Source organism: Maylandia zebra, linkage group LG4 (assembly GCF_041146795.1).
Source record: "Maylandia zebra isolate NMK-2024a linkage group LG4, Mzebra_GT3a, whole genome shotgun sequence".
Classification (NCBI taxonomy): Eukaryota; Metazoa; Chordata; class Actinopteri; order Cichliformes; family Cichlidae; genus Maylandia; species Maylandia zebra.
Window position 1 is genome coordinate 15,763,408 of NC_135170.1, and position 249,980 is coordinate 16,013,387.

Consider the following 249,980-nt stretch of genomic DNA (forward strand, 5'->3'; position numbering starts at 1 on the left):
TTTAAAATATTTTGCTAGAAAATTTTTTGCTTTTCCACTAATTTTAAGGTACAAGGACTGGACTTAAAATGAGTGGAAAAGCAGCCAATGTCCAAAGAAAAACTTTGCAAGATCTCCAGAAAGGCAGAGAATTATAGTAGTCAAGACCACTTATAAAAAAAAAAAAGATAAAATATCTGTCTGCCTTGCAAGTCTGGCTCCTTCTGATATGAGGGGAAGCTCAAGATTTCACAATACTGTATATTGTCCATCCATCCAGAGATTAGATGAGAAATACTTTCTTTATCCCATATTATAATAATATCTGGTAGATGCCTCTCAGCGTAATAGATGTATTGTATTGTAGAGGCTGATAGCCTCTTTTATGAAAGACTTCTTAATCCTTATCAACTTCAGAGTGCATCCCAGCTGTGATTGGGAAAGAAGCCTAAGAGAAATGCCACCTTAAAAAAAGTAGCTGGCATGTTCTTATTTGCATTATTTTAGGTTAAAGCTTTAATCTTTTCAAATCCCCACTCTAACCACACACACACACACACACACACACATACACACACTGATAAATGTAACATGAGCTAAAACTTGTGTCTGGATTATTTATTGGTCCGGCTCTCATGCCCACACACAGTAGGAATTATTTATTAAAGGGCAAATAAGCACAATGAACAGAAGAAAAAAACCCAAACAAACAAAACTGTCAGGAACTTTTTAAAAATGCAGTTTTTTAATTGACAGGAAAACATCCTTCAGGACAATGGTTGGTCATCGCACATTAATTATCAACGATACAACAGAGTCCAACTGCGTGTCGAGCCTTTAAACACCATCCCGTCCCCTCCCGTTTTCCCCGTTTGAGGAGTAATGGCAAGGGGGCGGGGCTTATTATTGCAGACACATTGACTCTCCTCTGACAGACAGTACACATGCACCTCCTCCCCTTCTTGTAAGGCTTGAGGGGGGGTTTGGGGTGGGGGTGCTTGGGTCAGTCGGTGAAGGGTTGTAAGGGAAGGAAGGAAAGAGAAAACAAGGCTTCTGATTCATCAAAGTCAAGTTCTATCACAGTTTGAACCTTCTGCTGCTCTCTAGGTTCAGCCGTGTGAGGAGCACGATCGCCTTCACCGGACCAGCTCGATATTAGTCAAGAAAATGAACCACTACGCTGATCAGTCCTTTACAGAGCATCAGGGCCGAGGCTACTCCTACATAAAATATACATCAGATAAATATTTTCACCATCACCAGTGTTCTACTATGTTTAGATTACCTGGAGGAGAAGTGGAAAAAAAAAGTTCATGTCAACATTAAATAATGTTGGTTCTTAAGAAAACAGAACCAACCAGGTTTCCATTTCTCTATATAAAACTGTATAAAGAGGAGCTCTGTTCTCACACTGTAAATAACCACCCAGTACTGCATTGGACAATAAAGAATAGGGTCGTCTAATCAGTATTTTATCAGATACCAATTATTAAGAGCCCAGTGCAATTAGGTAGTCGATCTACAAATGGAAACATCTGAAAATGCAAATATCAAAATCTCGAAAACATCCAGATGATTCTTTCCCAAAAGTTATTTTCTTCTTCTTCTTCTGCGTCTTCTTTTTAAACCAAAACATGCAATAGTCAAAACTGTTTCCTCAAAAACAGGATTTAAATACTCAGATCCAAAGATCTGCAAAATCGTAAGAACAATTATACAGTCACTCTACCGAACCGTGTCGATTAATACGGCGATACCGTTTAGAGAAGAGGGTTTTCTACGGAGAACCTAAAACCTCCCGTTGCTGACGGTGTTGTGCAGGAAGAGGACAGGAAACGAGACGAAGCAGCGTGTTCAAGCACTCAAAAATGATTTTTTTTTAAAAAAGGATTTGAAGCAGGTGAATAACTAACTGTGGCCGTCTGCGACGTCATTTAGTGAGCTTTGTACTCCTGTGTGTCAGAGCTCAACGAGGACTGGCACCAAAAGACCTATAGGAGCTTTACATTCTGCCTTTGCAAGATGGGAACATTTACTCGGGGATTGTTGGTGTGTGTGTGTGTGTGTGTCCCTTCCACCTGATTACACAGTTGCCAACTGTAGCTTTAAGGAGACCCTGTGTTTAACGGTGTCTAAAGGTGTTTAACACCAAACCTGTCTGTCTACACACGTGCTGCTCGGTAAAGGGGAAAGCCAAAGAGAATGTAGAAGGAGATTTATTAATTGATTTCATTCCTGGCTCTGTGTTTACAAAAGTTTTTGCAGACTTTCAAAGTAATTTATGCATCTGATGAATGTAAAAAAGAAAAAAAAATCACCTCTTTTTTAATTATTTAGTACCCTTTGAGACAGACTGGGGGCAAATTTGCAGCAATTGTCTGATCAGCTGTTTCACAAATCTATCATAAATACTTGTTTGGTTGATTTTCTTTCCTTTTCATCTGCACAAACACGAAGAACGGAGCCTTACGTGTTTACAGATACGATATGGGAGCACTTTGGTTTTCACTCAGATTACTGAGGATTTGTGCATGTTGTGCGCTGACCCTCCCCCCCTCAAGAAATAAAAATAAAATAAAGACACCCTCCAAGCCAGCTGCCTTGGAAAAGGGTATCTGTACCAATGAAGCTTACAGGGATGCTTCAAGTGTGAGTGTGTGTATATGTGTGCCAAACCACACCGTGCACATAACAGAATCAATTACGTATTGTGCTCTGCCAGGACAGAAGGAAGAAAACGTTCAGCTCCTCGATGAAGCTCCTGGACGCATGGCCCACGTGACATGTGGCAAACCGGTGCGTCAGTAAACCGATGTGTCTGAAGTTGCGAGGTGCCGGTCAGTGAGGACAGAAACAAAAAGCAGAATGATAAATGGCTTGTCGAGTCCTCGGCAGAGGTGCGGATCCCTCTTCTGTTTACAGTAACCCCATCAGTGGGTGGGCCTGAGCTTTTGGAGAAATCTACAGTACCTAACGTCGCTTCCAGCCACACCCACACCAGCACAGCCACACTCAGGGTACGAGTACTTATAGAAGCACGAACACCAGACAGAGTGAGAGAGCTATTCTCAATCGTCATATAAAAAAATGGGTTTATAGCATGTATTAGCAGTTCTACAGTATGAATACAAGAGTGTGGCTGTTTTTATGTAATGTGGATGATAACTATATTTTCCACAAGTATATATTATTATTGCACTCTGGCTACACATATTTAGTAAGTTAGTTAGTTTGGTTGTCTTTAGATGTACAGAAACACAGGTGTCGAAGCTGATCCAGCTTGAAAACAGCACTAGAGGAGAGGCTCAGTGAAGCCATGATTCATTTCATTTCAATGAATCAAAGCAAATAAAAAATCTATTTTTTTCCCTGCCCTGAAATTTCTGGATTTTAAACTCCCCGCAGGGATGTGGCCCATTTAATAACGGCCAAATTTGAATGTGGAGCTAGGGCGCGTGAACTAATTAGCACATCTTAGTCAAATATATACTCACATTGCTCTTTCTATAAATGCTTCGCATCACTGAGCCCATACTCTTAAGACTGATACCTATTTAGACACCGGTTACATAGAAATCTGAGACAAAACTACAGAAACACATCACACACACACAAACACACACCCTCCCCCCCCTTGTTCTCTTCGATCTCTTTTTCAAAATAGAAAAATAAAACCCGCTCTCCTCGGACCTCAGCTGGCAGGCTGAGAGGAGAGGGGCGCTCTCCTTCACGGCTTCCCTCGCTCTTTGAAAAGAGACATACATTCACAAGAGGACAACGGAGGAGAACAAACGAAACGAGCAAAGTTGAAATTCAAATTTTGTGTGCAAAAAACATTTTTAGATCTCTATAAAAATATGTGCATATGGATAGAGCTATTTTTACCTCACCAAATACAGTATTTTCCTTTATTTACACTGCACAGATACACAGAGAAACACACGCACTACAGCTCTGCCCTGCTCCTCCTCTCTGTCGTTTACAGGCGTAAGAACTACATGGCCGACTTCCACAACAACAGATTTGACAGTAATCGCACGTAAGAGAACTCAGACGCTCGCACACGCACACACGCACACATACAGAGTTCTGCTCTGATCAATGTGATCCGAGGAGCAGAGGAGGGGCAAGCAGAACTTCTGTAGAAAACCTGAAGTTGCATATCCCACAATTCCCCCCCTTACGCTCGCATTTCACAAACCTCTTCCCGTTAAAAGGTCAGAGGTTGTCAGCCAGACGCTGCTTCCTGATTGGCTCGCGCAGGTGAGGACAGTGTGTGAAAAAAAACTTTGGCTACGGAGTTAGGTGGCTTTAGTCCTGGTGTGTTATCTGCATTAGTCCCCGACACACCGCGTACAGTGAGCACTGTTTGCCTGATACAGCCTCCAGCTGTGGATCTGCTGTCCTTCCAGCTGGGTTTAAAACAAATGGATCCATTGTCTCTTATTCAAGTCTGTACCAGCTTCTCTCTGGAAAGAGTAATCAATGTCTGTTCATTATTCATCTTGACAAAAAAACAACTGAAAAGAAACACCTCTTATTCCCATCTCTGCTGAGGTTAGCCGAGGCGCCGCTGCTCCAGAGATTTAAAACCAGATTCACCTCCAGAATCAAACAACTGGTGTTTATTGGGCGGTCCTCCGATTCTTTGCACTGAATCCTGCGCCGCTTCCCAGTCTGCCGTCGAAAGGGGAAGAGCAGGTGGCCGTGTCGGTGTCTGATATGCCAGCTGATAGGCCGCTCATGTATCTGGACTGCGGTTGGTCGAAGGTGAACTGAGGGAGGGGGATGTGCCCCGCAGCAGGGGAGACAGGGCGTGTCTGTGAGAAAGGCATTGGGACAAGAGGGGTGTGAGGCTGGATAAAGACGTTCGGGCTGATGGGGATGTGTGGGTGTGTAGGCGTGTAGGCGTGGGGAGGGGTGTGTGTCTGAGTGCGTGTTGGGGTAGACGGTCGCGAGTGAGCCAGTGCCCAAGTGGGCGAGTTTGCTCGCAGAGGAACATGGACAGGCGTTAGCGATCTGTGCATTGGAGATTGCGTGTTTGCATCTGATGACGCGTCTTGGGCGTTTGTATTTGACTGCATGTGTGGCGTCAAGTCGTAGGAGGGTGTCCTGCGTCTCAGCATCGTGCTGCAATCAGATAATTTGGGGGGCGAGGCGGTTTCAGCGTGCTCCCTCTCTGAGGGTGGGTGAATGGATATACATGGAGGACTCATCTTCTTCTTTCTGTGGTTGCTCCTGACAGACTGCACCCTCACAGGACCGCCTTTCTCCAGCCAGTAGGCCTCCTCTGTGAAGTGTTCGTTAGAGCTGGTTGTTCCAGCCCTTGGGAGGCAAACCTCGATGGAGTGACGCCGCTGGTCGTCGGCGTATCCGGCATTCAGTGATGGCGGCTTGTCCAGGAAGCCCTGGTTGTCGATGCTGAAGCCTTTCCTGAAGTCCCGGTCCTTCAGTCCGGCTCCAAGCAGGCTCAGTGCGCTCCTCGACGAGGATGGTGGCAGCGGAGGAGGAGGAGGAGAAAAGGTGGAGGAGTAGGAGTCGAGGGCAGACGGCAAGGTGTACGGGGAGAGGGAGTGGCTGCGGCCCACTTTAACCCTGCTCTCCGTCCCACCTCCCTCCCCGTCCCACCACCTGTGGCCAGCAGAGCTGGTGATGTGATACACCTCCTCGTCGGCCGGGTCACAGAGGGAGATGGCGGAGGGCGGCCTTGGTCTCCGGAGGCTGGCAGGCCTCAAGGGGGCGCGGGGCGAGGGAGGTGGAGGGAGAAGCAGCGAAGGGGAGGACGGTGGCGGAGGAAGAGAAGAAGGGGAAGACAGCAGAGGAGGAAGAGGAGAAGGACGATAGCGAGGGAAGGCGGAGGGGGAGGAGGGAGAAGCAGGCAGGGGTGATGACAAGGAGGATGGATGAGGAGGTAGCTGTGAAGGGGACAGGGGGGGCAGATGGACTGAGCTGGTCCTCTCCTGTTGCTCAAAACCCTGAGACTCCACAGAATCAACTTTAACCGCCACCTGCAACAGAAAATCAGAACGCATGGGTATAAGAAGCTGTTGAAATGTGTGTATGTGTGTGTGTGTGTATAAGCGTGAAACGGGGTCTCTCACCTGCCTATGCAGGGCCCGTGGTGAGGGGCTGGGTGTTGGCGGGGCGATGCGAGGAAGAGACAGGGATGGAGGTGACCGAGGGTGAACGGGGGAAATGTCCGGAACCTGGAGCAGAGAGTGGCTCTCACAGGGCTGGGAGTGGACCGACATCACTGAGACTGCAGGGAGACATGTGCAAAGCATATATGTCATCAAGTCAAACGTGATAGAACACGGCACACTCACAAAAATGACAGAAACACATGCACTTCTGGAGAAAACACGTGCACAGCTGGGCATAAAGAAACACATGTTATTTTCTGTTCTTTTTAAAGCATTATATTTCAAGAGTCATGGCCAAAGTATGACATCGCTAACACTTTATTATGATAGAACATTTGGATCTTACAAACAGCCATTCAAATAAAAGTTTAAGTGGAAGATGTGGTCATAAATAACAGCTTCAGATATGAAGCCTGAAGAAGTTTTCTGGGCTGAAAATTTGCTTTTTAAAATGTGCTATCAAAATAAAGTGTTTCCTGGATGAAGAAAAAAATCATTAGCGCATACAGTAGGTTGTTACACTGTATGCTGAGCAGCAGCACCGAGCTGACTTTTCAGGGAAACAGTCGCAGAAGGCCAGCTTGCTGCATGTAAAATTCCACATTAGATCCTGGTTACAGTAACAGTTTCACTTGTCTCTACTGCGCCATGCCAAGGGAAATTAGGGTCCTGACAGAATATAGCGCTCTAATGTGTCAGGTGTCAAGTGCACAAGAGAGCACATCCATCAGATGTTCAATCTGTGTGGTGAAACTGTGTAGCCAGGCTCTCAGGTGATCTGCACACACAGGTTCAGTGAACTAGGAGAATTTCTGGAACCTGCAGCAGAGAGCATTAAGGCTCACCGAACCGGGGTGTGCAGATATAATAGAAATAAAACAATAAAATGTTAGTCAGAGCGTAAACGAGTTCATTTCAAGTAGATATTTTCAGTTCAAGCTGTAAAGTCACATGACAAAATATTAGTCTTAAAACACCACATCTTTGACAAAAGCTGGGATGCTGTGCAAAAGGTGAATAAGTACTTACTCCATTCTTGACTTCTTGCATATTTGTAACACTTATTAGATCAAACAGATTTTCATATTACACAAAGATAACTAGAGTAATAACAAAAGGCAGTTTTTAAATGATTTATTTTTTATTTATTAAGGGATCGATTTGGCTCTGTGTGAAAAAGTAATTACACCTGAAACTTAATAACTGGTTTTGCCACCCTTGGAAGTGACAGTTCTTCCAAGTTTCCACCATTTGTGGATTATGGATCTAAGCTAGCCTTAGAAATGTCTTTGTAGCTCTTTCCAGACTGACAGATGCCAATGACTGTTTCTCAGCTGGTTCTTTAGATCTTGAAATGATGTGTTGCTTTTTGAGATATTTTCACCTCCTTGAGTTTGTCCAACAGGATCTATTCAAGTGATTTTTTGATTCAGCAGGTCTGACAGTATTCGGGCCTAAGTGTGGCTACTAAAATTGAATCCAGCTTTCCAAAAAAAAATGCAGTTAATCTGTCAATTCATGATTCAGTTACTTTGGCTCACAGGGCTGGGTAGGTTTAGATAGAGTTCTTTCATTTAATACACAAAATATTCATTTAAAAACAGCATTTTGTTTTCCTCAGGTTATCTTTGTCTATCTCTGTCTGTCTGAAACATTTAAGTGTGAAAATATGCAACAACAAAAAAACAGAAGAAGACGAAATCAGGAAGCCGGAGTACACAGAGAGAACCCAAAAAGACAACTAAATGTCTCTGTTTTCATCATCTGTGTGCTTTTGATTGCATATGAGGTTTATGAAAATCAAATCAAATCACTGACACAGCATCCCAGCATTTTTTTGCTTTTAACTAGACAATAACCAAAAGACAAAAGAGAAGTGATGACTGCACATTTTTAAACATATGCACTTTTCTGACTTTGCAACTTGACTGTGAAGACAACGACCACTATAGTTTAGTATTCGGCCATTTCACAGCTGAGCAGATGAGCCTGTGTGAAAGTTGCAGGTATTCACGTGTATCGACTCATCCACTACAGTAAGTACCTTAGGACAGAGCTGGGCCTGTCCACAGCCTGGACACAACATGCCATTAGATTCTGACTGCAAATGAAACAGTTCTTGTTAGTGCTTAGAGATGTGTTCTGAGCATTGTTTCTTTATGTTCTGACTTCTTTTTTAAACACACAGAAGGTGAAACTACAGGAAAAAAAGATAACATTATGTAGGATAGGTATAAGGTTGACTCTATGTGAGATAAACATTACTCAGTCTTTTATTTTAACTAGTTTGAATTGGACCTTGTGAAGTTTAGTTAACAAATTTAGTAACTGTGTCTCTGTCTGTTTACCACACAGATTAAATAAAATGCCAAAACTTCACAATAATAAAGCGATGCTACTCTCACAATCAATATTTTAGTATTTAACATCTAGTTTACCTGAATGCTGGTGTTGGGGACTCAGGTCTACCTCTTCTAAAGGGTAGGGGGCGCTGGCGGGTCGCACCGGTCTAAACATATAACTGTCATTTGGCAGAGAATGCATCCTGGATACAGAGATCTTGGATGACAGCAGGTTCTGGTTGTTGTACTGCACCTCTTCCTCCTGCAGGGGGAGACAGAGACCACTCAGTGCTAAAACCAACAGCTGCAGTTTTTACAAAGAAAGAATAGAGCGCTGCGTGATTCTGATGACTGACGTCTGTGTTGCAGGTTGAGACAGGTAAAAATATGAATGCCATGTCTGTGGCATCTTTCTGGTGCAAGATAGTGTACGGACAACCACTGAAAATAACACACACACACGCACAAATTCAAAGAACTGTCTCTTAAAGTTATCTTAAAGGTAAAGGTTAAAGGAGAGCATCGTTTGTCATCTTTTCATCAGGCTCTGAGAAACATGGGCTGAATTACATGCCAGCTCTATGCACAACCCAAAACATGTATTTAAATGTTTCCGTATTTGTTAAAAGACTGTAACCCAGCAGTAAGATGTAATAACAAAGTATATGTTTATACCTTGTTTTATTCGTAATATTGCATTTCCACCGATCAGGCATAACATTAGTACCACCTCTCTATTATTGTGTAGTTTCCCCTGTTGCTGCCAAAACAGCCCTGACCCATCGAGGCATAGACTCCACTAGACTCCTGAAAGTGTGCTGAGGTGTTTGTAATCAAGATGTTAGCAGCAGATCATTGAAGTCCTCTAAGTTGTGAGGTGGGGCCTCCAGCAATCAGACTTGTTTGTCCATCGCATTCCACAGATGCTTGATTGGAGTGGGATCTGGGGAATTTGAAAGCCAAGTCCACACCTCAAACTTATTTTTGTGCACTTCAAACCATTCCTGAACCATTGTTGCTTTTTGACAGGCCCAATTATCCTGCCAAAAGAGGCCACAGCCATCAGGAAGTACTGTTTCTGTGAAACGCTGTACATGGTCTGCAATAGTGCTTAGGTACATATCAAAGTAACACCCACATGAATGGAAGGACCTGAGGTTTCCCAAAACATCACACTGCCTCCGCTAGTTTGCCTTCTTCCCATAGTACATCTGGTGCCAGGTGTTCCCCAGGTAAGTGACACACCTTGGGAGGCGGCAGAAAGGTCAGCAGTAGTTTTATTTGATGCAACAGTAGCTCGTCTGTTGGATCAGATTGCACGTGGGGAGTGAAGGCCTACCCGTGTGATCTGTTCACTGTTCCTTCCTTGGACCACTTTTGAGAACACCCCACAAGAGCTGCAACTTTGGAGACCCAGTTGTCTACACATCATAGCTTGGGCTTTCTTAAATTCACTGCTGCAATTGCTAATAAGCACAGTTTTGTCTTCCTACCTCTTCAGGTGAATTTGAGCATGGCCCCACATAGGTCCCTCCGACTGAGCTGTTGTTGGAATTTGTGCTTAGTCTGCGATCCCTCTCCCTATCCATTTCCAAGGCGATCTCTGCATCAATCTCCGCATCCTCTTTAGCATCCTGCAAATATATATCTACTTAATATCTGTGCATTTAAAAAGCCAAAAACCAAAGAGATAGTACTCAAGTTACTGCACCTTGTTGCTTTCCTCTAGATGTTTCATCAGAACAGCCACCACCACATTGACCAGAACAAACTGGGCCATGAGCACAAAGGTGACAAAGTAAATTGGAGAAACCCAGGGCAGATATGGTAAACAGTGTTCGTCAGACCGGTGACACTCTCTCAATGTGTCCTGAAAAGAAAAAGAAGAGAAAATGAAGAAGCAGAGAGTTTTACCTCGACACCGAATCACAGTCACCACTTGAAAAAGCTGGGCATCCACAGCTGCAAAGACTTTTGTAAGCATCACAGTTTTACACATTTACTCATTTGTAACTTCAGGAAACAAAGAAACACAAATTTAAGCACACACATAGACATGATGTAAGTAGTTCATAATCAGTAAAAAAAGAAATAAAAACATTGCACATTGTTAAACAACCCCCACTCTCCATCACTCCTAAAAGGTATATGCATGAAATCACGTCCTGTTTTTATATTGAATTAGCTCAAAAAAAATCGCCAAACTGACAGACGCGTACATTTCTTACACACAACATAAAACAGACTGTCTGTACAAAGACAGAAATCTACTTTAAAGTGCCTTTTTTAAAGCAGTGGTTAAAAAGAGAAACTGTGTGGCATCGCCCTCTGCTGGAATTCAAGAGGCATTGCTTATGTTGTGGGCCACTTACGAGCCTGAGTGGAGAAGTTTACTTACACATTTAATCCTTCACATAATATCTTAATATTAGAAAAAAGGTGTGTGACTTCAACAAACATGTCATTTTTTTAAGCATCAGGCCTTGTGTTTGACACCTTTTCCCTAACATGATCTTGTTAAAGAGATTCTACACTATACCTAAAAATTATAATTCATTTAAAAAAAAGAAAAACACATGACATTGTCACATCATTTGTAAACGATCACATTTTTGTGTCGTTCAGAATTTCATTTTTTAATAAAGTAAAACTCAAAATGTGAAAGTTTTGACATTGGTCTCCTCTAAGCTACTTTATCATTTCATAATTGCTTTTCGAGGTCGTCGCTCTCTGCGGTTATGAGATAATCTAGTCATCATTTATTAGAGCTCATGTTGTGCATACAAGTGCGTTTGTGTGTGTGTCTGTTCATACTTTCATAATCCCATTCCAGTTGTCTCCAGTGGACACTCGAAACAGTGTGAGGAAGGCCATCCCAAAATTTCTAAAGGTTGCGTGACGACCCAGACCTTCACATGGGTTGTCGACGCTGCACTCTAATCAAAGCAAACAGAAGACGTTAATTAAGCTGCGCTATAAACATGGTGATGAAAAGAAGACGAGAAATACAACGTGCCGCACTTCCATACAAAATACAACTTCTTCAATCATATAAATGCAGAGTAAACTAGTTCCAAGTGGCGTCTCCCTATGGACGTGGCACAGGACAGCGAATGAGAAAAGTCTTCCAGGGGACAGTCTTTGGGTCAATTTAATAGAAAGCTCTCGAGGCCCTGTTTACAGAAAGAGAATAGCCACCAGAAGATATCCTCCCTTGCCTCAAACCTGAGGTCACATTAACAGCATGCTTGAGAAGAATAACACATCCCTTGGAGTATTATGTACCATGTTTATTATTCTAAGCATCAGTCACCAGGAGACAAATAAGAGGATTAAACAATGTGAGAGTGTAGCACAGAGGAAATGGATAGGGAAGGTTTGCGTAACTTGTAATGAAATCAAGCTATACTGATGCAAGACTGAAACGCTCGCTGTGGCTCTAACAAATGGGAGACGACTGAGTCAGAGGCTGCTGAGAATTCAGAAAAAGCAGCTTCAGTTCAAATATATTCAGTCAAACGTTAAACATCTGACTTTTTCATTTTTTTGGACTGCAGGTATTTCACGTGTACGCCTTTAATATGTCTACATCATTAGCAAAAACATATTTTTAGACGTAAAAAAACTTATTTCACAAGATCAGATTGTAAGAAAACTCATTTAAAAGATATATATATATATGTAGAGAGAGAGTTTCATCTAACAGTGGTGACTTAGACCTAATTAGACCTAATGAGGAAAACTAATGAGATCTACTAAGTCACTCAAGTCAATGTCTCCTTGCTTTCACACCTTACTAAATATTCTTTCCTCCCAGTCGGAGCTCGCTCCTGTATAGACCATTTACTGTTCTACCCCCTTTGTTTTACCTTTCTCAGGTAATCTTCCTTTAACTCCTGCCCACTGGAAATCGGGATTCATCTGGGTGTAGACTACCAGATAAATGATTAAATCTAGATTCAGATCCACACTGGAATATGTTAATTACAAGCTATGCTGAAAACACCTGACCCTGAAATGACATGAAGCCAGAACTGTATTAACATTTAAACACTCATTCAGCCCCCTGTGCCCTCATCCTATCTACACAGCCTTGGGCAGATACCTTGGACAGAGTCTGCCAACGTACGCTTATCTAAGATCTGTCAGTTAGTCGTATAATTGTTGGTCAGTTTAAATTCCTCTTCCATGGTGAAAATGTATAAAACACCATGTTATAATAAAACTAAAGACTTGTCGACGGCCTATGTAACAAGGGTTGTGTGAGACGCAAGTAAGTTCGAAGATGAGGTTTAGCTTTTTCTTACTGGCGTGAATGCAGGGAACGTTCCTGTTCTCCACCGCTCTGTGCCACGATGTTTCCTTCAAAACTTCCAAAGTTAAAACATATTTCACCCTTACAGGCATGGATCAGCATTTAGCTTGGCACTTCCAAACCTTCATAAAAATCTCTGCAAAAGCTGAAGATGGGTCATGTTGCATAAATCGGCAAAACAGACATCATCTTCTATTCCCAGCGTGTAGCAGAGGATCATAACATTTCACCGAAAGCAACCTCTTTATCAGAAAGTTGTTTTTCATTTCATCTTCCCAGAAGTCCTTTTTTTCTTTTTTCTAACACTTTTCCCACACAAACTCAGGCAAAATGAGTTGGACAGAGTGAATCCATTGAAGAAGCAATAATGTAAATAAATGGGATCATGCAAATGTGATCTTTCCTTGGTCAAAACAGGAAGGGAGGATACAAAAAAAGGGGGGGAAATTTGCCGCAAATCGTGACTGTAATAGTGATGCTTGGATTCAAAAACCTTTTCTGGCAAAGTGTGTGGAGCAGTGTGTGTGTGTGTGTCTTTGTTTTGTTTTTTTCTTGCTGGTGACTGACCCAGTTTGCCAAAGAGCTCCACTCCCAGAGCAGCATAGATGAAGAAGAGCAGCATGAAGAGAAGACCAAGATTTCCCACCTGGAAGGAAAAAGAAAAAAACAAACCCCAAAATATGTTAGATATCTTCTGCAAAAAAACAACAGTACCATTTAAAACATTAAAGATCCAGGGACAAGAAGGCACTGTCTCCGGAGTATATAATCGAGAGGGAGTATATAACTGACTCCATTTGTTTGTCTGTCTGTTTGTTAGCAGTGTAGCATCCACAGTTTCCAAGATCTCATTTTCATATTTTGTGTGATGGTACAAGTTGGTTTCATTTAGGTGAAAATCACATCAAGATCACATCAAATGGGTAAAACAATAAAAACAAGCCTTGCTTGGCACGAGCACCTCAGTTTTCCAGGGATCTGACCTTGACCTTTATTGTTTGTGCCAAAGGTAAAAGTTGACCTTGAAAAAACATTTAAAGAAACCATATCAAGTAATATATCATGTGAATGGGCATGGGGAGAGCTGTACATTAACACAATGCCCATGACATCACAATGACACCAGAAAGTTTCCCAAAATTACACAGTGCATGAAAATATCTTAAAGTCACAACTTCTTTCAGCTTATAGAAGCCAAATCAGCCAGCTCTGTCCCAGTTATATTGGTAAAGACAATAAAAAACACTATAAATGTGTTAAAGGTCAGACATCAGCATATTGTTATAAAAACATCCTGATGTCAGCATGTTGTAATAAAAAGAATTCATAAAACATCACCGTTTTAGTACAGCCCTTTCTTTTTGAGAGGAGATGTGTTCTCTGAGTGCTCTTGTCTTATTGCATATATTTGATACCACATATGCTTATTTATGCATTAGCATAAAATACTTCTTTTTCCCTTTTCTACCCATTGCATGGAGAAATCCCTTGCGCGCTTAAAAATCAAAAAATTCAAAAATAACTTGGACAGTGTGCACCTCCTATGACTACATGTGCATCGTGCCATCATTTACCAGCATGTCTCATCTCCTTTTCCATTTTCTAAAAATCTTTCCTCGTGCACTCTGTGCCTGGGATGGTTATATCCGAATACTTGACATTTAGAAAATAGCAGAACAACGTCTGTCACTGCACACACATCATAATCTTTGGCGCAGCTGCTCTTTGCCTCTAAGATTTGAGCCACGCAATAACAGAGAGATACATCCGCGACATCTGCTGACACGCCTAAAAAAAAATGGTGGGTGCATTGACAAAATAGCAAAAGCACAAAAAGGAGCACAAGGGAGGAACAGTCTGACTCAAAAAAAAAAAAGAAAAAAAAGAAATCACAAGATCGGTGGCAAAAATGTGCACGGGTATCCATTTGACTAATGAACTCATTGACTCTGTGATAAAATTCCTCTTGTGTGCAGTGTGCGTGCCATTTATTATAAGGCACATTTACTAAGAAAACCAAATGTGATGTGCAATAAGCCGGCGAAAATCTGAAGAAACAAACACACTTGAGGGTTAGGATATGAATTTTGTAATGTGGAAGGATACGCCTGGAATTAAATATTTATTAAAAAGCATAAATCTTTCAGGGCTGTCTATTCTGAACAAAATTCATATCCTGACCCTGTTTTCATAAATAAGAAAAAAAAAGCAAAACCACTCTTTTGTGGTTGAGACATTACAGAGTCCATGTTTACCTGCGGCAGTGCTTGCATGACAGTATCCAACAGAGCTCTCATCCCTGTGGCCATCTTTAGAAGCTTCAGCACTGCAGAGAGACATTGAAACAGCCGTTTTACTGTGATAATTGTGAAAAAGGGTTAGTAGGAAACTGTTTTATCTACATCTGAGATCCTCTTTTTGATGCCAGATCTATTAGAATATTTAGGATAACTTAACAGAGTGAAATGATGTAAGTGTGTACAACATAAGCAAGGATAGATTGGTAAGCGTATGTGTACCTCGTGCTATCCTGAGCACTCTCATGATCCTGATGATGGTTGGATTTATTGGTAATGTGCCTTTCATTTTCAGCTCCTCCAGGACGATGCCCATGATGGACAATGCCACTATAGCTAAATCCAGCTGATTCCACCTGAGAATATTTTTTAGTCGGGTAGAAAAGAAAAGGGCAAAAAAATTAATCAATAAAAAATAAGACACAAGATACAGTGCTTCTCTTTCATCGCTCATGCAGCATATTCAACTAGTACCAGCGGGTGATTGTAACAACAAAGTAATACAAATTCCTTCTTAGTCTTTAAAGGTTATTGTGAGTTAGCTGAAAAGGAGAACAGATGGGAACAGAAGATGAAATGTTGCTGCTGCCTGGCTGCTGATGCTAAATAGTGAGGAGGCTGTTTAGATTAATGGGCAGCCCACCCACTAATCTCTTTTGTAGGGAAAACACTGAGGCAAACCATGATAGCGCTCCACCTGGGTACTCTGAAAAAGATAAGTACCCTGACCACCCAGTGCTCTCAATACAATTGTGGGAAAATAAGGAAGGCAGGAATTCACACATTAAGTAGGGAATAATTTTTGTAACCATTTTATGCGAGATAGTTACATTGACTTTAGTGGGAAACAATGCTATAGAGATTCTCATTGCTTTACCTGTCTCTGATGAACCTGTGTATGCCAAATGCCACAAGTTTGAGGAGGGCCTCAACGACGAAGATGCAGGTAAACACGTAGTTACAGTACTTCAGAACCTCTCCTAAATACTGAGTGCACAGATTGAATGTAAGGAGAAGCGTACAGATTAATTTGAGACATCTTTCACAACATTTTCCATTTGAGCAAGTTTGTAAGGGCACGCATTACCACTGGTTGTTTATAGTGCTCTATGCTCATGGTGAAGACATTGACGCAGATGATAAAAGTGATGAAGAGGTCCAGGTGGTGGCTGGTACACAGCGAGTGGATGGACAGACGCAGGGGAGAGTAGTCGTCATAGTAGCGCCCGAGCTTGGCCTCTGGATCACAAAAATTCAGGAACAAACAAATATATGAAAGACAGAGTAAGAAACACGCAGAGAGACTCACTTTGGTGAGTAACTGTTGTCTGAATATAAAGTGTTGTATGTGTAGCAGTGTGCACCGGAAGGCAAAGGGGCAAAGAAAAGGCAACCACCACTGCTGTTCTATTTCATACTTTATTCACCAAAATATGCTTGTGCCTTAATAAGATTCTGCTATTTTGGTACGCATGTCACACCAGAGAGGCCCTTGAGCAGACCAGGCGACCCACTGATCCTCTAATTGTAAACTTACTCACAGCGGTGGTGCTCCCCTTGTCCCTGTTCCTTAAACAGCATGTGCATGCTACTGCTTGTGTGGCTTGTTTAAATAAGTGAGGACATGAGAGTAACACGAAGTCTAAGATATTTATGGCATGTATTCATTTTTTAAAGGGATCACATATTTAGTATTATTACTCAAAATACTTTTGTACGTAAATTTGCACACGTACAGTTCTACTTAAAAATTTACATCCACACGAACATCATGGGGATTTATGGATTTTCGTGAAACCTGAACTGTCCTTTTCCAGGGTGGAATAACTGTACCGCATACATCTTTAAAAAAAAAACTAAAATTAGACACACATCACTGAATTTATTTTTGATTTTCTATAATCCACAAAAGTTTACATAAAAGCTCAAATATACACATTCACTCACTTAAATCTTTTAATAAAGGTGCTGAAGGCTCTACAAACACCAAGGCCTTTCAGCTTCTTGTTAGTGATCATGATTGACTACAACTGTTAGTTCTCTTTGTTTGACAGAACTGATTGGATTGACCAATACTCGAAACAATTTGAAAGTCCACAGAACTCAGAGAAGATCTAAGAAATAGAATTCTAGATGTACACAAGTTGTGGCTTTCTTTTTCCTAAATAACCATAGATTTCTGCAGAGAACTATCCCTTTAAACAACTGCACTTAAGTACAAGTTACTTGAATATGTCACCAATTTGCCAAGATCCGGAAGAAGATCCAAATTCTGACCCTCAGATGAGAGGAAATCGGTTAAGATGTTGAGGAATAACCCAGGGAACCACTAAGACTGAAGCCTGCAGTGAACTGGAAACTGCTGGAACACCAGCATCAGTGTCCACAGTGAAATTCATTTTACATCACAATGGACTGACAGGGTTTAGACCAAGTGAAAAGTTTTATGGCCAGGAGACATAAATTGAGCTATTTGGCCAAAATGACAGGAAGTGTGTTAGGAGGAGTAAAGATGAGGCTTTCAAACCTAAGAACACTGTACCAGCTGTCAAGCATGGCGGAGGTATCATCATGCTTTGAAGATGGAAGAAATTACAGACTATCTCTAAATTCTTCAAATTCACCTCAAATCAACAGCTAGATGGTTGAAACTTGGATATAATTGGGTGTTCCAAAAGGACAATGATCTCAAACATCCATCAAAGCTAGTATTGAAATGGATAACACAAGCTAACATTAGGCTATTGGGATGGTTTTCCCAAAGCCCCGCCCTTAACCCTATTGTACATGTGTTAAAAGTTGAGTCCGCGCCATGACACCAATCAATAAAAATAAACTCTACCAACTCTGCCAAGACAAGTTGTTAAATATCCTGCCAGCATTATGCCAGAAGGTTGTTGACGGTGACCAAAAGCATCTGGTCGAAGCACAAATTGCTTAGAGACACCAAATATTAGTGGGGATGTATGAATATATTTGTGCACCTAATTCTTGTTTGTTTAAGTGGTCAAAGATGTGTGCTGTACAATGATTCGACCCTGGAAAAAGAACAGTTCAAAGAAATCATTGAAAGCCCAAAATTACCATGAAATTCATGCCTACGATAAGTGGATGTAAACCTCTGACCTCAATTGTGCATACGTAATGATAAGCAAGTGCCGTGCATGTTGCACTCTTAAGAATCAAAAGTTAGAGTGACATTAGAGGAGGAGGAAACATAAGCCAATTTTTAGCCAGATTAAGGAAGTCCAGTGGCACTGAAAATACCATTACCAATGCTAACTAGCTGTTTCAAATGTTTTATGGTTATGCATGTTAATGCCATGTTTACATATTTAATATTAGGTTAATAGTCAGAATGTTGACGCTAATTAAACTTTCTCATTTCTGTAAGTGTGAAACTTGCTGCTGTTTGAGATAGCACTACCCAGTCAAGGATCACAGATGCTTACATAGGTTAGGACTACATTGTGTATGAACAGAAGAAGCCAATCCAAATTGATATCTTGGTGGATGGCATTTTTTGCTTTTGTGTGCATTTATACATTTTTGTTACGGTGCCAACATACAACAAGTGTTTTACAAATGAGACCCTGGCTATTTATACGTGCTTGTTATCAAACTAGACTGCATACTCACATGTCCACTGTAATTATCGAACGTGTATGTGAATGTCTTTGACATACTCTCACGTATACCATGCCCTGCCCTATGCATCGACTGCATGCTTTCATGCCATTCTTTTTAAAACTAGGATTTAGAGGGGCTGTGCAGGGTATGTTCAACAACACCATCCTTTAACAAATGAGATCGTTCAGCTTGTACTGCTTTAGCGATAATCTAAACGCTTTAAATTGAGCTCAATAATTTCAAATTAATCAGTTAATATTGCTGTCAAATTCCTTAAGATTTTAGTTTGAGAATTAGGGGGTGCTGTTGAACAAACACTGGAGCCACTTTTCTCTAAAATACTTGCAGGAAAAAAAATCTCAGTAGTCTAAAACTACATTCGTTTTTTGATTGATCAGTGAGTTTTGATTGATCATATGCCCAAATCCCTATGAACAGGCTCATTCCTCTGAGACATTCAAGTAGCTTATATTACATTTATCAAGAGCAGTTTTAGACCAGTGAGACATGGTGCCATTAGAACATGAAATAGCTGTGTTCTGCTCACACCATATACTGCCTTAAAATGTAACTCTGCGATTACGTAAATGAATATAAGACAAAATACTTCTACAAATTTCTCTCATTCACAATCAAGTCCCTAAATGAAATACTCTTCTGTATTGTGACTGTACAGTACTTTGAATCATGATTGCAGTGGGTGGTGTGTTTCTGATGTTTCTACCAGCATGTCCTTGCATTAGCTATAAGGTGCAACAAACAACTTTTATCTACGTAACTTAACATATGCTAACAGCGCAGCTACCCAAGGTGTTTACAGGTATAGCAGCCAAAGTGTCTGCTATGTTTCTGAGTCTGCCAGTCAAAGCGTGTTTACAGGAAATATCCTTCTTCTTCTATCCATGACAAGAACCATTTCATGGTCAGTGTTGCACATGCATTCGCAAGGAGGGAGGGGTTTACTGGCATTTCACCAATTCAAATTTTGCTAGCAAAATTTCGAAAGACATCTGGAGAAATGCAGCCGTTAATTACTTTCACATGCAGCAAGTGTTATAAAGGTGCTTTTTAAAAGTAATGAAACCAAAAACAAAAGTTAGCTTATTACAGGTTTTGTTGTATTTAAATTTGGTATCTGAGATGTATTTAAAATAGATTAAGTACTGTTAATACTTTTACACTAAACTGGTGGCAGTTCCATTAATTAAAGGGTGAGCATACAAAGTTTTAGGTTAAAACAACTGCTCAAGTTTTTCATGCAGTGTTAGAAAAAGGGTAAGAGTAGGGCTGCAGTCATGCATTTGCATGCATCAGACTGATGTAGTCCACGCCCCCTGTCAGTGATCGATCACTGTTTGCGTGAGCTAGCCAGTCTTTTAAATTCTCCCTCTTTTAATGTTTCAGTCTGTCATATATACATGTATCCCTGTTTGTTTCTTTTTCTCATTCCCGTTCTCTTTTTTTCAGGCTCTGAAAGCAGGCAGTGCTCAGAAAAATAGACTACCGACCAGCCCCTTCATTCTCCTTACTCCTGCGCTTTTTCTCTTTCATTTTGAGCCTCTTCTCTTCCCGTAAGCGCGCCTCCTCCTCTTCCTGGTCCTGTCGGCACTTGTGGAAATTCTCCACCACAACCCCAACAAACATATTAAGGACGAAGAAGCTGACGATGAGCAGGAAGGAGATAAAGTAGAGGAGCATCCAAGGATTGTTGTTCCTTTTAGGCTGAGGAAAGCAGAAGACAGCAGAGAATATTTGCTTTTTCAGTTTTTTATGCATATTTCTTACTGAAAACAAAAAAGAACAGGACTTTTAGCTCTTCTGATCATCTTGTGCAAGTAGAAGAGATACCAGCACCCAAACTGTCAGTATCTTATCACTTACAACATTCAGAAGCAGGTCAAATCCCTAGAAAATGTTCAGGGAAAGCTCCACCTTTTAAACGGTTTTCTCTTTGTCACTTAAAGCTGTGTGCACATTTGACGCGATATGCAGTGATGTCACAACCACAGACTAGAGAACGTGACATTTGGCAACATGAAGTGGTTGGGATCTCAGATAAACTTCTAAACTTCGAAGTGAGCAACTGAAGGGACTACCAATGAGGATTTCCTGGGCGAACTGGATCATGGAACGTCCGCCTACGACTTACTGTCACCTTCAAACGATCCACGAATAAGTAATCACTTCGAGGGTGGATGTAGATTAACACTACAAAGATATTTTTTGTGTACCTGACACAAGGCAATTTTACAGCTTAACAATTTCTCACACCATTACCTGTTGGTCCACTCCTACTGCATCCAGCCCATCATACATGATGGTAACCCAGCCATCCTTACACGACAGCACAAACAAAGACATCAGAGCCTGGATATTAAACACAAACAATACAGGAAGTCATTACACATGTGATCAGTTTGTTATGCTGACTTGTAACTCTATTTCTCCATCATTACTAGAAGCTTAAAAGCCTTAGGTGATTTTGTGCTGTTCTGCATATAATAATAACATAATATATTAATACCATGAAATATGTCATAGAAGTTGGGACATTTTTAAGTAATTATTTGCTGAAGATGCAGCAAGGTAATGGCCTGTAAATGGCCTGTATTTATATAGCGCTTTACTAGTCCCTAAGGACCCCAAAGCGCTTTACATATCCAGTCATCCACCCATTCACGCACACATTCACACACTGGTGATGGCAAGCTACATTGTAGCCACAGCCACCCTGGGGCGCACTGACAGAGGCGCCCCAGGGGTGATTTATCAAAAACAATTAAAAAATTATGGAACAACTGGATACCAAAAATTAAAAGGATTGGACTGAAAATAAGGCAGTGTCCAAAGAAAAACTCTGAAAGCTCTGCAGAAAGCCTGGAGAACTGTTTCTCAAAACCTCATTAAAAACTCATCCTTGCTCCTTGGAAACAAAATATTAAAAAATGAGGGATAGCTCAAGACTTTTGTACAGTACTGTAAAGTTAGTTAAAACAGCTCACAGTGAGATTGTGCAGTGCTGATTCCACACTCATGCCCCATCTTTTTTGCCAAATCTCACCCTCAATCTATTGTTTGTTACCTGAATCAGGTTGTCAAAGTTGTACTTTTTTCGTATCCAGCGGTAGTTAGCCTGCAGACAGTCTGATTTGTTGGTGATGTTTCTTGTGTCCAGACCTTCACAGTGGTAGAACTTCCCTTTGAACAGCTAGAGTGAAACAGAAAAACATAGAGAGAGTTATCTGCGGGGCTATTTTGGTAGCCATTTACATGTTATGTACCAGAGTTTGTAGCTTATAAAGCCAGAAATAAAGAAATAAAGGGAAGTTTTGTAGAACATATTATTATCATACGTTTCCCTCAGTCCTTGGGTAATACCAGGTCATCTTGTTTCTTTTCACACTTCACCTAACTGTCATTCTTTCAAAAATGCTCAAACAAAAAGCTAATTGTTGATTGGATACTGAGTGACATTTAAGCAACAAAAGGTGTAAGGCATCTCTGTGTTGTGGAACAGTGATTACCTGGACCCCCAAGATTCCAAAGATAATGAAGAAGGCGCAGCATATCAAAACAATGTTCCCAATAGGTCTAAGAGAGGTGATGAGAGTCTCCACAACAAGCTTTAATCCTGGGGCTCGACTGATCACCCTGGAACACGCAAACCAAAACATGTTTAACACAAGTACCAATAAATGCAGCACATTAAAAAACTAGAACCCAAACAAGGTAGAGCAACAAAAAAGTATCCAGCACATGTGCATCAATATATAAAAGCTACTTTCAAATTTCCCCTTATTCCTAAGGGATCCCTTCCATCACCACACTGACAAAAGTATTCATTCACCCATCCAAATCATCGAATTCAGGTGTTTCAATCACTTCTATGGCCACAGGTGTATTTAATCAAGCACACAAGCACGCAGACTGCTTCTACAAACATTTGTTAAAGAATGGGTCGCTCTCAGGAGCTCAATGAGTCCCGGCGTGATACCGTGATAGGATGTCACCTCTGTGGAACAAATCCCGTCGCGAAATTTCCTCACTACGAAATATTCCACAGTCAGGTGTTAGTGGGATTTACAGGGAACGACATCAACTCAGCTGCAGAGCGGTAGTAGTAGGCTCACAGAGCAGGGTTAGCAAATACTGAGTCGCATCGTGCACTGAGATTCCCAACTTTCCCAACTTCATGTGGTTTCAGATTAGCTCAACAGTGTGAAGAGAGCTTTATCCATGGATTTCCATGGCGAGCAGCTGTAACCAAGCCATACATCACCGAGTGCAATGTAAAGCATCGGATGCAGTGTTTGTAAAGCATAGGACCATAGGACTCTAGAGCACTAGAGATGGGTTCTCTAGAGTGACGAATGTATGGGTTTGGCGTTTGCTCAGGGAACGGTACTTGTCTGACTGCACTGTGCCAAGTGTGCGGTTGTATTTCAGGAGTTTGACTCTGCCTCTTAGTTCCAGTGAAAGGAACTCTTAATGTTTCAGCTTACCAAGACATTTTGGCCAATTCCATGCTCCCAGCTTTGTGGGAACAATTTGGGATTGGCCCCTTCCTGTTCCAATATAACTGCAAACCAGTGCACAAAAATACACTTCTGTAAGAATGGTCAAAAATTCCCACAAACATTCCTAAACCCTGTGGAAAGTCTTCCCAGAACAAAGAGTGGGCTGACATCATATTAAAGCCTATGGATTAATAATATGATGTCAGTGAAGTGTATATGTGTGAAGGCAGACGAGCAAATACTTTTGACGATATAAAGTAGCACTGCAAATTTGCACATGATTCAGCAGATATTTACTCTAGATTCCTTGTGTGTCTTCCTGGGATCAACATATGGATCTTTTGTACTTTAGGCAAATATGCAAACCACTACACTATAACCCTCCAAAAGGTGAGAAGACAGTATCCACATACAAAAGAAAATCCAACATGTACCTCAGTGGGCGAAGTGTTCGTAGCAGGCGAAGTACTCTCAGAATTCCCAGGATCTTGTTTTCACCATGATAGGCCAGATAAACCAAAATGTCGATCAGAGACACAAACACCAATACACCATCCAGAATGTTCCAACTGGACTGGAGGTAGCTCTGCTTCCCAAAGCAGAAACCAAGAGCTACAACCTGGGAATTATTAAAATACAAATTAAGCTGTACACAAGGCAGTAATCACAATAATCTAGATCCAGTAGAAAATAGAAAAAGTTTCATCTACAGAAGAAAGAAAAGGAAATGATTCTTACCTTAATGGCCATCTCTGCTAGGAAGATCACAGTGAAAATATAGTTGGACACACTCAGGAAATGTCGCTCCTAAAGAAGAGAGTGATATTATATTTCAGCCCACATACCATGTAGCACACGCCACATCACACTACAGAGTACAGAGTATCTAGCATCAGTCTAAAATGTGTCTTTTTAAAGGTTTTAAACTCTGGAGTTTTATTCTTTCAGCTCTTGTACACTTTAATAAAATGATTTTTATCATGGCCCTGGGTCTTCAACCCAACTATTGATATGCTAATGTTCGGTTTTGTTATGTTTGTAGTTCATAGTTCTTGTTTGATTTTGTTCCCTTCTGTGTCCAGTCGGTATTAGTCTCTTGGTGGGTCCTCCCCTGCGTCCCCTGTGTGTGGTCACGTCTGGTTATAAAGCTCAAGTCTCTGTCCCTCGCTCCCTGTTTTTTGTCAGTCTCGCCTCAGTGTTTGTGTTCCCTGTCTTCCTGTGTCTGGTCCGTCTTTTTCCTGTTTTATTCTCATGGTCATCTGTCCTGTATGTGTAATGTAATGTGGCTCCCCTGCCTCTTCAGTCAGACTATGTTCAGCTGTGTTCCCCAGGTGTTTCCTGCCCTGACACCCTCTTGAAATATTGTCTGTATCTCCTTCTGTCTGTTGCCATCCCTCGATGCTGTGTGCTGTCTGTTTATTTTAGTTTCTAGCTCCTTCCCAGTTTAGCTAATGTTTTTTTGTGAATCTGGCAATAAAGCTGTTTTTGAGTTCACGTTCTGCCTGAGAGCCCTGCATTCGGGTCTTATCCTTCCTTGCCTCACACAGCGGTTAGTGACAATTTTTTTCTAAGCTTTCTGCAAATAATCATCAATCAAGCACCAAAAAGCACATAATATGGTATATTGTGAATAAATGTTTTGTAATTCTTTGCTTTTACTAATTTACTTTGGAAAATAGAAAATGAAGGCAAAGCTGACAAAGTTGAAAACAAATACATTATTGTAGCACCTTGATTCTTTTCTTTTTCAGCCTTTCTGTTGTAGATTTTTTTCCATTAAGCAATTTGGACTATGCTTTAGCTGCAGGATAGATGATTCTAGAATACTTTGGTATACAGAGTTCATCTTTGACTCAATGGCTTCAAGGTGGCCAGGTCTCGTGGCAGCAAAAGAAGCACAAGTCACCACCCCAACACCGTGCTTGACAGTCGCTATGGAGTGTTTTTGCTGATATGTTCTGTTTGGTTTTCACCAAACGTGGCACTGTGCATAATGGCCATACAGCTCCACTTTGGTCTTATCTGTCCAAGAGACATTGTTCCAGGATTCTTGTGGTTTGTTCAGATGGAGCTTTGCAAACCTAAACCATGCTGCCATGTTCTTTTTAGAGAAAAGAGCCTTTCTCCAGGCAACCCTTCCAAACAAGACACGCTTCTTTGGCTTTTTTCTAACTCTACCTTCATTAACTTTAACATTTGAAATGTTAACTGAGGCTTGCAGAGTCTAAGACATTGTTAATGTAATGTGTTAACTGTTAATGGACAACCTCATATCTGAGGTTGTATTTGCCTAATTTTAAGAACTGTTAAGGACCACATTATTTGCAGATATCTAAAACCTTAGAATTTAAAAAGCGTGTACTTTCTTTTTTACTATGTGAATGTAGTGAAAGACCCCATTACCCAGACTAAAGCACAAGCTGAGTGTATGTGAAGCCCAAGCAAGAAACCTTTGTTACTACAGGTAACAATGGAAGGGATAAAAAGCATCAAAGCATCACATATAACAGAGGAAATTTTGCCTGTTTCTCTTACTTAATTAAGGATCAGTTATAAGAGATAGAAACTAAATAAAACAGTCCTGGTGTGTATTGGCTGTGCGTGTGTGTCTTACCGTGCTGTCATTTTTTATATCAGGTCTTTCCAGAGCAATGGTGATGCAGTTGAGAAAGATGAAAACTAGAACTATGTGGTCAAACAGTCTGTGAGAGATCACTTTCTGGCACCACATACGGAACCTAAAAAAACCCCCAAAAACAGTAAATTAAAAAAATAAAAAAAACACAGACAAACATACACGCAACTCTGATAAAACAATAAAATATCCATCATTTATTAAAACTGATAATCAAATAAATAATAGTGAGAATTCAGTAAAAAATACAAGAGACAGAAATAGTTAAATTAAAAAAAGAAGAACCAGAGAGGAATAGGCCAGTGAGTAAGCAGAAAAATGGATGGCAGAGGGTGACAACAGAACGGACTGAATTCTTCATATGGATCCGTGTGTGTGTGTGAAACTCATGCTGGTGGGACATAAATCTGCCAGTGCAATCACACTTTGGTGACACAAGCTAATGCTGAAAATGTAAATCATTGTGTCTTAGTATAAATAGTTTGGGGTTAGGTTCGGGTTAGGATTAGTGTAAGTGTAGTAACTGTGATCCTACAGGATTAGGGTAAATCTCCAAGATATGAATGCAAGGATGAAAAGACTACTGTGTGTGTGTGTGTGTGTGTGTGTGTGTGTGTGTGTGTGTGTCTGTCTTACGGATTCTCTGGAGAAAACAGGTACAGCGTCCAGTCTTCATGCTCTTTGCACCATCGGGGCTTCATGTTATGGAACTCCTTCCTGGTCCAGTAGCAAAAAGAAGCCTGCAGAAAACGATGGTTGCACATCAACATCATTAACACCAACAACAAAACTACTTTCTCTGTCAATATCTCCGAACCAACTATAGGTGTCACCTTTGCATTTGGTGAAATGTTTATTACTGTTGTTACCGTCATGTCTGCTACAGTCAAAGCTAAGTGCGTCAAATCTCACCCAGTGAAAAACTCCAAATGGTTTGTCTTGCAAATCTAAAGGTTCAGTATTCTGGCAGATATACTTTTTCACATTTTTACACATATTAATATACACATCGAAGCTAACGCAACTGATAAATATTTAATTAATGCTGAGATTGTTGTAGATTAGAAGCAAGGCTACTAAAAGGACGATGCGCTCCTCTCCAAAAATAGACAGCTGCTCCACAAACTATGCATGCAATCTGTAGAATCCGAGCAATAAAAATGTTATTACTTTTTGTTCTGCGTGCACTCCTTAAACCCCGACTGAAGATCAGCTAGAACATTAAATCATGCAAAAAAATCCTTGAAGGTGGAGAAACTGCGTAAGCCCAAGAGCTTTTTATATAACTGAATGCTGCTAAATGTCATTGCCAAAACTATATATTATGTTTATCAGTTAAAAGTAAAATTGTATTATGACGACTCTAATGTGCACAACCCGTCAACAATTACACTGCAGATCCTATTAGAGAGAAGCAATGCACGGCTTTAAGCCGAGTTTCCACGGTGTTGCTGATGTTAGCCGTTCTGCACTTAAATCTATGGGGGCATAGTAAACACGTGTTTCATTGCATAAGTAAAGGGAGATAATTGGGACTATAACAGGCGGACCTCCAACTTAGCTAGGCCACAAGCTCAATAGAAAGTGTTTTGAAACTCATTAAAGTTTGTAATAAAACAAACAGAAGAAAGCTTAGGTGCGCAGCTTCTGCACTTCAGGATTCTAATTAAAAACAACCCAAAGTTAGGCCTCTCAGAAACTGCTTATTTGGCAGGCTGCCCATTATGTGAGCACGTGTGCATCTGGGCGTATCCTGCGTGTGTGCGCCTGTGACAAGAACCAACCGCTCAGCTCTCCTTGGAGTCGAAGCCCATAATCTGAGATAGACACTCACAGAGAAGAACGTGTATGTGCACACCTCAGTTGGCACAACGTGTGCACACACGCAGTGTATACCCTTCCAAGTGTGCATTGAAACACACACCCATGTATCAATACACTGTCTGTATTAAGCCTCACTTATCCACTTCGCCGGGGGAGAGGGCTTTTGTTTCTGCGGATTTCATGGCATTATGAACTCAATTTGGAGCCAATAAACCCATGAACACTGTCGCGTAAGAGGTCATCCAAAACCACCAAGGAGGGGGAAGTGGAAGGGGGCCTCTCCAGGTTTTCCACGCACAAATATATAAGTGTGCTGATTGCATGTACTCAAGTTGTTTTGTACCCACTGAGAAAACAATTAGTGCCTAAACTAATCAATTAAGGCATGACAATTAGTGTCCCTCCAGGCTTTGCAGTGTGAACACAAAATGCACACTCTAATTTATATACAAAAGTAAGCGAACGCAAAGGGCAGAAGGGGAGAACTGCAAGAGGAGAGAAGAAAATGAAATAAAGTGTGTAAACAGAGTCACAGAGAGCACAGATTAGGAATTTACATAACATTTCAAAATCCATCCACGAGCATCTGTATTTAATTGTAAAAACGAGCCGCAGAGTAAACGAAACAACCAAATGCCACTTACATCATCGTCCAAATCGTCCTCTGGGGAGGAGTCTTCTTTGGGGTCGGAGTTCACGTTCGGGTTGTAGGTCACGGTCCTCCCATTGCAGTCACCATAGTCTGCTACCACAGAAGGGCAGAGAGTAGACGCCTGCAGCAGTTCCAAGGACCCCGGCTTTAGTCTGTTGTTTCCCCCTGCCTCCACTTTGCCATCCCTGGCATCCTCATCCTCTCCACCTTCCCCAGACAACAAGCTCTCCCGCTCTCCGCTGGTGTCTCGCCTTTTGAGGCTCGGTGCCCTTCCCAGGCTGTTCCAGCTGGAGCGTCGACTTCCCCATGAGCTTCCAGCGCCACGGGGAGGAAGAGGAGAACGCCGCCCGGGACTAGAGAGGCTCTGAAGAGACAGAAAATAGGGGCGAGCGTAATGTGTGGTTGTGAAAATGAATGTCGGTTACAGCAGCTTTTAAGAGGCTAACAGTTAAAACTTTTCATCATCTGCTGAGAGTAGCATCATTTCAAATTTGACAACGTTTCATATGTTCTCATACTTTTTCCCACTCTTCCACAGTAAAATTTCTGATGAGTCTCTCAAACAAGGGCTTTTATTAGCTTAATTTTCATTATGGTTCTCAACCGTTGAGACAGTAATTATCATATTGAATACTGCTTTTCCCACAATCTCTCTCAATGTTGTTAAATTAGCAAGCTGTGAACTACATTTCATAGACATAAAATTGAGACTTGACCAAATGCTTTAGTTACAAACAGTTTTTTGTTCCCGCTCATGTAACACAAGACTATGATTGGCTCTCTGTGTCCAAATTATTTTCCAGTTTTGGAATACTCGCTCTCCTTGTGTCACACTGACCTCCTAATTACGTGACTTGCAGCTGTAAATGTGGTTAAGTGAGCATGCCCCCTTCAGAGACTACCTTCCCAAACCACCGCTCCCTTCTGCATATGTGTATACGCCAGTGAAAATGATATATTAATGTTAAATCAATTCAGCTAAGTCAAGCATCCCTAAAGCCTGACTAAATCATAGCTATTCTCTCACTCAGATTAGAATTCACAGAACTGGTGTTGCTAAATGTCACAAATATGACATAAGTGGATCTGATTGGTTTCTGTGAAATGAAACATTTGAAGCTTGTGATTAGTTCTAGTGTTACCTCACTGGGCTCACTAGCTCTTTAGGCCATATTTGGTACTCCATTTGAAACCACTGGGTATGCACATATGAAGCTGGTCTCATATCTTCTACCCTTTTTAAAAAAATTGTTGATGTGAGTTTTTTTATTTTGAATCAGCAATAAGGAAAATGGATTTTCAAATAAAAGAACAAGCCTCATAACATCTACTGAATCTTCAGTGAGTCCACCAGGAATAATTAACTCATGATTAACTGAAGATATTGTACTGTACATGGTATTTACATGAAGACTTTCATATAACTTACCAGAGAAGGCGGATCGTATGGCTCCACTGATGTTGAGCTTCCCCGTCGGGACTCTGGGTGACCGACCCCTGCCTCAGGAAAACCCAGTCCTACCTCACTATATTGAGGTGCTCCGTCTATGTACATGAGCTCATCCCCGAGGATGGACTCAGGTCCAAGAGAGCTCTTAGGTGTAGGCATGGGTGTGGCTGCTGTGCGCATGATTATGGGAGGAGCCATAGAGCCACGAGGGTCAATGTGACCATTACCTGTCATCATCAGTGAGAGCTTTAGCTCTGTGGAGGAGAGTTATACAGCATATTATAATGCTTCATATTGCTTTATTTCTCCTGCCGCTTTCACTACAGTTTTTACTGATCAATCAGCTGTAAAAGCAGAAAAGGAATATCATGAAAACACCACTACCTGTGTCTCTGAACTGTTCTATCTTCTCGTCCTCATCAAAGTTGTCTGATTTCTTGTCATCATCTGACTCTGACCGATTAGCGTCACCCTGTAACACATGCATACATGACAACAATGATATTTCTGTATTGGCTTCCCATTTTGTTTTGACTTTAACATCACGGGGAAATTTTTTTTCAATCAACACCCAGACCATGAGCAAATTAAATCGCTCCAAAGATACACTGGGTACACATGGTTGAATGATAAAGGACTGATAGTGACTGGGAAATTCCCCTTCCTTTTTATGTTCTTCAAAGGCTTTACTATGCTAAACTGCAGGAAATTTGCAGGGAATGAAAAGGACTTTTGTCTTTTATGAACATTATGTGCACCAATATGAGTGCCTTATTACCAGCTTCGAAAATGTAAAACAAGCCTACAAGTAGCATACTGGAAAATGGTGACCGCTCATAAACCAGTACAATCCAAAAATACTGAACCCTTTATTGTATGTAGAAACCAACGAGTCCGAGTTCTTCTCACCTCAGCCTGGAAGCCTTCAACCAAGATGGCCACTAGTAAATTGAAGAGCACATAGTTGCCAAATGTCATAAGAGCAACGAAGTAGAGAGCCGCCCATGGAGAGGTAGAAGCCATGCCGTTATACAACACCACATTCCAGTCCTCCTGGGTAAGAATCTATGAAATGAATGGCACACACAGAGATTTACACACACATTAACAAGAAAGGAGAAGGAGAAATTCAGGACAGGGAAGATGTGAGGTTTAGAGATATTAAACTAAAAGTGGGGATAAGAAGTTCAAGCCTTAGATATTGGCAGAAATTAACATGAAGACATGAAATGCTCGGCTGCTTTTACTGGCGAAATACTTCATTTTCATATACTGTTTGTCTATAGGTTAACATGGGAAGTTTGTGAGTCTACATGTGTTTGCATGTCTGCAAGCTCCATCTCTGCCCTCCTACTTCACTGTGCTTGTATGTATGTGTGTGTGTATACATAAATATGTACACATAAATTGATTGGCAGTTCAAAGCTTCAGCTCCCTCCACAGATTTTTTTTTATAGGACTGAGGTCTGGAAACTGGCTGGACCACTTCATGACCCTAATGCACTTCTTCTTTAGCCACTTGTTTCTTGCCTTGGTGGTGCTGTATGCTTTAGGACAGTACACAGACCCGTCCACTGGCTTAATGGAGTAAAGTCATCCTGCACCCTTAGCAGAAAAACAGCCACAAAGCACAATGTTCCCACCTCTGTGCTTAACTGTAGGGATGGTGTTTTCTGGGTCATACTCAGTATTTCTCTTCCTCCAAACATGGCGGGTCAAGTTGATGCCAAAGACCCTTGGTGTCATTTGAGCACAGCACTTTCTCCCAAGCTTTCTCTGAATCATTTGTTTTACTAGCCGCCTTAAGACGGGCCTGTACATGTGTCTTCTTGAGGAGGGGATCCTTGTGGGCACTGCAAGACTTCAATCCACTACTGTAGTGTGTTACCAAAGGTGCTCTTGGTGACCGTGGTCCCAACTGCCTTCAGATCATTTGGGATGTCTACCACCTTTCTCATGATCATGAGGACGATTGATGGTCATTTTATAATTCCGCCACTTCTGAATAATGGCACCAACGGTTGTCACCTTCTCATCACCTTTTTGCTAATGGTCTTGTAGCTCATTCCAGCCTTGTGCTGGTCTGCAGTCTTATTCCTGATGTCCTCTAACAACTGTGTGGCTGTGCCTCTGGTGGTGATGAGGTTGTGATGGAAGATCTACCGTTTTCTTAGCTGTGTGTTCTGTCATTTCTCTAGTTTAAGCTTGTTTTGAGTTTTTTTCAGTTTTGTTATATTTTGAGTATTAAATTAAAGCCTTTTTTGAGTTCACGTCTGTCTCCGGAGTCTGCACCTTGGGTCCTATTCCTGCCTGCACACAGCCACACCTAACAGAAGATCGTGACCAGAACATGGACCCAGCAGACTCTGTGTGGTATCAGCGACCCGCAGTTTCTGCCTTCCTCAAGGAGATCGTGAGGGAGGAAGCTGAGCATGCCCAGGAGCTCCAGTCACCCTTCTATGGGTCACGTTTGGCTTTGGGAGGGCCCCGCAGCCTCCAAATGGCTACGGCCGAGCCAGCGTCTATGCCTCGGGCGATCAGGTTGAACACGTGCTCCTTCTCTCCAGTCGCTACACCTCCGCCTTCACCCCTGGAATACCAGTCCGACAAGAGAGTTAAGCGGCGGAGGAAGAAAGATTATGTGACGCCGGACGGTAGACTCACTCTGCTGCAGTCCTTCGCTCTGTTTTTGGGTCTGCCACGTTCTGAGCTTCACAAACTCTCTGCTTCCTCATCGCAGCCCGGTCCTTTGGAGGATTCGCAGCCCAGTTCGCCACCTCCCACTTCCCGGAGGAGGCGACGCTCACACCGTCACCACTCTTTTTCTGCGGAGCAACTCCCGGTGGTGAGTTGTGATTGCTGTCGTTCCTCGGAGCTGGAAACTAACAATCATATGAACACTGCTAAGACTGAGACTATTAAGACTGTTAGACGTGGTGGTGGTAGGAAGTTAAAAAACGTTTTAGAAGAGTCTGTGTTTGCTGAGCCTGCTCCTTTGCACCATTGTGTTCCTGCTCCCAGGGCAGCTCAGGCCCAGCATTCCCCTGCACCTGTTTCAGTGCTTCAGGTGAGGGAGGCTGAGGTCCAGCTGGTCCCTGCTCAGGTGTCTAGGCTGGCTGAGCCTCTGCCTGTCGCTGCACCCGTACCAGCTCCTCGGGTGGGGACTGCAGCTGCCCAGCCGTTGACTGTGCTTGTCCCGGCTCCCAGGGTGAGGATGACCGGGAACCAGTTAGCTCCTGCACCCGTACCTTCTCCTCGGGTGGGAGTGGCTGGTGTCCGGCAGGTACTTGCACCTGTTTCTGTCCTCGCTGGAGGCTCAGGTGAGCCCGTCCAGCAGTTTTCTGTAGGATTCGTAGGCTCAGACAACCTAGTCCAACCATCTGCTAATCCACCACCTCACCCGCCATTACTGCCATCGTTACAACAGTCAATACAACTTAAACTTCTCTCCATAGCTCAGACATTAGCTCACCTATCGGCTCAGTCACCTGCTCAGTTACCGCCTCAGTTGTTTGCTCAGTCTCCTGTTTCCGCTGGAGGGTCCGAGGAACCGCTTCAGCCTCCTCTTCCTGCTGGAGGGTCCGAGGGGCCCTTTCAGCCACCTGTCTTTGCTGGGGGGTCCGAGGGGCCCGTTCAGCCACCTGTCTTCGCTGGGGGGTCCGAGGGGCCCGTTCAGCCACCTGTCTCCGCTGGAGGGTCCGAGGGGGCCGTTCAGCCACCACCGGCTCCACCGCCTGGTCCGGCCTCAGCCTCTGCAGCTTCGCCTGGTCTGGCCTCAGCCTCTGCAGCTTCGCCTGGTCCGGCTTCAGCCTCAGCCTGTGCTACGCCTGGTCCGGATTCAGCCTCAGCCTGTGCTACGCCTGGTCCGGATTCAGCCTCAGCCTCTGCAGCTCCGCCTGGTCCGGCCTCAGCCTCTGCAGCTCCGCCTGGTCCGGCCTCGGCCTCTGCAGCTCCACCTGGTCCAGTCTCCGAGTGTTCAGCTTTGTCTGCTCCTGAGGTCTCCAATCTGTCTGTTCCTGCACGTCCTGCCCGGCCTGCACGTCCTGCCCGGCCTGCACGTCCTGTCCGGCCTGCTCGTCCTACACGTTCTGTCCGGCCGATGACTGGACGTCGTTGCCGTCATGGACAGCCCTCTGAACTACGCCGCCGTCGTGGACGGCCCCCTGAAGTACTCCGCCACCAGTGCCTCCCGCCCGGCCGGCCTCCTGACCTGCTCGGTCGCCGTCGGTGCCTCCCGCCCGGCCGGCCTCCTGACCTGTTTTCTGGACTCTTGGACCATCAGCCTCCGGGCCGCCCCCCTGACCTACCCGGGTTTGGACTGTTGTGCCGTCAGCCTCCGGGCCGGCCCCCTGAACTTTTTTGAGACTATTGCCTGGGCCTCTGTGCCTTTCGTGAGCTCTTTTGTTTGTTTGCTTTTGGACTTTGCCTGGGCCTTGGTGCTGTTGTTTTGGACTTTGTTTCTGTGTTTTGTTCTGTTGCTTTCCGGGCTCCAGTGTTTGCACTTTTTTTTTTTTTGTTTTATTGTTTCTGGCTCCTTGTTTGGTTTGTTTCGAGCCCTCCATCCTGTTTCCCCCCGCCGCCCACCCTGGTTGGGTTGTTTTTGTTGTTTTGATTTTGATGTTTTGGTTTGGGCTGTCTGGAAGCCAGCCCTTAAGGGGGGGGGTACTGTTAGGATGCCTGGGTCGTCGACCCAGGGTTTTTGAGTTTATGATATTATTTATACTTTCTAGTTTTTGGTTTCTTTGAGTTCTGTCTTATGGCTTATGTCTCTGTCTTCTTTAGTTGCTCTGTCTCCCTTATCACCTGCATCCCCTTGTCTAGTCCGCGTCTATGTGTATCCTAAGTTCCTATATCCCCGTGTTCAGTCAATGTTTGTGTCTGCCCTGTTCCCACGTCTCTGTTCCCTTTGTTATAGTGCCTGCCCGTGAGTCTGTGTTATGTTTCCTGTTTTACTTTGAAAGTCCATGTCTGATGTTAATGTGTCTGGTTTCGCTTCCCCTTGTCTCGTTAGGCCTGATTTGCCCCAGCTGTGTTTCCCTCCTGTTACCCATTCCCTGATTGCTCCCTCTGTGTATTTAAGCCCTGTGTTTCTTAGTGTCTGTGTCGCGATCTACCGTTTTCTTAGCTGTGTGTTCTGTCATTTCTCCAGTTTAAGTTTGTTTTGAGTTTTTTCAGTTATGTTATATTTTTGAGTACCTAATTAAAGCCTTTTTGAGTTCACGTCCGTCTCCGGAGTCTGCACCTTGGGTCCTATTCCTGCCTGCACACAGCCACACCTAACAGAAACTGATTCTGTGGACAGGTGTGCTTTATAGTCATGATGAGCTGAGGTCAGTAGTATCTGTAATTGACTGACTGTAATCTGTGGGTTGAGTTTGGGATCAAATACATATATTTAACTAAATGAGGGGAAAATTTATTTATAATTTTTTACATAATTTATTTTCTGGATTTTTGGAGCTTGTTCGTTTCTTTCTGAGTAAACTTACAAAGGGATCAAAGAATTATTCCCCCCACTGTATGTGCCATGCATACATTTGTGTGTACTGTAGCTACTCCAGAAAACTACTGCAAGCGTATGACAGTCAGTTCAGGGCAAAATGCTTCTTCAGCACTAAAGTGAGACAGTGCTCTGCATTATGTGTTCTAGTCTTATGCTGAGGCATCCAGTATAGAAAAGAGGACAATCCATGTGCAATTGAACAACCTCCACAGGGAGGGAGAGCAAAAAATAGAAGTGATAGTGAAAGAGAGATTCTGGGGGAAGAATTTTCTACAGCATTGGACCAAGAGAAGACGCTTGGCAGAAATATGCAATATATACACACACACGCGTGCGCGCGAACACACTCTAGACTGACTTTGACATTTGATTTAGACATTTAGAATAGTGTGTCAGACTCCATGCCACCAATAACATGTGAGGACATGTGCAGTAATTTTTTATTTATTTCAGTTCTTTGTAAGATGGAGGCTTCAGTTCACCACCTTATCTGTAATTTCATCAGAACCCTCCCTAAGCAATTTATATAGGCCATGTGGTTATTCCTATATATCTGTCTCTTTCTGTTTTTCCCTGAAGTAGAGGCGGCGCGGACAGGTTATTATAATGGATGCCTACAGTATATGTATATTATAGCTGTAGATACAGGTAAGCTCGTATTTTGTTATCGTCATGCACAGTTTGGACAATGTGACATAAAAATAGGAAAGCAAAAGCCAACTTATAGATAATTCAAACTTATAGTGTTGCACAGTGTAAGTCAGAAACTAACCTGGAACACAGTGACAATGGCCCAGAGCAGACTGTCAAAGTTCTTTCGGTCAGGGATGGTGTCTCCATTCTCTGTGCGAAAACTAAATTTACACCCAAAAAGATGCATGCCCAGTATACTGCAGAGAAAAAGGAAATGCAGACATATTCATTTGGATGTTTGCATTAATACTCATCAATATTCCATCACTAGAAAGTAGCCTGAAGAGAGACAGGTGGGAAAAATGTTAAATCTGTTTAGCCCCTACCTAAAAGTGAAGATGAAAAGCATGAGAAGCATGCAGAAGGTGGCCACATTGTCCATTGTCTTCATCAGCACTACGAGTTGTCTCCTCAGAGCGGGTAGGAAGCGAACCAGCTTCAGAACTCGTAGCAGACGAAACGTTCGCAGGACTGACAGCCCACCGTCTGCTTGGCCAATTATCTCCCACACACTGAGAACAACCCACAACAAAGTATTAAAATACTGGACAACTTCAGTAAATTTGTTTGTGAAAAAACACATAAACAAAGCAAAACAAGAGGACAAACCTCCACCAAGGCTGCTCACTTTCCAGGCAGTACTAAAGGTGGCCAGATCGATCCAAATATCCATAGTATCAATACCAATGGTGGTACTGATATCAGGTCGATATTAACAACATAGGATTGATAGTTTAAGTCTATTCCCCAAATTGATGATTCATCTCATAAATCATGACACACTACTCTCACCTACAAAAGCTGCCTTTATAAGTTCAAAATATCGGTAACAGTATAGGTATTGGCACTACTGACCCTGTATTTACTTTGTATTGGATCAATACCAAAATTTGCAGTATCGCATAGCATGAGTGTTTACTTTTAACCAAATATATTATCTTTTTATATATTTATTGTATTTTATTTGTTCTTTTTAAAGTTACTTTAAAAATGATATATTTTTTCAAAAATATATATACATTTACACTTATTCAGGAACATTGCTTATGTATTTAAACAGTTATAACCTGTTACTGTAATGTACATAACAAACTCATAATAAAATAATGAGACATTTAGAATCTCCATATATAGTTAATAATATATAGTTACATCATTAACTATAAATAGAGCTATAAGACTTATTTATTATTATTATTATTAGTTATTATCACTTTGACATTCAAATCAATCTATTGACCTTGAAGGAGAGGTCAAAGGTGAAATGTGACATATTTTATTTCATTTTATTCTAATATGTTATTTTCTATATGTTAAACTAAATACCTTATCTATAAGAATTATATCAATTTTCAACCACTAAATCATTATGTTTACTTTGAAGTTTTAAGCCAAATTTGAATTGACTGTTAATATGATTCCACTCTACAACCCTACAAAGTTTTATTGAAATTCATCTAAAAGTTGTTGAGCTAACATGTTTGCAGGCACAATGATGACACGCATGCACACACTACCAAAAACACGACATCCTTGGCAGAGGTAATTACATGTGTGTTTTAAAGTGGCTCACCAGTAGTAACAGGATTATCTGTAGTGATTAGAAAGCTAATTCTATTTCAAAAGCAAAAGTAACCGAACATCACAGTTTGAAAGGCCCAAAGCTAAATGAGAGCCACACTGCAAACCTCAACTGACAGAGTAAGGAGTCTGCTGAGGCAGCAAGTGACGTGTGTTCCCTTATGACTGTGACAATCTTACCAACAGAAGAGATGCTACAGCACTGAACCTGACAACTGAAACCTCAAGTTGGTGAGAAATTAGACACACGCTATACCTCCAACTGTTACTTGTCTGCTACTGATTGCTTTGGTCTCTCTGCACTTTCTTCTCTACGTGGAGACAAAACAGCACGGATAAATACTACCTGATGATAACAATGATGCTGTCAAAGATGTTGTATGGGTTCCTGATGTATCCAAACAAGCCGAAAGCCAGCAGCATGAAACCCATCTCCAGGACAAACATGCTGGTGAAAACGATGTTGCTGATCTCTAACACATCAGTCAGTTCCTCGGGCTGGATGGAGCAAAAGAAAGAGAATGCAAAAGAAAAGAAGAGGGGGGAGGAGGGCATGGGAGATAAAGCAGGAAGGAAAACAAAAGAATGAAGAAGCAAGATAGTTAGTAAGTCCACTGTATTACCTCCAAGCCTTTGTGCCATGAGCTGAGACATTATCAGTCAACATCAGAGCTGCAGCCAGGCCCTATCAATCAATATAGGGCCAACACCAATCTATAACTGCTAATCTACTTCACTTACCACATTACACTCAGTGATCCAGCAAAGATTTAACCGAGGCCCTCTTGTAAAACGTCAAATCTTGTATTAAAAATTCTGCATTTTTGCGCTCCAGTAAATTTTCTGGTGCCACATCCTGAGTTCATACACTGCGTCTCATCAGGACAAACTAACTAAAGCATTGCAAGTCTGTTGTTTGTCTGCGAGTCTGCTGGAAAACCATAGTTACATTATTACAAATCCATTGTAATAGCGCGTATGTGAATGTGGACTTTCAACATTGCACCTCAGTCTCACATCATTCTCCTGCACGAACATTAAATGCTCTTAAAAAATAGCCCTTCAACCACCAGCCTTTTTATTACATTTCGTTTTACTTGCTAAGTATCAAGAGTCTTTGCTAACAAGCATTGTGCAGTCCCAAAATTCACACGTAATGAATATTTATGATCCCCACATGACTGAAACCATAAATTCTCTCTACTCTCCCTCACAGTTTGTGAAACTCTTTAGCTTGTGATAGATTTTAGTTCTCATGCCACAGAAGGAAGACTTATTAACACCACTTGTGACTCTCTGCATATGTGGGAGTCAACAAGCAGTAGACCCAAACCCCCAGGCCCATAACAGATAGACCATATTTATGAGTATCACTGACAACGCTAATATACATACACTATATTGCCAAAAGTATTCGCTCATCTGCCTTCACATGCATAGGAAATTTAGTGATATCCCATTCTTAATAAAGGTTATCTTATCTTATCTTATCTTATCTTAATCCACAGAGTTTAATATGATGTCAGCTCACATGTTGCAGCTTATGAGCTTCAGCTCTTCTAGAAAGGCTGTGTGTTTACAAGAATTTTTGACAATTCTTCCAAAAGTGGACTTGTGAGATCAGACATTGATAAGGCCTGGCTTGCAGTCTCCTCTAATTCATCCTAAAAGCGTTCTATCAGGTTGAGATCAGGACTCTGTGCAGGCCAGTCAACTTCCTCCACACCAAACTCACTCATCCATGTCCTCATGGACCTTGGTTTCTGCACTGCTGTTCACAAGAAGTTGGGAGCATGAAATTGTCCAAAAAGTTCTTGGTATGCTGAAGAATTTAGAGTTTCTTTCACTGAATCTAAGGGGCTGAGCCCAACTACTGGCAAACAACCCCACACAACTTTACACTTGGCACAATGCAGTCAGACATGTACCGTTACCCTGGCAACTGTCAAACCCCGACTCGTCTGTCAGATTGCCAGATGGAGAAGTGTGATTCATCAATTAAGGAGCACATCTCCACTTCTCTAGAGTCCACTGGCGGCGTGCTTCCAACGCTTTGCATTGTGTTTGGTGATGTAAGACTTGGATGCAGCTGCTCAGCCATGTAAACCCATCCCATAAAGCTCTTGACACACTGTTCTTGAGCTCATCTGAACGCCACATGAAGTTTAGCGGTATGTAGCAAGTGATTGGTACACCTGAATTTGTTGATGTGGATGGGTGAGTGAATACTTTTGGCAACATAGTGTACTTCTTTGCTGACCTTAACAACTGCCGAAAAATGTATGTATGGTACATCTCTGTCAATATCATGCGTACCCACTGATAGTACTTGTGTTATACAGTGCTAGATTGACAGTAGTTTAAATGCTTGCTGCTAAAGCTGTTATAATTGTAAGCCCATTATCAATATGAATTGCGTTTAGTAATGTGGAGTAAGAACAGGGTTGTGTAACAAATTAACAAATTATACAGCATTTTTGCTGATGAGCTTGTGAGTTAACGCGGACTTTCAGGGAGTTTAAAAACAACACCAGCATGGGGGGGAGGGAGGGAGGCACAGTAGTAATGTCAAGGGACTCAAATATAACTGCTGGTGTCTTGTGTTGTGAGAGAAAGAATACAAGTTGTTGTTTTTTTTCAAAGACAAAACATCCCACGAAAAGCCTAAAATAAATTCAATAAAACTTCAAAAGAGCTGTCAGGAAGCGTTTGTCTTGGGCAAATATAGTACTAGACACATGTATTATTGTTTAACACTGGACTTAATGGCATTTTCAGTACCTCAGTGGCCCTCCGTCTTTACACTGGAGAAGTGAAAAAGAATTTTGCAGATGATTCTTATTCAGTCTGTGTACCACTTAACAGCATGTTGAAAAAGGACAGCACACTATGTCTGACATGGTAGAATAAAATAAATGAAAACAACTCCAGGGTATAGAGCTGTGGGTGCCGCTACAGCTAACCTGGTTGAGTGGGATCCCTGCACGCCCAAGGCTACACAACAGGGCCTGGGTTTGAGTTCACGCCACAGCAAAAGCTACATATGCTACTCCTTTCACCTTCAAAGAAAAGCATTTTTAAGTTGTTGGGCAAATGAAAAACAAAACTGGACTGGAAAAGCTGAAAAAAGCACTTTTCTTCATATTAATAACGACAGTGAAGGTGCCTTTGAGTCGTCAGCCTCATGAAACAATCGACTCTGTATTGCTGCGATCATTTGAAACTGAGAGGTTTAACAATTATAACAAGCTCTTAAGCGTATATCAATTTGTTTTATGGTCCCCATCGAGCACTCTGGACTATTGCTTTAGATGCCGTTTTCTACTTCCACCCTTACATTTGACCAACGCGGTGGTCAATCAAAATGAAATACTCTCAGTACCCACAAGGAGGCATTTCGAGTGTAGAATTTTGAACACAGCTCTGCATATGACCTTGCCCTTAGGAACAAGAGGACAAAAAGCAAAACAGAGACTTGCATACCTCACACCGTACAAAGCAGTGTACAGAAAAAAACATTGATTATCGTAATACCAGCCCTGTAAAAATCTAAGCCTAATCATGTGGACTCAGTTACGCAGTGTACCTTAACATCTATTATGTATTTAATTTTACACGGTGAACCCGTGAATGTTAATCAGGGACAGGATTAATACAACTGTAACATACATGAACGTTATGCACATAAAAAAATCTTTCACATGTGAACCAAAGTAACCAGAAACCTGTTATTTCTTATGAGAATTAAGTAGGTACGTTTAAAATTGCACAAATTGCATTTGTTGTTGTCAAACCACCTTTGATTAAGTAACAAGAGACACAGTTTTTATGTTGCAATCAAGGCCCGCTAATTTGTAATTTAATTTGTAATGAAATTTGTGAGGTTAAAGATCAGCTCAGCACCTCATCTGATGGGTGCCACGCTCCATGTGTGAAAACTATGCGCACGTCAGTTTACACCTCGATTTTACGTTCGGCCTATTTCTAAAATGAAATCTAAATGCAGCCAAAACAAGCATTGATCGCCTCCCTTGTTCTCTTTTCCTCTCTCTTTGTGTCTCTACACACATACAAAGTCTGCACTATGCCTCCCACATTTATACACCTCTCCGCGCGCACGCAGCTACACTCATAGTCTCAAAAAGTTGGCGAGGTGTAACATATGTGGGATGATGACTACTGAAGGGAGGAGGAACTCGTATTTAACACTTCGCTTCATGTGTATGTGTGTGCTTGAGTGTGTGTATGTGTGTGTCATTGCCCTAAAAAGGCCATGGTTCTTCTAGTCGCTCCTTATGTTTATGCCACTAAGATAGAAACACACTCACATGTGCGCACACACGCACACACATCCCCCTGGAGAGGGAGACATGGAGACACAGAGAGAGAGGAAAGAAGGGAATGGTCTTTGTTCATGCACCAGAATCTCTTCTTTGAATTTGTAGCCATTTCCAGACCTGCTGGGAAGTGAAACAGCTCCTATGTGTAAATGTGAAATATCATTACATAAATGTGTCCGTGTGACACCGGAGAAGGGAAAGAGCAATGGTATTATTTAATGTAAAACTTTCCAGATGTTGGCCACATAGGATAAAGTCGAAACTGTGAGTCTGGAGTGTGTGACAGTGCCTGGACGTGTAATTTATGTGTGAGAAAGAGGAAACGAGTGGGTGCTACTCCTTCCACCCCCCTCCTTCCCTTTATTTCCTTCAGCCCCTCAGCCCTCTTCACTCTGCCTCCATCTCTAACTCTCGTTTCCTCTCATTCAGACTCCCAGACTGAACGAGCCATAAAAAGGCATTTGTTTAAACACACTTGCTACCCGTTTTCACTAAACTCCTGTCACCAGTAGTCCTCTTAGCTTTAAACCACTGATTTGTGTCATATTCCCAGAAAAGCAAAATCCGCCCGACACCCTATCCCCTGTGTCTTACCTGCTCGTGGTACTCTATTCCCATGCTGAGAGTATTCACAAGAATAGCGATCATGATCCCGCGGTTGAAGTATTTACTTTCCACAATCCTCTTTAGTTTTTCCCTGAGGTCCCTCCAGGCACGAACCACTCCATTTTCGTATTCAACAACCCCACGGCGTCTGCTCCGACCCCTCACTCCTCTCACATCGGCCCCCTGGATACAAGATTTTGGATACAATAAGTCAAAACACCAACAAGGACGTCTTGTGCTTTTTAATTACTGTAGTTTTAGGCGCTATGCAAAATAATCCACAAATACAACACTGTGTTAGGTTTGAAGACTAAAAGATTGTATTTATTTATTTATATACCATGCTCATCATCATTATATGTCTAATCAACACTTGTGAATTAATCATCAAGGTTTAAAATCATCATTAGTCCACAACCATCCATTCTGACCTGAGGGAAGTCGTGTAGTCCATCTGCCTCTCCCTTGCCTCCCTCTAGGTCTCCCAGTTCCAGCTCCAAGGTCTCCAGGCTGCTGGCACACAAAGGGCAGCTAAGTAGCTCCAAGAGAAGAGGGCTGGGCACCATACCCGCCAGCTGGTAGAGCAGCCGCTGGCGACCTGAAAGGAAGAACGGGTGATGATGGTCAGACATTGCTGAAGGAGTTTCTATAACTGTCCTATGTGTTTATCTTTAATGAGCAAACATGTTTTGGTTTGGTAATTTTTTTTTACAAATTATATTAAATTAATATCGACTTCCCAGTATATTGGTATTGATATTTATAACAGCAATTAATTGAACATTTTTAAAGTTAAAAAAAAAGGCCACAAGAGAAACACCCTTCAAGCACGATATGAATGCTGCCATTGTACAGTCTGTCCACCAGAGGGCGCTCAGCTCCCCAGTTTACAACATGTTTTGAACACCGCAAACAAACAGCTAATCCAAGTTTAGTCTTATCGAGTGTAAGTGCGTAAATAAGAACAACACACATTTTTTAATGAAATCTTTTTATATTTGTGTGTCTGAAAGAAAAGAAAATATTGGCCAATATATCAGCTTTTTAATACCACCAAGTATCAGCATCAGTCCTATTTCGGTCCGACTCTAACATTATATATTCTATATCCTGCTGTAAATCAAGTAAATCAATGTAAATAAATCAAGTTTTTAAATGTAAATATAAAAATAAACTTTCTTAAAATTACATATTTGAAGCAGGGATCATCTGTAAGTAGGTATGGTGATATTATTAGACAACTTAAGAAATCAATGAAAGTTAGGCTCTAATTTGCATCTTTACTACTAAAGCACATCATATATTTCGACATTAGCTTTGATTTACGTTTGATCCAAGTGTATTCTTTATCAAAACTATAAATAATAGAAAAGATAAAAGATCTGAAGTCCCCATTAGCAAAGTAGGACCAACTCTATGTAGTATAAAGCACCGGGAATCATTGGCGAGTCCTTTACTGCAAAGCACTTGCTGGTGCTTGTTAAGCTTACTGTTGTAAAAGTGGAACAGTTGGAGGGGAGTAAAAATGAGTGCTTCTACATGTTTATGTGGTCGACTTTTTTATAAGGACAACATAAAGAGACAAAGAGACAAACCTTGTGGTATAACGACCCAGCTCGAAGACATTAACATAAGTGAAATTTTGCATTTTGTGCTGAAGGGCCGTCCTTTTCAGCACGCGGCCAGCACACATTAAGTTTCCGCAGTGAGTACTGCAAGCTCGCCCACAGTTTGAGATCTCGGCTGCCTCGTCTCACCTTCTGTTCTCTGACTGGAGCCTTTTAAAATCAGTACAGAGGAACTGCAGAGCAAAGCACAGCTGAAAACTAACACAGGCAAAGCTTGACTTCTGAAAACGTCAGCTCTTCAAAAGCAGCTTTAACAGCACATAAAGTTGTTTACAACACTGTCTATACCCCGAGCTATTAAAAAAGGTTTGTGTGTGCTCTCATTGTATTTTATTGTCATTTATAATCTTAAACACTTCTCCAGTTCTTGACATACTCACAAATTACCTTTGCAAATTCCATCAGAGTACAAAACCCTTGTCCGGGGAAAATTTTGTTTAAACTGATCCCATCGTATAAGGTTATTCAAAAAGGCTACAATTACAGTGAAATCAGAGGGCTACAGAGCTGAAAATATTCCCAAGAACATGGTCCTCCAAAAGTGAAGAGGAACCAAAAACATGATTCACACTCTAAAGCCATACCTTATAAGGTTTAGCAGATAGTGAGTTACCTAACAGTGCTGAAAGCAAACAGAACACATCCCCCTTCAAATGAGTAAATATGTGATCTTTACTACAGAGTACAATTTAGGGTGATATTTTTTTAAGCATTGCACTCACTCTCCAAAAGGATTCAGGCTGCTTAACATCAGTTTCTCGTGCTTACTGTTAGTCTCACCCTTTAATGACACAACAGAAATGTCTTTCATACCATTTCTGCGCAGCTCCTGTCTTTCTGCTCTCTGTTATTTTCTCGGTATCCCCGAATCCAGCCCTCCTTTATGTGTCCTCCCCCAGCTCTCTTCTCTTTCTTTTTATTGCTCTAATTTATTTTTCTCTTGGCGGCCTTCTTTCAGCTTCTCAATGCGGGCCTTAAATCTTTCATACTTTATGAATACATTAATAAACTCCATATTTTCTTCCTTCCTCAGCCACTTGTTTTCAGAATACCATAACACACCTGCATTCCTGTTTACATTCCTTAACACTCCATACTTTTCCTCCTTTAACTGTTCCCCCCACACACTGTGTTGATTCAGTCAGTCCTGCCCCTTTATCCACTTCTCTGCGCTGATGACTTTAACACTTGAGACATGGATTTCCTGTCAGGGCTCTAAGTGCTTCTTGAGACTCATGCACACACACACCGCAGAAGCAGCCACGGGCTATTTCAGGTCAAGCTTGGGATGAGGACGCAGGGTAAAAGAAAGAGCACTGAATGAAAGTGAGTGTGATGACAAAACTATAATGGAGCCCGAGGGAATTCTAAAGCGTCGCAAAGAGAATGTGAAGGAGACTTAAAGGACGGTGGAAGACAAATAGCGAAAGAAAAGCTTTATTTTTTCACCTTTTATCTTTGTAAGATATTTGGTTGTGGTTTAAACACTCTGAAAGTGGCAGCTTCCTTTAGCTGACTCACCTCTGATCTTTCTGACCAGAAAAACAATGGTGAGCAGTAAAGTGTGGTATTCCCATAGACGCAGATTCAACATCCATATTTTTCTGGATTCTACAATTTTGAGATCCACCCATGTGTCTGTGTGCAGTGATTGTTTTCTTACTGTGCTGTCCCATGAGCTGGTAAAGCTTGGTCAGTGTCTCGGCGTGCTCAGAAGCCGGGTGGTTCGGCGGATGCTCCAGACAAGAACCGCACTGCTTTGAGTGAGGGGGTGGCGTCTTGCTGCTATAGCTGCACACAAAAGACGGCAGAATGGTGGGATAGTTCATCCCCCCGTTCAGTCGCCCGAGTAATGAGCCCACGCGCTGGGTGACAGTGGTCGAGTTATCGTTGTTTCCATTTGCACTTCCCCTCCGAACGGTAAGCGACTTCATCTCCAGTTCCTCCCCGACTTTGATGTGTCCTTCTCTGTCCACGTGCTCTGTGGTTGCCACGCTGACGGTGTGCTGCCCGCCATTGCTGAGACGACAGTGCTGATGCTGATGGTGTTGTAAAAGGTTATGGATTGGCCTCAACCACAATGCGTTACCTGGGCCTGACCCTCCGCAGCCCCTGCTGGAACCGTGGCCATGCCCATTACCTCCACCATTACTGCCTCCACTGCTGCCATTAGGATTCACCTTTTTACGACGTTTACTGTTCAGAAAAAAAGAGACATGAATAATAATTAAGGGTGGCTAGTAATAAATAGTAATATTTATTCAAGATAGATTTTTGTTTATTTGTGTTTGCATCAGAATGCATTTCTAATATATTTCTGGCAGGCACAATGTAATTCTGTGAGGTGCACGGTTGGCAAATCCCGCAAAATGATTGCAAATTAACAACAAAACATAAAAGGGATGTAGAGAATTAATATATTGGGTAGTGGAAAAATAACACTGGTTGTTTTAATTATTTATTTATTTATTGCCAGGGGAGAGTTGTTGAGTGAAGATCTTATCGTGTTTTTTGCTAATTTACTGATCTCAACTTCTGAAAGCAATTAACTAGATAACGAAAATTAAAAGTGTGTACTAATAGAGCCATATTAGGTGAGCCTGTCACATAGCCTGGCAAGTCGTTAGGGAACAATGAATTTCATGACCATTTGGCAAGTGGTTAGTGGCAGTAGGTGAGAAATCAAGTGCAAAAGCCTCAGTCACATGGGCCTAGATGCCACTGAGTGACCAACTGGCCAACATAGGGTGGATAAAATAGGTACTCCCTAAACATTTGGCAAATGGTTGCTGGAGGTCACTGGGAGTTGTTATGTGGAACTGGTCTCAAGAGTTATATGGTGATCCACCAAAAGATTCCTTGTTACTGTTTTGGTTGCAAGGAGATATCCAGCATTGTGCAGTAGTAGTAGTGAAATGGATAAAAGTGTTACACAATTCAGAAATGGAGACTTTTCATGAAAGTGAAAGCTGGGTTGCAGTGCACTTTTACCACAGCTCAGATAGTAGGTATTGAGTGCTTACAGACAAGTCAGTCTTCCGTGCGAACTACGGGCGACCGCAGGAACCTCATTTTTCCATAGGTTGCCATGAGGTCTCAGACCAGTCTGGGGTGCTAATAGTGCAACTTAACCTAAAAAAGCACCATGTGATGGTTTCTCTTTTTTTTGCATTGTGTTGGATTAGAGATTCTTTTCATCTTACCAAAGTTACTTGGCATTTTTAAGGTTGATGTTGAGGGCTTTAGAACAAATTGTCCATTACATTTACCAATACATTTTTGAGCTATCATCTCCACCCTAAGTAACAAAGTCCAAGTTGCTGTTTTTTTGCTAACATCACCACACAACACATTTATTGCTACGTCATTAGACATTTCTAGACATATTCTACAGAATTAAAAACAAAAAACAAAAAAAAACAACCTGTAACGTACCTGTGCCAGCCAGAGTATATCCTCTGGAGCCTGCGTGTAAACTTGCGGTAAAGATGGCTAATGTAGCGTAGCATCTCTTCATAGCACGAGCCCGGCTCGCTGTAACTGGCAAGTGTGGAGTCGTTTGACATGTAACGAGCACGCTGCTCCCGCATCAGTGCATTCTCCCTTTGCTTTGTCTCGGAGAATTGGGTGGCAATGACCACGAGGCACAAGTTGATCATGAAGAAAGAGCCCACCTGTTTGAAAAGGGAAAGGTAAAGAAAGTGCAAACCACAACAACAACACCTAAAATGATACAGTGTGTTTAACTGAGTCAAAGCCTGCTCCATAAAAGTGTTGATTTAGGGTCATAAAAGTATTTCACCTTTAATTCTGTATAAAGAATCAAGACAGTGTTTACTTTATAAATATTTGACTCACTGTTGACTTTATGCCTCCTTACGGTGTAAAAATATAAGGAGCATTATTAGAGCTTATTCATTATTTGAGATGCTACCTGCTTGGTCAAACACTGTAAACATAAAACTGAAAAGTTTTTTAGTTACTTAGAAATAATTAAATTTAAATGATCCTCCAATGAGTTGGCTTTGTCCTTACTATAACTTTGAAATGTCAACTCAATAATGAAATGTATGCTAAATATGTCATTAGCGTGTGGTACTAAAAGATGAATTGCAAATTAGATGAGCACTTTCTCCACCTGGTTATTAATTCCTCATTTTGTATTGAAAGTACTTAAGTGCAGTCAGTCTGAAAACTAAATCCAGTGTCTGTTTTTAGTTGACTAGGTCAATTAAAAATCCCAAACCAGGGAAAATTGTCTATAGACAGCTGTCTCCTCAACAAAAAGTCAATCAGGCTTAGAAAGCTGCAGGCGTTCACATTTATCTGAATTAGTCCTTTGCAAAAATGAAAAATAATGGTCCTTTAAAACAAGATATTTTGGACCCAATCACGTTTTGTCGTTGCTTCAAGGCTCTAGCAAAACAAGAGAATATAAAGAGAAGTTAAACAAAAAAAATAATGAGGTACTTACAATAATGAGCAGTATAAAATATATAAAATTATAGAAGGAGTGAGCATCCATGACATAGTACATGATGTCTACCCAGCCTTCCAGTGTGATGACCTGGTGATAGAGGACAAAAAGACAGAGAGTGGGAGCCTTTTAGTTTCAATAAAAAGCAAACATTCCTATATAGCTCTGCCCATTACTTTTTCTTCAAAAATGGCATAGACACCCACACATGTACACCAATACCCAGAGACACATACGTATTCCAGTATACAGCAATCAGATTTCCAGTTATGTTTTTAATGGCTATTCTTCTGAAGAAAGTCTGCAGTGTCCCTAAAACATGTTATAAAGGATGTGTGTGTTTGTGTGTGAGTGCTAGTGCAAAAAAAATCAAACAATTCTCTCATGTAGCCACTATGCTAATGAGCATTTGAGATTCTGAGACTTGAAAACGGTGGCTAAGTTCAGCCAAGCTGATAATACAATCACACCTCAACATTTACACCTCAGCGGAGCCTGAAACGCCACTGCAAAAACTGACGGAGCATGCAGATTAGCAGGAATGTATGTACATTAGGCTCAGATGCCAGCACATACCTCTGTGTGAATGGAAAATTGTGAACAAGCATACCAAAAACAGACACCACACATGCGTAAAATCCACCTACACACAAACAGGGAGACATGCACACACAAGCACCCAGAGGAGACTACTCTGCTCTCTAATGCAGAAGATCAACCAAGGAGTTCATATGTGTCAACAGTAAACGTATGCTAAACAAACCATACATAGGTACAAAACATTTAGCCAAGAACATCTATGCAGGTCTTGTAAACTGTACATTTACCACCTGATTACCTCATTCACTTAACTAACCAAGAATTTAAATGTCAGCTCTAAAGGCACATATTTTGTAATCAGTTCCTGATTAATTCACCACAGGATTCCTAATTCATTATGGACGTGGACAAATCGAAATACAAATCTTGGGCTGTGTTAAGCCATTTTGCGAAAGGCAACTGTAGTATATATGTGAAGGAGCGATATTATGACACCGTGTAGCTGAGAGAGAACACAGAAGTAAACAGATTATCCAGTGGCTTCCAGGCCAAGCTTACAAAAATACAATTACCTGGTTTCTCAATGCCACTTCACTCTATTTAAACTCTATTCCAGATCAAGGAGACACAGAATAAGCCTGATTTACTCTTAAAGTAGTAAATAGCAGTGAAGACAGTGATGTCACCTTTTGGTTTCAGAAATCCATCGTCATCTTGGTTGCAAAAAAACCCACTGGCTGTCAAACCGCTTATATGTTAGCTTAGTAGCCTAAGTTAGCTTGGTAACCTAAGCTAACAGGTAACAGAACTTAACAATTATTTATTATATTATATAAATGAGTAAAAATTTGAACTGCTTAAATTTGTTCAAGAAGAGATATTTAATAAGCAAAGGCAATGTTTTCTTTTTCTGCCATATTCCATAAACTAAGACATTGCAACAACATGAGTCGTCATTTTCAGTGTTGATCCTGGACAAACACTATTATATCGCATGCACTGCCTATGGTCGGGGTCTGAAAAGGAAAGACAATGGGGAAGTGCCTCAAACCTGAATACTCTTTAATGGCTTCACTAACCAATGGCTGAAAAAGCCACACCTACGCTCTTTTTTTATGATGCAAATTGGACATCTCTGATTTGTGGGTTAAGAAGATAGAGTAACATCAGCCTTCATTTATTTATACGATTCATTTTAAGCCAGTATTAGTGTGAAATTGTTATGAAACGCCTGCGTGCAGGCAGGAAAAGGACCCAAAGTGCAGACTCTGGAGACAGACGTGAACTCAAAAAACAGCTTTAATGCTGAACTCAAAAGGGTAACAAAACTGAGAATACAAAATAAGCTTAGACAGACAGACAGACAGACAGACAGACAGACAGACAGACAGACAGACAGATGAGGGTGGATAAGAGTAGATCATGACACAGACACAGAGAAACACAGGGCTTAAATACACAGAGGGACCAATCAGGGAAAGGGAAACAGGAGTGAAACACAGCTGGGGCAACTCAGGCCTAACGAGACAAAGGAAGCAAAACCAGACACATTAACGTAAGACACGGACTTTCAAAGTAAAACAGGAAACATAACACAGAGACACGGAATTGACAAGGGGATACAGCTGACAGGGGAGACAGAGCAACTAGAGAACACAGAGACATAAACCATAAGACAGAACTCTAACAAAGAAACCAAAAAACTAGAAATGATTAATAATATAATAAACTCAAAACTCGGGGGCAACGACCCAGGCATCCTAACAGAAATGTCATTAAGCTGAAGATTTTCATTTATATTATGTCAGTGTTAGGGGATGAAATGAAACCCTGAGACAGTCAGGTGAGAGTAAACAGTTACTGTGTTCGGTAGTATGTGATATTTTCTAGTTTGAGGTTACTCTATATGGATAAAATGCCCAGTCCAAATATTGTCTTTGGTGATTTAACAAACAACAAAACTGAAAACCAAAACTTCCAAAACTATGGCAAACAGCAAATACTGGTTTCTGGGTTTTACCTTCTGCAAACAAATCTGCGCATTTGTCCCCGCTTACCTGGAATATGGCTATCCAAGCATAGCCGATATTGTCAAAGTTGACAGCTCCCCTGTGAGGGTTGAGCTCCCCTGGGCGGCAGTCGTTGTAGTACTGATACCAGTTAACACAAAAGTTACCGCTGGCAACACTCCTAAAACTCAGGTCAGAAGCCGGCAATGTGCATTCGAGCCCGTCTTGAGAGTAGGGTGGCACATCTTTGCAACGCCGCATCCCATTTTCGCGTGGAGCCGAGCAGATAAACGGGCTGTCTTCACCTTCCTCAGACATGTAATAAGGATTTAAAGACATGTTGTACATTCTGGATTAAAAAAAGAAAAAGAATAACACAAATATCACTGCGAGCACACGCATGTGGGCAAACATAAATACCCCACAAATTACAGTCAGTGTTCTCTTCTTCCAAAACATCTCAGTCAGAGATTTCCACTCTAATCAGCAAATCATCTCAACAATATGGTAATAGGATTGATGAACTCTCTGTCTTATAATTGCTTAGTGGCTTAAAAATCAAATCATGACTGCAGCCAATACGTCGTGTTATAAAACCTCAACACGAATGACTGATGATTTCGATGAGGCTTCTCAGTTATTTCTGGTTTGCTTCTCTTGTTTTGGGGGATCTATAGAGATAATATAGGAAGTTTGTAGTTCCTGTAAATAATCTTTAAAAAAGCTCTAGCTGCTCCAGTCAGAGCCGAATAAGTGATAAAAAAAGATTGATGGTTGGGTGGCTCGCCCTCTATGGCCTCTAAAATATTTGTCTATCCACTCCACCTATGTGGGGAGAAAAGATCAACCCCTTTAACAGCCTTTCTGCTCTAGTGTTCAGCATTTGAAAGATACAGTAAATAGAAAAACTGTTATTATACCATATTCATGTTTTTATTCGCACAAGTTGTCATTACACTTTGAATCCTTCACTTACAAAAACAACATGGCCCTTATTTTATGACAAGATTTTTTTTATTGGTATCCATGGTGACAGGTGTTTCCTATTCGTGGTAGAGAGTGCTGGGTGCATCCCACAGATTACCTATTTTATTTATACTCCTCCCTTTAAATTGGAGAGCTCTCCACAACAGTTACTGCGTGAAGGGATATTTATGCCCGACTAACACGGAAGGCTTTAGCAACTGTGCACTGCTTTATTTTCACACCATTCCCATAATTCCTGTCATCTTTTTTTCCCATTGTGGTGTGTTTGCCTAATGCTGCCGAGGCAAAAATCATGTTCCTTATTTTTCAAAGGCTTTAAAAAAGCCAAAAGCTTCAGTGTCATGAGAAAGTGTTTGCCCCTTACCCATTTCTTACTTTTTTGCATATTTGTCACATCTGTATGCTTCAGATCACCTAAATAATTTTTAAATTAGGCAAACATAACCTGAGTAAATAAAAAAATGCAGTTTTTAAATGAGGAGCATTTGTTAAGGGGAAAAAAGCTATCATAACCCACCTTTCCCTTTAGGAAAAAGTCATTGGCCTCCCTTAAAATAACTTCATGGATACTCCCAGATTTGATAAATTATGAAATCACTGAAACAGAACCTGTCTGACAAAATGAAGAAGACTAAAAGACCTCAAAACACACCATACCACCATCTAAAGAAACAGCCGAGAAAGTTACTGACATCCGTCAGTCTGGAAAGGGTTAAAAAGCCATTTTAAAGGCTTTGGGACTCCACTAGCCATAAATTTTGAAAACATGGAACAGTGATTCCAAGAGCACATCAGCAACTCATCCAGGAGGTCACAAAAGAATATTGAAAGAAAAATAAGACCTCAGAAAGCGGGCAAACACTTCTCCACGGCACTGCATATGATAAGAAATGCCTGCAACACTCACTAAAATAGGAAATAAAGGAAAAAAATCAATTGAAATTGTGGAGACGCTTAGTGCAAGAGTATGTGCATGTGTTATTTCAGAGGGCAGTGATTCATTTTACCCTGGAAGTCAGATAGATTTGTTCTCTGAAAGGAATCACAGCATCTTTTATATTAAGTATTAAGCTGTGGTTTTCTATCCGTCTTTCTTATCTACTCAAAGAAACATTAACTCTGGGACAATTTGTGCCATTACATCAAAAGCACAATTAGTTCATGCCTCTTTTGGCGTTGTGAGGATGTGGCTACTGAAGCAACTTTTATTATTTTTCTCTTGCATAAAATCACTCCCCACGGCTAAAATGATGACTGAGCTCGATTTTGGCTGTTTGTGTGTGTGTACTTGATTTTGAGGGAGTAAGCTTGTCTGCTGTTTTTGTATCCGATCTTGTTATATCACAAGACGAGAAAAGCTAAATGTGAAAAAATAGGTTCATCGAGTATTCCCACAATGCAAGCTGCATAGAAGGGAAATGCAGCGTTTTCCTCTCCCGTCTTTGGTAACAGAGCGAACACTGTGTTCTCTCTTGGCTGTGGGTCTGTCAGTGCTGACTCGTTTTCTGTCTCACATCGACAGAAGCTGTATCTTTTCTTGGTTTCAGGTCAGTACCTATGGTCTGCCATTTCCTACAATCTGGACTGAGCAAGAAAACTTTTACACATATTCAGGAATTTTATGGTGCAGTGGTTTAAACATTTGCCTACCAAGCAAAAGATTCCTGGTTCACTCCCGGGAGGAGGTAGTGATCCATTGGATGTTACATCAGGAAGTCTATCCAGTGTAAAAATCTGCTTAATCAAATATGTAGCGCTACCAGCTGTCGCGATCCCGTGTGAATAAGGGAGCAGTCGAAAGTAGCTTTATCACTTCACTCCACAAAGTTAAAAGTGTCTCCTGAATTAATTTTCTCTTGCGCTGATAAGTTCTAGGTCTTTTTGGAGATGATTTTCAATGATCATAGGTGCTAATTTAAATTCTTTCTATTGAGGGACACAGCATGTTTCTAGAATGTCTATATTTTTAGCCACATTATCTACAAAGATGGGGTATTTTTATTTCTTTGTCTCAGAGTACAGAAACCAGCACATTGACCTGTTCTTATTGATACAGCATTGCTCCACTTCTCTGCATTGTGCATACTCTAACAAGCTAGAAGTTCTACATTTTCACTACTGCTAACTATCACCCCAGATGACAACAGAATTTATGACAGGACTAAAAAGGGAGGAAGCTAAAATACCATATTTGTCAAGCAATTTGTAGCTTTACAGACCGAGATTGTACCTTTCACTCTAGAGCCTGACCGATTTATCAGTGGGCTGATATTAGTGATCGATATTAGGTATTTGCTGATGTATCGGTAGCAACTTTTATAACGACTGATAAAAGACAATTAAAAAAGTACAGAATAGAGAGGAGAAACACCCTTCAACCATATCTGGACTGTTGGATTACATAGTTGTCCACCAGAGGGCACTCTACAACACAGCGCCACAAATACAACCTAACGGCCATGAACGAGCAAATAAATTACTACAAATGACAAATATACAGGAAATCTGTTTATATTCCATGTTCCTGAAAAAAAAAAAATCGCTCGATATATTGAGTTTTACATCCCTAAACACTGGTATTGGTATGATCAGTCAGGCTCTCGTTCACTCATCCCTTTTTTGTCAGTTTTCAAGGAAAATAATTTTAAATTGGATCCCAGTTTCACCAAAATGTATCGTTCAAAAAAATCAAATGCAGCTTTGACATAAAAGATCAAGAGATTCCTATCCTACATCACAAGGCGGAATTCCTCACGTTTCGATGTCCTCTCCCAGGAAGCAGCGATTGCGCAGCAGTCCCTCCCACAACTGGACTCCCACAATGCCGAAGATGAAGAAGACAAAGAAGCAGAGGAGCAGAACATTTCCCAGCATCGGCAGAGTGTCTAACAGCAGTGTCACCAAGATCCTCATACCTACACAGTGGGATACAAACAACAAAGATGTGTGACTAATAGCACCCGACATTCATGACAGACATAATATAAAACCCATCCGAGCTAGCCTTTTACTTTTACCTTGACGAGCTCTATTAATCTTATGTTTTTGGAGCCAACAACTTCATCCTCGCACACGTTATAATTACAACAGATGACAATACTGAAAGTGACAGATTGACATCGTTTCATCCTCTGGGATTTGAACTCGCAGCTTCCTTGTGGCTACTATTATCTAACCACGTGCATTCAGCATCCAGCTCCCATGTCAGATGTGCTTAGCGTCAGCAGCATCAGGGATCCAGTCCCCGAGGTCCTCACAATGTCCCCTGTCTCCTCCTCCATATATCACAGCTTTGTCACATTGATCACATGTGCAGTGCTATGATATTATTATTCTTTCTGTGGCACAGAGTTGCCAGTTTTTACCTTTGTAGTGATAATTAAATTTAAATCTTCATCCTGAGACCAAACTGTCTGTGCTGTGCAACAGTGTGAGAAAACTCTACCTGTAGCCATTATCATCATCAGTGGAAAACAAACAAATGTCTTGTTTGCCAGTTTTACAGTTATCAGAATGGGCCTAAGAATTAAGATAATAGTATTCCTATTAAATCTGTGCCAGAAGCTAAAGAAACATTTTATTGTCAATGCAGTTATTATTGAAATGTGTAAAATGTGACTATCCTTTCTTTTACTCTTCTTATTATTAAATATACATAAAAAAAATCATATATGAATGAGTCACATTTAGATAAAAGCTGTCATTACATTGCTAATTGTAGTCATTCATCAGCTAAGGTTATCCATCTTGTTGAATCCCTGTTGCCTCACTTTAGTAATCTTCTACCTTTCATTTTAATGTCACTGAATTAATTTCTCTGAGTGACAGGTTTAAAATGGTATTTGGTATATTTGATATGGCCACCTTTATTTTTACCAACAGTCTGAGGCAAACTTTCTTGTAATGTCTATATGTAGTTTTCAGGAATAGTTCTCCGGGCTTCTTGAATGACATCCAAAGCTCTTCTTTGGATGTTGGCTGCCTCGTGTTTACTGTTGTCAAATGTGCATTTATCCCTCCTGGGAGAAGAAACAAACCCCTTTGGGAATGTGTCAGGAAGGGCATTAGGCAACACAATGTGCTAAATCACATGTGTGGAGCCACCTCCTGTGGCAACCCCTTGTGAATTAGGGAGCAGCTGAAAGTAGCTACTCTATAAGACCTGCTGCCACTGATTTTCAGTCCAGTTCTTGTGTACTTTTGCATAACTCAACCTTCTCTCCCTGTTTCCCTTCCCTGAGACTTAGACCATTTCCGATGAGGCCTCAGTGAACAGTAGATGGATCAGATAAAGGCCAGATGCATCCGTGTCCAGCTTTCAGCGCATAAATTTCAGATACTGATCATTTGCTGTAAATAAGTTCTTTGAGCCTGCCACTTCTTCTTTTGTCCTCTACTTGTCAAACTTATTAAGAACTCACTGCACACCATGTTAAGTTATTCCAGCTCAGCTAATAGCTCTTTGGGAATCATGTTGTTGGTGCAAAAATATAAGTTTATGCCTGCAAATCTGTTTTACCTTTTGGGATTTTTTATAAATGCAATAAAAATAAAATGGCAACAAATTATTTGTTCTAGTAACAAAACGGCTACAATTTAAAATTGGTTATGTGCTAGGTTTGCTGAGTTATGCTACAATGCATTACTGTTTCATGCCTTCAGTTAAGGGTCTTTTTTATACTACTTTTACTTGAATTTTTCATAGGTCAGTGTTTAGTGGCTTAACAAAAAAAAAAAAAAAACGCATCCCAGTAAAAAAGGTTTGGGTAAAAGAACTGGACTGAAAATGAGTGATAAAGGAGCCAATTTCAAAAGAAAAACTTAAACTTCCCTTCAGAAATTATGGGGGAAACTATAACTCAAGACCAAGGAAGTCTGCTTTCTTGGAATCCTTGGAATCAAAATATAAAAAATACAAAAATTGTATTTTTAAAAGCCAGAACTACTGTCACCCACAACAGTTTTCGCTGTCAAGTTGTGATGACAAGAGACTGGCTTGAACCACCAGAGAAATCACCCATGTTTCTAAAGATGCCCTTGGAGATTTCGTTATCATTGCTGTCAGCTTGTGCTTTTCATTCATGGGCATTCACTTACCTTTTTTTTTTTTTTGGCTCATAACAAGAAACTGACCTAGTAAGAAACTGAGGAAGGCTAGTGCTTTTCTAAACCCAGTCATGCAGTCAAAACTAGACAGATGGCTGAAGAATTTGCGATCATTTCACACAGGGTAAATGTAATTGTTTCCAGCACCATAACAGGCTTGGGCTAACGCATTCACTTGACGGTAAAAGTATGTGACTGGGAGTGCACAAGGCAGTTGGCAGAGATTTTGCAAAAGCCCCCTGCACGTATCAACCTTGAGAACATGAAATAATCAGAGTGCGGTGCTCACTGTTTCTAAGCTACAGCACAAAAGACACAGTTAACATTTGTAGTTCAATGAATATTTCCCATCCTCTTAGGCAGAAAGAAAAACAGAAAGACAGACTGATTAGAGAAAGAAGAACAGAGGAGGAAAACCTGTGTTAGCCTTATCTACGTGGCTCGTTCTTACAGACACTATATTTATGGTGAAAGAAAAAAAGAAAAACAGAAGAGGCCCAGTGTTGTGTGTACCTGTGAGCATATGAACATCGCCTTTCAGGTATGTTTGTGTCTTGGGGCAAGAAAACTCAAGATCACTGACCTTGAATTTCTATCTCTAAGCTAGCTGGGTCTTCACTGACATTCTCTCCCTCTGTCCTCTCTCTATCTGCCTCCATCTACCAACCCACCTTTAGGGAGCAACTGAACACTTGTTGCAGTAATAATAAGTTTTATTTCACCTTGTGCACAGCTTTAAGTTTTTCCCAGAACTACTGTTAGCTTGGTGATAATGTTAATGTGTTGACCCACTGTGTCTTCCATGCTATGTGACAGTGTATGAGTTAGCAACAGTGCAGCCCCCAGTGTCACTCATGAATGTGAGGTCATCATCATTTAAATTCCCCAAAGAAAACTTAAACACACACAACTCAAGTATCTTCAATTCTTCAACATGCAGAAATGTCTATAAAGTGACGTAGGTGGGGATCTGTTACCACAAATGACTGCATCAGCATGGCATGGGATGGACGCAATCAGCCTGTAGCACTGCTGAGGCGTTAATGAAGCCCAGGCTGCTTTGATAGCAGCCTTTGGCTCGCCTGTAGTTTTGGATCTGTGCTTCTTATCTTCCTCTTGACAAAACCCACAGATTCTCTGTGAGGTGCAGGTCAGGTGAGTTGGCTGGCCAGTCAAAAACAGTAATAACCTGTCAGCAAAGGTAGTAGTAGTTTTGGCGCTGTGGGCAGGTGCTAGGTCCTGCTGGAAAAGGAAATCTGCATCTCCATAAAGCTTGTGACAGCACAAAGCGGTTTAAAATCTCCTGGTAAACAGCTGGGTTGAATTTGGAACTGAGTAAATACAGTGGACCAACCACCACCATATGGTTGGGTGTGCTAAATTAAGCCAAGAGACATGGATATTTCACTTTATGTGCAATAAATCTATAATATACATGAAAATGAGAAAAAAACAACCTTACATAAATACATATATATTTAAAGGCTACCAATACTGGCAGCTGAGTCCGGAAAAAGACCTTGGCTGCTTGCCTAATGTATGCTGGTTAATAACCTTGTAAGTTGTTATGACACCATTGTGTAGTGATCCCCTTTAGCTGTAGATTCATGGTTATTTCTGTCACAGAGCTTTTAGGAAATTGACAAACTATGTGCAAGATCCCGCTGGCTGGCACAAAGTGAGATGAAAACCAAAGTCTTGATCATCGGTCAATTTACCACGCAGTGCTGAGAATAAACACAGCAAAACACTGCTCTGTCTTCCTTAGTTCAAAGTGAGTAACACCAGGCAGATAGAAATATACAGCTTTACATTAATCATTGGGGAAATGCTGTAAAAACCCTGCATATATGGGAAAATATGAGCCAAACCACAACTAAGAAACTGGCATACTTGGTACTCTGTTGATAGCCCGCAGTGGCCTGAGTACTCGGACGGTACGGATAGCTGACAGACTGGCATTGTGGCCATCCAGGGAATACTCCAACATCCTGAAGACATGGTCGCAGAGAGAGAGAGAGAGAGAGAGAGGTGGAGAAGGTTTTACTTCATAGACGTTATAAAAACGAAATGGTGACCACACACACATTTATGTCTACACAAAACAGCAACAACAAGAAAATGAAATGAAACACCAATAATCTAATAAAGGTTGTAATTGAAGCGACCCACATAATTACTGTGCATTTGCCATTTAATTGCATAAAGTCAGAAGCACTTTTTCTTCTGTATAGTCTGTGATACAGCATGCAAACATAATGAGTGTGACAACGAGCAGACAGAAGGCTATAATGATGGTCCTAAACATGTTTACATTTTTCTCTGCAATTATGTGGAGAATGTGCCTCATAACAGACTGGCTAACGAATAATAGAGAAACATTGCTCCAACTGACAGACAAGCTGACAGAAACTTACATAGATATATATTTTATTGCATATGTTGAACATTATATTGCTTTCAGTATTTATTTCTGCATCCCTATTTCTTCCTACCCTTCATTAATGCGACATAAATCTTATGCATATGTAGGTGGAGCAAAACTAAAGTTTATTTAAATAGTTATTCAATGTAAAATAAGCACAAGGGAAGTGTGTGTCAAAGTCATGGGATCAGTCGCCATGGATTTCAAATTGGGCGTGGTGAACCACCGAATGACCTACAACTTGAATGTGTGAGGTGTAAAGAGCCCTATTTATATAGTATAGGAGGAAGAAATAAAGTGCTTTTTCTTTTTTCTTTTATTCTAAGCAGACTGTTAATATTTAAGCTGCTGGTGATAGAGATAATTGAGCAATTAGTGGAGATGAGCAAAAGGCACAGTGGGATACCAACCCTGCCATGACAATGACAAAGTCAAGCTGATTCCACTTGTCATCAAAGTAACACTTGGAGCCAAAAATTCCCAGGGCCACCATCTTGATAACCATTTCCACCGCAAAGAAAGCGAAGATGCAGTCATCCAACACCTGGTCGCAAAGGATAAAGTGACAAGAACACAGACAAAAATAAGCTTTGACAACAATAAAAAGAAGAGGAAGTGGAATCCTTGCAAAGTGAACGATCCTTTTTAAGTCTTCTTATCAAAACAGTCGCGTTCTGAACCAAGAAAAGTGGAAATGCTAGAGGAGGTTTTCTGACAAAGACTGCTTTTATCAGTTAGTTAGTTTTATCCCAGCAGGGAATAACTCGGGCGTACCATGTTTATGGTTGTGTCTCAATTAATTAGACATTTTACAGCAAAAAGAATGTCTCTCTTCGAATATAATGAGAAGATCTCAGTGTGTCAGGAATCAGCATCGCACTACAGTGAAAGCTTATAGAAATAAATGGGTGTGAAAAGAGGAAAATGAATAATTAACTTTTTTCATGAGTGTTTTTATGCATTGTGGTTGCATATGTGTAATAATTTAAAACACTAATTGAAGTAGCTTAGTTAAAATAAAAGTAAAAAATATGGTTCTTGTCTTTGTAGTGAATGGTGCTTCTGTTGAAAAAGCTCTTGAACATGTCAGTAAGTTAATCAACAACCAATCAGCTGCTGACATTACTGCATACTGTGTAGCAGGCCCAGCTGACAGTGTGGGAGTGCAGCACTTACCTGTAAGATGCGACACCACTCTGACTGGCAGGTAACGTCCTCACAGGGCCGATACATCCCCAGAGTCACACAGTTGAGCAGGATCACCAACATGGACACGTGCTCAAACCACGTGCAAGAGCAAGTTAAGGTCAAAACATATGTTGTGTGAATTCAAAAGCATGCAAAAACACAGACTGTATATAGTCAAAGCAACTTACTGTAAAGTGCCTAAAACCCGTATTATTGATAATGGCCATCACAGGGCAACATCTTTTTTTATGAAAAGTCCAATGGAATAGAAGCCTATGGGAAAATGACCATGCAGCTCTTTTAATCTATGACACAACTTAACACTTTCTTGATTAGTTTATGACCTAAATCGTAGGAGCCAAGTCGGCAGTTTTTCCTTAAGTCGGGGGGAAGCATACATCTATAGTGCTCTTGTCTATCATTACATGCTCAAGAAATAAGACAAACTTAAGAAAAGGAAAAAAACTGTGCAGCAGCTGTTGCAAAATTAGCTATGTTCCATAGGCTAAAGAGTTTGCAATTGCGAACGTTATATAAATGTAAGGTAGCTCATCGGTCCCCAACACCCGGGCCATGGACTGGTACTGGTCCGTGTCTCGTTTGGTACCGAGGCTTGGGTTTGAAATTGATGGTTTTCATGGTTTTTATCATTATTTTTGTTATTGTTTTTATCAGTAACTTGGTTTCCCTGGGTGTCTTCCTGTGTGTTATGAATAAATCGTCCTTATTTTGGTACTGGTGCTGGTTTTATTTTGTTGTATTTATCCGCGACACCTTAACGGCCTTTCAGTGAAAATATTGTCAGACATGAACCGGTCCGTGGTGCAAAAAGGGTAGGGACCGCCGATGTAGCTAACATAATGTAAGTAATGTAAGGTTATTAGGCTACTCAGCAATCATCATCATGCAATTCTACATGTACTGGTACTAATGATTAAATTTCTGGTATCGTAACATCGGTACACAAAACACAGATATACCTTTGTGAGTGTGATATAGTAGCATCTATTTCTCTATTTGTGAGTCTAAAGGTTTGCTATTTGAAAACCTTTGTCCTGCTTTGTCTCAGACATCAACTCTGACCTGATTTTACACTAATGAGTAATCTTTCCTTTTGCTGGTCCTATTCTTTTATCCTGTTTTGGTGGCGAGTGAGATTATCTATTTAGGACAAAGCAATACATTTTAAGTGGTCTGATGACTGTGGATTTTTTTGTCCTTGAATTTTTGTCTATGTGGTGTAGCATAAATTATTAACACATAATGCCATATTGAACTGCTATTCAAGAACAGACATAAAATGGAGTTTCTGTCTTTGATGTGCTTTGAGTGCATCAACACAGATGGCAATTAAAACTGGATCTGCATTTCTGGAAGGAAAAAAAAAGTTAAATCTGAAGGCGTCTGTCAAAATCGAATAATTTCTCTCATTCGGTTTTTCATTTTTATCCGATCACACAAAAAGCATGTGGAATATATATCAATTCACAACAAAGTAATAACCACTGTAAGAACAAACAGCAGTGAGCACATCCAATGAGCACTGACAACATGTGGAAGTATGATTTTCTTCATAAATCAAACGGTTTACAAAAACAAAAGCAAAGTCTTAAATGTATATACGAACACTACATCACAGTGGGGTTGTTCATTTTAGAAGATGTCTCATCATCTAAATGGGGAAAAAAAATTATACCCAATGGAGGAGACATTAAGCAAGAAAAAGGGAGAGAGGGAGAAAGACCGGGATGCAAAATACATTAAGGAGGAAAAATGACGTGAACGTGATTAGAAGGAAACCTAAATCAGAGGCCCTGATGCTGCTGTTTTTCTACTTTGGTTGGCTTTTACCCCAAACACACATCCCACACATTTTCTCAGGCACATTGTACACTCAGTGATCTGGTGTGCGCACTGAACTGCAGTGCAGAAGTATTCCCAAGGTGAAGTACTGTTCTAATTAGAGAAGGAGTTAAAGCGGAAAACAAATGGTGACTATTGTCTTCCACATTACTCACGGACAGTCTTATGAAGCGCACGCAAACGTAGGGATACAAATATTATATGCTAATGACATTATGCGTGTTTTCCACACACAAATGCACAAACACAGATACACTTGGGACTTAATGCTGTGATCGGAGGCCAGAAGACAGAAGTTTGTATCAGCAAACAAGTTTGACCTCAAATAGTTTTTTCTGTCCTGAGGTTGTTTGAGATGCAACTGCAGCCTATTACCACGATAGGAACATATCCTGGATTTAATTTGTGCTGGAACACAATTTGTTTAGGTTTTTTTCACATTCTCATATGCTAATTTTGTGAGCATGTGCATGTTTTGGTCAAAAGAATTGAATTGCAAACATAGATCCTAGGGTTACCTTCACCCATTTTAGAGAAGCTAACAAAGGTACACACACCACTTCACAAATGTGCCACCATTTCAATTTGATTGAATTAAATGTCATTTATACAGCGTAATGCACTTTATATTGTAAGTTAAAGATCTTTTCCTTTTCCAAATATCTTCAAAAATGACAGCCCACCAATACAGAACTCTTAAGACTGTTACCCCTACTAACATTTTGTGATTTAAAGATTTAATAAATCTGCGGATAGTTTTTGTTTCAATTCAATTCAATTCAATTTCTTTATTGTCCCACAAGGGGAATTTAGTTTAGCAGCAGGAGGATAAGAACAAGCAGAACAATACTATAAAACAATAATAACAATAATAATGATAGAAAATTCAAGGACAATTATTTGCCATTTAGGAGACAAGACGCAGTAGGGATAAAAGAGTGGATGAAGTGGATGGTTCACACAATTAATAATAGAATGAGCCTTTCTAAGCACATTTCTATTGTAAATGGCCAAAAGTCCATCTTGCCAGCGCCCTGAAATTTTGCTAGCAGTTTTTACCAGAAGTCCCAACCGATTCTTATTCTTCACCGTCAGGTTACCAAACCAGGCAGCGATACAAAAAGACATCACAGATTCGATAAAACTTCTATAAAACAAGGACAACATCTCAGATGAGACATTAAAAGATCTCATTTTCCTTAAAAAGAACAGTCTTTGTTGAACTTTTTTAGTAGTGGCATCAGCATGAGATTCAAAACACAGTTTATGGTCAAGTACCACACCTAGATATTTATAACTCTCAACGATCCCAATATCAGCAGTTTTAATGATAGTGGGTGATGAGCTATAAGAGGACTTCCTAAAATCAATAATCATGTCTTTAGTTTTTGACACATTAAGTGAGAGGAAGGACTCATCACACCAATTCACAAAATCATCTACAACCTGTCCATGGCCTGACTCGTCGATTACTGTGTCATCAGCAAACTTCAGGATGTGTCTGTTTGTGAAATTGCTGCGACACTCATTTGTGTACAGAATGAACAGAAGGGGAGAGAGGCAGCAACCCTGTTTTAAGTCCCTACTTAGATAATATGTAATTCACGGCTTGATAGCAAGACATGATTGCGTCACTGAACTGTACCCAAGTCTGCTCAGATTAGCCGTTGTAGTTTGTAGTGCTCCAAACCCAGGAAGTTGCCGAATCCTCCTGTTGGTCAAACTATGCAACATCAACCCTCACAGAATGCCTGAAGGGTGTTTCTCCTTTCTCTTCTTTCTTTTATAAATTCTCATTTATTGGCCATTATACTGTAACTTCAAAACATATATATTAGCAAATAGCTAACTTCTGTATCAGTATACTTGTAATTTAAAAAAATGAGTCTTGTTTCTTTATCCATACATTTTCCTATTTACCTAAACACTTTCATATATGAATCTTACACATTTCAACAGGTGTGTACATGGTCACATGCACAGACAAGCAAAAAAAAAGTCAACAGAAGTGTGGTTTTCATGTTGTATTTTTAATTTCTCACCAAGATAAAATCCATTTTTCTCAAATGCATCCTCCATATTCATTATTTTGTGTTTTTCTTCCATTGATTTAGAAATATTCCCTGCAAGATGGTGAATAACTGCAGTGTATTTTGATTTACATTACAATTCCTGCATCCTATCAGTTTAAGAGGAATTTCCTTTAGACAACTAAGCTGTAGATGCAGTACATTATCAAAGAGGCAATTTCAATTATTTATGCCAATTACATGTGACATTTTTGGACAAGGAGCTAAAATATCCTACCAGCAAAAACATTACAATTAGCCATCTGTGGCACTGTTACGTGTATTCAATAGACTATGCTTTGCTTCTTCCAACACATCATCAAGATTATGCTGTTCCCACCAGGATTTCCTGAGCCTCAGATACCAATACTCACCTACGCTTAAACCTTACAAATGCGCAGTGAGCTCTGCCAAAATGCCCAGCATATTTATTCTCCCTAGTGACGGTGAGTACTCAGTATGAGGAAAGCTAAAAGACATGAGTCTGCTTAATTGTGCAGATCAATTAAAGCATAAATGGTAAAATGTTGTTTGTATTTACTTAAAACCAATGCTGTGCCTTTTCAGGGAGAGTGGAGCCAGTGTTTTTGCAGCAGGCATTTATTAAGTTAGTGTTCTGAAAATAGGACAACTATAAGGATACGCTCACTGAACATATGAGTGTAGGATTGCGCAGGCACAAATGTAGCTTAGCAGAACTGGCACATAATAGATTACAGCTGTCTCTAGAACCTCTAACCTAAACAACCTGAGCAAGTTACTCATGATCTGTCACCAGAAACCACAAGACAACAAAATAAATTGGATTAAATGAAAACATTTGCTGTTGTCCTTGTGAAACCAGGTGGAGTTTTATAAAATCACAGGGATAATGTTGGTAAAAGTTAGACCTCAAAGGTGCTCAAAGGTGTGCTTGAGGGTTAGCACTAGGTTATGTGGTTAAAGACTTATCCAGCTTATTCTGACTGGATATATAATTATTGTCAATTTCTAATCTAGATGGCAACAAATTTGCTACTTTTGCCAATTTATCACAGTCAATTGCCATATTATCACAAACAAATTGGATGTCATTGCGAACTTGACCCCATTAAATTGCAAAGTGAAAGCAGTCTGACTGTCTTAATGGCATTTTATATTGCCATTATGATGTGGCTGCAGACCTGGTCCTTGTCTTCAAAGTCGTTTTAAACACCAACTATATTATTGGCCATATGTGGAGTCACTTGGGTTGTCCTCAGTCTCCAAACACTGTTTTCCCTACTATAGCATCCATGCAGGAGTGCAGGTAGTGCAAGGATTAAAGATTAAGAAATATTTTAATGCATTTAATAGCTGCACCAGCATTTTGGTTTCCAATGATTTGATTACATTTATAAGAGGCATTAACACATAGAAAAACACAGAGAAACTGCACTGCTTTATTTCTAGAAAACATGGTTTCTGCCAGCGCATTGAGCTCTTGTTCCCATGGTATGCAACTGCTAGATATTCTAGCTAACGGAAACATTACAACTGTGGGAGTCTGAAAGAATGCAAACCCTGCAGCAGCTTATTCTCTGAAGATTTTTTTTTAAATGAGAAGGAGTCCAAAGTATCTAAAAAAGAGGGGAATACTCACAGGCGGTGGCGTTATAGCTTTGTGTTGTGCACCCGATCTACAAATGTACTGGAATCTTATTTAGCAATTACATCAGTGTAAAACAGTGTTAAACAAGTGGCTCCCTTGGGGGAGTAGTAATAAAAAAAAAATGTTAATAGCATGCTGTTGCAGGTATCGCTACAAACCAAAAAAACATCTTCAATCACACTGGAAAATGCCTTGGGTCAGTCTGTTGCAATGCACAGTTTAAACACACACACACTAAATCAAGCAGTGTAAGGTCGATCCTTCCTTGACAGATGAAAGATTCAGTAATCTGCAGCTGAATTAAAAGGAAAGATTTGAATATTCAGAAAAGCTCTCTCTCCTTCTTCTTCTTTCTCGCGCTCTCTCTCCCATGTTCTCCTCTGTTCCTCCTTGTGCTCTGCTTTCTCTAATTCCTCTTTAATTTCCACAGTCAACACCTCCAGAGTCCCCTTCTGTCTTATCCCCCCAACCCATCCACCACAAACACACACGCGCACACATATGCAGGCACAGACACACACAAGGACTAATGTGCAAGCCTTTAAAGCTAAGCCAGGCTCTTGCCGCAAAGCAGAGTAGGGATAGACAGTGAACTGCAGTAAACAGAAAACAGCAAACTTACCGGTGGTTTTAAAATTTTGTTTGACTTTCTCTTCTAAGACACACACACGCACAAAAACATGATACGCACACATAGAGAAGCACACACATTCTTAAATGTAAAAGCTGTATGGTGCAACGGGCAAGGTTAAATTCTGTGTTCAGTAGTTACAATCCAGGCCAAGCACACAGCGCTCTTGGTCTCACTTGTTAAGGTCAATTCACGCTGTGGCACTTTGGGCAAATCACATTAGGGCTATGTCGTGTCACACTGTACATGGAGGACTGGGTTTAATCATAAGTCTGCGACTGAGAACTAGTTTATTGTAGTATGGCACCTGTTTCTATTACCTATAACAGGGGAAAATGACCCACACTCACCCACTTTGGGTGAAGGTCGATATTATAATACTTTATTCCACACATCTTCCTCATACTGGGTTGGACCTCCTTTTTCTTTCTTCATGGCACAGATTCAACAAGCTGCTGGAAACTTGCACAGAGTCTGTCCCATATTGACATGATAGTTTACACAATTGCTGCAGCTTTCCATGATTGCCACATCCCAAAGGTGCTGTATTGGATTGAGATCTGGTGACTGTGGAGGCCTTTGAGTACAATGAACCCATTGTCATGGTCGAGAAACCAGTTCGAGATGATTTGAGCTTGGTGACGTGGTGTATTATTGAAGCAGCCAACAGATGATCGCTACACTGTGGTCAAAGGAATAGACATGACCAGCAACAACACTGAGGGAAGCTGTGGTGTTTAAATAAGGCCAAAATATGCCATTTTGCCAACGCTACCATCAACTGCCTGACGTTTGACACAAGGCTGGATGGATCAATGCTTTTATGGGTTGTTTTTTTTTTTGCCAAACTGGGACACTGCCACCTGAATGTTGATTGAGACTCATCAGACCAGGCCACATTTTTCCAATCTTGGTTATTTGAGTTACTGTTGCCTTCCTATCAGCTCAAGGCAATCTGACCTCTGACACCAACAAGGCATTTTCACCCAGAGAACTACTGCTTACTGGTTTTCTTTTTCTCTCTTTCTGAACATTCACTGTAAACCCTAGAGATGGTTCCGTGGGAAAATCCCAGTCGATCAGCAATTTCTGAAATACTCAGCACCCCATCTGCCACCAGCAACCATGCCACGATCAAAGTCACTTAAATCACTTCTCTTCCCCCTTCTGCTTAATTTGGACATCATTCTTTACGAGCGTAAATGCACTGAGTTGTTCCCATGTGTTTGGCTGATTAGATATTTGCATTAACGAACAGTTGAATGAAGTTGTCCGTTAAACCATGGTTAAACACAAGATTAATCTCAAAACTTATTTCTCTCAAATAAAGGTGCAGGACCTTAGAAGAAACATCGTAGAGATCCAAAAATCAAGAAAAGCAACCAAAGCATCTCTAATAACAATGATGTTAAAAAAAATCCCAGGTGTGACAGCAAAACACCTAAAGAAATCTCAACAGGTTTTTAAAATAGAGTCTCTTGTCCACCATTAGAAAAGCAATGAATACGATTGGTGCTAATTAATAAGGCTTTACAGGTGAAATCAATAATAAAACACACAATGGGGCCTTAAACTGTGTTTGCTTTTTATTTTTCTCAGTTTTTCTCATGTCATTGAAAATTTATCCTACAACAGTGCAGGAGTATTAACCTTGACCCACTGCTGGAAATAAGGTTAACTCTATATGAGTTTTTTTCTAAATCCAGCCTCCTCTTGAAAAAACTTTTATTGCTTTCTTCCTTTTTCCCGATCGTTGATTCTCACCAGTTCTCCACCTCAGCTGCCGCCTTTATGTCTCTACTCTCTATTATCCACCCTCAAGCATAACCACATTACTTGGTGGGCACCATATAATGGATTGTACGTCTACTTGAGCCATTAAAGCTCTTCCTAAATGGCAAGACAGAATTCATATACTATATTCTTAAAAACCAAAATGAATGTCAAACTAAAGCTGTGTACATTTTGTAAAGGAGTTTTAGACAAATAAGAACGTAAGTATTAGAGATGGGAAACACCAGACACCCCACGATATGATACTAACACAATACTTCACACACAATATGATATTATTGCGATTTGTAACAGTTTCCGATATACTGACTGATTCAGTAACTGCAAATTATTATCTGTTATCTTTTTTATCCAATAAGATAAATGTATCGCACTTAATTTTTGTTACAAAATGATACCAACACTGTTTCTTATGCCATAAATGTTGCACAAGACAGAGTAAGTTTGCAACCAGTCTGCTATCAGTCTGCAATTGAATGGGGTGAAGCTGGCAATTATATGCAATCTGTTTCTGATAATGCAGAATATAACTATCATAAACCATTGAAAATATTTGTTGTTGTCTACATAGATAGAAATTCACATTTAGTAGAAATTGACATTAACTATTACAGTGCATTTGGACTTAGCAAACATCAAGTTCTATAGGACTATAACCAGAATACAACCAAAGACTCATTCAGACTGATGGCAACATGTTGGCAATCTGTCTGCATTTATAGATTAGACAGCAATTGGAAACCTTTGACAATCTCTCTGAGAGTGACTGCAGTTGGTCCAAATCAGACTGCAACTGTTTGCAGAAAGGTTGCCTCTGCCAGGCGGTCTGTCCAATCGCCTTCCAATCAAAAGTGGTCATGAATAGTTGTGGAACACCCTCAAGGTCTGAACAACTATTTAGTCACCACAAGTTGCAGCTGGTGACAGAATGTAAAAATAACCCCACAATCATCAGGCAGGCACTCATTTATTTTTGTAAATGTAAGGGGAAAAAAATTAGGAGATACATTTGTTTTTGTTTTTGATTTTTTTTTGTTGTTAAACCAATTTACTGTAAGTTTATTTCATTTAACTTTTGGTGCATGAGATGAGCCCTCTTGTTTGTAGTATTCCCCAAGTATTTTTAGAAAATATCAATATTTCTTGCGGCTTGAATACACAAGGCCGCAGGTCGATGATCGATTTTGTAATCGTATCACCAGACCTGAGACCATATGTTCTGGAATCTCGGGTAAAGAGAGGGGCTGAGCTGTCAACTGATCACCACCTGGTGGTGAGTTGGATCAGGTGGCGGGGGAGGACGCTGGACAGACCTGGTGCACCTAAACGCGTAGTGAGGGTGTGCTGGGAACGCCTAGCAGAAGCCCCGGTTTGCGAGATCTTCAACAGCATTCCGAGGGAGACTGGGGACATTGAGTCCGAATGGACCATGTTCAGCATCTCCATTGCCGAAGCTGCTGCATTGAGCTGTGGCCGGAAGGTGGTTGGTGCCTGTTGTGGTGGTAATCCCTGAACCAAATGGTGGACACCAGAGGTGAAGGGAGCCACCAGGCTGAAGAAGGAGTCCTATCGGGCTTGGTTAGCCTGTGGGACTTCGGAGGCAGCTGACAGGTACCGACAGGCCAAGCAGAATGCGGCTCGGGCAGTGGCTGAAGCAAAAACTCGGGTCTGGGAGGAGTTCGGAGAGGCCATGGAAAAAGACTTTCAGACTGCCCCGAAGAGATTCTGGCAAACCGTCAGGCGTCTCAGGAGGGGAAAGCGGTGCTCTACCTGCACTGTGTATAGTGCTGGCGGAGCGCTGCTGACTTCAACTGAGAAAATTGTCGGACGGTGGAAGGAATACTTTGAGGACCTCCTTAATCCCACTGACACGTCTTCTGAGGAGGAAGCAAAGTCTGGGGATGATCCGCCAATTTCCAGGGGCGAGGTCACTGAGACAGTTAAACAACTCCTTGGTGGCAGGGCCCCTGGTGTGGATGAGGTCCGCCCTGAGTTCCTGAAGGCTCTGGATGTTGTAAGGCTGTCCTGGTTGACACGCCTCTACAATGTTGCGTGGAGATCAGGGGCAGTACCCCTGGACTGGCAGACCGGGGTGTTGGTCCCCATCTTTAAGAATGGGGACCGGAGGGTGTGTTCCAACTACAGGGAGATCACACTCCTCAGCCTCCCCGGGAAAGTCTATGCCAGGGTGCTGGAAAGGAGAGTTTGTCCGCAAGTCGAACCTCAGATACAGGAGGAACAACGCGGTTTTCGTCCTGGTCGCGGAACACTGGACCAGCTCTTTATCCTCTCAAGGATACTTGAGGGTGCATGGGAGTTTGCCCAACCAGTCTACATGTGTTTTGTGGACTTGGAGAAGGCATTCGACCGTGTCCCTCAGGGTGTCCTGTGGGAGGTGCTGCAGGAGTATGGGGTGTCTGGCCCATTGCTACAGACCATTCGAGCCCTGTACAACCGTTGCAAGAGCTTGGTTCGCATTGCCGGCAATAAGTCGGACTCGTTCCCGGTGGGTGATGGGCTCCGCCAGGGCTGCCCTTTGTCACTGATTCTGTTCACAATTTTTATGGACATAATTTCTAGGCGCAGCCAAGTGGCGGAGGGCTTTCACTTCGGTGGCCTCAGAATCTCATCTCTGCTCTTTGCAGATGATGTGGTTCTGTTGGCTTCATCGGGTGGGGGCCTCCAGCTCGCACTGGAACGGTTCGCAGCCGAGTGTGAAGCAGCGGGAATGAGGATCAGCACCTCCAAATCTGAGGCCGGAAAAGGGTGGAGTGCCCACTCCGGGTCGGGGATGAGTTCCTGCCCCAAGTGGAAGAGTTCAAGTATCTCGGGGTCTTGTTCGCGAGTGATGGGAGAAGGGAGCCCGAGAGCGACAGACGGATTGGCTGTAGTGATGCGGACGCTGCACCGGTCCGTCATGGTGAAGAGGGAGCTGAGTGTAAAAGCGAAGCTCTCAATTTACCGGTCGATCTACGTCCCTACCCTCACCTATGGCCACGAGCTGTGGGTAGTGACGGAAAGAACGAGATCGCGGATACAAGCGGCAGAAATGAGCTGCCTCGGAAGGGTGGCTGGCCTCTCCCTTAGAGATAGGGTGAGAAGCTCAGCCATCCGGGAGAGGCTCAGAGTAGAGCCGCTGCTCCTCCACATCGAAAGGAGCCAGCTGAGGTGGTTCGGGCATCTGACAAGGATGCCTCTTGGACGCCTCCTGGGTGAGGTGTTCCAGGCATGTCCCACCAGGAGGAGGCCCCGGGGCAGACCCAGGACACGCTGGAGAGATTATATCTCTCGGCTGGCCTGGGAACGCCTTGGCGTTCCCCCAGATAAGCTGGAGGAGGTAGCTGGGGAGAGGGAGGTCTGGGCTTCTCTGCTTAGGCTGCTGCCCCTGTGACCCGGCCCCGGATAAAGCGGAAAAAGATGGATATCAATATTTCGTATCCCTGTATTAATGCAATGTAGCCACACAAAATAACGCTATATATACTGATTTTATCCTCACACCTAGGAAATATATATGGCAAAACATTCACGACCTGTACGGTTCACTGTTCATCTTTAAGCATCTGCTCTACAAATATGCAACAATTAAACCCATCCAAGGTAAACAAGACACAGCTATCACAATGCAGTACTACACGTTTGTAGGAGCCTGTTACATTTGCACCACATTCTGTCACAGCAAAGTCTCACACCTACAGCGACTGTGAAAACACTTACACACATTCACAAAGTTCACACACATAACAGTGCATAGTATTTGTATACGCATTTACACTCACGCTTGGTTCATGATTTGCAGGTTGCATTATTTTCTGTGCTTGTTTCTCTATTTTTTGCGGTGGACATAAGAGCATACACAGTACAGCATTACATGTTCAACAGTGCTTTGACACACACACACACACACACACACACACACTTGGACACAAGCTGCTGCTGTTACAAGAAAACAACAATACCCTTACACTCCATGTAGGCATACATGGATACACAGAAGCTTGAATACACAAGAGAGATCACACACACAAACACACACACATATCAAGGACACTCCAGTTGAGCTGTCAGGCTGAAGCCAGTGAATACAAGAGGAAGCCATAGAGAGCACAGAGGGGAGGAAGGAGGTTGCAGTTCAGTAAAGAATCACTGAAGCAGTACAGACATAGAGATGCCCAGTTGTCTCCCATCTCAGGAGCAATTCATTTGCATAAAGATTAAGACCATATTTGGGATGCTTTTGTCTTCTTTTTCCCAGTTATGGCTTCCTTTATTTCATCTCCCCTACCCTCTTTCTCGCCTCCATCCTCCCTCGGCTCTCTGTTTGTCCATATGAGTTAAAGAGGGCCATAGCTCTCGGCTCACAAGCAGAACTTATCCCTCACTGCTCCACGGCTTAGTGCTCTTTGTTCTACGATAAGCTACAAATTTAGGCTGTCCCCTCTGGTTACAGCTCCTAAACTTCCCTTTCCTACACAGTGAGGCAATGTTTTCTTTGTCCGACCACACATTCACACAAGAACATGAGTTTGATTTGAACAATGAGCAGTCAAATAAAATGCTACGGCATGGAATGACATCACTCTGCAGGGGTTTTTTTTTCTCTCATTTGTGCAGCAGTAAGCCAGGAAGGCAAAGGGAATCTAAAATATTTTAAAATGTTTCTGTGCAGATGACATTGGTCACAGTTGGTGGGCACAGTTTAAAGAGCCTCACGGTTTCCCCTCTTAAGCTCGATGGCTGTTGCTTTCTCGTGTCAAGTGAAATTTCTCAGTCAAATGGATAAACTTCAACTCTCTGCTTTGCTTTGTTTGCCTCATTCCACTAAATTGGGACCTTAATGAAATGTAATTAGTGTAAATGTGAAAGGGTCAGATCAGTGACCAGTCACAGCACTTAGCTCCGTCATGAAGACAGATGGCTTACAAAGGCAAATCTATGCATCCATACGCACAGAGCGAGGCGGAGAAAAACACAGCCAGGTCTGCAACACTGAAGTGAGTCTTAAAGTGCTTTGAAGGCTAATGGAGTGCAACTCTGTTGAAAAAATTTAAGCAAAAGCAGTGAAAAGAGGAAAAATTCCAGGGGGATTTGCCTTGTATTCTAGAAATTGCATTCAAATCTTTATCAAAGTCCTTTTAGAAAGCCAGTCTCACCACTTAGCCCCCATTTTGGTAATGCTTTAGGGCAGTTATATGAAACCATGGCTTTAATTTCAACAGTGATTTATAAAATCTCTAGTCAAACCACTTAGAAAATGTGACTTGGCCCCAAAATCAGGCTTAAAAAGCACTTCTCCTCAGTAGGTTACACTTCAGCTATGCTTGTGCAAACCAGAGTGCAAAAAACTGGCTGTCACAACACTGTGAAACTGCTACGAACTTCCATCTCACGTGAAAGATCTCTCTGTCTTTATGCAAAATTTACTACTAGTGACAAAAAGTTTCATATCTGAACCCTTTTTATCACTTACAAAAAAACATCCATCTCTACACCTTCTAAACACAGTGTGTTTTCTGACCTGGATTCCTCCCATCACTCCCAACCAGTCTCAGAAGATGGCCATCCTGGTTCTGCCAGGTTTCTTCCTGTTAAAAGGGAGTTTTTCCTTCCCAATGTCACCAAGTGGATACTTAGAGTGAGACATCTGATTGTTGGGCTACTTTTTAAAAGTTGTTCTTTTTCTTCATCTTTTTTAAGGGGGTCAAAAACATAAAAAGGATAAAAGCTGACGAAATCTTTGTTTATTTTCTCTCAACGTAAACGTAATCTTTGCCCTCTTCTCATTAGTCAGTGCTACTGGGTCTGACTTCTATAAACCCTGTCCTCTCCCTCTTTCTCTTTTAGGCCTTATGCATTTAATTTCTCTAATGTACATAGTTTATTTAATTTTCTGACTTGACATAAATTCATGCTGATGTTACAGAAAATGTAATATCGCAGGAGTGCAGGAGTATTAACCCCCACTCCCCTGCTGAAAACAAGGTTAACCCTCCCCCCTTTTTTCTCTTCCTCTACCCCCTGGCCCAAAATCTTGCTGTATCTCTATTCCTCTCTCCCCTTTTCCTCAACTTTAACCTTCACCCCTTTCTCCAGCTGCCACCATTATCTCACTACGTTATCCACCTTCTATCTGTCCTCTTAACCTTTCACCTCTCTCTTGATCCGAGTGTCCTCCTCCGTTTCCTCGGATTTCCTTCCAGCTTCTTTCGATATCTATTCTCCTGCACACCCTCATCCTCGCTCTTCATGCTCTGGTCCATCCCTCTTTCATTACAGAAAAGCAAACTCAATTCCATCAGATGTAATAGGCTAATCACGCTATTGGCTCAGGTCGATCAGCAGGACAGTGTGTGCGACTCTGTGTGTGTTTACTCAGTATAAAAAAAGTGCTTGTTAGTATATATTTGTGTTCCCAATTATGTTAAAGACAACATTTCCTCTGTGCTTTAAATACCTTAAAAAAACTGGATGAAAGTTGAAGGGTAAAATATTTATGTACGGGACGCACGTTTGTATGAGACCAGCATTGTTATCATTGATATCAGCCATGCTGGTTGTTATCAACCAGTTGGCAGATAAAATGGATATTTATTCAATAGACAGATCTTCAATGGTAAATGTAGAGCAAAAAATAAATATTTATAAAACTTTAAAAAATTATATCTGTCAAATTGTTATTTTAAACAATGATTTGGTATAAGTGTGGCACCACATAATGTTTGTGTTTATTTTACTTAAAAAGGGTCAGTGTACATTAGTTAGCATGAGCACTTGGGCTCATCGTGTGCTGCAACTCAGTGCATTTAGTCATGTAAACATGGTCGAGACAAACTACTGAAGATCAAATCGAGAAACGGACTTGGAAACAGAGGTGATTTTAGTGACTCTGATGGTGAGCAGAAACATGTCACTGTGCTTTCTCCTCAGTTCAGTTCGGTTGAATTTTATTTATATAGCACCAAATCACAACAACAATTGCCTCAAGGTGCAGTAACGCAAATCACATATCAGACGCACAGTCACAATACTTTATTGTCAAATAGCAAACACGGTTTATGTGTGAGCTGATGCTCTGCGGCTGCTGGAACGCAGCTCTGTCCTGTTGCACTTCCAGGTTTCTGTCCTTTCCCTCCAGTCCACACCAACTTTATTGGGAGAGACGTGAATTAGCTGACACATTTGTACTAGGGCTGGGCCATATCATACCGTTCACAGTAATACCGGTATAATGTTGGGCAACGATAATAAAATGAAATATCGCGATAGAATATGGGTAAAACGCGCATGCGCAGTGCCTTTGTTTTCATACACACATGGCAGAAAAAGCATGACGGAGAATGAGAAGGGCGAAAGCGGATCGTTGAATGAAACGGATGAACCAGAACTGGTTTGTAAAAATGCTGCAACTTCAGTGGTGTAGAACTGGTTTAGCTTCCGTCCGTCAGATACACAACAAAGCACTATTTTTGGTAGAGCGTGCTAGCGGGCCGTCGTTATTATAGTGTTTTGTGGAAAATACGGCACACTTAAAATCAATCCTTTGATTTTTATGAAAATTGACAGTGCCCCTTATAATTCTGTATTATGTATGAATTCTGGTTGTGTTTACTGATCTCGAAACGATTTTATGTACACGGCGCTCGAAAATCTGTCAAATGTTTCAGTACGACTTTGCTAAGCTATGAAGCCGCACTGCTTGATGGATTGTCGGAGCATTACGGCTATATTAGGCAGGCGCCTTGCGGAGTGATACTTACTGTGCTTCAACATAAAATTACCGTATTGTGTGTGTATAAACCCTTTTAAGTTTTGTGGATATTATACATGGTTATGCTCAGGATATGTTTCCACTGGAAATGCCTTTTCGTTAAACTGTCAGCAAGGAATTTGCATTTGCACTGTTACATTTTTATATAACTGCAACGCACATAAAAAACAGCTGCTTGTTCAAGTGAAAATACATTTATGTTTTTTTTTTTTGCGGTAATAAAATTGTGAAGTGGTAAAGTATTTTGTCTAGTGTCAATTATATCGTCAGTTATATCGTTATCGCAAATTTTCAAATGTATATCGTGATAAATATTTTTGGTCATACCGCCCTGCTCTAATTTGTACCACTCTTACCAGCTAGGACCACTCCCTAATCCGCCCTAGCTCTCAATGCTACAGGTGAGCCCGACCACACCCGACTGCCACACTGATTGACTGGGATTTTTCTGCAAAACCATCTCTAGAGTAGTTGGAGAATGGAAAATATCCAGTGAGCGGCAGTTCTCTGGGTGACAATGTCTTGTTGATTCTAGAGATCAGAGGAGAAGGCCAAGCTGCTTTTGAGCTGATACGAGGGCAACTTTACTCAAATAACCACTAAGGTAAGCAGAAGAGTGCCTCTCAGCAGAACACCACACAGGGTATAATTACTATCAGCTAAGAAGAGGAATATAAGGCTAAAATTTACACAAGCCCACCAAAATTGGAAAATTGTTGCCTGGTCTGGTTTTGATTTCTGCCGTGATATTTGGTCAGAATTTGGCAGAAATAAGAGAAAAGCATGAATCCATCCTGCCTTGTAACAGTTCAGGCTGGTGGTGTAATGGTGTGGGGGATATTTTCTTGGCACATTTTGGGCCCCTCAGTAATAACTGAGCATCATTTAAACCCCACAGCCTACCTGGCTACGCTGCTGATCACGTCGATCCCTTTATAACCACAGTTCCATCTTCTGATGGCTGCTTCGAGCAGGACACACCGAGGGGCTGGTGAGTGTTTATTACATGTGTTTGCTTGATCACAAATTTGCCATTAAAGACTAGAATGAAGATTTTCCAACAATTTCACAAGCTTACATATTGTAGGTACATTATAAGATGTTCTCATATATTTGTTTAATCGATCTCTTCAGCATAGTTTATGGCAGAAGGCATTTTGTAATATTATTATATACATAAAGCATCCTTATCACCAAATAATTTAATGATTTTGCATGGTGCCACTTTTAGACACCAATTACTACTTTTTACTGATTCAGTGGTGAGGAAATCTCAGGGGAACTTATTACTATTTCAACCAACTAGCAGCTTTGAAGAGCTCTGTAGGATTCAGAGCTTCTCCCAACTGCTGGCAACGCCTGACTGACCATCCCAAGCTGTTTGTCCTCCTTCCTTATCCCGCCGTTCACTGTTAATGAGCTCTGTTTCCCCTCTGCTGTCCTTTCTTCCTTTTCCTTTTTATTTTACCCTCTATCGCTCATCTCCAAACTCGGCCGTGGATCCCCGCTCAAACCAAAACCAGCCATTTTTCCCTCTTTTCCGCCCACTCCATTTTCGTCTGTCCCTTAACTCCTTTCCCTCCTCTTTGCATCCTAGTTATCCGTCTCACTCTGTCAATGTGGCAGTGGAGTGTTTCCAATCCAGATTCCAGGCCCTGTTTGATAGGAATGATTGTTCATTTATTTCACCATCTGCCACCTAGAGCACGCACGCACACACATAACCATTACCTCAAACATAAAAAGACTCCCCCCTGCTGTGATCACTACTTTAAGGATTTTGCCAACAGAATGACTAGTTGCAGAGCCGCATGTGTCTCGTGTGTCTACAGCGTGAGCGTGCTTTTCCGTGTGTGTGTGTGTATGAGGGCGTGCGAACTCCACACATTGGCTCCTCTTAGTTGAGTCCCCAAAGACGGCACGACTCAGAAACAGAAACTCATAAATCAGCCTGTCCCTGAACTCGCTCCTCTATTCCTCGTCTCCTCGTTCTCGCTTTCATCTCTCGATCCCTGCGTTTCTCTGTCCCTCCTCCTTCTAACACCCCTGAGAGGAGGATGAGGCAGCAGTGACGCACTTACACCAGGATTCCCTCTGTCTCTCGCCTGCGTGCTCTTTCATCTCCCACGAATTTTCCACAGCCCCTTTAATCTTCCAGGACGATGTGACACTTTTTTCAGTAGCGAAATGTTTTCTCGTAAACTTCACATCTTTGTGGTCCTTGCCGAAGCAGTTAAAGCCATCAAAGCTGTCTGTGCTTTGACAAAAGACAGATATAGATGTTCTCAGTTTCGCTGCGATGTAACAGAAACAGATAACACAAGCGTTTGTCCTCTGCTGTGCCGCAGCGTGCACATGACTTACTGGACTGAAACAATCCTGACATACCTGAACCAAAGGCATCCCAAGGTGAAACTCTCTTTTCTATGTCATCTGGACCATCATGTGACCCTAAATAGAGCAGATGCATCTAGAGGGGCTTAGCCTTAAACCTGTACAGCTACAAACTCACACACACAATTAAAATACGCCTTCACATTCAATTTTCCCCCACATGAAAGCCACATGCCAATAACATAACTCTGTAAATCACTCCCGCCCACAACATGGCTAATATTTGGAGCATAGACATGCAGTCCCGTGCACCTGAGTGTGCCAAACATAGTGCAGTTGCTCAGCTCCACCTCCATCACATGCCTGATCTGGTGTCCTTGCTTCAAGAATAAAAAGGGCAATGTTCTCTAAAGTTACTATAAATATATAAATTGTAGACAAAAATCAGCAATTTACTGAATTACTAGAAATGCTTCACTGTATTACCATAAGGTAACAACAACATACCTAATCAAAACTAAACCAGTAGACTCATGACTTTTAGTTTCTATCGCTGGGTTTAATCTTGATTAAATCTACATTTTTCAAAATTAAAGTCAAAGCTCCCTTTATTAAGACGGTCCCTGTTGAATTTCCACAACCATAAACTGGAACAAGAATTCTGTCTTAACTTTAAAGTCACGACCTCGAATTGAGGCAATCTGTTATTCTAACTTTGATGACGTCAGGGTTATTTTCAGAGGCTTGATAAAGCTCCTGTGGAGCCGCAGAAGACATTATGCAACTGTTTTGACAGGATGAGCAGTGCTCCTCGGGACGGGCATTGCAAATTAGCTTAAGTATGTGGCATATTTGTCCCTATACAAATAAGCCATAAACATATCACCTGAACTTCCTGGCTCTTCTACATATATATATATATATATATATATATATATATATATATATATATACACACATCTATCTATCTATCTATCTATCTATCTATCTATCTATCTATCTATCTATCTATCTATCTATCTATCTATCTATCTATCTATCTATCTATCTATCTATCTATCTATCTATCTATCTATCTATCTATCTATCTATTCTGAGAAACTTGAATAGTTATACGTATAAATGTCATGACTATTGTATAATAGGATAATATTTAATGGTTACGACATGCAAAACGTAAAAGACTGCCAAACATAAACATCCTGACTGATTACAGCGATTAGGATGGCCACGTTTTTTTTTTTTTTCTCATGCCTTTCTCCTTTCTGTCTCTATGACACAGTTTCAACAGGATTCTGGTTGCTTAGTAACCAACTGCAGTCCGAGGATTCCGGAGAAGTGTCCGCAGAGAAAAAGAGCAAGAGGAGAGTTAAGGACAGGAAGGTGGAGTGGTTTGTGTCCTTTGTCGGCATTTTGGCCACCATGTTTACATTTTTTGGTCTTTAATTGTTTCCTCTGTATTTTTCTCCTTCTTTCACAGCGTTTCCTCATCCTTACCCTCAATCCTGCCTGAGCGCCCGCCGTCCTTGTCCTCCTCCTCCTCCTAAAACTACTCTCACGCTCCAAATTGTCAAGGGAACGGGTTAAAAAAAACAAAAAAACCCACCTCCCGCTCATTTCCCTTCTCCTTTTTTCCCCCTCTTTTTTCTCCACCTCTGCATGCCAACTGCATCACCAGTCCATGTAATATAATGCAACCGTAGTCCTTTACATTTACTCCTTAATCTCTCTGCCAACACATACACGAATGAAGCAAAGCCCTTTCTAAATGTATGCATCTATTAACCATTGTGTTAAACTTCAAGATCATCGACCCTCCTAATAAAGACATAATTTGAACCTAACTATGTCTTTTTGGGGTCTAAAAGAAATCAATTAATTATCAGTCTTCGGGTTGTTAATGATGGTTATGAGAAAAGTGTTTCAAAGCAAGGAGTGAGCGTTTATATCTGTGAGCAGTGAAAAGGAACTGCTTGAGGGGGATCCTACAGAGTTGAAAGAACCTGGAAAGTTCTGGTTTTGCTTCTTGAAGTAATCTACCAACAGCTGAGGTAATATAGCAGGAGAGCGATCAGCAATCAACAGATACAAATTATGAGAACCAACAAGGGTAAATCTAGCAGTGGTTGTGATGACTATGTAAATTATGTTGTGTTCCCTATTACAAGTGTTCCCAACCCCCTGAGCCACGGGGCGACCGTGGCTCAGGGGGTTGGGAAGCGTATCTGTAACCGGAAGGTCGCCGGTTCGATCCCCGGGCTCTCTGTCCTGATCGTTGTGTCCTTGGGCAAGACACTTTACCCTACTTGCCTACTGGTGTTGGACAGAGGGGCCGATGGCGCGATATGGCAGCCTCGCTTCTGTCAGTCTGCCCCAGGGCAGCTGTGGCTACAACCGTAGCTTGCCTCCACCAGTGTGTGAATGTGAGAGTGAATGAATAGTGGCATTGTAAAGCGCTTTGGGTGCCTTGAAAAGCGCTATATAAATCCAATCCATTATTATTATTAAAATTTCAGGGTTAGCACAAGTGTAGTACAAAGTTGTTCTTTTCCTTCGGTATAATGTAAAAACATACAAAGGAAATGCCTCCTTTACAGGGAGAAATCAGTGGAAAATACACCAAATGGCAGGACATAAAGAGTAGTTCTATTCTTCAAGAAGTTTAAACGACTGTTTTGGAAACAGGGTTTTGTATGAATGTACTCTTAAGTTTCTCAGCAGAAACAGACAAAAACGCATCTTCTGCAATGACGTGAACGAGACATCATATGACCATTGGCCATAGAATCTACCATTACAGAAACAACTCAAAAGGTCAAAGTCTATCGGTTGTATTTCTACCTTCCACCAGATGGCCATATGCCCTGCCCTGCCAGCTAGCATATGGGCATCTGGACACAAACCAAGCCATGAGCACTTGGTACACACACCCACTCTCATAGCTAAACATGATAAATATTCATGGATGAATGCTTGTGCATGTGTGTGTGCATGCAGGCACGTCTTAAGAAAAAACAAGAAAATCATGTTATATCTTATTATAAATCTCTTGCAAAATCAGTCATCATGTAGAGCCAGTAGCAATGAAGAAAATATACCAGGTATCCGCCACACCGCACACACACATCCAGTATAACGCCTGTGTATTTGCATATAGTGTATGTGCACACAACCTGTATATGAGCTTGTGTGTGGCCATGTGCGAGCGAAGAAACTTGGCAGATTCCTCTGTGAGCTCACCTGATCCACAAGCTGGCCACATCCCCAAATGACCGGGCACATTGTCGGATAACTATTATATAAGCCTGCCTTCAGGTTCCTCTGCTGCATTAGTGCTGAAGATGATCACAGTTGAACATTATACAGCAAAACCAAATTAGTATTGGGTACATATTTGCTATCTAGCCAGTGCTTTTATGTAAGATGACTTGAAAAGAAATGGCACAAAGAGCCCAAACTCAAGCTGAGCATTAAAATATCTTCTTTATTTTCTTGAGGAAATATATTTCTCACTGAATCGGCTCACTTGTTTGACCGCAGACCCATGTATTATATGTTGAAGTCCAACCGTGTCAGGTTTTCAGTTGTTTCAGTTCAGTTGTGGAGTTAAATGAAGAAACTGTGGGGGGCAAACAAGAAGAAGTTCTCAAAAAGTTGTGACACAGCTTCAACACCTGGATTAAGCCATGAAATTCTAGCTGCTGCTGCCTTCTCGTGAGATTTGGTTGGACCCAGAATTTCCATTTCCTCCTTTTCTTGTTAACAGCCTTGATAGCTATAAGTGACAATAGTTTAAGAGTCTAAAACAGTCATACATAGTTCGGTGTTGCTGTAATTGAATTATGTTCACTTCTCTCTGTTAAGAATAAACAATAAACTCCTTTTTTATTTGTCCACATGCAAAGTTTATTGTTACTTATATCTACTTTCAGTTGCTCGATTGTTCAAAAGCGGTCATCATGTAGGTAGCTCCGCATGTTTGATTTGGAAGCTTTTACAGCTGATACACTTCCTGGAGGCAAAGATTTTCGGCTTCTCTTGGAATCAAAACCAGGATCTTGTGCTTGTTAGGCAGATGTTTCAATCCTTATAATTCGTAATCGGTCAGGGAAAAGTCAGAATCAGATGCTTTAAAAATTCACTGCAAAAACTACAGCACACTGAGGTTACCATATGTAGTGTGTTTTAATAAAAAATGCTGCATGAATGGTAAGCAGGTGCAAAGATTTTGAGAATTTTTGCACATTTATTACTTTCATGTAATCTTTGTATCACCATCTTTTTCATTAATCCTCGTTCACTTTTGGCGCACAAGCATTAATTAATTAAGGGATTAAGGTTTAGAGTGCTAGCATCTTCTTTTTCTAAGCTCTTGCTAAAAACAGGGAAATTAAGGGATTAAGGTTCAGAGTATTAACATCTTCTTCATCTGTTAAAAAAACACAGAAATTTAGTAATTTTACTCTGATTTTTGCTGTGGTTTGACAGGTAAGCGCTATACACCAGGACGTTTTGGTAGAGCAACACCAAGAAATGTAAAAACTGGACTCGACTGCATAACGTGCATAAAAATATACCTACAAATATATCTATTCAATATGCTGATGCTGTGAAAGAGAAAAAAAATCAATTAGCACTGATTTAGTGAAACAAATTAACTACAAAGTACTAGAAACTACCTACACACTTTCAGTCTGACAGTGCAATACAGAGTTCTGGCAAGCGGTCAGCAGTCATTATAGTGAAGACGCTGAGTCCAACAACAAGCAAGGCCTCTGGTCTGCATTAAAAGCACAAGCTATGTCTCAAACATTATGCTTATGTGGGAATAACTCACATTTTCTGCACTCCAAAGCTGAGTCATAATTGAAAATACCCAGCAATCAGTCTGACATGGCTGTGTGACAGACTGCGTGTGTTATGGTGTGTCCAAAGTATGTGTCTGTAGTCTTTGTGTGTGTGTGTGTGTGTGTGTGTGTGTGTGTGTGTGTGTGTGTGTGTGTGTGTGTGTGTGTGTGCGTGTTCCCCAATCCAGCATCAGCTCCCCTATAAAATAAAGAAGGCACAACTCCTCGGGCATAATGAGAAGTTTCTTTTATCACACGCGCACTGAAAGGATTATTCCAGTAGAAGAAAAGCCCCGAGCTGTTAAAAGATGACATTCGTCTTCCCTCCATAAAAGTTTTCTATCTGGCTCTTCGTTTTTCATTTGGGAGCAGAGAGCCTCGCCCCTGCAGTAGAACTGAAGGACCCAAGAGGGCAAGAAAGACAGAGAGAGACAAGGGATTAAAAAGTGGATTAACAGAAAGACTGACAGGAAAAAACAAGAGGCACTGCAAAGAGATGAAAACGTATCAGGAAGAAACAGCAAGACAGGAACAAAGAAACACGATGGAGAGCTTTTAACGTTTCCTGTGCTGACACAGTGACGTCTCACACACATTCATGCTGACTACGGTTTGACCACTCTGCAAAAATTTTCTGCTTATTGCCTCATATCTGTAAAATAACTCCTCCTCGCTGCACTCATCCCCAGAAAAGCCAACCGTGCACGAATATAAACAAACAAACACACACACCTACACACACGCGCAGGCCGCCAAAATCCGACAGATTGGCGAATGTGTTGTTTCGCCGCTCTCTTTCATTAAAAACCTAAATCCGTGGCACTTAGACGCAACAACTTCCTTCCTATGAGTCTGCTCCAAATCACCTCGATCACCAGGCGCCAGACAGAGAGCGGGAGGACCGAGGGACACGGAGAGACACAAAATGGAGATCAGAGGCAGCATAGGGCAGAAATCGAGTGAAAGAGTAATTGAATTTGTTTCCATATTTTTAGGATGTGTTACCATAGGAACCACATTTCCTTGCAGCTCATCCTTCAGCACACAGACTTAAACACACAATTTTATATTATATATATATACATATATATATATATATATATATATATATATATATATATATATATATATATATATATATATATATATATATATTTTCCGCAGACATCAAGGTTTGCTCCACAATCCAAAGGGTGTTGGATTACAGAACTATGTTAATCTCAGACCTTGAGTAGCGGAGCCCAGGAGGAAACTGGAGCACACGGCTGGTCGTGTAATTGTTATTTATTACCTGCAATTAATGCAGTTAAAGAGTACGCTCCAGTTTCTCCCTCCCGGGCTCCACTACTCAATGGTTTTTGATCTACAATGGTCTGTCCTCAGAGAGCACTGCTTCACCGAAGTGTAAGATGAAGCTCTCTCTGACTGCTGTGCCTTCATTTACTTACTTATATAACACCGCTTTAATCCAATACTGTCTTTTTCTCTTGATAAAACCATAAAATTAGTGAAAATTATACAAAAATCACCAACGTTTAGGTTGTTGGTCCTTTTTCAGCAAAAGTGTCAACCTCTTTAGCTGAAAAAGGACAAAATCTGCACTTCCTGATTGCGTTTTTGAGGTTGTTTCATAGATTATTAAATTTTTAAATTAATTTATTAAATTATTAAATTATTAAAACCCATTTTTCTGTGTACACTGTTACCCACTGAAGCCCAGTTCCAAAGCCCCAATATCAGTGTCTTCACTGTCTCCATCTGGATGGTGGTTGGGAGGAGATAGCTCAGTAGGTGGAGTGTTCCCCCATGATCAGGGGTTCAGATCCACCAAACGGCCAGCCTGAGGTACCGTCCCAACACACTGCGTCCAGGCGCTGGATTGGCGGCTGCCCACTGCTTCACTGAGTGAATGGGTTAAATGCAGAGAGGAATTTCTCCACATGGGAGCCAATGACCATATCCCGCAAACTCCTCCTTTCTGAAACATACTATGACCAAGATTTAAGAAATAGACTTTATCTTTTATACAATATGACCCCAAACAAGTGAGTAAGCCGATAAACTCAGGAAAAAGTGAACATGTGTTTCTCTAAACAGACTAGCAAGCGTTAGCTTAAAAGTTTGAATTGTACTCCATTGTTTGCTCAAATTTGCTTCCAGAAATAGCTAGATAAGAGCTAAGGCTTCACAGTGGCTATATCCTACCACAGGTTTTCATCAATAATTAATTAAAAAGCTCGAATTTTAGGGCCTACTGATTAAAAATGGAACGTATACAGACAATACACTAACCTTTAAATAAAAATAATGTATGTGTATAATGAGTATGTGCTTGCCTCTATTGCTGAAATGCTCTTATGATGTAGGTACTGTTTGAGTTTCAATGTCTAAGACCCAACAATCAGATTATTAAGGGCTTTATTTTTGATACAGAAATAGACAAATAGATATCTGCATCATAAAACATTTGTGACGGCACACAGTAGCAGTCTAAGTGTACAGCAGCTGACAACAGTTGCTAACTTCTGATGTGCTTCACTTATTCACCACGCAGCTTCTCCAAATAACCTTCAGCATTTTGCCACGCCTAACAGAGATGGATATGCAGAGCCGTGGAAGGGTGTCTACACACCGGGCCAGAGGTCCTCATGGTTTTTACAGCACAGCCACGAGAGAGTGGGCAGGATATTTCAGTGGGGTTTTTTTTGTTATTATTAGCCAAGACAGCAGGAGACATAGCAGACTGGCTTTGGTGATGGATTTGATCCAAAGGAAAAGGAAGGTTTATGTGCACATCTAAACTGCTCTCACAGCATGAAAACAACAGTAAATGTAACACAGGAGGAAAAGACTATCTCATCCTGCCTCTCGTCCAGTCTATTACATAAGCGGATGATTACCAGATAAAAACACATACAGTATAGATTCCCTTAGAAACCTGAGCAAATGCAAAACATTACCCCCGTCACCCAAAATGAGCTGATTCCTTAACTGTGCTCTTTAACTTAAACAGCCTTTATTGCTTTAATTGGTTCGGCACAACCTAAGCTCTCGATGTTTGATCGCACTGAATGAAAGTTGCTGTTGTAGTTCTGTACTACAACGCACAAAAGGTTGAAAGGATTTAAGGTTAGAGTTGACGCCGACGTATGCACTCTTCTGGGAAGGCAACATGGCAGTTATCAGTCAGTGCATTACGTCAGTGCTACGTCGGTACTGCGTCAGTGCTACTATAAAACTCAATCTCACGCCAAACTTCATCATCTCAACATTTTACTCTGTTGTAATGACGCAACACTTTCCACAGGGAAAACACATTATTTGACATTTGAGTACAGTTCATGCCTCACTGGCCAAGAGTGATCAGTAAACAGTAGTAAAACCATATATACTGCAGCCATGGCAACAGCTGACGACATGGGATGCACCTGGGGCAGTTACCGCAAAATTGCCACAGCAACTGCTTCAATTTGGCAATAAGAAGGGGGTGGAGGGGCTGTACTCACAGGAAGTACAGGGGTTAATATTAACTAGTGTCAATACAATGCAGGCGGCACTAAAAGAGAATCCATGTGTTTGTCAGTGAGGCATCACGTTCACTGTTGAGGTCACGTTCACATTCATCATATGTATCCTTATATGCGCATCACACTCTCCAATATCTTGTACATTAACAAACAGACTATAAGCCTACTGAAAATTACCATGGAAACAGAGCTTACATGGACTGCAATAAAGAGAAAGTAAAAAAAACAAAAATAATTCAGAGGATAAAATATGCCCTGTTTTTGGATTTCTCTAAATTGGGATGAATGCGTATCCCTGCTTTGGTAATTGGATAAACCGAGTTGTTTATATCCAGCATCTCAAGAAATGAAATCACTGAGTGTTTGTATGTAAACATATGAATCCTGATCTTGTTCCCAATGTCCGGAACACCTGCAGAAGGAAGTCGTGTCAGGATCATTACGGATTTCTGGCAAATGTAGTTTCATTTTTTTAAGCCCATGTAAGAAAGCTCTGTTTAATCCAACGATGAGCATGTAGATTTTCCTACAGTGGGACAAAAAGTATTTAGTCAGCCACCGATTGTGCAAGTTCCCCCACCTAAAATGATGACAGAGGTCAGTAATTTTCACCAGAGGTACACTTCAACTGTGAGAGACAGAATGTGAAAAAAAAATCCATGAATCCACATGGTAGGATTTGTAAAGAATTTATTCGTAAATCAGGGTGGAAAATAAGTATTTGGTCAATAACAAAAATACAACTCAATACTTTGTAACATAACCTTTGTTGGCAATAACAGAGGTCAAACGTTTACTATAGGTCTTTACCAGGTTTGCACACACAGTAGCTGGTATTTTGGCCCATTCCTCCATGCAGATCTTCTCGAGAGCAGTGATGTTTTGGGGCTGTCGCCGAGCAACACGGACTTTCAACTCCCGCCACAGATTTTCTATGGGGTTGAGGTCTGGAGACTGGCTAGGCCACTCCAGGACTTTCAAATGCTTCTTACGGAGCCACTCCTTTGTTGCCCGGGCGGTGTGTTTTGGATCATTGTCATGTTGGAAGACCCAGCCTCGTTTCATCTTCAAAGTTCTCACTGATGGAAGGAGGTTTTGGCTCAAAATCTCACGATACATGGCCCCATTCATTCTGTCCTTAACACGGATCAGTCGTCCTGTCCCCTTGGCAGAAAAACAGCCCCATAGCATGATGTTTCCACCCCCATGCTTCACAGTAGGTATGGTGTTCTTGGGATGCAACTCAGTATTCTTCTTCCTCCAAACACGACGAGTTGAGTTTATACCAAAAAGTTCTACTTTGGTTTCATCTGACCACATGACATTCTCCCAATCCTCTGCTGTATCATCCATGTGCTTTCTGGCAAACTTCAGACGGGCCTGGACATGCACTGGCTTCAGCAGCGGAACACGTCTGGCACTGCGGGATTTGATTCCCTGCCGTTGTAGTGTGTTACTGATGGTGACCTTTGTTACTTTGGTCCCAGCTCTCTGCAGGTCATTCTCCAGGTCCCCCCGTGTGGTTCTGGGATCTTTGCTCACCGTTCTCATGATCATTTTGACCCCACGGGATGAGATCTTGCGTGGAGCCCCAGATCGAGGGAGATTATCAGTGGTCTTGTATGTTTTCCATTTTCTGATGATTGCTCCCACAGTTGATTTTTTCACACCAAGCTGCTTGCCTATTGTAGATTCACTCTTCCCAGTCTGGTGCAGATCTACAATACTTTTCCTGGTGTCCTTCGAAAGCTCTTTGGTCTTGGCCATGGCGGAGTTTGGAGTCTGACTGTTTGAGGCTGTGGACAGGTGTCTTTTATACAGATGATGAGTTCAAACAGGTGCCATTCATACAGGTAACGAGTGGGGGACAGAAAAGCTTCTTACAGAAGACGTTACAGGTCTGTGAGAGCCAGAGATTTTCCTTGTTTGAGGTGACCAAATACTTATTTTCCACCCTGATTTACGAATAAATTCTTTACAAATCCTACCATGTGAATTCATGGATTTTTTTTCACATTCTGTCTCTCACAGTTGAAGTGTACCTCTGGTGCAAATTACTGACCTCTGTCATCATTTTAAGTGGGGGAATTTGCACAATCGGTGGCTGACTAAATACTTTTTTGCCCCACTGTATATGTGTGTTTGAGAGAGGCCCTATACTTCACAGAGCAAACCTAGACCGGATGTCCACTCCATTAGGTACACCTGTGCAGTCTAACTGAATCTGATATCTCAAAGTTTCTGTTTATCTTTTATTCTCTTTTTCTACTGTCCTTCCTTTTTTGTGTCTGTGTCTATCTCGATTTCTATTTAATCTTTTTGCTTTTCAGCTTATATTTTTTATTTTGTTTTGTTTTTTTCAGCATGTCACCCTTCACTCCCTCCTTCCCTCGGTCTTCCACTCCAACCTTAAAGCTAAACGAGGTAGGTAGTGTTTCCTCCCGTGGGAGACGAGTGCAGTGAGGCCTTAGTATAGCAAATAGAAAGTGACAATACATTCATTACTTATGCCCACACGCTTCCTCACTCTCACTCCTGCTCCTATACACACATACACACAGGCGGGTTTCCATCTCTTCAGAGGACATTACCACCCTAACTACAACCACTGTTAGACTGAACCTTAAACTGTATACTAACGCTAACCTAAACATAGTTTTACCCTGCTAACTTAAAACCAACAGTTTCTAATATAATCATTTACATGATGTACAGTACTGTGCAAAAAATTTGAGCCAACCCTTATTTCTTTATATTTTGCTAGAAAAATAGACAACAGCTGCAGGGGAAGCAACAATAAGGCAACATCAGAGTTTGTACAATTATATATCTTTAAATGTAATATTTGGTATGACCACAGTTGTTCGTCAACACAGTCTGAACTCTCTTGGGTAGCTTTCTTGGCATTTCTTTAAGTAGTGTTCAGAAATAGTTCTCCATGCTTCTTGAAGGACATTCAAAAGTCCTCTTCGGATGTTTGGTGCCTTTTTCGGCAAATATGCTCAGCTTTTGAACCTATCCTCAAAAACTAATTAGTAGTCTTGAATTTAATCTTTCTAAGAGCCGCAAAAAACTAAATGGGTACCTCGTTCACCCTGCAACACCATATGCAGTTGCTACCATTGCATACCTAAACCAAATCACAGTTCCCCCAAAGCTTCTACAGCTTCACTGCACTTAAAGTAAAGTTTAACACTAATCCATTAACCCTCAGTTATTAGCAAGCTTCACTTTAAACTCCACAAGGACCTTAATCTCCACAACACCCTGCAACCTTCAGCTCAACACATAAGTGTTACCTTTAGCAGTTTCACATTGATTAAAAGTACTTCTTATTCACTCCTTGTTACGCAACCACTGATCATTCCCCTCCAACGTGTTGTTGAGTTACCAGCCTATTTGCAAAACAAGGGGCATGCAAATGTATTTTTACGGAAAATCGTTTTCTGCCCAAAATCAGACGTTCGAAGAAATGCCTTTTTTCTCTCGATTCCGCTCCAAGTGACACGGCAGAAAAACTGAGAAAAGCAAGTTTTCTTTTCTCTGTGTTTGCAATGTTCTGGTATACAAACCAGGACAAGCTGCAATGAATTTCAATTTTATAAGGCAATTTCTGCTTCAGTACCAATAGAAGCACAATAATGGCCGAAATGAGAAGTGGGCTGCTGAAACACTGTTGAATGCTCTGGCTCTGAGACACTAGACTGCACTGTTGCACCAAATCTGTCTAGCACTAACTAAAGTACACTGGCAGCATGGTAAGTTTGTGTATATGTGTGCGTTTTTGTGTGTGTCTGTTCTTCAAATCAACTGCATCATATCTTGGCATGATCTGAGGGGATCATACACATACGAAACATGCCGTATAATCTTGACTAAAAGCCAGGTAAATGTCATCGATTTCATAGCTAACTGTGTCTCAAGTTACGGTTTCCATAGAAACAGATAAAATATGTACAGAAGCCTCTCTATCCGTGTGAATGAGCCATACCATAATGCTCTAACTGGTGTGGGTGGACAATTGCAGGAGTCTTTTCACAGTGTAGCACAGAGCTTGGTCTGCATGTTCCAGTTTTTTCAGAAGTCAGGAACACCTTCTTTCCAAAGATATATTTTCTTATTATTTGATAAAAAAAATAGAGTACACCAAATATGTTTTGCATATTTAATTCCAAGTTGAGGACAGGCATTCTCGATTGGAAAATACACAAACAAAGCACCGGAGTGATCATATAGCACTCAGAGAGGAAGACAATAGTAATAACATTGATGTCGGGATTTATTGATAGCAATAATATATTTAAAAATGAATCTGACCTGTTACTTAATTTAGATCATATGTTCAAGTCTGGGGCTCAGTAATAAACTCTAGCTGTGGGTCAGGAGCTTCCAAGACTTCCCATATGTCTGCTGCTTGATGCAATTTCCTGTCACAGTCCGAGACAGTGCAAGATACACAGCATAATCGCTCCCTAATTTCCCAATTAAATTGTTTGAGCAGCACAAATGGAAAGTATTAAAGTTTAATGAGAGAAGAGTAATCAGTCACTGAGAATCCATATGCCCAGTGACCCCAAGAGACTTCTTAAACCGGTTATTAATAATTTATAAGCTTTATCAGATTTGTATTCCCCTCCAAACTGTAAAAGTAAAACAATAATGTTTAAATGCATTCAAATTAAAGCCATACTTCATCCCACTCTAACTAGTAAATTAAGTCTCAAAGCAGGCAAGTGAAATTATTTAAGCTGAACAACCCAAAGATTACAACAAAACAAAACAAAATCAATATGAGAGCACAAAATTTGTCTTCTGCAAACAGCGAGCAATTCCTCAAGTTTGCAATCACAACAAAAAGTCTGGGCAAATCGTTAGACTATCTTCTTCTGTTCATGTATTTTTGATCATACTTGTTTTTGATCAATCGTGTTCATGAATAGCAATGATTGTAAGTCCCCGGGCTCATTCTTTCATGCTTTTAAAAGTCAGGAAGACAGCCAGGCAACGTGAGCAACTCGTGAGTCCACATGAAAACCCCAGTTTGCTTGTCCTCCTGGCAGCATGGCTCTAAATACATTAGCTAACAAACGTTACAAGGTAAACTCTTGACTGTGGTGTGGAGGAGCTCGATTCCTGTAAAAACGATGCGGTTCATCCAAAAACAGTTAACACATTAACACCGTTCTTCTTCTTATCTACGTTCCTGTTGCACTGGTGTTAACGCAGGCACTTGCAACCACAAATGTTCCCTTTGACTCCGGCTACGTCCACACTAGCCCGGATAAATTTGAAAACGGCGTTTTCGTCTGAAAACGCTCCGTGTCAACACTAGCATTTTCAGTCGTTTTCACAGAGTTCTGCTTCCACATTGAAACGGCCGAAAACGCTTACGTTCCAGTCCTGCGCATGTGTGAAATGGAAGAAGATTCGACCCACCTCATTTCTGTCTGTCCCTTATTTACTTTCCGGCTCTTTGAAACATTGCGGCAAAATGTCGAGGAAAAGCACCGAGTTTTTTAAATGGACTAACAATGAAGTGGAGTTGTTGCTGCTAGTACCACAAAGGTACAAAGATGCAAACATGAGTGAGAATTAAAGAATTTGAAGAAAAGCTATCTGGAGCACGTACAGACTGATATTAATCTTTAATAGGGCTGTCAAAATTGAGAGCAAACAAAAAACTGCTGTATAATGCCCTCCGCTAGCTTAGATTAATTGGTCACATGACTTCATCATATGACTAACGTGTCATCATTTTAGAAAGTCTCCGTCTACACTGCGACGCGAAAGCACCGTTTTGAAATGTAGACGTTTTCGAGAGCGTTTTGGAAACGCTGCATTTTCCATCAGCGAAAACGACGTCTCAGTGTGGACGGGAGGCCAAAACCGAGAGAAAACAATGCGGTGTGGACGCAGCCTAAAGTTACACTAACCTGAGGCAACATTTCCTCAGATGTGATTTTTTTTAAATTCTTTACTAATTAGCACCTTTTCCTAAGTTTACAGGCATATGCACCTTTTTATTTTCCCAATTGAAGCCCCAAAATATTGGAACTGTTGATAATGAAGAAGACCTTGAGCTTTCTTCTCAAATCCTTGGAAAAGCCCTTTTAACAGTGCTCACCTAACAAAGCCATGAATTTCCTCAACATCTCTTTGTGAGGTTGGACAGACTTCAACCCAACTTTTTACGCCTTCATTTGGGCGCAGTATTAAATCCTGTTTCATGTCAAAAGGCTACTCTGACCAGAGGATAGGTGGTGTAGAAGAGCTTCATGTGCTGCTGCACCCAACCTGAGTCAAGTCTGAGAACAAGCTGAATAACCTGACAACAACTCTCACTGTCACCACCTGCAGTCCGAAAGTACAGATACACACATGCCAACCTAGGTGTGAAAGGGACACGCGTGCTTAAGTTATCAGCAGAGGATGATAATTTATTTAAAGCCAACATGAAAACAGTCATAGTCAAGCTTTTAAAGAAACGTTGCAAACTATATTACATATAAACACATATCAGCCATGTAGCTTGATCCCTGCCACAAACCGATCTCTTGAAAATGTTTGGATATATTCTGCTCTTCGCCTACCTACATCTGTATTTCCCTGGTGATGGAGTTCTAACAGGCCATCTTCACTTTCTGCTTTAGCACACTGGTTTCTTTTCTGCACTTGCATGTATTGCTGTTTTGTCACAGGCACTGCAGCAGGACTGAAAAGCCTACACAAAAAGCGGATGTGAAAACTTACAGTGGAGTACAGAGGCAATACAACACAAAATGTATCTCAGCGTCCTCTAGCTCTTTATTTTTCCCTTCGGCCTTTTTGTGCATCTCGTTTCTTTTATTCTGTTCCCCGGCAGCTCCCCTCTCCACTTTCTCCCCTCTCTTATCCATCGTTATGTCTCTCCTGCTGTCTAGAAGCTGTCACATGCTTGAGGAGACTGAACAGAACACCACGGCCCTACTTGACAGCCACCTGCTGTACATGTGTGTGTACGTGCATAAGTGTGTGTGTTAAGAGGAGATCATTGGCATGGTGTACAATGAAGCATGTCAGAACTCTAACCAAAGACTAGATAATTCCTTTTGTGTGTTTGTCTGTGTGATTTCTTTCAGTCCTACGGTGACTACATACACAAAAATACACATCTAAAGTGGCCAAGCATGTAAAACCAGTGTTTGGTGGAGACATTAGTCCATTAGCAGGATCACATTGTCAACAAATGGAGCTTAAAAAGCAACTTTGATCCAGCTGAATACAATAGGATTAGCCTAAAGCCTTTATACATACAAATACTCACTTTGTACCTCATGCATAGTCGCTCACTTGCACGCACACACATACACACACAGCTTTAAAAAAAAAAGGAAACACTCATCATGCACATAATTACTCTCTTTTATTTAACCTCTGTTAAATCAGACAGCTCAGTGAACAGAACATTTTCCAGCTCCACTTTTTATGCAGGAGTAACATTTCCTGGGGTGCAGCTTTTCTCTGCCCTTTCATTATTTTGGTGGCACACCACACGTGACTCCAACTGGGGTCAGCACATGCAAAAGGGGCTCCTGAAATGGACAAAACCTTCTACTCTATCATATAACTATGACTTCTGAAACAAGTACCGCCTTCTAAATGTCTATACTTCCACCCTCTGCTGCTTTTTTCAGTTGTCTCTGACGAGCAGGGGTGGATGCTACCAGGATCTTACTGATACCAGTGTTGTTATTTCTGCTTACTGATCCCATTCTTTGTCAGTTCTCTTATTGATTCCTTATTGAATTATCTGTGTGGAAAAAATTGAGGCCAACACAGGTCAAACGACACGACACACACATGGTTTAAGTATGCAGTACGGCATTGGTTAAAGCCATTATAAGCTTGGACGAACCTGACATTTTGCAACCAATCTTCATCTAGCTGAGATTTTTAATTGATGCAAACTGGGATGTCAAAATATGTTCGTATTGGTTTTTTTTTTTTTTTGTAATTCCAAATTCTCCATTGTGACATTTTTCTTGGTTTTTGTAGCAATTTGCTGTTTCAAGGTGTTTTCCAGTTGGTAATTTTGGTTGGCAGCAAAAGACACATAACCTTTGATTTCACAAAAAAAGCAAGATGGCAACAGCCATGATGTCAGAATGGAGGCTTTAAGATAATCCAAGGGGGCTACATCTATCTTTTGTATACAGTTACATATGAAGCAGTGCACAAAAGAATGTGTGCCCTCGTGAATATCTTATTGTCAGATTTATGTGCAGTCTCCAATTTAAACTGTGTGCATGTCAAAGTATGATCAAGCTGTGATTTCCAGACTAAATCATGCTCCACCAGCTCCAGGCTGTGTGCTAAGTAGACACATACTGTGTCTTGATTCACAAAAATTGGCATTCAGACAGCCAGCTTCAGAAACTAAAAGCAATAATGTGACATTTTATAAAAGTGATTGTGTATTTGTGAAGATAAGCGTCAACACGGGTGTTTAATATAAAAGGCAATCACAAAGAACTGACAATAAGCAGTTTCACTCCTCCCCCCCAGCTCCTCTGCCACCCCTCCGACCTCCTTTCTTCTCCCCTTTTTCTCTCGCCATGCTTTTTGCTCCCTCGTTTTCTTCCCCCCTAGTGAAGTTAAAGGTCAAACCTGTCTCGGGCTTGGAGATAAATCAGCTCCCATCACATCACTGTGTGTACATCTTTACGCTAAACCAGAACACAGATAAGACCCGATCATGCTCAGATCTTCCCCCCAGCAGAAGTGGCATTCATTGCAGAGTTGCATAAAAACTGAAAACATTATGCTGAACATGATTAAGGCAGTCATTTTCCCATAGTCTCATAGTCCCTCTGGCTCACGCGCTCATAGGTAGAAACACACATATATGCACAGAGCTGGTTGTTTAGAGCTGAAGCGATACAAAGAGTTTTAATGTCACATTTATCTTCCCTGTCAAAGGCACTTATAAAGTGAATTGCTTTTTCACTTTCTGTCCTCTCTTACTCTCTCTGTGCAGAGTGAATAAAGGACACGACGTGTTTTACGGTGCCAAAGATGATTGTTGTGCTGACTGCTTTAAAAGTTAGAATGAAACACACTTGGCATCTTTGTCAATGCTGGTAGTATTATATACATGAATACAATTTAAGAGGTTAAAGACATGGGAGGCAGGTGTAGTGTAAGAGGCAGCATGTTCTCCTCTTTGAGTTGCGTGCACTAAACAAACCAGATATGACCTGCTGCTTCCACGCTAAATTAATGATTGCATGTCTTGCAGAGGGAAAGATTGATGCTCTCTCATGACGGCACTCGTTCAGCCTTCAAAACACATTACTTCTCCCTCTCACGCTTATTCTCCAATGTCTCTCCCAACCTCATCTCATTCCTAATGTAATTAACCTGACTTTGCTCCCTCTTCTGTATTTATGACTGTACTGCTTCTTGCTTTGCTAGACTGCTTCATTTCAGTCCTCTTCTGAACTCGTCTTCCTTTTATTTCCTTAAACCTTCTCTGCTATCTTATCCCCACATCTCTATCGTTTAGCTTTTTCCTACCTTTCTTAGTCTGTGATCCCACTGTAATGTGACATAGGCAGTTTATGCACTGAAACGGGACCTGAAGAATCCTCAGATGGCTACATTCTAGCGTATTATTGTATGCTGAAGAAGACGAAGGAGAAAGCTCGGCAAGCCTGACAGAACTACAGTTGCGACGGAACTGCTGCAACAGCTCTGCTCCGACTCATTGGTAAGAAAAGCGGAGTTGGCTATGGAAATACTTTGCAGTCATGGAGGAGGTGACCAAGGAATGATAATTGAGTCCCAAAAGGCAATACGCAAATGATGTTAGTCTGTTTTTTGGACTGGGAAGAGGAAATACTTCCAATTTAGCAGAGCAGCTAAAAGACCGGCATCCAGATCTACTTGAAGAATTCAAGTTTCAATTTATATTAACACCATCCGATATATTATCCGTCTTACATTATTGTGAAATGCATGTTACCATTTTGTTTGGGACAGCTTTGTTCCACAAGCTGAAATGTTTGCTAAAGCTAACATTAAACAGTGATGCTAATCTAACTGCTACATTAGTAGGCTACTCAACAGACTGCTTCTGTTAAAAATATTTTCCTTTCCATTATTAATATCACTTATTACATCACTTCTGGGGAAAAAGTTATTTTTTATACTATTCCTTACATTACTTTCATGTTACTCTGTAAAACAGCTGAAACACACTGTCTCATAGTCACCATTTAACAATTTAAACCTGAGGCCAGAACCCCACACAGCAACAATGATCCCTAATGAGGACACACATCTCTAAGACCTTTCTCTTAGTAAAATACAAAGCTGATCGCATAAAGCAAAGATGAAAGCCAGCACAAAAAAACGATCTCCAGTGATTCTGCTTTCATAACATGAACAGGTAGAAAGGGAGACTGCTCATCTGCTTGTTACCTGTTGAGGGCCTGGCTGTTAAGGTTCGGGCTGCTGGGTTTGGCACTCATTCAGCTTTGCTCTGGGGTTTTTTGCTAGCTTAGTGTTACCATGCTGTTTTGGCAGATGCTAACATAAAAACGAAGTTGTGTTAGCAGCATAACGTGGTTGTTCCTGTCCTGGTTGCAGTTTTGCACTTTGTCATTTATCTCGTCCTTTTGTGCAATAAAAACAAATGTTCATATCCACGCTCTAGAGTGCATCATAAATTTCCTCTTCTGACATGTGAAATAAGCTGATTGTAGTGCAAGTGCAGGAATCGATAAGCGGGATCGATAAGCAAAATAACAATTCCAAGGAATCGGACTACTGGGAACTGGTTTTCTACAAGAACCGGTTCTCAATTCCCATCTGTAGACACTGTCCTATAAAGGGATGCACTTGACCACCAACAATACTCATGTAACCTGTGGTGTTTCAGTTCAGCTGCCACTAAGGAGCCTAAAGAGTGCAGAGTAAAAGATCCCCCCACATCTTAACACCACCACCAACAGCATGAATGGTTGATACACAGCCGATAGATCCATGCTCTCATGTTGTTCCTGCCAAATTCTGAGGCTACCATCTGAATGTCACGGAAGAAATCAATACTTATCAGATCCGACATTGTTTTTCCAATCTTCTGTTGCCCAATTTTGTCGAGCCTGTGAGAATTGTAGCTTCTGTTTCCTGTTCTTAGTTGACAGGAGTGACACTGGATGAGGTCTTCTGCTGCTGTGGCCCATCTGCTTTAAGGCTCCATGTGTTGAATCCCTCACCTAAACACTCAAGCCAGTTAAATCATTGTTCTGTCCCATTTGGCAGGTTGTGTTGATCATGTCTACATGCCTGAATGCACTAGCTCATTAAGGACTTACGTTAACCAGCAGTTGAATAACTGTACCTGATAAAAGAGCCCATGGGTTTATATTGAACCTCTTATACCGCTCATGTCATGTCATTCATAATGTTCTAAATGTTACATTCTTATGTTGAGATGCAATTCAGAAAGTCCTCAACTGTGATAGAAAAAAAAACAGAAAATATAGAAATAAAAGTCTCCATTGAACTTAACACAAAATTAAACTAAGTTCATTAAAACTGGCTGCAAAAAGAAAAACAGTGTAAATTTCTGAATATTACAATAAAAGTGCAATCATGCAGTGTATCATGGCCATTATGTCTGAGGTGAGTCACGCTGACTGGACAGAACTTATTGTTTTATTCAAAGGCCAGTCATAAGCCAAGATACTATACCAGTAGGTGTGCAGAGATTGCTGCGCAGGGAGCCAATTTTACAACCTATACTGACAGTATTTCAGCTGGAACTGACAGATTTAAAGGCCAGCCGGGAGACTCTTAAATGAGTCTACAAATATTGGCTTATTCTAGCCTTTCCCCAATACTCTCTGAATTTTGAGTCTTTCTTTCTCTCCCAAAGTATTTCTCCCCATTTCTGCCTGTACTTTACATCATGCTCGCCTCCTTTAAATCAAATGTCACCACATCCAACTTTCTGCCATACCCATTTCCTGTCTCTTTCTATGTGTGTGTGTCACTGTCCATGCATGTGTGCGTGGCAGAAGTAATTTACAGAGGCCCCCATTACACCTAATGAGAGGGCTTGTAAGAGGGCTATCATTCCATTAACCTCATCAGCATCTTCTCTCACTTGAATACACACACACACACACACTCGCATACAGAATGCACAGGCCTAATGCTCACATGAGGAAATACCAGCCACTTCATCAGGTACACCTGCGAAATCTAATGCAATCCAGTGCAACACCTCCTGATTAAATTCTACAGTGCTCAAATAGGGAAAAATAAAGTAACACTCGATCATCACAGCGTAACACGCACTCAGTCAAACTTTAGGGATATCAGTCTTTCCAGTTTAAGGGCTAAACCATTATGAATCCATTTCACCTGCTTTGCTGCAGCGAAAGTGACAACAGGTGCACTAGAGAGGCAATAATGAGGAAACTCCCAAAAGGGAATGGTTTTTCCAGGTGTTGGCCACAGACCATTGCTCTCTACTCGTCCCTCATGACTGCATGACTGCACATCCACATGTGACATCACACTAAGGTTTGCAGCATCTCCCTGCACAGTATCAAGAGCACGGAGGAGGAGGAAGAGCGCTGTCAGAGCCCTATAAAATGACTTCTGCAGGCTACCCACGTGCATGTTTCTAATCAAACTGTCAGAAACAGACTCCATGATCATGGGATGAGGGCCTGAGATGCTTTGCTTTTTGTCGCTGACCATTGCTGTGCAGCTTGATCGTCTTTCGCCAGAGAACACTGGCGCCCTAGTCTCTTCACAGATGACGTTACAGGTAGCATAACATTTGCCACGGCTTCTCCAGACTCCTTCACGTCTGTCACATGTGCTCAGTGTGAACCTGCTCCCTTCTCCTGGTATGTCCTCCACACCCTTGAGAATATGGAGGGGGATACAGCAAATCATGTTGTGACGGCACCATGGGATGTGGCGTCCCGGAGGAGGTGGATGAGCTGGGCAGCCACAATATGCTGAATGTATCCTAATGCAAACGGTAGTGACAGTAGCAAAGAAAGTCAGGAAGGACAAGAGAGGAATGTCACTTTCACTTGTTTCCTATTTGTGCTACAAAGTGTAATTTTCACATACAGTAATTTTATACAATTAAAAATGTGGATTTTGATATAGCTTACAGTTAGGGCTGGATTAGGTGACCCTGAACCCTCCCTTAGTAGGTCTAAGCTGCTGGGAGGTTTCCCATAATCCACTGAGTGTTTCTTCTTCACTCACCTCTTTGCACTGTTTTGTGTTGGGTTACTTTGCGTCTTTTGTCCTGCTTTCCTCCCCTCACCCCTATCTGTCATGGCTGCCCCTCCCTGAGCCTGGTTCTGCCATTGGTTTCTTCCTGTTAAAGGGGAGTTTTTCTTTTCCCACTGATTTTGAGGGTTTTCTCTGTATTATTTTAAGGCCTTTACCATATATTTTAAAGTAAAGTAAAGTAAAGACTACTGTTGTTGTGACTGGGCACTATATAAATAAAGCTGAATTGATTTGAAATGGGAGCACTACCTCTGCTACTTGTCCCTCTCCATTCCTGCCTGGCCTTTTTCTGTCGTTGTTTGTTGTTTGCTTTCTCCGGATTTATCCTCCGATGTCCCATCTGCTTAAGTGAGTATGTTTCATGTTGTTGGTACTTTCATATTATTTTCATATTTATGCGTGCCTCGGACTGTCTGTGAGAACATCATTCCATGTTTGTGTGTGTGTGTGTGTGTGTACATGGTTGTTGAGGTGATTGAACCTCTAGAAGTGAACAATTTTCGCCCACTTGGTTTGATCAGCTGTTAATTGAATTGGAGAGAGTAACAAGAGGGTCAGAAAGACTGTTCATTGTTTTACAGCCATCTGGAGCCTTTGCCTTTGGGGGGCTCGCTCACTCGCACACATGCAAAAGAACACAGAGCTGTTCTTATTCGCTGACAGCAAATACACATGCACACAGTCCCCCTGGTGTTCCCACACCTTATGCAAAATCAAAATTAAATAATTAAAAACTATGAGCTGCAGTGTGTATTGTTGCATCACAGCTGAGACACAGAGTCAGAAAGAGAAACAACTATTTTTAAAACTCCTGCACTTCTCGTAGCTGTGTGTGGATGAAGCCACGAAGTGAAACATCTCTTGGCTTTCTTTTGCTCTGCTGCAGTCTGTCTCTGCTGCGGGAAACTCAAGTCTTTTTTCCACACTTCCTCCTTCCTCTTGCACCCATCCTCTTGTATCTCATCTCATTTCCTTTCCCCTTGTGTCATTGTTTCCTTGTCAACCCTCCTCTCTTCTCTCACTCAATCTCACTATGCTCTCACCTCCTCTTCTGTCACTGAGTTTTATGAATATTTTTCTTTTACTTCTCTTTTTTTATTCACCACCTTGTATTATTCTATTGGTAACACTGTAATAAACACTCTAAAATAAAGGCAAATTATTGGTTAATTAAACTTTATACATATTTTACTATTAGAACTACTAATAATGTATATAAAGTATTAAGCCCTATGATTGACTGGCAACCTCTCCAGTGTACATCACCTCTCCTGATGTCAGCTGGAATTAGCACCCTCACATGACCCTGAATGGATATGTAGTATTATGGATTTCATAATAGCTAATAAGAGCTGTTATGTTTTATATAATTAAATGTTTATAACTGCTCATGTGCCTCAAAGCCACTGGTGTCCCAGAGATAGACTTAGGCTCTCCTTTAGCAATGGCCTAATGGTCAAAAGCGCCATCTTTTCCAAAGCAATTGCCAGACAATTGCTTTTTTGTCACATATCTGTCTTTTAGCTCAGAGTGTGTCGTCCAGACTAGTTGAGGAAAAGGCCATTTTTCCACTCATCAACAATGTTAAGTTTTCCCATTTTATTCCACCTTTTGTTTTCACCACTCATTTATTCATTTTCTGATTGAAGCTCCTCTCAACCGTGAATCTTTGTTCCTCTAGGCTACTCCTATTAGCCATGTTTACCCCAACAACCTTTATTATGGCCCAATTAGAATGTGACCATCTCATTTAACCACCCATCAAAATAAATCGACCACTGGGAGATGTAAATTATTTTTTGTGAACTTTTTATAGCAGTTTGATAAGAGTTTTTGTTATGTAACCCTCATTCCCATTACTTTCTATATTTGGAACATTTTTCTGCAGAAACTAAGTAACAGAGTTTCCCTTGGAAAAGACACACGGCTGTCTCCTTCCAGATAGTGGGTTGCACACCTAACACCTAATAAATGAAAGATCCCCGGTTTGATCTCACAAGGAGACAAATCCTTTTGGGTTTACGTCAGAAAGGGTAAAAAAAAAAAAAATCTGCTAAATGAAACATGGGGAGCTGCTGTGGTGATACCTTGTATATAAGAGAGTGGTTGAAAGTAGCTTCTTCTTCCACAAGAACTGTCTTTTGTTTTGGGGATTTTCACTCATTTCCAGGCCTTTCATATGTGTTACTGAAATTTTTGCCACTTTTTTACAAATTGGAGATTTAAAGCAATGAAGTTCACTGCAAAAGTTTGTCAGCCTCAACTAAATTGAAGTCTAGTTTTTTTTTCTAGTTTAGACCCGCCACCTCACCCAAAGGTTTACTATATACTGTAATAACATTATCATCAATTTGTTAATAAGGGTCTCAGTTATTCAGGGATAAAAATCTCCCCCCCCCCCAAAAAAAACAAAACAAAACACAAAAAAAACTAATAATAATTCTGAGCCGGGAAAAAACCCAATCAACAAGGCAATAAACAAAACTAAGCATCTACAGCCAACTCTGTCAGTGTCACGGCTGGCGGAGTGAGCCGTGTGGTGTGGAGGAAAAGGAGGACCCAAAATGCAGCAAACTGATGATACGAGTGAAGTTTATTTACATGGTGGCAGTGGCAAAAACAGGCAATGAAGCATGAGTAATGACAAACCTAAACTGGGAGAAACTAAAGAGCAAACCTGAAATCTTACAAAACGGAGAGCGGAGCAGAGAGACGCAGACCAAGGACCAGGATACCAAGAAACACAGACGAGCCGACAACGAACACAGACCGACACCCACTATATATACACACACACAAGGTAATCGGGTAATCGCACACAGGAGGGAAGAACAGCTGATCTGAATACACATGATGACTGGAGGACACAAGCTGAACACAATGACAACAGACACAGACTTTCAGAACAAAACAGGAAATCTAGAACCCGAACCAGACACAAGGGGGGAGGACACAGAATAACTAGAACAGAGGGAAATAATCACAAAACGCTGGGTCAACGACCCAGGACCATGACAGTACCCCCCCTCCAAGGGCTGGCTCCAGACAGCCCAAAACAAAAACAGACGACCAACCCAGGGCGGGCGGCGGGGGCCCAGGACGGAGGGACCAACACAAGCTCCAGCGAACCGAGAGAATTGTCCAAAACAAAAACACACATGCTGGAGCACGAGAACAAAACACAGTTCAGGAGGCCGGCCCGGAGGCTGACAACTCAGAAGTCCAGGACAGTTCATCTTCTGAGGCCGGCCACGTCGGCGACGTAGATCCATAAGCCGACCGAGCGGAAGGCAGCGGTGGCGGAGTGGAGGCAGTTCAGGGGGCCGCCCGTGCACACGGCAGCAACAGGGAAACCGTTCAGGCAGCCGACCGTGCGGACAGCAACCGCGGCGATGACAGAAGTCTGGAGGCCGACCGCGCGGACGGCAACGATGACACAAGTCTGGAGGCCGACCGCGCGGACGGCAACGATGACACAAGTCTGGAGGCCGACCGCGCGGACGGCAACGGCGGCGATGACACAAGTCTGGAGGCCGACCGCGCGGAAGGCAGCGGCGGCGTCTAGGAGGTCGTCCATGTTGACGATGACGCTCCACCAGCGGCCTGGCAGATGACCGCCGATGTCGAGGCGGCAGTTTGGGACCCCAAGGTGGCGTGGCCGTCGCAGCACCAGACGAGACCGAAGCAGAGGCTGGACCAGACGAGGCAGCTGATGAGGATGCTGAAGCAGAGGCCGGACCAGGCGAAGCTGAAGCAGAAGCCGGACCAGGCGATGCTGACGAGGATGCTGGAGCCGGGCCAGGCGATGCTGAAGACACGAAGGCTGGAGCCGGACCAGGCGATGCTGAAGACGAAGCTGGACCGGGCGAGGATGAAGGCTCGGAGGCTGCAGCTGGCGAGGATGATGAGGCTGCAGCAGGCGACGGCGTGGAAGCCGGAGACTGTAGCGCTGCAGGCGTGGAAGAAGCTGCTGCTGCCCGCGGCGTGGATGAAGCTGCAGCTGGCGAGGATGATGAGGCTGCAGTTGGCAGCTGGACGGGCTCCTCGGGCCCCCCAGCTGACGAGACAGGAGGCTGGCTAGGTTCTCCTGAACCTCCAGCCGATGAGTCTTGAGGCTGGACGGGCTCCTCGGGCCATCCAGCTGGCGAGACAGGAAGCTGGGCGGGCTCCTCGGGCCCCCCAGCTGACGAGGCAGGAGGCTGGACGGGCTCCTCGGGCCCCCCAGCTGACGAGGCAGGAGGCTGGACGGGCTCCTCGGGCCCCCCAGCGAAAACAGTCTCTGGACCAGTGGGCACCGGGGCCCCTGGAACACACAGGTCAGAACCAGTAGGCGCACGGGCCTCTGGCAGGCACGGGTCAGAACCAGTAGGCGCACGGGCCTCTGGCAGGCACGGGTCAGAACCAGCAGGCGCACGGGCCTCTGGCAAACACAAGGCAGACTGCAGCTGCAGAGCATTGACCCAGCTCAGGCAGCGACAGCCGGATACAGTCCTCAGCTGGCTTCTTAATCTCCAGGGGTCCAGAGTCGGCCGGGGGCTGGGACCCAGCCTCTGGGGAGGCCCTGGAGTGCGTCACAGTCTCTGGGCTGGCCAGCTGTTGCGGACTGACAACTGCGTTATGTGGTGTGTCTCTCTGCTTGACATGAACAGGTGAAATACAGTGCTTTTCCGGTTGGATGGACTCGACTTGTAATACAGGCGGAGCTGGTGAAGATGGTGGCTGAATAGGTGGCTGAGCTGATAATAAAGCTGATGAGTCTCTTGCCAACAGAGCTATTGACTGAGCTATGGATTGTAACCAAGTGTCTAATAGGTCTGGCTGTGACTGTAATGGAGGTGGCGATTGAGTGGCTAACAGAGCTAGTGGCTGCTGGGCGGCTAACTGAGCTACCTGCTGGGCAGCTGGCTCAACAAACACAGCCCCGGAATAAACAGTCATTCGAGCTGGCGAAACAGACGGAGTGTCTTTTCCACTCACCACAGCCGGCAGTTCCGAAGTCCTACTCTCCGGCTGTGGGGCGACGCGCCGACGGCGCGATCGTCGCTTCCTCCCAGGCGAAACCTCCGGCGGGCCGGGCAAAACCTCCGGCGGGCCGGGCAAAATCTTCACCGCCGGGCTGGGTTGGGAAGCGGTAGCGGCTGGAGGGCGAAGGTGCAGCTCATGAAGGAGGAAGTCCCGTGCCAGCGGGTGAAGCGAGTCTAGCAGCCAGGAGTGTGCAGAGAGTAGCTGCTGTAGCCTGGCTTCTACAGCGCGGTGGAACTCTTCTTCCTCCTGCTCGAGCCACAGGTTTACCAACCTTGCGACCGTGTCGGTTACCTCCTCCCGAAACTCCTGGGTAGGTGCGAATGCTGCTGGGTCCATGTTGGTCGGCTCGTACTGTCACGGCTGGCGGAGTGAGCCGTGTGGTGTGGAGGAAAAGGAGGACCCAAAATGCAGCAAACTGATGATACGAGTGAAGTTTATTTACACGGTGGCAGTGGCAAAAACAGGCAATGAAGCATGAGTAATGACAAACCTAAACTGGGAGAAACTAAAGAGCAAACCTGAAATCTTACAAAACGGAGAGCGGAGCAGAGAGACGCAGACCAAGGACCAGGATACCAAGAAACACAGACGAGCCGACAACGAACACAGACCGACACCCACTATATATACACACACACAAGGTAATCGGGTAATCGCACACAGGAGGGAAGAACAGCTGATCTGAATACACATGATGACTGGAGGACACAAGCTGAACACAATGACAACAGACACAGACTTTCAGAACAAAACAGGAAATCTAGAACCCGAACCGGACACAAGGGGGGAGGACACAGAATAACTAGAACAGAGGGAAATAATCACAAAACACAAAACGCTGGGTCAACGACCCAGGACCATGACAGTCAGGCTGTATTTGAGCTAATTCCCATCGTCAGCTTGTTAACATGATTACGCTGACAACGTGTTGACGTTCAGAGGCAATAATATTCAGCATGTTCACATTAAGTACAAGACAATTTGTGGATAGAAAAAAAGCATGCATTCACTGTGGCATTACTTCCATAAGCGTATTTACTTCCACCAGAGTTCCATTCATTTTTCCCCGTGATCTTGTATTGATGATGGAAGAGTGAGATCACTCTGTAAACTCTTATCCAGCACATTTTGGCACATTACGTTGTGCAACCGAAGCTACACCACATCATAACAGTGCTCCCTCAGGCTTGTACACAGGGTAAATATGGACTCATCACCTTTTTTCCATCACTTCTGAGTCTAATCCTTATGCTCCATAGCAAATTGAAGGCTTTTTTTTTATTAGTATCACTGAGGTTGGTTCTTCTCATTGTGTTTGTGTGGAAATGCTTTTATTTTCACTATTAACCATAACTGAGTTCTGTTGTTGAATTTTTTTAAATGTATGATTTCAACATGCGTTTAGGTGATCTTCAATCACAGTGATTCAAAATCTGACTATAGGCCAGATTTACTAACATGTTAACACCAGCGCAAACTATTTTGGTGTAAAAAAGTATCGTCTGTATTTCCAAATAGGGCGCAGTTACAAGATACCTATATAACTGGTGGTAACTCAAATTTTTGCAACCAACCCTGTCACGTATGTATGTTTACAAGTTCCTTTCTCAAGGAAGGAGAATATTTAAATCAAGCACTGAAGCTGATTTATCAACACACAATTTACCGCTTAAAATTTAGCATGCATTAAATTTTTGCGCTTAATATTGAAATGAACTGACTGTACCTGGGTTTAGAAAACAGCGTAACTTTGTAAATGACCTGTAAAACTAGCCACACCTATGATCACATTTCATGCTATTTTACCCCATTTAGTAAATCTGGTCATATATTTCTTACTCGAAGAATGGCTGTTCATAAACACCATAACTATATTCACCTTCTACGTAGCCTAAATATTCATTGTATGAGAAAAAGTAATCAGTTAGAGACCCCCTTAGCATCATTGTTTAGTGAATTTAAAGATACCTGTGATCATAAAGTGCCACTGCGCTAAGAACAATGTACACACAATATGAATAACATACACATATACCTAACGTACACGTAATGTCACTATTCATTTGTAAGGAGTCATCATTTCCAAAGCTACCTAGATGTTGACAACCCCGGTATTGTGGGCAGTTTATATATATTCATCCGGACTGACTAATGCATAGAGGAGGATTTAGAGAGCAGAAGAAGAAGCAGAAGAAAGTAGTAGTAGAAGAAAAGTCAGAGGATCACTATAATTACCAGGATTCATTAACTGGGAGACAATATTGTTTTACATTTTAAATCAAAGCATCCAAGATGTTGAGTTGTCAAACAAGCTGACAGCATTCCTCAATCGTAACTCTAGAACAACACCAAGAGTTAAACTTTATGTTGGAATATTTGAGCTGAGGCTGTTTCATTCTTAAACTCATTCTTTTGAGTTGAAGCATTCATTATTCAACATGGTGCGGATACCTTGAGCTTTTGTCTGATGGAAACTAACATCTCTAACAACACTTATCTTGAGCAAATTTATCTTTACCTGAAGAATTGGATATGTTTAATACCACTATGTATTTCTTCCCTGTGTGAGCAATGTATCAGTAAATAGTGTTGTGTTGCAAAAAGTGATTGTGCTCTAAAAATATCTTGTTACCAAATACGCTGACCACAATCCCCCCATGATTTTGGCCTGAGTAGCATCTGTATGGGTACACATCTGCTCAGTGCATCTTTCCTTTCTCCTAGTTTAAACCCTGAATTATAGTTTCCTCCTCACTATTCAAACCACTACAGACACAAATATAAGTGGGCAAGAATATGTGTAAAATTAGAAGCTATCCACGCTGAGCTTTTAATGCCACATCCCTTCTCCCAAGGTTAAAACTGTTTTAGTCGTCTCGGTGGGTTAGTTTCAAGTACTTGAGCGAAAGCAGAAGTATCCTTAAGGTGGGGGTCATCTTATACTCACCCCCAAAAATCCCAACTTGGCTCTGTTTTAAAAATAACATCATATTGTGTTTTATCTCCTCCCTGCTGATATCTCACTGGGCTGAATTTCTCTCTCGCCCAGATGGCTTTATGCTTTCTCACCGGTCACCTCTCTCTCCCGCTCTCTGCCATAACTTAGGAAGCACGACTGCGACTCTTAACAACAATACCCTCAAAAGCACTGACAAATACGCATTCACATAATCCACTACACCTGATAGTAATCATTCAGAAAAAACACTAGACGCTTGTGAAGATATACACACATTCTCCCTTTCACACACACACACACACGCGCGCGCACACACACACAGACTTGCAGCAAAGCTCACCATGTGAGTTACCAAATTAGGAAATAATATGCAACGTCGCACAAACATCATGTTCAACTCAGTTAGGAAAAATTTACACAGATATAGACACACACACACACACACACACACACACACACACACACACACACACACACACACACACACACACACACACACACACACACACACACACAGGAGGCTGGGGCTTCCAAGGTATTAGAAGCATTTAGCATAAAACTAACAACAGATAAACAGCTAGCAGGAAATCCATGATATGATATTGTATAACTTCAAGCGGTGTAATATACAGGATTTTGAATCTTGAAAGAGATCTATGTTTCAAAGGGGCATTTATGGTACTTACAGCAAGAGTTTAAGGTCTTTGTAGACTGCAGTTCATGATATAGGTGAACAGATACATAGTTTCCTTGCTATTTCAAGAGCTTCACCGACAGCACAACTATGAGTCTGGGTGGCCGACAGTTACCTTTAGCCTCATTCTTTGCGTAAGGACTGGTCTATTAACAGAAACTGTAAAATCTGACAGGGTGGTGATCTGTAGATGACAGCAGAAAGACAAAACTCGCTTTGTGCCGCTGACATACTATGACAAATAGTATCTTTTTATATTTGTGACATGGTTTGTTCCTCTAATGTTCTGATTTCACTGCCTTTAGTGTCACTGCTGCGGTTTGGACAAACTCTTTTGATAGAGATGTGTCTGTATGTGTGTTTCTTTGAAGTCTTTCTACAAACTAAAGACATTTTTCTTCCTTTTAGGTTTAAGATGGAGTTTTACATTTATTGGAGTCTGATAGGCCACTAAGACACGTTTCACTGCAATGCAGGCACATCAGCTGCATACCCTTTGTTAAATACAATACATCGTGGTCTATTTAAACTGTTTTTGTCTACCTACAGCTGATGTGAATCTGCAAGCTGCTTTACAACCCACCTTTTTACAGTTTACACACTGCTGTATTTATTATGTATTGACATGATATAAAATAACATCATAAGTTTCAGGAAGTCAAAAAGCTTTTTTTTATTAGAACTTTAATGGGATTTTTTATTTTGGATTATTACAATCATAACGGATAAAAATGGGGGATGGAAAGAAAAAAATAAGAAAGAACGTGAAGTTGGGGAGAAAGTTAACAGAAAGAGAGAGAGAGTAAGAGAGAGAGAAAAAACACTCAGAATCTGCGTCAACACCTGTTGAGGAAAAAAAGTACAGCAGAGAAACCACGGCAACAACCAACATATGCATGAATAACAATGACGATCTTACTGAACAGCACACAGTACTTATAATACAAGATATTTCAGAGGTAGCAGCAGCCCAAAATAGTGTGTCTGTGAAAACCTGTGTGAGCGCGCTTGTGATTATAAGGTTTCTCCATGTAAGTGTCTAATAGTGGGTGTGGGGAGCCACAGCCCCACCTCTTAGGACCTGAAGACGGCATGAAGGAGATCCAGGCCCCAGACATCTAGAGGCTCCCCAGGGTGTGAGAGCCCCAGGAGGACCACTGCAGGGAAAACCTTGAACCCCACCTAGAGAAGAGCAGAGAAGAGCCCTGGGGGGTGTCACCTGGCAGCCACAGTGCAGAAGCACCCGGTGGCTGCAGTGACAAGCCCAAGTGAGCTCTGGGCCTAGAGACCCAAGGGTACCCAACTTCCCAGCAGGGGCCCAACAGAGCCAGGGGGCCCAGGAATGGGCAAGTAAGCACCCAGGCACACAGCCCTGGACATAGAGAACCACCAGTGGGTAGGGACACCAGCCACTGGGAGGGATGGTGGTGGGGGAAATAGGCCCCTCACCTGGGGGAGTCTGAGATGCTCTAAGAGAGAGGGAGTCTAAGACCTGACCTGACACATAGACAAACAGGCCCACACAGACACAAGTATACATTCCCTCCCTCATGCACACGTACACAAACACTCAACACACACAACCAATTATAGAGACATAGAAATGGATGCTGTACGCACACTCACACTCCCCATTCAAACTCCCAGGTCCTTTCACCGCCTGGAGATGTTCCCCCTTCACTCAGACCCAGTAGATGGCCCCCTGCACACTGGGGTGGAGACGAACAGACCACCAGCAGCAGAGCAGCCCACCAGCCCAGACCTCGACCAAAGGGCCAGCTCCTCCTCCAGCCCTGGACCCCTGGCCTCACTCCTCCCGCTCACATGTGATGTTGAAATATGCTGTTCTAAAGTACATTTACTGATTCATTTATTGCAAAGGGGAAGTAACCGTCTTGTACTGGTCTTGACTGATGTGTAGTTCCGAGTAACAGACCAGTATGGACTTGAGCATTGCTACCCTTAGTTGACCTGAGAGACAAGCGGGCACGCATTCTTCCTCCCTCTCTGTCACACATACCCACACAAACAGTCCTCAGTCCATCGCTCTCTGATATGTTCATTAGCGCAGCATCTTGTTAAATCTCTGCTCCTGGTGCACAGCTAGCCAAAAGGAGGGCCTGCTCAAACTCCACAGTGATGCCGTCACAGAGCCGCCGACCGGATGAAACCAGATCAGAGCTCGGTGCGTGGGAGGCCCGTCACAGAGCCTCATGTTAGCGCATCCTTTGCCTGCAGTGCACTATGGCATACACACATAAACACCACTGGGCATCCTAACAGATAGAAAGACGATGAAAAAAAACCAAACAAAAATAACAAATGTTGGCTGAAGCTTGTGACCGCTGTGTTATTCACAAAAACCCACAGAGGTACGCTAAACGTTGACAATCAGCATACGCACACTATCATACCATAAAGGACCAACTGGTGCCTTACTTTACTGCATTTGTATTTGTTGAGTTTCCACAGTAAAACACTGAATTGTTCTCCTTGCTGGGTTAATTGCAGGTTAAACTAACTGAACGTCGTTGTTTCTGAAAGTCTGTCCGAGGTGGCTCTAAACAGTGGGTGAGAACCAGATGATGCTTTTCCACAATTAGCTGTCTGCAAGCTGCAGACATTTACCACCGGAGGTCTTGCGTCTCTACACTCTGCCTCACAGCGTGAGAAAGTTTTAACTTGGGAAAACAGCATGGATGCAGAAAGCAACTCGCTCATATTCTATTAGCTCGCATATGTCGTCCAGAGGAAGAGCAGCTCAGGAGACAATATGTAATAAAAACACGCTTGCAAACTCCATGCTAATGGCCACTAACTCTAAGTGGTTAAGTGAGTGAGCAAAAGGGAAGAATGAATAAATCGTATATGAGTGAGTCACTTTTTGATGTGCTCTGCCACTCTCTTTCCACTGCATGAATTTAATGTCAGCGTGTTATCGTCTGCCTGGTTTTAGTCATGTGCACGTGTCGATAAAATGGTACACCGAGCTTAACTTTGTTGCTCCGCAGTAGGGAAGTGGCTGATTGCTGCTGCAGAAAGTTTTATGTGTGGATCACAGGTGTGTCACACAAAAGAGTCATACTTTGTGTAAACAGCCTGATTTCCATTAGGTTTCCAGTCATGTTTCTGCAGTCAAAGACGCAACCAAGATTTGTGTTGGAGACCTCTGGTCTGCGTCGTACATCAGAGGACAGAGAGACAGCAGTGAATGCAAAGGTGATCCCACTGCTGCATTAGCTGGAGTATTTATAATCTAAAGATATGGAGGCCAAAAAAGAAAAAATGGTATTTTAGAACCATTTGTAAATGAAATCTAACCAGGTGTTCCAAAGTTTCACTTGAGCGATGTGTTGTGCAGATTCCTGGATAAGTTTTATTTCTAGACTTCCTTCCTTTATTACATTTTTCTTCTGCACAACAGTATCTGTCATGAAGTGTAAGAAATGCATTTACAGTCATCTGCAGTGAGACTATGTTCAGATATATCAGTGTGTGGAAATACAGTACTGTGCAAAAGTAATTTCTATATATTTTTGTGGGGAAATGGGAAATAGGTGCAGTGTACAGTTTGTACAATTCTAACAAGCTAGAAAGTCGATATTTGGTATGAGCGCCTTTATTCTTCAACACAGCCGGAACTCTCTTAGGCAGCTTTCTTGTCATTTATTTAAGTAGTCTTCAGAAATAGTTCTCCGGGCTTGAAGGACATTCAAAGCTCTTCTTTGCCTGTCGGCTCACTTTTTGTTTCATTCTCTGTCGAGATGATCCCACATTGCCTCACATCCCACACTGTCTGGGCTCTGGGGAGGCCAATCCATGACTGATTGTGTGTTTTTCAATCCAGGTATTAACACTGGGAATTACAGCCAATGTCCAAAGAAAACACTTTGAAAGATCTTCAGAAATCCTAGAGTATTATAACTAAAGAACACTTTAAAAAAAAATACAAGAAAGCAAATTACAAAAAAATGACAGGTGTTCAAATATTTTACGGGAATACCGAATCTAATCTCTCACTAAATTTCTCTTACAACCTTTAGCTTTTACATAGTTCAGGGCATATCTTTAAGTGTTACATAAACCACACAGTGGTATACAACGGATATTATATCTTCGTATCACAAAGAAAATCACCAAGCACAAAAGCTCAGAAAGATTCCAATCCTTTTGTATCAAAGTGTCCTCATGTTTTCATGTTTGCACTGAAGCAGCATTATGAGGCTCCAGCTAATTGCTGGATTTATATTCAGTGTAACAGTGTTCCGTGTTTTGTTCTGAGACGTGTGGCTGAGTCCTCTCCAGACAAGTATGTAACAGCACCACGATAGAGACACTTCAGCTAAAAACAGGCTGTTTAACACATACCAGGCGTCCTGCACTTCAGCTGCTTCAGCTGCTTCACAGCGCCCTTTCAACTCGAACAAAGACAGCACGGGTGCGCGCGTCCTCACGCGTCCCTCTGCGCGTGTGTTTCGGTGTTTGTGTTTGAACTGTGATAATAGAGGGCTATTAGCGAGCCTACATGTAGCCACAGAGAGCACTGTTCCTTCATTACGGTCTAATGGACATTAAATGCCCCCCTTATGCACACAGACACACACAACAGCAAATAAGACATGTTTTTGATAGGACTGCCTCTTCTTTACAACACAATTAATGATCACTAGAACTGTCAGAAGAAGAAGAATCCATCCACGTTGACCCTGCATCTACTTGTGTGCACCCTCTTTGATTTCAACCCAAACAATGCCAACTTTGCTCCGGAGAGCAATTGTTCATTTACAGTGAGGGGAGTTCACCGGGTTTCATTTCAGTCATACACCTCTTTCCGTCCAGCGCTTCACAGTAAGACTGACAGCAGAGATTCACATTAACTAGATTGCAAAGCATTTAGTTTAAGTAGTTACCATTCAGTCCAATGCAGAGCTCCAGTGAGCTGCAATTACCTCACTGAGGCAAATTCTTTCAACAGAGATTGAAAAAGTTCAGCCAAAACAAACCAAAAGATTGCTGATATGGCTCGTTTTTGGTCAGATGCCTTATTTCGACTGTGCAGCATGAACAACTGCTAAACTCCTCTCCCCCCCAACCCAGATGAAACAGATGTGACGGCTTCTCCCGCTCTGGACCTCTCTTTGCGAGTTCACTGCCAGTTCAGTTTGGTGCAGGTTACACCCTCGAATGGATGCTAAGTCACCCAAAAAGAAAATCAGATATGAGCAGCAATTCGTGGCTGAGAATGAATGTTGGGTCAGCTTAGCAAGCCCCCCCCCTTTCCTTTCCCTTCCTTTCTTTTTACGCAGCCATCTGTGTGTTGAATCACTCCACCTTATCTCCAATACTTCAAAGGGAGGCAGCCAGTTCCCCGCCGCCTCACAACAACACAGTCAGACACTTTTTACCCTGTACTAGTTTACCGTTAACCACAGAGGATGACGGCAAACTATTGCAATTATGGCACATGTGAGCCTCGTGCGCACACAACCTTAATTTACCCTTGATTCACCCCCTCCGTCCATCTCACGCCACGCGTGCGCTTCCTATAAAATACTCATAAATAATACAGCTATTGACTCAGCACTCACACACGCAAACACACATGTTGTAGATAGACACCTCCCCTTCCCAGCGCTCCAATGTGCAGCAGTGCTATGCTGTTGCCTAGTAACCAGGTAGAGTTTCTAGTGAGAGCCTCTTTGCTGAGAGAATCCCACTGTCCTAGACTTCTTCCTCTTCCTCCCACTCTCACTCTCTTACACACACACACATCTGTGCCGTTTGAAGTTGCTTTCATTAAACTCCGCACATGCACTTTGAATTCACCCGGCACTTTTCTTCCCCATCAACCTTCAATCACCGCCATGTCGTAAAACTAGGTTGCGCCACACGCTACACTTATCTACACGTCTATGCGTACACTGTCTCCATTTATACGCACACACCTACACACACACAGACATGCACACAGGCCTATTTTGTAGACAAAAGCGGCAACACATACTGCAGAGCGGAGAGGGGAAGAGGAGCAGAAGGAAGAGGCTGCAGTTTTCAGGTCTCTAAAGAGATGCACTGAGTATTGGGCTATATAACACACCACCGCTGTAAAAGCATCACTCTATCACAAAGCACACACAATGATGGGTGAGGAGCATGTAGCTGTAAATTTGGCATAAAAACAGTCATTACTCTTTATAAGGAATGTCAAACAGCATAATACAGGAAGGACAGGCTACATCATCAGCGGTTGCATAACAAGACGAGGCAAATATTAAAGTTTGCGTGTCAAGCAAAACCACCCCACTCAAGTCACTGTGCTTGAATACAAAACTGTTGCTTTATATTTTTGTATTTTGCTTTAAAGTGATTTCAGACTCGGAATCGAGTGCAGCAGATTGAAAGGAGAAAAAAGGAAAAGTAAGCTTCTCTTTGTTAGATTTCAAGGAGGTCTGGACTGAAACAAAGTTACACATACTTGCTAAAACATTGCAGTGATATGATCTCTCTAACACTCAGTCACACAAACGCACACACACATGCGCGCACTATGTGCTGTGCTGTCCGCATTGCCATGACAACCCAGTGCTAGCTGCTGATGGGTTTCCCAGATCTTTTATTTATTCATCCATCTCCACATTACTCTTTCATACGCATAGGCACACATGTGCACGTGTGCGCCGCCGGATGCACACTCCTGCATTTTTTTCGCAAGCTCGCCCTTTACCTAATCATCAATATCCTGCAACACGCACGCACACAAACAAAAGCGTGTGTCTGGGTTGGTGCAAGATTTTTGCTGAACAGTGCTGTCTGAAATTTAAAAGCTGCAAAGTAGGTGATTAGTGTCAAGTCATGTGCTGCGTCCCTCTTTTCTTTCCCTGTGTGTGTGTTTCTGTCATTCTAACCATCTTTCAGGCAGTAATGTGTTCAGCAGCAAGACGAGCTCTGCTGTGCTATTCATGTGGAGACTGACTGTGGGGAAATGGCTCAAAGCAGCATGAACACACGCATCCCACTAAAATAAAAAAAAATAAAAAAAGCTCATTAGGAGCAGCAGTGCAGCTACTAAATAGCAAGCGCAACAAAGCAATATGACCTAAAAACATAACTGAATACTAAGCACCAAGTTGAGGACGAAATGAAGAAAGTTGACTATGATAATCTCAGCCCTAATGCAATCCAAGAACCCTGTACTAACATCCCCTAACCAGTTCTCCATGACCCCTTAAGGTTGTGTGTGTGTGTGTGTGTGTGTGTGTGTGTGTGTGTGTGTGTGTGTGTGTGTGTGTGTGTGTGTGTGTTAGAGCCAGTGGCCCCTCTGAATCTCTCAGATTTTCAATTACACTTCCCGACTCTCTGTCTTTTCACCTCCTGTTTTATAGTCTGGATCAATCCTCTTTCACTGAACTCTATTCCCCTCCACTTCCACCTTTTAGCCACCAGGGCAACACACACGCACACACACAAACACACACGCACACACGCACACACACACTCAACCTTAAAATCAATACACTACTAGGAGTGAGCTCATGTCAAATGCTGACAGTGTGAGAGAAATCATGACAGAAAATGAAACATCCCAACAATTATGTTTAAAGCACACACACACACACACACACACACACACACACACACACACACACACACACACACACACACACACAAAATTAATATTTTTTTTAAATCCCTCTGTATTAAAACAGCTTATGTGTGCATTAAAATGCATATTTCACACTGCAGCACACTGAAAATAACGCCCATAACTGATCTCTGCCTCCAACAGAGTGACAAAAAAAAAAGTGCTTTGATGCATTTGCAGTCAGGACTCGCGCGCATTTTAGCAGCAAGACGAAACAAAACAATGAGAGGAGAAGGGAAGAGGAACAAAGAAGGAGCATGCTTTATTTTTCACCTGCAGCTTTTTTTTTGTTGTTTTTTAGAAGGGAGACGGGGGGAGGGGAGGAGGGTGAGAATGGAGTTGTATGTTGAGGTTGAGAGCGCCGCTGCATCTTCACTGCAGCAACCATCAACAAGCAGGGGAGAAAAAAACAGGACACAGGGGCACATGTTCATCGCTCGCACTTGTGATTGGCCGAGCGCTCTGTACGTGCACAAGCCATGCTTCAAAAGACCAGTTTTCTCTACTTTCTACCCTCCTGTTCATATTGCTCGACGCCGCTTTTCGTCATCCCTCCCGCTGTTCTGATTCTCCTCTTTGCACTGTTTATCCTTCTCTCCTCGCCCTCGTTCTCGCCTCACTTGTTAACTTCCTGTCCTCTGTCTTTGACCTCCCTCGTCTGTTTTATATCACTTGCTTCTTTTTCCTCTCCGATTTCTTAACGTTCTGCTCGCTTGGCATCTCCCAATCATCCCAGTCCCTCTTTCTCATCTCCTAAAGAGTTTGCCCTATTTGTCCCTGTCTCGTGTTTCCAGCCTTGTTTTAACTTCTTTCCATAACGCTTCGATTAAAAGAAACCGCTTCACACTTTCAGTATGGATATCCCTGGTGAGGGTAGCGGGAAATGTTCTGGATACAGAGCTGATCTGCGTACATTCATCAACATGATGCGCAGCCATGGCAACAGCTGCTGAAAAAAACCCACCCACGGTACCAGAGGCCCAATCAGTGTGGCATTGCCACTACAGGGGATTTGACTGACAGGAGTGAAACACCATACCGAGCAGAAAGAACACTGTAGGCCACTGTACCGTCTCCTCAATATGTCACTATAGTAAAAGAATGTGTTCACTTCTATGTAATCAGTTTATATCTCCCTTCAATGTTTTATACTGAGGACTGTGGTGTACAGATAACAACACACTCAATAAACTGATCTGCAAGACCAGTAACACTGTGGGGGTGGAGCTTAACTCTCCGACAGAGGTTTCAGAAATGAGTCCAAGTTGCAGTCAATACTGAAAAATCCCTCACACCCTCTCTATCTCGTGCTGGACAGCAACAGGAGCACCTTCAGCAAAAGACTCATTCAACCACAATGCATCACTGGATGCCTCAGAATTTTATGTCACCTGTTCACCTGTTTTCACTTGTCTCTGCTGCACACTGTTGTGTTTTCTCTCTGTAACATTTTTGTCTTATTTTTACTTAATAATGCATCATTTTTTTAAATAGTGTTTATATTTTCTATCTCTCAGAGCTATACTATCTGTGAGTGTCTGTAACAAACAATTGCCCTTTGATTTATAAAGTATTGTAATTCTGAAATAGGTGAAGAGTCAGAATACCGTATTGGAACATGTGCAAACAGAAACGGAAATACAGTACGTAAGGGAAACGCAGAGTTTGTTCTAATGAGCTTTAAAGTCAATATTTGACAACATTTATTTTTCTCTGTTTGTCTTTCTACCCAGCTACGCTTTTACTGCACTGGCAGTGTGTTTGGGATCATTGCCATGCTGATAAATGATGCTGTTGCCAATCAGACGCTTTCCAGATGGTATCGCATGGTGGATCAAAATCTGACTGTACTTTTCTGTGCTCATATCGCCACCAAACTTAAAGCAATCCTTATCACCAGTGGCTGAAATGCAGCCTCAAAACCCGATATGACATGAGCCTCCATCGCGTTTCATAAGAACTATCTGGATATATCGCTCCATCAGACCTGTTGACACTGATTTTCTGTCCAGTTCTTATGTAATTTGGCATACGTCAGCCTTTTCTCCCTATTTCCCTTCCTTGTAAATGGCTTCTTGACAGTGGCCCTTCCACTGAGACCATTTCTGATGAAGCTTCAGTGAAGAGTAGATGGATCAAGTGAAGGGCTAGATGCGTCTCTCAGGTCTTTGCTTTTTTTTCTTTATTTCTTAAGGACTTTTTTTAAAAGCATAACAGGTGTTTTTTTTGTCCTCTACATATCCAGTTTCCTTACATTTTTTGAGGAGACACCTCACACCATGCCAAGATATGACAACTTTTTTGGCAAATATCTCTTTGGGAATCACCTCGTTGCAAAAATACTATCTTATGCATGTCGAATTCTGTCATCACTGGCTTTTTCCATAGATTCAGCGAAAGCAGTGAGAACAAATTTAAAGAAATGAGGAGTGCCTGAAGACTGGGAGATAGGTATCATAAGAAAAAGAAAGTCAAATGTTCATCCTCCAACTGATCAGGGGTCATCTCAGCGTATTCTGGAGTATTCCATTAGTAGTCTGCTTTACATGAACCTTCTAACAGTGAACACCAACAGCTAACAAACTCATTTAGATTGACCCAGACTCTCCAGGAAACCATGTGGTTTGCTAGCAGAAGGGTCTTTTTTGGTACTATTTTCACTCAAAGTAATTTTGGAAAAGTGCTCGGTAAATGAGTGTGACGTAATGTAACGGTACAACAACAACAGCGGTGCAGTGCAGCAGAGCGCAGATCCTCTGATTCCACAGACCATTTGTGCCTGGGGCAGGTGTGGGTCACTGCCTAAACACATGGTGTTCTGCGAATGCCAAATGGCACATTCTTACAGCGCACTCAAGTAAGCTCTCGTGCACGGGGGCACACACACTCAGCCAGTGCACACATGAAAATCAGTGCTATTAGTTCCAGATCATTTTGTGAAGCAGCCTGTAAACAGTGAGCCTGGGGATAAACAAAAGATCCTACTGCAGTGGAAGTTATCCCGCTCAAACTGACGCATAAAGATTTACACACATTTACGCACGATGCTTCAAAAATTAACGATCCAAAAATAAGAAACAAGTACTTTCTGTTTGAGATGAGACAAACACACGCGGAGGAGCAGTGGACCAAACCAGTGTATGGGGAGGGCCGGGCAACCCTACCATATGTGAGCAACCCGCTCTACCACCTGAGCCACACCCGCTCCAATTACATACATGAGATCTGAGCCAAAGCACTGCTTGTGCAAACAGTGGCCATTTGAACAAGTCTTGCGAAGCATTACGAGCAAAGATGGCAGCAAACATGCGGTCACTGTAAAGAGGCTTATTCTCATTGGTAACAAGCACACCAGTGAAAGGCCCTTTATTGATTCCAATGCAAATTACTGTGGACTCGCTGCTGGTGGCGATGATTTGTTACTGGTTGTAAATTGTGTTGACGTTAACACAGCACCCGTATTTGGAATAATAACAAGACTTTACAAATCCTAAGTGAGATAAATTAGCAGTTGGGGCAGGTTCCCGCAGCTAAAAATAGCTTTGAAACACACAGTGTGGCCCCGAACTGTTAATGACAAAATTAGCCTCGTATATTCACAAAAAATTGTTCATTTTTAGGATTTGCAAGTAAAAAAAAGTCATAAAACAATTTTAATAATTATAGTTAGTAAGCTCTTGCATAGTTCATAAGTCTCAAAACACCCAAAGGATATAAGGAAACCCAACCATAAGTAAACACCCTGCTCCACAACTTGGCGAAGGCAGCAGTTTTTGCTCTGCAATAAATATCTGGAAGGGCTTCAAACACTTTAACTTGGAAATGCACATTTGTTTACTTAACATGTTTGGCTACATAATGCTTTGGTAAACAAAAATTATCCTCCAAGTGGGCCTAAACATCATTTTACTCTACTGAGTAGTGATATGAAGCTTGAGTTCTAGTACCAAAGCTGCTTTTTAAAAATTTCCTAAAATGTTCAATTTATATTTTGCCTAAATGTATTTTAATTAAATATTGATTTTCAAAAGTTCTCCTATCTATAGATATGACCAAATACATATCCTTTAAATACTAATACGTGTACGCTACTGTACAACCCTTAATCATATTTTTCACTTCCCCTTTCCAAACCTTTTTTCTTTCTGTTGTTGAGGTCTCAGGGTCAAGTGGTTGATTGTTTAGTCAATATGCTCTCATCCAAACAATTTTCACTGGTCTTCAATCTCTGGTATTAATTTCAGCCTTCCAGGGCTGATCTATTATTTTTGGCAGCAGGAAGAACAGACTGCTTGTGAGAAGCACCCCTGCATTCTCACAGCTGCAGACTTCCCAAACCAAACAGTCACTGCTAGCTTAATTAATGTTTACGTCTACTTAGCTTTTATTCAGAGTTAGGTCTGTCGCTAGTTAATATCATGTATATGTAAGAAACGCAGTAAGTGTGGCATAGTATAATATTTGAGTCACCAGGCATTGCTGTTGTGAAATCAACCAGATCCTACAGGCTAAAATGTTTGCACTGGGTAATGCTAAATGCTATGTAAATGCTTAAGCTAATATAATGTAAATAACACTATACCTCGAAGTAACGTTAGTAAACTATTTAGCAACCACCCTAATATTTCATTCTGTGTCATGGCAACAAAAAACATTTTAAATAAACAGTCTGCCACCACCATGTCAGTGATTTCAAATTTAAAGTGACTTTTTAATAAAGGACTTACATGTTTTTTTGTTTTTTGTTTTTTATATCAATATCAAACGAAATACTGCTAAATTTCATGATATTGCTATTGTTAACATATTATATTATGCTATTATATATGCTATTATAACATATATTATATGTAATAACTTTATATTAGCATCCAGCCACAGCTAAACAAGCACCACGACATGGAGCACCACGAGGAGAAACTCCACCCAGAACAAGATGTATATGAAGCTTAATCTCTACTTTGTTTTCTCTTTTTTTGACAACACATCGGCTTTTTTTGTTGTTGTTGTTTTGTTTTGTTTTTTTAAAATATGTGCGACACTATGTTACATTTAAAAAGAAAGTTCCTAAAAATTTTACATTTAGAGCAGAAATATGTAGGTGATGTAGGTGCGTGCGGTATAGCAGAGCTGTACACATTACAGTCAGTTCAATAAATTTTTTTTATATAGTACCAAATCACAGCAACAGTTGCCTCGAGGTGCTCTATATTGTAAAGTAAAGACTCTACAATACTACAAAGAAAACAGTGAAAACTCCAACAACATGATAACACCCTTTGAGCAAATGGGGGAAGGAAAAACTCCCTTTTAAAAGGAAGAAACCTCCAGCAGAAGCAGGCTCAGGGAGGGGTAGCTATCTGCTGTGACTGGTTGGGTTGAGGAGATGGAGACAGGACAATAGACATGCTGTAAACACAGCCTGAGATTAATAATAACTAATGATTAAATACGTACATAATAGCAGAAGAGTGACAAATTAAAAGCTTTTGTTACACCACATTTGTAACAAAGTTTTGTTATAACGTCTGGCAGACACCAAACATGTTTGAAAGCGTGGGCCTTGTCCACTACACAGCACACAAGTGATGCTCAACCACGCACAGTTTGAGCACTGCGCAAGGTGTGCCAGGACTTGATACGTCAAAGAGACAGGATCCCTCTGTCTCTGCAGAAATGGGCACCTCACGACCCCCAATCTGCTGTTATGATGAGAACAGGCCAAATATAATGAGTCACCGAACACACAATCACACACACACTGATGAACTGCTCAATACAAATACAGTGAGTCGAGCTCTGAGACCGGCAGAGAGGGAGGGATGCAGAGAAGCGAGTCTCACATACACACCTAAACCTCAGGATGCCAGTCAGAAGGGCAGTCGGAGAAGGACTACCTGCTAATTTGAAGGCTAAGTCTCTTTATCCCACACACTGCAGAGATGAAGTCATTTAAAGACATAAATAGGCATACATACACAACAGGAGGGGTGAAAAAGAAAAAAAGGAATGGAACTGCAGGAGTAAAGGGTAGTAACCAAGCCAACTTTCTTGCCCTGAAGATAGTCCTTTTTATCGCTGATACAAGCTGCACATTAACAGGCCTCCTCGATTCATCTAAGCTACATTTGACTGACATTCTTCATGCAGCCGATTTGATCTCATGCAGCTTTAAGCCTGTCTCTAGTTTTATACAGCAAGTCCAATCCATCAAAACTTCAAACAAAGAGAGAAACCTCTTCCACTTGATTTATTTTGAACCGCTAATCCACAGATATTTTTACCACTAAATACATTGAAAAAAAAATCCCCATCTAAAGTCATCAAATCCATCTGATACTTCAAAAAAGTCAGGTGATCTGTGTGCTTGTATCTCTGTGCAGAAACATCTATCACAATGGAAGTGAAAAGGCCCCCTTTAATATGTTTTAGAGTATAGATGACTAATGGAGACAGATAGCACGATGAATCAACTCATCTGTAATGGATTAACCTTGCCTGGGCTCCTGAACCAGATTTAATCAGCTTGACTCAGGTTGTTATTCTTTCACACCGTCTAATCAGCGACTCCATAATGTTCATTCTTGTGATCCTGCATTTGTTTTCAGATTGTTTCAGATGTAACTGTCAGATTTATTTTAGGTCTCTACTCAACAGGAACATCTAAAAAGCAGTTGTTTTAAACAAAAGAAAGAACGCTGATGCTAGCTAATGCTGTTTATTAGCATAAACAGCATTAGCTAGCTACATTCTTTTTGTCCATATTTTAGGGCTATTGTACAGTGGCTCTAAAAGGTCAAATGCACTGCAACTAAATAAAACACCAGCAAATAGAAAAAAAAGCTGCAAAATCACACAAAACATAGCGGAGGTTGAATGCAACACAACAGAAGTGTCTTAGGAGAGACATTAACATGAAGGAAAATCTGCGCCAGTGACAGGCTAACAACAAATGGCTAATAGCAAATATGTACCTGCAGTATTACATGAATTGTGCAATTAAAGCACACATTATCTGCATCTTTTTCTTCCTCACAACACAGATAGCTTCTTTTAAGCGGGTCTCAATGCAATGTCACATGTTGTGGTTTCTGTCACTCCCACAGCTGCTCTGTCACGTTATTGTCTCCCCAAAACACTTCCATTTTATTTTACTCAACTTCTGTTGTGTTTTGTGCACAGCGTTTTTCTATTTGCTGATGTTGCCTTTAGTTGCAGTGTTTTTGACCTCTCAGGGCCACAGTACTACTGTCACTCCTTAGGATTTCTCACATGTGCAATGTAGCCATGTACTTTCTCAATGTCACACAATGAAGCTGCACATGAGAACGCAAATGTCCAACTTGAGCAGGTAGGGCATCCAGTGCTCTTTAACCAGCTACCGCTCAACATCTGCGTGATGTCTGGGTGCAAAAGTTTGGGAATAGCAGAAGATTGTTAGGGGGATTTACAGAGATCTAGTGGATGCACGCTGTACTCAGAGATCACCTAAACCAATATATTTTAGGGTGACTTTCATCAGTTTAAAAAGAAATTAATAAAAAATGCCAATTTTGTCTTTAAAGTCTATTTGCATGCTAGGCTAATCAAGACCTAATCAATTGCTCTATTAAGTGTGCATTTTCCTGGACATGAGCAGACTAGTTGATCACCAGTGAGGAACAGACTTGAGTTGAATGACAAATGCTGTTGTGCTGAAATGCTATTCTGGTAACTGTGAGCAACTGTTGACCTGTTTTTACTGTCACAGGTGATCAATGACCGTCTCAGTACAGATTCAATATTTTACTGTTGGACTACACATGTTGGAATCGGGATGTGATATAAAACACTTTTATTCAGAGGTGCGTGGTTTGAAATTTATGGATGTAGTTGTTTCTTTATTTCTTTTTTCCCCTCCTCTACAGTCTCTCGTTTCTCCCAATGTGTTCATTCATTTTGTTGCTGAGTGGCAGAGAATTTATGCTCCGAAAAATATTTACATAACCTACTGTGGACCACCAACTCTGCGCTGCTAACAGTGGGTTCTGCGCGCACGCCCACACACTCACAGACACGCAGGAATACAACACAGAGAGATGTCCGGTGAGATCAGCTCTTATGACATAACCCGTATCCAGTTTTAAATGAGCAGTCATAATGCAAGGCCGAGCATGTGACAGTACGCGCCTCATTCATTAGCCTTGCTGTCTTGGTACAAATAGCCCAGCCTGTCAACTTCAAACAACATATCTTAAAAAATGAATAAATAAGTCTGCACTCAGATAGAAATCAGACATGTGATCAGCGCACAAGCAGTGAAGCGCACATGTGCTAACCATAGGGGCATCTGCTTCATAGTAGTGGTCTGCTTCAGCAGCTACTGCAGTATTAGCCCTGCTACAGTGCGGTGAACAAAACAGAGGTAATGTAACGCAACACTAGCATCTGTCGGACAGCAGGTTACCAAACCATAAGTCCTATGTGTCGGCTTGCTTAACTGGACATGCTTTAATCCTTTCGGACCTTCTTTGTTCCTCATCTGCTTGCTCCAGTTGGCGCTGTATTCGTCTTAGTGAACAATTACAAATAACATCTACGACTTCTATGTCCAAATCCAAAACATTCGATGAAAAAGACCCGACCGGACTTCCTATCACTTTTTGCTTTTTGGTCCATTTTTTAAAAAGAAGAAGCCAACACATGCTTGGCACGTTATAGCCCTTTAAATTATTTAACAACAAATTTTAGATGCAGCTTTCTCCCGCTGCAGGACAGTCCCATTTTAATATCTCTATTAGCCATTAGCATGTTCTGTAAGAGAACATAACTTGCCTTACTTTTTCACGCCTCGATTCTTGAGCGCCTGCAGCGAGCACAACTCATAAAAAAAATGGGATTTTAATCCCCATGAGAAATTCCCTGTGAGTTCTGTACTATCCACAAAAATGAAATGAGGAAGCTGGTAGAGATGCTTTTTGGTGCTTAGAGACATGTGATCAATTAGGTGATGGCTCACTGGCACTTTACCCCATGAGGGAATACTAGGTTTTCTTCTCAAGGACAATTAAACAGTCTTCTTATCACTCCAGCTGACACGAGATCAACAAGGGACCAGAGTGTGGAGTCATGGGCAACCAATTTTTCACTTAAAGGTCAGATCATGAAGGAGAAAGAGTTTCTGATAATATCATCTAGGTTGTAAGCAAGGGTTCAGTTTTAAAAAATATATGGTAGAAATGCTGCAGAAAGGCTTACATCGGTAACAGACAGTGATGACATCAAAACAGACAGAGTGCTTTTCAATACCAAAATTCTAAAAAAACGTCACCTTTTTCAGTACTGGAGTTACTGTATGTACCAAGTAGGGCTGTCATAATAAATAAATAAATACATGCCTGATTGCAATCAGATTAGATACTCATTTGCAGCAGTATTGATACCATATTTCCCTCTTTTCACTGACAAACTTCACACACAGCAGACAGGCAGACACCCAGCCCCTCCCGTCACTAGCAGCTGAACACATTAGCAGTGGCATAATAAAACAAAGCGTGTTAAAGACTGACACCGAAGTCTTTATGAAGAATTCCGCGAGGTCAGTAAAGCTCCTGTTTCAGCAGCACTGAGTTGCTGAACACAGATATTAACGTTTATGATGGTGTTAGCTGCTTAACTGTTAGCAGTTCCGCACATTAGCCGACAGTTAGGTTATTGTTAAGGTACCAGGTATAGGTAGTAAAAAATGATAACGTTACTGTTGCCATCATCGGTCCTACCTGTCAGTGATGTTATTAGGAAGGATTAATTTAACAGGATAACAAATTATTTACCCCTAAAAAGTGTCTCTTAAAGCCCCTTGTTGAACCTGAGAAGAGTCTACTGGTAAGGTTGGCTGTATTGTTTCTGCCTGTAGGCAGAAACAATACAGCCAACCTTACCAACACTATTTGATCACCATGAAATATATGGTGCCAAGTCACCAAAAGCAAAGGAAATAAACAGAGGTGTAGCTGAGTCTATTTACACGAACCATTATTGCTCTTATCTTTCGTTGGTTTTTTTTGTTTTTTTTAATTTTGTCCTTTTTTCTGTCTCTGTGGTACCAAAAATTGCATCGATTATTGAGTATTTTCCCAGTACCAGTATCAGTTTGAAATTCTACTACGGTGACAACCCTTGTAGTATTGTCAGACCAATAAATTTGTATTTGTGCATATGTAAGATTAGAAATGTCAATAAAGGTTTGAGTTGATTTTTTTTAAATCAATTGAAAAAAGTTGCTCTTCTGAGGCTTTGCTCACATTGAGGGCTAAAGGTCCTGCAATGGTTTTGACCTTTCTTTTGTAGAGTTGTTTGTAGCAGCGGAAAGACAAAATCACCAAAGCAACCGAACACAAAACATGTGCGTCAAATCTTTTAGCAAACCATCATTAGGCACAAGTCCACAAGTCATGACAGAAGACACGACTTGCAACTTGCAACTTCCTTTTGGTACATTTCTAATAGAAACAGCGGTCCACCACAACAATGCTCAGCTCTTCTCGAGAGGAGGGTCGTGAGGGATCGTTGGCTGACGCACACTGACCTATTCAGACAGATCATCAACGTGGGTTTGACCCACATCACAGTGTCAGTCTGAATACCGCATGAATCATCCACTCCAATCTCTAGAGCTGATAATCTTTAATGATCTTTAATGATGAAGGCAAATTAATGAATCTTTGAAACAAAACTGTGTGTGTGTGTGTGCATATGTCGCCGTTTTAAAGTTTGTTTTTCGATTTCTTCCGCTTCAAAACACACAGAAGTCTCAGAGAGGAAATTTGTGGGCATAAGGTTGCCCCTTTATCTAGCTGTTTATCTACCTTTCTACACCATGTTTTTCTTCTCCGACTTCAAACACCATGTCAGATCATCCTTCTTAGATTCACTACACCTTCAAGCTTCCACTATCATAGGTCTACAAGAACACAGCAGAAGCTTGTCAGAATGCACCTATTCAGAGTTGGGTTTTTTAATCACTTGAAGACAAAGAGATAGAATCTCAGAGACAGAATAAATGTAGTTTACTTTTATAATCGTGCTTGTATTTTTATACTCTTGGTACCTTCTATATTAAATTCCAGGTACTCAGGAAGCACTTAGGAAAATAAATGTGAGTCAGGTCCTAATTTTGTTTTTACACCACCCACTTAACCACATCACGAATGAAAAAAAATACATATTACAGCGGTTCATCTTCAGCTTCTTTTCATAGCGCCTATATCTGGATGCACATTATGTTCTTATGCTCCTGTGTGTTAAAACATCCCACAGATGAAAATGATCCCGGCAGGATGTTCGGCTGAGGGGGTAATAATAGAAAGTAAAGCAGACATGAGCACTTCTCCTAGGAAGTAATTTCACTTGGACTACTTGGCACTTTGAAATTAAATTAAAATATCTGATTATTAGAATAAAATGGCTGCCAGAACTGTTAGTAGAGGGAATACAGCTCGAACTGACTGATGAGCTTCAAAAGAATATATATATATATAGCCAGGAACTAATTTGTGCTTGAATCTGAGCCTAAAGCAGCCCAGGTAAGTGTTACAGCACTTTCAGTCTATAGAGGCAAACAGACCGAGTGCTGGGTGTACTTGGGGCTGTCTCAATTAGGCGTGTTAACAGGTCCTATAACAGAAAAGCTAATTTACCTAAAAATAACCAACCCACCAGATTTGGAGGTTATAATACCAACCTTATAGACACAGAGGGAAATGCAAATTGTTGCACAAAAGATTTAGCATGTAAAACAGCCAAATCTCACATCAGCAAAGGACAAAGACTCACAACAGGTAACATCTACTTCTTGCCCAATACCAAGACACGCCCTTCATGTCTGCACGTGTCACCAGTGTGAGTCTCTCACTGGTGCTTGTGTATTTATATAGAAGCAGCAAGTTTCTACTGACAACTCAAACGTGTATGCAGGCGTGCCACCACACACACACAAACATTGCAGAGGACATATTTTGTCTTACCGATTACCAGGGTCAGATTTCCAGCATGTTAAAGGATATGGATTGCAGACCATGCGGAGACACCAGTTGCGAGGCCTCGTTGTTTGCTTTAAGCAGAAGAAGGCTACGGGGGCCAGGGCCGGATACGGCTGCTGTTCCTCCTCCTCGGAGACGCAGTCTGGATCACGGATGGGAGCCGTGATGCGAACTCCCAGTGTTGGTCCATCTTCCACTTCCAGCTCCGGTTCCTGTTCTTCATCCCCCTGAACTTCAGGACTCCACTCATTTTCTCCATCTCCTTGAATGCTACTGCTGCTGCTCCTCCTCCTCCTCCTCCTGCTGCTCCTTCTCGTCCTCTCCACCTCCTCCTCTTCCTCCTCATCATCCGGGCGTCTTCTTCCTGGGTCATCTTCATGACCTTGGCCGTCATTCCTGTAGGATGTCGGTACAGCAAGCCTTACCTCCTCCCGCACCTCCTCCAGCTCCTGGCACTCTGCGTACTGAAAGCGCGCTCTCCCTTCGCCATCAGTCATGATAGAGCATCAGGCAGAGCCACTCTGAAGGGAGGTCAGAGGAGAGAAGAAGGTTAGAGGGAGTCGGAAAGTGGGGAGGGAGCCCATGGTGAGTCAAAGGAGGCAGACATGAAGGTAGAGGAAAGACGCAGATTAACGGTGACAGAAAAAGAAGCGAGTGAAAGATCAACTTGGCAAAGAGCAACTGGAGACAAATCGCACAAGGAGCCAAATAAACACTTAGGCCATTTCCTCCTCCAATCCCTGAGCAGCAGGCGCTTCCAATCAATCTAAAACACAGATTTCCAATACAGTCCTTTTACAAATCTGCCAGGGCTTTAGGCTTTTCATGGGCTTTTATTTTTTTTTTAAATAGCCTTTCTTCTCAGTTGTGTTCTTTTCCCCTTAAAACGAACAAAAAAACAAACAATAAATGCTTTCATCAGACAAAACTGGGAGTCTCTGTCAGAACATCAAGCCTGAATTTCATAGTAGCCATAGTAATAACACAGTAAAGGCACCATGGAGCACTACAGACTGACAACTGCCTGCTGTTGCAGCAATTAGTAGAAATGCGAAAATGTGTTTAGTGAAATTAGGTAACAATTAAGTGCGAGTACTATAAGAGTATCATAATAGTAGAGGGATGTTTTTCCCACTCTGTCTCCCTCTCTCTCTCTCATTCTCTCTCTTCCTGTTGCTATGTGATTGAACAGATGGACTGTTCTGTCTCTGGTCTGCTGAAGGTTTTTAGCCCACACCACGCAATGGTGGGCAGGGAATGCGCCAAAAAAGAGGAAAAAAACCAAACCACCACAGCAATACTGATTATTATTGTAATAAGTGGAATAACGTCGAGAACAAAAACATTAGTGATCGTAATCCAGCTAACAGACTTTGCCCTTTTGAGGAAGCTTTTCTTTTTTCTTTCTTTTTTAACGGGCTTTGTTGTCCGCCGTTTGGTGTTACGTGAGAAGAGCGCATCTGACCCTTCAGGCAGTTGGAAGCTCTCCTCCTGGGGTTCTTTTGTAAACACCGAACAATATTAAAAACACTTTGATATGAACAGTTGCTGTAAAAGTACTTCCATACGCGTTTTAAACGGTATTAATGGAAGTAGAAGCCACCAGAGCGCGCATCATCTGTGCTTTTTCCCGTTTTTCGCCCCTAAAAAGTGGACTATCTCCTGCACTCAGTGTGTATAAAAATAATCACATGCAAACAGAAGAACTTTATTGTTTTAAACTACCTTATTGAGACGGAATCGGAAGTTCCCATAAGCATGATCCGTGACTTTCCGTCTTTCTAGCGCACCCAGCCTTTCTCAGCTTCCCTTTCCTTCTTTCCTCTCTTCTCTCTCGCTTAAAAAAAATCAAAACAAAACAAAAAAAATATCCTTCCTTGGCTTGCCAAAGATCAGATATAATCCGAGGGTCGTTGGAAATCGCTGGAAGTAATCAAATAAGTCACTTAAAGTCGTCTTGATTTGGCGCGTTCAGTTAAACGGGAACATCTATCCACATCCATGCATCCATCCATCCGCTCCTCTCTGAGGTGCTCGTTACGCAGCGTGGAGCGGAGATGCGCGCAGGAGGGTCGGGGCGTGTGGCTTTCTGAGCTGAAGCTCCGTGGATGGTCTGACACGGAATTTAAAAAAAAAAAAAAAACTTGGCCCAGGACCCGGGAGCCGTGACACGTGACGTGATCCCCGGCTTTAGGAATACGGCGCACAGTAGGAGACTCACACCCGGGCGCGAGAAACGAGCAGAGAGCCAAGCTGGGCGTGCACGCACCGCGGTGTTTAATGGATCACAAAGCAGACGGCATAAAGAGAGAGAAATTAATGCACAGTGTGTCGGTCCGTATTATTTTTGGCAATAATCCCAACACAGAGGACTATACCGGCAAAAAGGAAATACTGGTGGTGGTGGGGGACGGGGGTGCCTATATCTTCTATATTGTTCTTTAGAGTAAAAATAAATGTAAAAAAAAAAATGCTGGAACGTGCTGGGAGTAAAAGGAAGCAAGTTTTGGTTTTTGACTTTATCGTGAAACATGGACAAAGACAAAGGAAGATAAGACAAAAAGTGAAAGAACATTTTAGATTTTCTCATAGTCGGACCCTCCAGGGTCATCGAAAATAAAATGGAAACACTGCAGAGTATAAAATGTACTTAAAGAAAAACTGATATGATACATATTTGAAGTTATATTTAATTTAATTCAGTTCAATTCAATTTTATTTATATAGCACCAAGTCACAACAACAGTTGCCTCAAGGCGCTTTATATTGTAAGGTAAAGACCCTATAATAACACAGAGAAAACAGAAAACCCCACTGTCACTCTGTGAGCAAGCGCTTTGGTGGGAAGGAAAAACTCCCGTTTAACAGGAAGAAACCTCCAGCAGAACCAGGCTCAGGGAGGGGCGGCCATCTGTTGGGACCGGCTGGGGGTGAGGGGAGGAAGACAGGACAAAAAAAAACACACACACACACAGTGGAAGAGAGCCAGCGATAAATTATAAGTAATGATTAAATGCAGAGGGGTGTAAAAACACATCAGTGGATCAGAGGAAGTTCACAGCAGCCTAGGCCAAAATTAGTGAGGAGTGGAAATTCTATTTTACAACAGCCATCTTGGAATTTGCCATCTATCCATCAGTGAGAGCAACATAACCTACAGAGTTTTCATATCACCAAAGTTCAAAGCACTGTTATGCAGGGCATTAAGCTTGAATCTTACATCAGGCATATCATCCAACAGTGACAAAATTGACACAACACTTGCAAACAAAATGGTTAATGCCACAATAAACATGTCCATAATTATAATTATATTTAATATTTTTGTTCAGCATGTTTATCACAGTTCATCCTGTATTCATTCAGGCAACCGGCGCCTCCACAATTTGATTTGACAATCAATTTAAACTCCTTTAAACTCCCATATTGCTTGAATGATCAATCACAATTACATTGACTATATTTAATTAAGAGCATCCAAGGCTGACGGAGTCAGAGAACTAGAGATGGAGGAGCAAAGTGAAAGAAACAGGATGTAGGATGGATACTAGGAAAGTGCTTTACTGTTCATTTGACTCCTGGGCAGCCATGGGCCCTGAACAAAGCTTTTCTGTCCATAAAACATATCTTTGAGAATAACCGACACCACGATCGGGAGAGATTTAAAACTTCCTTCTTAAATCAAATCTTTCAAATCAAATCTTTCTGACTGAAGGAGAATTTGACCAATTGAAATCAGCAGCAGAAGGTCCTTCAGAAACACCAATGAAAATTCATCAATGCATTTGTGGTATAGAACTAATGCAGATAAATAATATCACACATTAACACCTTAACACTCACAATAAGATCGTCAAACAGATTCACCTCTTTGACGATCTTGTTTGCAGAGACACAAAGGAAGTGGACATTAGCCTCCACTGTGACTGCTATAACCCAATTAAATATCCCCTATGATGCGCTCACTCCTGTTGTAGATATAGAAATCCAAAAGGCGCATTGTTGTACACGCCGATTACCAACAAGCAGAACTAAACCCAGCTTACACAGGCAAGTCACATGATGCCCTCTTTGTCAAATCGTGTGTGGAAGAGCTACATTTATAAAAAAAAAAATATAATAATGATAAATAAATCAAACACAGGAACTGACACAAAAGGTAAAGAGCTGGTGGGAAAACAAAGAAAGGGTTTAACATCAAGTCTGCAGGGTGAAGTCTGATTTATGCTCTCAAGCTCTCTTTGTTGTGGTTCTCTTTTGTTAAAGCAGACAGTGTCTTTCAATACCTCCAGAAATGAGGGGATTTTGAGCTTCAAGCCCACTGGTGACACATGATAATAAGTGATAATGGTTGTTTAATGGACTGGTAACATGTGAAAAAGGTGGCAGGGAAAGACCAAGAGCTTTTTAAACTTTAAACTCTAAAAAAAAGCAGATGCTTAACACTTCAGCTTGGGTCAACTTGGGAATCGAGAAAGTCTTTCATCGTAAAATATAGAAGCGCAAGCATTCTAGTGGCAACATTATGTAAAATAATTAGCATCTGTGCGCAGAGAGAAAGTAGTTTGGGGGATTGTTTTGTTTTGTGTGTCTGTGTATTACATAATGGCTAAGTACACTGGCAGGTCAACAATCTGACATAATCTTTTTAATCTTTGTGTGTATCTTTGTCTTTACTTAGCCTGATTATTCTGCAGTTGGTTGTTCACTTTATAAGTACACCAGTGGGTTTCACTGAGTTTTTAAACAGTATCAATATTCAGCTTTTGCTGCTTTTTGGGGCAAAAAGCTTGAAGTCGAGCACGACAATGCAGTAAATTATATCAAATTTGACCGTCTTTACTCTAAAACAGACACTGATGCAGAGCAAAGATGCACACAGCTTTTATCGTCTGTGTGCTGCAGTAAACATAGCGACTGGCTCGTCACGTTTCAAAATCCAAAAATGCAGTGCTGGGTGAATCAGACCAGATGTGACACTTAAAGCCACCCCACACCACAAATCTTCCTCCCCCTGCTTTAAAAATCTCTGAACTCAGTTTCTTGAATTCCTAGTTAGGGTGCCAAAAGCCTAAAAACTGGAGCCAGGAAAGGACAAGTACTGGCCGTTTCTGCAGACATCTTCAGCTGACAATGATCTTTGTGGTTTTGAAAACCTTTTGGCAAGACCTTTTATGATCACACTGCAAGTAATACAGGTTTAAAAATATATATATATATTGAACAGTTCTGCGTTAGAGAATCAAATCAAATCAAATCACTTTTATTGTCACATCACATGTGCAGGCACACTGGCACAGCACATGCGAGTGAAATTCTTGTGTGCGAGCCCCACAAGCAACAGAGATGTGCAAACACAACAACACAAACGAGCAAAATACAAGAATGGCCAACCTGAAACTAATAAATATATGTACAATATATAATAGTGTATGCATTTCTGGATGTGTATACTAAATATTTTCCTACGTGTGTGTGTGTGTGTGTGTGTGTGTGTGTGTGTGTATACACATTTTTACAAATTAAATAGTAAAAAAAAAAAAAAAAAAAAATAATAATAATAGAGCTGCTTTATGTAGTGCAAAGATCACCTAGGAGCATCAGTTATACTGGAAAATAATGTATAAATGCTGGGCTCGTGTACAGTACGGGAGCCAGCTGCCAAACCTTTTCATCGCTAAGCTGATCAAAGTTATAAATTGTCAAAAGGTTGATGTTCTCCTCTGTGGCTTGTGGTGTTTGAGCCATTACCCTGAAAGCCAATTAAGGAGTTTTTGAAGATGTGAAACTAAAGGGACAATGGGTTTTCTTAAATGTCCCTTTTGGCTCTCCTCATCAATATTGTGAAAATGCTAATTACCCAGGTTTTAATCAGCCACAAGCTCAGCTGAATCACTCTTTACCATCATCTGCATGTGCAACAGGAGACGTGAGCGTGAGTGTGTGTGTCCATTCTCATTCTCAGCTGTGAGAAAAAGTGACTAGTATGCAGACAGCTCGAGCTCTTCAAGCTCATCCCCCTCCCAACACCTGTCTTTCCTTCCCACCCGTCCGTCTCCCTCCCCAGGCTTTCGTACATGCAAACTTGGAATTCTGTCTTCATTACTCTATGCTTGGCTCCTATGAGAGTTTTGCTAATGCGGGCTCCACTCTGACGCCCTGCTCAGCTGTGTGTACGAGGCCTGGATAACCTGTGTTTCCCTCTCTCGTCAACTAACTGCTTTTTCTCTACCGACCCCCCTCCAGGAGTTTGTTCTTCCTCAAAGGAGAACCGTAGCTGATAATATCAGCTTGTTTCTGTTTTTATTACACAACAAAATCAACTCTGAGTCGAAATACCTGCAAGTACACAACACGTGGTTACAAATTCCGCAAGGGAGACAAATAATAGACTATCCTACATCTTTGGGGATTAAAACATCTCTTCACAAACTGCAATTCATTTGCCAACGCTCCAAATCAATAGGAGCGCGTGTGCTTCCCAAAGATAATCAATACTCCTTTGTCAGGTTGACATCTGCAACTCCCCACCCCCCACCCCACCCCCCATCCAATCCCATCTCATCATCCACCATCCTCCACTCCGACTCCCACACTTTCATCATCCGGCCTTTTCCTACCGGTTTCCTCATCTCGTGTCATTGCTTGTTCCTGCTAAGTTGGACTTTTGAAGCGCTGCGGTGAGATTGAAGCCACTGCAAACACAAAACAATGTTTTTTTTCTGTCTCAAAAAGCTTTCCAGTTTGAAAAAGTGAAAATGTTTGACGTCAAATCGTGCTTTACAATTGGTGACGTTAAGTAAATAAGGCGTTTAGAAGCAATATATCAAACTGGGTCATTTAGAAAATTCATGTTTGACTACTTTTCCACTGAAAGCAAGAGTGCATTACATTACGCAACTGTGAAAAGGGTCAGAGTGAGCAGTGAAAGGGAAAATGGCAGGATTTTCAAAGAAAGCCAAGTTTCCTATCAAAACATTTCAAGGAAAAGCATCTCTAGGTTTTGCATGTGTTGACTGACATGTGATCTCTTGAGATGTGGAGGGCAAAAGCACAACAAAGACTTCAAAGACAAAAGTAATGAATAAAATCAACATCGATGCCATTATCTTTGCCTCGGCTAGGCTAGTCCTCTGATCTAGCTTACTTTCACACGGTTGTCTTTGTCCTTCCCTCATCTTTGCTCTGCTGGTGTCTATTCGTTAGACCTGCTGGTATATGTGAGGTCTGTTCCTCTGTTCCTGAGCAGCTATGAGGCACTTCTATACTGTGCGTGAGTGAATATTGCACAAAGCAACTAAAATATACATATTCTTGATGTATTATTGAAATCAAACTGAGTGGAGTAAACAGAGGCATGAAAAAATGTAAAGCAGGGATGGTTGAAAGAGAAAAGGATGAGCTTTTTTAATACCCCATGTCTGTCTGCGTGCCAAAGTAATCATTCTAATTAGGGTATGGGAGAGGAAAAAATATCTGTGCATTCATAAATACACCAAGAAAAGAAAGAGGAAGCAGTTACATAACTCACACGCATACACCCACCCACAGAGTCTGCAGCAGGATCACAGCCAGATTTAGAGGGAAATTTGTCCTTCACAGATGTTGACATGAGAACGATACCTGTGTCTATGTGTGTGTGTCTGTGTACATGCGTGTGTTTCAACAGTTAGGACTGTTCACTTGCTCATGAAGCTCATTCAGTGACATTAAAGTCTTCTAAGGTTGAACTCAGTGTTAAAATACTTACAGACAATCAGTATGTTTCACTCCGAAATGTTTCAGTCTCATGTTATCAATATTCAGTGTTTATGACTTGAAGGATGCAGCTCATTTGCTAATAGTTTTGCTTCATGGGTAAAGAGCAACACCTGAAACCTCAAGTTTGCGGATGGAGTTTCTAGTGCCTCCAACCTTGAAAGAGGCCACATGGTCTGGTACACGCGTCTAAGGAGCTTGGAAAGAAAAGCATCTGGACTTCTTTAAGTTGCTTGAAGACGTTTCACCTCTCATCCGAGAAGCTTCTTCAGTTCTAGGGTCAAATGGTGGAGAGTCCCAGATGAAGGTAAAAGGGAGTCCGCCCTGCTACTAATGCAGTGTGCCTAAAAAAGTGGCCAGGGAGTGTATATCATAGAGATAACCAGTGGCTGGTTGAGAAATGAATCTTGGGGTTCATTCACAAACATTACAGAGTCTTTAGACTTTGATTAGTGCGGTGTCTGAGGCGGTGATTATTTAGTGAGTTTCCACTTGTCTTGAGACACAGACAGACAACGAATGGCTTGTATGTAAATGTCAATACATAAAAGAAAGATGCAAGCATTACTCACTAATGTATTAGTTATTGAGGTTACATATTTTTTTAAAACATTTAAATTCATCCTTCTTATGCAATCCTGCCTCCTTGGTTTATCTTCCTCTTCATTAAATTTGGATTCTGTGTCATAACACCTAAAACCAATCCTATCTGTGTTCAGGCATTTGAATAGAAAAAGACCTGATGAAACTGATGTGGGAATGCCTTCAAGAAGTGGATCTGATTCGTGCTCTACGGCTGGAGTGTGATTACATTTGTCTGCACCCTGTCTGATTTTATCTATGCACACACACGCACACACGCACACACACACATGCATACACTCTCTCTCTCTCTCTCTCTCTCTCACACACACACACACACACACACACACACACACATACACACAGACAAGAGCTGACTACCTGCTAACCTCTTGAAATGTAAAGCTCATTTTCGATACAAAGACCTGCAGGTTGCTGCCCACATATACACCCCTACTGGTAGACTTCAAACTGATCCAGAGAGAGACAGAGAGGCTCAGAGTGAAACAGGGGAGAGACTGAACAGAGAGGAATAGAGGTAATCAAAGAGAAAGAAAGATGGAGTGGGACACACACACACACACACACACACACACACACACACACACACATGCGCGCACATAGGAAGAGTGAGAGAGAGCAGTGCACAAACGTTGACACTGAGAGAGTGAGAGACAATGATGTGTCATAGCTGCAGTAATGACAGAAACATCAGGATTATAATCTGCTGTTGTATAACAGCATCTGGCAGCCTTCTGGGTAATATTATATTAACACATACATGAACAATCATACAAAGCAGCAACCCTTTAAATACTGACTATTCCATCCTTTGGCCTCTTGTTAGAAAAGCCCTTTCTCTCATTGACTGTATAACAAAACATGTTTGGATTTTGTTGCCCTTATTCTAAAAAAGACACGATTTGCCCAAACCTGTTCACATGGCGAATGAAAGACATTTGTTGTCTAACTGCAACCACATCTGCTTTTTTTAAAGTTTATTTTGTTGATGCAACTCAACCCACACAAACTCTTGGCTATCTGGTTTATGTGCAACACAGAGCTGACCGTGACAGACAAGAGGCCATGTGTCAAATGTGCAGTGTCTACAGAACATGTGTCTTAGTTATAAACCCTAGCTAAGACAGATACGGTGCCGTGCAAAAGACAAAAGAGCCACCCATATGGCTTTAGTTTTTGTTTCCAAGCAGCCAGACGTTGTTGGAAGTTATTAAAAGTGGTCTTGAGCGATTGTTCTCCGGGCTTTCTTGAGGTCTCTCAAGGTTTTTCTATGAATATTTAAATCATAAAAAAATCCATAACTCAGAGAATGAGTGAGTCTTGTGTCTATACATAACAGACAACTTAGCAAAGAACCAATTTTAAATTGTATCTTTCTCCACTTTGTTAGTAGCAGCCTGTTAAAAAACACATAATTTCCTTAGTCAAAAAATGACACAGTCTGACAGGCATAAAATAGTATTTTTGCATCAACAACGTGCTATTAGTCAAAAAATCTGGCATATCTCAGCATTGTTTGCAGTGTGTTCTTAAGGAAACCAGACAAGTTGAGGACAGAAAAGTATCTGCCGGTAGGAAAAAGTCCATCAAACACCCAACACAGGACCTGAGAGATGCATCTGGCCCTCCAGTTGATCTATCTACTGTTCACTGAAGCCTCATCAGAAATGATCTCAGTGGAAGAGTGTCTGTCAACAAGTCATTCTTAAGAGAGAAAAGGCTGATGTTTGCCAAATACACAAGAACTGGACTGAAAATCAGTGGCAACAGGTTGGATAGATGATGAATCCAAATCCAATTGGGAATCTTGCCCAAACCGATTGAATTATGAACACAGCCCAGAACCTCAACATAACTGGAGCAGTGTGGGATCATCTTGACAGAGAAAAGAAAAGTCAGCCAAAATCCAAAGAAGAGCTTTGGATGTCCTTCAAGAAGCCTGGAGAACCATTCCTGAAGACTACTTAATGAAATGACAAGAAAGCTGCCTAAGAGAGTTCAGACTGTGCTGAAGATTAAAGATGGCCATGCCAAATACTGACTTTGAAACTTGTTAGATTAATACAGACTCTGTTTTTGCCTTTTATGCTCCATTTCCATTTGTTTGCTCACATTTCAATGAATCACTACAACTACTGTCTTAATAATATTTGCATATCCAGTTTCTGAAAAACAATGATAAATTTGGAATAGGACCTAATTGTGATCACCAGGATGATATTTGTAGAACTTTAATTATTACCCTATTAAATTCTAAATATTGTCATATCCATACTAAAGGTCTTAGTTTACATTGTGTCCCAGTTATAACGACACAATATAAATATAGTGGTTTTGTTGAACTATCAAACCTGCACTGTGTGTCTTTGTCATTGTACCTGTATATACACCTCCAGAACCATGGTTCCTTGTCGCTGGGCCACTGGGCTGTTGAGCTGTTGTCCAGCTGTCCTGATTACTGTGATGTGATGACTTAAGAGGCAAAGACAACTTTCCTTGTCCCCCAGTCCCCCTGAGCTGCTTTCACAATGACTGGATGGCTAATGACTTTGAAATACCCTCTTGCATCTATTTTATGAGAATCTATTTTTTAAAGACTGACTAACTGGAAACAACAGTGCCATCATGGTCCACATAGATGGTGATGAACCGCATAAGGCAACAAGGAAATCATTGGATAAAGTCTTCAAATCTAGGGACATTTCTCTGCCAATGAAATGAAGGCTTATACACTGTTAGAGTTTCTCCAAGATAACCTATAGTTGTGAAAGTTGGACAATAAAGAAACAGGACAGTCGCTGAATCAGTGCTTTTGAAGTGTAATACTGGAGACGCATTTTACCAATAATATGCACAGCCAAAAGGGCTAAAAGAACAGTTTTGGAAGACAAATAAAGAAGTTAAGAAAAGGACATTATGATTGGAAAAACAGAAGGAAAAAGGCGCTGAGGAAGACCGGCAATACGTTGGTGTAACACCATTATAACAACGTTAGGAAGGACTTTTCCCAGACTTTCCATCACTAAACCTGAACCCTAACTGATTTAATGAGGCTTTCGCAGTTTCATTGTACCAGAACAAACACAACTAAACTTTAATTACATCATGTCACTGGACTGGCTCTAGATCACTGACACTCACAGAAAGTCCAGTTAGATTAAGTCAGATATACTGACACACAAACCCAAGTCCATTTGACTTGTGTCCAGTGTCTGACTCAGGTAAGTTAGTTTGTTTTAGTCATTATTAATGAGTCCTTTTATTTTAAACATCTTGTAAGGGACATAAGAAGGGACAGCTGAATGACAGATGAAGCTTCCAGGGCATCCAACAGTTAATTTCTCACAAAATGCTCGTGCTCTTTGGAATTCTCTTTATTTAGCTATGGTCCAGATCCAGATTTTAAAATACTCCTACAGCGTTTGGCTGTTCACATTAGGGAAAACAAAGCTAAACTAAACTGGGACATGAACAAAGTCAGTAGAAGACGGGGAACAATTAATTTTCCTGAACGTTCACTTATTGAAATTCTGTCAGTCACAGCTCCAGTTCCAAAATAAAACTCCCCGTTTGACTTTAGGATTAATTGGATTGCATATTTGGGAAAGAACACACCACTGTTACATCACACTGGTAAAAACGGTTGAAAGCTGTGTCACAGTTTATAAAACGCTTACATAATGAAAAAAACTAAATATGTCATGTAAAATCACGTATTTTTTTTATATTTTTCCCTTAAAATCCCTTAAAATAATATTTAAACAGTAAAATAACATCTAAATAATTAATTAAAGAAAATAATAAACTTGGAGTTAGTGTCAGACATTGACTCTAAAGGTGAACTGTAATGAATATCTAAATAAAAGTTGAATTCAGACACTCAATGTGCAGGAAACAGCTTGTGAGGGGAGAAAAAAAACGTAAATCAAAAGGTCCAGAGTTTCGGCTGCACTGGGAACAGAAATGAATCCACAGAAGAACGAAATGTGACAGGAATTATCTTTTCAAAATGATGTGTGATGTTTCTTTTTTGGGAGCCCACATATGGAGCTAACACGGATCCTTTTAAAATTATCTGTTGAATTCTATTTTTATTTGTTTTGTCACTTTTTTAAGTGATGCTAGCTTTTGTCTTTAATATGGTATTTCCCCAGGTAACAGCTTTTAATCTAAGATACCACGGAGTACAGGCTATTGAACTAAAGTGTTGTTTACAATCACTTTTGTATTGAAATGCATTTCAGGATTCTGTATGCCTCTCTTTAGTGATGCCGAGGGAAATATGGGACCTATGAGAGAATTATTTTTCACTTATGCCCACAAGTTTTTGGACAGTAACACATTTGTCAACCACAGTGATTTTAAACCAAACAATCAGCATATGACTGAAGTTCAGACTTACAGTTCTTATTCAAGGTTTTTACAAAAAACAGATAAAAGTCATTTTGATACGCACTCCTCCATTTTCAGAAGCTAAAAACTAATTGGACGAGCTAAGATCATTTCAAATCTAAGGACTGTTGTATAATACTGGGATGAAAATCTCTTTGTGCCTAAAAAGGACAGTTAAAAGCTAGAAAATACAAATCTCAACTTCAGATATTTTGTCTGCTTCATTTGTCAGGAAATAATGAGGGAACAGGCCTCAGCTGGCCATGAAACTGCTTGTCAGTCAACTGTCCAATTAATTTTGAGCCTCTGAAAATGCTGGGCTGTGTATAAAAATATAAAAAGTTCATGCAACACTTTACTTTTTTCAAATTTACTGTGGTGGTGTAAAGACTCAAAACTACCAAAAGTGTGTCTTTATTACTGACAAATTAATTGACCTAACTATAATAACAGTTTTAATGCCCAGTAGTGTCAGATCTAGAAAACTTTACATGGAGGGGGCAAAGGAGGAGCAAGAGGTCTAGGCAGACCTATAAGTATGTGAAAATCCCCTAAATGTAAATGGAGTCAACAAAACATCCACAAAAAACACTTTAAATCTATTTATTGAATCATCATCTCTTCTAAGAAACCAAAGACAATTTTCAGGTATAAATGTGAAAAAAAAAAGTTTTAACACAGGTGATTTTTTTTACAAGCTTGAAAGTAGAAAAACTTCACTCACACCCTGCAGTACTCACTGGCAAATCAATAACAATCTTGCATGGGCAAAAGGTATTTTAGGTTGAGGGGGCAGCTGGGAGGGCAAGAATCCCCCCCTTGCTCCCTGTAGATCCACCCCTGATGCCCAGTTTCTGTAGTAATGACTACTACAACAACAACAACAACAACAAACTTTATTTATATAGCACATTTAAAAACCAGGGGTGCATCAAAGTGCTTAACATACAAAAGAGTAAGATGAAGTAACAAGGAGGATGAAGGCTATGGCAAAGTACCAACATGGTAGCATGTTAAAGTAGTTAAGAATAGACCGAAGATAGAAATAAGCATTAAACTAACTAACAAACAATCATTAACTGGTAGAAAAAGTGAGGCTAAATAGGTGGGTTTTTAACTGCGATTTGAAGGATTGAATGGAATCAGACTCACGGATAGCAATGGGGAGGTTACTCCATAGATTGGGTGGAGCCAAGGCAAATGCTCGGTCACCTCTAGTCTTCAGCCAGGATCTCGGCTGTGCCAAAAGTGACTGGGAAGATGATCTTAATACTCTAGCAGGGGTGTATAATCTAAGTAGCTCAATCAGGTAGCTCGGAGCTATATTGTTAATAATTCAGAAGGTGAGCAGCAGGATTTTGGATTGAATGCGAAACTTAACAGGAAGCCAATGCACTACTAACTCCTTCCAGCCCTCATTTAACACAATTCATGAAGCATTATGGGATGCTGTTTTAGGTCCAGATTATTTAAAAATAAGTGGCTTCAAAAGGATAGAGAAAAAGGCAACAAGTGAGGTGAACTTGATTTGAGGTTTTACTCTTTTACTCCTGTACTTTCTGTCTGTCTTTTAAAATCCATCACTGCGTTTTTCTGCTAGACTTTCCTCTCCATTGACTGCATCTGAAACATGAGGAGACAGACAGGAAGTAGCAGACTTCCCGTGCTGAGTCACACAGATCTGCAAAGTCTCACTACACTTCCAGAAACTTCTGTGCAGCCCCATCACCATACTCAGCTGTGTAATGATATGCTTTTTTGCATTTGTTTGTTTGCGAGTGTGTGTGTGTGTGTGTGTGTGTGTGTATGTGTCTTAGTGCAGCTGTGCATTCCAATCAGAGAGATTTTACCCTCTTGCCACTTCTGAGGGCTCCACCAGCCTCCCCCTCCTTCACATTATCCACTAATACCCTCTGCTTCCCTACCATCTGGATAAGTCACTGATACCATCCACTACACAAGTGTGTTCATCTGTCTCCGAGCTCACGTCTAAGATTCACACTAAGAAGAATTAGCTGGTTTATATTAATTCTAACAGGAACCTGATTTAGAAGGAAAATTCAACAATCTTTGAGTTCAATTTCACGTTTCTGACTGCTCAGGTGATTGTTGCCATACTCTGCATCATATGTAATGACTCACAGCCAATACAGCCCAACATCCTAACCTGCAGAGGAAAATGATGCACATTGTCATTTATACAATTTGGTGAACATGCATCAAACTTGTGTTTACTTCAAAGGTACCTTCAGACTGCTGACATTTAGGACCAAACCATGAAACTTTTAGAATCAAAGTATACCTTTTAAATATTTCTCTTTTCAAGCAACTTGAAGATGCCATTATATACAGTCCTCTGCAGAAGAACTGTAAGCCCAACACACTTATTTTCCTGGGACAATAGCTGCAGCAATTTATGGAAAAACGCAATAAAAACAGAGCTTGTGTGATTCTAAAAAGCCTGAAAGTCAATATTTGGTATGATCACCTTTATTCTTCACAGTCTGATCTCTCTTAGACAGCTTACATGTCATTTCTTTAAGTAGTCTCCAGGAAAAGTTCTCCAGGCTTCTTGAAGGACATTCAAAGCTATTCTTTGGATGTTGGCTGCCTTTTGTTCTGTTCTCTGTCAAATCTGCTTCAATAATGTTGAGGTCAAGACTCTGGTGAAGGCCAACCCATGATTGATAGTCTTCCACTGTGTAATTTTCTATCCAGTGATTTAAAATCACTTTTTATTATAGGACTTCTATCTTCATTAAATTTGGGGGCCTGGTGACACAGATAAGGTGGCATTAAAAATAAATTTGTCCAAGAAGAATAGTATTGAGTTTGCTCACTGAACACAATGATGTAATCAGTAATGACTGTAGTATTAAATGCATTTTGAGTAATGGTCCTTTGTGGCTTTTTGATGCACTCTTATAATTTATGACGATCATCCTAAGATAAGGAAGAACAGGACCTTCAAATACCCTCTTGTGGCCATTGTGAATACAATACTGCAGAGACACTGCTGTAACAAGTGATCAAATTCAGTGATATACTTGTGACTGGTCCTTGTGCAAAGGAGTTAGAGACAAGAAAAGTGGTTGGATCCAGGATAATTGGGTTTAACCCTTGACTGTGTACAAATTTGTGCACTTCACGTGCTCTGTTTAAGGTTCTGAGCCTAAGGGGGTGAGCATATTTGTGCTACGATGGGAGCCAATAAACAGCCTAAAGGGATTCATTTGCCTTTGATCATTTCAAAGTTTGTTACATGCTACCTTTTGGAATAATTCTGTCTTTCATGCAGTGCTTTTGAAATTAGTTTTTTATTTTCTTCTTTTTAATCTGGATAAATGAGAAAGACACATAGCTATAACACAAATTACAGCTAGATGCCATTCACTGTTGGTTTATATACTCTGTGTACACTAGACTTTCAGCTTAGTTACGTCATCCTATTTTCTTTTTACAAAATGCACACACACACACGCACACACACACACACACACACACACACACACACACACACACACACACACACACACTTTTCAAACCCAATAAATGTGGCTTATTAGATATAATTATCAAATATTATGCTTACGATATTCAGCATTTATGTGCACTGTGTGTATGTGTGTGTATGCGTGTGCACATGTCCACGTGTGTGTGCATTCGTTTATGTCCTTTGAGGATTGTGAGGTTAGAGGAATGGATCTCTAACAAGGTCTGTGGCTGCATCGCCTCCACAGAGTTGCCTTACTGCTCTTACTAATGAGACAGCGGCACACACGTACGCACGCACACGCACGCATGCATGCACAGACACACACACAGAAAAGCAGACTTTTAAAAGTCTGTGACCTGACATGGTGAATCACAATTTCATCCGATCTGCCTCCAAACAGCCCCACTCACTAATCCGTTTCCTAGTTCCTGTGTGCGTGCGTGTGTTTGTGTGTGACAGAGCGAAAGTGTATGTGAGGCCAAGAGGTCCTTGTCCTGCCAGCTTCTGGTGGCTAATCCTCCCCATTTTTCGCTCTCCCAGTGACACACTAAGGAGTCACACTCTATGTCTGTTTCCCCTTATTTTCTTGTTTTGTAGTTGTGTTTATGAGAATTTCTATGTCATTTTTTTTCTTTTTCAAAGGTTTTCTGTATTTGGTTTGTTGAGCCATGTGCATTTGTGATACACTGTGTGTGGCTATTTGCTGTAGAGTAAAACATGTGTTTATAACCAGTGTTGGTCAAGTTACTTGAAAAAAGTAATCAGTAACTAATTATTGATTACTTCCCCCAAAAGTAATCCCGTTACTTTACTGATTACTTATTTTCAAAAGTAATTATTTACTTAGTTACTTTTTAAAAACATGATTTACAACCTGAATAGGTGATAAAGCGATAGATCTTTCAGCCCAATTCTACTTTTTCTGCATAATCCATAATACAAAATGTAATCCAGTGGAAAAGTCTCTTTTTAAAACTTATTTTATTAGTTTTAATCTTTTAACTTTATGCATCAAGCAAAAATGTAATTATATGCAACATTCTCTGACTGGAAGAAATTTGTTTAACATTTAAACCTATTTTCTGCACATTCCAGCACATAAAATAGAATAGTTTTTGTGTTTACACTCAGTCTTTCAAATAGATGCAAGTAAAACACAGCAGAAAATAAATAAAATCAAAGACTCAGCGGTCCTGTTGCTCTATTTTCACCTGTAAAGCAGGAGTGGGGTAGGCGGAGGTGTGCTCTGGTGCAGGTGTGCCGTAGCGGTCAGTGGAAGACTCCGCGAGTTTCTCTGTGAATTTCCCATTACATCATAGCACACTCTGTGCTTGCTTGGAAGTTTAAGGGTTTTTCTTCCGCTGTAAAGAGAAGTTTTTCTTCCCACGCACAACGGACACTAATGTTTTTGTCACTTTTTACGGAATCAAACTCAAAGTAAGGTCAGTACTTCCACGCTTTAAACGCTGCACGCTCATACTCTCTCCGCACTCGATATATGATCCATTGTTGATCTGCACACAGCTGTTGTCATAACCGTAGCACTCGCTTACGTCACTGTCATGAGACATTCTCGCAAAAAAAATCACAGTTTTAGTAACGCAGTAACACAGCGTGCTTATAGAACAGTAATATAATTACCTTTTTTGCAATAGTAATCTCTTACTTTACTCGTTATTTGAAAAAGTAATCAGATTACAGTAACGCATTACTCTCTGTTTATAACATAGGCATTATTGTCCAGCAGTGTGATCAAATCTGAATATAGCCTTTGTGTGAGAACAAACTGATAATGACCTACATACACACACACATAGTCCTGTCCTACACAATATGTGATGCTGGATGTGCTGGATCGCCTGCCCAGATTATAATCACGTTGCATCCACCAATCGGAGTGCTGCTTCTAAGAACAGATGGCGTTGACTCTGTAAGCTGTTGGTATGATTTTGCCTTGAGCTCTGTTATGCTGTCTTTCTTAAGGAATATTATTGTGAGTCATCTACATTTCATTGTTGCGGTGATGCTGTCTGCAGAAAATGTAGCTCAGGGCCCTGCACGCTGTGTTAACTATGTTTGTGTTCACTATGAAAAACTAGTAAAAACTCTCTGAAGCTGATGATCTAACACAGTAAACATGAACCCTTGTGTCAAGTGAACACTCACTAAGGTTTTCTGCCCTTCTTTGGTTACTGCTGGCTGGCCTGTCAAATTCTCTCATGTAGTTTCATGATAGGTGATTTTCTTCTTCGTTAAGTATTTAATAGCGAGTCGAAGTCACGTACAGGTAATTTACATTAAACGTGACATGTGAAACAAACAGAAAAAGAGAAGGTAAAGTCGCATTTGCATGGGGATGATCAAAATTAAAAGAACTGGTAACATATTTATAATAAAAACATATGGATGTTAATATTGTCGGTTTATGTGACGATGTTCGTTTGAAACTTCGTTGAGATTCCCAGACATTTGGAAGAAATTTCACAAACTGACTTATTGCAACAGCCATGGACCCAACTTCGAGTCATACATGTTACATATTTTCACACATTAATTGTATTATTTTTAAATAAATGATAAATATGCTGCTTGGTTAGGCTTAGGCATTAAAAACTGCTAGATTAGATTCAGAAAAAGTTCATGGTTTGAGTTAAAATACAATGGCTGTCACCTTTTTTAAAAACTTTGTTTTGTTGGTTTTTCATGGTAATTCTTCCCTTCTTTCAAAGCAGTGAAGAAAAATATGTTTCCTATTTAAATACAGTGCTTACACATTTGTGTCTATGAACACGACCAAAGAGACTGATTTTTCTTGACTATTTCACAACTTCCCGTAAGACTAGGCTGGATTCTCAGAATAGCACCAGCAGCAACGGCACAGCTCAGGTGATCACAGTCATTTAAAGAAAATCGACTGGAGCTCACAATACCGATTATTTCATCACTTATTTGTAAATCATTTACCCGATACACCCAACTTTACGTTTCCTCCACTTCTAAAATCCCACTTTAGCTCCCCTTTACTCACAGTAGGCATGGTTGCCTTGACATGAGTGTTCCCCATCGTCACTTCTCCGCTGGCCTGCACTGTGCTTATGATCTGACTACAATACAGTTGTGTTTCAGCATTTCAAGTTTCAACTCATTTTCACACACATACACCTTTAAAAAGTTGAGAGCACAATGGTTTTACACATTTTGGGGCTTAAATGGAGCAGTTTTTAGAAGCAGTGACATGCTGTTTTCTCACTAAGATTTAATCACTTAACGAATAATTTTTTATGGAGGCAGTTACTGAGGACACGCAGCTCTATCCTTGGGCGTCTGTCCAACTGAACCGGGTCTTCTCAGCAGTAGCATTAATCAAATGAACCAGACTTTGGTGGGTCAAAAGTGCTCAGGCATGGCAAACTTTACCTGGTGTGAGTAGACTTTTGTGGGACTGCTTTTGTATGATACATGAAAAGTTTAGCCTCTTGTTCAAAAGCTTTTTAAACCACCAACCTTTCTATTGCCCGAACACCAGCCACAGACCTACACTGCAAAATATTTGGTAAATATAAAGCAGACATAGACAAGCGTAGAAGGATGATATATCACCCCTGGCATCACTCTTCTTCAACCAGTTCCCACCTGCCCATGGCTTTGTGTGCATTTCCACTGTCATTTATGCTCTCGTCACTTTATAGGCTTGACTTGTAAACTGACCAACCAGCTGCTCACTCAGAAACCAAGTGTTTGTTTGTGTGTGTACAGCAAGCAAGAAAGAGCTGTTGTCAGTTGATTTATAGGCTTTCTGGGAAGCCGCACAGCGCAGCTGCTGTCATACTACAGATCAAAGGGGATTCCTAGACAGGCTGTAAGGAGGGGGGCAAAGGTGACATGCTGCATGGAGGCATGGAGATGGAAGGGCAGGGTTGATGCAGTGAGGAGAGATTAATGAAGTACTGATGTCAGCTGTTCTCTGCTGATTAGTTTGTGACCACTGTTTGCTTTCAGAGCCCATTGCAACTCCAAATTAATCCAACACATAAAGGATTAGGGTGCTTAAAACTTGGGCTGCCAATGTAATCAATATAATGGTAAATAAATGCAAGTAATCCTACTTACATCAGGGTTAAAATGTTTACATTTGACTGCTCCTTTACAGACATGCTGATTCAACTCTGTGATGTATGTTTGGATGTTTGTGGTGCTGTTGATTTGCAGTGTACATGTTACACTCAGAGGTGTTGGTTTATCTTTTACACATGCAGTCGATAATACTGCTGTTCTAATAGACTGTGTTACATTTAGCTGAGTGCCTAAGAAATTAGCAACTGATTGTATATATCTACTTGTGTGCATAATGTAGTGTCACTTTGCTTTCTGGGTTGCATTTTGTTTGCAGAAACAACCCATTGTTCCACTGATGATCATTAATCATCTAATGTAATCTGGAGAGTAATGCTGCTCTATCCTGCTGCTGGTTATGTAGCCCTTGTAATCCAATTGGTGTGTCACTCACTAACTCTGTGAAACAGCAGACGTCAATCCAGATGGCAGTAAAAATCACTCTAGGAATTATTGTGAATTATTTTCTTGATAATTGAAATTTATTTGATGGGAGAGTAAAAAATAAATAACCAAATCTCTCCTGGTAATTCCTAACATGAGCAGCAAACACCTCTTTTTCACTGACACAGTGCTGGGGATTGTGCTGGTGCAGAGCCAGTCCTGCCCGGCTGTCTTTTGAGAACCAGCTCACATTTCCAGAGGTCTGGGAATTAAATGTTTTGTAGTGTCACTAGCAGAAGCTGAGGTAATTTTCTTGGGATGAAAATAACAGGTTGAAAGATTGGACCCTGGCAACAACACTGAATTGGTGAAAAAAAAATAACTTTTCTCAAAGTAAACATTAAACTCTGATCTATCTCAGCCTTCACATATAGTCGTCTGCAAGCTATTTTACAAGAGCATTTAAACTTTGGAGATCAGACTTTAGGAGATCAGATTCTATATTTACAAAATTCTGACCACAACACAAAACACAGCACCCACCACGCTGTTTACACACCCTAAATTATGACTAGATATAAAAATGATGTGTATAATGCCTTGGGCTTGTCTGGTAATCAGATCATCAAGACTATGATAAAAATCAGGGTACAAAATGTTCATTCATTCACAAAAAAAAGACAAGAAAATATGTGCAAAATATGACTGGACTATAAATCCACAGTTACATCACCTACTGGTTAGGGACTCCACATTTTCACTGTTCCAGTCTTTGCTGTAGCCAAATTGGTTTTTCTTGCCAAAAATTACTTAACACATTATGGTTTCTCTTGCATGTTAAAGTATCCCTGGGCAAGAACCTTGAGTTTGCCACAATGTATTCATGTGAATGCAAAGTGCTTAGGCATAGAAAAAAGTGCTTGTGTGAATAGACAAAAGAGGCTTATAGTAAGAAAGCTATGTAAGTATGTACAGTGGAACCCCGACTTACGAAATTAATTCATTCCCGTAAGTCTAAAATGTTCGTAAGTCGAAGCACCCATTGCGCCTTTTGAGTGAACAATAGGCTATAGGCTAATTGCTAACGGCAACAACAATACGTCTTTCAAGTGGAACAGCGAAGCACAAGTACGAAAGCCAAGGGTGTTGTCACATGATTCAGAAGGCATTGTGGGCATTGTAGGCATTCTAGGCTCAGCCGATCAGAGCCAGCGGATTACGTTACGAGGGGAATTTTGCGGTAACACGGACAGAAATATTGCCGTTAAGTGCCTTCGTAACTTCAATTTTTCGTTAAATGGGGTATTCGTAAGTCGGGGTTCCACTGTAGTCCGTATGGATGACATGGTTTAGCACTAATTTATTAGCTAATGGTAGCAAGCTTGGTTAGCAAACTGCACTCATAGACTCTGTGGGTGCAACATACAGATGCACAGATTGTCTAATTACACTAAGTAATGGACCAACAAACGTTAATTTCGGGAAAAACATCAAGCCATAATGTTGGTCAGATAATCCATTACAGATGTTTCAAAAGCCTCTAATGGCACATGAAGACAACATGAAGAGGGCGAGTTTAATCAGGACAAACAGTAAAATCAAATCAAATCAAATCAAATCACTTTTATTGTCACATCACATGTGCAGGCACACTGGCACAGCACATGCGAGTGAAATTCTTGTGTGCGAGCCCCACAAGCAACAGAGATGTGCAAACACAACAACACAAACGAGCAAAATACAAGAATGGCCAACCTGAAACTAATAAATATATGTACAATATATAATAGTATATGCATTTCTGGATGTGTATACTAAATATTTTCCTACGTGTGTGTGTGTGTGTGTGTGTGTGTGTGTGTGTGTGTGTGTATACACATTTTTACAAATTAAATAGTAAAAAAATAAAATAAAGTAATAATAATAATAATAATAATAAAATATATAAAATATACAGAGTTGAATATGTGCAAAACAAGTGGCATTTATATACAGTGTGGAGTGCATACTGTTGAAGTTCCAGTAGTGAAGCTGAGGTGTCTATGACGTGTTCAGCAGTCTGATGGCCTGATGGAAAAAGCTGTCTCTCAGTCTGCTGGTACGGGACCGGATGCTGCAGAACCTCCTTCCTGATGGAAGTAGTCTGAACAGTTTATGGCTGGGGTGACTGGAGTCCTTGATGATCCTCCCCGCTTTCCTCAGGCACCGCTTCCTGTAGATGTCTTGGAGGGAGGGAAGCTCACCTCCAATTATCCGTTCAGAGCACCGCACTACTCGCTGGAGAGCTTTGCAGTTGTAGGCGGTGCTGTTGCCATACCAGGTGGTGATGCATCCAGTGAGGATGCTCTCAAGACACCTTGGAGGTGTAGCCTCTATTATGTGATGTGTCCCTAACTCAGTTATTCGATGAGCTATAAAGAAATTATACACCCTATTTAGAGTTGTTATGCTAGAGGTAACTATCTATAGAGGCCAAAACCATTTTGTTGTAGCAGGCTGTAAATGTGCGTTTTAAAGTTATAAAGTTGGGCATTTTAACATGGGCAAGTATGATGGCACGGCCTCTTGTGGCACCTAGAGGAACTGCAGTTGTTTCTACTTTCTTTGTTTCCACTTTTATTTTATTTGTTTTAGCGCCATGGGATGTTGGATGGAAAGACACATTTTTGGTATGTTTGTCATACTGCTCTGTATATGGATGTATTAAACATGAGTTTTATTTCTATTAATTATGGAAAGGTTGGAAAGGAAGACAAAGCAGGCAATGCTTTAGGCCGGGCCTGCCTTGTGATTTAGGAGTTCCCAAAGTGTTTTCTCAGTCAGATTGACTCCTCATGTTATCTGGAGTCAAGACCCCAAAACGGGGGAAGCCAGCTCAGCTCAACTCAAGGCACAAAAAAGCATTTTTTTATTCAGTCCACAATTTTAGTCTACTGTTTGAGATTTGAAAACATCAATATATTTGCATGCTAACAAACTAATAAACAGTTATTTAATGGTAAGATCTTTCCTAGTTTCTGGTACATAACCAGTTATTCTTACAAGAGAAAAATGATGTGTCTAATCCTGGAGAAACACAGTTTGGTGCAAAGAAGCACAAAGTTGAAACAGGCCAGAGGAGCAAAAATTTAAAATGTCAGTGCTCGACCTCAAACTGATTATCAAGGGCAGAGGGATAGCTATGACAAGGAGGAAGAAAGGCAGGAAGGGTATAGATGAAGAAGCTGAGTGTCAAGAAGACTGTTTAGAGGAGGGGTCGGCAACCCGTGGCACGCGTGCCACTGATGGCACGCGAAGGGTTAACTGATGGCTCTACCATACCTGGACTGGCCATCGGGCATAACGGGCATTTGCTCGGTGGGTCGATGATTTTTTTTTTTGTAACAGTATAAACAATGGAAGGTGGTGGATTGGCCAGATGCTGGCCGGTGTGTAAAGATAATAATAAAGGGGAGGCAAGAGGAGCAGAGACCCGAGGCGGCCGCCGGTCCGAGTGTCAGGTGAACTGAACTTCAGGTAAGAAGTTATGAGCTGCAGTCTATCTGGGTCAGATATAAACCAAGTTTAGGTGGAGTTTATTTTCGTTGTGCTGACTTTTTACAGTCAGTTACAATAACTCGTACTGCGTACTAGCTAGCATGACGGAGTTTCTATACAGCTGGGTGGGTGCTATGATGTTACTGATAGTGAACTTTATTTTATTCATGAGGTTAGTTATTAGAGTTTTCAACCGTCCCGTAAAAAACGGAACCGTCCCGCATTCAGAGAAAATATTACGGGTTTGGTATTGAGCTGAAAAGGAACACAGTTTGTCCCGTACTTCAGGTAGAACGGAAGAAGACACAAAGCTGGATTTATTCTGTCGTTACGCTGCACAGCTGCCTCTTCTTCTCTCGTTCGCTCCCCTCCCTCTCCTGTTGCTACTTCAATCATGAAACTGATCAATGATCAGCTGATCGATTTTCTCTCTCGTTTGTTTATCGCCCACTTTGCGCCTGTATAGGAATTTCTTTTACTTATGTATTAATCAAATTATTTTATTGTATGATACCTTGGTGCCACTGGATTTTAACATGTCTCACACTCATACAATAAGACAAATGGTGGGGGTCTAGTAAGGAAGTTGAGGAAAGCAGACAACTCCACAGGAAGAATCTTTTGTCTCTTCTCTTACTCTGGGAGGTAGCAAGGGAGTGTGAACCTTAAGGTATGAAACAGCTGTGTACTGCCTTTTGTTCCTGAAGAAGGTATTTAACTGAGAGCCATGTTAGGCTCGGGAGACTCTGCTGACCGTCTGCCCCACGGTCATGTAGGCTCTCCACAAGCTTGGTTGTCTGTTCTTTGTGTGTTTTAATTAAAGAATGTTAGCTACAGCTCACCGCTCGTCTGCAGGCTTTATTTAATGGAAAACTTCCACAACATGCCAGAAAGAGGAAACCAGCGGATGTCGCGCTAAACAAAGGCTGCACATTTAAGCTTGATCAGCTGTTGTTAGAATTTATTTAATATTAATTTCTAGTATCAGCTGATGTTTGCTGGAGTCACAGCTGTAAAAGCTGCTGGTCATTATGTTGGTTTGGTTATCTGGTGAGAGGGAAACATGAAGATGAAACCAGGAGATGTCCTTACTGAATCATCAGAGCTGAACAGGTGATGGAGAAACAGGTTTACCTTTTAGGTGACATGAATGAGTTGAAGGGAAGTTATGAACTGTTTCTGAGAGACAAATAACACCAGGATCCTTTTCTAAGTAGCTGACAGCTGGTAACTGTGCAGGGGCGGGTCTAGCAAAGTTTTGCCAGGGGGCCAGGTAGGGCATTAACAGGGAAAGGGGGGCACAAGGAAATACTTTCTTATTCTAATTTAAAATGTCTGGCTGTTATTAAATAATTATCTGAAGCTTACAACCAAAGTTTTTATCTGATGTAAAATGTATAGAAATCATAGATATACCAACAGGCTTTATGGCTTTAATACCTGGTGGGCCGGTCAAAATGCCCGGGCCGATTTTTTTGTCCCAGTCCAGCCCTGGGCACAACACACAGTGAATTAATCTGAGAAGGTGCATTAAAAAAATAAATCGCCGCAAATTAGCTCGCATAGACACATTAGTTGTGCCTCTTCTTAATGATGGTATCTTAGCTAACAACCCCAACTACCAGATTCAACTTGTAATTGGCTAAAAATAACTTAGCCTACTGGTGAGAGGGAAGTTGTTAGCTTTCCACATTCCGACACTTCAAAAGCTTCAGGAGCTTTCCGCTCAGCGCAGCATCAGCACCACGGAAATACACGGATACATCCATAGACTTGAGACAGAATTCACAATGCATTTTTGGGACTTTCAGGCATATGGTCCAATGTTTTCTTTTCTGATCAAACCAGAAAGCTTTAATGAGCAGCTAGATTTGTCTCGCATTAACTGGATGAGTTAATGCCAGTTAATGCGACATCAAAGCAGCTGGAATCCATAGATGTGCGTGTTCATGGAGCTGCATTTTTACATGCTGGACATCACTACCTGAGAAGTTTAACTGTCTTCAGAACATTGCAGAGGCCTTATTGACAGTATTTGGCTCTACATATCTGTGTGAGCAGATTTTCTCCCACACGAAGAGTGTCCTCAGGTAGCTGTCTGAATGCTGGACACTCGGAGACCTGTGTCTCTGAGTGGGAGACCAGAGATCATATTAACATGTGTATCTCTGTATTAACAAACATGCCATATTGGCCCAGTTTATTTTACTTATCATTGTTGTTAGGAGACCATAAATAGTATTTGTATTTTCTGTTGTGCAGTTCATTTGCTGTTATGGAGTTCTTGTTATGGATAAAAAGTCTTTTTTTTTTGTTTCAAAATAGCTGATAACTATTCGCTGATAGCTGCAAACATCTGCGAACAAATATAATTCTATAAATTTGTTCTATATAGTGTGTAACTGTTAATATAGAGCGTTATTAAATTTATTGCTAATGCAATCATATGGCACACTGACCTCTGAGGAAATTTTAGATGGCACTCATCATCAGAAAGGTTGCCTACCCCTGGTTTAGAGAGACTGTGGGATAACCTGCAGTCAGCAGGGAGGAGGAGGAAGGGACTGAGTGGTGGTGGGTGGTTTGAAAAGGGTAATACAGACAAGCCTGAGTAAGATAATGAAAACAAGACACTTACATAAATTAATTTAACTTAATAACGGTACAACATCAAATGAGATTTAATCACATGATGTGTGAGACAGCATCCAAACCGAGGGAACAGAAACTTGGGCATCTACAGAGGCAGAAGCAGCACTGCAGGACACCTAATGGTCAGGTCCAATTACCAGGAAAATACTCCTTCAGGCAGATCACGCTGTGGGTAAACATTGCTCTCTGACAGGTGTGTGTTTGTGTTCGCAAGTCAGTGAGAAAGAGAGAGTGTTAGTATGAAGTGTGTGTGTGTGTGTTTTCCTGTCTAGCTGTCTTTGTGAGGACTGTAATCTGCATTCTACTATACTTGTGAGAACCAACAGTCACTTGTGAGGACCCGCACACTGGTCCTCACAAATTTGAAGGCATTTTTGAGGCTTTTAGTGTCAGGGTTACAATTAGGTTATGGTTAGGTTTAGGGTAAGGGTCAGTGTTAGGCATTCATCTTTAATGGTTAGGGTTAGGGTAAGGGGCTAGGGAAAGCATTATGTCAATGAAGGTCCTCACTAAGATAGCGAAATGGGCTTGTGTGTGTGTGTGTGTGTGTGTGTGTGTTGGGTTTAACGCAGCAGCAGAAACTGTGGTTTCATACATTCATTGCGGTTTTAATTTATCGCTCATGTTCTTTCTGCCTGGCACCAAACTGTTAGCATAATTTCCTGAGACACATAAATGTGCTCCGTTAAATAAAGTGAAATGTGATTCAGACACGGGGCACAATTGTATTTCTCCAGCAGAGAGAAGTGTAGCAGTGCTAGAAACACACGTCTCCAATCCAGTCTGCGACTAATTACATCATTTATTTTTTGTTCACGTGAAACATTTAGATTCCCATCACGGAACAAGTAGTGCTCTGTATTTATAACGCTGCCTGCCTTTGTTATATTATCTATGCCAAAAAAAAAAAAAGTTATGTGTTGCTAATTCTCTTGACACCCTTTACTATTAGAATTAATGTTTTATAATTGCACTTTGCAGCTTTCAGTACTCTTAAGCTCCCATAAAGGTGTCAGAGGTGAGGGTAAAAATTCAAATATATAGCCACATTTTTCAAGACTATAAAGAGTTAAAGAAAATTATACATATAGATAAATGGAGTGTGTGCATTCCTGCATTTCAAACTGGACCTGAAGATACCTGAAGGTTTATAGTTGTTAAATCAAAGCAACCAAAGCAGCAGGTTGACTGTTTTGTCCTTTTTTGTCATCAGTCGAATAAGTACAAAGAACGAGGTCACAATCCTGGAAGATTAGCTAAATCGCTAAGTTGACATCATTCTAGACATACAAGTAGCAAATCTCATAAAGGGATCCTATTTAAATAGTTGATTGTGCTCCCATTTCCAAGCCGCTTTGCACCCCACCTCTACCTTTGCTCTTCCTTAACCCTTAAAAATCAGTGGCAAAAAGTCTCATGAATCCAAATGAAAGAATTTTTCTTTAAATTGTTGCCAATGTGTGTGGAGGAAGTCAGGAGAGAGGTACAACAGTAAAGTCCATCTGTAAAACACAGTTGGGGCTGCATTTCAGCGAGTGGTGTTGGGAATCTTTGCAAAACAGATGGAATTATGAATGCAGATTTTAATCCAATACCATCTGCAAAGCATCTGACTACCAAATGCTTTCAGCATGACAATGATTCAAAACAGACTACCATTGCAGTACTATATTATCTGGATAGAAAAACACACAATGGAATACCAGAGGTGTGGACTCGAGTCACATGACTTGGACTCGAGTCAGACTCGAGTCATTAATTTTATGACTTTAGACTTGACTTGAAAAAATGTTCTAAGACTTGTGACTTGACTTGGACTTTTACACCAATAACTTGGGACTTGAATTGGACTTGAACCGGTTTACTTGAAAAGACTTGATATTTTACCCCAAATATAAAATTTAACATGCATATTATATAGAGATTGAAAATGTGATGTCATTCACGGGTAGAACCGCAAAGGATTCTGGGAACTCGTGGCAAGCGGTACTAGCGCACGCAGGCTTTCAATTAAAATCAGTTATACAGCGATAAAAAGAAACACAAAAATGTCAAGAAGCTGTTGTATTATTAACTGCAATAGCCGGTCGCATGACAGCCACGGGAAGCCGACGGTTAAAGAGATCGGTTGTTATCGGATTACGTCGTTGAAGAGAAATTGTTCGAGCCATGTTTCCGAAGTAACAAAGAGGCGACTGGATTGCAGCCATTCTAAGACCAAATATAACGTCCCAGAACACTCCAGCTCACAGGTTAGTCTGCTCCAAGCATTTCCACAAAGGTCAGTCTGCTGTTGTAGTTAATACGTCATTTTTCTTAACATAATTGGTGATATAGGTTACAAGCAAATCTGGCGCTGAACAGAAATTGTCGCGCTATGCTCCTTTATTTATTGTGTTTATTGTGCATAAATAGTGAATTGTCCTGACACAATATTGCGTTTCGCTTCTGTTATTATGGTACATTGACAAAAACATATACTTTTATTCACAGGGTAAAACAGTTGTTTTGTATCACTAATTGCCCAGTACGATTACAGCATACAGTATTATTGTCACTGCTACATTTCTGTGATGCTACCAGAAATTATTTCCACTGCTAATTAATTACCATTGAGCTCAAAGGTCCTATTAATAAACGGTTAACGAATGTGTATTTATGACGACGATTTCTGAGACTGGTAAACTTATGATACGTACGATGGTCTTTACTTTCTACACGGTGCATTTCAAGGTCCTGCACCCATCCGTCGGTAAACTGTACCTGGGCTTGTTGCAGTGACCGGAAGTTACTAAACTTCATGAGTGTATGCACTCACTCCAAGAAGCGTATAATTATAAATATGCATATAAATATGCTACAATGAGATAGCTGACTTCATCTAACTAGCAAATGTTTTCCAGGCTACGTTGGTGATGCAGTTTTTTTTTTAAATGATATTTTAAAAAAAATATCATTTATTTATGTATGATATTTTTGTCATGCGATTTTAAAGCCAGTCCAAGAATAACATGCAGCTTATCTCAGAACTGTCGGTGAAAATTATTCTTGGAGCTAGGTTTAATTGAGCTGCATTTTAAAGAGGTGCAATTTCACAATTTGTGTATATTTTCTAAGTTCACTATTTTGTCATGTGTTGAGAAAAACACAGATTTAAAAATTACATGGTCTAATATTTACATTTAGCATAAAACTGCAACATGCTTTTTTTCGTTTTTTTTTTTTAAAGACTCGAAAGGACTTGAAATTCAAAATTTCAGACTTGTGACTTTACTTGGACTTTTACACCAGTGACTTGAGACTCGACTCTGACTTGCCTGACATTACTTGAGACTTGACTTGAGACTTGAGGATAAAGACTTGAGACTTACTTGAGACTTGCAAAACAATGACTTGGTCCCACCTCTGTGGAATACTGTTAGTCATGGATTGGCCTCCCCAGAGCCCGGACCTCAACTTTATTGAAGTAGCGTGCAATCATCTTGACAGAGAATTGAACAAAAGGCAGCCGACATCCAAAGGAGGGGTTTGAATGTCCTTCAAGAAGCCGGGGGAACTGTTCCTGAAGACTACTTAAAGAAATTACAAGAAAGCTGCCTAAGAGAGACTGTGTTGAAGAATAATGATACCAAATATTGACTTTATGATCGTCAGAATTACAAACTCTGTTTCCCGAAACATAAAATCAATTTTTGTGGACCGAGTTTCAGTATATCACTGCAGCTTCCCATTTTCCTATCAAGATATAAAGAAATGAGTATGGCTCAAGACTTTTGAGTGATATTGCTCTATTTTATAATTTTGGGCTCTATTTCTACTTCCTGGGTCATTGTTGTAAACGTTGCCAGGCAACCAGCAGTTTCTTTTTACTAAGCTTTAGAGGAGCTGGTACAAGTAGCATTTTTTAATTAAAAAAATGTTACACAGGTAGAAAGATCAGGAAATATTTCAATACATTCATTTACCTGCAAAATAAGTATCATTGTCACTAGACATGACTGTCCACGGTGTCCTTTACAGCACAGGTGTCGAACTCCAGGCCTCGAGGGCCGGTGTCCTGCAGGTTTTATGTGTGTCCTTGATCCAACACAGCTGATTTAAATGGCTAAATGACCTCCTCAACATGTCTTGAAGTTCTCCAGAGGCCTGGTAATGAACTCATGTGATTCAAGTGTGTTGACCCAGGATGAGATCTGAAACCTGCAGGACACCGGCCCTCGAGGCCTGGAGTTCGACACCCCTGCTTTACAGTGTCTGCTGCCCAGATGAAATGTAGATGCGCGACTACCTTAATATACTACTTTTAAAAAATGGACTGTATTTGTATAGCGCTTTTCCAGTCCCAAGGACCGCAAAGCGCTTTACACAACCAGTCATCCACACACCGGTGATGGCAAGCTACATTGTAGCCACAGCCACCCTGAGGCGCACTGACAGAGGCGAGGCTGCCGAACACTGGCGCCACCAGGCCCTCTGACCACCACCAGTAGGCAACGGGTGAAGTGTCTTGCTCAAGGACACAACGACCAAGACTGTCCAAGCCAGGCCTCGAACCAGCAACCAACCGATTACAAGGCGAACTCCCAACTCTTGAGCCACGATCACCCTAAAAACCCTACAGAGAATAACTAAAGCAACAAGTACTTTTGCATGTCCCTCAGGCCTTCAATTGCTAGTCTGCCTCACCACTGGTCAGACAGGCTGACCAACCAGTAATAATCACTGGTGATTGCGTGCTTTCTTTGAACAGTCTATACTGCAGGGTCCACTGGAACCTTTAATCCAGGGCTGAAGCACTGCAGCTGGGAGGTTACTAGGGCTGGGCGATCGAGTTTTTTAAAAATATCGATATATTTTCATACGAGATATAAGATGTGACAATATCGTTTATATCGATATAGCTTATGTTACGTTATAATTATACTTTGCCTCTCTTTCGTCCACTTTTGTCTCTACGCAACGTTACTCGGCCTCGCCTCTCCTTCACTGAACACAACTCCCCCTCCCCCATAGCTTCACCTGCAGGCAATGACAAGATGAAAGCGGAAAATCTCCGTTAGCGAGTTACCGCGGATCGTCCCGTGCGTGGGGCTGGACGGCGTCAACGTGTTAGCGAGCTAACCACGCTAACGAGCTAACCGCACTAACGACATGCAGCCCGGAGGAGCTGCACGGCCTAAAATCCTTTCATTTTCTCAAAACTCGACAGTGCACCTTATGTATGAATTCTGGTTGTGCTTACTGACCGCGAACCGATTTTATGTGGTACACAGCGCTCAGCAATCTGTCAAAAAATGTTTTAATATGACTTTGCTAAGCTACGGAGCTGCACCGCTTGATGGATTGTCGGAGGATTACGGCTACCGGGGAGGAGCCTCGCGGAGTGATACGTACTGTGCTTCAACGTAATATTACCGTACTGTGTGTGTATAAGGACCACAAATGGCACCTGTTCAGAGACGTGGTGCAGCTGTGAAATCTGTCTCTTTGTTATTATTCTCAGCGTCTATTAGTTTACATTTTGACTGCACAATTGTGAGCTTTTTGTTATGCACAAAAACAACATTGTTTTCTTTTATTTATGGACCATGATTATTTAAGAAATGCTGATAATTTATTTTTAAGTAATTTCTTCATGTACATCTACGCTGTATGTAAATAAAAGTGCCCGTGTGACATCTGGGACACAGTGTGACTAAGAACTCTCTTTTTGTTCTTAACTTATGGCTTTAAAAAAAAAAATCGAGATATATATCTTATATCGCCATCCAGCTAAAAAATATCGAGATATGAATTTTGGGTCATATCGCCCAGCCCTAGAGGTTACTGTAAATCTCTTTTTCTGTGGTGGATGGTAAGCCTTTATAGCTTTATATTCGACTTAATAGATCAGAAACTACTGAAGGCCCATTAAAATAAAGAAAAACTGATACTACAGACAGCTCCAACGATGTGTAATGAATGCAAGTGAGAAAAATAGTGAAGCCTCAAGGTGTTCTGGACAAAGAGTATTCTCTTCCTTTAGATGTAACCTTTAGCACGCTTTGACACCAATACCCCTTGAAAGACACACTCACAACCATACCTGCACTTGCAAACTCAATCCATTCACACAACAAGACAAACACTCACACACAAATTTGGGTAAATGCACACATAAGGCCCATGTTTCTCTTTTTATTCCTTGTGTGTTTATGTGGGTTCTAATACTCTCAAAATGCATTTACCAAGCGAGTGCTCATCCTGTCGTAATAGAAGAGAAAAGTGACACAATGGGAGAGAAATCTCTGCTATTCAAATGGGCCACTTGTGCAACACTATCTGCTCCACTGAGCAGAATTCATAAAAGTGGTTTAGCTTGATAGATGTTTGAACTTTGATGTAACACTGTAGACACAGTTGAATTGCAATTATAATTTCAATTAGAATCAATTTTGGATTATAGTACTTCAATTCCCCACCTATATCTAGTTATCATTGTTTTACTGACATAAAAAAGACACATTGTAATCAGGAAACACTTGAAAAAGTGAAATACAACTGTTAATTTGGGTTGAACCCAGGACTGTATAGGCGTTGGCTGAATAGCAGTGGTGTTCACCTTGGGGTGTCGGTCAGAACACACAGAACGCACAGATAAAGGTTATACCGTCTTTACTGTGATTCCTCAGCTTAACAGCTCAGTACAGCAACACAGTAATGCAACCGCAGGCTTACAGAGTGGTGAGGGGTGTGGGTGTGTGTGGTCTGTGAACAGAACATATACAGAATACTGAATGTAATAAACATCTAAGTCATGAATTATGATGCATTAGCGTTCTTCGAATCTAACCAGAACTACAAATGGGAATTCCTATATGAACATCTACATGCACGAGTTTCATACACTACTCCCAAACCCTTACAGTACATGACATTGATTGCCAATACACCCAACAACAATATATCACAAACACCAAATCGTTTAGCTTACAGCTAGCAGGTATGTAGCATAACAGGTAGCATTAGTAGCATGAACTAGCCACATAGCGAACAGGTCGATACACATTGCACTTCTACATCCACTAAATGTCTAATTGGCATAAAAGACTAAAACTGTCCTTTTCAGGCATGGCTCCACGTCTACTCACAGTTCTTTAGCGACGCACACAACTCACACCGTGTGTAGACACCCCCTGCAGAGTCAGTCTGCCAGGCGGCTCTTGCTATGTGCTAGCTCCAACTCTGATCACTGGAACATGTGCTCAATAGTGCAACTGTGCTCTCTCGCCACAAGGGGGCCCCCCCACACAGCTGACAGCCTTTCCAACATAGCCGCCCCCCAATTTGCGGTGCAAATTGGCCCCATGGAAAGGCTGTTTATACAGACGAGGGCTCCCCCACCTGGTCATCCTCATCCTTGATCGCCGGAAGCACAATCAGACGTACTATAGGCCGGGTGTATGTTTTGTCACGTATCTTCACCTCTGCTGTTCTGGTGTGGCCATCAGAACCAGTAAGAATCTTCGTCACTCTCCCAATCTGCCATGATGCTCTGGGTAGCTGTGGATCCACCAGCAGAACAACCGCTCCCTCTGTTATGTCCTCCATGGGTCTCTGCCACTTCATGCGAGTTTGGAGATTAGGCAAATAGTGTCTGATGAAAGATGACCAGAATCTGTCCACCAGGATTTGCGAATGTCTCCATCTTCGCCTCCCTAGCGCTTCTTCTTCGGGATACACTACCTGAGGTAGGGAGCTGTCAGGCCGCCCCATGAGCAAGTAGTTAGGGGTCACTGGATCGATGTCAGCCACATCAGCAGAAACATAACCTAGGGGTTTGGCATTCAGGATACCCTCGATTTCTGTAAGAACGGTCCTGAGTACTTCCTCACTCACTGTTTGAGAGCCGACAGAGGTGTATAAGGCGTTTTTGATAGAGCGGATTTCTCTTTCCCAAGTGCCTCCAAAGTGGGGTGCTGCAGGTGGGTTGAAGCGGAAACGAACCTGTTGCTTAGCCAGTTTCTGCTGGAGGTCCGGACTCATGATGGAGAACGCCTGCTGGAGCTCCTTTTCCCCTCCTTTGAAGTTTGTCCCCTGATCCGAGTAAACTTCTGCCGGTTTCCCTCTTCTCGCAATGAAGGCCATCAGAAAGGAGTCAGTGTCGATGGATGTCAGGAGGTCTATATGGACGGCCCGAGTAGTGAGGCACTTAAACAAAATGCCCCATCGCTTCTCCCTGCGTCTGCCTATCTTGATCCAGAAAGGACCAAAGCAGTCCATGCCAGTCGAATAGAAGGCAGGTTTGAACAGCCTAAGGCGGGCAGGCGGCAGGTCAGCCATTTGCTGAGAAGCTGGGTTTGCCCTCCACCTACGGCAATCCATGCAACTATGTTGGTGCCGCTTAACGGCCTCTCCACCTCGCAGGATCCAGACAGTCCGCCGAAGCTCAGCGAATACTCTCTCTGGGCCAGGATGACCGAGACCTGCATCCACATCTTGAATAAGTAGTCTGGTATACACATGGGTGGGATCCAGGACCACAGGGTGTACAACAGACAGATCAAGGCTCTCTGCTCGCCGCAGCCTGCCACCAACCCGGATCAGTCTATGATTGGCATCATACTGCGGTGCTAGGCATAGCAGCCGACTGTTAGCCGGTATAGGTTTGCCTGCTTGTAGTAGGTGGTAGTCCTCTGGGAAACAGTCCATCTGAATCTGTCTCAAGATCTGTTGCTCTGCCTCGGTGTAGGCCCCTGCAGTAGATGAGTTACTCCCAGCTGGGTCACCCTGCATTGCTGCATTTTGAATCTCCTTAGCTGTGGCTTCTACTAATTCTGCCCATGTGTTGAACTGCTGGGCCTCTGGGGTTTGATTACCCGGGGTCGTGTTAGCCATATGACATATGGCAGAACGTTTTAGCTCGATGCCATCCTCTGGGTCTGATGCACCCAACGATGGGCAGGAGGGCCACTGGTCAGGAGGTAGGAGGAGGAAATCTGGTCCTTGAGTCCACCTATTTGGGCTGGCCAGTTCAGTGAGACTTTTGCCCCTTGTGATGTCATCAGCTGGGTTTCTTGTAGAATCCACATATCGCCAGTCTTTGGGGTTAGTAAGCTCTTGAATTTCTGTAATCCTGGTGCCAACAAACACCTTGAAATGGCAGGATGTGGAATGCAACCAGTTGAGGACAGTGGTTGAATCAGACCACAGCGTACATGTGGTCACCTTGAACGTTAGTTCTGTCTGAAGTAGCTTTGCGAGCTGGGCTCCAGTGAGTGCAGCGCAGAGTTTGAGTCTGGGAATAGATATCTGCTTCCTTGGAGCAACCCGTGATCTGGCCATGAGGAATGACAGCTGCGCATTACCATAATGATCTTCTGATCTCAGGTAAGCCACAGAGCCATAGGCTCGCTCTGATGCATCGCAAAAGATATGTACCTCTCTTGCAATGTCAGTTAGATCCATGTGCGGCAGTGTGTAACATCGTGGCAATGTTAACTCTGATAAATGCACCAACTCCCCCTTCCATGTCTTCCACTGGTGCAGCAAATCATGAGGTAACTGGGGGTCATCCCAATCTCGATGCTTGTCCCAGAGTTGCTGTACAATAATCTTGGCCCTGGTGGTGAAGGGAATGATGAACCCAAGTGGGTCGTACTGACTAGCCAGGGTTCGATATATGTTCCTCATAGTGGGCTCTCCATAGTCAATGGGTCGGTGCTTGAGGCTGAGGGTGTCCGTCTCACAGTTCCAGTTCAGTCCCAGGGTTGATTCATGCGCTTCTTGTCGGTCCTGTGACAGCCAGAGTTCCAGTTTGTCTGACCGTACCTCGGATGGCAGATGACTAATCACTTCTGGCCTATTACTAGCCCACTGCCGAATTTCAAAACCCCCAGAAGCCAGAAGCTGCCGTAGTTTCTTGACCAACTGCTGGGCTTCTTCAATCGATGAAACACTCTGTAGACAGTTGTCCACATAGAAGCACCGTTCGATGGAGAACCTCACCTCCTCTCCTGGTTCACTATGCAGGAGGACATGCCGCTGTAGCGCAAAGGAGGCACAGCAGGGACTACATGTTGTCCCAAAGGGAAGGACTTGCCATTCATAGCTGTGAGGGGGCTCATCCCGATTCATATTGCGCCAAAGAAACCTCAGGAGCGGTTTGTCTTCCGGGAGTAGGCACACCTGGTGAAACATCCCTTTTATGTCACCACTGATGGCAATGCTGTGTTCTCTGAAGCGCAGGAGCACTCCAACCAGAGAAGGGCTCAGGACAGGGCCAGGCAATAGGGACTCGTTCAGGTTAAGTCCCTTGTGTCGAAAAGAGCAATTAAAGACCACTCTATTCTTGCCATTGTGCTGGAACATGTGATGAGGTATGTACCAACTCTCTTGGCTCTGAGAGGCAACCTCCGGTTGCAGTTTGGCTACAAACCCAGAGGTCACCAACCTTTCAATCTCGTCCATATATGCAGCAGCCCTAACTGGGTCTTTGCTCAGACGTCTCTCCATACTCCTCAGGCTGGGCAGTGTCGCCTCTTGGGTGGCCTGAAAAAGTGGTGCATCCTTCCTCCTCAATAAGGGTGTGGCATACCGGAGCACTCCCTTAACCTCCACGCGCCTTGTTCTGGCCTCCAATATCTGAAGGGCTTCATGATCCTCCTTCGACCTTGTCACCTCCTTTTCACTCTTATATGGTAGAACATCCACTTGCCACAGCTTCTCCACATTCCTCTGGAGTTCAACAGATAGGGGGCTGCAGGAGGTATAGAGACACTGTTGAGACTCTAACTGTAACTCAAGCGACTTTGCAGGCCCTTGCAGAGTCCATCCTAGTCGGGTTCGCATCGCAGCTGGCCCTCCTGGTGATCCAAAGCGCACAGGCTCTATAGGGTTTATGAGATGTGGGTGATCAGCCCCAATTAGCAACAGGGGTGAAACTCTGCTGAAGGTTTGTAGGGGCAAGTCCGTCAGATGTCGGTACCTTCTCTTGAGCATGGTAACTGGATATGAATGCTCAGCTAAGCCAAGCCGCTGGGCAGTGAAGGCATTAGCTATGTGGAAGGATTTCTGGGGCTGCATGATAGGGGACAGTGTGAATGAAACGCAGGCCCCATGTAACGTTTGGATATCCTGACGGATAGTTCTCAGGGCGAGGTCTTCAGGTGTGCCTGTTAGGCCCAGTTGCTGAGCTGCAGAGGAGAGCAGCATGGTGCGGTCAGAGCCATCATCCAGGATGGCATAAGTGTCCAGAGTTTTGTCACCATTTCTCAGGAGAACTCTAATCACTTTAAGCAGAACACGGGTAGAATCTGAAGGTTTATCTAGGTGGAGTATTTCAGTTGCAGAGCTCACCAGGCAAGTACCTTCCTTCACACTCTTGGCGTTGACCTCATGCAGGATCTGAAGGTGTTTGCCTTGACATAGGCTGCAAGCTTTCTTCAGATTGCACTGTGCTGCTTGATGTGATCTGCCACATCGCCAACAACGCTGGTTTGTCTTAATCCAGTCTATGATTTGAGCCTTATCAAACGACTGGAATATGGGGCACTGACTCAGGTAATGGTCCTCCGTATCACAGTAGGGGCAGTAAGCTTTCAGCGGGCCTTTCTTCTTGCTATGGACAGCTGGTTTGCTGCTCACCGACTCGACAGGCTGCTTCGTCGGCAGGTTCTCTGAGCCATGCAGGATAGTGGCCATGCGCTTTACTGACTTCGCCTCTCTCAGGCGCTCTGGTTTCTGGATGACCCTCTCCTTCTGCCCTGTAGCCCCAAGCTGGGTACTGCTATCTTGGCACCATGTTTCCAGCTGTAACCAGTCTGAAAAGTCTGTTAGGTTGTATACTACCCCTGGATGGCGACACATGTGTCTCCGGAACTCAGACCTCATTTCAGCTGGCAGCTTACTGAGGAGCCGTGCCACATGAGAGCCACATTTCAGTTCCACTTCGCCATCCGGACCAAGGGTCTTCAGCATACCAACGAGAGCCCGAATCTGCAGTGCGAATCTTTCAAAAGCCTCCACATCCCCGCGACGAATGTCCGGTGCATCCATAACACCGGCAATCTTCCTGAGGGCTAGCTGGTGGGGCTGACCAAACTTCTCCGATAGGGCTGCCATGGTGTCAGTATAGGGGGATGGAGAATTGAGATATGCATCAGCTATGAGACGTGCTTCATCTAGTTTCAAATGATCCATCAGTATCTGAAACTTGAAAAGCTCTGTCCCTTCCGGTGGCAGTAGATTGTCAAGTGCGATCTTTAACCGGGCAAACTCGCTTGGGTCCTTCTTAATGAGATCAGGAATACTTGGAGTTGGACCCCTGTATGTTTTCTCTTGTGCCATTACATGCGGTGGCTGGTAGGCTGGGGATGGATGAGGTTTATATTGCGATGATGTTATGATAGGTCTTGATACCTCGGCGACGGGCTGCTGGCTCCAGATGTTGGTGGGGGCTTGACTCTGGAAACTGGGATAAGCACTAGCAGAAAACTGCTCCTGCCAAGGAGGCTTCAAATGTTGCGGAATGATAGGTGGATGTTCAAACCGAAAGGAAGGTGCACTGTTGGGGAATGGCGGGGTTGGCCGACTAGCTGTCAGTGTCTGCTCCTTTAACAGCTGTAGTTCACCCATCATCCTATCCAATGTATCAATCATTGTAGTATCCTTGGGTGGAATACTCTGAGCTGATGGTGGGCGAAAGTATGGCCTTTGGTATTCTTGTTGAGCATGGATGTCCTGCCTATTGTCATACTGCGGCCATGGACTCGTTCGTGCATCTATTCTATGTGTATGGGAACTAATCGTGGGGACACTGATGGGCTGCATACGTTGGGAGGAAGACAGAGGGGGGACATGTGTTGGGGGTGATCTCTGGTCCCGTTGCTCCGACAGGTAACCACCTCTGTCTGGTTCACGTGTTTGGGCGTAAGGCTGAGGTCTGTCATTCATACCCTACTGCGAACCCGAAACTGCAGACATTTCCCATGGTCGATGGAAAGGAGAAGGAGGCTGATGGTTCAGGCCATCCCTACTGGGCACATGCTGCCGCATATCCTGCAGATCATTCGAGGAAGCGGTCCATTCATCCACGGTGTGTTCCCATCCAGGCTGACTTGTTGGGCTAGACGAGCGGGAGGTCTGTACAGACACTGCCGATGGCACGTACTGCTTTTGCTCTTCTAGCCTGGGTGCATACTGTGCTGTGTACGAGTGACGGTAGGGTGTCATGTCTCGTTGGTGGCCCACCAAGCTCACCTCATAGTCTGCAAGGTAGGGAGGAGGTTGTACTTGGCGCCTTGGGCGAGTTGATTCTGAGACATCTTCACTGGAGAAGAAACTAGGCTGCATCTTTAGGATCCAAGGAAAGCACCCTCCGGCTCGAAGGACCAATGTTAATTTGGGTTGAACCCAGGACTGTATAGGCGTTGGCTGAATAGCAGTGGTGTTCACCTTGGGGTGTCGGTCAGAACACACAGAACGCACAGATAAAGGTTATACCGTCTTTACTGTGATTCCTCAGCTTAACAGCTCAGTACAGCAACACAGTAATGCAACCGCAGGCTTACAGAGTGGTGAGGGGTGTGGGTGTGTGTGGTCTGTGAACAGAACATATACAGAATACTGAATGTAATAAACATCTAAGTCATGAATTATGATGCATTAGCGTTCTTCGAATCTAACCAGAACTACAAATGGGAATTCCTATATGAACATCTACATGCACGAGTTTCATACACTACTCCCAAACCCTTACAGTACATGACATTGATTGCCAATACACCCAACAACAATATATCACAAACACCAAATCGTTTAGCTTACAGCTAGCAGGTATGTAGCATAACAGGTAGCATTAGTAGCATGAACTAGCCACATAGCGAACAGGTCGATACACATTGCACTTCTACATCCACTAAATGTCTAATTGGCATAAAAGACTAAAACTGTCTTTTTCAGGCATGGCTCCACGTCTACTCACAGTTCTTTAGCGACGCACACAACTCACATCGTGTGTAGACACCCCCTGCAGAGTCAGTCTGCCAGGCGGCTCTTGCTATGTGCTAGCTCCAACTCTGATCACTGGAACATGTGCTCAATAGTGCAACTGTGCTCTCTCGCCACAAGGGCCCCCCCCCACACAGCTGACAGCCTTTCCAACAACAACAGTACTTGAAGAGCTCAACTTGGCCCAAATGGCAAGGACCACCTAAAACTTTGATGTTTTATCATATTTTGATCACAAAATGCTAAGGTCAGCCTGTTATGGCATCATTGTGATATATTAGGGGATCATATTGAAAATATAAAAAGTGTGTTTTACAGCTCCCTCTGTGCCCTTTTATTTGATATATTACTTGATATGGTTTCTTGAAGGTCAACTTTGACCTTGGGCAAACAATGGTCAAGGTCAAATTCTTAGCCAAGCTAGGTACTCATGTCTCTCAAGACCTACTATATTGTTGTAAATAGGAGCTTTTCAGGATAACGATAAGACTTTCTTCTTGTCAGCTGAAAGGTGTGCCACATTGTTAAACCCTTAAGGTAAATGCTCTGCTGCCTTCCATCTCAAGCCTTGAACTTGGGACCAAGAACAACAGCTGCTCTACAGATTTGAGAGTGAGCTGTAATGGTTGAGGAGGTTCCTAATTTAAGTTGGAACAAGGCCTCTCTGTGATTTAAACTGAAGTTGTTTTTTTTTTTTAAAAGAAAGGAAAAACAACCTGATATCAATTCTGAAGACCATTGGTAAGTAGTATAGTGAAGCAAGAATAGGGTAATTATACACCATAGTTACAGTTCTTTGATGCATTTAGAGTGCAGTCTAATGAATAATGAGTTACAATTATCAAGATTGATGGAGAAAAAAGCATCAATGGGAATTTGGCCATCACTGAGGGAAAGAAATCCTGCCAATAGTTCAAATTAAACCAATAGCTGTTTTACTTGTACTGTTAAGATGTTTAGTTCATGGCCAAATTCAAGGTTAGTGGCATGTTAAAGGTGACCAAAAGGTTTGTCAGTTTACCCCTTTCAAGGTCACAATCTCTTTTCTTAGTTCACTGTGGAAGTCGAAGTCAACTTCTGTGTCTGATACGCCGAATTTCATATATGGGATCATCATAAGAGTTAGGTCTCAATTTCCAAGTCAGAACCCATTTCCAACCCATTTTCCCTTCTTTTCAACATTAATGCTGTCCTGCATTCTTCATTGGTCCCACAGAGGGGCATTGTCAACATCTTGTTCAACTGGAAAGTCCTGATACACCTGAACCTGTCAGGTGTTGACTGTGCCAGAGTTTTTTGGGGGTTACACCATTACAGTCTCCGACTCAACACTTCCCGGTTTGAGTAGATCCAGAATAACTTGAAGAGGGACAACTTCAACGGCACGTAATGGGACCTCTACCAAATGATTTAAACATAGCAGATTTAAACAGATTTATGTAGCGTTGGTTTAAAAATGGAAAGAAATATATTTTTTTCAAATATAGCCTTTTGAACAAACCCTTTGCTATAGTAAATGGTCACTTGTGTAGGTTATAAATTTAGAATAAACTTCCTCCAGGAGTTTGGCAAGTATTATTCAGGTTGTAAAGTTCAAGGTTTCTTTTTTTTGGAAGGAATGAAAAGAAATTTTTTTAAAAGACTTTTAAAAAATAAACCTCTTTTAGTAGTCTTGTAAGTAAAATATCTAGAAGAGAGGAGAAAGAGTTTATGTCATTAATCCTCCTGGGATAAAGGGAATTTAATCTTAAACAGTAGCTTGGCTTTGGGTTGTAAAGGATTTGCAGCAGTGAAAAATACTCTAATTTTTTTCCCTTTGCAGGGTTGTTAAAATCTTTCCAGGGATTTGCATGGCATCAGAATTACACCTTTATCTCAAGGCTATCCACATCTGTTGCGCACCTTTCTATAGAGGTTTTACGGACACGTGACTGCTTACCACGTGACATCAATTTGTCAGCCATCTTGGATGAGTAACAATCACGAAACATAGTGAAAACCCTACTAAACATCATGCAGATGAGATAAAATATGACAACTATGAGTTACAAACAAGTGTATATAAATTTTTTAATGCCTTCTCTGTTTTTAACTAATATTTTAGTGTTTCTTTTAAATATTATTCCCACGTGGGTCTTCTTGTGTTTTTGCCTCCCTTCGTTGTTCCTTTTGCTGTCTTGACTGAGCTAACCTGTGTCTTATTCTCACTCTCCCTGGTGTGTCTTTTGTGTCTCCTTCTTCAGTCTGTCAGTTTGTCAGCTCATCTCCTAATGTTTCCTCTCTCTCGTTGTTCCACTTCTTTGGATTTTTGTCAGTTTCATCTTTTATACTGTTGAATAACTTGACATTGCACCCGTTTATGTTGCGTTATGTGAGTTTGAAATCAAAGTTCTTTTCTTTCTTTTCATCTGGCACTCATGGATATTTACTAGGTGATGAGTTGTTTTTGTTTCATCCTCATGAAAAATCCATCTTTTTCTACTCCACATGCTATTTGGCTTCCTTGCTAATCCGCATATTGATTGCATTGTCAGCACCAGCGTACTGTTTGTTTATTGCTCCTCTGTCAAAATCACACTGATTCAGCTTTTGTATTAATGCATTACCCTTCCTGGTAATGGAGACCCCTGCAGCAACTATTTTATACATTATTAATGTGCACTTCTCCAGGTTGGAAGCAGCTACAATAACATAATATAGCTATCAATGAAGTGCTTCATTCCAACACTACATCTCTAATGCAATAACATACAGTCCCCAGCCTTTTATTCAAATCTTCATGGCACAGATTCAACAAGCAGCTAGAAATATTCTTAAGTGATTTTGGTCCATACTTACATGTCAGCATCATACAGTTGCTGCACATCCAAGAAGTGAGTCTTCCATGACATTCCAATAGTACCCTATTGGATTGAGATGTGGTGACTGTGGAGGCCGTTTGAGTACAGTCATGGTCAACAAACCAGTTTGAGATGATATGAACTTTGTGACATGGTGCATTATCCTGTTGGGGAAGCTGTAGCTCCAGAGGTAGAGCAGGTCATGTACTAATTGGCTTGATCCCTGGCTGCTCCTGTCCCAAGTATCCTTGGGCAAGATACTACTTCCAAGTTGCTCAATGATGAAGTGTTTGTGTTATATAAAGCACTCTAAGCACTCAGAGTAGAAAAGCGCTATATAAGAACTAGTCCATTTACCAAGAGCCATCAGGAGATCGGTGCACTGTGGTTATAAAAGAATGGACATAGTTAGCAACAATTCTGAGGTAGGAATTGGTACAAGCTGCCTCAAAAGTTTGCCATTAAAGCAGCCCTCAAACAATTATACCGCCATCAGCAGCCTGATCCACTGATATCAGACATGATGGATCCATGCTTTCATGTTATTTACATCAATCTCTGAAGTTTTTCCAATCTTCAATTGTCCAAATTTTATCCTTTTAACCTTGTATCCTCAATTTCCTGCTCTTAACTGAGAAGAGCAGCTCTATGTTTCTGCTGCTGTACATTCAGTTGTTGTACATTCAGAGATACTCTTCTGCATACCTCGGTATAACAAGGGGTTTTTGAATTACTGCTGCTTTCCTATCAGTTTGCCCCTTCTCCTCTGACCTCAGTCTTATCCAGTGGTGGGGCATAGCCACTATAACTGGAGCATGGATGACAGTGGAAATATATGAAATGGATTATTTCTTGTAGGGACTATACCCAATTTTTTATTATGCCACTGTGAAGAAGTTAATTCCAGAAAATTTGAACCTGGACTGGAATGATGATAGTTTTCACACTTCTAGTATGCAAATTTTAAAAAAGGCTCTATTGCTAGTCAGTGCAGCAGACATTTGATTTGTGGCGGTGCAGGTATGCTACTTAGCAGGCCCATCCATCACTGGCTTTTCATCGAATTATCACAATGACACGACTGGAAGACGTGGCTGTAAATTGAAGCTTAAAACTTGTGGATTGTGAGTTAGGATTTAAGGGATTTAAAAAGTGACGTTGAAGTCAACAGAGTTGGGAGCTGTTAATAGTCCTGACAGCTATCCCTGCTCCTGCTGACATGCCTCCACGCCTGCAGTCATTTTATTTATGTTTCTTACACAGTGTCAAATAAAATCAATCACTCACTTGTTCGCGCTCTCCTCCTGCTCCCTCTTTTGTGTAAGCAAGCACACAAAATGCCCAGAAACTCACACACACACACACACACACGCACACACACACACAAGAAACAGGTGGTTGACGACAGTGGGTTTTCCAGATGACCCATCGTTGAACCCTTTGGCCTCTTGTTACAGGAGAGCTGAATAGGTGTGATACGTCAGCTGTCAATAACTACTGAGCTGTAAGTAAAGATTACATACCCTTAAGTGCACAACTGTAAAATTATATGTGTGTCTGTGTGTGTATGTGTGCAGTATGTGTGACTACAAATGTACGTGTAAAGGAGTTTTACAGGCTTGAGGTAATTAAGGAAAGAGGTTTATCGTGTGTGTGTGTGTGTGTGTGTAAACCAATCCCCAGCACTGTGGAACAGGAAAATTGTGTGTGTGTGTGTGTGTGTGTGTGTGTGTGTGTGTGTGTGTGTGTGTGTGTGTGTGTGTGTGTGTGTGTGTGTGTGTGTGTGTGTGTTTCTATTAGTCATGTTGTTGGAACATAAATCTGTTCCTTTGACACATTATGGGAATCTGTCTTCCCTCTGGGAACAAACAAAAACCAGGACCTCCATAAAACCATCATTATATTTCAGTGTGGAGACTCGGTTTGAGGTTAGGCTCGGGTTAAGGCATGGGTTGAGATTAAGCAAGTGCCAATAAACGAGGATTTAAAAACATTTGAATGCTAAAAAGTTGTTTTTTGTAGAGACAGTCAGCATTAACCTGATGGACAACAAGAGTACTGTTTCTTAATCCAAATATTCACTGTTTAAAAATAAACTGCTATTGAAAGGATAAAATTATTTATTACAAGTATTTTAAAGGAATTTTGAATCATTTCAGGAAACTAGCTATTTTGCTTACTTGTTAAGTGGTTGGTAGAATTACTTTCACAAGTGCTCACCTTCATTTGACTTTTAGCAAACTTTCCAAAATGTCAGACTATTCAATGGCCAACCTGATATTTCATAATATACACCAACCTCTGGCTTGTTTTCAAGTTCCATCCATCCATCCACTTCCACTTATCCTTTTCAGGGTCGCAGGGGGCGCTGGAGCCTATCCCAGCTATCATAGGGCAAAAGGCGGGGTACACCCTGGACAGGTCGCCAGTCTGTCGCAGGGCTAACACATAGGGACAGACAACCATTCACACTCACATTCACTCGCACATTCACACCTAGTGGCAATTTGGATTATCCAATTAACCTATCCCCACAAGCTGCATGTCTTTGGACGGTGGGAGGAAGCCGGAGTACCCGGAGAGAACCCACGCAAACACGGGGAGAACATGCAAACTCCACACAGAAAGACCCCGGCCTGATGGTGGAATTGAACTCAGGACCTTCTTGCTGTGAGGCAACAGTGCTAACCACCGTGCCACCATGCTGCCTTCAAGTTATTTTTTAAATTTACAGAGTCGGGTAAACTCTGACAGTGACGTTTGTTTAATTAATTAAGTATAAGAATTATTCATTAAACGCACGTTTTCATAGCAGTTTCTCAGTTCAGCTGTAAATGCAGCTCATGAGTCTACAGATTTAAAATCATGGATGTCTGCAATAAAGACTCTCTTTCCCTCGCAGTCACATTCTCACCTATCAAACGCTGAGGGCACAATGCTGCAAACACACACAGTGACTGCTACTCCAAACCTGGGCTGTCAGAGTGGAGAACAACAGCAGCAGCACCATCTTTACCAAAAGGGCAATTGTTTTTTTGGGGTTTTTTTATTCCTCCTTCAGCATAATGTTTCCTGCTGTGAATGTGCAACTTTGGGGGGGGGGGGGGGGGGGGGGGGGGGCGCACAGAATATTGATGAAGTGATCAGGCTCGAGTTTGGAGGAGGGGTTGTTCTTTATTAGAAATCCACTGAACCTCATTGGGATTCTGCACATGAAATAATACAAAGTGGGCTTTAAATTTATTCCTTTCACAGTATTTTCCTTTACTACTCAAAAAGAGATGAAAAATAATTATGAAGTGCCAAATCACACAACAGTTGCTTCAAGCTGCTTTATATTGTAAGGTAAAAACGCTACAATAATACAGCCAAAACGCTAACCATTAGATAACCCGCTATGAGCAAGCGCTTGGCAACAGTGGGAAGGAAAAACTCACTTTTAACAGGAAGAAACCTCCAGAAGGAATCTGGCTGAGGGAGGGACAGCCATCTGCTGCAACCAGCTGAGTGAGGGAAGGGAGACAGGACAAAAGACACTGTGGAAGGGAGCCAGTGAGTGAAGAATGCTTCATGGGAAACCCCCAGCTCCAGCATAACTAAAGGAGGATTCAGGGTCTCCTGATCCAGCTCTAACTATATGCTTTAGCCAAAATGAAAGTTTTAAGCCTAATCTTAAAAGTAGAGACGGTGTCTGTCTCCTGAATCCAAACTGGGAGCTTGTTCCACAGAACTGCAGGCTTTAAATACATAAATACTGCACAAGTAAGCCAATAGTCTGAGATTGAAGTGCTTTGTTGGTGTGATACGGTTCTCTGAGGTCTTTAAGTATACATATGTACTCCTGTATACAAGGAGTAAGATTTTAAATTCGATTTGATTTAACAGGGAGCCAAAGACGAAAAGCCAGTGTGGGAGAAATCTCTCTTTCTCGTCCCTGTCGGTACTCTCGCTGTAGCATTTTGGATCAGCTGGCTTTTCAGGGAATTTTTAGGACAACTTGATAATACAGAATTACAACTGATTGAATAAAAAATACAACAAACTTTTTGCAGTATTGCTCTCTCGTCTTTTGCTGATAGGATTGAAACAATGCTTTAGCCAAAAACTGAAATTTTAATGATGTAGGGTTATATTTAATTCAGCTGCTGTTATGTCTTATAGTCCTGAGCTCCGACAACAACACAGAATCATCTGAGGCTCATCAGGGAAGAAGGTCAGGATTCAGCCAATGATCCTATTGTTAAAAAGGGTAAAACAATTGTGCATGGTTTTGGTATTTAAAGGTGATGGCCGATCTGTCATTAGCCCTATACAATTTCACTTTATGACATTAATCTCCTTTATTTAAATGTCAGGAGCCAGATTAGGATCAGACACAGGAGACCAGGAAATCTGCTCTTTGTTCTTCCTGCTGTCTGTGACAGTGATTATATAAGCCTGCCCTTCCTTACATAAGTGTCATTAGTCAGCAGTAAAATTTCAAACTGTTAAAATGCATTAGAGAAACACTGGCCTGCACTCCTGGTGGCCTAGATTTATGGTAGCAACATAAATACTTTTGTCTCCAGTGATAAACCGTAATCCCAGAGACCGTCTTTGCAGAGCATTGCGGCGACAAGCAGAAAACCTTTTGCAAAAAATCTGCCTAAAATAAACATTTAAGTGACTGCGATTATATGGAAAATGCAATAAATGCATGAGTATGTTATTAACCCATGATTTGTGTGATAGCCACAACCTATATCAGATGACTTCTAATACACAGTGAAAATAATCAACTTCCCACTTAAATTTCAAAATGGGTATACTTTCTCACTCTGTACAGTGAGTATTGAAAATACTATTTTTATTTCTTTTAAAAATCTCAGCCTTTCATCACTTTTAATCTGCTGGGAATCACTATACCGGTGTGACATTTACGGCGCTCGCTAGACCACTCTGTGACTAAAGGCATCAAATTGTGCAGCTTCAAACCATGACAGTATAGCCACTACTGAGCAACCAGCCAAGGCTCAGAAATGACCAGCTGGTGCAGAGAACACTACGGCCAAAACTGTGTGGCCAAGCCAGTTTGAATTTGCATGTCAAATTATTTAATTCTGCTCTCCGGCATGTTCCAGCTCTGTTAGCTGGTAACAATTACACATTGAATGTCATTACACTGTGAACCTGGCAGCACTATTCACAGAAGGCTATTAATTTAAACAGATGGTTGTAAAGTATCAGCCTTGAAGTATTTTTTTTTCCTCGCGGCATCTTTTTTCAAACATCAAATATTAATTTTTCGTTTTATTTGCGCGAGGGTCTGTCCTAATGTATGAGATAATGTGTCACATGAAGAATAACAGAGGTACGTGTGCATTTAATGTGGTGCCTCTGCAGTGCCCAGCCTCACAAGTTGCAATAAAGGTTTTCGATTATTAAGGGGGGCAGCAGGAAAAGCATCCATCGCTGTAGCCTGCCCCCAAAATCTCGATTCTCCTTTTTTTTCTGGTGGTTTGAGAGTTCTTAAATTCAATTCTCTGGCAGAAATCCCTTCACTCTGAGGATTTGCAAACTGTGTACATCCTTCTCACGCTGTCAATCTTTGTCATTTTTTTCTTTGTATGTCATACTTTGAGAAAAAAAAGAAACAATGTCTCTCTTTTGATTCGTAGCACATCTTAGATCATTCAGTCAATCTAGGCAATGAACTGTCTTTCACTTAGACAATATCACTTGCTCTAGACAATCACAGCAACTGAAATCAGTGCTTAAATCAGAATGTGTCTTTATAGGAGTCATTGAGTGAGACACAACACTAGATGAAGAATTCGCCATCTTACAAAGCTGTGATTGCAGCTATTCCCCAACTCTCCGTGAATGGTCCTCATGACCATTGATCAGTGGTTGTCAATCAATGACAATTTGCATATTAATGATCAAGGAACTGACCTCCAAGCCCATTGTTCATTCGGTGGGCTGGTTTCAGTCATTGTGCAAATGTACTGTTTATAAGATTGGGGAAACCTGCAGTCAGCTGAGACTGAGGCTACGTCCACACGTACACGGGTATTTTTGAAAAGGGAGATTTTCCGTTTTCATTTTAAAAAATAATCCCGTCCACACATAAAGGCAGAAATGAAGGAAAACGCTGCTAGGAACATGCCAAAGCAACAGGTGGCGATATATTCCTAACCGTGTAGAAATGTTGGCCAATCAGAAGTCTAGAAGCCTCAGTGGGAAATAGTAAACAAGGATGGGGCATAGAAGCAGAACCGAGTCCTATGTGTGGAGGGACAGTAACTGTGTGTGTATATGTAAGCATTTAAACACTGCAGAGAGGACAATTAACAGTAACAGTATTGTAGAAATTCATTTCACTGAAACAATAACGTGGCGCACAGTGTGACGTCAAAAAAGGCGCACAGCTTTGACGCTGCGTTTTCTGCGTTTTTCTCGTCCACACATAAATGCAAAAACGGAGTTTTCAAAAATATCCACCCTGGCTGGAGTTTTTAAAAATCTCCGTTTTCGGTGACCGAAAACGCAGTTTACGTGTGGACGAAAGGTGCAAACGCAGAGAAAAATCTGCGTTTTCAAAAATACCCGGGTACGTGTGGACGTAACCTGAAGCAGTCACTTAGATGAGTGATAAAACGTTTCTTCCACTGAAAACGCTACGTCCAGATGAACAGAATCAACCTTTTGGGATTACAAATAAGCCCACACATTGGGCCAACTTCACAGGCTACACTACCTTCTAACCTACTCTACCTTCTGTGGCTCAGAGGAGTTGAGGCTTGTAGTAAGAAAGTATTTTGAGTAGAAAAACACTACATTAGTACCAGGCCATTCACAATACATTTAAGGATAAACAAACCATATTAAAACACACTATGAGCTGGTAGGCATGATTACAACCACGTTCACGTAATATACTCAGCCACAGTCATAAAAGTGCAAAAAAAACCAACAAAAAAAAAAAACTGGTGATGTGTTAAACTTAGTTTTTTGCATATTTGTCACACCTGCATGTTTCAGATTATCAAACAAATTTGTGGTTTTTAAATGATGATTTCATTTATTAAAGGGACAAAAAATACCCAAACCTACGTGGCCCTGTGTGAAAAAGTAATTGCCCCCTAAACCTAATAACTGGTTGTGCCAGCTGGTTGGCAGCAAGAACTTTAAAAAGAAATTATTTCCTTTTTCATAAAGGATAGTTTCCTCACTTAATAAGTTAAATCATATTTTAAAGCTAAATGTCGTATGTACTCAGGTATTCTTTATCTAATATTAAATGTTTATCTTATGATCTGAAACATGTATCTAAAAAACTATAAATACAGAAAGGGGTGGGGTAGTCTTATATCAGCTAAGAAGACAGAGTGACCTTATGGGATGGGCCGGGAACAGCAAAGTGTTGTGGGAAGGTTGTTTTTTTTAATTTCGTAACATAAGAGCTTTGTTTTGTGGAAAAAGCTGGCATAAGTGACCAATACAGAACGTATGCACTCAACTGACAGATAAAGCCTGACGCAAGAAAAGTGAGGTTGTGTGGTATACAGTATATTCCAGGAAATAATTATTGCTTATCTGCATTAACTCTCAACAGGCTTGGTGCTTTTTGCTCTCATCAGTACTGATGAGAGCAAAAAGCCTTTGCAGTATTTGCTGGTATTTACCACTACAGTGAGTTTAGCTTAATTGAAGTGAGATGGAAGAGGGAGAAAGCAAGAATTCGGGAATTAAGATTATAAAGAGATGCAGAGGAAGGAGGGGGTGATGGAGTGATTAATAATAATAGATGATCATGTTGTGGAGGATTGGCAGAACATTGAAGTAATGGAGTAAATACATGGAAAGGAGAAAAAACATGAAATGGAAACAATGAACAGAATATGATCCTTGGTTTTTAAGTGACAGTAGTTATGTTTTATAGAGCTAATACTCTACTCTAGTCTACATTAGCGTGTAATACTACCAGAAGCTTATCAAGATTCTCATAAATGAGGAAATGGTCTAATATGTTGTTCTTTGCTGCCTATTGTAAAATCCTGTCAACCTTTACAGCAATGACATGACAAATGATACGTTGGAGCCAGGCTGAGGTTAATATCTCCAAAGCAAATAACCAGCTGCTTGCTGTATGAAGCACATATTGATGCAATGATCGTTTGAGAGCGGCGAGCAACATGAGAGGGAAAAAAAAAACAAAGATGGAGAGTGAACGTATAATGGGGAGTCATGGTTTGGGTGTGTTTGAGGCCAATACAAAACCTGTCTGTGTGGTTCACTATTTTTGCAGCTCAGTCGCGCGTGTTGTGATGGAACAGGTGCAGTTACCTGACGCTAAGACAAACACACTTGCACGGATGCTTTGCAGCTAAGGGGCTAAAATCTTAATCCCAGCTCTAGTCTTAAACTGTAACCTTAATTCCTGAACTAAACCAGAGCTGGCAGGATATAAGAGGTCTAAAATTCAACACCGTGTGGCGTTGTAGAGAAGCTGCCTGGCTTTTCACAGTAATGAAGACTCACTCCCAGAATCCACCTCTACGTCCACTGTTGGACACTGAATTCTTTAGCGAACAGCTGCAAATGCTAGCACTCTCTCTCTCTCTCTCTCTCTCTCTCTCTCTCGCTCTCTTAGTCACACACACATGCACACGTATGTTCACAGACATGTAGACACAATAAACGCACACACACACAAACAGGCTGCCTGACAGACTCTGACGCATACGAGTCATATCGCACACCCGCCAGTCTCGTTGCTCAACATGTTGCTGCAAATATACAGAAAATGGACTGGAATCATTTATAATAGCTAGACAGTAAAGTCAATATAGACTGAAACATGATATCCTCTCATATTCAGCCAAGTCACTTTGGGTACATGAAAGCACGACTGAATGCGTCTCCACCTCAGAAACAGGCGCTAGTTAAAATCAAAGTGTGCATATAAAAAGTCAAACGCATGCAAGAAAATGTTGGCACTTGATTTATGACACATACAAATGTAAGCAGAATTTTGTGCATAGAATGCTTGCTTCCTCTTTCCTCCTCTGCTTCTCTCACCTCCTTTGCGTGCTGGGATGGTGTAATGAGTAACGAGGTTCGCCCTGCCCCTGTTTAAACAGGCCTTTTTCTCCCAGACATCAGATCCCTGCTTCTGTGTGGGGGTTCATTTCCTTTCCTTTTAGAATTGCTCGTTTTCCCTCTTGGTGTAGTTCACCTGTGGAGATGTGAAGTCAGTAATCACACTGAGGTGTGGACCAAAACAAGTGAACCGAGACCGTTTAATTATGGTGTGAATGTGACCCGACCCAACTACCAGGTGCACGATGCAAGTCTAAGCAATACCCCTTCCTGAAGCCATGTATGCTTTATCCTTGGATGCACAAAGGCACAGTAGATGTGCAAAGATCTGTATGAGCTAGTTGTGAAATGAACATAAATTCTCCATGTTCTCCAGTATTCCAGAGCACAGAACACCTTCTTCCTGTATTTATTTTTGTTATTCCTGTCCCAACACATCTGGCCAATAAGCAGATTGAATATTGTCCTGTGGTTTGCAGCAACGTGTTTTTTCGCTTGGACTTTTCTCTGTGTGGAAACATTTTAAGCCACAGGAAAAAGCTACAAGATTCAAAACTCATCAGCTGAGTCGGACCAGAGCAAACAAACTATAGGTGTGAAAACGCCCTTAGAGAAGCCACTCAAAGTGGAACAAAAGGATGTGGGCAAACACAACTCACATGGCACTCAAAAGTGCAGGTGTGTGGGCTCGTGTGGTGAGCGCACTCCTGTTCACTTGTGAAGGCTCTCCAGAAAAGGAGACTCAATGCAATGACCAAATTCTCTCCTCTGCTTTCACTTTTACATGTAACTAAAAAAAATTGGTTTAAAAAATAAATAAATGACACATTTAATGTACTATTTTTATAACGAGGGGGTAGTGAATACTTTTGACAGATGCTGAAAGCACAAACGTGACATTGCTCTCTATATCTTACTGGCTCTTGTTATGAGGAGTCAAATCACACCTATTCATCACAGCAGTGAATGCTATATACCAGTCACAACATTTATCAAGCATATTAGAAAGTTTCCTCAAAAAAACATATTCATTGGTATTCTTGGTATCCTCTAAATGAGTGTTTTCTGGATTGACTCCTTGTCTCTGACCATGTCATACGGTCATATTTCTCAGCAGAGAGAAAAGGCATCTGGGGGAGTTTGGACAGTAACAAGGAGCCCATTTCAGTGTCCTTGAGAGATGTTCTGTGTGGTTATCTGTGCCGTAGCCGAGCTGAAGTGGTTAACGTGCATTATCCTACAAGTGACACTTCAGAGTGTGGTCTGTGGGGGATAGTCATGCTGTAGCATCCCTTCTATCGTGGTCAACCTTTGTAATCCCTCACTATCTCGTTGAGCTCTGAATACAGCTATCAGGGTCCTTGTGTTGGATTTACTTCTACTGCAGAGAAATAAATAAATCTCTTTTCTGGTTCTTATCACGACTTGCTAAAGCACATGGATGTTTCCCTGTGTCCTTATTGCTGTACTTTGGGAAACATCAGAAGGGCTTGGGCAGTAACAAAATGAGATGTGCCAAATTTTCTATACTTCTAATACGTGATAAAAAATACAACATATTTGACATTATAAGCCCAATGTACATGCGTACGTGGTGGCTGCGGCTCAGGAGGTAAAGCAGGTCATCTACTAATCAGAAGGTTGATGGTTTGATATAAACGAGTCAGATGTGGAAGAAAAGTATCTATATGAATGTGCGTGTGAATGTGTGAATGAGACTTCTCTAAAGTGCTCTGAGAATTCTAGTAGAGTTAGAAAATCACTATATGAGTCCATTTACCATGCAATTAACCAGACCAGTATCTGCACATTTATGACAGTTATTAGTTAAAATATGATTTGTGCACTCTTGTGCTCCCGTTTTGGACAGGGAGTTGCGTTTGTGGATTTTTAATTGCTGTTTATTTTCTGTTCTCTGTTTGGTTTTGCTCCTTAAGTTTGAATCTTTAGTTTTATACCTCTGCTTGTTACTGTCAGGAATTAACCTCATTTATGTTTTATCTTTTATTACACATTTATGTTTTATAGGATAATATGGAGTATGGTGTTTAGGGATGGGTATTGATAAGATTTTCACGAGTCCGATTCCATTTTCGATTCTGTTTAACGATTCGATTCTTTATCGATTCTCTTATCGATTCTTTTTTTTAAAAAGGAGAACACTAAGGTAGATTAGCTTAGAACTTTGTTTTATATCTTCTCTTTGAACAAGGTAGAAATTTAGGAGTAACATGGCCTTACAAACCCAACAGTGAGATCTTAAGAGATCCAGCCTACGGCTCTTCAATGGGGTGTCACAGGGTCCCCAGGAAAAAAAAATTGTAAATGTAAAATAATAAAATAAATATTCTTCTGTAGCAATAACAAAGTATAACATAAATTATTCTGTAGCAATTATACAAGAATATCCAGTAATGTCCCTGCCTACAATTAAACACATTCACTTACCTAAAATCGGGGGCATCTGCTGTGGCAAATGGGTTCAAGCCTTTTACCACAAACTGAGTCACTGCTCGGTGACATTCGTCTATCCTGGCCTGAAAGGAGACGCTACCGGTAGACTGCAGCGAGAACTGCCAGCATCTGAGCCAGACTCTGTCTGTCTCTCTCATCATGGTCACCTAAATGCACAGTAATGGCAGGTTTTGTAATAAGGCAGATCGCGCTAACATAATATGTAATGTTAGTTGATGATTTACCTGCCGCATTAACGGGAGAGGACGTGCAAACGTTACCGCTGCTGCTGGGTTGAGATTCACAAGTCCGGAGCGGAATTAAAAACACGACATTCATTTAAGGTCATCGTGTGTTTTGTGAGCAAATGCTTTTGCATATTCGTAGTGTTTCCTCCCTTAAATGAAATATCTACTTTGCAAGTATTGCAAGTTATCATCCGTTCTCGTAAAGTATAACCAAACTTTTGAGCGTTTGAGCCGTCGTGTTTCCTGCCAGGTAAATGACGCTCCGCAACGTGGTGACGTCATTCGGGGCGACTGGAATCGATAAGGGAATCGTTTGCAAAAATGGCAAACAATTCCAAGGAATTGAAACAGTGGGAACCGGTTCTCAACAAGAACCGGTTTTCGATACCCATCCCTAATGGTGTTGGAAGAAAATGCCACACTCATACAAGCCTGTAGTGGGAAATTACTGGACACAGTGGACGGGGCACAGATTCTGGTGTGTGTATACGCAGGGAGGAGTTGTTTCTCCTTTCTCCTCACAGGGAAATGATGTCCAACTGGAGTGAAGATGTAAGATGAACCAGGAAGTTTAAACCTGGCTCATCGCAAACTTTTTAACCAATCATATTGTGTTCGTATGACATTATAAAGACTTTCTTTTGCTAGTCAGTGAAACATGATATCCTCGCATATTGCTTGAAGTTACAAAAGATTTCCACACAATTAGAAACAAATGATATAGAAAAGTGTCAGAAATCACAGAAAAAAAGTAAGTTAAATCTTAGCAAAACAATAGCTTTTGTGCATATACTGTAAATATTCATGTGTTCATTTTCCAGTTGACCTCTGTCCGTACCCTCACCTCTGAACGCCTGCTATGAGTAGTCACCACAAGAACGAGATTACAGATATAAATGTCAGCAATGGCTGGCCTCGCCCTTACAGAGGAGTGCGGTCATTCAAGAGAGGCTCAGAATGGAGACGTTACTCCTCCACATCGAGAGCAGCTAGTTGAGGATGTTCATGCATCTTACTAGGTAGCCTCATAGACACTTCCTGGGTGAGGTGTTCAGGGCATTTCCTACCCAAAGGAAGCTCTGGGGTAGAGCCAGGGAGTCTATATTATTATATCTTGTAGCTGGTTTGGGAACCCCACAGTGTGAGGAGGAGGAGGCAGCTGGGGAGAGGGATGCCTGGATTGCTCTGCTTAGGCTGCTGCCCCCACAATCCGGATAAGCGGAGGATGAATGGATGGATAGATGGACGGGCGGTCGACGTTGGCACTAGTTTAACTATCTTGTAACACTAAATATCTTGAATATTCCCCAGTTTGGTTATGTTTAATTCATGAGGCACCATCACCATGTCTGGATTAGACAGTAGCTGATTAATATGGATCAAGGCAGATACACTCACACACACACGTACACTGACACTAAGCACACTCAATAACTGAGAGAATTAAAAAGTTTTTGGACACTAACAGCCTCATTAAGCAACCCATTTAATGTCTTTTCTTCTCTTTTTTAAAAATTTCATCTTGTGTTCAAGTGAAATCCTCTCATGAAAGGAAATGAGAACATTTGCACCTCTGGCAGCAGCGTGAGACACACAGATTACTTTCTTTTTTTCTGTTTTAAATACACTAGGCCAAACACGAGTGGTGCTCTCGGTAGTCTTATTGCCTGTCATCAACACTAGCTCTCATTTTCTCCTCCCCTTTCCTACATTTCCTTTAATGGACACTTGATGGCTGTTATCGATTCATTATTCGCTCATTAATATTCTAGTTTTTTAATAGAATGTCAGTTCAGTGTAGCATGAATGCAATTCTCTACGTGCGTGCTGTCGCCGTGGGCCCACGTGCGCGCTCCTGGCTACAGCTGTCAAGGATGCAATCAGCTGTGAGGGGCAACCACCTGCTGCCAAAATGGTCACTTAAGTGTTATGTTTTGCAGGTTCTCAGACTGCTCTCTCAAAGGTTTCTACCAGGAAGTCTTAAACATGTCACGACACGGTGCTGCTGCAATCACCTGTATCCAGACGAGTTTAAAATATCCTAAACAAAATATGGGAATTTTATCCAAAGATTGGCTTTATTTTTTTAAAAGAAAACTGCAGAGAGAGAAAACAAAAAGACTGCTGCCCTAAGAGATTTGAGTCACCATGCAGGGCAGAGTTTGACAAATGGTCTCTGGACACTGCAGTGAAGAAACCCTCGAGCCCCAAAACTGTCTTGTTACTTCAGTTCAAGTTGCTCGCAAGGTGGCTGCTGTGACAGTGTGAGCTGTTCACAGGTAGAGCGGGGACACAAAAAGTCAGCCCAGGACTGTCAGCCACACCGAGAAGATTTAGATGCTCAGGTGTACCTTATTCTGTCCGCACATCTCTTGCTTTCCTCCCCACAATCCGTTCCATATTCTCTATCCGTCCTTCATAAACCCCTATCAGAGAGAAGATGTGGTTTTTGTTGTGGAGTCATTTCAGTTTTTTACTGTCGTTCATCATCCGGGTTTAAACAGGCATCTAAATTTCCCTCAGATTTATTGCCGTGACAAAAAAAGTATGTGTGTTTATGGCAGTGGTGGTAGCATCCTGCTTATACGTGTCATTTTGCATTCGTTTTGAGCAAACGGGGTGTAATGACTTCAGACGGACTTGCTTTACCTCGTAAAGCATAAAGTGTTCCAGGTTCAATATTCATAGTGAACAATCGATACTCATCATCATCACAGTGACGCCTCTGCTGATTCTCAAGTAATTTAGTGACGTTGTCAATGTCTTCCTGCACAAGTCCACGTCCACATTTAGCCTCCATGCAGAGCGGACTCATCAATCTCAGTACATAAAATTACCAAGAACTAGAAGCCTCAGCTTACAGTCAGAGTACTTTCAAATGACCCTGATTGATTTTTAAGAGCTCTGTTTTGCTCTTTCTTTCAACCTCAGAGAAAAATATGTTTCCTTAGCTACTAACTGCTCGAGTACGTTCAGTTATCTGCTGCTATAATTTAGATACAGTACATTCTGCTTGCTGCCTGGCAGGTAGTGTGCAGTTGAGTGCTTTGTTGTTTTTTTGAACTCACTGAAAACAACCACCTGCTGCAGCTGGAAACATAACAAGAGTCATAAGAATAAATGGCTGCAAGCCCAAAACAATAAGCTAACATGCTTAACTTGAAGGTACTGGAAAGTAGTGTCTTTGTGTTCATCACTGCAGATGACTGTTTATATTAATGAGGTCAAAAGGTGACCGTCTGTGAATATTAAAACGTGGATTTGTTATGGTTTTGTCAGGAGGAGGAACAAAGGCATAGTCATAAAGACATAAAACAAGCAAGTACAAAGATGAGCCTGTCCGATGACGAAGCTGATATGTTAAACACTTATTTTTTTTAAACCCAGCCTCACAGACTGTGTTAAATCGACGACAGTCTTAAGAGCTAGACTGAACAAAGCAACTGGACTTCTTTAAGTATGTGAAGTAGTGATGTGCGGATCGATACTGAAATATCGATTCCTCCGATACCAATCATCCATGTTCTAGAATCGATTCTCACATTAAAATATCGATATTTTAGTAATTTAGGGTAAATTTGTAGTTTATCATTAACAGGAACACAGTGGAAAGAAACTATTTCATTTGGATTGTCTACAATTGGAAGGAACTACTTCCTCTTCCACCTTTCATAGTCATGTGCAAAATATGGCTGTATAAATGTCGCAGCCCCTTGGCGTGCGCACTCACAACAATGGCTGAGCGTAATTGGAGTTATGTGCGGACGTATTTTACATCCACAAACAGCCGAGACATGGTTTGCGATACATGTGGCAAGAAAGTGAGGTGTTGTGGCAACACCAAAAATTTGTCAAACACCTCAGAGTAAATCATATCACAGAATATGACGAGCGTATGTTGAGGCGAACTGAGGAGGAGAGGGACAGGGACAGGTGCAGGCAGGCAAGGTGTTCAAATAGTGCACAACTTCAGGTTCTTTATTTCTATATGATGAATTCTGCATTATTAAGTGATAAGAACAAGTAATCTGATGTCCTGTAATCATTATGAAACTATAATTTGAGATACAATAAATAAAATACGTTTTTGTACAAAGTATCGGTATCAGATCAGTATCGTCGATACCACCCTGAATATTACTTGGTATCGGATCGGAAAGGAAATCAGTGGTATCGCACATCACTAATGTGAAGAGGTTTCAGCTCTCATCCAAGAGACTTCTTCAGTTCATCTTCACAAAGTTAAAGAAGTTGCTTTTTCAAGTTATTAAGATTGATTAAGACCATGACCTGGATGACTGAGACCTTCACAGACTTAAATGTATGACAGTGTTTTAGAGTTGGTCTCCATGCTGTAAATTAGCTTTAAAACATGTAGTGTAAGTCCACTTTAATGAGGACATGGGGAAGACAGAGGACTGAAACAGAAGGTAAAGCAGTAAAAGACTGTTTGTCAAAGATGGACATGGACCCGTGGGACCACAAAGGTTGTTTCTGAAGCCCTGGGCCAATCTGAGCTTCTCAAAAGAAGATGTTATGAATGAAGGGTGGAGGAAACTGAGAAACTGAGGGACACCGCACACTCAGTTGTGAATTGTAGGTCACAAGGTATGCCAACCACAAAGGACACAATCTTCACTGGAGACAAAGTATCAGAATTTCAGGAGCAGGACCACGCCTCCAAACAAGCTCCTTCTGGTTCTTATCTATATATGTTCCCCCAGTTCTACAAGCGGTTCAGTCTCGTTTATGTTCCCCACCCTCCCTACCCTTTTAAATTCTTTAACTTCTTCACTTCTGTTTAGTACATGGGGATCTGCTAGACCCGGGAGGCCCCGCCAGTCCCCTTAGAGGCCTTCCCCAAACCGCAGCTCGATTCACGTCCACGCCACACCTTTATCTACTAAAACCTGTCAAACCTCAAATGAGGATGTGGGCCCAGCTAGTGAAACTTTATCTTCAGGACCACAGCCCAGTCACAATTTATACTGGTGCTGAGAGCGCGGGTTCTTCTTCTTCTTCTGGTTACAGTGCTCTCTTGAATAATAGGTGTCATCACTAAGACAAAATCTAAATCTTTGGATTAGTGCTGGTATGAAAGTCAAGGATGCTGAAACCAATAGCAAAGAAATTTTGGAGGTTTTTATTTTTCCAGGAAGTCTTTTCAAGCTGTTGCAGCATCTCACTCTGAATAATGTAACTAAGATTGAAATGGCAGTACAACCACATACTTAGGTCTACAACCAGGCCAGTATGAGTTGCAAAATCTAAGAGGTGTGCAATGGTGTATGGCTACGGCGAGTACAAAAACTCAAGAATCATGAGAGCAGTAATCATAGACTTTACACAGGAGGATTTTGTAGTCGCCCCCTGCTGGTCAATAAAGGAATGCCAGTTAAAGATGCTGCTTTCACCTTTTTGACTTGAAGGCTAGAGTACATCAATCACTTTATGGAGTCTATGTAAAAGACACAAAAAGAAAAGTGGAAAAAAAAGGAGACACAGGCAAGTACACCTTGGATGATGACCAGAACAAAACTACTACAAAATCTAAAACCATCACAAGTTTATAGTTTATCACAAACTTTAAAAATTAAACACAAGATAAAATTTGCCTTTTCTTTTGTTCTGTTTACATCTTCAACCATTAAATTCATTAAAGTCTTTGGCGTGTTGCAGAAACACCGCGAAAGGCATTTATCATCATGCCTCAGCGTGTTATCTGTGGTGGGAGGACATAATATCAGAAATCCAAGACAGGCTTTCACCACTTCAAGCAATATGTTGAGCCATTAAAACAACAACAACGGCAGTCTTTATTATAAATGTTATGATGTGTTTTCCATCTAAAAATCCTGCCTTTATGCGAAGTAATGTAACTGACACTCCTGCTTTGTTTTGCCTTCCTCTGGCAGAATTTAACTTTTTAAAATTTTTTTATTAATGTTTGGATTACTGGGTCATAACAACCTCTCTGCTGGCTGCGCAGTGAGATACCACATTACAGTCATGTTTATTCAAATCCAATCTTCGCCTATTGTTAAATGCACAAAACTGTACGCACCCTGCCACAGCCAGCACAGGGCATTTCTGCACTGCAATCCAAACAAATGCATGCGGCGTCACATCTTTAAACACACAATTACACCCCAGATACGAGTGCTAATCTGGAGCTACAGTCGCCCGGCTTTGCTCGGTTTTTTGAATTACGTCCATTGCATACTCTGTTGTAATGATTACTGTTCAATATGGAGACGATGGCTCTAGGCTTCATGCGTTACATGCATCAGTACATCAAAGCAGCATCTCATCCGGTGACAGTTGTGGCAGTGGCACAGCATCAGGAGGATATCACAGCAGTCAAGTAGATAATAAAAGGCAGTTTTGCAGCATCTGTTAGTACAGTGAATTATCTAGTGTACTGCTTTGGCTGCAGGGGTAAATGAAGAAGTTATGCATATTTCTCTAACTAGGCCACAAGGGAAAGCGGGGAGAAAGCAGGGGTGGCTGAGGGGGGTGTAATTTGATTGTCAAGACATGCAGAAATCCCAATTTGCAACAAGAGCAGAGGTGATCTATGTAGAAAAGAAAGATGAAGGAGGAAAAACAGACAGAAATTGAAGAATATATATATATATTAAAAAAAGGAAGCCACTCTGAAGGAGAAAACTCTAAAGCCAGATTTTAAAGCCCCACACTGATATTAAGAGTAAAAACATCACATCAAAATTTACACACAGTATAAAGCTGAACTGCAGTCTTGATTTTGGTTTCCTGTGTGACTCTCGCGCTCTCTCTCTCAGTAATACCGCAGAGCTGGAAGGAGGACTTATTCCTCTATCTTCTGCTTTCATGTGTTCGGCTCTGTGAAATCTACAGAGAGAAGGGACACAAAGAGACAGAGACTCGAATGCACACATGTGCGCCATGTTGCCGTTTGAACGGGAGCAGCACTCTCAGAGGTGAGCGTGCGAAACCGTTAAGGATGTTTTCAGGTTACGCTATAGTTCAAATGCTCGCACAGAACAGAAGAAGAAGAAGAGGAGGAACAGGGGATGGAGGGAGAGGAGGGGAGGGGGCTGATGTTGTTGCTATGCGACCAGACTGCACTGTTTGAGAGTGTAAAGCATCCTCTCTGCGACGAGTTAATGCTTGTGAGCACACGCGCTCGTGCATGCAAACGTGCACGCGCCCACGCACATGCAGAAAGTGTGGGAATTCTGCAGAGAGACACAGACGCGAACAACCCTTTGGCTGAACTTCAACGTGTTCATCATCATCATCTTTGACATAGACAAAGACTTTATTTAATCCCACACTGGGGAAACTCACTTTTTACAGGAGGTGAGTTACACATATATATTAGAAAATGAAAAAATAGGAAAAAAGAATAAAAATAGTGCACAAAAAAGCCAAAAAGCTATATATGTACACCAGGATTTTTCTTTTTTTGTATATGTACATGAAGTGCAGTAGGATTGATAATAATATACATGTTTCTTAGTCGTTCTCTTTCTGATATATGTGCATATTAATACAATCATTGGCTTATATTCTGATTGGCTATAAGAGATCTACTACCGTAAGTGGTCAGAAAATGCCCTTCTCTCAGCATAATATCAAAATCCTTTCCTGGATTGCAGTTCAAGTCTGAAAAAGAAGCTAAATAACTGAGTAGATTAAGAAAGAATGTCATTTGGGAAATCACATAAATATATAAATACCTCCCATTACTTACATTATTCACTCCATGTTCCATGCTGCCTATTTTGTGCCAATGTTTGTTTCAGGAAGGTACATTGTCAGTAAGAATATCACCTGAAAATATCTCACATATCAGCTCACATCTATATCCCCACCAGCCCTCAGTGCATTCTGCATAAGCAGAGCTAACGCGCTATGAATGCTAAAGGCCACCTGCTTCGTCATTGTGATGTTAATAATTAATATGAATTAATAAGGGTTTTGACATTACAAATACTAATTAAAGCCATTCACTCAGCCATTGGTGTGACAGAGACTGTTAGATCTAACTTTAATATACATTCACTTGCCACTTTGTTAGGTACAGTGACCTTTGTTTTGCCTTCAGAACTGGCCAGAGACTGGTATCCAGCCACCAGTCAAAAAATGTGTATTCCCCTACTGATTGTGAGTGGTTGCTGGAAGTTTGTGGCAATCGCTGGGAAAATTACACTAAAGTCCCAGTCATATGAAACCACAGATAAGTCAGTGATCCATTGGCAACCACTGGTAACTAAACAGAATGTGTATTCCCCAATCAGTTGGCAACCAGTCCCCAAGCAGTCCTTATTCCACTATTGACCAAGATTGATACATATTTTTTTTAATTATGATTGCTTTGGTCGTGGTTTGAAGTGGACACTGGACAATTTGAAATGGAGTAGGCTTTCCTTCAACGCCCTTTGAAAGATATTGGCTGCATTGTTGAGGCACAACTTTGACGGAAAACCTTCTCTGAACTTTTCACAGCTTAACAGAAGCTTCTTTCTTTTGCATTTCTAGTTTTACTAACACTCGGCTAGTAGTAGCAAGTATGTACAGACACATGAAAAACTACAGGCAACTATGGTAATGTGCTGGCAAACAAAGCAACCACTAGGAGGGTTTTGGTTCAGCGCCTTCTTTAAGTGGAGGAAAACATGTTTCTCCGAGCAACCGATGGTTGGATCTCATCCAATATGGCGAACAACATGAGAAACTGTCATGATCCTGGGTCTGCTGACCCAGCGTTTTGTGTTTAGTTTATGTAGCCTTCAGGTTTCCTAAGTTCATCGTTATCATGCCTAGTTGTTTCCAGTTAATTTTTACCCCTTGTGTTCCCACTATGTTAAGTCTATCATGCCTAGGTGTTTCTAGTTATTTTCCCCTCGTGTTTCCACTATGTTAAGTCTCCCCTGCTTTTCATGTATTTCATGTCTGTGGCTTATGTTGTCAAGTTCAGGTTGTCATGTCTATATCTCACTGTGTTTCCTGTTTTATTGTGAAGAGGTCTGGCGTGTCTGTGTTCATCATGTTCAGTTACTCTCCTCCTGTGACGTAATTATGTACTGCTCCGTTGTTCCTATGTCTCCGCTCCAGGTATCCCTGTCAGTTCGTTATGTTTAGAGTTTTGTATGTTTCGTTTTAGTTCACCCAGTTTAGGTCATTGTTTAGTTTTCATCGATTCCCTATTATTTTGTACCCTCGTTTCTTTCCTTAATAAACGGCTTGTTTTGTTATTCATATCTCATTTCGGTCTGCGCTTGAGTCCTTCCCTGCAACATACGGTCTGCCCTAGTCAGACCATGACAGAAACCTCCATTGGACTGATATCTGAAGGCCATTTGAGTACAATGAACTCACTGTCATGTTCAAGAAACCAGTCTGAGATGATCTGAGCTTTGTGACATGGTGTGTTATCCTGCTGGAAGCACACTGGGGTCATAAAGGATGTATTCAGGTAGCCTGTGGTGTTTCTGCAACTCTTGGCAAAGAAAATATCCCCACACCATTACATCACCAGCACATTCCTGAAACTTCTTTGACTACTGCTTTAACACAACCTCTGCCACTGTAATCATTGAGGCCTTTAAAAGGAAGATAGCGAGAAAACAGTTGAGGTCCTATTGTGCGTCATAAAATGGTAAGGCTTCTTGGTGATAAAGGCCACCATTCCTGGCCTTTTAACTCTTGCATGCAACATACAGGTTTAACATGTTTCCCATACTGGAGAAACAAAGTTGCTACTTGCTGTGGGGCCAAAGACGTGTGCTAACCATAAAAGGCTAGGATTAGCTATCACAACATTGCATCAAAGTGTAGTAATCCAAATATTATTATTCTCATAACTCAGTGACTAACTCTTATTTGATTATTTTTACTACTTGGAATGAGACACACGATAAGACACTGGAAGTATTTTCTGTCCTATTAGACCAATTTATAAAAAAAAATGTTATGGACAGAGTCATGGCCATATTGGGAATGATCTTTTATAAACCCTGTCCATAATTTGTGCCTTCAGAGATGCTCAAAGTGTTTTATTTTTCATAGTATTTGGAAAAATTGCTCCAATGGGTCTTTATGATTAGTTCAGTTTTCCTTCTTTTCCCATCAGCTGTTAACTACATGTGTCATGTGTGTTAGAGTCCTTCCTTCCCTGCCTCTAGACTTTACTTCCCGACTTGTCTCTTTCACCCACCACCACATTTCTCACCCTTCCTCAACCCACCGCACCCAGCTGCCCCTTCCTCACCCACCCCGCTTTGGTCTTCAAAGCACCCAGCAGAAGCCTACAGCAGCTCTGCAGCTCTTGAAATATAGATTTTATGGCCTCTGGGACGCTGCCTGCTACTCTTTACGTTTCAAATGTAAAAACACACACACTGTGATGGAACTGTATGTGCTGCTTTGCTCACGAGTTTATGAACATAGTAATCTTGCTTAGAACGTATTTCAAACCTCTATATGTCCTTTTGTAGTAAAGTTTGTACTCTTGCAGTCGTTTGAGGCGATCGGCCACTCCACAGCTTTTTCTATCATCTCTCTCATCTTCACCAGTCTTCTTTGTATCACCTATTTCTCGACCTCTGGTGTTAATAATGTGAGTCTGAAGCCATGTTATCACTCCTGTGAGGCTGTATTTAGGTAGACAAATGCTTTCTGAGATGCACCACACTGGCAGTCCATAGTTTTTGAGATATTTTAGCTTTAACTTGTCAAAAGCAATCGACATTCGAGCACACGGATGAGTCGGGACGGAAATTTAAAGACATCAAATGGGACAATAATAATAATCGGCAGGGGCTCTGGTTTCTCCTAATTAAAGAAACATGACATGGAAAATGTGAGTTTGGTTTCTGTTTTTCTTTTGTTTCTATTTTTTTTAAAGGGAGGAGGGTTGATTTAAGTTTGCCACCTATACTTGGCTGTTGGTGTAGAACAGGGGTCAGCAACCTTTCTGATGATGAGCGCCATCTAAAATTTCCTCAGAAGATGTGCCATATGATTGCATTAGCAATAAATTTAATAACGCTCTATATTAACAGTTACACACTATATAGAACAACTTTATAGAATTATATTTGTTTGCAGATGTTGGCAGCTATCAGCGAATAGTTATCAGCTATTTTGAAACGAAAAAGACTTTTTATCCATAACAAGAACTCCATAACAGCAAATGAACTGTACAACAGAAAATGCAAATGCTATTTATGGTCTCCTCATAACAATGATAAGAAAAATAAACTGGGCCAACGTGACATATTTGTTAATACAGAGATGCACATGTTAATGTGATCTCTTGTCTCCGAGTGTCCAGCATTCAGACAGATACCTGAGGACACTCTTCGTGTGTGCAGAGCTCCACACTGTCACCAAGGCCTCTGCAATGTTCTGAAGACAGTTAAACTTGTCAGGTAGTGATGTCCAGCAGGTGAAAATGCAGCTCCATGAACACGCACGCAGAGACCGGCCCACCAGGTATTATAGGAAAAACCATAAAGTCTTTGAATGAAAACAAACGCTGTTGTGACAGTGATGTACAGTCTTGTTGGTATATGCATGATGTCTATACATTTTACATCAGATAAAAACTTTTGTTGTACGATTTGGATAGTATTTGTTAAAAGCTAGACATTTTAAATGAGAATAAGAAAGAAAGGTATTTCTTTGTGCCCCCCCTTTCCCTGTTAATGCCCTACCTGGCCCCTTGACAAAACTTTGCTAGACCCACCCCTGCACAGTTACCAGCTGCCAGCTACCTAAAAAAGGATCCTGGTGTTATTTGTCTCTCAGAAACAGTTCATAACTTCCCTTCAACTCATTCATGTCACCTAAAAGGTAAACCTGTTTCTCCATCACCTGTTCAGCTCTGATAATTCAGTGAGGACATCTCCTGGTTTCATCTTCATGTTTCCCTCTCACCACATATCCAAACCGACATCATGACCAGCAGCTTTTACAGCTGTGGCTCCAGCAAACATCAGCTGATACTAGAAATTAATATTAAATAAATTCTAACAACAGCTGATCAAGTTAAAGGTGCTGCTGTTGTTTAGCGCGACATCCGCCGGTTTCCTTGTTTTGGCGCAAAATGGGTGATAAACAAACAAGAGAGAAAAGCCGATCAGCTGATCATTGATCAGTTTCATGATTGAAGTAGAAACAGGAGAGGTAACATCATAGCACCCACCCAGCTGTATAGAAACTCCGTCATGCTAGCTATTTTACTGTCAGTTATTGTAACTGACTGTAAAAAGTCAGCACAACGAAAATAAACTCCACCTAAACATGGTTTATATCTGACCCAGATAGACTGCAGGTCATAACTTCTTACCTGAAGTTCAGTTCACCTGACACTCGGCCGCCTCAGGTCTCTCCTCCTCCTGCCTCCCCTTTTCCTCATCCACCTGCTTGCCTCTGTGGGAGCTCCGCCATAGCCACCACCAAACAGTTATTTTTACACATCTGCCAGCATCTGGCCAATCCATCACCTGTCATTGTTTATACCATTACAAAAACAAACAAACAAAACAACCATCGGCCCGTAAAAACGAAATTTTCCCAGTGGGCCCGATGGCCAGTCCAGCTATGGTTGTGCCATCAGTTAACCCTTCCCGTGCCAGTGGCATGCGTGCCCAGGGTTGCCGACCCCTGGTGTAGAAGATGGAACACCAACCGACAGAAGACCCTGGGGTACACCCAGGACAGGCCGGATAGGATTGTGCAGCTGATTGCCTGGGAATGCCTCAGGATCCCACAGGGGGAGTTGTAAAAATCTACAAGTGAGGAGGATTTCGAGATTGCCTCAGTTAACCTGCTCCCAACGAATGGGCATAGTTTGGAAAACCTCTATATAACAAATCATAATGCTGACTTTTATTTTATCGGTTGTTTTTTTTCTTCGTCTACATCATCTCCTCCCTTTCTCATCCTTCCAAGAATCTATTACATTCAAATCACTTTTAATGGACGGTGAATTATGAAACCATCTTAAGCGCTTCTCTGTCCATCGGTTCATAATGGAACAGCTCATCTTACCACTAAGATGCTTTTTGGGAAAATGGACCAGTATAACTCCATTGTAGCCGCGCTGACTCAGAAGCAACTCTCACAGGAAGGCTCCTCCATCGCACTTTCTCATTTTCATCCACTAGCTTTTTCCCCTGCAGTCCTTCTTGCTCTCTTGCTTGTTCGTGCTTTTTTTCTCTTTCATTTCCCATCATCCCCACTTTTATTATTAATTAGCTTGAAAACCTCTTGAATCCCAAGGAATTGCCCTGCCCAAGCTAAGTATCTGTACACATCTTAGTTGAAGAGACTGCTCCACCCACGTAGAACTTCCGGACCCACCTTGTCGACACTAGCAGTTGCCGGGCGTGTTCATAACTGTGATGACCCTGTTGTCTGGGCGACGGCCATTATGTTGTCACAGAAGCACTCAAGCTAATGGAGGAGCCATATTAATGATAATGCTCTGCCCCACACCCTCTTTTTTTTTTCTTTTTTTTGTATATACAGTTATGCTTACATTACTAGTAGTCTTCCATAATAAATTCTTGAGCCTTCAGACGCCAGCTATAAATCAGTGACACTTGTACCTGACCTCTCTTATTTTACTCATTTGCTGACGCTCACTCAGACACAGTCGCACAGGCGGTTTTGTTTACTTGAGTCATTTCTGCTATCGATCAAAATTTTATTGAGGCCATATTGTTATTTTCTGTAAGCAAAAAAATAAAATGCAGACTTCATGTAATGATTTTCTTTCTTTTCAGGGAAATGCTACCAGCGATGCATGATAAAAAACCAGCTGTAAAAACATTAAACAAGAACTATGCTTGTATATTTGGGACGTGTGTGTTTCCACGCTCAATTTCATACCTCTATGCGTGTGCCAGTTTTTTTGGATTTCTTTTGTTTTTACCACCAGCTTGTGTGTCTGAACATGCCTGTATTGGAGTCTCTCTGGCTCTATAAGACAGCTGAGAATATGTGTGTGTGTGTGTGTGTGTGTGTGTGTGTGTGTGTGTGTGTGTGTGTGTGTGTGTGTGTGTGTGTGTGTGTGTGTGTGTGTGTGCGCGTGTCCTTGCAGAGCACTGGCCGGCTGATATTTGTGATAATGGAAGTCAGATGTCAGACATGTCAGTACGAGATAAGATAACAGAGAGGAGGACAGATGCGTGATGAATTGATGATGGATAAATGGAATCAGTTAGTGTGTTTGTGTGCCACTCAACTTACATGTTACTTATCGTCCACCCACCTGTACCAAATTCAAAGAGAAACATAACCTCGAGGATAACTTGCAAGTGTGAATGTATCTGACTGCGATAGCCCTTCGATTGACTGGCAATATTGAAAAGCAGTTGAAGAAAAATGGAGCAATTGATGGATGGAGAATACATACTTGGGTGAACTAACTGTAAATACATGATCAAAAAGCTCCCCAAAACACTCACAAAGTATACAAAATCTTTAAGCAAACACTTATATTGTATAGATTAATGTTCACGTATACGTGATTAAATGAAAAGCTTCATAACAGATCAAGTTTCAGTCAAAGTAGGCTACAGGTTTAGAGCCCTTACAGTGAAACTATGTTCACAAGATGCATGCACATTACATAAGATGTTGATGACTTTAAAAGAAGCCCAGAATGTCAAAACAACCTGGGCGTAATATTGTAAAATTGAAATGCACTGGCTGACAGCTACTATAAAGCCAATTTCTCTATCGATCTCTGCGAGACTCCTTTGAGCTAGAATGTGATATAAATCATATTAGCATGTCTGCTTCCTGGTTATTTCCCTAGCCATATCAAGATCATCCCATTAGCACAGTTGCTGTGTCATAAAGTTTTGTGGCCCGCAGGAGCATGCGGTCATATTATCATGCTAAAAAGAAAGTACACCCTGTTTAAATTCTAGAGTTTTACCTGCTAGCTGCTTTAAGACCTGCTAGTCCTTAACAGGTCTGACCATTAGTCGAGTGAGCAACGACACGATGATTACACCATGCATTTATTTATTCAACAAAAACTAAATGAAAATGCAGAAGCAGTGTACACTCCATGTTCCAGCCACTTGTAGAGCCAGCTTTAGCAGCAATAACTGGAAGCATTCATTTTATTAATAACTTTATCGCTCTCTCACATTGTAGTGGAGAAATTTTGGCCCACTCTTCTTTATAAGTTCAGTTTATTGAAGTTTGCGTGCACAGGTCTCATATCTCAGTCAGGCTGAAATCTGAACTCTGACTAACAAAACACTTTGATTCTTTTCTTTTTAAGACTTTCTGTTGTAGATTTCCTGCTGTCATGAAGCTCATTGGCCTCTTACATGACACAATTTGGGACAAGCTTTGGCTAAACAGAGGAGTTCATGGTAGACTTTCTGACTGCAAGGTGCCCAGGTCCTGTGGTGTAAAAGAAGCTCAAATCATCACCCTTCCACCACAGTTGGTATGAGGTGTCTGTGCTGATATGCTGTGTTTGAGTATCTCTAAACATGTTTTTGGCACACTAAAACATGTCTATTCTTAATCTAGCACTGGGCATAATAACATGGGATACTATGTTATCTATGATTTACCAGGTTCAATGGGTTATTTGAGGCAGTTGTTGACAATTTGACAACACATTTTTGAAATTAGGTTACTGCAGCTTGACTGGAGCCTATTTTAGATGATACTGGCCAGATGAAAAATAAATCAGATGAAATTCAGATGCTCTTTTTGAAGCTGAGACATAAGCTACTTAACAAGCACGCTCATACCAAGCTGAAAAGCATGGCCTCTGGTTGAAACTTACAGTAAGTGTATTGGGCTTCTGGCCACATAAGTGTTGCACTTGACAAATCTGATGAGTTACACTTCTAGTTCACTGCAGACATTACTGGAGACCATCAAAGCAACATAATGATGATTCTTCATTGTGTCATCCACCAGGTGCAACATTGTTAAATCAGCAAATTCAGCTGTGCTCCAGAAATGCCAGGTGTTGGAACAGATATAGGAGGTTATCAGTTGGAAAACGAACAAGTAGATCACGGCATCTTGAGCCTTCCTGTAATCTCTGTGAGTACAAATAATGAGGTGAAATTAGAGTAGCGACATGGGATGCTACGGCTTTCTGTGTGTGCTCCTTCACAAAAGCTGTTACAGGCTGTTCTGACGAATAGAAACGTACAGTGACCTATCTTCATGTACTTCATGTACTTTAATGTTATTTTAATGTTCTCATTTTATGACTTTATGCAGATAATTATGTTATCAAGCAAGATGATAACAGGATATTTTTTCTTATCCTGTAAATACAGTTGTGCTGAGAATTTTTCATACACTCATCATGGGCACGAATGTCATGATAATTTTGGTCCTTTAATGATTTCTTTGAACTGTTTGTTTTCCAGGGTTGAATGATTGTGCAGCATACATGTTTAATTACTTTAAAAAACAAGAATTAAGTGCACAAGTTTGAATTTATTTAGGATATTTTTCTAATCTATACAGTGTCAAAAGTATATATTGGCTCAAATATATGCAAACACTCACTTGAATGTCTTAATAAGTAATGCTGAAGGTTCTAGACTGTTTAACCTGATAAGACCAAAGCCTATGAACCTCCTGTTAGTGATAATAATTTACTAGAACTGGTAGTTTCTCTTTGCTAATATAAAAAGAATTTGTTGGACAGCACTTATGGAACTGAAAAATACTCAAAACAATTTGAAATTTAGAAGAATGGACTGAAATTTACAGAATTCTCCTCCTGGGAAGGTCTCTTTGAGCCATCTCTAAACAACTTCAGATTCCAAGATCATCACTTCAAACAACAAGTAAGTGCATGTTTTGCTAATGCCTGGAAGGAGAAACAAACTGTTGCTCTCAAATGAGAGGAAATTGTATAAGCTGCTGTGTCATTTCATTGACACATTTGACAACCCAGAATCCACAAAGACTCAAGTCTGCCATGAACTAGAAAATGCTGGTCATGGACTGAGAGGATGCAGACCAAGAAAGAAGCCCCAGGTCCAAAATCCACACTTTCAACCTGTATTGAAATTTGCAGTTGCCTACTTGGATAGGCAAAATGGAGAAGAGTTTTATGGTCAGATGAGACAGAGATTGAGTTATTTGGTCACAATGGGAAGAATAAAGGTGAGGCTTTCAAACCTTAGAACACTGTACCAGCTGTCAAGGATGGAAGTGGAAGGAGCTTGGAAAGAAAAGCGTCTGGACTTCTTTAAGTTACTTGAAGATGTTTCACCTCTGCAGATTGTTACAAACTTAACAATGCGGTGTATGCTGTACAGTGTAGCGAGGAATGCCCAGACCTCTACATTGGAGAGACCAAACAGCCACTTCACAAATGTATGGCACAACATAGAAGAGCCACCTCCACGGAGACTCAGCAGTCCATCTGTTTCTAAAAGACAAAGGTCACTCTTTCAAAGATGCCAATGTTCACATTTTGGACAGAGAAGACAGATGGTTTGAAAGAGGAGTGAAAGAAGCCATTTATGTCCACTGTGAGCGGCCATCTTTGAACAGAGGCGGTGGTTTACGACACCAACTGTGTGCCATCTATAATCCAGTTTTGAGATGCCTTCCCAGACGCCTTAACGCCCACTCACACCCTAGGCCATCTGACCTCAGGAAATCACATGATAGGGTGGGGCTAGGTTTTACAATGAGCTCACCTGAAACCCTGGGTGATTGTGACCAACACTTGGCTCATGAGATTAGGTAGAGGATAGGACTGGGCGATATATCGGGTTTTTAAATATATCGATATATTTTTATACGAGATATGAGATGTGACAATATTGTTTATATCGATATAGTCTATGTTACGTTATAATTATACTTGTGGAGCTGCAAGTTTGCCTCTCTTTCATCCACTTTTGTCTCTACGCAATGTAGAGACATTGCGTAGAGACAATGTCTCCTTCACTGAACACAACTCCCCCTCCCCCATCGCTTCACTTGCAGGCAACAAGATGCACACGGCAGCTATCAAAGAGGAGCTGGTCAGTAAAAAGAAAACATTTGAAGATTACTATTTTAGTGCTGTCAGCGTAACGTTAACGCCATAACTGCATTAACGGGGCAAATCTCCGTTAACGAGATACCACGGATCACCCCGTGTGTGGGGCTGGACGGCGTCAACGAGCTAACCGGGCTAACGCATTGACAGACGGCCTAAAATGCTTTCATTTTCTCAAAAATCGACAGTCCACCTTATGTATGAATTCTGGTTGTGCTTACGAACCTTGAACCGATTTTATGTGGTACACAGTGCTAGGAAACCTTTCAAAAAATGTTTTGGTATGACTTTGGTAAGCTACGAAGCTGCGCTGCTTGATGGATTGTTGTAGCATTACGGCTACCGAGGAGCCTCGCGGAGTGATACGTACTCTGCTTCAACGTAATATTACTGTACCGTGTGTGTATAAGGACCACAAATGGCACCTGTTCAGAGACGTGGTTACAAAGAGGATTTCAAACTCCAGGCTGACAGTCACGCAGTAGAACTTGGGAACAGAGCAGCTGCGAAATCTGTCTTTGTTATTATGCTCAACGTCTTTTAGTTTACATTTTGACTGCACAATTGTGAGCTTTTTGTTATGCACAAAAACAACATTGTTTTAGTTTATTTATGGAGAATTATTATTTAATAAATGCTGATAATTTATTTCTGAGTAATTTTTTCTTCTACATCTGCGTTGTATGATAATAAAAGTGCCTGTGTGAGATTTGGGAGACAGCTTTGATTAAGAACTGTCTTTTTGTTCTTACTTTATGGCTTTAAAAAAATATCGAGATATATATCGTATATCGCTATCCAGCTAAAGAATATCGAGATATGAATTTTGGGTCATATCGCCCAGTCTAGGTAGCGGATCATCAGGGGGTCCTTTTGTCCCTCTTTGGGGGTGTTACTCCCACGGGGTTTAAATCTGGGACTCTTCACCATGTGACCCTAGAACTGAAGAAGCTTCTTGGATGAGAGGTGAAACGTCTTCAAGCAACTTAAAGAAGTCCAGACTCTTTTCTTTCCAAGCTCCTTAGACTACGACGACCTGGATGACAGAGAACCTTCACAGACACATGGAAGTGGAAGAACATGAACAAGAAATTGAACGAGTCGCAATTCAAGGTAAAAGAATCAGAGCAACAGAAATGTAACTGTGTTATATAAATCATTATATAAATCAGCTCCTATCTGGCAGTCTGGAATGCATAAAAACCTCTCCCTCACCCTTCCCCCTACTCCCACTTGCCCCTTTTTCCAACCTGAGCCAACAACATCATGAGTTATTACTCCGCCACTGGTGCACTCAGTAGACCAGGCTGACCTTAAAGACTCACTCTGGTGATGAATATCTAAATTACCTCCCCTCTGAGTTCTTCAGATCTATCTGTCCTTTCCCCATCCCCTCCTCAACAGCTGCTTGATTTTCTCCCCTGCTAAGTCCTTGATGATACTTGAAAGCGGCAACCTTTTACAACCAGTAGCCTCATCTCTTTATCTTTTTTTGGTCCCTATAACTTTCTCTCGTACCACCTTGTTCACTCCCTCTCCTCTGCCTCTTATGATCGGCTCCTCAGTGAAGGACAGTAGAGGTTACAGAGCTGGATGGTAGCCTACGGGCAGTACAACCTCTCAGAGAAGGGGAGATGAGGCGAAAGCTGCTTGGGGTATCAGTACCAGAGTGTTATTTTAGCCTTTCAGCAGTAGATATGGAACGAAAGCAACCTTCTTGAATAGACAGTTTTTATCCAGCTGAATAGGTGACGACTATGCTTAGATTTCTAACTTTTTATTCCCGCATACTGGATTCTGATACATATCTCAAGGATTTGGCTCACTAAAGTGAAACAGATCCCTCTGCCATCACCAACCCTCTAAGATATCACATGTCAGTTAGCGAGGTTTACATGTAAATGCAGATTTTGTTCTTTTGTTACAAGCCTACTTAACCACGTTATTGTCTGTCTTTAGCTGTTTGCTGGTAGTAGCCTCACCTTCATGAACATATTGTATTTGTTTTCTCATCTGTCAGCAAGAAGAACTATTTTCCATACTGTCAAATTAGTTTTTTAAGGTGTGAATAGTGTCTGGGTTTTTTTTGTTTTGTTTTTATTTATTTTATTTTTTTTTGGGGGGGGGGGGTGTTTTTTTAACGAGAAAATATGTACCAATGTGCACAACAGCTGAAAAGAACCCTTCAGCCCAAAGAGACCAGCCTCATTCTGGACAGATAGGCACATGGGAGCAAAAAGGACTCAGAGTCTTAGGCAGAGAGACATTTAGGGAGAGGCAGAGATAGGGGAGGGCAGTTTAAAAATATGATGTGGAGTTTTGGTACCTCTCCCACAGGGAATACAACATTCAAACTGGGCCAAAGACAGACCACACACACATACAGACACACACGGGCACTCACTCACTCACTCATTCACTTCCCAGATAGAAGATTCATTAGGGCCTAATCTGGGCTACTTTTGGCACCAGTGAAGGCATCAGCTAATGTCGTATGGGCCTGGTGTAGTCCGAAGTTACGCTTGCTATCAATTATGGTGAGCCGGTGTGGCTAAAAAACTGACGAGATGGGGTTGAAATGGGTTACAGCAGGTGCTGGCTAGGCCAGATGTAGTCTGAATGACATTTAGCCCGTATATGGTAGACCTGTGGGTGGGTAGTGGCAGCTACACTCAACCCAAGTAAAAAAAAACAAAAAACAGAAGATGTGGGCCACATTTGGGAAAAATAGTCTTTGCTATCTGGGTTGCCCCACACATGCACAAACACACGAGCACGCCAAACTGTAAAATTCAGCTACCCTATAAAGCAGTCCAGGTTAGGCAGACAAGAAGATGACGCAGACAAGAAACTGCAGATAGTTTAGCCAGTAACAGAGAACGAGCTGGAGAAGCTCGACTGAGGAGAAGACAGATACAGAAACATCTCATTAAACCGAATGTGAAGGACTACAGCTGACAGTTTGGAGTGTTTTTTCTTCTCTTTTTTTGGACAGGTAGGATATATTAGGTATTGCACAGGTAGCTGTCTTCATAAAAAGCTACTTTATGAATTAATGGACATCTAGTGAAAATAGGGATAATATAACACAATCTGTCTTGTTAGGACGGCATGAAGACAGCTTATTTTAGCCAGTGACTCAACTTCTAGGGATGAAAACTATGGATGTTTCTCTGGCAGCGGAGACGCTATTATGAACATTCTTGGTTTTACTACAAATTAATCTGTCCATCAACACAATGTCGTGATCTTTTGAGCCAAAAAAGGACTAGGTATCCCAGAAAACCAAGCAAAACTCGGACAAACTATAAAAAAAACCCCCAAAAAGATCAAGAGCTCTAAAGCAACTCTATAGGCCCCAGTTAGCATGATAATGTTAAAGTTTATGACAGTACAAATTAAAATGGCACACACACCTCACACCAACTGTCAAGTGCGGTGGTGCAGGTGTGATGGTATGGGGTTGCTTTGCAGCCACAGGAAATGAGCACCTTCTAGTAATTCTATCGACCTTGAACTTCTCTGTGTACCAAAGTATTCTACGTAGAGTTAAATGTGGGACCATCTGTCTGACAGCTAAAGCTTGGCCCAAATTGGGCCATACAACAGTACAACAATCTCAAGCATGACAGCAAATCTCCAACATGGATAAAATAACTGAAAAAGAAAAAAATAATCAAGATGCAATGGTCCAATCAACAGATAAGCCTGTTTGAAATGCTGTGGCTGAACCTAAAGAGAATTGTGCGCAAATGAATGTCATTGTGAAGAATAAAGGGCCAAAATTCCTCCAAAATGAAAGATACTGATAAAGTTATGCAGAAAAAATTCATTTTAGCTGTTGCTACTCACACGTTTCTAAATATTTCCCTGTTAACCTTTCTCACACAGAACAAGGATTAAAAAGTGACCCAAAAAAAGCAGCAGTTTAAAAGTAAACAGCGCAAACCAGCTACCACTTTGAAGCTATTTTACATTACAAACAATATTATTACATAAACATATTCTAGAAAAATCATCATTCATTTAACTTGAATATAATAGATTTGCTGTGATTTTGAAGCATTAACATGTAAAATGACCACTTAGAGAGAAAGCTAGAAGAATATAAGTAGACTTACCAATAGGAGTTTTAGCTAGCAGCTAAAAGCAGCGTGAAAAGGATTGCTGAAATGTGTAATACAAGAAAACTATTTGGTTTTAGAACATGAAAATGAACCATTCTATAGTAGATCCCTACAAAAAAAGATAGGATCAAAATCAGCTTAATAGGGTCTTTTTAAAAATGAGCAGGGCTCTTCTTGAGGTTGTATGAGCTCTCTGAAGGGCAACTTCTATTAAGAATGCAGTAAGCCTTTTCTCAAAAGATATTTTGAAATGTCACAGTAAAAAGCATGGGTATAAATATTACATTTGAAGATGGCTGAATTCCATTTCACCGCTTTGTTTTCAGGGTCCTGATGCCGCGCGTGCTGGCTCGCGAGGGCGGAGAGCCACACTTAATGTTATTAGCAACACTGCGCTTCTCCTACGATGACGAATAGAAACATTTACCATGAAAACGACCTGTAAAAGTGATAAAGGTGTAAGCGGTCTCAGCGCAGCAGGCGCAGCAAAGCTGAAAAAGATGTCAAGCTGTATGTACACACCCACACAGTCCAGAACAGCTGTTATTAGGCATACAGTGAAAACACCCGGATTTGGGAACCATAGCTGAGCAGTGCTTTTATTATTATTCAGATTTTTTTAACCTGCCAATTTGCTAATCATTTCTCATTCTTTCAATATTTTCTCAGCAGGCTGTTTCTCACACTTCCCCAGCCCCTTTTCAATTTCTTTTCTCCCTCTCTTCTCTATTTATTATTCTCCATTTCCATCAACATTATTTCTGCCCCCCCCTTCCTGTCCACTTTGCTTATTCACCTCTCTCTCTCTCTCTTTTACTTCCTGGTTATGTCACTTTCTCTGTGGCTGCCCCCCCCACCACACACACAGCTGCTCAGCCCTGCATACACTTCAGCAGCAGGTTAAGTGTGAAGGTCTCCTCCTATGAGCTTCACCAGTGGTCATAAACCATTAGTCACAGCTTGAGATACTGAACTCTATCTGCATGTCTCGCTCCTGTTGTTTGCTTGTCATAAGTAATGTTTTGTGACAGCTTGTTAGAGACAGTGCGTGTTTATACGAGGAAGTCTGAAATATGGCGTAACCCTCTTTTTCCTCTCATTCTTTTGCTCTCTCCATTTGTTTCTATTTTCCGCACCCCCTTGTCCCGGATAGCTCACACTCATCTGTGAAGGGCACTTCATCCAGACATTTTCCCAGAGACTGCCTCCAGGCATGAGATCATTGTTAGACCAAAAAGCAACAAAAAATAAATAAAAATATTTGCCACTGTATCCAATGAAATGTGTGTTTTTCCAATGTAAGCAATAGGCATTTCCAAGCAACTATTAAGTGACAAGATGAATGGTGTGTGATGGTATATAGAGGTTATATTTCAAAATATGAACATTGGCATTGTGTACAGCACTCCAGTTTTTACAGTTTATCCAGTTTTTAGGTAAAAGGGGGAAAAATGAAATCCCATACAGGCCAGCTGACCCCTTCGAACTGGCTGCAGCTTTAAATGGGCTGTCAGTCATAAAGCTGTCTGCCTCTAAATCAGGCAGTTGGCAGGAAGAAGGATGACTGAGGAGAGAAAGAATAAGAATGTAACTGGTTCAGATGAGGAGAGGGGAAAACAGGAAAGCTGCTGGGGACATGGAGGTAGGCGGAGGTTAAAAGCAATGGGGAAATGATGAATATTAGAGAAGGAATATGGAAGGTGGAGAAACAAATAGAGACAAAATGTAGCAGGAGGAGAGGAAGGAGGGACAGTGAGGTGGTGGGAGGATGGGAAGGAGGTTTAGGGAGATGCTGGGATAAAGATGAGAAGTGATGCATGGGGTTTGGAAGTAAAAGGGAGAAATGTTTGCCAGCTGCTTCATTGTTGAGCTTCATCAATTGAGGGAATGGTTCGGGAGATGTGGGATGCAGTAGGTGAGAGGAAAGGAGGTTTCCATTGTAGGGGGGATGATGGTGTTGAAGTGGAACAAATAGAATGGAGACAGCATTCAGCATTCAGTCAGACTATCTGACAGCAGAATACACAGACGCCTATCAGAAAGAGAGAAAAATATGTGGATAGAAACAGCTGATTTTCTACGCTGAAACTAAAATATGGCTAATTATGTGAACAAAAGCAGCTAATAACTATGTAGCCTAATTATTGCCCTATTCACCATTCTGAGGCCAAAGTCCTTTCTGATAGCGTTCCAGGATACATCCCACTGAACCCAACCCCACCGTCATTGCGGTGAATTCAAGGTGTAGGGTTTGAAAAGTCTGGAAAATTTGACTTCTTCATCATTTAGATACTGCTAAATTATAAATGTGTTATGAATAATAAATGTTAATGCAGTGGCTTCAAAATAAATTAGTGTCAAAGCCTTCTCTGTAATAACACAGAGCTTAATTCTTCTGGAGTAATAATAATGTTTCATCTCTCGAGAAAGACACGAGGGGCCATCTTTGACTCTGAACAGCACTAAAGGAATAAATCATGCTGATAATAGCGGGGCAATTTTAAATTGCACTTTTTGTTTCATGAAACCTGGCAGATATGGATATTCTCCACTTTCTAAGTTCTTTAAAAAGCTCTCTATTAAGTAACGAGTTAAGTAGTCTACTCTTAATGTAGCTAGTTCTATGAATGGCTAAATGGTCAGTGATTTAGGATTGACATTTAATCATTAGTTATTATTAATCTCACTGCATGTCTTTGTCCGGTCTTCCTTCATTCACTGCCAACCGGTCAGGCAGATGGCTGCACCTCCCTGGTCCTGGGTCTGCTGGAGGTTTCTTCCCATTGTAAAGGAGTTTTTCCTTCCCACTGTTGCCAAGGCGCTTGCTCGTATGATTGTTGGGATTTTATCTGTTTTTTCTACATTATTGTAGAACAGGGGTCAGCAACCTTTCTGATGATGAGCGCCATCTAAAATTTCCTCAGAAGATGTGCCATATGATTGCATTAGCAATAAATTTAATAACGCTCTATATTAACAGTTACACACTATATAGAACAACTTTATAGAATTATATTTGTTTGCAGATGTTTGCAGCTATCAGCGAATAGTTATCAGCTACTCTGAAACAAAAAAGACTTTTTATCCATAACAAGAACTCCATAACAGCAAATGAACTGTACAACAGAAAATGCAAATGCTATTTATGGTCTCCTCATAACAATGATAAGAAAAATAAACTGGGCCAACGTGACATATTTGTTAATACAGAGATGCACATGTTAATGTGATCTCTTGTCTCCGAGTGTCCAGCATTCACACGGCTACCTGAGGACACTCTTCGTGTGTGCAGAGCTCCACACTGTCACCAAGGCCTCTGCAATGTTCTGAAGACAGTTAAACTTGTCAGGTAGTGATGTCCAGCAGGTGAAAATGCAGCTCCATGAACACGCACGCAGAGACCGGCCCACCAGGTATTATAGGAAAAACCATAAAGTCTTTGAATGAAAACAAATGCTGTTGTGACAGTGATGTACAGTCTTGTTGGTATATGCATGATTTCTATACATTTTACATCAGATGAAAACTTTGGTTGTAAGCTTCTGATAATTATTTAATAACAGCCAGACATTTTAAATGAAAATAAGAAAGTATTTCTTTGTGCCCCCCTTTCCCTGTTAATGCTCTACCTGGCCCCCTGGCAACACTTTGCTAGACCCGCCCCTGCACAGTTACCAGCTGTCAGCTACGTAAAAAAGGATCCTGGTGTTATTTGTCTCTCAGAAACAGTTCATAACTTCCCTTCAACTCATTCATGTCACCTAAAAGGTAAACCTGTTTCTCCATCACCTGTTCAGCTCTGATGATTCAGTGAGGACATCTCCTGGTTTCATCTTCATGTTTCCCTCTCACCAGATAACCAAACCGATATCATGACCAGCAGCTTTTACAGCTGTGGCTCCAGCAAACATCAGCTGATACTAGAAATTAATATTAAATAAATTCTAACAACAGCTGATCAAGCTTAAACGTGCTGCTGTTGTTTAGCGCGACATCCGCCGGTTTCCTTGTTTTGGCGCAAAGTGGGCGATAAACAAACAAGAGAGAAAAACCAATCAGTTGACCATTGATCAGTTTCATGATTGAAGTAGAAAGAGGAGAAAGAATGAGAGAAGACGAGGCAGCTGTGCAGCAAAGACACAGAATAACTCAAGCTTTGTGTCTTTTTTTTCACTCTAGCTGAAGTCCGGGACAAACTGTGTTCCTTTTCAGCTCAATACGAAACGCGTAATGTTTTCTCTGAATAGGGGACGATTTCATTTTTACAGGACGGTTGGAAACTCTACTAACTAACCTCATGAATAAAATAAAGTTCACTATCAGTAACATCATAGCACCCACCCAGCTGTATAAAAACTCCGTCATGCTAGCTAGTGCGCAGTACGAGTTATTGTAACTGACTGTAAAAAGTCAGCACAACGAAAATAAACTCCACCTAAACTTGGTTTATATCTGACCCAGATAGACTGCAGGTCATAACTTCTTACCTGAAGTTCAGTTCACCTGACACTCGGACCGGCGGCCGCCTCGGGTCTCTCCTCCTCCTGCCTCCCCTTCCCTCATCCACCTGCTAGCCTCTGGAAGCTCCCCCATAGCCACCACCAGTTATTTTTACACACTGCCAGCCTCTGGCCAATCCATCACCTGTCACTGTTTATACCGTTACAAAAACAAACAAACAAAAAAACCCAACCATCGGCCATAAAAACTAAATTTGCCTGTTGTTGTGATTTGGTTGAACTGAACTGATGTCATAACTGGATTTAAAATGTAAAAAAATGTGAATCAAGTATTGTTCTGTTTAGCAAATAGAAATAAATTTGTTCTTTAAGGGCAGTTTTGAAAAAAGAAACTTATAAATGTGTTGTGTTGATTGCAAAAGCCACCAGACAACATGGACTTTTATTAAAATAATAAAAATAATGATTATAATAAATGCATAATAGGAACAAAGAGTATCAACACATTACCTTGTAAGAGGTAAAAATTTGAAATATAGAAAAATTAACTTGCAATTAAAAGGCAACTTTGTATCCACTTTGCATAAATCAACATGTTAAATGCCGAACTTTGAGTAAAATGAGTTAAAAAAAATCTTTGTCTTGTAGTTCTTATAAAATTATTGGATCAAATAGTTCAAACATACCAACTTCCCCCAACAATCGCTCAATAGCTTTTTTTTCCTTCTTTTTTCCACCCTAAGCAACTGCCATTTGTCATATTTATAAGTTAAGAAAGCGCAGAAGAAAACCTTTAGGCATCAAATATGTACAGCTGCTTATGTGTGGATCCCTACTGGGTCACTCTATCTGTATTTTGTTTTGCATTCTATGCTCCTTTTCCAGCTAGAAGAAGCCGTTGACTAAATAACTGGAAGCATCAAGTATTTTCAGCTAAAAGCAAGGTTCAAGTAACGGCCAAAACGCCACAAGTCACAGATCTAAAGACACCTTGAAAGCCTCAGACTCTGTTGTTATGCAGCTCAGGTATTTTTCTAGCATACTGAAAAAACCCAGAGAAACAAAACTCATCTAATATTGTGGAAACAGTGTTTCCAGGGTTGATGCCAGCTTGTTCTGAGGTAACAGAGACTGAAAAGTTTGATTTTGTGGTAGATCAGCCCCGCACTTGCTGCAAAGCATGTACCTTGAACTGAAGTTTTATTTTATGTAGCAGCAGCTTTAATCTGCTTGTACAGGTTGGGATTTCAGTCTTGAAAAATAATGTTTGTGATGGCACTTTGTAGGGAGGCATGGCAACCTTCATCACCTTCACAAAGCCAGACCTTTGGACAATTTGAAATGGCATCCAGTCCTTTGAAATGTAAAAAGGAATGGCTGCAGTGAGGTCTTGAGTATTATTTTGAAGTGGGCGAATGAGCAACCTGTCTTTTACCACTGTCTGTGTCACCGTGGATGAGGACATAGGACCACTAATATTACAGGGTTTCGCTGCTGAATGCCTAGTTTTCCATTCTCAAACACGCAATCGGTTGATCTTCTGTATGTGTTTCCATCTATGGGATGGACTACAGTGTTTCTTCCTTTTGAACATTTTCAAAAGCAGTTTGAGAACTGCTGGATTTTCGATGAACAAAATGAGTGGCTAAACCACAGGACATATTGTAATGTGGAAAGAGTGCAAAGAGTGCATCGAGGCTACAGAGAAACAACAGAGCAGGAGAAAAACTATAAATCAGACTTACCTTAGATTTGCTACAAAGTAGTCTCTGGTGGATTCGAAGCGTTACTCCCTTTTGCAGCAGTTTTCTTTTTGCATGATCGCAAAATATTTTCACACTGCAGACTTAGTCCCCTTAAAACACTTGCCATGTTCTAATTTGGTAAGGGTTGGTGGGCAAGCCCAGATTATAAGGTGCAGCTGCACCTGGGAGGCTTTGTTTGATGCAGTTTCAGCTGTTAGTTAAAAAGAAATGCGCAGTTACAGTGTGGTTCATCGTGAAACAGTTTCATACATATTTAGCCCAGCTGCCCTATATTACCAGTTATGTTTTTACAGCAATTAGCTCCACATTGAGATGGGACTTCAGCTAGACAGTAATATTGTATCTTAACTTAACCTTTACAAACTTCTATCCATCAGGTATATTCTTGAAGTGACTCGCCAAACGTGTTTGGAGTCTTTGTTCTTTCTGCAACTGAGACAATCCAGTGATCTTGTCAAGTTCTGGATTTTGTTCAGGTGAATATGAATATTCTGTTAATGTGCCTTTTGCTCTTTTGGTTTCTCTTAACCCCTAAAAGTTGCAGTTCCCATCAATCATTGTAGGTTACCACAGATAGCAATGACTGTATGGCCCAGATTTGACCGCCACAGCTCAGCTAACCCGACCATATTAAGGGCAGATGTCAGGTGTGTTGTCTGGCCCAAACAACATCTTTGATGATTTTTGTTGATTGATTTAGTAGCTTGTAGTAATCGGTAATCTTCCTTACATTCGTTCATTGAGGTTTGTGGGTATTCACTAATGCACAGCTCTCTGAAAGTCCCAACATAGCATTTCAATCAGTTTGAGGCCTGGACTTTGACTGGACCATTGCAGCTCCTTGATTCCTTTCTTTTTCAGCGATTCTGCACTAGATTTGGTGCTGTGTTTGGGATCATTGTCTTGTTTCATGACCCAATTTGGGCCAAGCTTTAGCCGTCAGACAGATGGTCTTCACATTTAACCCGAGAAAACATTTTTTTCATGGTGGACAAAATGAATGCAAAGTGCCCAGGTCCTGTGGTGCAAAACAAGCACAAGTCATCACATCACACTTGCTGATGATGAGTTAATCAAGTGCATTTGATTGGCTGCTACTTAACTACTTGATTCATATGGAATATTTGTTAAATAAGCGGTAACATGCTGGTTTCTGTCCTGTTTTTAGTTCATCTGAGGGTGTATGTATCTCATTTTAAGATCTTTAAAGGAGCAGATTTGTATTATGTCTTAAGCAAAACGTTGTACCTTCTTAACGTGAACATGAATGCACATCCTCCTGACTGAAAATGTGGCAGCATGTTGCAAACAGAGAAAATATAGTGGATGATGTTTTCCAATTAAAAGTAGTAGCATCTGAATAAACTCAGTGGAACTGCATTACAAACCCAGCTGTTACCATAATGTTGTACAATTTAATGTTAATTTGGTAAAGTGCTGAGCACATTTCCACTTAATTTAACTAAATACTACTTCCCTCTTATATTTGTTTCATATTTGAACATTACGCAGTTGAACATAGTGGAAACACTGCACTCTGTTTATGTGTTTGCCATATAATGCATTTGAATGCGAGGCAAACCACAATTGCACATTTCCATCTTTGTTTGCAGAAACAAGAGTGCCATTCGCTTGACAAAGAACACGATGTTCGTGCACTTAGGGTTACCAATGTGTTCATCACATACATGCTGTTTATACAGTGTATGCTTGTCGTTGTCATGCACTTTGATTAATGGAAGGGCAGACCTGACATTTGGAAATGGGACTCGTTGGGTTTCATTTAAAGCTCCCAGCCATGCAACAACCAGGTCCTCGGTGTAGTTTGATCGTACGTGGTTTGCTCTCAGGGTTTTCTCCCAGAAAAGCTTTCTGCCATGTAGTTTAATATTTCTATATAATTTTCACTTTTCTGGTGCTGTTGAGGCAATTAAACTATGTGGTTAGATTTAGGAAAATATCATAATATTTGTGAAAATGCACCCTTTCGAATATCCTTAGAGAGAAAGCATCAGGGGAGACTGGGGGTAATTGTAACTTTTTACATTTTCCCTCATAATTCAAAGACTACTTCAAGCACACTAGTCATTTTTAAGAAAAGGAACATATACAGTACTTCATAAATTACTAGAACACCACCCAGTGTAAGTTTTATGCTGTCCTGAATTGCCAAAATAATTTCTTCTGTTTCTGCGATGGTTAATCCACCAGTCTGTGCAAGCTCTTTAATCAAAATGACATTTTTAATGTTCAAATATAATTATTCTTGTATCCATGAACTTTCAAATGAACTGTTCTATAAAAAAGCTGAAAAAAAAATAAATCATGTTAATCTTTTTTAATTAAAGCACCAAATTACAGTTATTTACTTGAACAGAAAAATCGGTTCAGTGCTTGAATCTTATGCTTGATTTATTCATCAATTCTGACACCTCAGAGAAGTCCGGTGGAAAAATATGAATCCAGTCTGTTAATTACCTAATAAATAATAACGCAATTTTTATTTTAGAAACAAGTTTTTGACAGATTTCTAAACGATTTGTGTTTTCTTCTTTTTATGACATATAGTCTAATACATTTATTAAGCACTACATATGTGCACTAATAGTACAATTTGTACATTTTCACTTATGATGGCAAGACTGTATAAATGAAGCAAATAACACTATATCTCAAATCTAAAAACGTACATAGAAAGGTTTAGCTCTTGGAGGTATGTTTAGGTTAGTCTGTGGATTGAAGGCATTTTCCCAGAAAGCCTAACTATTCTAGAGGTAACTATAACATAATCCTATGAACTGAGTATAAGTTACAATTTAAAACTGTTTTTAAGGTAACTTACATCAATATAGACAACAGATACTGACTGATTTTTTTTAAGATATTACCATATGACATAAGAGATTTTAAGAGAATAATGCAAGATTTGCTATTATACCTTCAAACTGACACCTTCTGTCAACATGTAAGCACTATTTTAAACAAAAAGATGTATTTTTTATTTTAGGTAGTCATTTTAAATGTAGAATTATTGCAATATGTCATCTTTAACAGTAAAGTCAGTCATCAACACAGAGAAGCAAGGCGCCTGCAGTCCTAAATGTTGACATTAACCCCGACATCAGCGTTACAATCTTATATTCTATCTAGTAGCATCTACATGATTGTTCAAGATTATCTTTAAAACTGATGTAAATTAAAAACAAGTAAGTTTGTAAGCTTAAATTGATGGAAGTTCAAATTCACTGTCATGTAAATTTTAAACAGTAGAAGAAAAAAAAATAGTGCAGATCCAGAAAGTTTTTACATCAAAATCAGTTTTGTCCCTGAGAGTTTATGCAAAAGTGTATTACAACTGCTCCCACTATCCTCTACTTTCCCTATGTGCTGGAAGGCTTCTCCTCTTCCTCACTGGTTTTTAAACAATGGCTGACAACCAACATATTAAGTTCTGCCATCTTCTGTTCCCAAGAATGGACATGGTAATAAATCCTAGCCATAAATCGAAGCCGCTGAACACTAATGTGGTAATGCTGTGCTCCTCCATTCCACACTTCCTCTGCTTCTTGATCATATGTTGTGACTCGTGGCCCCACTTAGTACACTATGTGACCACGCGCATTACCGTCTCCTCAGCCTGATAGTGTTCACTGTTTATATAAAGCTACAGGATGCTCTCCTGTTACTCGGTGTTTGGTACAGTGGCGTCATCTTGTGGACAGTGTTAACATTTCCTTATCGCGTTTACGCGACCGTTCAGTTTGGATGTAGCAGGTTTCCGTAGAGAGGAGGAAAAGCGTCGCCCTAGCAACGGAATGATCAGCAGCAGGATTCTTCTGCAGCGGATTGAATCTTTCATGAAAGAGAAACGCATTCAGCTTCTGGTTTACTAACTAAAGCCGTAATGGCTGCAAGCAACCCATCCGTGTTTCTTCTTACGGTGAACGGACATATTGAGGGAGCGAACGTGAGTGGGCTTTCTGTGTTTTAGCCTGATTGTTCAGCTAGCATTAGCACCCTTTGAGGTAACTTGTGCCATGGATTCGTCTCATTTCTCAGTTCGTTTACCCTTGTGTACAGGTGTAAAGCTGATATTATCTTTGTTGTATTTCAGTTTCCAGAGTATGACAACTTGTACTGCAAATATTGTTTTGTCTACGGCCACGACTGGGCTCCCACCACGGTGAGTAGCTGTCAAGTCCTTTTCTGCATCTGGAGATTCAATATAAAATTACAGTTTTATATATAGTAAAGGAACAATTAGCCTGAAAAGGGGTCATGAAGTCTTTACTAAATAACAAATGGTTAAAGTCCAGCCCCTACTGAAATTTCGTGTGTTTGTTTGTTTTCGTCCTATAGGGGTTGGAGGAAGGCATCACGCAAATTGCTAGTAAAAGCAGCCAAGCTTCGCACAGGTTGATATGGAACTTCCCACTGGGAACAACATTTAAGAGCACAAATCCATCTGGATGTGAGCATTACACAAACACACTCAAAAACACGTGGTTAATTGCAAACAGTTGCCCTCTGTTGACAAAAATATTAGATCCTTTAGAAGGAGAAGGGCAAATTAGTTGCACTGTCTTTGCAGATCAAGAGAAAGTATATGATAGAGTGACAAGAGATGAATTGTAGTACTGACAGACAGCCAACCAAGTATGTGAGAGTCAACTGTCCAAAGTGCACAAGAGAGGTGAAAAAGAGAGTGCAGGCTGGGTGGAGACAAGTGTCAGGGGCGATTTGTGAAAGAAGGATAGCAGCATGAGTGAAAGGGAAGGTTTAAAGGATGGTGGTGTGATCTGTTATGATGTATGGTTTGGAGTCTGGGAGTGATCAGGATGTACGGGACTGGAAATTAACATAGAGGGACCACTCAGGTTGAGCAGTTTGGAGACAGAGTTTGGCATGGAGGGAGGGAAAGTGGAAATGTTGGACAAAGGATGCTGAATATGGAGCTGTTAGGCAGGAGGAAAAGAGGAAGACCACAGAGGAAAATGTTAGATAGGTGAGATTGAGGCAGATGATCTGCTCTGAAAATAGAAATAGAAGTAATATCTAAAACTTATTGTAGACAGAGAATTTATGTATTAATTAACGGGTTCATTTTCCAGGGCCTCAGCTTGTGGTGAGTGTTTATGGTCCAGATGTTTTTGGCAACGATGTGGTCAGAGGCTACGGAGCAACACACATCCCCTTCACACCAGGACAGTCAGTACTGCTTTCATTTACTTATTAGGTTTTTTGGGGGGGTGGGTTGCCCTACACAAGTACCATTTTCAAATGACTCGTGCTCACCTTTGAGCCATGTCAGCATGTAGACACCACCTGCTTCTTTCAGCAGGAAGAGCTTGAAACAGAAAATAACCTTATTTTTATTCTTCAGGCATACGAAAACCATTCCCATGTTTGTTCCTGAGCCCACATGGAGACTTCAGAAGTTCACAGGGTGAGATGTGTGCGGTCTTCTCATCTCTCTGCCAGCAGCTCGGGTGGCTTATGATCTCAGAGCAGTACAAACTGCGCAACACCTGAGCTAAAGATAGGCTCTTATTACCTGTATGGTGAGAATAATTAACATTGTTTTTCCTGCTTCTGTGATCAGTATGCGGAAAAACACAAACAAAGGTATTCCCACGTTATCTCCTGACAACCTAAGGTCGCATAACTTTGGTGGCATGCCAAAGTTATGTCATTTGTTGTCCTGACAGTGTAACTGAAATAAAACAGCAGCAGCACATTTTTTAAGGGCTTTTCTTCCTCTTGTTTTAGCCACTTGTATCAAAGTATCAAGTTATGGTTAACTTGCCTTAAAAAGCCTTCCAGAGTAGACTGAGAAAACTGAGTTTATCTCAAGCTAAATGCATATTCTTAAGCCAGTTTGTCGTACATAGAAAGGTTCACAATTTTTTTCCTCTCCTCTGTTCAGGTGGTTGACGGGACGACGGCCTGAATACACAGATCCTAAAGTGGTGGCCCAGGGTGAGGGCAGAGAAGGTGTGTGGCTCTTGTCTGTATTTCTTTAGTCCCAAAACTAGCATGCTGTGCTAAAGTCACATCAGGGAACCCGAAAGGAGTCCAGTCTAGTGCTATTAACTTCTTGTTGCTGTTGAAATAGTTGTTTCTCCTATCGCAGTTCTTATTCTAGTGACTGAGCCTTTAGATTCACAACAGATCAAATCACACAAGTTACTCCAGGCTCTGGACTAAAACAAAAACTCTGTGTCTTATATTTAATGTTGCAGTGACTAGAGTTCATTCACAAGGCTTTGTGTCAGTCTCCTTTCTCATCATGACTAAAGACATGAAGAAGATGGACTATGAGACGGGACCATCAGGCCCGGCAAACAAGGCCTCTGCCACATCTGGCTGATCAACAGAGGAACAACCATAAAACATGTGGTAACATTAACAGACTGAAGGAAATTTGGGCCAAATGACACATCTCCTCATTAAGGCGACATTTTTTCCCCTCACCGTGACAATCCCGTGTTCAAATGAGACACCAGCAATAATGTGCGCATCTGGAAATATTGTGTAGAGATGGAATTATACTAATGTGCTTTCAGTTATACCTTTTGTACCATTTTTGATTTTTTTCACTGTTACTGTATGTTTTTTTAAAACTTTTCTAACACAAATAAACTACACATGTTGAGCACAGATCGCTGTAGTCTGTGGGCAAAACATCCCCAGCCCTAAAAACAACATGCAAGGAGAGACAGAGCGGACAGAGCTGAAGTGATACAGTTTATTTTGAACCAGTTGCAGCTACAGTTGTCCTCATCCGACAGGGGTGCGGAGCCTGCTGCGTTCATTTGTTTAGATGTCGTTAAAATACCACAATGACTTTTCCTACAAAAACCCATTACACAGAATAATAAGGTATACAGAAGAACAGTATGTTACAATAGTACAAATGATAAATTATATTATACAGTTATAATGCCAACAGGTTGAGCACGTATCCAATAAAAAAAAAAAAAAAATTAAAAAAAAGGAAAGAAAAAGCAGCCTGCTCCCAGTACTATGAGAAAGGTAAATAGACACGAAAAGAAAAGAATAAAGGAGGCTGTTTATGCATACAAAGACAGACAGCCTGTAAGGTCAGTTAGTCCTCTTGATAAAAGCATAGTGAATACATAATGTAACACAGAGGAGCTCGCTACACACAGGCCACATTTTCACTGCACCATAGTCACGACTGTGAACAACGCTGCCAGGGATTCAAGAAAAAACGTTTTCCGGCTGCAGCGTTCTCAGACTGTTTGAGCGCGACGGCTCGAAGCCTTTGTTCTCTTTTCGACGCTTCTATGAACTTTCCTGCAATTGCTGAGAGTGAAGTTTAAGGTCAGGCCCGCAGTGAAAGACAAGGCCGGTGAGAAGGTGACACATCTTGAGCTAGAATATCATAGTAGTGTTTCCATGAACAAGACTTAGTTAGCAAATTTTATCCTGCAAAACACATCAAGCGTTAAGTCTGTTTTTATCTCGTTCACTTTTTCCTTCTTTTATTTTTGCATATATTTAGTTGAGATTAAAAAAATGTAAAAATGCTTGCTGGTCTGCAGGGGTTGCATCCATTCATTCATTCAGGACCCCCAAACGTAAAAAGCAATCACCACCGCCACCCTCGTGAAAAGCATACGCACACGTACGGTCGGAGCTGCCCCTCCTTTTGTTTTTGCCTGAGAGAAATGAAGGTCTGCTTTAAGTGGATGTCTCCACGGTCCTGCAGAGTAGCTATCATACCAGAGCAGACCACGAGGGGGCGCCAATCCATATCAAAAGAAAAATTAACAAGGAAGGAAAAACAAGCTTTCCACAGTCACATTGGCAGTTATTGAGAAAGATCTGAAGAAACTATTCTGACTTACACAAAAAAGGGTCTGTACACCAGGTGCAATTCATCCATAGCTGAATGTCATCAACCCACCTTTCACAACCAAAATGACGAAAGACAAGACACTCGGCTCGCTGTCAGTAAATGTGCTGATGTTCAGCCAACAGTAACACTTTCTTACACAAAACTCTGAACAAAATGTAAAACAGCTCTGAAATATAAAACATTTTAACAATGGAGTCTCTGATCTCAAGAGCGTCAATAAACAGAAAGAGAAGGGGGGAAATGTCAGTAAGCGGTGACTCTACTGTTCAAAGTAATCAGAGTACGGCATCCTCCGAAATCACAGTCGCTATGACTTTGGTAACAGTTGTGCTTCTAAGAGAAGAGAATTACATAGCCTACCCATAGGGTGACACAAACTAGAGTAACAGGAAAAAAAATAAAATAAAGATGACACATGGCTTAGCTAGGTACACAGCTCCAAAACTCTGATAAGCTTGGCTATGGATTTACACCTAACACAAACAAAAACAAAATAAAGTAACCAACACAAGAAAACAACCGCACGTTTACGTAACATGACTCGCTGTTGTTTGCTGTGGGATTCCCTGTGCTATCAATAGACTGATCCTGGAACAACCCCCTTTGAAAATGTGTGTGTGAGTGAGTGCGTGCGTTCCCACTAGGTAATGTAATCCTGTAGATAGATTAACGCCAGCAAATCCAGTCAGAGGTAAACTCTTCCCACAATGCCAAGTGTCTGTCATATGCTTTAAAATATATATTTTTTTGTTAAAGCAACAATCACTGATATCTGCTGCAAACATGCGGGCACGCGCACACACACACACACACTTAAGGTCGTTGATGCCTAAGTTGCCCCTTGTTTGAGTTCCACTTCAGAAACTAATTCCAAATCAGTTTCCACTTATCAGACTGAGAAATGGGAAAACTTGTTCATGAAAGTACACTTGGAAACTAAATGCATTTCTCCTGCAAACGCGCACATATACACACAGACATACACACACAAACACAACCCTCCTTCCACACGTATCCCTTTGAGCCTTGAAACAAACTTAAATTTAAAAAAAAACAAAAAAAACAAAAACTGTCCCATGATGCCTCACTGCATCCTATTTATATAGCAAAAAAAACAAAAAATACTGATGCCACCACAGTTCATGTCTTTTTCACTACAAACATTTTGGGGGGGCTCAACATGTAGTAGTTAGTATCAGTACACTTGCATGTGAGCAAAAACACAGATATTTAAAAACAAACAAACAAAACATCTCCTCTGAGAAGCTTTCATTGTTATTCCTGTGAACCACTGAGGTCAAAGGTCATCTGGAGGGTCTGAAGAAAGTTCAGAGATTAGAGGAAGTGACCAGATGAGAGTTGTGACCATGAGCCGAGGCACTGTGTTTTTGTGTTTGTGTGTGTGTGTCGACTCGGCTGTTTTAAGCGGCTGGACGTCCTCCCTAAGCTAAGGTGTAGCGGTGAGCCCAACAGTCACAGAAAAAAAAAGAAAAAAAGAAAGAAACAAAAGAAGAAGAAAAAAGCAAACAATTGTGCAAAATTCCTGCTTTGTAACACACACACACACTCGCACACAGAGTATAAACACATCTAACCATCTCTCATCTTTACTCCAGTGAGTGGAAGTTGACTCGCTGGAAAATACACAGTGTAAAAGTACTGAGATGTGCACTCTCTCACACACACACACCAGCTGGCAGGGCTTATAAAAGATTAGCTCTAGTGAAGAGATAAGATCCTGGCATTAGAACAGTCAGACTCTCCTGTCACTCCACTACAGAAGAGGAGAGGAGCGGTCCTAAAGGGAAGAAGTAAGGGAGAAATGATTGAGAAAAGGACAGGGAGGAGAGACTGTGGCCAAGTCCTGCCTCAGTGGAAAAACTGTAAACACTGACGCTACTCTTAAAAGTCTGTGGACTGATGCAAACTCTTTGTGGTCATCAACATTATCATTAGATCAGCATGGAACACAGGACTAGGCAGCTTGTAGGAGAGAAAGAAAGAGAGAAGAAAGGAGTTAGGGAGTGTGGTAAGGTAGGAGAGGGTCCTGCTGGGACTCTGGCTTGGAGTTGGTTATAAATGGATAATTGAGATAAGACGTCTCCTTGTTCGTTTTGAAGCTTCTTGAGGGGCTAAAGTTGAAGAGTAAAAGGAAGGGTTACTCCATGATGTCCCTCTCCCTGTCATCCTCTCACAAAAGGAACGGGTTGGTGGTTCCGGTGTTTTGAGTCCCAGCCTGGGGGGGCATGCTCATCAGGGGCTGGGGCATGGACATGGAGGATGGAATCCCTGCGCTCATCCCCATGCCTCCCACAGCACCCACTCCAGGCATCGAGTGGCCCATGGGGGCCATACCTGTCAGAGGGACCATGGGGACGGGCTGAGGAGGCATGGAGGAAAGGCCTATGGGCTCTGCCATGCTGCCAAAGCCAGAGGGCATCGGGCTGACGCGCATCTGGTTGAGGGTGGGGGGAGCTGGCTGGCTCACTTGGAAGGGGTTGGCCGGGGTTGGAGCAGAGCCACCTAAATAAAGTGAGGGGATAACAAACAAAGGAAGAAAACACATTAGTACAACAGTACATTGTGTTTAGTTGGGCTATGTCAGTTGGACATTATATAAAGTACTCGCTAAAATACTTCAAAGCTAACACTTTCTTCACCCATCCCACTAAGATTGTTAGAAAATAAATAAATAATAATAATAAATATATAAAATATTAGATTTCACATTCTCTTTGCTCTCCCACCTGTTGAAGCCAAGAATGGGTTGACAGCTGGCGCAGGCTGGGCCGGTTTGGTCACCAGAGAGTCTAAATTGACCAGGGCAGCATTGGGACCCAGGAAGGACTCAGGAGTCTTTCTAGTTGGGTTTGTGATGATGGAAGTAGATGCTGAGGTGGGAAGGGGATCAAATATGTCCAGGCTGCTACTGCTGGCCAGGCTGAGTTGGGAGGGGACAGAAGATGCAATGCCCATATCACCTGAAGAACAAAAGTAGAGGTAGTCGTATTTTACAGCTGAACGAGCTGCTTTCAGAATTGGGCAAAGCATTATGGATTTAATGCCTACTCCAGTCGGGCACGGCAAATAATTGAAGGCATCTACGATACCGAAGAGTAGTATTTGAACAAAAAGAATTGATTTACTGTGGTATTCTATTTTGTTTTGTTCTCTAAACTTGCTGTCCATTTGGATTTCTCAGAGTCGCCGACCTACTAGCGGACATGTTTATCAGCACATGAGCAAACCAGATTCAGACTGAGAGTAAAACGAAACTGAGTTGATGCCATAAAATGATCAGAAGACGCTATTATGAGAAGACATCAGAGGCAGACAGCCTGGCTGTTTGTTGTGGCAGCAGTCAGATAGCAGTGGAGACATTCACTGATGCACTCATAAACCCAGCTTACTAGCAACACCACGCGCATGCACACACACAAACACACACAAACGGAAATGTCAAAGATGAAAACTGCTGCCACAAAATAAGAAATGAAGTGTAGCAGATCTTAGAAACAGCCATGGTAAGATGAGATAGGCCTACAATGCCCCATAAATCTTGTAGATTTCAGCTGGAGCTCAAATCCGCTCCGTAGAAGGTCGCTTCACTTTATTCTTTTCCTCACCACCTCTTGGACTGCATTAGTGCTGCGTTAGTGTTGAGCTAGAGCAAAAGTCATCATCCTCCCACACTCAGACTAGAGAATAACACCGTCCAAACTGTTCACTGGAACCTTATCAGACACAGACCTGAATGGAGCTGTGAATAGGATTAGTTTAAATTTAGATGTAAATTCCCAAATCGAGATTTAACAAGAATCAGGTCATATCTGAGAGGGTTTCCCTAAACTGAGTCTGATAATTTATTTAACAATGTACCTTCAAAAGCTGCCCCAGATTACACCACAGTGAAATGGAACCAGACTGGAGCAAAGAGCTGTTTCCCGGCCACAATTTGATACAATTACTGCCAAATCAGCTTAAAAACCTAATTTTAGTGGTTATAATGCTGCCTTTGCTCCAGTCTGGTGATACTGACATATAAACACAAGACATGTGTGTGTCTCTGCCATGCAGAAGCAACGCATCTGCACAGACAGACACTGACAAAAACAAAAAACAACAACAACAACAACAACAACACAGACTCCATGTCATTAGAGAGACAAAGACAGGGTGAGTACCAGTGGGGACAGAGGAGGAAGAGCGCAGGCTATCAAACTCTGAGAAGTCTTCTTTGGATGTACCATTGGATGCGCTCAACAGGTCAAAGCTACCTGAAAGGAGAAAATGCATACACAAATGCAAGAATACAAGACAATACACAAAGTAGACAAAAGTTCACATAAACACAGAGCAAATACATAAAAAGACAAATGGAATACAATATGAGTATGAATGACAATGAATACTTTGTGCTGTGTTGCTCTGTTGTGAGTTTGAGTCTTCAAGTCGACTGAATTTTCATTAAAACCTTGGAAAATTATACAGTACAAAAAAGTATAAACAAGAATCATCCAATTTCAGAGTGCTTTAATTCGGTAACAATCGAAACACATACAGGGATTCGTGAGTTTCACATGATTGCCAGTGGGTAACATAACGACAGCAGTGGATGCACCGACTTGTGTATCTGACGGACAAACAGCAAACCAATCACACGGACACATGCTGTGTGTCAGGAGGTAAACGCACTGCACAGTTGTAAACATTGTAAGCTCTCTATGTGAAACTTAAATTCAGCCATGTATTCTAAAAGTCACCGCAAGATTTTTAAAAAGCTCTTTGAAATCGGATGATTCTTTTTAAAACATTGTGTACTTGCAACTTTAATTTATTAATCACAATGTAAGAAGCAACATGACAGGTCACCTTGGTACTTAGTTGGCAGCAAAGCTGGCTATGTTTAGGGAGAGAGAAGGTTACCTGTGTTGGAGGGTTTGGGGCGGGCTGCTGCAGAACCCCATGGGTCAGAAGCAGGAATGGAGTTGGGCGCCCAGGGATCGCTGCTCTTGATGGGTGGGACAGTAGAAGTGCCCCATGGGTCCACTGAGGTTGCTGGCTTAGGGGCAGATCCTGGAGGGAAGGGGAGACATTCAATGTTCTGTGGGTGAGGGATTAAAGGTATATACAGGTAAAGAGAGGGGAGTGAATTGGTGAAAAGCAGGGTTAATTTAATGCGCTGAGCCCCCCTGGGCCTCACTTAATACATCAGTCCAGCCTCGAGTTGAGGAAGGAAAACCAACAAGCACCTTATCCTTGAAAAATTATTTATGTTACCGAATTACATCACAGAATCCAGAATGAACGGTCAACCAAACACACGACAGATAAGGGATAAAAACGCAGTAAGCTCCCTCATTTCTGGGCTGCCGCTCTTTCAACAGTCCTCAAATTTTATCATTAGGTACATTTCACAGAGTACAGAGAGCAAACAGTGCGAGGGATCATGTGATTTCATTTAGGACTCCAAAGAATCTGTGTTATAATTATCTAAAAATCTCACATATGTGATTTCGTCTGTGATTATGCTGCAACAGAAACTATCATGCCCTTCCTTAATCAAACATTTAAACAAATTTTCTGTAAACCCGAGACTAACAAATACTGAAATAAACTGAGTAATTACTGCATAGTTCATTTCAGTTCAATCTATCCACATAGACACTCCCTCTCACACGCCAACCTCATCATGACAGAGGACTATTACATATCTGACTCCCCGAGCCTGCTTTTCTCCCAGCATCATGATCCCTTCCTTCACAATGTCTTCCGCTAACTCTCACCCTCCCCAACCCTCAGTGCAGTAATGCTGCTGAGCCAGTGGAGCAGCATTCCTGTGTAACAAAGAGTCACAGTCCTGCAAGCGGCAGGTGGAGAGCAGAAATCTTTCACACACATGCAAACTTTTCAGTGATAGTATGTAGTAGAGCAGGGCGATATGGTCAAAAATATATATCACGATATATATTTGGAAAATTTGCGATAACGATATAATTTCTGCGAGACAAAATACAACTCCACAACTTTACTAGCGCAAAAAAAACCTGATCCATTCATTTTACTTAAACAAGCAGCTGTTTTTATGTGCATTAAAGCTATATAAACATTTAACAGTGCAAATGCAAATTCCTTGCTGAAAGTTTAACCAAAAGGTATTTCCAGTAGAAATGGGCTGACATATCCTGAGCATAACCATGTATAATATCCACTGAAGTTAAAAAGAGGTGCTTTGCAACATGAAACCACAGTGTGCCAAATAAAAAAGTCAAATACGTATTTCTCGGACCATAAGGTGCACGGGATTATAAGGCACATTAAGTGAAACAAAGCAGTCAGATAAATCAAACTTTATTCAACTCATTCTTCTTGCTTCTTCCACTTCTGTACCTTTGATTCATTAATGCTGTATTCTATCACAGCTGCTCTATTCCCTTGTTGTTGCAGTATATTATTGACTAACCTCGTATTGTGGATGGATTGTCTCAATTGTTCTCCTGACTGAAGTTTGGTCTGTTTACAGCATCCTGCCATGCGATTGCATTTGTCTCTAACCATGAGGAACCTTCACGTTAACTTTTATCGAGTGGAAAAGTGTTAGTGTTCGTCCTCGAGCTTCACTGTTTATGTTGTGCTAACATAGCTGTGTCGCTAGCGATCACGTAGCACATCATTATAAACCAGCTAGCCCAACTTCAGTAACCCTACAAACGTCACTGCTGTTTAGTTTTCTGTCTTCATTTATGTTGGAAGTGATAGCAGAGCTGTACGTTTGAATTTTTTCAGAAATCTCTCAGTCAGAACATGCTATATCATGTTTAGGTAACTAGCGAAACTAGCGAGCTAACTTCCGCTAACTTCCTGCTAACTTCTAACTCCGAATTCTGTTTTCATGGATGCCTGGATGTTAAACTTCATAGTTACACCTGGTAAAGCAGCAATGATGATCATTTCATTAAAGGTGAAAGAATTTAGACAGTTTTAAACTCTCAGTGACGTTTGTTTGACTTCGGGACTTTAAAGGACGGAGTTTAGGACCCAGATTACTTCCAGATTTACAAGCACCTTAGTCGACAAATACAGCGGCCCCACTTGCATGTTCTACAAAAAAAAAGTGCTTTGTTGTGTATCTGACGGACAAACACCAAACCAGTTAAGCTGCACCATTTTTACAAAACAATTCTGGCTCATCCTTTTCACTCAATCTACTTTCCCCATTCACATTCTCCGTTACCGTGCATTCTCCGTGCTTTTTCGGCACTGCGCATGCGCGTTTTACCCATATTCTACCGTGATGTCATTTTCTTATCGTTGCCTAGCTTTGTACCGGTATTACCTTGAACAGTATAATACGGCCCAGCCCTAGTATGTAGATCTCACATGATGTAACAACTTTCAAGAAAGCAAGAGTGTGTGTATGTATATACCATAAGGCTGCCATGGGTCAGCTGATGCAGCAGCAGCTCCGGCCCCAGCTCCCGTGCCCCAGGGGTCAGCACTGGCACCAGGCTCGGGGACATCCATTAGATCCATCAAAGTGGACTGTGGCTACAAAGAGAGACCCATGGGTTAGAAAATAACAAAACGACAGGAGACCAGATAAAAGGAAAATTAAGCATGGAGACAAAAGAGGAAATATACAAAGGGGGTGATTGAAGATATACACGGAATATATGAAATGGAAAAAAGTAGGAAAGACAATCCGTTGGCCATTATCCTGCACATGAATACTGTTCAAACATAGAGGGTAGTTATGTCATTACGCATTGAGAACAACATGAGTCATTGTCGTGCAACCGTACGTCTTCAACTCTTTATCTCTCCGTGGCCTCAAACTGCAGCCGGGCACTTATTCAGGCAGAATAATGACAAATAAACTCGGCAGTCTGCTGCCAGTTAGCGGCTTCATTACGGCTACTGAAGGGAGCAGACAGGGTGAGGCAGAAAAAGGAGATGGGGAGAGACAAGACTATTTCAGGAGCGTGTTTGCGATAATGGAATAACTGAGTCACCGCAACCACTACGCTTATGTGCTTTTTACCTCTTTTTTCTTCTTGGCAACTTTTGCAGAGCCTGGGCCTTCTTTCTTACTCTCCTCTAAGGCCATTTGTAGTCTCAGGTCATCTCCTCGGCGTATGCGCTCCTCCTGCACACACACAGAAAGACCAACCCATGTGTAACTTATCTCATTCTTCTCAACATGGCATTTTTCAAAGTGATGTTCAATTAAAGATGTGTTTTTGTACTACTAATCTTATTTTTACTGCAAAATAGGCTCATTTATTGTATGTTTACTGAAAACTAGCGCTGTGCAATACTGAAAATATTGACATCAAGCTAATGCAAAGTAAATACAGGGCCAATAATGCCAATTGTGGACTTAGAAGGGTAGCTTACATACAAAGCTCATGACTCTGAAGACATTTTAATGACCACTAAATCACTGTGATTTTTTTCCTATATAAATAATTAGTTAACACAACAAAACACTCCTTTCAGCTGTTTTTGAATATGGGCTTTTTGAAGACCTGGAATATAAGTGTGCCTTTCTCTAAGGTTGTTTTCACACCTGCTGCGTTTAGTCAGCTTTAATCAAACTCTGGTTCATTTTCCCCTTTGGCCCCCAATCTGAACCAACTACCAGAAGTATATCGCAATTCTGAGCTAAACAACTTGCCACTGCCACGTATGCTTTGTTCTTTAGGATGTGGCACGGTACTAGAGGTCTGCAAATGTCTTTATGGGCTAGAAACTTTACGTTAAATTAACGTAGTTTCTCCATATTCTCCAGAACACACCACCTTTATTTTTTTATTTTTCTTCCTTCCGCTTATTGGCCGGACACATCAGGCCAAAAGGTGAATTGAACATTCTCATGTTGTTGGCAGTGATGCACAAACCATGGGGCAAAAGCTGATACGGAGAAAACAAACTATTGGTGTGAGAATGCCATGAAGCACTTTTAAACAACACAAGTCAACTCAATGTCCTATAGTTGACATGACCGTTAACACATAAGGTTTCAGACATTTTTGATAGTGGAAGTTTAAGGTATTTTTCCCCTCCTTTTCATTAAAAAAACAAAAACAAAAACACAAACAAACAAACAAACTTTAATGATAGAAACTGATACTGACACCAATGCTGCTATCCAGTTTCCTTTGGGATTATTAAAGTATTCTGACATATATTCGATATTCAAATCAATCTGCCCACCTCGACTTGAAACAGCCATGTCTGGCATGTTAGCATACGCATGTGCGACAAAGTGTGCATACCTGCTCTGCAGCCTCTCTGCTCATGGCCAAGGCAAGTTGCAGTTGCAGTTCTTCCTCTCCGCTGGTCTGAGGTCTGGCCTGTTCCAGTTCTGAACCGGCGTTAGGAGACGTAGCTAAGCAGCAAATTCAGAATGTATGTTAATGTTACTGCCACAGGGCAAGACGTCACAGTTCATTATGCACTAACTGGTACTGTCAGAGATTTACAGTTAACAAACAGTCAGGTGAGTAAACAACACTGAGACACTTGAGATTGATAACGTGCGGCACGGGTGAAACTCAGAGAGTCACCCCGTACTGCAGCATTCGTTTATTTTTATAGGTTACATCGTCAATATGCAAATATAATCACATTTCCTGTTATGCAGGTCCTGATGCTGTCTGTGTGTAAGCTGTGTGTGTGTGTGTGTCACAAAGTATGTGTGTTGCAAGTCAACTTCTGCGGATATGTATTTCTGTACTAGTCTCTTGCGATAAATGTCAGTGTCACAGGGTCAGCTTCCTGTTTCTACAGAAAACTGTGTCTGGTGAAATATGTGTAACATAACATTTGAAGCATAATCGAATAAAACAATAAAAACTCCCTAACAGGTACTTTAAGACAACTTCTGTCACAACAGATGCAATCACACAATATCCAGTAGTAATGCAAGACACATTTAGCATTTTATTAGCCTGCACAGAAAGCACAGTGTGTGTGTGTGTGTGTGTGTGTGTGTGTGTGATCATAGGTCTTCACTGCAAGCCCGTGGGAGACGATAGGTCCGTTCAGCTTATTGGATTAAGTCGGGCCATGTGGCAGCACAAAACACGCAGACATCGCACGTGGCAAACAAACAAACATACACGCCAGCTGGCTTGAACATGATAAGAAAGAGCGTAGAGAGACACTCACTATGGCGGCTTCAACTGAACTGAAAGTGTGACTGTGTCTCAGTGTGGAAACAAACTCATTTCCATGGGAAGCAGAGGCCATCATCATATTTGTCTTTTCTTGCCATGTCATTCTTTTGACTTTATTACTCCGTGAATGTTGTGGGTGTGCAAAGAACATATGTATAATGACCTGGATTTTCTACTTAACGTGTGCTTTTCTATGTGATGATAGTTCTACACACACACACACACACACACTTTTCTTTTAACCTGTTACTTGTTTTGTTTACTAAAAAAAAAGAAGGACTGATCAAATTTTCCCTTTGGGGTACTTTTGTTTTTCGTTCGTTCGCCTCTCTCCTTCACACAAACACGTCAGCCATTTTTTTTTTTTCTACTGCCAATTTGGCTACAAATATGCACACTTATTTTTTCATGATCATAATCATGCGTCATTTCTTTTTAAATATACGTCGAACCCTGAGCAGCTGTAGAATCCCAAGGCCAAAAAACCCAAGTAACACAAATATGACGTGCGGAAAGACTAAATGTTAGTTTCACTCTTTGATGCGACTAACTTTGAAACTTCACTTTGACTAACATCCTCCTACCCTGAAAAGACATTTTTGAAAATACATATCACATCAGCAAGTTATCTGTAAACGTACACAGACAATTTGCCCGATCAAATGTTTCCATCATAAGAAGATGGTAGAAATGGTACAAAAAAGACATTTCCCTTAAAATGAAGAGGCCCAGTCTTCTTTGAAATGGTTAAAGAAACCTGATAGCCAGTAACACAAAAACAGCTCATATGTAGCCCGTGCTCTGCAGAAACAAAAGCCTCATTTATCTATTACATAGAAGATCATCATTAACAAAAGTGTCTAAAAAGCTTCACCACTGTCAACTCTGGATGCTTCAAGAAATAATCCGATGAATGGTCGCAAAAGTCAAATCGTTTCATTCAAGAGAGTACCAAAAGTCAAGCATGTGTTTTATTTGAGTGAAACTCTAAAACCATGCAATAAATGACCACAAGAGCAGATACTGTCACATAACAATAAACTGCACAACTACATTTCTTTCCACTGCTTACTGTACCTTTACCGTTTTAGGTTAGTCAAAAACCGAAAACAAGTTTTTGTTTAGCCAAAAAACAGTCAAAAGTCTTCAGTTAAAGTCTGCAGACTCAGAGAAATGTGCATATTCAAAATCCCATGCAAGTACAAAAAGTGTTGTAAACAACGACAGCAACAACCACACCTGTGCAGGTTTTCTAGGTATTGGCTTCAGATAGGGCTGCCACGATTCGTCGACTAGTCACGATTACGGCAACTATCGAAATCGCCGACAACTAATTCAATAGTCGACGCGTCGTTTGAAGCTTTGTGAGATTCTGAAAGATGCAGGAATAAATAGTAGGATTTAAGAGTGTAATAACGGACTGAAACAGAAGATGGCAGCACTACATCTACAAGGATGCCAGATGCTGTTAAACACAGAAGAAGAAGAAGAAGCAGTCTCCAGTATCGTAGCTGTGTCCAAATTCAGGGGCTGCATTTGTAGGCCGATTACATTACAGCGACGCGACGAAGGCTGTCCAAACTCGAAGACTTCTCCAAATGCAGCCGACAAATGCGTCCTTAATTTCCCCAGATTTGAAGGATGGGTCGGGTGTGTCCTTCGTGACCCAACCTATCCCAGAATTCATAGCGTGGCTCAGCCAATTCCAGTTTCCAACGATGGCGGCAGCTACTTAGTTTTAATATTACTCTTTTTGGGTCACAAAATAAAGTTTTCGGATATTTTCAGGCGAGAATGTAGCTGTGTAAACATCAAATATCTGGTTGATTTATCAAGACATCACATATTTACAAAAGTGCTCCAACATTTTCGGAGATGAGCTGGCCCGGAGGTCAAGGTTCAACTCCCGGCACATCGTTTTCAAACCCCCCGCGGTCTTTCGCTACTCAGGTTTAACATGATATATAAGTCACTTAGATAACTTAAAAATGTTATTATTTGGCTTTTTCAGCGTTTTATTTGTTCCTGAGTAAATCGGTTTGGCTGAGATTAAAGTTATAGTTTTCACACAGCCGAATAAACGTCAAGCAGACAACTGATTAAACAGAAGTGTGAGATGGTCGAGAGTTTACTCCAGTGTCCTGTTATATTTTAGATAGCAAGGAGCAGACGGCTGAGTTTATTAAACTCCACCGAGACAATCTCAATTTCATTAAAAGTTTAATAAACTGTGATCTTGTCTTTATTTTTAGTTAGCACATACCTTAAACACTTCAAGCTGTAAGCTGATAGTTATATAAAAGCAGATGCATGCTAGTGGAATAAGCTGTATGTTTTACGTCCAATGGATGCATGATCTGATTAGTCGACTAATCGCAAAAACAATCGGTGACTAGTCGACTATCAAAATAATCGTTTGTGGCAGCGCTAGCTCCATATTTCTGATGTTCTTCCTTTCCTTGCTCCTCATCAAACCCGTGTCTCTGCTGCTCCGACTCCAGACTATGCATTTCCTGAGAAAGTACCTGAGGTAAAAGGTGTTTGTTTAGCTGGAACAGTGAGCTATGGCTTCAACCTCATCTATGCCTGCCTTGAACAGCTGTACTAAAGCTAAAACAGACACAGTGGAACCATACAAACACAATTATGTCTGACAAATCAGAGGGGGGAAAAAAAAAAAAAGCTTTGGCTCTTGAAGAACACGTGCTGACTCCCTAGTAAATTTACCATTATGTCATAAACACACACATGCTATGCAGTGATCTAGCAGAAGAAAAATACTTTTTTCTTGTTAGATTTAAAAAGACCACTGAGCCTGAAGACATACTGAGCTGCCACAAAACAGAAAGGCAAATAAACAAAAACTGAAAGCCAACTAAAACACACCAGTTCCTTACCCACCACTGTGGGAATGAACCATATATGGATAATCGAGTCTTCTGGCATATGTTACAGAGAAATCTCTGCCTGGTTTCAGAAAACATTTCAACATCCTTAGTTTTCAATCTTTAAAGAGCTGATAAGACGCTAGTTAAATAATTTCTTATCTTGGCATCTCCACTTTGGTTCATGCTGTCTTTAATGATATTCCAATTCCACAAAAGCTAAGGCATCCAACTACATTAAGGCTGCATGAGCACCATGCAATTCCAGCTATGAAGAGAAGGAGGCTGGGTTTTTGTGCTGAAATGGGCTGATGACCACTTGTGTCATCTTGCGTGGATTTATGTGGTGCTAATTGCACACGAGAGTTTTTTTCTATGTGTGAGAACCATGAGCAGCCACCATTCTTGCAGACACAGTCTCTTGTCTTTGTACATCAGGGGGTTTTTTTTGTTGTTAAATGTACTTAACATTTGGAGGTGTTTTTGTATGCATCCACATTGCACACTGCACATGTGGATGATGCTGTGTGTTAGTCAAATGCATACTGGTTGCAATGTGTACTGGCATCCAGCATGTTTTTAAACACACTGTTGAACTCGTATGCTAGAACTACACTCTTCTCTGTAGCTGGCTGATGGACCAGCAACAACACAGAGTAGCCCACAAACCAGTTGTGCCACTTATTTCTGATATCAACCCCATCTGACAACAGATGCTCTATGCAGCTGCCTACGCGCTACCTTCACTTAACCATAATTTGACCCATTAGACTGCTTCTGTGACCTAGATAAGTGGCAGAAGAGACAAGGTTTCAAACCTTGTCTCTTCTGTATGTGGCACATGAGTATGTGACACTATAAAACTATTTCTATAAAACCTGCCAAATATTTTTTTTTGTTTTAATTACTGGACAGTAATTACTAGATGTTTTAGATTAGATATTTTCCGATTATTTTTATGTATTTTACTTGTTAAAATGCTGAAATAAAAAGGCACCATTATCCAAATGTATAAGAATCAACCACAGAAGATAAAAGATAAAATGTAGAGATTTTTAGGCCCAGGGTGAGGTTAATTTTGGTAACTGGGGGCCGGCTTTACACCTACAGTCTCACACGGCCATTTATTCACACCCTGTCTGGATAACAATACTCAGAAAGTTTGTCTGGAATCCCAAAAATCTCCCCTAGCAACTCCCACAGCCTAACGCCTATTGGCCAGATCCTCCATCAGTTTCTGCACTGATGACTCAGCTGCTGTAGCTTCCGCCTCTGAGCCTCGCACTCAAACACAATGTACACACAGGAATGTGGGCCATAAATGAGAGCTTGGTGTACACTCCATAAGGATGCTAGACAAGTCTGGGCAGCCTGAAACCAAATGCATGGCAACAAACCCACATCCATAGGCGTACACGCACACACACAGACACAAAGTCATCCTGCTGTGTACAAAGAACTGGGTGGGAGGTTAGAGTGTGAAAGGAAAAGAGTTCCGTTTAGAAACTCCAGCAAAATCACCTAAAGATGTCACTGAGTATGAACAACCCTGTACTGTATTTACTCTACATCATGGAATGAAAGGGATATTATTTCATGCTTTGACAAGAGGTCTGAAATATTATAAAACTGACCCTTAGTGGTTTCCGTGCACTCTGCTACATTGTCACTGTCATGCGTCTCTAGAGAAACGAGTGCATCACTATAAAGGGAAGCAGATTCCTTTGCCATGTGGATAAAAGATGATTGGGGGGTCTTCTTCTTCTTCCTCTTCTGTGTGTGTGTGTGTGTGTGTGTGTGTGAAAGAGAGAATTAAGGAATGCAGGAGCGCTAGCCAGAGATAGGACAGGGGGAGGGGCAGATTTCAGGATGTAGGCCAAAGTTACACCAACTGTGATACAGTAACCATAATCGAGTGCACTGCATGATTTTTTTTTTTTTTTGCTTAAACATATGGCGTGACACCTTTCTATGTGTTAAGCCGACTGGTAATTATAATCCAGTACTCACAACCATGGTAGGAAGCAGGTGATCCCTCTGATCTGCCATACTCTTCACTGTAGGAAGTGGAGAGGTTGGGTTGAGATGAGCCTCGGCCAAATCCCATATGACTGCTCCCTGTGGACACCTGGGCCATACGCTCTTTGGTCTTCAAAGCCTGAGACCTAGCAGGACAAAAGGGATAATATATGATTAATATCTGTGATCAATCATCTTGACTTAAGCTAAGAAACTCTAGTTTTAGGTCTAACAGAACGAATAAGAATGAGATACTAGGGTGACACGACGATGGAGCCATGAAACCAAACAAAGCGAGAACATCTAATAGCAGAATTACCCCGAGAATCAGGGTTTCAAGTGGTTTCAATCCTAAAGTGCCAAAATGATTATTTTAGATTAAACATGCTGTCAAACAAATCCCCACAGACCAATTAAGATAATACTGGAAACACTACAGTTGCAACCAAAACATTTTCTCTGTTCTGTGTACAGTTCGAGACTGTGTGTGTGTGTGTGTGTGTGTGTGTGTGTGTGTGTGTGTGTGTGTGTGTGTGTGTGTGTGTGTGTGTGTGTGTGTGTGTTAAAAAGGCAGGTGTCAAAACTGCAAGTCTTGGAGTGATCACATATTTCTAAATACGCCACCGAGTTGAAGTGGAGGAAGGGGGGAAAAATAAATAAAATAAAAATCACTGAAAGAACAAAGTCGTGCCAGACTGTTAAGACAGGAAATGTATTAAATCTGTAGCCAGCAACATTCTTTGCACACATTACAAGTGATAAAGATAAGAAGTGTTACAGAGTTATTTCCAAGGATTAACTGTTTTAGTAAGAAGGCATGGATCTCTTAAACTACACATAAGAATCTCTCGCGTAATACAGATGTTTTGATCTAGTCACGTAGACTAAGACAGCCTTTTGAACTTTGTTGCTTCCTCTGTATTAAAGGTCGTGGTTGGTTTGACCTCTCTAAGATTTGATGCCTGTGCTGCAAGCAGAAGAGCAGAAGTGCAGAAAGGACGGCAATGCACTCTGCTGCAAGAAAATAATAATAATAAAAAAAGAAAAAGGTCTCACCTCTCTCCTTTGAGGCGGTCTTCGTCTTTGAGTAGGACCACTAGCTGCTTGCTCTTCTCCCTGACGTTGATGCCCTGGTCCTTGCCATCTCTGTCGATGTACTGGAAGTCCTTCAGAGTCTGGATGGCGAAGATGTTTTCTTTGCACTGCAGCGCTACTCTCTCTGAGCCCGTCTTGATCAGGTAGTCAAGCAAGGTGAGCGCCTTGTAGACGTGGCGCCAGTTCTTGCCGTGGTCGTTGAGTCGTTTCCAGATCATGTTCATGATCTCGCTGAAGGCCACCACGTTGTAAGTGAGGTCGGCGATGTCCGACATGAGTGAAGACGACGGCCCCCAGGGGTCGTTGGACGTGGCCTCTCTGACTTTCTTCTCCGCTTCGGAGTAGTTGTTAACCATGTTCTTCATCTGCCGGCGGATGGTGCTTGGCATGGTGGCGGTTAAGATGGGACAGACAAGAAATCAAACGTACACTCTCACACAAGGAGAGCAGCTGGGACACCAACAATATTTGGGTTACACACACCCAGAAGTTACAAACGTGCCCTTCAGGTGAAGCTTGTGTTGTTTGCCCGCGTTTCTGTGTCCTTTGTCACGGCGGTGTTTTGTTAATGTTTTCCTGTAACAAAGCGGTTTGTGGATGTACGCGGTTGTTTATGAGGCTCCTCCAGGCCAGTGCAGTGTTCCCGAGTCCTCCAACACAGCGTCTGTTAAAACCATTTCCACACCCACAGTGCCGGCTGAACACATGACCATGCCATCACCTAGACCAAGACGACAAATAACAGGTTAGTTTACAGAACAATATGAAAAACAAATATAGGCAAGGGCCAGAAACCCAAAAAAAACCAAAAAAAAAAAACAAGCACACTCTACAATACTTGCAATCACTCAGAGTATCTTAAACATAACATCAGCTTAATATGCATCTTCTTTAATAAGTTTCACACCCCTAAAGTAATGTCACATGCCAGCAATAACAACTCAAAACCTCAATAGCCCAAGAAAAACCTACGCGTTGCTATATTTCAGATTTCTGAACAGCTGAAGTCACACGCTAATCTGAATGTCTTTCATGAAGTTCCACAGCTAAACAGTAAGCTCACATCGATGTGTAATCACAAGAGCAGCTGTAAGCGCTTTTTGAAACTAGACAAACATGTTTCATACTTTCACACTTAGATAAGCAATTTCCATGCATGCCCCCTCTATATCATACAAAGTCACGGTGCTGTGAACAAGAATTGTTTCCACTTTTATAATTTCACTTAAGTTTACAGTAACTTTGACACGATGGCAAATTACTAGGACGGATGGTGAAGATTTTTGTTAAACTAAACAAATCTGTGTGGTCACACCATTCCCCAGCACTTCCAAGACTGCTTCAGGTGCATATTCTTTGTGTGAACTTGGAGGACAATGTGAAGACAATTACAATGAAACAACATGCCATATAAAGAGGTCTGCAATAATCTAACATTTTAATCTTGAGCACCAGGTTATGGAGTACAAATAAGTCCTTAAAATATTGTTCAGGGATTTTTAAAAAAAACCTGATATGGTGTAAATATAACACAGAGAGCAACGTGTATGTATAATATTGCTCTAAGATCATAGAAGTTATCAATGTAATTCACCAGCAGTAACTTGACCACAATCTTTGCAAAGATTTAAATTAACAGTATTGGCAATCACTGAAATGGTTAATCCATCAGTGTGCACAAGCTCTTTAATAAAATTTTTATTTTTAATGCTAAAATATAAAATTATTGTTTTTGATTTTACTGTTTTTCAAAAGCAGAAAAAAATATTGAAGCATATTATTATTTTTTGATTAGGATGCCAAATTACAGCTGAGCAGAAAAAGCAGTAATTTCTGAGTTCTCAGAAAAGTCCAGGGTGTCGGCTTAAATTCTGGGTATAAAAACTTAATTTCAGTAACATTTCGTTTGTGACATTTTTTAAAACATTTTTTTAAACAACAGGTGGTCTAATAAGCACTGTATATATAAAATAAGAGCTTTGCTTTTTTAATTCCCCAATATATTCAACCACAATTCTCTAACAAGTCTGAGAATGAGACGCCTTTATCTTCACAGCATTAACAGTAAGAATGAGTTTCCACCCTCTGGTGGGTGGCAGGGGAGATAATCCATTTCCAGTCAGATGAATACCACAGAAGTGACTGATGACGCCTCAGTACTTGTTTCTAAAAGATCAGCAAAGCAGCCACTAATCACTTCCTGCCAGACACAGAGACAAGTATGGATAGTGGGCGGAGACTCACAGCGGCGTAACGTACACACCCAAGTGCCATGTGAAAAACTCTTGACCGTGAAAACTCGCTTAAGTATGCAACACCTAAGGCTTACATAACACGTTTAAATCTGCTGCTGGTGCTGGAAAAGAACAGCAAGCCCCCATTAACAGAGTTGTGCTTGGACTGCAAATGCAGTTATTACTGTTATCAGTAATAAACTGCAGTTTGGGATGTCGGTGCCCATTGTTTTGCCTGCCTCGATGCCTTCCAGGCAAACCTATGATGACTTATCCTTTTCATTGATCAGAGCTCAATGCCAGGCGTGCACAGACAAGCCCAACAAAGTTCTTTCATACACATAAGTACAAGTCTGTGTGGACTTTATTAAGCACAAGAACGCGTTTTTTTTCAATGTATGTAGAAGTTAAATACAGACAACTTGTGCATGCATTTGTTTCAGGGAGCTTCCTGTCTAGCAATGTCATGGAAAGACAGCTGGAGGGGACGGGGGTGAAGAAACAAGGATAAGAAAACAACTTGGCACATCCCATAAATTCACTTAACGCCAATGAAACGTGATTCCTGTAGAGCATCACACACACACACACACACACACACACACACACACACACACACTCTCTCTCTGAACGTTCCCTCGTCACCCTCCTCCTCACCCTGCATCCGCATGAATACTGCTCAGACCTAATGACACATCTGCTGCTATAATCACCTATTCACCCGTAGCAGACAGGAGGAAGAGAGGAGAGTCTGTCTTGTCCATCCCACCCTCCTGCAACCCCCATTCACATCCCGGAACAAACCCCCCACCCCACCCCTGACACACAAGAGCCAGTAGATATCCCCAGCCTGCCTTCACTCAGTCCTTCTGTGCTTAGTTCACGCCAATCCCAAAAGAAGACTGCACACAAGACTTGTGTTTGTGTGCGTGTCTAAAGAAATATGTGTTCATGCTGACAGTGCAGGTTATAAGTATGTCAAAAATCAGTAAGCATGTCATCATCCCGTCAAACCGCCAGCACACAATGCGGGGTAGCAGTTTAAGCGTGAAATAATTGAGTCCAGGGTGTGCTTTTTAACGGCACCAGATGAACTCGAACACATCTGTCGCCACCCATTCAGTCTCTTCCTTCTTTTCTTTCTGGCCTGTCTGTATCTGACTCACACACATTAAAGATGAGCTGTTAGTCCACCCTGTTCTCTATTTCAACACAAAGCCATTTATAATATATTTAAATATGTGGTGTTTTAATATCGCCTGGTTTTTCATGCAACAATTGTCTAATCCTTGGCGATTTTCGCTTTTGGAAGACAAAGTAATAAATGAAGTAAATAAGTAAAAAATACCCAGCGATCATTCCTTAGAATGCGACAGAAGGCAAAGGCGAAAGAGTGCTTGTGCCCTGCAGCCAAACAACAGACCAAATATGCATTTATTATGGCCATAGAGTTGGACTAATTTTGAAGGAGGAAGAGGAACAGAAATAACCCATTAAATACAGGCTGAGAAAAACACTAACCGCACTACCATCATAGTCAAATGGGACAAAGTGCCATTTACTGTTACATGCAAAGGTCAAAAGCAGAAAAAACAAAAAACAAATGAGGCCTTACTGTGGAAAACACTTTTTTACAAATCCAAATAAGATACCAGTGAACTGATGGACTAATATACACAGAACAGTTGTGATAAATTTCCCCCAAAAAATAAATAAATAAATATGTGTATCGCCTGACAGGAATAACGATTGGTCTCAACAGCATGAACTAGCAGCAGTGATGTAGTAGCGCATTATGAGATATTCCCTTTTTGAATTGCAAATCATGTCACAGATACCTACAACTTTCTATGAATTCCATCAACAGTATTTAATAATAATACTGTAATGCCGCTTACTTATAAAACCTTCCGGCTTTGACCAACTGTAAACAAATCACCTGCACGCAATGAGTGTTCATCTTAAATAAAATGAAATTATTTGTCATGTATTTAACAATCTGTATCGCCAAACTACGAATATCTAAAGATACAGACGGGGAAAGAAACGTGTGACTGAGACATTAATGTCTGTGCACCAGAGGTCCATCATTACAAAAGCTTTAATCTTGGCTTGGCAGGAAGTGCTCAGAAGTTGTTGCTGTGCCGGCAGTGCAGGAATGTGCAATATGTCGTTTCAGTATCAACACCATCAGCATGAAGTAAGACACATTAGGCTGAACAGAACTACAACTTTCTTTCTCTTTGAGACCAAAGAAGAAGAAAAAAAAAAGACCACACCTTTCTGACTTTTCTGTGAATAAACTGAAAGTTTGAGATTTACCCACAACTAACGAGTCCTGTATATATTAGTTTGTCACTTGTTAGTGCACACAGCACACGCAAAGGACCAAAGAGTTACATCAATTCATTCATTTAGAACAGGCAGTCAGGGAAACTCCATAAGACAGGAGTTCTTTTACACTCCAGTTTGTGGTGCAGGTCTCCCAAAACCAGGTGACACTAGTAGCAGAAACATCCTAGCATGCCTTGCTTTATGAATGGGTCCATCTTCTCCCCGGTGCACCAGTGTGCCCGCTCTCAACGGAAAGATTGCAACCCAGAGTGGGTGCGTCTCTTAAGCTCCTTCCTCCCCCATTTAGGCAGACGATGAGTAATGGCCAAACACTACCCTTCAATTCCCACTGGGGTACCCATATCACAGCCACTCATGCCACATGTCACAGCAACTTAAGGCAATTCCACTAGATGCACCACAGCACATTTCAGGAGCAGTTCTTTGGTCCACTAATGTAGCGAGACGATGGAAGTTAAACAATGGGTGGTGGACGAGGCAGGCAGGAAGTCAGTCATGGGTACGGCAAAGAGAGCAATTGGGCAATTTTTAAAATCATCCTACACTGTGTGCACACAAATTACTCCCGGTGCAGGATGAAGCAGAGGAGAACAGAACAAAATCATGGAGGAGATACAACATTATAGACCCAAGCCCAATCTGTTCCTGAGGTTAGAGTTCAGCTATAGCTTTCAACAAGCTTCTGTGCACTGCTATTATCGCTAGAGAGAAATCTACCCCGGACAAGGAAATAACCAAATAAGGGAACAATAATGATGTCCCCTTCATTACGGTTAGTTCACATCAAACGCAATGAGAAGTTCTGCCTCATGTTGCTTGCATGAGGAAACCCATAAATGTTAACTCCTGACCGGCAATAGGATATAGATGTGTATAGCTGACAGTTGGAATCAAGTTACAGAAATATAATTTCCTAACTTACCATTAAGTCCTACATTTTCACTCACTTTTCTCCACGCGTTCTACCCCCCATTTCTCTACATAAAGGTGACATAGAAGCAAAGAGGCCCTGTAGCCCTCAAACAGCATCAATACACCCGTCCTTCATTTCTGATTCTCACTTTCACCTGAAGAAGAATCCACAACCTACAGGGCAATCCCGCTTGATGCAAACTTAACTTTTCAGCTTCATTCACATCACCCAGGGGCTTCACATCACCAGATTTCACAGAATCTGAATGTCATTGTGCATCAAGAGAGAACCCACTAAGGCATCTTCTCAAACCACATGTATAGGATTTAACTGTAAGAGGGTAAAAAATTAACCCTTGTTTTACAAAATCACCCCAATCATTAGATCAAAGAATGATTCATGTTTTTCAGCCAAACATGTTCATATTGCCTGCCGAAGATGAATGGGTTTTTCATGTCCTAGAAAATATCTGAATGAATATATCCCAAAGAAACACGTAGAACACTTGACTTAAGTGAGTCACCTTAGATCATAACAAGTCCAACTTATCTTGTGTGTGTTTTGGCAAAAGCTAGGTAAACTGTGATTAGCATTAAGGGCTCAGAATCAGCGCATTGAGAACAGGTCCACCTTGTCACACAGAATGAGTAAAGCTGATCTCGAGATAGTAGGCTTGCACAACCGGGCGCCTGTGTGTGAATGTGACAAGACTATGTTTGTCTGTTCAGAATGACATTGTGTATAATAGGCTGTGTAATGGCATCCAGCCAGTTCCTTAACCATCCCTTTACATATGGTACAACCAAGAGCAACATTCATAAGTAATTAATCTTCATCTTCTCCTAGACACAAGGATTAAGCTCCCAAAAGCCAAACTCGCGTCAAATAAGCACTAACACTTGTTCAAACAGTACTAAAGTGGGTTTAAGTGAGCTATTACAACCGTGCACTCTGAGACAGTGAGACAGGAGGAGAGGCCACCATCTGATCGACGCATCACCCCACCTTTTGTCCTATGTTGCTAGCCGAGAGAAACAAAGCCAGCCAAGACAGGGACGGGAGGAGGACCGTGATGATGCATCTGTCACCCCCGTAACTGACTGACCACCCTGACAATAAAGGAAGCGCTGCCCCTCTTCTCAGGCCACATCAATACGGGTTCAGTGCGACTATGAAAAGAGAGGTTTTACTCAAACATCTTTGACTATGTTGAAAATAGAAAAGAAAACCTTGCCAGTATTAATGATCTAAAAACCAAACACTTTAGTCGCTGCTTGTCGGAAACCAGGCGAGTAAACGGACAGCGCCCACGTCGTAACGAGTCTCCCTAAAAATATCAATAAGTACGTTAAGTTTTGGACTGCTGAGTCACTGTAGTATGCTCTCGTCTAGCCCTCGTCTCTATAACAGCATGTGTGTTTCGGTAGAGAAAATAAAAATAATTTAAGTGGCTCTTTTTTTCTTTTTTTAAAATCACGGCGCCTCCTTGAACTGACGTGATTGATAGTTAGCACATAAGCTAAAGTAGCTTTAGCTAACATTCGTTTGGTGCTAGTAAACTACCTTAATGTTATTTATAATCCGTTCAGTCAAAAAATCCAGGTGATAGAGGTGAAATAAGTATGTGTATAAAATAGTGCGAGCTTACTCTAACATAGAATAGCAACCACACTTGCTACTAAGGGGTTTGCCGCTAACTACAGCTAGTTGAGTGCAAACTTGCGGCAAGTTCTAGTGCTTAGCATTGATTGAGTTAGCGGTGACTACACATTTCAGCTCACTGGAAAAGTACATAACCCGGAAAAGTTTGCTGTAGCTTAAAAATACACTGCAGCAATCACTTTTTCCACTTACAGATATTTGCACCCGAGATACCAACCACCGCCTAGCGTCAATTTACAAGACGATTTCAAATCCTGGCTTTCAGAAAAGTTGAATCAAAGCTAGCAGAGCTTGTGTTAGAACAGCCAGTTCACACACCATCCCCTCCAGCACCCTACTAACAACACAACTGTTGATCACTCACCATCTAGATGTAACACAATTTACTATTTACCGGTTTTATGACCACTTCTATACTGTAACGCACAATCGTTCGCGTTAGCTTCATAAAGTACTTTCTATGTTAGGACAATCAACTAGCATGTAAAGCTAGTTAGCGATCCTTCAAGCTAGCATCCAAGACGGGAGCTCAGTGGAGACATCACCATAGCAAACTGGATTACAGGACACCCCAGAAAAACAAAACAACGCGACTGTGTTGAAAACCGAAGGTAACTTACCAGAATTTTTGAGAGGGATACTTTAGGTACTCGTGTCACTCCAAGTGGAAGTCAAACCAATAAAAAACGTAGCTAATTCCAAAAAGAGAAGGGGGAAACCGAGACAGGAGTACTTATTTGGGCGTTCAAGGAGCTTGTTGCGCCTCCGCCTAGCTATATGCTGCTAGTGCTAAGCCAGCTAAAGCCAGGACTACACGTATCTCCTCCTCCTACAGAACATGGCGGGCAGAGCAGGAGGTGGGGTGTAGGGGTTGGGGGTTGGCCGGGAAGGGTGTGACCAAGTGGGCTTGACTTGGCAGGGATAGAGACAGACCCTTCATCCCTCGTGAAAACCCTCGAGGGGGAAAAGGCGCGCCCCTGAGCAAGTGACTGTAAAGTGATAATTAGAATTTCCAAGTTTTCACATGAACGATTTACAACATCGTGGACATGCGTGACTATAAGAATGGTTATATTAAAGTGCTGGACTACTTTTTTTTCTTCTTCTTTTTGTGGAATAGCTTTTTTGTTTTAGTAACCGAACAGTCCTCTCTGGTAAATCTAGTTTTGAGGAGCCATTTTCCAATTTCGTCAAAGAAAGTTAGCAGCCAAAAGGAAATAAACGGAGTATGCACAAGTACGTGCATGTCATGATTTGTCACTGCCAGGGATTGTCCGCTGCAGGTGTGTCATTACAAAGCGCAAACTTTGTAGGACCGCATTCCATCGCTCTAATTTTTTCCACCCCACAGTCTCTGCGCAACCGCTTTTTCTTTCACAGGTATTTAAATAGAGGGAGGGGGACAACACGTCACACGTCCCAGACACGTGGCACAACACGCTTTATCTTTTTTTCAAACCGAGATCTATGAATAGACGCAGATGCCTTAGTAAAAAAGTGCGCAGTGAGCTATTAATAGAAATGTAGGTTGTAGACGCAAAGTGTGTAAGTTAAAAATAGAAAGGGATCAAAATGTCACGAATCTGCAACGCTGACAACAGCCAAACGTCAGTATGACCGATGTGATGTCCTTTGGCTGTTTTTACTGCTGTGCCATACTGCAAATTTTGTTATGATCGATACCAAATAAATACAGGGCCAGCATTCCCGATACCAATATCGGTATTTTTAACTTATAAGGACAGCTTATGTAGGGGAGAGCGGTGTGTCATGACATTTAAAATTATCATCAATTTGCAAATTCTGAATACATTTTAATGACCACCAAATTACTGTGATGTTTTTCTTTTACTTTCTCAAAAAAAGCACATCTTTTAGCTTTTTGTAACTGGGTTTTTTGGGGACCTAGAATGTAAATGCACCTGTCTTTAAAGCAGTTTGTGTGAACTTCGGTTATTAAATGTGCTTTAGGCAATAAATAAAATAGATGTGACAGTCAACACAAAAAGTTTAAGACATTTTTTCATAGTACGTCTGAGATTATTTTTCAGTTCTTAAATATAAGAACTGATATAAGAATATATAAATATATATATATAAATATAAGAACCGTCTGCAGTACGGGGGCCCCACAGGGAACGGTTCTGGCTCCGTTCCTCTTCACCATCTACACTGCAGACTTCTCCCACAATTCCACCCAGTGCTTCCTGCAGAAGTTCTCTGATGACTCTGCAATAGTCGGCCTCATCACTGATGGGGACGACAAGGAGTACAGAGGTCTGACCCAAGACTTTGTGGACTGGTGCCAGCTGAACTACCTCCAGATCAACGCCAGTAAAACCAAGGAACTGGTGGTAGACTTCCGCAGGCACAAGCATTCTCCACTGCAACCACTGAACATCCAAGGTATGGACATTGAGGCTGTGGACAGCTACAGGTACCTTGGTGTTCATCTGAACAATAGACTGGACTGGACTCATAACTCAGACGCCCTCTACAGGAAAGGGCAGAGCAGGATGTACCTGCTGCGGAGACTCAGGTCGTTTGGAGTGGAGGGCCCACTCCTGAAGAAATTCTATGACTCTGTTGTGGCTTCTGCTATCTTTTATGGCGTGGTCTGCTGGGGCGGCAGCATCTCTGCTGGGGACAGGAAGAGACTGAACAGGGTGATCCGAAGGGCCAGCTCTGTTCTAGGATGCCCTCTGGACCCAGTGGAGGTGGTGAGTGACAGGAGAACGGCGGCTAAGCTGTCATCCCTGATGGACAACATCTCCCACCCCATGCAGCAGACTGTGACAGCACTGAGCAGCTCCTTCAGTGGGAGACTGCGGCACCCACGGTGTGGGACGGAGAGATTTCGCAGGTCTTTCCTCCCCACTGCTGTCAGACTCCATAATAAAGACTTTAACTGATCAAGCACACACATCCATACATATGCAATAATACTAAGTGCAATAATCCTTTCTGTCATCGTTGTATTTTTACTCAGTTGTATATAGTATTTGTATTTGTATTCTATTTTTATCTTATTGTATATTTATTTTATTTTATTCTACTGTATATAGTATTTTATTTTATTTTATTCTATTCTGTACAGTTGTGTACTGTATTTATTCTTATTGTATTCTAATTTTTGCCTCATAACTTTTGCACTGTCCACTTTCTGCTGTGACAAAACAAATTTCCCACGTGTGGGACTAATAAAGGTTATCTTATCGTATCTTATCTTATAAGACACAATTCAGTCAGATAGATAGTGAACTTTGGGGACAGAAATAAAGTATTGATCCTATCACGCTAGTATCGATCCAATACAGATGCCAGCATTGGTATCGATACTGTCGACCCAGCTCTGCTTTCTAGTAAAGTGCTAAATCTGGCTGGGAGTGCCACCTTTAAAGTTCACTGATGCTTTTGTGTCCTCCTGCTGCATATTCGGTGGAAAGGATAAGCCAATTAAATGAAGCCCAAGCCAAGCTGATTGAGATGTTTTTGGCACTCGCTGGTCTCTGCTTGAGAGAGTGATAAAAAAAAACAAAACCAAATAGACTCTTTGTGCAAACAGGTTTTTGAAATTGTGTAATTGGCCTGCTCTAAAGCTATTGCCTGAACAGAACAGACCAAATCAGAGTGCGAGAAAAAAAATTGTACTGCACACTACTTATTAACTCAAGACCTTTAACACGAAGACCTATGTTGGTGTTTTTAGAGGAGTATTTCAAGTTGATGATTCATCTTACTAGACTGCCAACATCCACTATATAAAGCAAAGCCCCTCCTGATGGGAGCCTGTTAACAAGAGGATTGTGTACCAAAGAAGGTTTGGTACATGGCAAGAGGATATCTTGTCAAAGATATATATTTGTGTTACTCAAATATACATGATTTAATCCTCACCAGGTCTTAAAATTCATAAAGTACAACCTCATGACATATTATACCGTGTCATAAACTAAACTAAGCCAAAATGCAGAAGCTACCATGATTCAGTAGCTTGTAGAACCACCTTTAGCAGCAATAACATGAAGAAATGGTTTCTCTTGTGACTTTATCAGTCATCCACATTGTTGTGGAGGACTTTTGGTCCACTCTTCTTTACAGTGTTCCTACAGTTCATTGAAGATTCTTGGTTTTTGTGTATACACAGCTCTCTTAATGTCCCACTGTAACATTTTGATCAGTTTTAGGCTTTCGGTTTACTGCTGTCCTTGGGTATACTTTGGTATACCAAGGAGTTCATGGTCAAGTTAATGACTGCAAGGTCCTGCAACTGCAAAATGAGCCCAAACCATGACCACTGACAGATGATACGAGGCATTTGTGTTGTTGTGCTGTCTTTGAGGGGAGCTTGGAGGCGTGGTGGTTAGCACTGTCGCCTCACTAGGAGGTCCTGGCTTCAATTCTAGTCTGAAACCTTCTTATGCCAACTTTAATGTTCTCTCCAAATAGTTCATCTTCACACAGGGAGTAAGGTTAATTGCTGATTCTAAACAAACCATAGATCAGAAAGTGATTGTGAAAGATTGTCTGTCTCGATTTGTTAGCCCTGCCACAGACTGGCGACCTCAGCCACTGTAGAATGGACTTTTAAATTATTTGGAAATGGCCTTAACTCTTCTCAGATTGGTGGGCAGTAACAAGCTCATAGCTGATGCCTTTTCTTCTCAGGACTGATGGCCACACACAGACCTGAGCACACCAGACCAGCAAACTGCCAAAACCTCTGCTTGTTATAGGCGTGCTCACACTTGGTGAGGATCAGTTAATGGAGTGCATTTGATTAGCAGCATCTGGCTGCTACTCTCTGAATTCCTATGGAAGTAATAAGGGTTCACTTTTTTGCACACTGCTTCTGCATTTTGGCTCAGTTTTGGTTAAATAAATAATGACACAGTGTAATATGTCATCTGTTGTTGTTTATCCTGAGGTTGTTTTTACTGAAGTTTAAGACCATATTATTTTAAAACCTCATAATTGAAAGAGGATGTACTTTCTTTTATTTTAACCATGGCTGTATTTCTCCATCCAACACAAAAATGCAAAACCTTTGTGCAAAATAGATGTAATTGTGGCAACTGTGGCAAATCCTTTGTTCTTCTGCAACAGGTATCAATGAGAAGCTTGAAGGTGACATTCATGGTTGGGTGAGAAAGCTACCTCAAGCAGTTATTTTGCAAACAAACAACAAGAAAATGTCACCTTGGCATTTACTATCTCCTCTTATCAGACAAACTTTGAAAGTTAAACTAAATTCTGATTGGTCAGTCTGTGCAAACAAAAAAGTGAAGTGTGCTATGTGTTGAGTATGTGCCCTTTTAAAGTACATGCAGGTCCAGTGTCAGCCAGTAGAGGTCAGGAGCGTCCCACTTTTAAAACAGTCAGAGAGTGTGTCTGTAATGTGAGCACAAACTAAACTTAGGAGGGCTGTCTAGAACCCCCTGCAGACATGTGTGACCTTTAATATGTAATCACCATATGTGACCCCCTACAAAATCACCCTCCACAAAATAATCACCCTCATTCTCAACACTCATGCCCTATTAGAGACTCACTGGGCCATTAGCTTGTCTTGCACCATCCATGGTCAGATGCACCGACCCAGCATAGTTTTACTCATGCAGAATGAGTATTGCAGTCACTAACACATGATTCGTTGAGTCTAGATGTCACCATGCGTGACACATGAACAACAGTCAGGGGAAGCTCACGATGATCATTAGTTGTTAGCAGCTTACCATATCTTACACTATTATTATATAACCGAGTGGCGTTTATCACACACCAGAAATTCAGCCACCAAATGCGGTAAATCTCAGTT

General features: G+C 41.5%; 3 protein-coding genes across 6 annotated transcripts; 1 reads left to right on the top strand and 2 right to left on the bottom strand.

The window, feature by feature from the left end:
* Nucleotides 1-697: 697 nt before the first annotated feature.
* cacna1ha (calcium channel, voltage-dependent, T type, alpha 1H subunit a) lies at nucleotides 698-131,088 on the bottom strand. Of its 3 annotated transcripts, none has more exons than XM_024802176.2 (38): nucleotides 130,704-131,087; nucleotides 129,003-129,499; nucleotides 60,856-60,967; nucleotides 60,090-60,223; nucleotides 59,148-59,245; nucleotides 54,904-55,063; nucleotides 51,210-51,510; nucleotides 48,610-48,702; nucleotides 47,571-47,809; nucleotides 45,799-46,331; nucleotides 42,939-43,105; nucleotides 42,496-42,690; nucleotides 37,908-38,059; nucleotides 36,307-36,492; nucleotides 36,060-36,177; nucleotides 30,694-30,849; nucleotides 30,169-30,256; nucleotides 29,764-30,038; nucleotides 28,327-28,698; nucleotides 26,495-26,598; nucleotides 25,838-25,961; nucleotides 23,962-24,030; nucleotides 23,658-23,842; nucleotides 22,231-22,357; nucleotides 21,789-21,914; nucleotides 20,984-21,073; nucleotides 20,215-20,428; nucleotides 16,164-16,315; nucleotides 15,954-16,063; nucleotides 15,299-15,432; nucleotides 15,035-15,105; nucleotides 13,347-13,425; nucleotides 11,279-11,400; nucleotides 10,176-10,334; nucleotides 9,958-10,098; nucleotides 8,561-8,726; nucleotides 6,081-6,238; nucleotides 698-5,987 (listed from the first exon to the last, which is right to left on the bottom strand). In XM_024802176.2, the coding sequence occupies exons 2-38, from the start codon at nucleotides 129,473-129,475 to the stop codon at nucleotides 4,605-4,607; spliced, it is 7,566 nt and encodes a 2,521-aa protein (XP_024657944.2). In that variant the 5' UTR covers nucleotides 129,476-129,499; nucleotides 130,704-131,087; the 3' UTR covers nucleotides 698-4,604. The 3 variants fall into 3 exon arrangements, with proteins under 3 accessions (XP_024657944.2, XP_024657945.2, XP_076739157.1); XM_024802177.2 differs by having other exon boundaries at nucleotides 20,236-20,428; nucleotides 130,704-131,086; XM_076883042.1 differs by lacking the exon at nucleotides 698-5,987 and adding an exon at nucleotides 8,167-8,223 and having other exon boundaries at nucleotides 6,201-6,238; nucleotides 130,704-131,088.
* An 85,611-nt stretch (nucleotides 131,089-216,699) lies between these two features.
* On the top strand, nucleotides 216,700-219,593 carry b9d1 (B9 protein domain 1). Its single transcript, XM_004560699.2, has 7 exons — nucleotides 216,700-216,900; nucleotides 217,048-217,116; nucleotides 217,293-217,404; nucleotides 218,045-218,141; nucleotides 218,317-218,379; nucleotides 218,860-218,927; nucleotides 219,176-219,593. The coding sequence occupies exons 1-7, from the start codon at nucleotides 216,838-216,840 to the stop codon at nucleotides 219,301-219,303; spliced, it is 600 nt and encodes a 199-aa protein (XP_004560756.1). The 5' UTR covers nucleotides 216,700-216,837; the 3' UTR covers nucleotides 219,304-219,593.
* A 74-nt stretch (nucleotides 219,594-219,667) lies between these two features.
* epn2 (epsin 2) lies at nucleotides 219,668-245,000 on the bottom strand. Of its 2 annotated transcripts, XM_004560698.4 has the most exons (10): nucleotides 244,783-245,000; nucleotides 236,960-237,719; nucleotides 235,895-236,049; nucleotides 230,097-230,209; nucleotides 228,860-228,964; nucleotides 228,246-228,366; nucleotides 225,745-225,894; nucleotides 225,003-225,095; nucleotides 223,566-223,799; nucleotides 219,668-223,341 (listed from the first exon to the last, which is right to left on the bottom strand). In XM_004560698.4, exons 2-10 carry the CDS (start codon nucleotides 237,385-237,387, stop codon nucleotides 223,010-223,012), a joined length of 1,731 nt encoding a protein of 576 aa, XP_004560755.1. In that variant the 5' UTR covers nucleotides 237,388-237,719; nucleotides 244,783-245,000; the 3' UTR covers nucleotides 219,668-223,009. The 2 variants fall into 2 exon arrangements, with proteins under 2 accessions (XP_004560755.1, XP_012777168.1); XM_012921714.4 differs by lacking the exon at nucleotides 225,003-225,095 and having other exon boundaries at nucleotides 244,783-244,999.
* Between the last annotated feature and the right edge of the window lie 4,980 nt (nucleotides 245,001-249,980).

Bases quoted from the DNA above. Each gene is read 5' to 3' on its own strand.
- epn2 (XM_004560698.4), bottom strand. From the start codon at position 237,387: ATGCCAAGCACCATCCGCCGGCAGATGAAGAACATGGTTAACAACTAC. The intron at 225,895-228,245 runs GTATATACATAC...CCTTCCCTCCAG, and splicing joins TGACCCATGGCAGCCTTATG to GATCTGCCCCTAAGCCAGCA. The intron at 223,342-223,565 runs GTGGGAGAGCAA...CACTTTATTTAG, and splicing joins CCCATTCTTGGCTTCAACAG to GTGGCTCTGCTCCAACCCCG.
- b9d1 (XM_004560699.2), top strand. From the start codon at position 216,838: ATGGCTGCAAGCAACCCATCCGTGTTTCTTCTTACGGTGAACGGACAT. The intron at 217,117-217,292 runs GTGAGTAGCTGT...TTCGTCCTATAG, and splicing joins ACGACTGGGCTCCCACCACG to GGGTTGGAGGAAGGCATCAC. The intron at 217,405-218,044 runs GTGAGCATTACA...TTCATTTTCCAG, and splicing joins GAGCACAAATCCATCTGGAT to GGCCTCAGCTTGTGGTGAGT.
- cacna1ha (XM_024802176.2), bottom strand. From the start codon at position 129,475: ATGACTGATGGCGAAGGGAGAGCGCGCTTTCAGTACGCAGAGTGCCAG. The intron at 60,224-60,855 runs GTAAGTGCTGCA...CTTTGCGACCAG, and splicing joins AGTGGTGTCGCATCTTACAG to GTGTTGGATGACTGCATCTT. The intron at 59,246-60,089 runs GTTGGTATCCCA...CCATGTCTTCAG, and splicing joins TTTGTCATTGTCATGGCAGG to GATGTTGGAGTATTCCCTGG.